The sequence below is a fragment of the Paralichthys olivaceus genome, chromosome 12 (assembly GCF_024713975.1).
Source record: "Paralichthys olivaceus isolate ysfri-2021 chromosome 12, ASM2471397v2, whole genome shotgun sequence".
NCBI classification, from domain to species: Eukaryota; Metazoa; Chordata; class Actinopteri; order Pleuronectiformes; family Paralichthyidae; genus Paralichthys; species Paralichthys olivaceus.
Window position 1 is genome coordinate 10,995,299 of NC_091104.1, and position 270,390 is coordinate 11,265,688.

The following is a 270,390-nucleotide window of genomic DNA, read 5'->3' on the forward strand; positions in this document are numbered from 1 at the left end:
GATGTGGGGAGGAAGGAAGAGTGGAAGAAGAAAGAAAGCAAGGGGAAGGGAGGCGAGCAGACAGACAGAAAGGGATGGAACAGACGTGGGGGAACTCTGGCAGGTGCTTCATCATCTGCTAAGGCATTGTCGGGGCCGCCCGTAAACAGTCATTGGGCTTCTCGAGGGAGCAACCTTCTCCATAACTAGCACAGGTATAAATCTGCCTCTTAGCCACTAAATTAGACACATTCTTGAGAGAGCTTCACTCTGCGAGGACGCCACAAACCTGAGGGAGCAAGGAAGAGAGAAAATTAAGCTAATCCACCGAGATTAGTGGAGGAGGCGCATGAATAAGGTATAACCTATGTGAATTTAACCAGATGGCCCTTTGATCCCTGTGAAAAATTGTTAATGTTTTCTCAAGCAAAGCTGCTATGAATAGTTTCTTTACACGGTGCAAGAATTAATTTCCCCACCATCTCCACGAGCTGTCATTGCATCATGTGCAAGTGCCTGCTGTGGCTCAACGCCCAGGGCCGAGTCCAAGGTCTGCGCTCTGTCACCTCGTCACAGTGTTTATCCTACATTACGACTCTGAAAACAGTGACACACCCGCAACCTCTTTCTTTTACCCAATGAATTTTTCTTACCAATGAAGTGGTGACATTGTGACACTTGGATATTGTTTTAACACTTGCATGGGTTGATGAAGGGAGGAAGGTTTGTGCAGAATACACAAAGAAAGGGTTGATCTTATGTTCTGATTACGTTAAGTTTTTATTGCTGAGTGTGTGTTTGTGTGTACTTGTACATATCTTTGCGAGGACCATTTTGAGCATTGCCCATACAGAATATAAGGATATTTTGGGAGAGTGAGGACAGTTTGGCCGGTCCTCCAGTTTTCAATGAGCTGTTATGGTTTAACACTTGTTTTAAGGGTTATAATTAGGTTAGGGTTAGGCATTTAGTTAAGGTTAGTGTAATTTTGTGAGTGAGAGATTGTGTGCGTGTGTGTGTGTGTGTGTGTGTGTGTGTGTGTGTGTGTGTGTGCGCACAACCATGTGGAGAGCAGTTTATAGCTGGAATATATGTAGACAAAAATTTATTTTTATTATGAAAGGGAATTCAAATGAAATTTTCTATACCAAAAATCCTATATTACATAGATAAAAACAAACTTTTACACAAAATGGAACAAAATAAAAATTGACGAAAAACTAATTCGATTTTCTATAAATATTTACTTAAGAAGGAAAATTCTTTCCTCTGTGTATATTTGCATGCTGTATCTGCTCCCCTGCATGTTATCTGCTGCTTTGTTTCTGAAGTTGTGGGTTAAAATTTGTCACAGAAAAGCCCTGCAAACATGAAACTCAAGTGCAAAACACTCCATCTGTATTTGCTGAAACATTGCCTCACTCACAACCTGTTTGCTGGAATGGCACTTCACTCCGTCAAGTTTTCTTTAGGCATCCAGTGGGTCAAAGGTAAGAGAAAGTAGGTTAATGTGCAACAGGAGTTTCTGTGACAGGTAATGATAAAGAAATTTAACTCTTTATCTTAAAAATGTCGTGTTTTATGAATGAAGTCCCATTGACATAATGACTTTATGATGAAGTTTTACCTGATAAATACATAAAAAGAAGGTGATCAGACATTCACATTCTTAATCACAGACAAAGCAATAATGAATCTTAAGATGATAAACATAGTTTTATAAATAAAACGGTAAAGCCTACAGAAACTTTGAAAAGCTTCCTATTTTTAATATTTTAAAAAGCATTAAGACATTTTCTAATTGTTTAATTATCACTTTTAAGTCTCCATTTGCATGTAAAAAAACAATAAACCTCAGGCTTTAACACAACTCTTTTACTAGTTCCCCGAGCTCTCACACAGCTCTCACACTTTCTCGGAAAGGAAAAAAAAAATCCCCACAGGACTTTTTAACGTTCTAATAAAAAGATTTTACAGAGTGGTGCGAGTGTGAATTTCTGGGGATGATGTTGAGGTGAGCACAAGATTGTTAGTGAGGGACAGGAAAAATAAAGCAGAGGTGGTGAGCATATTACAGCCATAAATCGAGAAGACAGCACAGTCATAGTCATACAGTAAGTTGAGTTTAAGTTGAATTATAATATCAGATTTTTAACATAAGCAAACATTATTAAAATACTCATGCTCAAGTGTTAAACAAACTTCAAAACTGTAGAAAAGTCAATTTTTTTGCTGTTTAAAATGTCAACATAAATGTATGTGATTGATCACACGCACACAACACTACATACTAAATCAACCAAGCCATAATCAACCTTTGATACAATAAGCCCAGCGCTGACAGAAATAATCCACTGGCCACCTTCTTAATGAATAATTGATGCCCATCTTAACAGGCTAATGAATGAATGTGGTTTGGATTTGAGTGATAGTCCTCTCATTGGAGAGCTATCCCAGGAGGGACGGGGCACTCGAGACCGGAGGTGCCATCCTCCATAAAATGTATAATTGGTCATTTGACATGAGTGACTTGACTGTGTGTGTGTGTCCGTGCATCTGCCACTGGAGAGTGACCCTTTTACCCTTCTGTTTATTAGCACTGTTCCAGGTTATCACACCAATTAGGGCTGGAATAACAGTGATCAGGAAAGGAAAACAAAAAAGTATAAAAATGCATTCTATTACCTGAGGGAGCGTAAGATCAGCTCGGAGACGGCAGGTATAAAGACAGCGCTCTCTTAACCTCGCTAAAAATATTCACGACACAGTAAATAATCGAGAGGTAATTATAGAATGGGATGACAAAGCGACAGACGCGTTAAGGGTTTTTGTTTTTTAAAAGTGTGTATCACATCTGAAAGAAGACAGCAGTGCAGAGAGGTGAAAGGCTCTTAAGGTTGTTCCCTGTGTGCATTTGTGTTGGGCTTGTGCAAACAATCATACTTACATTTTAGCACTATTACTCACACACCCTATTTCCACAGATAACATTCTCGCTGCAGTTTCGGTGTGGCACTCTGACTAAACAATTCCTTATTGACACTGGCCTCTGGCCTCACAATAGCCACAAAACATCAGGGTTCCTGTTTTTGTTGACACTGTTTCAGCCATCCATTGAAGGCAAAAGCCACTGTGGATACAGCGATGCATAATTGGAGCTCTCTGTCATACAATACAACGAATCAACCCTTTAAATGTTTGAGCATGATAAGGCAGAGGGAAGGCACACACATGCAGAGAGAGGGTGGGGTGGGGGACAAAGACAGGGGGAAGTCAGGTGAGTGGAAGTGTGGAAAGTTGATGGAAATGGAGCGTTGGGGGAGACTGTTGAGTCGAGCACCACTAGGGGACAGTAGTAAGTCATGGACGGCAGCAGCGCGTGTGTGTATGTATGCATGAAAGCGTGTGTGCGGCAAACAGTGAACAAAAGACTTTCTTTGTTGCACTCTCAGATAATAAAAGAATTCAGAAATAGCTACTTGACTGCTTCAGAAAAGATCTTGACAATGCGTTAGCCCATAATGCACAGGAAAAGCTCCAGATTTACATAATCATATGTAATGCAAACCACTACGAGGCTCCACAGCCAACAAACAAATTGACTGGGGAGAGGGTGACAGAGGGAGAGGGATCCGCTTTCCCCTATGGACTTTATATACTTACTTCAAGTACATTTTGATTCATCTGCTCACAACAATAGGACAGTGTTTGCACATTTTTGTCGGCTCCTGCGTTGATGATTCGACAGAAAGTAACCTTCTCAGGTAAAAAACTAAATGTACTTAAGTCTCAGAATGAGGGGCACAAATTTCAGGCAAAATTCCTTTATTTGCTTTAAATGATTTATGGCTTTAATTATTGCTCTCCCCCAAAGAAAGAAGCACAGGATTTAATGCTGATTCCAGTGACAACAGTTAAAACAGCAGAAATTATATGTGGTGTATAAAAAGAGGAGGCCTGTGTGTTAATGAGACACAAAAATACAGGGAGCTTTTCAAGATCAAGATGAATGGCCAGAGGATTTCACTGTGTTCCTTGAGGGATTACTGTGTGTATCTGTTCTCTTTGTGTTGTGCCTTAAAAAGGGTCATTTGTTTGGTAACTGGTTAAAACAGCGAAGTTAACACCTCCACATACCTCTGACATTAGATGTAACTATCAGTAGGGAGGCAGTGTTTCTTTTTCTTGCTATGGTAACCGGGGATGTATATTCAAAACATGCTGCCTCCTCCTCCTCCTCCTCCTCCTCCTCATCTACCTCCTCCTTCAGCAATTAAACGCAGAACAATAACAATATTCACCGATGACAGCGGCATCTGTACAGTAGTTATGCCCTTCGTTAGTTTCACAATGTTCCTCATGAATTAGTAAAGTCTGTTAATTGCACATTTATTACACTCAAGGCCACAGAGAGATGCACTAAATGGCTCTGGAATAAAATAACACTTGAGCACGTATATATACGGGAATCATGAGGGATAAATTAAGCCTTTAGATCACCCCTTAACCTTGTGTGGCTAAAAAAATAAGTCCTACAAATTTTATTTACTTGCCATTTAATCTGAGAAAAGTGGAGAATGTTTAACTAGTTGGGAAAGGGGGGGGGGGGGGGCTAAATTCACAATAAGAGCATTTCACTTTATTGTTAAAATATGTATGGCTGATTAATTAAGTAATAAGTTAAGAAATAATAGTAAAAGAAACTTCCACAAACAGCACTAATTAATGTAATATTTACATTTGTCTCATGAAGTGTTTGCAAAACAACACGGTAACAATCATTTCTATTCTGAGACAAGAAAATAAGGCAAATATCAAAATCGTCCTGCAGCATAATCTCTTTGTGTTTACACTTTATCATCGCCTTTTCTGATCTCCGACGTGTTTCATTATGGAGTGACGTTTGAGTGACACCGCGCCGGCTGTCACAGCCATGTGCCGAGGTTCCCTCTCATTTCCAGCTGCAACAATAATAATGACTATTCGAGTGCTAGCCCTACTATTTGTGTTATTGTTGTGTGGTGTCAGACACAGGCCTTGACGTTTGCTGTGCTATCAGCAGGAGTGTACAAATACAAATACATTTGCCTGAGTTATTGACCTTTATCTCTCCACTTTCTTGACAGCCTTCTCCAGTTATTGACAATACAAACACATGGGACGACGCATAACCTTTCATTTACGGAGCACTCTCTCCCGTTTTGTCTCTCTCCCTCTCGCTTGCCTCGCTCTTCCCCTCAGCCTGTGTCTCTCTGCTCTTGCAATTTGTTTAAATAAAATGGGGCAGACAATGCTACTGTTCATTTCTGCCATTTTTCTTTCACTCCAAATTTCAGAGGATAATATCATTAGGCCGATACAATGGCTGCTATTCAGCCTTAGATACACAGATATTTCAAGTATTCAATATAGTTTTGACATGCTGACATTAGGGGAGAGTGTTGTTTCCCTATTTGTTTGCTTACAATGTCGATTCCATCATAAATCTTGAATTCCTAAGGCGAGATGTTGTCATTATGATGTTCAAATTACCAGAGAAATATAAACAAGACCATTGCAGTCAGAACACGAATAATATGCAAGAGATGTACGAGTAAAAATAATTTTGATAAACTAAAATTTCTAGAAATAAATATTTACAGTATAAAATATGTATACATATTTAATATTTACATCCATGTTAAATACATAGAAAAGCATAGAGAGAGTAGTTCTATTTACGTAGAATGAGGAACAACATAATTATTCTGAAAATGTGGCTGAATCCATAAACCTATAATAAACAGAATAATTTACTGCATCTCAATACAGCGTTGAATAACAATGGTCATAAAAACTACTAGTATTCCTCTAATGATTCTCCTCCAGGATTTATTGTGTTTTTCAATGTGTGTCCTCTTGCATTTCAGCGTGAAAAATAGCATACATAAAACACGGGTGTCCCCACCAGCCAGCCCCTCCGCAGGTACTTCAGAGCCCTAAAATTAAATTTTAAACAATCCAGACCGGTGTTTGGTGGCCATGGTTTATCATCAAGAAACAAAGACATCAAACAATATTTGATAATGAGAAAAATGCCTCCAGGATATTAGGGGATGGGGGTAGAGCGCAGCGTGAGCCTCGGCAGCAGAGCTAGGTGGAGAGGCCAGACCAGACACAAGCCGCATTCACATGTCTGTGTGTGGTGGTGGTGGGTGTCTGCATACGTGTGTGTGTCTGACACACACAAAAAGCCACACACAAACGGCTCCTGCACGTACACACAAGCTTGTATTTACACACCCAACGACGCAGACACCACTTATGGAGTTAAAAAGCTATTAAAACATTGCCTCTTTTTTAAAGTTCATGACGAGATAATTAGAATTCAGTGTATGCAGCCAGTGGAGAGATTATATCTTTGTGAAATTGTGCTTCATTTTGAACTTCACTGCATCCCGCCTCAACCCAATTATTTGCAGTTAAAAAAGCTTCGTGAGGCTGCAAACTGTGACGGACAAAAAAATACAGATGAACCAAAAAAGTTTGCTCTATAGATAAAAGTGATTGTTTTTCACAAATTTTTGAAAAGGCTAAAAGGAAAGATTTCTAAATTATGTACAATTCAAACCGAATATTATCACATTTGGAAAATACTGAAATACCTTAAAAGTATATTTATAAATTAGAAAATGGAATGTTTTAAATTATTACTTATTTACAAAAAGACAATTATTTTTTAATAAATCACAAAGTTATATTTCTATAATAATAAACATAACAGAATGGTTTCATTTTTCATCAGGCCAGTCTAATTAGTGCTTACTAAAATAAGAACTTGGGCAGACAGAGAAAGGGAAGGGGGGGAGGAGGAGTGTGGCGTAATGAGGAGAAAATCTCCCCCCCCCTTCCTCTGTCATACTGTTATTGGGTTATCGTTGATTGACGCAGCGTTAACGGTCTGGCCAAATCGAGGCAGATCCAGCAACCTAGGCCGAACAGCAGCATGTGCAGCCACCTCGGTCATGCAAATTGCACCCGGGCAACCCGTTGACTATGATTAATGAGCCTGGGCTGCAGCCTTTGTTTCCGCGTGCAGCCGTTTAGAGTGAAATACAATCCCAAAATATTATCAATCCCCTATTAATCCAGTAAATCTGTTCACATCGCACATGTTGTTTTGAGCAATTTACAGCCAAATGTGTGCATATGTTTGCACGTGCACGCGTGTGTGTATGTTACGGGGTGAGCAGCACAGTTGCATTTAATTACATGTCATCTAATTAAATTCATTAAAGCATAATAAAATAAATGGAAGAAACAGCTTTGAAAGCCAGGGTGAAACACATGTGTCTTGTCTCCCGTGATGTAAAATATGGATGTGGGATTTTCAGGGGCAGTCATGCTGTTCAGAGGGGAATGCATGAATCCGATACCTTGCTAACACTACAGGCATTTCCTGGTTATGGCTTGCCTCATGTTTAAACTGTGACTTTTAGAGCTGAGATCCCAGACTCCCTAAAGATTGGAGAGCAATTCTGTGGTGCAGAGGAGTTCAGTCACTGACTTCACAAGTGGAAAAAAAAGAAGCATTACAACAGTAACGTTTGACAATCTAGTGCAACAAAATGCTCTCTTTGTATGGTGAGTAATACTAGTGCACATTATAAGGAGGGACTAATGTGCAAGACATTGGAGGGCTTGCAATTTCCTTAATCAGTTTGATGAGTAAAGGAAATTACAAGAACTTTCAAATCTTCTGAATAATGATGATACTTTTATCGCCAGAACTTTTGATGGATGCTTTTGATAAAAAAAATAATAAAACCCACACACACAATTTCTCCACAGCCACTGTGCTGTGAGCAAAATGTAAATGTTTTCCAGGCATTAAGGTACATAAGTGCCATTAGTGGCACAGTGCTTTGCACTACAATGGTGTGCCGAGAGCAGTGGAGCAGAGATCAGTGCAGAGTCTCCTGGATATCAGAGGGAGACATCCTTTGTAAATTCATCTCCCACTGTGAGCAGTCTTCACAGCTGGTTAACGGCACGGTGTGTACCACTGCCCTGTTTACACGCAGCCTCCAAAGCACTCGTCTTTCCCCCTGCATCCTTTTCCTGTATCCCCTCCATCGCCTCCCTCTCCCCTTCAGCTCTCATCACAGACCACTGTGGCTCTCTCTAGCCATCAAAGATGCACGCAGACAAACTGAGTCAATGCGAGGGTGTGGAGCGGACGCTTACACACAGCAAAATCTCTAATCCCGTAGCTTTTGGGGCCATTAGAGTACACTACCTTCCAACCCCATTTCTGATTTTAATCTTTTTATAGCATCACATTACACTGATCCTTTTATACTTATTACATACGCGGCTCCCCACCAAAACCACTGATCCTCTGATACCTAGATGAGTAAACTGCTCCCGCTGCCCCTGACCTCAGCCCTTTGTAGCAATCAGACCAGACTTCCTCAGAGGCCCAGATCTTATCTGGCCATACCAATCCCACTACACAGCTCTCTTTTGTAGCCACCACAGAGTGGTGAGCCCTTTCAAAGCCAGGGACTGTGCCGGTGAGCACAGAGTCCGAGACCTCAGCTCATCTCAGTCATCATACTACACTGCCCAACAACAATGAGCTCCATTTTCTGATGCACCACAGGTCAGATAGAGTCTTTCTGTTCACCGATGCATTGTTGGCTCACAATGGAGGAAACCAGCAATGTTATTGTCAAAAGAATGTTAGAATCAAACACTGAATTACGTGACCTTGTCACACAGACTCAGAGACAATACTGCAAATTTAAATTTAGATTATTGGACATTTTAGGGGAATTATTTGCGATGATGATATTGTATTTTTTGCAAAATTATAGAACAATCTCTGGAATGATTTTCATGAAATAAATTATATCCTCAACACAAAAACAACAATAATCCACCAAAATATATGAAACTCACCATAAAATAGACGAGACTTTGCCGCATCTGTATGTGAGAAGAGGAGGTTAAAGAGAAAATCTATTAGACTGAGGCTTGCTGTTCAGAGACTAATTATGCAACAATGACATTGTTAAATTATATTGAGCTCAAGGGACGTATTTGACAAACGAGGTCTTAAAGGTTTTAGTTTTATCTCAGCATCTCAGATCAACACTATATAGAGACAATCATACAGTTGAAACTAAATTGATTATAAATCAACTGATATTTTTTTCCTTTAATAAAACTTTGCATATGTAACTATAAATAGTAATTTCTATTTAAATGCAAGCATATTGGAAGTTATCAGTGTTGCAGCCAGCGCAAACATTTAACCTTTAAATTCAAAATTAAATTTGTGTGTTTAACAATCCATCTGAGTCTTTTCTAACACAGTTCTCTACAGTTAGTCATCTTTCTTTGACTCATTTGGTTATTTCTGCCAAGGGCCTTTATAGCACCATACCTCCGCTGCTGAGGTGAAGGGTGTCGATCATTCAGGGGCAAGCAGCTGAGAATGGCTCACAAAAATTCCTGCAGGATGTGGGGAAATCATTTAGGGAAGCCCCAGACTAATATTCTCTCAGGCAGGGGCAGAACTTCTATCCATGCACGCCTAATTCAGCCACTGCAAAGGTGAAGTAATAGACTTCATTCAATCAGTGATGCTTACTGCAGGCGATCTTGTTAAACTTAACATCCACTGCAGTTAATACAGTAGTTGTTTTGGAGGAGGCGTGTAAAGAGCTCTCTGTTACATTTTTATCAAGAATTTGAACTTCTTGTTGCCGACATCTGAAATCAAAAAGGCAGCAGTATGAACAGAAAAGCAGGGTGATGACTGCCAGGGGAACATATATCATCTTTTTTTAATAAGATATTTAGTTTGTTTTTAATTGCTGTCTGAATCCTATGACTGTTTCTACGTCAGACTATAGGATTCTCACATCTAGATAGCAACATCATTTTTTCAAGTATCTTCAGAGCTAATAGAGCATTAGTGCTGCTGGACTACATGATGTCTCTGCTGTCATTCTAAATGAATATTGAAAATGAAGAACCACGCTGTTGTTTAAAATGTTAAAACAGTGACACTAGTACCTGTGAAGTGGTTGTATTCAGTTATACTGGACCACACACACACACACACACACACACACACACACACACACACACACACACACACACACACACACCCTCTGTCTGTGCCTCTCTTTTCTCTCCGTCTCTTCTCCATCACTTTCTTCCCTCCACCGCACAGTTTACACATTTAAGAGAATATTTCCATTTTCCTTGGAACATTTCTCGTGTGAAAGTGAACCAGAGCATCTGTTTTCCATCTCTACTTCCTGCCTGTGTCGCCTGTTCACCGCTCGAAGCTGCAGAGAACAGAGATGTGCTGGAGAGGCAGTGAGCCGCTGGATACCGCCCCCCCTGGACACCGATAACCAATCAGAGGCCGGCATACTCAGCCTCGTGGACTAACGCACCAATCAGCGCGCCGCTCACACGAACGTCTTCTCTTCAACTTCCTAGCGGGAAGCAGCTAAACGGGAAGTAGCCACAGGCGGCTGGAAACACCGGTAAACATCACATTTGACGCATTATTTATCGCTCATCTTGTTATAAACGGAAACGTGTCGCGTTAGATAGTCAAGCAGCAAGAGGAGACGTTACGTTGTATGTATTCTTATGCTGTTATGTCCGCGTTGGTCGCAACATTAAGCTAAGTTTGTTTAGCAATGCAGCTGATTTTGACAGCTGTCATGTTGTTTACATCTCTGACCACCTGTTCCTGTTCGTGCAGGTAAACACAGAAGATAAACAAGGCAGAGATGAGGCTGTCCAGAGCTCAGTATAAGGAGATAGTGAGGTGCGCTGAACAGCTGAGACCCACCCGACAATGTATGAAGATGCTCAAGGAGAGATTTCCAAAGTAAGTGGTCACACATTGAACTGTTCCTGTCTGTGCATGAGCGAGTCCGGTGTGTGCAGCCTCTGCAGCTGTGTGTGAGACATCTGATGTGCCTGACAATCTTTTATCATTTTCAATCAGTGAGGATGTCCACAAATACACAACATGATGTGTTTACATGCATAGAGTTTCAGGGTTGAACAGCGATTGAAGAATCGGTCATCATTTACTTCAAATGTATATGATTTGTTTGCAACTCCCTGAAACTCAAAAAGTGTTTTGTGGACTCAAACACTACTCCTCCAATGTGGTGAGTAGATAATGAGTGAATATTCATTTTTGGGTGAACTCTCCCTTTAAGATAAATACAGAGCTGCATTTATCAACTGTCTGTTCATCAATGCTCCTTAGGAACATTATTTACTTTCTATTTTTTTATTCTATAATTAAATATTTATAATCCCATTTAATTCTCTTGTTATGGTCACTAATTAATTCCATACAGGTTTCATCAGAGGCTTTCACCGCAGCATTAGCCAATGCTTTGCCATGCAGCGCCTGCACATCGAGAAATCGAAGCGAGAGGTTAATGGTTGTGTTTGCCTTTCTCCTTGACACTGAGGGCCCTCACTTTATTGAACGTAACACGTGTAATCCCCCAAGGCCACCAGGACACCGCGGCTGATCCCATAGAGGTCACTTACAAAGTCACATGTATTTGGAGCTTCCTACTTCCATCGGGCCCTAATCACCAATCTAGAGGAAGGTATCGGTTCCCCAAAGGGAACTCAGTGGGTCTTGAGCCAACCTTTGTTCTCACTGTCAGCATTTTACAGAATATATCATGCATGTAAAGTGCATCCAATATCCTGTATGTTCAGGCAGCAGCACTAGGAGGCCAATTTCATGTTTATTTTGAGTTGACTTTCTCCTTTTGGTTTCCTAATCCAAACTGTCTTTAACAAACAGTCTAAATGCCAATTCTTCGAAAAGTGGTACTGGTGTGTGTAATAATTAAAGAAAAACATTGGAGTGTTTCCATTCCAATAATTCTACATGATTCTTCTCTCCCGGAGGTGCTGGCTCTTTTGTTTAGTCTTGCTGGTTATTGTTATTATTTCGTTCACCATAACCAATCTTGGGGAGGCCCTTGCACTTTAAAATCCCTGAGTCTCGTCACTGGGCCTGACAGACAGGCATGGCAGCAGTGTTTTCACAGCCTGCGAAATTATTCTGGTTGTCCAATCAGCTGAGCTGGGCTCTGGAGGGTTAGTGATTGGACTGGCAGGAAATCAGGCTCTTAAGACATAACATATCGACTAGGCCATCCATCATCTCTTAGCATGCGCTCAGGCACGGCAGTCAGCCACCCCCTCCCCACACCCCTCCTGTCCCCTCGGACTGTGTGGGAGCCTTGCCACTGCGTAAATATTGGCCAGGCTGGGGCTGGCAGGGGGAGCTGGAGGAGGGGGTGAGGCGTTTGTTGTGGACAGCAGTGTACTGAAGGAGTGGGCAAAAGATTGGTTAGGTTATAATAGCCAGAGATATAGAAAAGATGGGGATGGGATATCACATCATTTTGCGATGCATTAGGTCATTTCTAAATGATGCCAGCAATGTTGAGTAAACTGTAGATTTTAATGTTGTCTACCAGCGTCAGGGTGACTGCTTTTGTGGTACATTTTATTACTACATATATACTGTATGTATATATATATATATATACACAGTTTTCTAACTTTTTTAATATTAGCATCTGTCCAGTCAAAATATTGAAATGTAGCCCAGGTAATGTATGGAAATTCACATTACCTGCAATTACAGCGGGACTATAATTCAATATATCTATTATTGACTTTAGGAAATAATATCTTAATGATAAGAGAGTATCATGTGATCATTTTAAGGAATAAGTTAATTAAGATTTTTGAACAAATTGTAATAAAATGGCATTAAGTTATTATTATTATTATTATTATTATGTGAAGTATTAATATATGTTTGATTATTTCACAGGAGTTTTGTATATGTATTGGTGTGAGAATTTTTTTCAAATTCAAATGCTGATATATATTTTAACTATATTGCCTTAACTTTACATTTGTATTTATTTATTGTTAATATTATAGGAATTTTCAACAAATTCAGTTCTAACGATGTTGATCAATGGGAATATCCATTATCCTCAACTCTCTTAATTCTGTATTGAGAACCAAACCATTTTATAATCATTGCTTTTGATTGAGAATTCAAAGGGTGGAACATTTAAACTTGGGACAAAATTATTGTTATAGGCCATTTCAGGGTAATTTCCACGGAGCGTCTGTCAGCCTTTTTGTTGTGCTATGATTATGGGTGGTGGGAGGAGAGAAGGAGGGTCCTATAGACAGACAGAAAGAGAGAGATTGTGATGTGGAGTCCCTCATCTGTAACGGCTGCATAACACAGATGTTGGGAGTCATCTGTCAGCCTGGCCTCTCTTGCCGGGCCCGAGCTGCTCTGGGGGGAAAAGAATTGGACACGGTGCTGTCACTTTTTACCCCCACTCACAATGGAGGGACATGCAAATATCAACCCCCATTCGTGCCCTTTCTTCCTTGCCTTCCTCTTAGCCAGCCACAGTGTCCTGTCTACTATCTGGACCCTGGCTAGCATGGAGGGGCTGTGGGAGGGCTCGTTGCAGGCCGGTGTGAGGAAAAATGTGACATCAGTCCCATCAAGTCCTTCTCTTGCCACATATTAGAATTGGAAATGATGGGATGCTCTCTGAGGCCTTGCCTGGCTTCCCCCGGGTCTAGAGGGGACCCCAGTCCTTCCACCCTTTGTCCCCAGAGAGAGTGTGTGTAAGGAGGGCGAGAGAAAGAGGGAGGGTCTGTGCGAGTCCTCTGTGTCCTTCTGTGCTATATTATGAATGAATTTGGATGTAATGATTACCCCCCCTGTTTTAAAACGCCATTCAGCTCACACCTCATATGGCTTTCACAGTCATGAAAGTTAGAGGGTGTGCAGAAAGGGGGCAGATGCCTCTGTTCTGGAAAACGCTTAAAAAAACAACAAAGTCTGAAGCATCCCTCCCCTCTGAACACAACCAATGCCTCTCTCTCTCACTCACACTCACTCACACTCTCTCACACACACACTCACACTCTCTCACACTCACACTCTCTCACACTCACACTCTCTCACACACACACACACACACACACACACACACACACACACACACACACACACACACACACACACACACACACACACACACACACACACACACACACACACACACACACACACACACACAGCTCCCTGGTGAGGAGTCCCTGAACGTTTTTCGAATCGGGCCCTAATGTGCCGTTTTCATCAGCACTGAGGCGGGCTGCAATATGGTGCTGGGGCTCGCTCTGGGAATATGAATGTTGATTAAGCATGCATTCAGCCTTTTGAAATTCTGAAGAAGTGTCAGAATAATGGATGTTGAGCAAATGTCAAGCATTTGTTAATTTCTCTGTTATTTGGGGTTTATCTAGCATGATCTTTGGAAGGAAAGCGCAGGGCAGGGTTGTTGTGGCATGTGCCATTGATATGGTGATTTCTTGGCTGCAGACACTTTGTTTTTGATGGTAATATCTCGGCTCAGGACGAAGCTTAGGGAGTTGCTCATTGATTATTTATTGTGGCTGTAGTGTTTATCTCTCCTTTTTTAAACACGCTGGTTAAACCTAGGGATTTGGTAACAGGCACGGCGCATTAAACTAGCAGGCTCTTTATACATTTTGTTTAACTTACATCCCACGAACTGAAGAAAAGATGTAAGAGATTATAACTGCTTTTTTATCTATTGTATTATTTCTTAGGTGTGCCTATCATTTACAGTGTAGAACACAGTGTTAAAATGGAGATCCATTTGCAATAATTCACACCTAAACAATTTAACTGATTTAGGACTTGGCCTATTAGAGTTGTGCATTAATATTTCTAAATATTTGTGTATTTTATGTCAAACAAAATCATATAAAGTTTTGCAAATGAGAAATGTATTGGCCTTCGTCAAGTTATGTAGCTGTTGTTGTTTACAGATATAACTTTCTCACCTGAAATTTCACACTTTTATTTTGAGTTCATATCCCTTTATTAAAGCTCACCTGAATCAAGGTTTTAAAAATGTGGACGTGGATTTTTTAAATCTCTGGGAATCCCAGTTAAATGTATCATTGCTGGAGTTAACTCTGATTCCCACTGTCATCTCTGTTGAATCAACCAAGTTGCTCTGCTGCAGCTCTTGTGAAGGTAGAATTCCACCGCGATTTTACAGCCTCGAAGTGGCAATGACATTACCCAGAGACTGATCTAGTGCAGAGCCTGTGGGGGCAGCCCTGACGGCCTCCAGTGCACGGCCTCACACTTCTGACTGCCCATATTGAACAAAACACAAACTGGCAGTTGGGGCTTAGGGGCACAACCCTTGAAGGCTGAGAGGCTGGCAAACTAATTCCCCAGCTTTATGTGGTTAGATGAGCATTGGAAGGGTGAAGAGATGAATGAAGTGGGTAGGCAGAGAGGAGAAAGAGGAGAAGCTGTGCTGAGTTTACAACTTCATGTCAGGCTAAGGACTTCATGAATAATAGATGCAATCAATTACTTGATTAGGAAGCACAGGAATGACTTCTTCCTCCTCATATCGTAGGGACGTTGTCCAAGCACACTCTATAGATTGTAAAGTCTTCTCGCCTCATTGGGCTAAAAACACTGAGGCAAGCAGCCTATGGCTCAAGTACAGTAAAGGTGTGGCTTACAGTGATCCTAATGGAAGCTGTCTTGAAGGTTAAAAACTTATTGGATCATTAGACAGAAAAAAAAAAGATGTTTGAATTATTCACACAGAAAGATGAGCTATTGTGAATAAGACCGAAGTACTGTTTGCTGTTCATGGAGTTGCCGCTGTGTCGTCCCTCAATCCCCAGAGCTATACAAAGGGAAACTACAGCAGCACAGTTCAGCTGGGCAGCTATGGTGGAGTTCCTTGCCCCAGGTTCTCTGTGCATACTGCGATCAATTGCAAATGAAGAATGAAACAAATTGTCCAGAATGGTACAAGTTCCTCACCACGCTTGGGGGAGTAGGCAATTGGTCAGTGTAATGCTTTTCCTTGCCAGACTAGTGGATGCTCACCACTTGACGGATAACATGGACCTCATTTTCAATTTTCCATGAGAGTCTGCAGGAACAGCAATGACAATAATTACACTATAACAATGGCAACACACCATAGTAGTTATACCAAGTTTCGTCAGTGAAGATCCCCGGCTTTCAGGGGGAATCACAATTAGAGCAGTGACTGCGGGATCTTTCCCACTCTTTTTGCCACCATTACGTAATAGTTGTGACATCTCAGGGCACCTCAGCAGAGAGAAGTTTTAAAGATTGTAATAAAGTGGCGGGGGCTGGATAGGGGTCATATTTTTCATCTAATAGCAAAATAGTAGGCAGTGAGATGCCCTGTGGTGCTTCTGCTAAAGCCATTTGAGTGCACAGCCGCCCCCCCGCAGGCTTTTTAGGTTTTCTATGGCCTTCACATAGAGACAGGGGGTCTCGATCAGTAAATGTAATGGAATGCAACCTAAGTTGCCTTTTGGTAAATCCGACCTCAGCCGTGAAAGCTTGAAAATGTAGTCAAACATTTTTTTCTCACACTTTACAAGCCAAATATCGGGATTAGAATAAAAGTAATAATACATTTGTACAGAAACATAAAATCCCATGAAAACATGATTGCTGTAGTGTGATAGAAGGTTAGCTTTATCATTGTTTTGCAATGGGGGGAAAAAAGTAGAACAAATTTAAAGTGTAAACACGTGCACTCATTGTGCAAGTATTTGTTTGCAGCTGCACAACACACTGAGGTTTCTGTTTGTTTCTATCTCTTGTCAAAATATATCACATTTATGCATTAACACATAAAGAACTTTTTTCTTCTCTACACATTTGTTTAGCTGCTGATGATGGTAGACTTAGCAGTGAAACAGATGTTAGCCTTTTGCCTATCAGCATGTGTAATTAGCAGCATTTGCATATCCAGAGTGTTGAACCCACACTCAGCTGTTTTACACTTTATAAAATATTGATCTGTAGCAAAGTAAATGCTTAATGTATTATTGTCAGCAACTTCAAACGAAAGAAGCTCTTAGATGAGATAGAGGTGCTAACTACGCTTGGAAGGCTAATTTAGTAAAGTAATAGAGGTGTAGATAAAAGTAGAATGTCTTTATACAGAAAAGGTGAATCATTCCATCCATGCCATTCACTTCTCAATATAGCTTCATCGCCATTAGTAAAAATATGTGCGATGCCTCAATTAGCCAGTTCCATGCCCCGAAGAGTCGCGCCATGCAACACTCTCTGCATGCAGATCCACCAAATGCTAAGCACTGTCGCAGCACATGATACCAACGCCATTAGCCAGGTGGCTTTCATTACCTAAATTACAGCTATTGTTTATAATTAATTATTTGTAAATAGGAAGATTCCGAATATAATTGATAGCTAGAATTTCACCCATATCCTATTAATTAGGTCGATGGGAATTTCCAGGCTTTTCCCTGTGTGTGTGTGTGTGTGTGTGTGTGTGTGTGTGTGTGTGTGTGTAGGGGGGGCTTTTTTCCGCCATGTATGCCCAAGACACTGACACACTCTGAATGCACACAGAGATCAGGCAATTCCACAGTCAAAGTTGAATTTGTCAGATTCACAAGCAGTGGATAGCCTAGCTTAATAGAGCCTGAAGCACTGACCAGACAGGCATACCAGCTCAGTGACAAAGTGAAAGTCCCTAATTGTTTTTAATTTAATCTGCTGCTTTACTATTTTGGGTGCCAGTGCATATTAATGCTCCGTCTTATGTTGTAAGGAAGGGTAATTAGGTTGAGAGTGAATGATTCCCAAACCACTCTTCTGTCTCCCAGCCTTCTGTTTCCCCATGTTCTAAATTATTTCCTAGAGGGAGGGATTTTTATTATTCTTTTTTTTTTCTTCCCACATAAAGGTCAATGTGGGAATATGCTGCAGTGTCACAGACTCTTTTTGAAATGGATTTTCAAAGGTTTTATTTATTTGCTGGAATATTTTTCAATAACTGAACACAAGACTGAAACCTAAATTATTAAATCAAGGCGTATGACGGGGTTGATGAATTCATTTTTTTACATTGAATAAAAAAAATAAGAAATGCATTTATTTATTTTCAGCTATAAAATATAAAGCTCATGTCTTCCAGTTTTAGGTGTAACTCCAAGAGCAAAGTTTTAACTGATATTAAAACAAATTAAATGAATATATCCCTCTCGTTTTAGTAATTATACAAAAGCTTATCATTCTGCTTTAATGTGCATACATTTCCTACCAATACGTAGTTAGTTTGTTCAGATGTTAAACAATTTGAATCAATACAACCCTCTCTCTTTGGTTCTATTTTGGTCTACAATTTTTAAGTGTCGTTAAATGGGAAAATGTTTAAAATCTTTGTCACTATTTATAAAATTACACAGCCACTAATCCTGCTGCTCTCGTGTGCATAAATCTGATACCTGGGCTTTTGGTAAATGCTAAAAAAAAAAAAAGAAAAGACAAATGCATTATTCTGGTTTTGGAATATATATTTTTCCTTTTGGTTTGTTTTTATAACCACTGAGCCCGGGTTGAATTCCTTCAAATGCTGATATCATGAGTTAAGGAGGTGGATATATTACAGTGAAAATGTAATGCTACTGTTCAGCAGGCAGATCAGATCTCCATTGTAACACTGCACTTGGCTCCATATTTTAGCATGGAGTGAGCATACTGTGCCCAGGAGAGCACAGGTTGGATATACATTAATGTAAAGCCTGCGATAACTTACTATTAATGTCTGTCAAATGGAAAAAGGGGCATTATACAATATGAGCTCAGTGTAAAACTTGACAGACCCAATAAAATGCAGACTTTTTTTGGTTTGAATCCAGATATCTGTGCCCATCTCCCTCGTTTTTTTTATATTCTTAAAATTTGACAATATTTAGCTTGTTTCAATATTTGACCTATTTTGAGCATTTGTGGCGCAGTCTGTTTTTGGTCTGCACAAACTGATTAAGGTGAGAAAGAGAAACAAAAGGCTCCAAAGTTTTTAGTGTTTTTGAAACAGATATGTTTTCCCAGATATTAAGAGCAGTTTATGTCCCTTTTAAAGTTAACAGGGTATAGATTTAGCAATTAGGCAGTAATCATGCTCATTATAGAGAGTAATCCATTTAAAGCCTAACAGATGTCTGTTCCGACGGGGGGATCTCGATGGTCCCATGCCAACAATAAGGCTGTAATGTTGCTGAAATGCTCAGGTGCAAGGTTGAAGTGTGGAGGAATTTCTTTTCTCCCCTTAAGTGTCTACATGTTGACAGTTGATCATTTAATGGCCCACTTAATTGCAGTGGCCCCTTCATCCCCAAGCATCATTGTAAGTTAATGCTGAGGTGGCAATGTTTTTTTGACTGTTTCCCCCCCTCTCCTCCTTTACTTCAAACGTTTTGTCCTCCTCTTGTGTGACTGTAACTTTGTAGTCGACTCATCTGTGTGATGGGTTGAGATTCACAGAGTTGTTCTCCAGCCAGAGCATTAAAACGGTTTTAAATCCACCATCTGGAGAACCCGAGATGACGTCTTTGGTGGGTTCAGTGATTATAAAGTGCTAAACTATTCCAGCGGCTGAAATTCTTTTATTAAGATATGGTCACAAGGCTGGGACTTCAGATAGAAATCACTGTTTGAGATTCCTTTGGCTTTGTTTACATGCCACATGGTTATTTCATGGTTTATAGTGATTGATGTTGAAGGCCTTTGTGGGCTCAATATTTCAATGCAGATTGGAAGCATCGACTCCACATCAGTATTTACATACCGTTCTCAGGTGACTTGTAACGAAAAGTCCATTAAATTTAACAATCAAATGTACTGAGAGCAGTACATGGAGACACGGAACCACTGGAGACCACCACAGAGCAGGTTGAATGTGTGTGCTCATGCCTCTGCAGAAGCTTTATGTTTGTTTTATATGCAGGGCGGAGGTGTGTACCATCCAATTAGAATAATATCTGTCACCACTTTAACTATCTTCAACCCAAAGGATGCTGTGGGGGCTGGGGAGGGATATCGAGGGGGCTGCTAGTCCCTGTTGGAGCTGCCTGTTTTCCAGGTTTGCCTCGCTGCCAGGTGTTTGACATTGACTGGAGCTGGAGATGAATGTAGCTTATGGCAACCCATGGAATTGACCGACTCCTGGGAGTCCGAGCTTCCTGCAGTGAAAGTTTCCATTTTCAAAGCTCATCAGTTGCAGTGGGGGGGCTCCCGAATGGCCCATATGCCAGCACCGACAGTGAGGCAGGAAAACTTTCTCATATCTGTATATTGCTTCAGTAGTCGCACAAACAAATGCAGAGGCTCACAGCGGTCATCTCTGCAAAGAAATATTTACTGACCCAGGGAGTGTAATTGCTGATGAATGCAGTGTTTTTCCCCAGCGAATGGACTTGAACCCTATTAATTATTTCCAAGAATGTCATTAAATTCTCTCTAATTTTTCCATGTTTATTTTAGTTATGCAGTCTTGCATTTGCATGATTTTTACTGCTCTTCTAATCATGAACAATATAGCTTTCAATGCTCTGAGAGAGAGAGAGAAATATGAAGATGGTATGAGTGAAAGGAGAACGGGCTATATTTTTTTCATCTCTCATACCACACACTAACTCCCCCTTTCTCGAACCCCCACGCCATCGTGGCTGGAATCCTTTGTCAGAGGTGTTCATCTGGAACAACTTTGCCACACTTGTTTTCATGTTCTTTTAGATTACAGGGCAGCTGGCTCCGGCTTTGAAGCTCCCCCTCTCCCTTTGTCTCTGTGCAATGCACTCTGGTAATTAACTTTGTCCTTCTTTTATTTGTTCCAGTCACTCGCAGTCCACTCTTCTGAGCATCTTCTCCCTGGAGTACCAGGTTAGAAGTTTTCTTCCTTTGTGAGCCCTGACAGGTGCCTAATTGAATGATGAATGTCCCTTTATTTCTTTGTAATTGAACTGCCAGCTCTCTGATTGGTTTGGAGGATGCCCCCCCCCTCACCATACCCACGTCTATTTCACCCCCACCCCCCCCACACCACCACCACCCCCTCCTCCTTCTCCTCACGTTCACGTTGAGGGCCCTTGCTTGCCTGAGCCTCAGTGGATGTCTGCCAAGCCTTCCCATCCATCTGTCTAATAACATCTAGCCCCTGCTTATTTGGTGGACCTGTAATAAATTATGCTAAACCATTATTATTCTGACAATAATAATTTCCCCGTGTAGTGTGGCTGCGTGTGCTAAATGTTTGCTGACTCGCACTGTCACTGCTGCTTTCCACGGCTGACAGCGGATGATGATAAATGGCCGCTGCCGCCAGTGGCAGAAGGCAGCACAGGCAGAAAATGGAGTCATTTATCATCCCCCTGACAGGTGTCAGTCACACTGCCCGTCTCTGTGGAATTACATTTTTTTTGTGTAGTAGTTTTTAAATAAGTTGTTTTTTAACCAATGCTCTTCCTCTTTTATCCCGTCCGGCTCCCTCTCAGAGAAAAATGGCAATTGAATTGCATGGAAATGTCAGAGTGTGGGATGTGGAATAGGGTCATTGTTAGATCGAAAAAGGGGAAATGAAGACAAGGTTTCGAGTGAGGGGGGTAGAGGGGAATGGGGGTCTGAACAAGGTTGTCTTGGCACACTTTGACCCCGACAAACTTATTGAAATTAAATTACTCTGACCCAAGATCCTACACTCCCCTGCACATGTTCATGTACAATAGAGCACGAAAGAGCAGCCTGGGCTGCTTTAGGAATGGATGTAAAATGTAAAGCCTTGGTCTCCTAATAAATAATATTATATTATTATTGCTGTTATGGTTTTTAATTTACATTTTTCATCTCTGAGACAGAAACGAACCAAAAGAACAATCTCAAGACATCACGCCCCAGACGTCATTGAAAGCCACTATCAAAGGTGCTGTATTCATACTGTAATACTTTACTGCGATTCTTTCTTCTGTCTTGCTCTCTGTTTATCTTCCCCTCATCTCTATCACTGTTTTTTTTATCTGTCTCCCACTTGTGTGTGTGTGTTCTCTTTGTCTTCCCTGTTGTCTGACTGTGGAGGGGACTTGCCAAAGTCACATGAGAGTAGGTGGGCCACCATGACAGATATAATCTCCTCTAAACAAATCACCACCCTCAGGATTCATTCCAGACCTCCACTTGCACCTGCTAAGCTAAAGCTCTGTTCTCCATGTCAAACTGAAAGCATAAAAAAAAAAGTAAATAATCAGCCTTTGGACATTTTCCTTACACAGGCTTATGATGGGATGATTATCTTTTAATTCCATAAATACAGATAAATTAGAAAAAACAGACTGTAGGGGGACTGCCTCTTTGCATATTACAATTAGCCTTTATCTAGCTTATTAGGCCATTGTTCTGGGGAAAACAAAGCTGGATAATGCACTTCTAATCCACTTACAACAACAAACCTCAGAGATGATCTGGGTAAGATCTGAGGGGAGCTGCTGTTTTTTTGCTGGCGAGGGAAAAAAGGCTTTTTGGGCGGCAGGGGTTAACTAACTATCATATGCTTGTCTGGCGTCAAGGAAATTTGAAGCCCTTCAAGCACTGCTGTTTAAACCGCACCAAGCCTGCCATATGCCACCTAGGGCAAAGTCATCAGGGACATTAGCATGTCTTGGCTAGCCTGGTCTAGTCCCCTCTACCCTTCTGTCTGCCTTTGTGGGCCACGTCTTTTTTTCTCACTGCTGTTGTCCTTTGTCATAATGAAGGTATCTAAATGAAAGCAAGGCACATCCCACTGCTCCTGTTCTTCTGGAGTTGGCCAATGAGGTAATGACATAACCTTTAGTTTTTTCTCTGTCGTCTTTGATTCTTCCTTTGATTCTTCCTTTTTTCTATAAATAGACACATCGAAGTTGGCTGCACTATTGATAACAACCCCACCCCCCCTCGTCTGTTAGTCATTATCAAAATTGGTAAAATAGTTTCCTTCATTATCAATTATTTGATGTAATTAAGTCGCTGCCATTAGGCAGATGTGAAAATACTTTTTGTGTTTTATTATGTAATTTTGCAAATTGCAGTTCAGGCAGAGTTGCTGCAGGTGAGGACGGGGTCAGTGGTTAATTCCTCTCTTCATCACTTCATCAGTTGTTGACTTTACTCAGGTTGTAGAATTTACTTTGGTTGATATAGTAGTGATTGCAAACTTACATTTGAAAAGATGTGAAGTTGAAAGAAGTGTTAAGATTAAAAGTAAGCTGAGGGTGTTTGTGGCTGTTATAAAATAGCCACTTGTGTTTCTTACAGTATTTACTAGTAATTCAGTGAATTATATATAATAATAATTATTTAAAAGTTAAAGAATCAACCAGCAGTTTTTTCTCTGTGAAGCTAAAATAGTTGAATAATTATTATTCACTCTTTATAATATAATACAATGTATTTTAGATAATCACATGCTTTTAAATCAAACTGAAATCTTTGCATTCTTAAATTTATTTTCGATTTGCATACATTGTTAGTCATGCCGTTTTCTCCTATTTTGATCGTGTCAATGAGCTGCGTGACCTTTTTAACATATTTAAATGCACATTTAAATTTTTATCGGCGCTTACGCCGGGCAATGAGATTTGAGGGTTTCTTCTAAAATAAGAGTAGTTCATATGCATCAGTGGCACCTCAAAGCTAACTGCCATTATTCATTCTCCATTTAATTGACACATGTTTTTTTTTTCCTCCAAAGGATTAAATCCAGCTCAGAGATAACTGTCTATGAACCATTTAACTGTCATTTTAATATGCTACTTAACATTTAAACCAAGCACTCATGGTCTCCCAGATCGCTAATTGATGTAGTTTCATCCCTTTTATGAGACAATATATCTCCAACAGAGGGAAATTATTAACAATGATGAAAACTATTCATGGATTTCCTCTTTTGCCCGCAGAAGAAGTACATGAACAAGGTTTCTAAATTTTTCTAAACGTTTTTTTGCATGCTTTGTTAGAATTTTTATGTAAAGGTCACTCAAACATACAGGGTTTAGAGCAGAAGCGGTTGTGCTGGATTGTATGTGACACCCATTGGCTTTGTGGGCTAATAAAACCAGAATTTTACTGAACAATAATTATTTTCTGCAGGAATCTCACACTCTGTGAATTTTAGTCACATGTAACACACATGAATTGCTGTGGTCTGACTTGAGAGAGGAGATGGACTCATGATTAATATGAAAATTAGGAAGACGCAAGTACCTGAACTAATCAGGTGGTCCTTATTCAGCCTGGGCCAGCGTGGGTAATGTTGCCATTTTTCATGTGTCAGCCCTGATGCAGGTTACCAGGAATGTGACGCTCTCTTGTTATCCAACAGTGTGAATGGAGAGCAAGGCAATGAGCACAAAGAGAACAGGACTGAGAGAGGAGAAGATGAGGAGAGAAGATGAGGAGAGCAAATGAGTGTTGGGGAGAGGAGAGACGACTAGCTGCAGGCTAAAGATGCAAAGTCTGAAATGCTATCAGAGGTCTTAATGAAGATATAAACTCGACGCTCACCCCTTAATTATTATAGACATGTTTAGCCTTTTTACAAGCTGCCTTCTTAGTGCAATATTATGGAGATGTTAACATATACTACTCCGGGTAAAAAGACATTGTTTAGACAGAAGCCTCGCTGCTCCCAGCGTTACCAGGAAGCATCAGAGAGAAGATGAAACGCACCATTCTCACTACAAGCTGAGGGCAAATTCACTTTTAGTCCCCAATTATGCTAACAAGAGAAAAAATGATCTTTGGCTGCAAGTGGTTGTGTCTCATAACAAACTGACTTAGAAATGGCAAAGTCTTCAAGCTATGTTTTAATTCCCTAAACACTGATGAGGCTGTGAAATTTACTCCTGAATAACTCAATGTGTCCGCTTATTTGCAGCATATATATTGTTTAAACAGATCAAAAGCAATACTTAAAATATAGTTATATATATATTTATATTTGTAAAATATATATATACCAATATATCTATACATGAAACATTTTACTGCCTAGTATCAGTTTCGACATTGGCCCCCAAAAATCCACATCGGTTGAGCTCTAATTAAAAGATATACTTGGCATAAAGTATTTGTATTGGCCAACTAATCGGTAATATCGATATCAGCCCATCACACCCCAAAATTCCACTGCTTCCGTTGTGAAAGGAAAGCAGTCGGGAAGTCTCCTTTCATATCATTCATTATTGCTCCTTTACCTGTCAGAGCTTCTCCCTGCACACAGACTGAAACCCTGCACACCTCTCAAGGTTTCTTTGAGTTCAAAGAGTACCGCAGCCATAGGTTCTATCCTTCCTATTGAGGAGTACATTCCCACAGTCCCTCTGGTGTGTCCTGTTGGTTCCTACAGTTTTGCCTCGGTGATCATTCAATGATTAAAGCTCTACATTGTCTCCAGCCTGGGCAGAGTGTGCACTGCTTTTTCATACAAGATGAGAGACTACAGTTGTCCGTTTGACAGAGGCAAAGGCAATTCAGCTTGGTAGCTTGGCTGCGTAATAGGCAATCTCTTGTTCCTGTGGGAAAGGTTATTGCAAAGCAAGGCTTTCAAAGACCAATTTGCAAAGGGATTGTCGAGAGTTGGGTCAAGGTTTGAAAACGTAATAATATAATTTAGAGACATTACAATCATTATTATCCATGTGACATCAGCCCATGTTAGACTGGCTGTGTAATTTCAGTGCCATATTCTTGGGCTCTTTGAAATATGTCTGTACTTCCTGCTAGATATGTGAGATTTAGTCTAAAGGTTTGTAAATGGAGCAAGAGGAATAACAATTCCACTATCCCAATGTTTTGAAGCTGCATTAAGTCAATATTGATGCCATAGTCTGTTTTATATTAAGGTTAATTCCACTTTTTTGCTTTCCAATCTATGAAAAGGTGGATTTGTCTCCTGCACTGATGGCTCGCATCATCCTGGACAGATTCCTTCAGGACCTGGAGGGTGGAATGCGTGAGTAACACTTTTCCATTTCCCTTTGTGTCCTTTCTATCATTCCCCCCATCATTCTTAATTGTAGCACTTTGTCTTTTGAATCTCTTTCTGTTTAAGTCCCAATTTCTGCTCTTGCTGCTGTATTTTCAGCCTGTCGAAGCCTAATGAGACACAGACCACATTTAGTGGTAGCTGCATCCCAGGGCACATGACTGGCAATTAAGCACTGTGTGGACCACCCACCTCTCAACTGCGGTGTGGATCAATGCTAGCTCACCTCATCAGTGTTATTTATAACAGCCCTGATTTCTCCCCTTGCCCTCCTCCATCCCCCAATGCATCCATCTGCCTCTACCGTCTCTCCCCTCATCCCCTTCTCTTACTCTGTCCATACTGGTGATTGCTGCAGAAAGTGAGTTGATGGAAAGTGTTGTAGAAAAAGCAAACCTTTCCTCTGTATCGCTGATGGACATGGAGATACAAATATTTTTAAATGTGTCAAAGACATTGTCCGGAATTTGTAGTTATATTCATTTCATGACTAGACATTTCTTGTATCTTCTGAAAAAAAATGTTTCAGGAGAGATACCAACAGTTAAACTTGCGTTTGATAATATTTAATTCCCTTTCTCTTTCCTTTTTCGACTCTTATCCTGGGATTACCAAAAAATAGGCATATCCTGAGGCCTGGGTGTGTGTATCCGTGGAGTAGTCAGTGCTTTGAGAGTGAATCGCATGATGTCAAAAAGACGTGCTTCCAATTTAATCAAGAAAGAGATTAAAGTGGATGTGTGTTATTTTCAACTTCGCCACAGCACAGCCATTTGTCAAAGTCAAAGATGTGATTGCTTTGGACCCACCGTTATCCACTGCCTGTCAAAATACTAGTCTGAGCAGCTTGTAGAACAGGGCAGGAGGAGCACTCCGTCTCAGATAATAGCACATCGCATCCCTCCATCTCCATACAGTGAAAACATGCTTTATTATTGCTCAGAATGGATTTGTAGCCGATGAAACTTTGCGGATGATCGTTGTTTAATTTCAAAACAGTGTTGTAACCATCTTGTTGTAACCGTCTTAGCGTTTGCAGGCTAGTGAGCAATGTCATGGCCATGGTTCTTGTCAAAAGCGATTGCACAGATGGCTTTTACAGGATAGTCACAGATTCATATTTGCCGAACTAAGGACACACACAATGAAAAATCTGATATGATTTAGATCAGATTAAAATTCAGTTAAAATTTCATCTGGTAAAATAGTTTGACCATTATCTACTGAAATACTTTTTAAATGCAGCTTTAATTCGACAGTGCTGTTCCAGTGTTGCCCGTTGTAAAGTCAGTGGCCGTGAGGGTGACTTTTGTTTTTAAAGAGCTTCTCTGCAATCTCCTCGTGACCTGCTTGGCTGTCGCAAATGAATTGCTGCCCACTGGGCTGCCCGGTCAAAGTGTCCAATCTCCCCGTGTGTATATTAGACTCCATTAATGTGGTTCCATTATGAAACAATGCAAGGATAATTGTCTTTGTTGGCAATTAGCTAACAGGTTGGTTCAGTGCTATTGGCAGGCATATCTGTCATGCCCCCCTACAAGCCCCAGAGTGCGCTCCAGCATGCACGAGTGTGTTCGTGTGTGTGTGTGCTTTTGTCGGACTCCATAGGGAAGGCAGGCAGGCACACTGCAAAGATCAATAGACTTCTATATAAGGGACATTACCCCCAACTGGGTGAGTGGCTTGCCTTTTGCCTTGCACCATCGTCCTTTTTTTTTATTTCCCTTCTTTCTCTCTTTGCATTTAAGAGACACAGGAATGGGGCCTATGGGACTGTGGAATATATGTACAATCACTACTGCTGGATCAATACAGAGTTTTAAATTGTTTTCTGTCCCTTCCTTGTTTTGTTTTGCTCTCTTGTTGTAGCGCCCCCCCTCCCTTCCTCCTCCTCCCCCCCCCTCCCTCCTTCCCGATAGCTACACACACACACACACACACACACACACACACACACACACACACACACACACACACACCACCACTACACCTCAACATGACGGCACCGCAGATGAGTCTCCTCGCAGCAAAAGTATTGGAGGGAGCATCAGTCACACCGAATGAAATCTATCTGGCTTTTGTAAATAAATCGATACATTTAAAGTAGTTTATCGCGTATTGAATATGATATCAACATCCATAATGCTCCTTGTCTTATGAAAACAGACGGGGTGCTGAGGAAAGGTCACATGGGAACTTTTGACTCTTTATATCCACTTTTTGCATGTCACCTGCAAGCCACACTATTCATGATTTTAAGGTCATTTACTACAACCTAAGCTACTGAAGACAATCTATGAAAATACAGAAAAATACAAAAACATTTATTTGCATTAATTTGTTATGTTATTGATTTTCTTTATTTTCGTATCTATCTACAAGAAATATCCTATTTTAAGATAATGGTTCAGGGTATAAAAATATGTCATTAAACCTCCTATATTTACAAATTGCTTCGAAAAACACATACATTACACATATGTTATGGGTTTATACAACTGATGATAATACAATTTAATTGAAAAAAATATATATATTTAAATTTTTTCTTCCTGTCAACATTTTGTTACAATGTTTAAAATTATAAAAATGAATCAAAAAATAATTAAAGGACAAAATGAATTAAACTGTTTACATTGACACAAATATAAGAAACTGGATTAAACCTGCATCATGTGTTCACTGCATGTCTCAGCTCTACTGATTTTGTAAATAATACAATGGGGAAAAAAACAACATTGTCATTTCAACACCACTAACTTTCAAAGTCACCAACAGGCACGTTGGGGGAGCTGCTGCTCTTTCTCTTCCCCTCTCTGCTATCTTTTCATCTTTCTCTCTATTCCTCCTTTGACAGGAGTTGATGTGCCTCTAGATTTAGACATACTTTTTTGAGGAGGCAATTTTGCCAGCTATTTGACCTTTTCCATTTTCCCAAGGCCCAGCTCCAGATTAGATTGCTGCTCCATGTTTTGTAACTATGTGATTCGACCGCCTTTAAGATTTATTGTCACATTCCTTTACAGAAGCCTTGTATGCGAGGTTATAAATGTCCTGTGTTTGATGTTAACACTGTGAGAATGGTAGTGTCGACTGTGATCCTTTGGTTCCTTGACAGAATTCATAATAGCTTCAGTGTTTTGCAGATCAGACGTGTTGATAACTGATATTTTATTATGTTCTATCCAGTAAAATCTCAACTTGGTGTCCGCGATGATTGTTCGGGTTTCTCCTCCTCCTCTTCAAGTGCTCCTCTCCTCTCTCCCTCACCTCTCTGTTATGGTGGAGCTGATGTGTATATGTAGCCTTTCTTTCAAATAATGAGAGCAAGGGCACTTCATTAGCCAGAAGGGAGGGAGTAAGGAGGCGAAGGCAGCATGAGTGTTTCTGTGCTTTTGTGTATGCATGCAAGGGGTGGGTGCAAGGGAGGTAAGCATCAGCGTGGCACTTCACTTGACAAGTATACTAATTACTCCCTTTTCAGCAAAGAAGCTCCAGTCAGCCTCTGCCACAGTCTAATGGCCTGACCTAGGAAGCCTCTCTTCATAGCAGCACCTTCCCAGATCTACTATTACTATACTGCCACACACACACACACAAGCTTAGAGTTCTATCTCACCGCTATCAGGGAGAATCAGGTGGAAGCAGATCAGTTCTGCCCCAGTAACCTCTTCAGGGACTGGGCTCCTCCTGCACACGAGATACCACCTCAAATCATCAACTAGCACATACACACCACCACAGATATCTTTTTAAAAAAAAACACACACATTTTTTTCTTCCTTTCGTCTCATCTCCCACACTCTCTCGTTCCCATCCTCTGTTTTTTTTTTTTTTTTTCAATACGGGAGGATACATTTAAAAGGAGTAAATTGGAAAATCAAATGAGGGCTTTAGGCAGCCGCAGAGATTTGCAGAGCTGTCGGCCAGCGTCGGAGAGCCTCATCCATCATGTCCCACAAGTAGTCAATTCCTCTAGTATCTGTAAATGTTTTCAGATATTAGCCAATTTATATGCTCCGAGATTCATCATGGAAAATCAGCTTTAGCGGCGCACATTATCAGGACCTGTCTCTCCCTTGCTCCATGAAGTTTGATGAACGAGTGCCCCTCCACAGCTCAATGGCTTGTGCATAGGGAGTGTGGGTGGAAGGGGGGCATAGAGAGGAAATGGGTAAGCACCACCCCACCCGTAGAAAAAAAAGTGGGTTTTTTAATTAATAAACAAACTTGCAGAGGAGCTCATCAGTGTCAGGGGCAATAACTATCGTCATCCGTTACTGTTTATTACGGCCCTCCCTCAACAAATGTTGCTATCTAATGAGGTTTCTCGACATTTTTTTGTGTTTGAGATAATGACTTTTTCACCCTAGTGGAGAGAGGAAGAGTAGTTACAAATGATGAAGTATGAGCAATGAGAAATCAAGCCAAGGTTATGTTGCTGTTACCTTGCTTTATATAGTTTATCTTGTTTTGGAATTGCATATGAAAACAAGCTCGTGATTTGTTTACACTGGTTGTTTTCTTTAGCAAATCCCAATGGAGGCGTAGCGTTACACATCTATTATTCTCTTCTTCTCGGTTTGTTTTTTTCTCTTTTCTTTTCAGATGTTGACGATCTGATACGGTACCTTAGTCAGGATTTATACCAACATGGGACAATTACAGTAAATTTTGCGAATGTTTACAAGGTGCAAAGTCGTGCTGCAGGGCTTTGTTCTCCGTGTCTGCTGTTCTTCAGATTATGCTTTTTTATTTTTCTGCACGTGTTTTATGTGTGCGTGTCTGCGTGTCCCTTTTGAGTGTGTATTTAAAGAGCCTGCTGTATGTGTGTGTGGCAGAGAGGAGCTCAGGGTGTCATAGAGGAGTCTTGCCTTGCAAGGCGGGGATGTCTTTAATAAATGTATGCTGATGTTGGAGGCTGCAACGATGCGAGGGATGCTAGGACCCTGTTGTTATTTACTGCTGTGTTTGTGCACAGCAGCGAATCCTGGGCCTGCAAATGGCATTACGGCCTGTGATGAATGAGCATTAGGGTAAACTCATTTTAAAAGCATCCTGATTTATTAGCGGCCTGGCCTTCCATTTTCATCAGGTCAATGCTTGGCTGAAATTCTACAATGTCAGCGCCAAGGTCACCTTTTTATGGCTATTTTTAACCCCATCGCACAGAAAGAGCAGGAGAAAGGGATCCTGTCACTTGTTATGGCCGCCCACCAAAAAAAACAAGGGGTTGGAGAGAGAGGGCGAGAGGGAGAAAGAAAGAGAGAGAGAAGTCTAGTGTGTGTTTGTGTGTGTTTTTTTCTGCGTGAGACCAAAATGTGTTGGTGGTCAACCTTCAATTATGAGCACTAGTAAGACAAGAGCTTTAATGGCTGCCGTTTGCCTTCAGGGAGGTTTATTACACACCACAGTTTTGCAGAAGCAGCGTCAAATCTATAAAGCGACCATTAGGAAGAGGGAAAAAATCAATCAAAATGCCATTAAAGTGGAATAAGTTGCCAATATTGCTGATGTGGTTGCAGGTCCTTTGATTTTCCTTCAGATTATTAGGCACAGTCGAGTAGTGACTTTGTTAAGGGAAACCAGTGTTGTTGGGGAGTAATATGTCTCCTGGCTTCATAAAGTTTGCTGCCTCATATTTCCCGCTTTATTGATTATCCATTATCATTTGTCATGAGGTGTCCTAACTCAAGGGGAAAATATAACCCTCTTTCTTCACCGCCGCCTGAACTGCACAGGAGCACGGTATGGATCTGCGTGTGAAGGTACCAATCTCCGAGAAAAATGAGCAAAGAAATAAAGCACAGCCCTGTGCCTTGCAGCTCTAAGAAGGAGCGCGGGGTTATGGGATGGGCTGGGGGAGTACGCCGTCGCTGGGAGAGGTTGAAATGGAGAGGAGGTGGCAGAGAAAGATGGAGACAAAGAAGAAGAAACGGAAAGAGAGGAGGGAGTGCTGAATGTGCTTTGTTCTTCTTCCACCCTCCTTTATTTCATCATAAGGTAGATGAGGGATCACAGTTCTGTTTGTCCTCCATGGTATTCAGAAGGAATAATTCCTATGAAATAGATGCAAAGGGAGAAGACAGGATAGAAAATAAGGGTCTTAAGGTTTTTTTTTCTTTTAAATGTTCTTTTAAATGCCTTTCTATTAATGAAACGCCTAATGATCCAGTCAGCATTTGTAAATGTACACCCAAGTCTTTTCCTATCCATCCTTTTTTTATTTAAGTCACTTTATTAGCCATTTTGATAAATCTTCAAATAAACCTGTCTTGTGTTTAACAGTTATGCTATGCACTGTTTTCTGTGTGCAGTGTTGGCACAGGCACCATCCATGCCTGAAATGTGAATAGAAACATTCCTTGTATTGTCTGTATTGCTGCAAGTCTGTCAGGACCACGTGTGTATATATATCACTAAAATGGCGTGCCTCAACCATTTCGTCACACAATGATACAATCCATTTAATCCCGATCTTTTTAAGAAATGATTTAAGGAATTTTTTTTTGCTGTTGCAGTACCAGCGAATCAATCCAGTGGGCTTCCCTCTCTGATTTATAATGTTAGTAGAGCAAGAATGGGGATGAGAGATGCAGAATAGTCGGCATTCATAACATAGATAAACTACATGGGGCTCCTGTGCTCTGAACTGAAACATTTATATATAGAAAATCTGTATAGACACCAAGCAGCCATCTAATGGGCTAGAGTGAAAATACTGCATTAGCAGTTGCATAGTGAATTACAGTGGGCCAAGCCTGTCTTTTGTCTCCATAATTTAATAGTTTGCTTTTGCAGGAATTAGTTATTTTTTTCTTTTATGTTTGTAAGACACGAGACGACAAGACAAACGCTAATGTTTGATGGCATTTGCATAATAAGATTTGTGATTTTTATATTTTTGTCCCATTCTCTCTTGTTCTCAGCTTCTAAAACGGTCCTCAGCAGTATGCTTAAGGAGCCATCGTTAATCCCAGACCAAGTTTTGGCCAAGAACATCTACCAAGTAAGTGTTTTAAATTTAAGCAAAATATTATAGGAAATCATTTTAATGGTTTGCTTTAATTACCTGTTTGTCGCCCTTCACTTTTCCTTGTTACAAATCTACTGCTTATGTACAGTGAGGTTTTAAACGTCGTAACTGGCTGACAGGCGGCTTCAGCCGCTCATGTTTGCTGATGAGGTCACGTGAGAGCCGGCGGTCATGCCTGCCAATCTGCCAGCATCTCCTGTGTTTTCTCCTCTCCCGGAGCGCACTGTACGGGGCTCCCTTCCCTCGCCTCCCTCCCTCTCACCCACCCTTTTTGCACGCCATAATATTTCTTCCCCCTCTTTTCAGTGCACAATAAATGACTGCTGTTATGGACCGCTGGTAGACTGCATCAAACAGTATCCTATCCCATAAAATTTTAAGCCTGAAATTGACGAGGAGCTATTGAAGGGGATGAGATGTGTCTGGCTTCACCTGACATAAAAGTTCTGCTTCACAGGGGAAGTGTTTCATTCTGCCTGCCATCCCGCTATCACCGATACAGGGGCTGGAAGGTGATGGAGGAAAGAGGAGGAGGATAGATGGATCTAAATGCATCTCCATGTGCACGCAGTGGATCAGACCCAATGTTCTATGATACAAGAAAAAAAATTAGCATTCATAAGCCTCATGGTGTGTTTTTTGTTTGATATTTTATTTAACCCAGAACATTTGTTATTTTTTGAGGATTCTCATTCCAGTGCCACGGACAGTTTTGGGCAACTTAAAATTTTGATGGCATATTGTTTTAAAAAAAAAAAAATATTTAAAATTAAATTGTACTCCTTATATTTCTAGTGTTTCCTCTACCTTTCCACCGCCTACGCTTTGACAATAGGAGCAAAATTGGAGTCCAGGCTGGGTAAGGGGAAGCAGCTGTGTAGCAGACCAACTATTTCCAGTGGGAGGAGACTTATTTGAATGAGTGTGCTTGTGTAAGTCTGTGTGGTATCATGTCTTTCCAGGCTTTGGTGTGTGGGGCTGGGTTGTTCTGTTCATAGTCACTGAGCCCTGTCCCATCCTGCCCTCCTTCTACATCCCCTTCTTACCTTTTTATTGTCAGCTCTTTTAGTCAGTGACTCTCACACAGAGTTCATCACTGCCCTACTACTATGTGCTTTCAAAGAGCTCATCCACACATGAGGAGGATAGTTCTTAAGTTTAGTTCTTTCTTTTTTAAGTGATTAGTGTATGTTGAGGGATCAATACCCTAAGTACTTTTCTTTCTATCTCTTGGAGAAGGCAAGTTATGCAAATATATCTGGCCTTACTGTGGAATCAGGCATCTTGCATACTGATGAAAAATGGCATTTATTCTAAAAGCATTTTTTTCTCAAAGATTCTAGAGGAGTGAGTGGAGCAGCAATAGTCCAGGCGCTCTGTGCATTTTGCCAAATTGGCATGTGTTTTGTTTTCCTCATTTTCCTAATGCACTTTGGAGATTCATTGTGAAAGCGGATTAAGGTTGACCTGAAGACTTTATACATCGGCATGAAGAGAAATGGCTCTCACTTTGCATAGTAAAGAGAAAAAGCAGATTCTTAATTTGGACAATTGAGGAGAAAAACTTTCCCCAAAGAATCAATTCTTTAAAACACTAAGAAATCAGTTCCTTGAAGTTTTATTTGCTTTAAAACATGATACACATCTGCTAGTGCAGTTTTGCTGTTATGATACCTGTCACAATGAACTTGTTTCAAAAGCTTTATAAAATCAACTTTTTCATAATTGTTTTGCAGCCAAATGCCTTATTTTGTTTTAAGACATGCACACTGTTGTTTTAAATTTTTTTTAAAAATGGTTGAATTATTCTACAATGCAGCCCTATAATAATTATCTGTTACTGAGGAGGTACCTTTATTTCTGTAAAGATCTGAGCATTTCTATGGTTCAATACAAAATGCGGCTTTTTCTGTATGTTGGAATCCTTGACTCTCTATTCTCAGCGCCATTGGCCAAGAGCATGAGGTGCTGCTGCGGGACAAACTCAAGGAGAGAAACCTTTCCTTTCTGGGTAAGCTAACCTTTGACCTCCTTATCATCCCCTGTTTCAGGTCACTTTGGTTGTGTCTGTGTTGCCTTTTGTGTAAGCTTAGTAAAAGAAGACCTGGACATGAATGATGCAGAGGATGTTATCTCCTATTGATTTGAATACAGAAGCTGTTATCAAATATGCACCAGGCTACAATAAATATTAAAAGAATAAAGGTAGCTCTTAATGTTTCACTAGTTTACATAGTTGGTCCTCATGTTACTGTTAAGCACTTAATACTTTTTCAAAAGCGGATGATATAGACTCTTTTCCACTTATGTAATGCTATTAAGGGGGATTACTCACTGCAATGGGTGTTGTGAGGGATCAAACGTCTGGATGCAAAGAATCTTATTATAACAGGGTTGTGGTTTCTAACATTTCGACCAGTTATATTTTTGTGATAATTTCCTTGATATACTTTCCTTCCAACATTATCTTCTTCCAATAATATTAAATCAGCCCCCCTCCCCCAGCTAGCCCATCATCACCATCCCCTAGGTCAGATGACTGATGAAGGATAAAAGTCATTCCCTCTGTCATTAGGACCATATCATTTATTTGGACCTGGAGTGCTGACCTTTCTCCAGGGCTGTACAGAGGACTGTTCTAAAACTGTCAGAGTTCGGGGGGCACGAGGGCCACGGAGGCAGCCTCACCCCATCTGATAAATGGATTGGAAATAAGCTACCCAACAGCAGGGATGGCCCATTAATTTTAATCAAAGGTGATGTAAAAAGGCGATCAGAGCCACATGACAATGTCAACAGCCCAGTAGGAGTGAATAGAGGTCCCCATCCTATCACACACACACACAGACATATTACCCCACCCAGGATGCCCCACTGCAGGCCTCTGGCAGCCTTCCTGACCTCACTCGGCTCTCTTTCTCCATCCTTGGCTGATGCTACCTCCTCACCCACCACTGACACCGCCACCCTCCATCTCTCCTCAATTCCCTTCCATGCCCCATTAGTTGGGCTTGGCTGGAGACAAAGAGGCAGGCCTTTTGGAACCGAATGACCTGGTCAGCCTGAGATTTAATGGAGAAATCAGGTGTTGTAGGGATAATGGCCGAAGCACGCCAGAAGTCAAGGACAGTGGTTGCAGCGTTTGCAGGCAGGGGTCAGGCTTCCAGAGGCTATAATGCCAACCTTGTCCTCCTGCTATATATTTTATAAAGCCCTGCCAAACTGCAAAACTGGAAAGCAACACTATAACTGGGCTTTAATGTGTTTTTGTGCAATGAAAGCGAATATGTGGCAGATGTAGTTAATGGTCTTACCGTGCTTCCTGTCCTCCACTGTTATTTTGTCTGCTTTGCTCACAATGAGGGGTTTTGTTACCGGCAACTTGCTGAATGCGGTTAGGTCAGTAGCCTGTGATCGATGATCTGATTACTCAATGGAGCTTGTTCAGTGAAGAGTAAAACTTATTTCACACAGTCTAATGTTAAAATTCAGCTCTTTATTTCCTGTAGATGAAAACCAACTGAGAGCTATGGGCTATGACAAAACACCTGATATCATCCTTGAGGTTCCAATCGGTCAGTATTTACATTATAAATGTCATTATTACAACTTGGGTGTTTAACCTCAAAAGCATTATGCAATTGTCAAAAAAAAAAAATCATTTTAATGCGAGATGTTCTTTCATTTTGGGAATCATAGGGGAAAAAAATTACAAAATGTCATTGCCACATCTGGATCTTGCTTGTGTGGTGTTCTTGTCACCCAATGTCTGAGCTTTTTCGTGTGTTTTTATTTATGAAAAGCTGTGGAAGGACACATTGTACACTGGATTGAGAGCAAAGCCTCATTTGGGGACGACTACAGTCATCGCACCTATCTCAACGAGCAGTTCTGGAGCTACTGGAACAGGTGAGTCATCTTTCTTATTCTCACCTCTTTGTATTTTTTCCTTCCCGTTTTCTGAATCAACCACAGAATTTTGATACTACAATTTTCACAGCCTGCATATTGTTTATAACTTCTCCCTTTTTGACCACAAACCAACAATCCGCTTTATAAATGCAACTCATATCTCAGTCTTACAACACTAACCACTTCCTCTTTGGCATAGTCCACACTAACCCTACGCTTTTCTATAGTACATGTGGCACATCACACTACTTCCACATCCAGCCCTCCATTGAAGCTTTTACAGCCTGAATGGTCTGCCTGGGAGCCTGATTGTTTTTCAGAGTACACATATTGTTTTCAAAGGAAAGCTGGGAAATGGGTGATTAATCCATTGCATCTGTTGTCATGAGAATGTCTGGACAGGAACGGCCCTTGTGGTCTGACCCCGGGGCAACAGACGTGTATGTGCGTGTGGATATAAATGTGTGTTTCTTAGATCTAGAATAAAACAGCAGTACAACATATAGACTTATTTCATGGTCTCTGGAGAAAAGATACTTGCGTGGGTGTTATTAGCTTATGCATCTTTTCCTATAGATGTGCTAGTTTAGTTTAAAGGCTGCAAATGTCATATAACGTACCAACCAATTAATAAATTAGGTCATAGGTCACCCATTCACTATTTAATCTTAGTAAAGAATATTGTCTATGAGCACGTCATACAAAGTATCTTCAGCCATTATCCAAATAATTTAAGCTTCATTTTAAACTGAATTGTGGTGGTGTGACTTTTGTGTCGGGGAGCACACAGTGAGAAGAGTAGGGGTCAGTCACACATGCTCTTCATATTTCTTGCCTCCCGTGGCACAAGGTTTCAGTCGCCAAATTCGAAAAGTCGCCCCCACAGCGTTCATTCACCTCACTATGGCCCAGGCTCCCGTCAGCCATGACGGCCAGCTGACATGTTGTGACATGGCACTATAGCGCCAGGAGGTTTCAGACCCTGGGCACAGCTAGACTCTCTCATTCTGTCTCGTTTTTGTTTCCTTGGATCAGATTTCTCAATCTATCAAGACCACAACACAGAAAAAGAAACTGTTTGCCATGAATGAATTGTCATGGTGTGGTTTTGTATGCATTCATCCCCAACCCCAAATAATCCCTTGATTTCCTGCCCATCACTGATAAAATAGTGAAAGATTTATGTATTCCAGGTTTTATCCAGATACAGATCACCTTTTTTCATTTTCATTGAAGATTGATTGTGCTCTTTTATGCTCTTGTAATTTTAGCCTATACAAACAGGCCGAGGACAAATGTGAGTCCCACATAGATAAAGGTACAAAAATCTAATTTATCATGAACATGTGGTATTTAAATTTAATAAAATTGTAGTAATGTAGGACAGTATGAATACAGTGTCTGGCTGAGTGTAGTTTAATGCATGCCAAAACCAAAATCAATAATCACTATACCTACTGGCCACAAGAAAGCAAGTAAAGTTAGAAACTCTAACTTTATAGTTGTGAAGGACTATTTTACAAATGATGGACAAACAGATAGCTAAAACAACAAGGAAATAAACATTATGTTCATAAAACGATATCCCTGACTATAGAAGACTGACCTCCTGGTTTCACCCAGAAGCTGCCGGCAGAACAATTATTTGATTTTCAGGGACGATGAGTCATCTAATTTCACTGAATAGTTAAAATGCGAAGGATGAGGTCAAGGTCATAATCAATGATGCATTTTATTTTCTCTGGTTTGATTTACAAATGGCCTGCTCCCAGAAGAAAGGCACTCTGTTTTTTTAATGTATTTTCTATTATTGCCATCAGGAAGAGGTGTGAATATGAAAATATATTTTTAGGACTCATTATATGCCTGAAAAGTGTGTGAATGAAAAAAAGGCTTTGTTTATGTCCCAAAGTAGTCCTAGACCATGGTTGCTGAAAAAATACTTTTGCATTACTGCATGCCATGAAAATAAGATGTTTCCCTAAATATTTGACTGTATAAGTTAAAATGCTTTACTTGTTTAAAGTGCAGAAAATGACATTTATCTGTCTTCAGGCTTCCTCTTGTTCCTCGTGGCTTTAGTTTACAGTAGGTCAAACTATCAGAACACTAACAGCTTGATTGGACGGGTAGGATTACGCCGAGCTTTATATATTTGCTCATGGGTGTCTTTCATTGATATTCACTGGGGCAAGCTTGTCCGAGTGCATTAAGGAACTGTCAAAGTAGATCCCATCATGTCAGCTGGCAGCTCGGTCAGATAAACATTGTCGTGTCAAAAAATGAAAAGAAAAAATGTCAGTCCCTTCAGACCCTACCTTTTCCTGCACCCTTGTAATTTTTAATTGACATTTACTGCTGACATTTCCAAATTTGCCTTTCTTATTGTTATAGCTAATGCCTTGTCTTGTTTGTGTGTGTCTGTGTGTGTGTGTGTGTGTGTGTGTGTGTGTGTGTGTGTGTGTCCGCACACATAAGAGAAGGCAGTGGTTTTTGGGGTTACCACTTTTGTGGTCCCAAAAACATAAACAGGGGACAAGAGAGTGATGGGGTGACCTCATCCTGCTTTCACTTCTCATTAGTTGGTTTGAAATTATGACGCAGGGCCTGAAGGGCTGTTGTTTAGGCTGTTAGTCCATTCCTCTAACTCAGATTTCACTGCTTGACTCTAAACCTTTCAGTTTTCTTCTTGACCGGCCTTGGAATTGCACAGCGGTGTTTGTAATTACTCCACTTCCCACTGATTGACATTTCCAGTGATTTGCTTATTTTTTCGTGAATTCCCCCTTTGCTTTAACTGAACTGCTTCACCCATTGCTTGTGTTAATTGTTCCTTCTTTGCCCTAAAGCATCACAGAGTGAGCTACGGGGACATGTTTTTGTACACGTAAAAAAAAAACATAACTAATTTTCTCTCCAAAGCTCTCATCAACAGCATTCATCATCTAAACAATAGTCTTGCCAACACACTAACCCCATAATGAACCCCTCTTGAGTGGAGTGAGGGGTAATGACGCTTCACCTACAATGCTCTCAAGGAAAAAGAGGGGAAAGAAAGGAGAGAAAAACGGTTGTCTGCAGAATCAAACGCCGCGTTCAGGCCCAGTGCCTGGATGAGATGGCGAAGCAGCAGCTCTGGGTGTCTTCCAGCCATCAATCTTAGCTGATGGCATTCCAGAGCCAGCAAGCCCTCTGCTCTGACGGATGTTCAGATAATTGAGTTATCCATCTTGCCCAACTATCAGAGTTGCATAAAAATTATTCACCTGCTGGTGAATATTAAACACATAATGAGCCTCTTGTGTGTTTTAGGAGAAGTGGGTAAGGTTAAACACAGCATGTAATGAAATACGGACCCTTGCATGGTACCAACTTAACTGCCCCCTCTTGATTATGGTGTACTTAAATCAATTATGGTTGGCAAAGTCCCCTCCATAACTCTCCTGGTGTCTTACAAGCTGAAGTTCTACCTAGTATTTGTCTCATTTGTTTAACCTGTGACCCAAGAATATACTCACAAGGACAACTGTATGGTGACTTCCTATCATATCTGTGCACCTAAGTAAAAGATTTGCAGAACTTCTGTAGAAATAGAGATTTGGGTATTTGTTGTCAATATGAGATGTATAAGGACAAAAGACCTCAGCGAAATGTCACTACTCGATCAATGGATAAATAGATTGATTTATGGATATCACAATTTGTTGAAGAAATACTGCGAAAGTATTAACACCACAGCCTTTGTCCCTTTCATAGTGTAGGAAAAAAACTGCACTACTCAGATAGTGTAAAATGTTAGTACAAGCGTTGCAATTAACAATTTTACAATCAGCTCTTAATAATAATAGGAGTAGCTTCTAATGTGAAGCTGTCAACACTTTTGTCCCTTGCAAACAGCAGGTCCATCTTTCACAAGCGTCTAACACCACATTTTTGCCAATACAGACATTTATATGATTTGATGTCACATCTAATCTTTTTCTTTGCTCTTTTCTTATTATGCAAATATTAGAAAGAGGTGTCAAGGTAGCCATGGCAACACATGAACTTAAGGCAAATATGTATTCAAAGGTTCTTCTTAAATTGAAGTAATGCTCATCTTCCTGTTTGTCTAGTCTTCATTTCAAACTTTCATAGCATCTCTTCTCTAAAACATTTTTAATTTGTTAATTATGAGGAGTCTATGTGGCCCATAATTGCCCTCCATGCTGCCACTGTGTATCATAAATTAATCAATAGTGTAAATCAGAATATACAATTTAATTTCAAAATATTTTTCAGCAACAAAGATACCTCACATCATACTACGGCAAATCAAAACATGAAATGTTCAGTCAAATAAGAAGATTCACAGTCAGTTCTCTTTACTGTTCCCTATTCTTCCTTCCCCCATTCCACGTAGCCCAACACAATGGACAGCCTCTGTGGAAATGAGCATGAACGCCACCGTGCCCCCTCCCAAACCAAATCAGCTGTGAGATTCGTAAACTGCAAATGTGTCAGAGTTGAAAATGTTAGCACTCTTAATGGAGGCTTGAAAAGGTTAGATCTGATAAAAAGCTGTCAGCCGTCCACGAAAAATGATTTATAGCAATATAATGGGACAGTATGCCTCATTTCTTCCTCATTTGAAATGGGGGGTTAAGACTTTTGGGTTTGCCATTATACATCATCTGGCTTGACCACTTGGAAATTTGTTGAGACTTGAATGCACGCACAGGCATTATTTTTCATCGCGCTCTTGTTTTAGCAATTGATGTAGTTGATTTATGTCCTCCCATAATAACTAGCAGAGGATTCTCAGGCTCCAAAAAACGCATATTGATCTCCATTCAAATCCGTGGCAGTGATATTAGTGCTTGTCCTTTCTTTAAACACTTTTTTTGACAAACATAATGGAAGCAAAACTACAATTAATGAGGAACTCATTCTGAAGACTCGCCCGACTGTTCCTACAACATCACTAATCTGCTCGCTGACACGTCGGCTAATGAATAGACAGAAATCTGATTTATGTGATGTTTTATGTTCATTGACACAGCTGCAATTAGACATCTTGAGTTCTTTGTGAACTTTTTCCAATTATATCTGGGACTGTATGCTGTGGATTTTGCAGCTGAGATTGCACAGTAATTCTGTTTTAACCTCAGAACCATCAATCCATTTGTGCGACATCAAATTAATTTTTGATTCAAGATATTTTTATTGTACATTTACAAATGGACATATCCATCATTTTTGTTCAACTTTCCAGAGAAATGACAGCAGGAATGCTTAATTAGTAAAGTGTAATGACAAGATGTGTTTTAGGCAACCCTTATTATATCCATCTGGATATTTCTTCATTTTTTAAAAAAGGTTTTCAGTCCTTAGATCAGATCAGATACTTAGATATGCAAGTATTTTGGTTTCATGACTTGTTAAATAGAAATCAGGCATTCGTTCATATGTAGAAATATACAATAGTTCATCCTTTGTAAATAGCCAGGAATTGTAATGCAGTTGTAGCATGTAAAAGGCCTCAGCAGCGGGGCCATCATAGAGCAGGTTAAGATAGGGTATGTCACCTGAGAGAGGGCGCCCACAGGCCGTGCCTGCTGCTGATCCAATGAGGCCGGACATTACAGGGCTGTCCCCGAGGACAGGTGCTGGCGATTCTAGGGTGACAATGTGACACCTCCAAGACCTGTGCCCTGCCACACTTCACCTTCCTGTCAAAGATGTGCAACACAAAGAACAATGCAAAATTCAATTGCAATAGCCAAATACAATGACACTCAGTGGAGCAGCCTCCACCAAGGTCTAACAGTCCTTAAATCCAATCCGCCTGCATGAAATGACACACACACACCAGTCATGTATTATCAGTTCCCTAAATATGCATGATTTTATAATAACGGTTAACTTCCTTGGCAGAGGTAATAATATTCTCTTTTCATGATGGATTCTTGCTGCATATTTGCTTTTCTACTGTGATGTTGATTGATTTGGCTTTTCAGTGTTACAAGGTTTTAAGGTTGTGGGGTTTTTATGTGTTTAATATGCATGGAAGATTTTAGTTGGAGCTTAATTTCCTGTTATATGGATACCCCTTGCAGTGCAGGAACATGTGCCACGTTTTAAGGAGCGGGTGGACCCAAAAATACAGAAGCAAAAACTTAACAAAACGTTTCCTTTTATTAGGCAATGTCCATAAACACAAAAAGTACAGGAAACCAAGAAGTAGGGCTGACAAAAAAATCCTCAAACAGAAAAGCTCTAAGAAAACTAGAAAAAGAACTCAACTGAAAAATAAAGAAAACACTAGGAACTCACAAGTGAAGGAGAGAGGGTGATGACGTGAGGCAGCATGAAGAAGACCACGAATAACAACCATGAAATGACGACAGGGTGGTGAGACAACCACATAAGAAGAAAACGAACCAACCAGGACAAAGGGACACACAGAGACTTATATACACACTGGACTGATGACAAACTAGAGACAGGTGGGACAGGACAAACAGGTGAAACTAATCAAGGCAGGAAGTCAAGGTGGAAAACACACAAGGAGCAGACACTACAAAATAAAACAGGAAACAGAGTGAACAGAATGAATTACAGAGTGGAACCAAGGGAACACAGGTAAAGGTCGAAATACAAACACAATACAAATAAAGGGTTAGATATGATACACAAGGAGTCCAAAAAAAAAGAAAACACTCTTCATTACAGAGGCAAAACGTCCAAAACTAAAGAGTCATAAAAGTTCCTAATGAAAACTTACAATACTCGTCATTACAGAGTTAAAGTCCAGAGTCATGACAACGTGGCCTCTTGTATTGTTTCCTTTGTTATGACATCCTCTCTTAGAATATTCCACAGCCAGAAAAAATAGCCATCCACAATGGTGGTTCCTTCAGGGCCTTGAGAGTGTTTGTTTTTGGGCACATCAGCACATAGAAGTGCAATGCTGGCCCCCAAAGCACAAGCAACTTGGAATATTAATGGTAAATGACAAGCCGGCGCTGATGCTTCAAGGATTTCATGCTTTTAAGGATGCACATTTGGGTGCATTGTTTAAGGCGTCTGGAGTGTAATCCGCACTCTCAGGTCTCCTGCAGCCTCAGGATTTAGCTCTGGTTAAGCCTCTATGTCTGCTATTTATTATAGGTTTGTATTTGTGCATTATCCAAATTTGTCATTTACCACTGAGTGTGAGAGCAGCTTTGACACGGCCGCTGTGTGCATGAACGAGGAGTGGGACAGAAAGCGGCACCCCGGCGATATATATATCCCTCCTCCTGTCTTTCCGCTCGCCTGTGACACTGTGAGATGGAGAAGAAAGCCTCGAGTAAAATGGGGTGCAAGCATGTCTGCTCCACGAATTCCTGTTTTGCTATGGAATTTTTTAAAAGATGAACATACATTTTTTTGTCAGCTTTCACGATGTATGTCATCAGACTTACAGAGACCCCCCCCCCTTCTTCTTCTCTTTACCTCTCCGCTTACCTTCTCGGTTTCCTTCCAGGAAGAAGTTCAGAGCATTTGTCAAACACGCAGAAAGTGGTGGGCAAGGATTAGATGGAGCTTTTGTTAAACTCAAGTTTAACAGGAGAATTTTGACACAGCTGCCTGGCCCCCGAGAGACATCCAGGTCTACATTAGAGTCAATGTGTAAACTCAAAGTTATATTTTTCGGACACAGCGATGGCCCAGACTAATAGTTAGTGCTCACAGTGCATGATGCTTGCTATGCCTCACCAAGGCCTGTTTGCAAACACTCAGGAATAGCTTCACATCTGCAGAAAAGTTACAGTGATAGTGATAATCGGAAAATAACTTTAGTTCTACAAAATGTGTCCTCTGTTTTTTTTCCCTCAACAACTTAAAGTCATTTAAGAGGATTTTTTAACACATTAATCTCAGGAAACATAAATCTACCACACAAATACTTAATGCTTTGGTTCATGAGCCTTTTTTTAAATATTTAATTTCATGCACCTTCACATCTGCTTCAAAAGCATCTTAATGCTGCTCAACTATAAAGGGGTTAAATGCATCTTAACCTCTCTGTAGACAGAGATGAAGGAGGGTCCAGGAGTCATCGGATTCATCCCACAATGTCGTCCCAAGTCCTGAGGAGAGCACTGGACCATGAGTCTGGTGGCCTGTCACGGGAAATGAATGAGACCGAGACAAAAAGAACAAATTCCCAGTTGAATGGGAACAATTTGGTCTTTTGTATTTCCAGCCTTCAATACATTCTGACATTGTGTTTTAAGGAACGGCATTAGATATAGAAGTAGAGGAGTTTTATTTCTCTATGTGTCACATGGATTGAAGATGAATGCATATTCTGGATGTGCAACTTCATAATATGGCAACAGTTACTAGAAGGATTTACGTTATATTTTTCTCTTTTTTTAATTGTTTTTCTTAGGTTGACCTATCACACTGAAAGCATAGCTTTGTGCACAGTACATGCTGCTGGTGCTCATTTTTAAAAGTATACTTAAGATTTAATTGAACCTTTTAAAGAGCCACTTTGATTTAAATCATTTGTCTTTTACATGCTACAAATTAATGGTTTATTGTTGGCCGGTAATCTTAGCTTTAATTTATGTGTTGGCGAGAAATGTCATGTGTATTTTTGGGCACAAAAAAAACAGTAAACACTCTTTCTCCTCTGACCAAAAATAAATATAATATTTTTACCAAGTGACAGCCAAGAAAACAATGCATCATATTTCTGCCTTTGTGTTTAAAGAGCAGCTCTGTGTGTACCAGATAATGTGCGGGTACTCATGGTCTGTGGAGGCCCATCAGTCACTGTGTGGAGCTGGTTGCTTGTGATAAGTGGTTCCTTATAGATAACCTAGACAGTAGGTTTCTTTTTATAGGCCCGCTGTCCCTCACGTAACCTTGTTTTTTTTATACCACCCAGGCTTATTTTCATCCTTTCCACTGATTTCACCTTCTTGTGTGGCTTTCAGATGTCTTTCTAGCCCCGGTCTTTGCCATCAAGTAATCTGAAAAAAAAAAGGACAAAAATAACTAGGAGAAATGTACTTCCTTAAAAAAATACAGGGGCACTCAGACAGCACATACCTCCGCCAACAGGATCTGCATCAAATTGCACACACTCATAAATATCAGTCCCCTACCATGCATGATTGTTTTCATCAAGATCCATTAATTATTCTCTGGGAAATCAATGAAACTGTGGAAAAATTATTTTGCCCTGACCATTCCACACCCTTCCACCAAATTTCATGGTGATCCCTCCAGTTTGCATAACTATCAGACAAACAAACAAACACAGACAAAAACGTAACGTCCTTGGTGCAGGTAAAGATAGACGAATGCAGAGTCCTAGTTTGTGGCCCTTAGTAACATTAGAACTTAGAGGTGAAAACTTCTATATGTAACCAAAAATATTTTTCTCTTGTTACTTCCTACAGTTATTCAAAAAATAGATTGAAAAACAAAATCATTGTGCTCAAACCTGTAAAAACAATAAGACCATTTATTGTCTGCATCTGTTTAACAAAAGATGACGCCAAAAGCGGCTATGCTGTTTTTAATTTGTGCCCATCATTCATTTTAGTTAGGACTTATTTTTACATTTTTCATTCGCCACATGACCTCATCCGTCTCCCAAAATAATGTTGATATATGGTTTGAATTGTTTGTTTCGGTATGTAAGACCTATATCTGATTGTACCTCATGGCAGTCATTTTGATTGATGTGCCGTTAAGTAACTGAATTAAAACACCAGATGAAAAGATATTTGTTTTTGTGAACTTTGCTTTATATTTCAGTATTAATTCACTTCAGTGCATTGTTGCCAGAAACACTGAATGAGATACAAGCACATCTGAGTCTTTTCTGTACTGGCCTGGCATTTGTTAAAGAGCTTCATCAGGACCCTCTTCCCCCATCTCTGTTCCCAGGCAGCCTCTCTCCCTCTCCCGTCTCTGGTTTGAGTTTCACGTCTCTCGGCGGTCTGATTGCCTGATAGCTTAAACATCTCTGCCTGCCTATCCCTTAGTGGGAGTGTGTAATCAAAGACACATGAGGAGCCTGTGTCCAAGTGCTGACCTTTTGATTTTGCTCATCAATTCTGGGAGTTAATGTACAAGATCTATCAGTTCAACAGATTTGTCTCCACATGCTCTGTCAGGTCTATAAATGATCAGGGGAAAAAATGCTTTTGGCCAACGCACCGTATTAAAACTTAATATGACTCCTAAGGTATTCTTCCCCCTCTCTTATGTTGTGCTAATAATAATGCAAATATTTTTTTTAGGTTGTGTGTCCACCATAAACCAAACCTTTGTAACAAGGGCTTAGAGAGTTAACAGGGTAATGATATGATCCAAATTCCAACTGTGTCCGCTGTCGATGTAACGTTTCATCATGGGCGGGAAGTTGAAACAGACGATACCCAATCCTTTTCCTTTGGACTGATGCAAGATAACAAAGGGCTACATTTCTGAACAAGTGAAATAAAAACTCTGCGCGGAGCTTCGGGCCTTGAGCCGCCCCCTTTTTGAACGGCAGCCACAGAGATGTCGCAGAGATGTATTCCTCATTTTGAGTGATATCTCTATCAGCTGGCATGTTCACGCCATGAATCTTCCGCCATGTTAAACCCGGAATCTGTCTCTCCGATGACGGCTGTGTGTTTTAAATGACCACTCTAATTTTTTGTAATGGGTGTCTGAGTGTCACCGGGTTATGAGTGAAAGGGCAGAACCGAGCTGTCTGGCGAAAGGCCTCTGATAGAAAGTGCCACTTCAATTTGAGCGCAGCTGCAGCTTAAGCCTGGGCTGGCTCACTGTCCGGCCCCCGACACTTCACATTCTCTTCCCCTGTGACTGGAATGGATGTGAAAACTATTACATTTACTCAGAGTTTTTGGCTTGACCATTTCCGATCCCCCTCACGTTATTCATTGCTTATCTTCAGCTTGGTTGTCAGGACCTCTCACTGAGAAAGACTCTCCCAGACACCATTTACATCTTGTTTATTTAAGTTCACTGATTTTTTGCAGCCGCTTTCTAAAAACTTTAAAAAACTTTAATTAAAATCCAAAACAATATTAAGAAGACTATAAACCCTTTGAAAAAAATACTATTTATGTATATTTTCTGTCTTTTACCATTACATTAAATCTTATTTTACATTCTCAATTACTTTTCTGTTGGTCAGACCACTGGACTACAGACTACACATCTTTTAATTTGGTGATGAGGGGGTTTAACAGTGTGAGAAACTCTAGCTGCCGACAGTCCTCAGCTCCCCCCTGAGTCTGTGCTATAGGATGGATCTTGTGGTTAGAGAGAAGACTCCTGGCTCTGTTTTAAATATTTGTTGTGGTTTGAATTAGAAAGGGGATAAATTCTCTGAATAATGATTGCAAAACATTTAGCTTCGACTGCCCGGGTGAAACAAAACACTGTCGAGTGAAACTTTGAACTGCTCTTCCCTTTTTTTTCACCCCCGGCCGTTTTGTTTTCAAATTGTAGCGCTGAGTTCATGGGAAACTCGCTCCGAGGTTACCTGCGCCCCTGCAAAGTGATGGAAAAAAAGGATTACAGCCACAAGAATGTTTTTGCAGTAAGTTGAAATATTACTAACCTTGTCAAATGTCATTTTGAATGAGAAAGCAAACGTATTTTAATCATGGTTTTAAAGGCAGAGCTTTTCAAACTGTGACTCTAGGAGAAAGGGGTCAGCTAATTGTAACGTTTGATGTCATGCTTGGTCTCTCTCCCCAGTTTGATGCGACTGCCTGGAAGCATGCTCGCTCTCTCACTGTGCTCCCCGTGTCTCTCTCTGTGTCACACACACGCACTTCATCACATGCACAGTCAAATGAAAAACTACTGAGAGGTCTCAGAGTTCTCAATGCTGTAATCTTCATAAAGTCTTTGCCTCTACTTCCTGTTAACCCTCCTCTCAACTCTAACCTCCGACCTCTCCTTGCATGCATCACTGAAAGTTTGCACTCTTCGCAAAGACCTGACAAGGCTGAAATTAAATTGTCTTATTCATCCTATTTTTTGAATACGTGTGCTCTAAAGCGTATCAAGACTAGGGCATGTCACTCCTCAGGTCTGTGAGCCTTCTTTTTAAAATAAGAACCTCACTTGGACCAAAGATATGTGCAAAGCCTTCCCACCAACCTATAACAGGTTAATCTTTCAAACACACAGTTCCAAATCTCTCTGGTTCTCATAATTACTATTTTAACAGCAGCAGAGAGGAGGGGGGGGGTAGCGGAATATACATTGTAAATTATGTTTGACAAGGTGGGGTTAGTGGTTTTGTCGTAGCTTGTCTTTGGTTATTACTCATACTTCCTCCTGCCATAGATAAGGTCTGCTGGTGAACATACCAAGGTGAGCGCTGGTGCAGGGCCCTTATCGCCTGCATTGATTTAGGGCAAGAACCCAGTGACAGAGGTCATTGTGCAGTAAAACTATCCATCATTCAGGTTTGATTTCTGCTCAGACCTGTCTCCAAGTTGTCTACTCATAAGTAGGCGGCTCACACGGAGTGGAGGCCACTGGAGGGTTGGACTGGTGGGGGGAGTGATGTGGACAGTGTGTATTGAGGTGCTGTAGGTAGAGCTAACTGGGTGTTAAGAAATAAGCATTTTAAGACTAATGTTTAGATATAATTTAAAATCAAGGTAACCCTATAAACTTAAATTGATCCTCTAAACTACTTGCCTTACACTGAAAGCTTTGACTTGCTTATTTAAAGAAATGTAGCCTTGAATTTTTTTCCACCAGTAGCTGGTTGCCTCTCTTTCCACAGTTTATTTTGCCTCTTACTTAATTCTCCATGTGTCCGAGACATTTTCTGAGTATGTATTTAAGACGCTCACATTTTCCCCCCGATTTGAAATTCAAGGTAGTACCGAACCTGTGGTAAATAAATTTACAATCATAAACACAGGAGATGAGTGTTTTCCCCCTTTTTTGAATAGGGTGTTTTTTCAGATGGCTGAAGATGGGTATTTATTGCTGTTAATGTTGTTCATGGCTTTCATGGCTAGACTTGTACATTTTGGCTTAAATGTTCTATTTATCCTGGCATCAAATTGGGGAGCTTATACTTTCAAATATGCTATGAGTCATATTACTGATTTGTCATGAAGATTATTTATTGCACTTTTTTTTGCTAAGTTCTGCATAAAAAATGGGAACCTTCAGAGAACCTTCTCGAGTGGTTGCCTGTAACTGGCTGTAAAAAGCTGCTGAAATCGTGAGGGGAATAGTTTCTTCTGCAGAATCTAAAAAATTGCTTGTAATGATGGTAGTGCTGCTCTCTCAGCCTAGAGGATAACCTAAGAAGCTAATTACACTTCAGTCTGTAATCAAACCCATGTCAGGTTTTCTGAGAACCTGGATTTGGGTGCTGGATCTCGGTTAAATACAGGGGCAGCTTAAACATTTTATGGTTCTCTCCTCAAATTAAAGTTCTTTCCCTCAATCCCCTCTAAAACGTGTCAGATCCCATTACACAAATTTGGATATGGTAAATTAGCGGCATGAGTGCTTACACTATGAATATGTTGACTTTTTTGTGCTCTGTGCAGAGGGTTAGCTTGCTGGGGGTTAGGGGTGTCTTTAACTCTAAAAAGTTATCTTGAATTTTCTCCCCTCGGTAGATGATGTGTTTTTGCAATTCAAATATTTGCTCATTCTCTTCTCCATTGCAAAGCTCCCTTTGAAGCGGAAGAGTTCTATCAGGACCAATGACAGTGTGAGTGTGCAGCGTGACAGCGCAAGAGGCAGTGCTGGACTATTTCTAACTGCATATTTAAATAGCAAGGAAATCCAAAATCAAAAATGTATGCAAATGACGGCATGTTTTGCATGCTGATATTTTTATGATTGGGGAATTGCATATTCAGGTGGCGTTCAGTACGTGCCTAGCTTTAGCAGCATTAATCAGAATTACTTCATAGCTTCACCACATCCTTGATCTCCATCTAAACAAACATTTCTGTGGGTGGAAGGCCTGCAATTTGGCAGCTTTACTGTTAATTAAAGCCCTGCTTAATGTTTTATTGACTGTTTTACTTAAGGCCTAAGGCTTCATTGAAAAGTGTGTAACCCAGAGACTCTCAACACTTGCTTCTGAAGATGATTTCTTTCTTGCACATTATGGAAAACATCACAGCTATATATACTTGTTTTATCTGTATTTGTGTTATGTGGGAAAGCTCCCTTTCACATAAATGTAAATGATGTATGCAGTATATTGAGCTTATGCACCATGACACTGTGTGGGTGAAATATACGTGCAGCTGTTTATGCAATGGACAAAATATCAAGACAAAGCCCTCAAAATAGGCCTGAAGCCTGTTTGCACTCAATGAAGGGTACGTGATGTTCACTGCCACTAGATGTCGTACTTAAAGGAGCTTCTCCGACCAAAACATAAGCTTCATGCCGAACCAAAAAAACTATCTAGCTAGCTGCAGTACAAACTACACAAATTGTTCCTTCCTGTCGCATCCATGGATTTTGCTCCTGTCAGTATCGTGTCCCCTCCAAGTGACAAACTTTCTTCTGTAAATTTGTGTTTCTTAAAACTTACCCAATTCTCTCAATTTTGCAGCCCAGAGTGCAGCATTCATTTATCAGGCCTGCATGGCATTTAGCAGCTAGTTAGCATGGCTAGCATCTGCCAAATACCTGTGCTGTGTCCCTCAAAGACTGTGTAAAAATAAGGTGTCGCTCCGGTGCACCACGGTGGGCCGGTCACATGTGTTTAGAGTGTTTTGACACCACAGCGAACTGAAATGCCAAAAATTAGCTCGTCCAGTTGGATTTAATTTTTACCTCACTGACAAATATGTGCTTTCGCTATCGCGCTTTATTAGAGTATGGAGGGACGGGCATTCACTAGCATGAACACATGCCTGGACCAACAACAAAAACAAAGAACAGAGAAGCTCTCCACAAAATGACTCCACTTTATCTTTGCATAGAAAATATTTGTTGGCTGCTCCATTAATGTTTAAAATCTTATTCAAATAACCTTTAATGTAAAGAAAATACAGTATGAAATAATTAATTGAATTGTCATCTGTATGAGGAGCCCTTGCTCTCTGCACCCTATAATTCCAACCTCTTTCTCCCCCTTCCCCTCGCCACATTTTTCCCTTCTTTTTTTCTAAACAGCAATTAATCTCATTTTTAGTCCAATTTTCAGCCCTCTGCTGGAGTCAGAGTGAGTCCCCTGTTTTGTTCCTATTTGGCTTGGTTCCTCTGCATAGTCATTAAGGGCCCAATTAATGTCACCCTTTAGCTGAAGAGTGCTCATTTTTATTGGGGAGCTGACAGTCACCACCATGAGTGCCGCAGTGTAATATGCATTAATTGCCCCGTAACACTGGTAATTACCAGTTCTTCAAGCCTCTCAGTAAACTGTCATGCCCAGACACGACTGCTTTGAAATAGATTACTCATTAGGGGGACTTGCCCTGTTTTCCAATGGGGTCTCGCTGGGTTGGCATAAAAACGAAAAAAAACCGGTGCTTGAACAAATAGTTGCCAAGAGCAATTTCCTATTACAACTTCCCGGTGACGGCTTTTCTCTCTTTTTACTTCCTTCTTTTTTTCCCCCTCAGATGGCATTCCAGCCGTCACTTGAGGTAAAGATCAGAAGTAGAGCTAGAGGTCCATCACAGATTTTCGCTGATAGCAGTTGGTTTGTCTTCTCGTCCCAGTTTGACTCCGTGAATGAAAAAACGTGCCTTGGGATTTCACCATTCAGCATATTGCCTTGGTTTTGAATTAATTCCTCTCTGTTGATTGTATTTTGTTCTTTTTCTCTTCTCTTTGTAAAACATTGGTCTGTATGCCTTCACACTAGCGTGTAAGTGCTGCACTCAACGTGTCAGCATGCTGCTTGATGTGGGGCATTTCAGGGACTCTGTACATAAGATCAAGGCAGTGTTGATGTCAAGTTCTTGTTCAAATATTGATGCTAACTTTGCTCGGCTCTTGTGTTTGCAAACTGTGGAATCTCTGTTTTAAACATTAGCTTGTGCCTCACAGTTCCTGAAACGTGTCCTGCGTCCCCGGAGAGAAAGAAATTGATAGTGAATGCAAATAGATGAATTTAAAGAAACGGTTAGAGGACAAAAGCTGATGATGTAGTGTGGGTGTCACCATTGCTCCGCGATAAGATATAATAAAGGAGAGACCAAATCAAACAATGTTAGCTATCGCACATCCTCAGCGCTGAAAGGTGTTGGCCTATTTAGTCACGCTAGAGACAATATTTAGATTTCACCACAGCTTTGTAAACACTCCAAGTGTGCACTGGGCCGATTCCTCTCCTGTCCCTGTTTCTTTTCTGTTTTTTTCCAGAAGTACTTTTGTGTCATTACCCATTTACCATAGCAAGGAAAAGAACAGAATGTGAAGACCATGAAAAACCCTTCACACTCACACTCACACACACACATACACAAAGGTAAGAAACACACACAGGGAGCTTCACAAACGTGCTGCTTTTGTTTTATCTCCCTTATAGCACCTGCTTCAGGCAATCTGCTCCAGCTCGTCTCAAATGAATTTTGTCACGGCCTTTCAGATTCTCAGCCGGCGATGCGCTAATGAAAGGAGATAGTACAATTTGAACTGACCAGGTAGCAGCCAGCAGTGCACAGCTGAGAGCAAGGGCCGGGGACACACCCCCTCCTTGAAACAAAAGACAAGTCAACCGTCCACTGATATATCCATTACCCTTCTCATTAATACCCTGCAGACCTTGTTTTGTAAGTGTGTGCCTGTGTGTGCTTGTGTGCGCTTGTGCGTGCGTTTATCTGTTTGTGTTGGTCGAGCACTTTTCGAATTGTTTATGACAGGCCTAATTGGGCTAATTGAAGACATTAAGATTACCTGTCAGCTGTGTGTATCCAGACTCCCTTTCGGTCTGACAACTGCTGACAAGTGAGGGACCCCGTAGCATCCGTCATGATGGAGCATTCCCAGGCTGTAATAGGGACTATAGGGGCCACTCTAATTTGATGTGGACAGCCTTAGCTGTGCGCATCAACCTCCCTCTCTCTCGCTCTCTCGCTCTGTTTCTGTGTTTGTGTGTGTGTGTGTTAGGGTGAATTGGGGGAACTGTGCATGGCCAGGCTAATGGAGTCCCCTTTGGCAATGTGACAAAGCGATGAGGCGGTCTGAGGGGAAAAGTGAAAAGGGGTCTTCAAGTGTTTAAGGACATGAGAGGGAAGGTGCTCGGGGTGACGGCCCTCAAAGTTTGAGTGACAAGAGAGGAGCGCTGACATCTGTGTGTCTGTGTGGTTTTGGACAGTGACCCATTGTCTCTTATTAGAGACGCACAAACTTTAAAATGTCACTGATTGGATTGATTAACCTTTACTCTTTTGTGTCATTTACTACTATTTACAGAAAACCAATAATAAGAAACATCACACACATACTGTAAAATGTACAACATATTTAGTCATGACTTGTTCTTAAATTTAAGGATGTCAATGGAAATGTTGAATATTTTTCCATTTCCAAATTATTAAGGTTCTGATATTCGTGGATCAGGGTTGCCAGATCTTCAGCAGATCACAGTCCTATCTTCTTAAGGTTGGGGAATGTGCCTCTGCATATCTGTATCAATCCACCCTCCCTCTCCTCCCCACTCTCCTCTCCTGTGTGGGCATTGTGTGGGGCTTTGCAGTGTCATCGCTATGACAGATCAACACTGTCAGCCCAGGAGATCCCTCTGTTTGTTTGTTCTCCTCCAAAAGGGGTTAAACTGTCAAGTTGACAACTCATGAGACCCTTAGATTCTGCCCTACTGCCTCTCTCCCACTCTCTCTCTCTGTCTCTCTCTCTCTCCATGGCTCCCTCCCACCCGTCCACCTTCTTCCCCAAACGAGTGAAAATCAATACCAGATTGCCTGAGGACCACTGTTTGGTGTGGGTCTGACCCCTAGATGTCCCCCACTCTGCTTCTTTCATTACATGTAGCCCAGTATTTAACTTCCATCCTGATCCCTCGCCTAATTAGTTTCGATAAGCTCTCTTTCTCCCTCCTTCCCCTCTCTCTCTCTATGTCTCTCTCCTTCCTTCTCTCTTACACATGCACCTACACCGCAAACACACATGGACATCTTGCTTTCTTGCCCTTTGAAGGGACACTCTGGGCTGGGAGTAATAAAAAGACAAATCCCCACACGCACACAGAAGCCCTCAGCAGATTCTTGAGCTGGGATTATTGTTTTGTTTGCATAGCAAATTTTTAAAAACGACAATGAAATTAGATTTGCACCACAGATCATCAGTGAAAACACTGGGGTTATCCTGTGTTGTCCAAAGCTAATAGTGCTCTGTGGTGGGCCGGTTAGCAGTGCTACACCCTCACTCCTGTGGTTTTCCACGAGGCGTCTTCCACAGCTTCTGTCTCTGTGCAGTGGTCCAGTCCACTCACAGAGTAGCCATTGATATCATGTTGAAGATGCAAACTGGTTCTTTAAAAAACATTTCCTAATACTAAACCTGATGAATAATTGAGTGGCAAACACATAGAACAGTTCCAGTGGTTTGTCTGCTCTGTGTGTGTATGTGTGTGTGTGTGTGTACCACCCACATGTCCAGGTGCCGCCACTGCGCCGGCTGGCCCATCGACCACTGACAAGCCCCCAACGACATGTCGGCCCCCCTGCTCTGCTCCCCCCTAGGGGCTAAAATTACCCTCAGGAATGTAAACAGACTGCCGAGTAAGCACACGGCTTTCTGTGGTCCGTCTCCAAATTCGCCACCAAACTGGGACAGTTCCATTTTGGACTGAGGGGCCAAGGCTGACGGCACGAACACCTTAACCTGGCATTTGCTAGATTGTCACAGCAGCTCTTTGTTCACATAACAGCACTGATACAGTAATGATAATATTTAAAAAAATATTCCATGCAACAGCCAGAACATCATATCTTGTTTCCCCTTTTCATTTTAGCGGACAGATGGGCATTCACGCCAATTCATTAGGTGTGTGAGGTAGCTGTAAGCGGTTGAGTCTGGGTGAAGAAGTTCACTGGCCTGGGTGCTGACATGTTGATTTAGTGGTGGTAACACGACTGCACTTCCAAAGGTGCTGACTTGGACGAAAGCCAGGCCTCTTTTTCTCCCAGGGAGACATTAGAGGCCACACTCTAATTTTGGGCTGGGGTTCTTCTCATGGACGCAGAGGCTACAAGGCCTTACACAACAAACATTCACACCTGCCTTTCCATGCCTAACTTTTGATTCAGCCCACACTGAAGTGGCGGCAGAATTTAAGATGTTTGATATCTGAGAAGAGGCCAATGGACAGTGTGGCTTTTGGAGAATGTAAATACAAGGTCCTTTGCAACAACATTTGGATGTGACATAAATAATAAAAGTGCAATCCCTTTCTTTGTGAAAACATCACTTTATCAGGAATATTCCCACATTTAGTTTAAAATAGAGCCCTGAGCTTTTTTTTTCTTAATATACATTAATAGGTACATTTTGTGTTTAGTTTGTAAAGTGACTTTTCAATTAATCCATTCTTGTTCCTGTCATTTTTCATGTTGCAGCTTTTTGAATCAACATTTCAGTATTTGTTTGCGACACAGATGTTTCTAATCTTCATCATATTGCACAGGTGAAAGAAGGCTTTTCTAGAGACTTGTTTTATGTGTGAGTCAATGTCCTGTTCAAAAATCACTTCAAGGTTTCCCACAGTAGAGCTGGAGGCCAGATAACGGTATTTAGGGCCAAGTACAATAACTTAGACATTTTTTGAAGTTTGACTACCTGATTAGTTTCATCTGGCTTCACAGACATATACAGCTGGGTGTCATCTACATAGTAATGAAAATCTATGTGGTATCTCCTAATAATATTGCCTAAAGGTGGTATATAGGGTGGAAAATATCAATCCTAGAACAGGACCATGTGGAACACCATGTCTATGGAAGAGTCATTGCTAACATGAACAAACTTTAATCTAAAAAGTATGACTTGAACCAGCTTTGTGTGGTTCCTTTACTCCCAATAACATTATAAAATCTTGTGATAGACAGCGTCCAATGCAGTGCTAAGATGTAGCAGGACAGGTATATAGACAAGTCAACATAGCATCAAGTGCAACTTGTTTGAGTGAGAGTTCGTAGGTGCTGTTGTGTTGCATGTGGATGGATGTTTATATTTCAACTGCAAAGGTGGAAACAAACAGTCACGTATCAGACACACATCCTGTGACCTCGCTTATAAACATGATATCATCCACACATATACACACAACACTGTTGCTCTGCTGGACACATCAGGTTTGCAGGCGCCCAGTCAGGCTGACGCTGCCCTTGCGAGGGCAGATAGGGTTACAGTACAAACTGTTGTTGATTAGGGCTGTGCCTGTAGTTGGGGATCATCCTAAATTGAAAACACATTAGCCAGGAGAGTTAAGGGCTGGATTAGGACCAGGGCTGTCCGGGGCAAGGAGCCGCTGCAGACACAAAATGGCCGTCCTTCTGCCTGCTTTTGACTGTGTTTCCCCAGAGACAGGTGGCAATTATCGGCCAGGGCTGCTGGGAGTTCACAATAACAGGTTAAAGGAGCATGTATCCCCCTGACGCTGGAGTCCTCTCTGTCTGCACAGCCTCCCAGCCCCCGGCCCGCTCGCCTGCCACCACAGGGAGCTTCCTGTCTCCAAGCAGAACTTACAAACATGGGGACTCATCAAAGGCAAGAGGGACTCTCTAGACAGATCTCCAAATTAGCACTGTGGCCAGTGTTTGGCTTTGGAGACTAATAAGCCTCATCTGAAAACAATGGAAGCCTCAGAGACATTTTCTAGTGTTATTTTTGCCCCTTATATTAGATTTAATGACGCTAATCTTAGTTCTAGACTTGTATGTACATTTAAAATATATTTACAGTCATCCAGACTCAAAGAGTGATTCTTGCCTACTCATGAATTCAGTGCAGTACTTGCAGAGGAGACACATTCACAGCCATAATAGAATTTAATAATATCAGCATCAAGTGTTAATGAATACCCACTCAGTATGTCATAACTGAAGAGATAAAGCCATTTTCATGATATAGAGGGTCATTATAGAGGATGGTGAGTCGATATCTGAGAAAAGATCAGGTGAGCTCTGACCATTTGAATGTTAACCCTTAGACTGCCAGAGAATAATGCAGGGATGGAACATTTTTTTTAAATTAAATTTATATTATAAAGTCCAAATTTAAAAGTGATTTTCTTTGTAGAAGAGGGATGCTGCACAGTGCTTGTCTGAAGTTGTTCCAGAACCCGATGTAACTTTAACATGGATCGTCCTGGTGTCGTCACAGAGCTGTCGCCTGTTGTTTTGTTAGACGCAGTGTCTTCAGTGCTGTTTGGACCCACTTCTGAACATTAAACAGACAAAGCCAAACCACACCTTGTTTGGTTTTGCTCCACATCCAAAGCAGACCAGTGTGTGTCAAAGTCCATTGGACCGTGACGCTGTAGATCTAGAAAGGGACCAGCACACATTACACACACAACACACACTTGTTCCTCAGATATGTGTTGCTAATGTGGTAGGCGACATGCTCAGTTAAGGGACTTAACGAGTTCCAAACACTGATTAAGACCCCTCCCTTTGGCTGGAGGATGTTTGGGAAGCATGATATTGTACAAACAGATCCTAACCAGGACCAAATGGTGCTGTGAAGCTGTGCTTTCTATGCCTCACTATTGTTTCATCAAAATAACATTAGGATACAGGCTGATTGGTTCATTCACATAATCATGCATTAGCCAAGTTATCAATCAGCTGATTGATATAGAGTGTCAGATCATGTGTGTGTGTGTGTGTGTGTGTGTGTGTGTGTGTGTGTGTGTGTGTGTGTGTGTCATGTGATAAGGGTTTGGCTGACGTGAGAAGGTGGCTGAGGAGATAGTTCAGAGAAAGTGATAATTCGTTAGCTGGAGATAAAGACTGCAGATTCACAAAGTACAGTGAAGGTGGTGGACAATGGTGGGATAACAATCAAATCATGAAAATACTAATTTGTGCTTTTTCAAATTCCGGAAAAATAAAACAACATTAATGCAATGCATTACGTAACTGGTAAATGTTTCTACTTCAGTGCCATCACAGTTTTGTATGTTAACTACATTTTGTATGTGAATGTAACAGTACTGCTCCTGGTAGATACAACTTAAGAAGGTTTTGTTAAAAAATCCATAGTCTTGTGTTTTCTGGTGGCTCAGAGAGCTGAGGTCACGTCCCCCTCAGCGGTTCCTATGGATAAAGCACTGGAAGCCTTATGTGGTGTTGCTATCCTGCTTCGGTTAGCTAACATACAACTCACAACAGACTGACTGGACGTGACCTCCCACACCCTTCATGCTCACACATCACACCTCCACACCCCTGCACATAAAACACTCTCTACCTCCAACAGTGACAAAGAGGAACCACATCCGCGCCACGTTCCATTTCCATACCCCATCGATAGAAAGCATAAAAACGTCTGTGAGAATTACACCTGGCTGAAGATGTTTTATTTTTTATTGCTCTCTCTTCCGCCTTAATTACGATGCTTGTAGGTTTGGACGAGGCACAGCTTTTTTTGTGACACCCACCTCCCTATATGTTTTACATACCTGAGCAGCGTTTAACTTTTCTTAGCCCGTAAAGAAAAATGGGGAGGTGGAGGGGAGCAAAGAAGGTGTTCTTTTCTTAGATTGACTCATGTAAATAACTTGTCGATGGGAGGTTAACTGTTCTATTCATCCCCTCTTACTTACAGACAATGCCGTCTCTAAATAAAATATCTGTCTGCACAGATCAGGACTGTTTTCACCATCAGATTAGTTACAAACAGCTACTGCAAGGCCATTAAAATACACAAGCTGTATGTTCATTGATCAGTTGCTGAGCCGTATCACCTTGTTTGCAGGGTCACTCCCCCTCCTTTAAAACGCCACACATCCAAACACATTACACCAGAATTATCTGACCCTGTAAATAAACTCCTATAGGCAGCTGCCTATAAGCAGAGACTGACCTCGAGAGACCAGGCCATTTGTCACTAATACACACATTTTCTTTTTTTTTGCTATGTACACAGTTGCTCCGTCTCCCACACAGAGACTTTTATTCCTCCCTGATCCCTCTCAGTGCTCTCTGTCTCAAAAGAAGTTCAGCCGGTTCCATACCTGGAAGCAGAGAAATGACTGACTAAAGCTAATGTTTGGCAGCGCTTTAGTGGCCCTACCTGGCCCTGATGTATGGATGCTGAAAACAAAGAGGTCTTTGTGGGGAAACCTCAGAGACACAGAGTTCACCCTCAGGTAGAGGCTTACGCTGTCTAAATCATTGCTCGGGCGTTTGTTTGAAAAGGGTCTGTGTGGCATGAAAATGAAATGAGGGTGTTTTAAAGTCGAGCGTAAATTCATCTTGATTTTATTGATAATTCATCATGTCGTGTAATGTGTTTTGGCAGAAGTGCTCGGCCCTCGGTTTTTGCAAAGCCTTTTCTCACCAAATGTGGCAGATCAAATTAACCTTGATGTGTGTGTTCCATGGAAATGTTCAACTCTTGAGATTTTTTCAGGGGATGTGCCGTCTGACCTCCAGCAACCTTAGACTTCACAGAAAATAAGAAGGGCAGGAATAAATTCAATAAAAGCGAGTTTCACATTCTTTGCAGGTTAAAAGTTTGTATTTTAGCGCTTCAGAGATTATGTATGAGTTGTGCATTTAAGATGCAGAGATTTCATCCTGCCCCTACCTCTGTGTGGGACTTTCCCTCTTCTCCATTCAAGGCTTTTTGTTCCTGAGTGCCTTGCTCTCATTAGGCTACAGTAGTAAGCCGCTTGGCACCTGTTATAAATGCGACCACCACCCGCTCATTAACACTGTAGTGAAAGCATGGCTGGCAGCAGCAATCCCCGCCCAGGCTTGTCAAGTGGCCCCTCTGCTAAAATTAGCGACGTTTTACAAACAATTTCCCTAACTCGTTACATAGTTAGGTGTTTATTGGAAGATGGCTGACTCTGACTTTGAGGCGGTGTGTGTAATAAGCACATGCCAGGTTAAGATGAGCTGTCCCACATAATAAACCATAATTTGCCCACAAATTCAAACTGAACTTGTGTTCACTTCCTCAGGTGTTACAAAAACAAACTTCAGAGGGACCAGTAGCATTGAAGGCATCATACTGTATATCGTATTATTATTATAATAATTGCTTTTTACAGTATCTTGATGCTGCTTCCAATTTTTTCTTAAGAATCTCATCCTTTAGCCATCAGACTCAGTCATGGCCTCCTAACTGTTCCCTTCCCCTTCTGTGTTATTATTTCTATTCTCAGTCTCACATTTTTACCTCAAGGTCTGTGTTGCATTGACTTGTATTAATTCTGAGTAGGATTCGAAGTCCATATATTTTCTTTAGAGTATGGAAAGGCCTTGGTGACGTGGCTCCCCTGTGTTTATAATTTTGCTTGTTTCAATTTGTGCTCGGCCTCCCCTGACATGATGTATCGTGCACCACTGCCTTATCTGTTGATGTACAGTTTTAACCTTTTCAGAAGGTTGCCCCTCTCCACTCTGAGCAAACGGGTCTCTCTTTTTTCTCCCCTTTTTCTGCCTCACCTTTCCATCCAGAGCACAGGAAATACATCCAGCCCGCCAGCTGAATATAAAAGAAGAGCATAACCCCTTTTCTAAAGTCATCTAATGTAAATGTTTAGGTTTTGTTTCCATAACATTACCATTTTAAGAGTTGGCGGCCATGTGCAGCAGTGGAGCATGGAAACGATGAGAGTTTTGGGTGCTCAGGCTTTGTGCAGCGCTGAGAGGCTGAGCTATGTGTGTGACATTGCGGTGAACTTGCAGCGTGCATCTGTGGGCTTTCTCCAGGGCTGTTAGCTTTGGCCTGTTTGCTCATAGATACAGCACCGTAAATCACACACTGTAAAACGCAGAATGCGAGGATGAGGTGCAGAAGCATGTACCGCTGTAAGGGCCTCATGGAGGGAGGGGTGTGTGCGTGTACAGTCACATTTTTTTTCATGCATGTGTCTGTCTCCATACAAGAACTGTATGTAAAACATGCACTGCCTCAAGGCCCAGCCGCCGCAGTACAGTACATGTGTACATAAAGCTGGCGATGTCACGACAGCTGATTTTTGCACTTGGGTTTATAATTTATGCGCTTAAAATGCCTTGTCAAAGTTGTAAGGTTAACTTTCTAGGTATTTATTATAATACCATAAATTATTATGGTCACACAAATTACTAAAGATACCTGTAACTGTAATTAAAAATAACAAAAAAGGGTATTGGAGTCAGTTATTTAATATGAAAAGATTGATCACTGCTTCAAGGTTTTATGCACTTTACCTTGGAGCTGAACTTCTGCTGCTCTCTGTGGCCCTTTAGCTAGCTTCCTGTCTAGGTCTCCAGAGGCGCCACAACATTGTTAACTGTCTAAGGATAGAGTGTCTGGGACTGAAGCACTGTCAGCCCCTCGAATCTGGTCTTGCATATGGTAACGGAGGTGCTCTCCACTCAGAGTTCAACTGTGACATGTCTTTATGCATGGCAGCTAATGTTCAAAGAATAGGTATGATCTATATGAGGCAGAGAGGGGCCACCAGTGGCTCTTAGGGGCATAATAAATAGCTTGAAAGATGATTTATTGCCTTTGTGAGGTGAAGTGGTGAAATAACGTTGCACATTCCCAGAGAACTCCTCCATTTTTGATTATTTCTGCACCTTTATCAGCCGATCTTCAGGTGTACGGTAGCTGGAGTGTCCGTGCAGCAGAATGATGAAACGGAACAACCAAAGATGAGAGAAGGAAAAAAAATCACACCTTACATTTAAATAGCCTGAACTTGACTCCTCAGTTGCTTGGCAATTCATTATTTATAGCTCTTAGGAACTGTGAAGCTTGCCAACTGAGACAAAGTTGCTTAATCTTTCAAAGTGATCGTGAATGAAACAGCTGGACACAGTTGGACCGGCTACCATCAACCACCAGATGCGTTGTGTTTAAATCTCAAAGCTTTGTCATGAACTCTGTGTGCTCTGCTATGTGCCAAAGGCTTTCGACGGCAGCATCCGGAGGCCTTGGTGTAGAGCTTTGTTATTTCAGATTATTGTTATTTCACTGCCATTGTAATGTGATCGAGTGTGTATCACCCTGTCAGAAAGATCTTAATCTCCCTGGCGGCTTTTTGGATTCAGCACACGTTTCCTGGAAGGTGATCAAAGTAAAATACCTTAGTGACCTTATCTCTCATAGATGAATCTCACTGGTGTCCAATCTTTCTTATTTATTCCTGTATGTCTTTTTGTCTTATGTCCACATCCAAAGTCAACAGCTGTAAGCATTTTGCAGATCTGAATTTGAAAGCAACTCACTGACAACTTCTTCAGAACTCTCCAGGATGACAGCGATGATGTACTAACAAGAGCCCGGCTTTTGTTTCTTTTTGTTTTGCACTGCAGGTTCGGGCCCGGCCTTGTGATTTACTGGTATGGCTTTATAGGAGAGCTGGACTGCCAGAGAGACAGAGGTATCCTGCTCAAAGACTGCTTCCCTTCAGACATCGCCACCCTGTGTCATGTCGCCCAGCAGGACCAACTGCCACAAGAGCCACAAGACCCAGAATAAGGACAAAGAGTGAGAAAAGATGAGAAGTGGAGGAAAAAAAAAAAAAAATTACGTAGAGATGGGAGGATGAATGGAAGGAAAGAAAGAGGAAGACAAGGAGGCGGGGAGGGTTGGAACACTGAAGTATACAGGGGTGGATACCAAGATCCAGAAGCAATTTGGTTTTCCTGCAGTGTGAAACTACTGCCCTGAACTCCACCTGACCCTCTGTCTCTGTCTGTCTCTCCCTTTCTTCCTCTCGTTCAATGCCCCAAAGCTACCACATGTAAATACACACCAGCACTCTGTATATCTGACAGCACAGGGTCAGATTCATACCTGAGTGTGAAGCACACTCTTGGCGGCTTTCCTGGTTGCAGCCGGCGCCTGGCCCCTGGATGGCCCCGTGCTATGGACAACCAGGGTGAGAGCCGGGGCCAAAGCAGGACATAAGGCCCTTCCTTATCACACCCAAAGCCCTGGCCTTTGTCACTCTTTCCTCCTCCGTTACATTTACGCAGATAAGCGAGGTGCGGTCTGCGTGGACGCCTGTCTCTCACCTGCGTCACTCAGTGCCCTCTCACTCCCTCTCCAGGGGGTAAACAGGATCATTTCTGATTAAGCTGGCCTCACTGTGACCCTTTTCACTTCACATTAGAAAATCTATTGAGGTCCGAAGCAACGGCTCACATCACAACTTAAGTCCATCACAAAAATATCAAACCATTGTAGCAGTGTATTTTGTGTGGATTATCCTTTAACTTGTAAATTTCTGTAGATTACTTAACGCCAAATTTTTATTTTTGTAATAGTTTTTCACACAGAGACTCATGTGTCTACTATTCTCTTTGGCTTAAATCATATCAATCGTAAAAACACAATTTGTTAGTTTCTCAAAAAGTTACAATGAATCAGATAAAACAAGTAAATCATCACATATGAGAATCTTGTTTAATTGCTCTGCTTCACACAATGATCAATTTATATTTAAATTCTTGACGATTCATTTTGTTTCTATCCTTGATTAGTTAAGAGATGAATTGGTGACAAGTTGACAGAGTTATTCATCCAGACTGAAGACTGTAACTTCAGATTGTGTGTTAGCTAACGTATAGCCTGAAGTTACAGTGTTCTCCACACAATAGATTAAAGCAGCTGTTAAGCTAAAATTCTTATAAATTGGCACTGTGTTCGCTCCATTATATTTCTGTAGCAATGTCCAAAAAACAGAAAAATGTATCTGTGTTGTTTTTTATTTCACATTTGACATTTTAATGATGAAGAATCATGCAAAAAAACCTTGTACGGTGCAGTTTTGTATGTTAACGATAAATAAATAACTTTTGATCAAAAGTTTTGAATATGTTCTCATCACAAACTTTACATCTCTGTGAGCGTCCACAGGTTCATAGAAACGCCTGAGTCCCATTTTAAGGTGAGTGAGCATCCAGCAGTCGTGTGTTGCACATCTTTACAATCCCAGTAACTTTTATGAGCAGATACTAATGGAAGAAACACAGCTGGGCGAGGGGAACCAGAAGTGAACATAAAGTTGAGTGATGCTTTTAGAGGCAGATATGCACTGCCTATAGGGGGTCTCTGTCCTGCCCTCCTCTTTATTGCACTCAAAACGATAAGAGGGAAGAAAGTGAAGGGGTGAAGAACCTGCCACCACCTCAGAGAATGTTTTATAAGAATCATTTTACACAATATTGTGCTTCCTAACTGTTGGAGTATTGAAACTGAGAATTTATTTTGTGTTTCCTAATATTACAGCGGCTTCCTAGCTGACATCACCTACTGTCCGGCAGAGAGAAGAATCAAAGTGGAGCTCAGGTGAAAGACTCAGTAGGTTATGAATGAAGTGATGGTGTAATCCTGCCCAAACCTCTCCTGTTGCTGAAGAGAAAGAGAAACTCCCCCGTGCAGAATTAAAAATAAGCTTTTCTATGTTTGTTCTGCACAGTCATGCACTGCTCACACAGTTAGAGAGATATGGAATGTGGAGGTTAAATACCACTAAAGTGTTGCTTGATTTGTTACCCTTAAACCTCTAACCCTCAGCCGGCTGCCATCTAGGCCTTGATCCCTCCATGAGGAGGCCACTGGGTCACCACAGGGTCGCCAGGCGGCCATGGCTTCCTCTGTAAGGCCCCCCTGCTCCATGTGGTACAAAACAACTGTCCCCATGTGTCCAGTTAAACAGGCCCTATTGCCTGGCCGTGGAATGCTTAGACATCAGTTTATGGCTCCTGTTGGACACAAAAACAGAGCCATTTTACTCTGGGAGGGAAAAAATTCTCTGTTGAATAAGAACAGGAAAAAAATGGAAAACAGCAGATTCAGTTCCTCTCAAGTTTCAAGCCTTCCTGCCATTGTTTTCTAAGATGGCTGTCGCACAAACGAGGAGCCAGGGTCAACTCCTATAAATTAGGTTCTGCACACAATGCAAACTAAATACAGCTTTTTTTAAACCGACTTCAAAGGCACAGGCCGACGATGCTGTCAGCTGACAAGATTTCCATGATGCGAGTGTAAAAAATAGGAGAAAAAACAGCTTCCATCTGATGATTTTTAACAGCCAGATGTCTTTATATTTTGTTTTCCTCGCCCCTGTCTCCCACCTCCTTTTAGATTCATTGTTCTTGTCACAACAATGGGGCACTCGAGTGCTTTCCAAATAAGGCCAGTTCGAAGAGGGTGTTTCCTGGGGCCAGGAACAACTCGGTTCTGGGGAAATTTAATCCTCGAGAGGCATCCAGAGAGAATGAGACTCCACATACAGTATTTTTTTTATCTGTAATAATGTTTGTGACAATCAATTTAGTGAGAAGAAGGAAAAAACTAAAGTATGTTATTAATCAAGTTTTTTTCTGTAGAAGTATTGATGAGAAACTACATGCAAAATGATGTATTTACATATTTTATACTGTTTCGTAATATTGGTTACGATTCTTAAATCTTCGACTCCCATGTGTCAGATTTGTTTGATGCAGTTCACAGCATCCGCTCTGTCTGGCCCTGGGCCGTGGGCTATTGGAAGTCCACTATCCACTCAGATGTACATCTTGGCCCAATCTCTTCCAGATCCTGCTGTTTTATGTCTCTTCAGCCAAGCTGCTAGATCGACCACTGAGACACAGAGAATAAGAAAGGAGGACAGAACCAGAGACTGAAGGGTAGGTTCTATCCCTCCAGCAGACCACCAAACGGACTTCCTTCATGCTTCTGGGTTATTTATGTGAAGAGGGCTCTGGCCCATTTCTGCCACAGGCAGCACAGTGCTTTTAGTAGGGATCCTCTCAGCCTCCCTCAGCCAGCAAGACATCACAGGGTGGAAATAAATAAAAGTTCTCCTGGAAGAGCCAGAGCAGCCGGTTTTTAAAATTAAAAAATGATTTTTTTTTTGTGGGCTTGAATAACAGCGCTGGAAAAAAGAAGCAGCCTCTCTCTGTACTAAGCTGAAGCACATATGGGGAGATTTCATTTTTTATTTTTAGGAAGCTCTGCCTGCTAATCAGAGACTGTTATTTAAAAACAACAATGGATCATGAGAAAAATGGTCAGGGGGATTTTTAAATGGCAGAGCGGTGGATGTTTTGACTGACAGGATAGCAGGCAGATGGTATGTCTGAGGGAAACTATGACACAATAATATTCTTAGAAGGGTGTGGGAGATGTGGGGCTAGTTTAGTTTTAGTGTGTATGATTCCCTAGTTGAGCAGGACAAGCAGAGACACTGCTGGGTGCTTCCAAAAAAATTCACAGCTCTGAACACCCTGTAAAAAAGTCACTCCTGACACTGATGTGACATTTGATCACATGCACCCAGGGCATTTTGAAAAATTCCGCATTTGACATCCTGTAATGAGCAACTCAACAAGACACTTGGGCTGGATTGTCTGTTGATGATGTTATACTAACGGCGTGGAGGAGAAAAGAGGACGGAAAGGTGTTGACTGGGCTTCTTGTTAACTGAGCTATTTCATTTAGAGCCAAGCTCTCATTCGTAAAAACATTTTGTCGTGCTGGCCTTGTAACCCACACCTTCAAATAAATCCAGGAAGCATATTTGGAGTTCCCACCAGGGAGACCTGATACACCATGTGTCTGTGGCCTTCTTTGGGGCCGTTGATCGCCCACACTTTAGCTGAGATGACATACATCAGCCATATTTTACAGTGGCTATTTTGCTTGTCAGATTTGATTTGTCCCCGTTCTTTTAACATATATCGTCGAGGATGGAAAGGACATGGGGAATACCGCAGAGGAGCATGGGGAGTTTGGTGGGGGGAAAGAAAAAAAGGTTTCTGTCAGTGAAATGAAGGGAGCGTGCGTCTGCGGTTGGAACCACAGGGGTGACAGCCTGCACGGAGGCGGCCTGCTCTAGCGTCGGCCACCGGAAAGGTCAGCCCCCAAGAGTGACATTTGGACTGTGACAGAAGTGACCCAGAAACTGTGTCATCTCCTGTTCACAGCGAGGGTCCAGAGGAGGCCCGCCAACATCCACAGGTACAGGTACAGGCTACGGCGTGGAGACGGGCTGGGGTGGGGGAGTGAGGAGAACAGCGGGGTGGTGGAGAGGAAGAGGAGGAAGACACAGCAGCAGTAGACGAATGAGCGCCAGTGACATTCTGAAAGACTGGAAAAATACAGCTGTGGAGGTCGCCAGGGGGAAAGAAGGTTAGTTGCAAGAGGCTGGAGACAAAATTTGATTCAGTCAAAACAAAGCCTGGCTCACCCTCTTCCCTCGTCCTCTATTTGTGAGCATGATGGCCTGATGAGAGCTGTCGCCAAGCTTGTTATTATGAAATAAGTGCACTTAGGAGGAGGCGGGGCCACCGTGCACGGGTGGCGGTGGCCATGGAGACGAGCGCAGCTATTATGGGATGCATGCACCACATCCTGCGATTGGTTGCTGGGAGTGAAGCTTGAATCCAGGGCACAATCAGAGCGGCTAATCCTGCTGATAACAGCGGCTCTGGCCCTTTACATTTGTCAAAACAAGTCTTATCATCTTTCGCACCACAATAAATCCTGGCTTGAAATCCTAACGCACAGTTGAGACAACTCGTCCATTATGTGCAGACTCCGCTTAATTTGGGGGAAATCTTTGAAGGAGCAGATGCGATTGGTTATTTCATCGAATTGTTGCCACGGACAACATAATATTTTCGAGCAGGAAAGTTGTGAAGGGCACGGAGGGAAGCAGCCGTTTAGCCAGACACGTCAAGAGAAGGAAGAAGCAGAGAGGGAGACGAGAGGAAGAGGTTGACTGGACTTCACTTTTTTTTGTGTGTGTGTGTGATGCTTTACGAGTATTTTGTTGGGCCTTCACTGTGCTGAGCAATTAACTGTTTTGCTGAAAGCATGGTGTCAGCTCCAGTGCTCCTCAGCCCGAGTAACGTTAGCCATTTATCACTTTTACAACTCATTTTCACCCCAAAACACTCAAGCTCTCGAGCTGGATACAACCTCGCTGCTGCCATGTCCTTGAGCTCCTGGTGACAGGTAAATATACATTCCAGTCCAAACACATGTCCCACACCGTCTCTGTTTGACTTATGGGAGGTCAGCCTGCAAGGGATCGATGTTGCAGTTCATTTTTAGAGGCCTGATGATGTCACGTTGCAGTGCACCGTGGGTTACGGGCACGTGAACCTGTTGCTACAGCCACCGTGACTGTCTTCACTGACGAGTGAATGAGGCAGCACGTGTGGGATGATTTTTTTCTTACCTACACTTTGAGTAAAACCCTTGAATGGACGGATTCTTGCTCCGTCTCCACTGTAACGTCATCACCTCCACTGACAACATCCCAGTCCCGCAGGGATCATCCGCAGGTCACACAAGAGGCAGGAATGAAAGGAGCGACGTGATGCTGTCATTCAAATGCAATGGATCACTTGAACTCCATTGCCCTGTTGTAATGACCCAGTGTAAGGACCTGTAATGTGGTTTTCCCCATTGGCTTCGAGGGAAACCCTATGCCGCGCCATTCAGGTGTGCGATAAAGTGCTTTTCACTTTCTGAGGACTTCCTGTCTCCAGTGGCGTTCTCCATTAACTCCTCACAGACAGACGAGAGCCTTCCCATTGGCCCAGACCCTCTTTATCGCAGCGGTTATTCACTTTGCCCCCCCACACACTCCCCAGGTAGAGGCGCTACCTGGCCCTCAGATAAGATAGGAGGCCGGCTGCCTGTCATTATTGGCAGATGAAGGCTATCAGAATATTGACAACAGTTTACGCTCCTTGTTGGGAAACAGAGTTGGACTTGTGAGACAGTCGCACACAGGGCTCCTATTGTCCAGGGGGGGGGGACGGTATGAAAACCCCCTGTGGTCCCACACCCAAATAGCCCCACATCACCCCCCCCCCCCCCCCCCCTGCTCCTCTTCAGTTGGCTTCTATTTATTCACACCAGCTGTAGTGATGTGCTAAAAAAAAAGTTCTTGACACAAGCTATTGCTTTTCATCGCTGCAGCTTCCGACTGCTAACAGGGAGCACAGCTCTCCATGACTGTCTCCTGGGCTGAGGAGGAAACAACAGCAACACACACACACACACACACACACACACATCAGGATTTTCACAATACAATCAAAAGATATCCTGGAATATCTGTTTGTGATTCCTGACGTCAACAGTCATGGAATTATTTTTAAACTAAGACAAGAAGAGACGGGGGCTCATGTGTGGGAAGGATCGTGTTTGAATCTCAGCGTGGACGCGTTTACATTCTTCCACACTGTGTTTTGTAACGTAAACCGAGCAGAGTCACTCCCGCGGTTCTCAGTCGTTACGCATCTTGAACGTTTCATCGAAAGTGATTTTGTGATGTCACTGAGTTGTGTCTACTGCAGGACTCGATCTGCGAGTGAGGAAAACGAATTAAAGACCAAATAAAGAAATAACGACGATCATTGTTTATATATATATATATATATAAAAACGTTGACGTCAGCGTTCTGCTTAAATGAAAACACAAATTAAACTCCCCAAATTTGTGCAATGTAGATTATCACAGCTTGAAATCTTCAAACCATTTGTATTTTCATTTTCAGGAATACTGAAGGCTGTCATGTCCTTAGTGTCTTTATTTCTCTTCTTTTTTTTATTGATTTCATTATGTACATCGCTTTTTTTGTTTCTTTGTAAAAATGTCAATCAAACGCTTTTAATTCATATTTTTTTACAAGAAATTAACGTAGTTCGTTTTTACTGTTATTTTAAAGGATGTTACAAATACAGGCCTATAGAGGGATGATGGTTTTAGGTCCTAACAACAAACAATCAATTCATGGAAATACGAAAAGAAACAATGATTATTATTATTATCACTATAATATTTTTTGTTTTATTATTTAAAGATGCAAGACGATATTAATTTGTTGTATTTGATTCTTATCATTATTATTATTATTGTTGTTGTTATTATTTTGAAACCAATCCATGCTCCATAATGAGTTGGACCACCTCTGTCTCTCGTTGTTATTTCCTCCAGAGGAAAGTAACTCCATCCTGTCTTCTCTCTCCCTCTCGCTCTCTCTCCTCTGTCATTACACTGTTTTGAAAAATAAGGAGAGGTTTTAACTGCCATCTGAGACGATAATGGTTACCGATTCTATACTTTCAGTAATAATCTTCAAGTGGGTCGTGATTAATGATGTCTGCGTTAGAGGCGGCTCCTTCAGGCCCCTGGATGACTTCAGCTCCTCAAACTCTCTCTCTCTCTCTCTCTTCTCTTTCTTTTCTCTCTCTCTGTCTCTTCACGCACACATGGTCGTGCAGCTCTTGCGGAGATGTTGCGGTGGTGTAATATGAATTGCTCATTTCTTCTCTCTCCCTCTGTCACCCACACTCAGGAAGGGGAGCCGGGCAACAAGTCCCCAGGTGCAAAGCAAAATATTGACCCACACCATCCATCTTTATTGATTTTACCATCAACGTGGCCGCCTGATACATGCATAAGGAGCTCTCTACCTGTGAGTAAATATGAGATGAGAGTGTGCAGGGTGGGGGGTGGGGGGGTCAGGGTCTTATCATCTCTGTGCATAGAGAACAGGCTGCAAAGAGAGTGACCGGAGACATTTGTACGTGAGTTTAAAGTGAATAATAATCCAGACAGTGTGTAGAGATGATGGGATTCCTCAATATTTTCTGCAGAAATGCGAAGTAAAGAGTCTCCGAGGCTGGAGACACATCTGCTCCCTCTGTAAACACATTTACTTTGGCCTCCAGAAGGGGTCGCCCTCCTGTAACAACATGTGCGCCCAAGGGTGTGGTGGTGGTGGTGGGGAGGGGGCGCCATGCAGCTCTCTTCCTCTTTCTCTCTCTCTCTCCCCCCTAAGCCATCGAACATCTATATTATATGTGAGTTATTAATTAATTGAGTTGATAGATATACGCACATTAATCAATAACCTGGAGTCATTTTATATTTTAGAGACCCCCCCCCCCCCCTCTCTCTCTCTCTTCCCCTACCTCTCTCATCCCTTCCTCTGTTATTTACACTTCTTGTGAAAGTGTCTCACTCTGCTGCAGCTTCCTGTAAGATATTTCTAAAATAAAAATTAAAAAAGAATCAACAGCAGATTAAGGGGATCGATGGTTTCCCTGCTCGGACTCATATAGTTTCATATAATGGAATAAAGCAGCAGATTTATTTGTGAATCTCCTCTCGAGCCATAAAACTGTGATTATTTCACTGGGAAGAGAAAACGGCCGAATGTTGACAGGCACAGCTCTGGATGGAGAAGGCCTTGGGCTCGGCTAATTAAATCTTAACTGATTGAAATAAAGGTTTCAGTAGCTCAAGGCTCCACTAAGCTGCGGCTATTTCCCTTTTTATTGCGCTTTATTTATTCTGCACTCACATGCAACCCCCCCCCCCCCCCTTTTTTTTTTCTTTCTGCTTCCCCAGCATCTTCACACACACACACACACACACACACACACACACACACACACACACACTGGCCACCGCAATCTCCAGTTTGTGCAAATGCTCAAGCCCCTGTAGCCATGTTATTTCACTAATTATGATTTTTACATCGTTAAGATAATTTTTTTGTGGGGGTCTTCTTGCGTGTGTGTGTGTGTTTGTGGTGAGAGGGTGAGGAGAAGGAGGGTGGGGGGAGACTGTCACTCATTTTTAAGAAGACAAGCACCACTGAAGTGTGAAAAGAAAAAAAAATCGTCTCTAATTCAAATCCACCGGCGGCCACGCGCACGAGGGTCCTGGTCGAGTATCACCCATATAATTTATTTTCTATTTTTAAATGTTTTCCCCCCGAAACCAAACTCTCATTTTCTGCAGCCTCTCTCTAAAATAATGCTGCATATTTGTTTTAATTCTTATTTGTTCTATCATTTTATATTTTTGATTTATTTGTTATTTACTTTCCATTATTAAAAATATATATATACAAATAACCCTATTTGGGCAATTTTACGCAAATGTAGTTAATATTCCAACATGTAAGACCTTCTTTTTTTAGATAAAACCCTAATTTCTTATTTATCAAAATGCCATCGAATAAATAAGCCTGTGCCTCGTCCTCGTGAAAAGGGCAGTGAGGAGCCATCGGTGGCTCCGTGCACGTGTACAGGCGAGTCTTCTCCCTCCATTGTCTGAGGAATACACACACACGCACACACACACACACGATCATAAATGATAAACAGATAATGGAGCTGTCTCCTGCAGACACGTTCATCAGCAGCAAATGGGAGCTGGCGCGCGGCACCGAAGAGAATTAAGGCGCAAGAGTTTGCAACATTCCTGCAGGGGATGAGTTGTTGACAATTAAAGAACACACGCACACACACACACACACACACACACACACACACACACACACATACACATAAAGAGAGAGGGGGGGGGTCCGTGCACTGACCGTCTATGTGTTTATTTCAGTGGAGTCATTTTCCTACTTGACCAACAAAACAAGATTTCTTTTTAAATTTGAATTCTCAGGCCTTTTTGAACACTGCATCAGGTGTTGCTGCCATTTGAGCGTCTTTTCCTCATCAGTCAGAAAAAGAACATTTCAATTTGAACCTTTGAATCTGTAGGTTTTAAATGAGCTGCTGTTTAACTACTATTTGTAGAAACAGATCATGTACGACTTGTCTATTTTACTGGATCTGTTCTCTCTGAGCTCGGGTGAAATATTTCCCTCATGTGATGAAATGGTGGAGCTCTGAATGAAGAAGAAAACATAAACGAGGGTTTTTTTTCACTTCGAGCAGCACAACCGAAAGAAAAGGATAAAACAGGCTTCACCACAATCCTGGAAAAAAAAAGAAAGAAAGTGAAATTCCAACATGAAATCTGTGACCAGATGAAGTTTTAGTCTCTCACTCGATTGTCTTTGCAGAGTTCGGTTTGCTCAACCCTGTCTTTTCTTTTTTCTGAAAAAGGAAGAAGAGGAAGAAAAAAAGAGAAGCAGCCAGAAAGGCTTTTGGGTGCTGCTATAATAAACCATTTTCCCTGGGCTTTATTGATCAGTCACTCTGAGCTAATGTAATTATCCTCATCAATAGAGGGACTGCAGGGAGAATCATTATGCGGTTGACATTGATAAATGATCAGCCAAATGCGGCCCTTTTCTCCCAGGGACCCCCGCCTCTGACCCGCTGCACACAGGCCTACATAACGTAGCCATAGAAACACCTTATGGCAGGAGGAGAGAAAAGTGCTGAAATGTTGAAAAAAAGGAGGGCAACACACACACACACACACACACACACACACACACACACACACACACACACACACACACAAAACCTAAAAACTGTCCCCCAGAGCGAGACATTTTGGGGAGAGCCAGCTGCAAAGCGAAGGACGTTGCAGCCCTTTCGTGCGTGCGCGTCCGTTTTCATGACCACTATCCAACATCAGCAGAAATAAACTTTTCCTTTAAAACGTGTTTGCAACCAGGCGAACTCGTGCATCTTTAAAATAAAAACACTTGCAGCCCTCTCTCTGAAGATCACACTTCACCACATGCTCAACAATAATGTAGGAGCTTTATTAACATGTCGCCTCTGTTGCGCACGGACGCACGGTGTCTGCAGCGCGTAAAAGTGTGCGTGGACTTTTGTTTTTTAATATTGTTGCACCGTGCGTCAGTGAGTGTCTTCCATTGCATTGTGCAGCAGCGCATAGGGGGAATATATTCCTTATTTTATTCGTGCAGCAGCAGCCCGGACTGGCTGTGACAGGGAGGAGATGAAGGGGAGGAGTTGTTTAGCTCGGCTGGATCATCCATCATCCCTGTCACACCAAATCGGCAAAAGGAAAGCAGCAGAGGCAATCTACCTTCTGTCTCATCGGGGGGAAGGAGGAGGAGGTGGAGGGAGGGAGGAGGAGAGGGGGAGGGGGAGAAAAAGAAAAGAAAAGAGGAGGAAAAAAAACTATTAATATTAAAATCCTCTCCATCCACAGTAATCCTCACGTTTTCTCTCTTTTTCATCTGATAATCTCCGCACAAAACGGAGGACTTCTTCCTTCCGTTTTATCCACACAATAATGGAGCTAAAGACAGAGAGAGAGAGAGAGAGAGAGAGAGAGGAACACATAACAGGGAGTTTTTACGTGTTAAATAGTTCAGAGAGGATGAGGCTTCATTAACTAGATTCTGCTGTAAAACCAATAAAGTATGCTCATGTTGTTCTCCCCTGGTTGAGGCCTCAACCAGCTTTTTATAAGGAAGAACATGTGACACATGCGGAGGTGGTGTGTGCAGGTATTGTGTCCGGAATTTCATTACAACCTGCGCAACATGCAAACTAAAAACAAAATAACCCAAAAAGAAATCAGGCTGTACGTTAACATGCATTTAAATGATTTTAAAAATTATATATATTTTCAAATAAACATAAAATGAACTGTTTGTCTAAACATTTAGGGGAAAAAACGCTTTCTGTGCGTGGACATTTTCCCAGAAATATTTGGTTTGAAATAAAAAAAAGAATCATTCTTTTATTTTGTTTTTTTTCTCTTGTTTTAAAAAAGAGGAAAATAAATGAATCTACAGGCCTTAGCTTTAACACAGGGAAATCTGTGTTTGATCCTAAATAAAATATAATTTACGCCAGCAGCCTGTTGAATTAAAAAAAAAATTAATAGAATATAAATGATCTGGTCACATTATTAAATTTAAAATAAATATTGCTGAAATTTTTTTTTTTTTTTAAAGAGGAGGCCACACGAAAATAATAAGAAACATACAGCTCAACTTCTAAACGAAAATCCAAGCCAGGCCAGTTTAAGTGCACTAAATGATAATAATACTATCTACTTGAATTATATTATTATCATTATTATGGGGATTATTATTATTAAATAATAATGTTATTGTGTAATAAAAATAATATTAAATCATATATCATTAAAGTGTGTGCTCGGCTACTTGTTATATTTGAAGAGGAACACACAGAGTTGTGTCGGTGAGAGACAGTGTTTCTCGTAAAAATTAAAAACAAATTAAAGAGTGAAGGAAGATAAATCCAGCGCCATGAAAGCAGAGGACTCGAACTTGTGTGAGAAGGGCAGAGAATATTTCAGGAGAAGTGATGTTGTCATTTCTGGTTTAAGGCTATGACTCGGATGGCCGCGGGCGAACACAGGCGACGAGGTGGAGGAAAGAGAGAGGAGATGGCCTATCAAAGACCATTTGTGTGCTGCTGGATGGCAGTGCCGCTCGAGTCCGACAGGCGGCGCTGCAAAACGGCAGAAACGAGCAGAGCAGCCACTACCACAGACAGAGAGAGAGAGAGAGGGAGAGAGGGCTATGGTTCTCACTACAGGAGCAATTACACCGGGGAGAAGTCCTGACTATTGTTTGAACGACAGAGATGAAGTGAAGAGTGAATTCATCTGAAGTAACTAACTTACATTATTTCCACATCAAGCTCATTTAAAGGCCACTTTATAAAGGCAGTAAATATTTAAAATACTTACTGTCTTTATTCTGTACATAACAAACTGTGCTCAAATTAAACATAAATTAAAGATTCAGAAAATGTAAGATTTCTGTTTTGCCATTTTTGCCCGTCGTGTTTAAAACCTGAAGGCCGGAGTTATTTCATCCATCTCCACTTCACTGCTGCTGTAGTTTATCGTTTGGTCTGAAGCTAAAGTGGCTCGGTGGTAAATTTGCTGTGTAATTTGCTCCCTTCATTTGCATTTGACAGTTGTTTATTATTCAGAGGAACATATTTGTGCCCCCAAATAAATTGCCATGGCGACGATATATGTATTGCGACTGTCATTTGTCAAAGTCGTTTTAAGAGGTTGTTCAATAACCAAATGGGCCTGGTTTAAATAAGCCACTGCTCACAGGGCTGGAACTTAACTGATATATTTTGATGAGTATTTGAAAAAAATAAAAATTACAACATTGTTGACAGGAGAAACTTGATCAGAGGCAGATTTTATAATAATAATAATGAGCTAATAACTAATTAATTATGATTAAAATGGGAAACTGGACACAAGTCTGTTTGTAACACAGTTAATCACACAAAAATCTAACAAAAATCAAAAATGAAATATTTATTACAGCATTTGTGACTGAACACCTTTTAAACATTACGTCACAGTCCTCATACAAGTATTTAATGTATTTTTGACAAAGCTTAAGGGAGACGGCATCTTATCATCTAGTGAGGAACACGTGCTGAAAAAGGAAGGAATTCATGGACATACAATATCAATGCCACAGCAGATCTGAAACTAGCAAAAACATTCTTTTTCAATTGAGGTAAACACATAGAATATCTAACATGAAACAATTAATAGACTGAACTCTGTACGAAGTTTGTTACAATATTCTCTCAGCTTTTTCCACCCCCCAAAAGCATTGAGTTCATAATTTAAGGTTTTTTTTTTTCCTTTTTTTTTTCTTTAAAGTTTTAGGTTTTTTGGTGCATCAACCATCAAATGCTTCTCCAGTGCCACGGAATCAACGTTTGTGTCAGTATCGTCCGTATATGGCAAGAATGTTGATCCGCAGGTAAAGAAGCGCCGTAGGATGTTGCTTTTCCACTGTGAAGCTTCCTTCAATCGGCTCTTACCAACGAGAGTCCAGGGTACAAAAAAATAAAATAATATTAAAATAAAAATGTATAAAACCAACACAATCCAGTGCTTGGGCAATTCAAACAAAGAACTTTTTTTTCTCCTTTAAAACCTACAGGGCAACATTCATTCATGAACCAAAAAAAAAAAGAAGAAGGGGCATGACAAATGTTCAAACTGAATCTTCTGGAGAGATCCGGTGTCATTTAGCAGCCTTTTCCCATCATGCCCTGCTCTTATGGGGGACAGGACCTGATTGCCCTCTGTGGTCTGGAGCCTTTTTGAGATGTTCCATCTTCTTATTGTTTCTTTTTTTTCTTTTATAGTGCTGTGCTGCGAGACAGTTTCTCCTCCAGGAAGGAGCACACACAGTGTGAGAGAGAGAAAAAGGTTAACCTTTAATTCTAAAACTAGCTCAGGAAACATAAACCATGTGATCAACAAAAAATGCACAAGTTTTAACTTATTTATCTATACTTTTATACTACAGTAGTTATAACTCTTGGAGTCTTTCTGTTGTTTCTTTTTTAAAACCTTTCCGGAGTGATTTTTATTTTCAAAGCGTTTGCGCGCGCGTCACATGAAAGTTTACAGAACGATGTTTATGACGGTGTGTAAGTGAGTGTGAGTGTGAGTGTGTGTGTGTGTGTCTGTCTTCGAATGTGTGCATCTTGTCCATCCGTTGCACACGTGTACGTCAGAACATCCTCTGTTGATCTTAACCAAAAGCCCAAGACTTTACAAAGTGTTCTTGTCAGCTTGGTCCTCCGTTTGGATGAAAGTAACAAAATTGACAAGTTAAAAAAAAAAAAGAAGAAGAAAAGAATTATCACAGCTCATCTGGAATTCTGTTTCTTTAGTGTCAAATTCTGGTCAAAAGGGTTCACGTTTTATTCTTAAAAATAGTCTCAAAATAGGATTTATTGTGAGCTGCTGCTTTTCTTTTTTTTGTGACTGTTTTCTTGTAGTAGCTGCTGTTGTCAAAGTTCCCTTCTACTATTGGGCATGGATGTCCAGGCCTTGTCCTCCAGCACTGGGGTCAATGGGAGTGAGCAAAGGGGGTCTCTGTGCAGACATGGTCATTCCTGGGTGCGACGAGGGTCCTCCGTGCATCAGCATGGCGTGGTGGTGATGGTGGTGGGCGTGGTGATGCGGGTGGTGGGAGTGGGGGTGGTCGGGCAGGTAGGCGTGGAGAGGGGGTCCGTGTCGGAACTGGGAGGGGTGAGAGGTCATCTGATGAGGGTTGGTGAAGGTGGATCGGGCCATGCTCATGCCCACAGGACCGCTCTGAGGTGCGTACTCCCCCGTCATGCCTGGCAGACCTGCGAGGAGGACAGAACGAGAGGAAAACGGTAAACTTCGATAAAATCATTGTTTTCTCAGTGACGAGGCCCCCTCCTCCATTAACAAGGCCTTAATTCAATTTAAACACAACTCTGACATCAAAGACATTTTATGACACTGCGCCTGTGACTTCAGCGCTTTTAGCTTCGCAGAGTAAAGGGAGACATTATTGCACCGGGCTATTTTAGGCTATGGTGAGTGGTTTACAATGCCCAATAGCGTTGTGGTCAGGTCTCAGGTTGGGAAATGATCCTCAGTCGTCCACAGACACTTGAAGTCCTGGAGGATGTGAGGAAAACCAACCAGCTGTATTGATGTGGAGAAGCGCTAATACTTTTACAAATGGAACAGTTAATTCCCCAGCTGACTTTAGTGACAAACTGAGCCGGCGCTCTCTCTTGGGGACGCGCCTCTGTGAACATATTTGATTTGGAGTTTCTTGCAGAAGTTATTGAATAATTTAGGGCTCGGTTTGCTGTTTAACCAAAGACAGTGAGCATTAAAAGCCTGGTTCCACCCCCGAATGAAAGCATCTCAGGCAAAACACAAGTACTGCTCTTGATGCGTGGTGTGTGGGTTTTTGAGCTTAGGTGGAAAAAGAGCAGGAAACAATAGCGAGACATAAGATTAAAGGGAAGTAGGAAGAGAAAGGGAGGGGGGGGGGTATGTTGATGTCCCTTAAGATGGACTCCACTTCATATGTGCAGAGGCCTCAGCATGCTGGTATCTCTCACACTGTGACAGGACCCAGGACACAGAGCTGGCTCAGCAGTGCCACAGTTTGACTCTTCACACGGCTGTTTGTTGTAATCAGAAGGAAAAAGAAAAAGGGAGATGTGTGTGTGTGAGTGGGGATGGGGGGAGTGTTGTTCCTGGAGCCTGGGACTGGAGTATGGGAACATAGCTGGTCCAGAGGCCTGGACCTTGGGGAGACACAAGTGAGAGCAGGGGGTCCCCGCTGGAGCCAGGGGGCCTGGGTCTGGGATTGGGTCTGGGCCGGCCTGCTTTGTAATGTGAACCCCTGGGGGATTAGAAGCTGTAATAGGAGGGGAGAGGTCGCCGCAAGGTCACTAGGCATGCTCACTCTCTGCATTCCTCCACCTTAGTACACTGCAATTAAGAAATTACGCAGGAGGGCCCCGGTGAGGGAGGGGAGAAAGGAAGAGTAGGAGGGTAGAGGGGGAAAAGAGGAGACAGCAAAGGCCAAGATTAATGGCCGGTCTCATCGGTGGAAAGCTGTGTCATTTTCTAATACTCCCTTTTGCATGTCAGTTCATTTGAAATGCACGTGTTTGTCAGAGCGGGTCTCTTAAAACCCCACTACCGGGGTCATAAAACAAATAAATCATGTGGGGGGTGTTGGGGGGTATGATGGGTGGTGGCCTCGCCTCCATATAACCTGGAGCAGCTCCTGTTAAAAGGCCCAGCAGATGTTTTTGACACTGTAAGCTGCTAATCTCCAGTCTTGTAAGCTGCAGTCATTCCGTTAAGTAGATCTGAGACACCCCCATCCCACACGTACACCCCCCCTTCTTTATTAACAAGAGTGGTAAAACCATCTGAAGACAATAAGTGAGGACAGACTGGGCCTCTCTCTCTCTCCCTTCATCCCTCCATCTCTCCATCTCTGCATGCCTGCCTCCCTGACGGGCTGTGCACTTCTGTTATGGCACAGCGGTCCTGCTCAATGACTGGCCATAATTAAGTACCAAATACACCATATTGTGTGGCTGTGTAATCAAATCAAGAGAGGATAATATTCCTCTGTATTAAGCTATTAATGTAATTGGTCATGAAGCATAAAGTATGTTACGTAATTAAATAGTCTCAAAATTATATAGCCCTATATTAAGAATTAGCCAACCTGAGCAAATGTTGTCTCTGTGTGGCTGTTTTAGGGAACATTGCTTCCTGATTTTTCTTTTTTCTCTCTCTCTCTTTCCCTGCTGCCATTAGCAACGACAGGAGGGGACGAGAGAAAATGAGTGAGAGACACCGAGGAAGAGGGAGAGAGGAAGTGAGGACCAGAGGGGTGAAATGATCTCTGTCGGCAGAATTGCCGCTGTGACCCTTTCGGAAAATCCAGTCTCCATTTACATATAAAGGGTTCTTTTAATCAAGGTAAGTGTTATTATATTGTGCCTCATTGGGCAAAGGGAGTTTAGGTGTTAAATAAAATCTCTTCTGCCCCGCCGCCTTCGGGATGTGATACATCTTGATTTTTCAAATGTCAGCACTGTGGCACTAGCGGGAGGCGGAATGGCCGGCTTAATCAGACTGCCGCCATTTAGCCGTATGGGGATTGTGTGTGTGTGTGTGTGTGTGTGTGTGTGTGTGAGAAAGACAGTAACACTGAGGGACTGTATCTGTATGTGTGAAAGAGTTTCCCTTCCTTTTAGACGCAGCCATGCTTGTGTCTACAACCTTATAAATTCATCTCCATGTCTCCCTGCTCTTGTCTGAGAGTCTCGGGTCAGGCTTGTCTCCGACCCCCGCCCCCCCCTTAAATCGTCTCCCTCCAGTAAAAAATAATCAAAACACACAGCACCCCCCCCCCCCCCGCACTCATTCCTCCCTTTACACAGCTCAAACCAAACCCCCAATGAAGGATCGGCCATGTCACCCACGGCCCGTATATCTCGCTCAGGACCGTAATGTACTGCAGTGTTCCCGTCTTTGCATATAAGATAATTTGGGCATCAATCCTTCCCCCAGACAGATTTATGTCACTCGGAGGACAGTTTCACTTCTCCTTCTTTATCGCTTCACTGGAGCCTGCTTAATTTCTCCCCGTCAGCCCCTTCCCCAGGAGATGTTATTTTTTCCCTAAATGTCCAACATTTGCATTCGCTGTCCAAGATGGGGAGAGTGATGGCGCTGTTGTGATAAATAAATTTCTGCGATGCCATGCCAGGTTGTTTCTTCCTCTCTGTCTTCTGTTGTTGTCGTTCCTGTAGTCTGGCGCCACAAGTCAGATCCTCTCTGTCCCAGGACGCGTCCCCCTTTTTTACCAAGTCTTCAATTCATCCATGGCAACTGCAGCCCCCCCCCCCCCCCCCCCCCGCAACCCATCTCTCCCCCTCTTGCTAAAACAGCCCTGCATGCTAGCTCATAATTGTTGATGCTGGAGAGTAGGGGCTCACATCTTGCTGCAAATTTATGGTAAGAGGGGTATAGTGCTGATGAAGTGAAAGGGAATTGTGGGGGGAAAAAAATAAAATAGAACCCCACAGCCCCAAAAGTGTCAAACACAAGGAAAAGAGCCCAGTACTTACTTCCCCCTTTTTCTTTGCGTTTTGCTTTACAAGATGGAGGTTACATGTAGTGCCATTGCCCATCCATGCCCATATTCATCCCCATTCCACTCATAGGCCCTAGAAAGAAGAGATAAACGCCAGAAGAAAAAGGGTCAGCGGGAGTTTGAATCACAGAGAGGTCAGAGGAGAACCACGTACAGAGAGGATGAGGTTTGGTTAGTGTTAGATAGGAAATGACCAGAGTGCGTTAAGAGGAAGATGCAAAGAAGTGTTGTTGTTTTTTTACTTTGCATAGCATCCCGCAAATCCCTTTTTCATGATTTTTCCACATGTATTAGATTAGAAAGAAAAAATAAATAAAACAAGCAAGACAGGCAGCAGACAGCCTGGTTACTGTGGTCGTGTACCACGTGTTAGTATTAGGTTTTGGTCGACTCGGGGACCTACGCTGCGCTGAGGTGACTAAATCTCATGCTGCAGACAAGAGGATCAGTGTAGATCAGCTGTGCGATATAACGCAGGGTGAAACTGGTGTCTGGTGAAGCAGGCATGTCATAAAAAAACTGAAGTGGGGACAAGCAAGGAGAGGCGCCCCGGACTTACCAGCTGGTCGGATCCCCATGTGCTGCTGACCGTCCAGCACAAAGCTGCCCATTGGCTGGCCCTCTGGACTGTACGCTGCTCCTTGGCTCACTGAAGGATCAAGAAGAAAACCTGATTGTAGTCAAAACGTGGACATGAAAAAGGGGGGAGGGAGGGAGGGAGGGAAGGGAGAAGAAGAAGAGAAAACACACCAGACAATCAGCAATTGTCCCAGCTCCAGCCCAAACATACTGTAAGACATTGTGCTCATGTTTGTGGACCGCAGTGACTGACGTGTGGCATGCACACACGCATACAGTTGGTCCACGTTCATGCATGCAAGTGCACACACACACACTCACTCTCTCGCAGCCAGTGTCATTCAAAACCACACTCACAGGAGATACATTGTTCTCTGAAGGAGAGAAGAAAGCATGCCGTTTGACAGGGTGGGAAGAATTTCTGCCAAGCCAGGAAATTTACCCAGTCAGTTTTTGAATCACGGCACAAGAATAAATATGTCTCCTCTCCAACATATCATAACATACGATCTAAACACGTATAGAATCTTACAGCTGCAAAATCCAATATTATGAATGATTTAGCTCGTGATCTGTCACGATATATAAGATAAAGTAGCAATCAATTTTCTCACTTGTATATTGTTTTGTTTCTAATCAGCTCTAATGAACTAATGCTCTTTGGAGACAGTAGAAAACACTGTACTCTGGCACTATAACAGAATTATCTTGGATAATCTGTGATTCGTGAAAAAGATTAAGGGGGGGTGGCGGTTAGTCATGCTGTTTCCGTGGAGATTGTTGACTGGCACATATTGGCGGCATCCTGTCAAATGATCCACACAAAAGTGCAGCGCCTTTAGAAAGAGACGCCCACTGCATCGCATCTTTTTAATCGTGGCTCAACGATCTCCACCCCGGTGTGTAGGAGATCTTTTTTAAGACGGGAATTTGCTAATCAACAAAAACAGCTTTTCCCTCCCTGAGACAAATTACTCTGCTTCTTTGCGGTAATGCCACAGTCAATGAAGCTTAGGGTGACTGAATCTTTCCACGGGATCACAGACAGGGATGTTTACTACTCACTTTGGGCTTTTTTTTGGTAATCCGAACAAAATAGATAAAGAAAATAAATGTGTCCTCCAATAATGGTATGGGGCTTTCCATGGAAATCTCTTCCTGCATAGGGCGTTTAATCAAAACATCAAATCTGCTGCTCCTACGACTTGGGATCGAAATTCAGTATGAATACGATTCTTGAGGGGATGAAATGAAAAAACTGCAGAAAATGAGCGGAACCCAAAACAAAACGGTGCAAAAAAAGATAAGTCATAAATTGCTGCTAGCATTTCTGCTACTCCTCTTGTGTCCAATTAGCAATTCACAGATAGAGTGCTAATATTCCTCTCTCTCCACTTAGACTGGGAAATCTCCAATTAGAGTCAATCAGTGAACAGCCCACACCGCCGAACACATCTCATTGAGAAAATAGAAAAGGGGATGAAGGGAGGAAGAGTTAGAGGAGGGAGAAGAGGGGTTTTAAAATGTAGAGTACCCCTTAAAACAAAATCTGGGCTCCAGACATGATGTGCATGCCAGGATTTGAAAAAGACGTCTTCATGCTGAGGAAAGAAAGGAAGAGGGAGCGGATCTCTACTGTACATTGGCTGGGTTGTTTTTTTACCTGCTCGATTTGACTGGTCAATCATAGGCTGTACTATTCTTCTCCTGGCATTGATGAACCTGGCAGAGAGAAAGAGACACAGAGAGAGAAAACGGAGAGAGGAGAAAAACAAACGTTAAATCACCCGGCATTCACACTCCGAGAGATTCATCACAAGCTACCACAAAGACAAAACAGTTTTGCATGACTTAATGGCAACATTAGCCACCGCGTCCTTGAGAGAGGCGCTCACCACAAAACAGCAACAAACAAAAGGGCAATTGTGTGCTGACTTGGGAACCCAGCGAGGGATACTTTTAATGTTCCTTATGATCTATTCCCCCCTCTTTTAATAAAGCTTTTGATTACGTTTGGTTGCTATGGGCACCGGGGAGACATTCCTCAAGTATTAAGTGCAGCTTGGGCACAGAAGAACCCTCATCATGGCACATCCCTTTCTCCCTCTGTCTTTTATAGATGCTCCAGCGGCCTCTTGCACACATCACAACTTTGCACAGTGTACAGTATCTCGTCTCCGGCTCCTTCTCCACGCCGATGTTATTTCTGCAGCTTTATCACCCATTGGAATTTTGAAGTAAGCTTTAAGTTAGCAATGTCTGAGGATACAAATGGTTCCTTTCATGACTCCCCCATCACTCCACCCCCAACCTCCACCATTCCCCTCTGTGGGACCCCCACTTTGGCTGCATTGTAGGGGGTTATGCTCCCCTTCCAGCTGTCTAGAAATGAGGACCAGGCATGAGCCACTCCGTGCTTTCACAAGGTATTGTTATGTCAGCGAGCCCATCAATTAGGCTGTCTGAAGTTTTATCACCACCACAGCAGCGAATAAGTGCAGCTCCACAAAGCCTCCCCAGCCGTCCGTGCTCCTGCGGCTTTTCCAGCATGGAGCCAGAGGTCATTTGGAGGTGACTGCCAGCCAGGGGCAACCTTTTTGACTCAGAATGGGATGTTTTGGGCCGAGTCGAACGCAACCTGGACACTCGGATCCGGCAAACTCTCCACGTTTAGCTCTGAATTCCTCTTCTACTCCTTTTCACGGACTAAAAACACAGAGTTTGTACTACAGGTATCACCATGTGGTTAATATTAAAGAGGGGTTTCAAATCACGCTGGAGCTGTCCAGCATGGAGTCTTTGCTGGTTCCAAAAAAGCAGAAGAGAGAGAAAGAGAGAGAAAAAAAAAGGCCCCACCGCCCTCTCTAACGTACGAGCCACGGCACCATCAGTACGGCTAAAGAACTGGTCATTAGGAGGAAGGGAGAGCTGGAACCAATTTGGGCTCCTAATCCCCCATGAAGCCCTGATACCTGCCCTTACTTTCTCCAATGAACTTAAACGCCTGTAATCTGCCCGGCTCATAGTGACATGGTTAAACGTACAAAATGCACGGTTGGAGGAGAAAAAAAAAGAGACATGGTGCTCATTTGCCAGGGGGCATCCAGAGTGCAGCTACACAGGGTGCCATGGGCCCCTGAGAGAAAGAGATGAAACACATCCATATGAGAATGAGACAGAAATAAAGTGGAAGAGGTGAGCAAAGGACAGGTTTGGATTTGAAATAATATGATTTTGACGCAGAATTTTGTGATTTAAGGGACGATAAGGATTATGTTTTATTGACTGTGAAAGTATTTTCTGATTGAACAAAACGGAACACTGTATTCTTTGATTCTTTGAAATACCTGCGGTGCTTAAGAGAGACAGAGGCTACCAGCATCAAAACCAGCTGAGCAAGTAAACACTGAGACATTCCTGGTATCACACTCCCTCTTTATGCTCAGTGCATGGTCTGCCAAAATATATGTCCTGCTTTCTGCCTTCCTAGACACACTGAGGGGCTCAAAATCACAACCATGTGCATTCTTACCTATTCTGGGAGAAAACCATAAACAGATAATGTTTGGAATATTCTTCCCAGGTGCTAAATTTGCCCTTATGGTTTCCAGTGACTGCAGAGGTAATACTCTTACGCACAGCTGAATGATCAAAGTGCCGTTTTCAGATTTCTTTTTTCCCCCCTAAATGTTCCTTTAAAAAACATTCTTCCTTTTGTTTTTTTTTTCCTGGTTCTCACAGGAAATGTATGACATAAAGTAAACAGAAAAATCAGTTTTTATTGAAATGGTAATTATTAGTATGAAGTGCAGTGTACACAAACATGGATATTCAAATATTTTCCCAACAAGCTACTTCTGAGATGGAACGGCTTCTTGTCAACGCTCCCTTTTTGGCTAAAGACCCCCAGATTACGCCCTCACACACACATAGGTTCTGTTTTTGTACTCCAAACAAGTTGCCTTAGTAACCGGGAGGCGATGCGGCGCACTGAAGGGAGCGGGGGGCGACCGTGGGCCCCTCTCGTGGTGGCCTTAGAGCACCTTTTATCAGTCTGAGTAAAGCCAATTGAGATTATCAGAGTCGGGCCTGATAACAGTGTTTTCCCTCGACCCGTGAGCTGCTAATGGCGTGTGCTTAGAACAACAAAACCAGGAATCCTCCAGAGATGGAGGCCAGTCAACTTGGAGGGATGGACAGATGGATGGATCTGAAGACCCAAGGTCCTGAGAGAGACACGCAGAGGTTGACCACAGGGACTCCGAATTCCCAACCACTCACTAAAACATACGTGCGCACAGTAAATCTACACATCAACACTGTGGACATAACCACAACCACCACCAGTGTGTCCGTAGGCTAACCAGAACACAGGAGGCTCACAGGGGACACTCGCTAAAAAACCTCCAACCCAAAAAGCCCATGTTTTATTATCTACATCTGGTGGTCGAGCTTATTACGGCCTGCCTCTGCTGAATGTTAGAGCACAGAAACACCAACTCACTCACACACACACACGCACACAAAGTACACAGAGCACCTCTCAGCATGGGAACTCCACGCTGTCTTCAAACAAATAATTAAAGGCAAGGTTAGGGGGTGATGTGGAGGTCATTCCTTGGGATACAGCTCAGAATGTGTGTGCATTACCCCTGGAGAAAGCACGATGCTGGGGGCGTCGATCCACCGCTGTTTAATGTGGGCGACTGGTTACTGCTTTAGCCAATAAGTCTGCAAAAAAAGTATAATTGCAGAGCTAAGCATGCTGGGGAGTGTGCATGTGAACAATTATGCACATGTCAATCAATATGTGTGAGTACATGTCAGCGTATTCTTCACACATTATTGCGTGATTGGCGTCCAGTAGAAATTCCTGCTGACATGCCCTGAATTGTCATGAGCAACACATGAGGACAAACCTTTACACGCAGATGCATTTGGCGTCTTGACTATAAGAGCCACAGTTCTTGATAACATGGTAAGTTTACTCGTGCTGCTTGTGTTGAGGGTGTCACAAAGCAAAATAACAGGATGACATCTATGAGTCCACTTGACACGGGGTCTCCACAGGGCTGGATTGACATGGCATCCCTGGTTACTAATATCTGCTCATACATAGGATGAAGGGGCTTTGGAGAGTGCCTGCTTCGGTGCTAAGTACCCTGCCTAGCACACAATGTTATGTTTTACCCAGTGTGAGTGTGGGGAAGGCCTGAGGATGTTAGAGATGGAGGCTACATCCATACTATTACATTTTCATTTAAGAACTAAAACAACATTTTAGCTCTGCATCAGTTCTAATCACCATCCATTTTAACACGCCTGAAAACCTGTGTCACATGACAATTTAAGTACAGTAGGCATGTGCGTGCCAGTGTAAACAGGAAGCAGACTGTCTACTCTGCAATTGTGTCATAGCAAATACCATGAAAAAGAAAACAATAGTCATGATGAGGAATTCATTTTCTTAGAAACATGATGAAGTGGAGCTGTCACGGGTGACTGAGAAATTGTTCAGTGTTTGTCCATCCATACTACAACACAGCTCCAGTTTTCAAATGAAAATGGAGCCGTCTCTGTTTTAGGCGCTAACAACCTCTGCAGAGGATGGCTGGTGTAAATGTAGAGGCGATTTAAAACTAAAACATAGTAGTGTGGATGTAGCCAGAGGAGGATATCTATAGGTCTAATTGTAAACCTACATAACATGTGCAACTATTTCACAAAGTGCTGACCTTGTATTTTATGAAACCTCCCTTTATTGAACAAACATACTGCGTTGTCATCATAACACAAAAGAGCTTTAGATGATGACAAATTCTCTGGAAGGTTACAGAGAGTTGAAGATGTAATCACCACAAACCACTAACTCTGATTCAGTGCTTGTATTTATTCTTTTTTTTTCTTTCTGGCTTCCTCATCTCAATCTGTCATAAAGGACTTGTTTCTGGTTAACTGACTTGCAGCCACACCTGGTAACTCACTCCCGTTGTCAGCATTCCTTCCCTGAGAAAAAATTGTCATGCCAAACCACCCTACCCTGGAGCACGGCCAACACAGAGAGAGAGAGAGAGCCTCATTGCTCGGCTGGCCAATTGCTGTAGAGATCGGAGGGAACTCAGCCAATGAGGAGTGGGGTCACTCGTTTGTTGAGTTTGCGATGAAAGAAAGAAACCGACCCAGAACCGGAGAGAAACAGAGAAACACTAATCATGTCTTCTAACTCCCTAAATACATACCATGTTCTCCACGAAACGAGTGGCCCACTGCTCCGAATGTGGAGCAGGCAAAGACGGGAGGCGGCTTTGATATTGTGACACAGGAATGGTTGTCAGTTTATTGCCTTCATGGCTGACCTGCACATGCCCAGTTTAAAAGCTCATATGCCAGGGACAAGGGGGCGGCGGGGGTGTGAGGGGAATATTGTTGTTCGTCTGTCAAATTCCTGGGCCCCTGTTTTCCTTTACAGGAAGATTACATGCAACACAATCTGAACAAGAACGTGCTGAACTCAATCCCCGATCGCTGCTCGCAAACACGACTGTCCTCTGGTTCCTATTAGAGCTCATTGCTTCCATACTTCCGCCTCAGACAGAAATAAAGATTCCGAACCCCCAGCGATTGAGTCACAACCCACTGGTATCAAAGGAGGAAGGCTTTAGTTTGTTCCTCTCTCCCCCAAAAAAGGAAAGATCGGACAGAGGAGGGTAAAAAACATGGAGTTTCCTTTGACCAGGAAGTGCATGCAAATTGACCCCATGATGAGGGTGTGTTTAGTATAAGCAAACACTAATTATGGTCCAGTCAGACAGTGGGGCAGTCTGGGGCTACTGAACCTCCAGTGCTGATCTACTGTAGTGTCAACAACACTGATTGAATCAGCTCACATGGTCCTAACAGGCCCGCTGCAACAATTTATACTTATAGTGCCACCAGACTGAACCCACAGTATCTGTGGGTTTATCATAAACTACCACAAAGGGACTTTTGACAGGTTGTGCTCCTCCAGGATTGAGATAAAGAACAAAGAGGGCGTCCAGGAATAAGGAAGCTTCCTCCGACTCGTCTTATCAGAGGCAGAGTTTCCCTTTTTCTGTCCCTCCTTCCTTTCTTTAAGTTAAAACAGGAGTCAACAGACATAAGCCGGGCGAACATTACCTCACCCCCCTGTTTGATTTAGTGCAGATGTGAAACGGAGCGAGGCAGGATTCGTTTTTTGGGGGGGGGGCATCGGAGAGGGCCCACGTTTAGGGCAGCCACTGTGTTTACATAGTTTTACCTCTGTCTCTCTCTCCCTCACTCCCTCGTTCTCTCATCCACGGTGCCTCCATATTACCCCCCACCCCATCCACACTCTTTTGTCTCCCTCTCAAAGAGGCACTGTTTCACCTCTCTTCCATGGACTTTCACTGACCTGTTTTTCTTTCCCTTTTTATTACTTCACTCATTGGCCTTTTGTGGCATCCCCCCCCTCTCCTCCACCACCCTCTGCACCCCTCCATCAGCCGTATATGAGTAACATTTGCGTTGCTCTGTAGGTCGAGCTGCAGAAGTCATTCTTATCTGAAACCCGGGGAGCGCGAGTCATTAAGACTTGAGTGGAAAATCAGACAAAGAATTATATATTTGTGTTGCGAACTGACACGATTTAACGAGCAGCTAATTAAAATAAATCAATAGCACTGCGGCATGCTCACTCTCTGTCTGTCTCACTTTTCTCCATCTGATTTTCTGTCAGCACCAAAAGAGATGGAATGCTGCAGCATGGAGTGCAATGCTATTCAAGTGATGTTTTTACCTTTAAAATCAGGTGTCAACTACGTCAACAAGTCATGGGATATAATAATGATCTCAGAAGAAACTCTCAGTAAGGCAAACAATAAAAAGAAACAAAGACAGACATTCTCTCGCTCTATTTACCCTCCCATCTAACACCTTCTCCCCTCTTCCCCCTGTCCAGTGAGGGCATGTCACCCCTGGGCCTTGCAGTCCAGCAGCCTGACCCCTGCATGGCGGGCTGCGCGGCCCCAGCTGCTGACTGTCCGTCAAACACCTCCAGAGCAGCGTTGGGCAAGGAAGACCACGTTTGTTGCCCCTTTGATCCGGCAAGCAGCAGCTGCTGCTCCACACAGCAGCACTTTGTTCCTCTGTCTCCTCACCACACTCTGTCCTACGGCACAAAAACACTGACTCCAGTGCAGGAGTAGGACAGAGAGAGAAGTAAAAATGTGGAGGGGGTTGGGGGGCATTACAAGAAAGGAAAAAAAATAAATAATAACTTGCCCATTTTTTCCTCCCTACAACATCAACAAGCACTGACAACGGCAGTGGGGGTTTTCTTGGCCCCGACACAGCTTTCAAACATCTCCTTAACGCTTCACCCTCCCTTATCCTTATAAGAGATATGATAGTTATTGTTCAAATCAGCCCAGGTGAATGGAATGGACCGGGGCCAAGCCTGCCCCAGGCGTCAACACACCTGTATGAAAGAGACCTTATTGTAGCAACCCAGCATGGCTAACCTGCCTCAGCCCTACCTGTTTTCCAACGTAAGTGGAAGGGTGAATCATCTCTTCTTTCTCTTTATCCCAGACAGTCCCTTAATATTTCCCTTCATTAACCTCCTCTTCCCTCAGAGGCCGGCATCTTCGCCCTGGAATGTTTAACTCACACTGTTATTTTTGAATATCACCACATAAACAGGGGGATTGAGGAAAGAGTCGATCCACATCACTCGTGTTAGCGAGGGCCCCTCTTGCCTTACTCTTGCACCACCTCCCTTAAGATAACACTTTATTAATGGGCGTAGGAGCACAAAAGGTAATCTCTGCCTGCCCAGGAGCTGAGGGACCAACAGCTGTGTTTGAAGAGCATCTGAAAACATCCAGCACATGTCAATATTAGCCTCCGTCAAAGGTTCTAGCGCACAGCGCATGACAGAGGTCGTCAGCGCCGGAAGGTAATGCTCGTTCCTCATAAGCCAGCTTCCCACCTTTTGGGTGGGTGAGGGCCTTCTGCTTTCATGCCGGGCCAGCAAGCTATAGAAGAGAGACACACTTGCAGGCTGGCACACAAACAACTCGAACACACAGAGGAGAGAGGGGGAGAATAAAAGAAAGATAAGATTCCAGCAATATCACTTCCCCGGCCTACCCATCAGCCCTCCTGAGAGGACTTGGTGCGCTCACAAGTTCGCTCCATTTTCTCAGTTTTGATGAGTGCCACCCCTATTGCCCAGATTTCCCTTTTTCCCCACAATGCTGGCCTGTTGGGCTCCTTTGTATGTCTCTGCAGGGAGCGCAGGTATAATCCGTTTCCATCCCCTTCTCTCTGCTATCACACAAATGTGTGACTTTTTTAGCCTCTCATCTCTCTTCCATACTATCTTCCCATCTCGATTTCTTTCACCCTCTCTTTGTCTCTTGCTCCATCGTCTTCTGCTCCCTTTCATTCTCAACCCCTTTTTCCCTCCCTGCCTGGTAATCGAGTGAGAGATTCCGCGACTCTGTGACTCCCCCTTATTGTCAGATATCAAACAGGGCGGCTTTGTGGATTACCAGGGGAAGCTGATAATGACATGATAGAGGCGTGATATTTCAAACAAAATTGAGTGTCAATTGCCTGCATCGTCTAGGCAACACAAGTGTCTGCGATGCAGCAGCCAGGCAGGAAATAAGGCCAATCTAGTTCCTTTGCTTCATATCAAACGTCTCTCCTCTGCCTCCTTTATAAGACTATAATGGGTTCAGCTCAAAGAGAAGAAGAGGGGGCCTATCAAGAGGGGCTTCAGCAGTTACATCCTTATGCAACACACATCCATGCTTGAGTACACTTCTGAGCACGCCAGCGCTGTGCATGTACACACACACTCACAGACATGAACTTATGATACTGAATCTCAAATGCATTGGAGAGAGAAGTCAAAAAAGTAGATCCGATGGGAGGTTAAGCAGGATATGTGTCCCCATTTTACCACCCTACCCCCAAAATATATACACACATGTACATGCTCTCTCTGCTCTTACCACTTACTCTTTTTTTCCACCTCCTCCTCCCTCTCTCTGCTGTACTAGTAACCGTGAATGTAGGGCAGTGAAAATGCACAGCAATTAAAAAGTGACACCTAAACCAGGTGGATAGACTGACTGGATTCTCTAATGCCGGAGTTTAGCTGCCGCTGCACTTAAGGAGCCAGACGATTGAGGAGTGAGAGACTTTGTGTTTGTCTGTGTGTGTCTGTTGTGAAAGGGATTCTCCGCCCCACTGGGACGTCATCATCTTCCCACCATTGTGTCTCTGGCGTGTGAGCGAGTGTTTCCACCAAACACGTTTTCCATGATGTGTCTGAGTGTGCGCGTTCACATCCAATGTGTTTTAGTGACCACGAGAGTAACCCGTCAAATGATGGGAGCTCACTCCTGCCTCCCCTGTTGAATAATTAATCCCAGTTTCAATTGCACGTAATTGCTTTGACATACATAAGGGTGAGCACAGAGGCAAACAAACAAGAATGTGCGGGCACGGTCAAAGGCAGAGTTTAGGGTGAAAAAAGCCCAGCAGCCGGCTGGTGATATAAATAGCTGTTGTTTGTGGAGGGGACTGCTGGCAGAAGCTGCAGTGACACTGTGGAGCGGACCACAGGGACTCTGATGTGCCTGGTGGCCTGAAGCAAGCCCCGTGCCTCTCAGATCAGCTCCACCACTGACTGTGCTCAGCTTTGACTGGCCTCCTTCAAAAGTGACAGCCTGAAACGAATAAAACAAATCTCCATGTCTCACTAAAAGCCAAATTCAATTCAGCCAACACTGCACAGAATGGTCCCTGAAATCGAGTCTGTGAACTGTCACAAGTGATTCTTCCTATGAAGAGTCTCTCACTTACCCCAAAAAAACTTATGACCCCATTCTCAAAGATGAATTCATTTTTATAGGCTCAGAATAAGAAAAAAACAGACATGATTTGTAAATTAACATCTGCAATCAATTTGGAGAAAAACTTTTTATCAAATGGCAGATATTTGCTTTTTTCCTTCACCTCTGACTGTACCTTTAGAAGAAGCTGAAGAAAGTCTACCATACAGTATAACAAGAAGATGATAGAGCAGATATGTCCGTGGGGGGCTACAGGCAGACACCCTCTACCCCCCAGCAGAGAGCAGACATTCCCACCGCCCTCCCTCCTCTACTGCACATGCTCACACAGACTCACAATTGAAACATCATCATCGGTAATGGGAGGAATAAATATTCATAAGGCCGGGAAGAGAAACCCTAGATTAGGGTAATATACCCCTCATTGTTCTCCTCCTTCCTTTCTCCCTGTATCTCTGCATCTTGTTATGCATGTAATAGCGTTGGCTAATGGCGACTAATTCCTTCAGCTACCTTTGATAACTTCATCAAAGTGCATATACTTGTGTGTGTGTGTGTCTGCGTGCAGAGAACGTCGCTCCATTTCATTTCTCACCTCTCCAAAATTGCAAATTAGTGGGTTTGATATTTGCAAGATTTTGGGCAACGTTCCAAGTAAGATTTGTTTTTTTTTCTTCTTTTTTTCTGCTTGGCAACGAGTCGACTGATATCTCATCCATAGCAGGACCGAACTGGGGCAGAGCACGGCTTAAACAAACAAAGGGCTATATTGATTTATAGGGTCTTCCATGATGGGCTTATTGGCCTGCACCTCAAAGCCACAGAGGGCACAGGGCCATGAATCACAGCTTCAGAAAATACACACACAACAGGTAAGGATAATACATTGGGGCATTGTTGGGGATGTGATTACAACTCTCTCCCAGTCACAGCCAGAAACAGTCACTTTCATTGTGTCTTAAAGGAGGGAGAGAGGGGGTGTCCTTCCGAATGTGACATCGCACAAAGCAAAGTTGAAATAGCGCACTTATTTACATGCTGTGTTACCGTGGATCCACACAGACAAGATAGAGGGAATGCAAAGTGTGAAAGGGGAAGGTAAAGAAAAACAAAGCAAGAGAAAAAGAGTGAGAGAACGAGCATGTCTGGACAGAGAGAAAATACCTTGTGGAGGTTCACAGAGTTTAAAGAGCTCAGCGAAGAAGGAGCTCCTGTCCTCTCTTGCTCCAACACACACACACACGCATGCACACGCACACACACACACACCCTCGAGGCCAGTCTGTTACACCTGGTCACCTTTATCCCTTTAACCCTGCACACACACACGCTCTCTCATCCGTCCTTCCAAACACATGCGCACAAACACATTCACAACATCCAGCCTTCCAAAACACATCACCACACAGAGCAGCACCCTGTGGCTAACACGCAGCTCCTGTGGCTATCTCCCTCAGCAGATAAAAACTAATTATTCCAAATCTGCTCTGTCAGGTTGTCTGATCCTCTGGGGCCTCCGTTTAAATCTCTCTCTCGCTCTCGCTCTCCCTCTCTCTCTCTCTCTCTCTCTCTCTCCCTGTCTGTCTGTGTGTGTCTCTCTCTCTCTTTCAGTCATAAGCCACAAAAAGACCAAGAATCGGTGCCAGCTGACCTCCAGAGTAAAAACATAAACAGAGTGCCTCACCGAAGAAGCACACAGCACCGTAGCAGCTGGAGCGGTTGGCATACTCTGTGAAAACAGGCCGTTCCAAACAACTACAAGAACATTAGTGAGACATTTCTTTAAATACATGGATCAAATGTGCTAAAAACGAGGCAGAGATCAAACCTCTCTGCTTTGAACAACTTTGAAAAATCACCAAAAATGCATGACATCATCGAGCGCACAATCCACAGCACTTATGCACCTATTCAGATGCCTAGTCCCTCTGTTGGCTCTTGCCCTTGGCACCCATGTCAGGCTTTAGAGCTAAATAGCAGGGCCAATATCCCAGGCTTTCCAGCTGCACGCCCTGAAAGCCCATGGAGAAACCATTCGTCCCAATGAGCTCTAAAGGCAAATGGAACCTCATAAACAGAGACTTGACTGTATAGACTTTGCATTTTATCTTTCTGCAGTTTTCCCCTTTAATAGGCCAGGGACCCCTGTAACGGGTGGGGGAGAAGGGAGGGATGAGCAAGATGGGAGGATGGCAGGGAGAGAGAGAGAGCGAGATGACAGTAAGGATGATAAGAAAGAAGGCTGAGGCGGAAAGAGCAGGAGAATAAGAATGAGGTACAGGTTGGAAGAATGAGACGGAGGAGAAGCGGGGTCACAAATCTTGCTGCTATTCTAGAACGTGACATCTCCGCTCGTTTGCGGCTGCTCATTAACAAACAATACTGCTGTGAAATTGGTTTAATGACAAAGTAATAAAATTGCTATTCTGCTCACAGATGGCCTGAGGCACAGGGAGATTCTGGCAGGCTTACTGTGGCTGCCCGTGTGCATTAAGCTGCATGTTCATGAAAACAGCATCCTACACTTTCTTTCTCACTATCACCGACCTTCTTCTTTTCTTTTTTCTTTTTAAGTTCTTTCTCTTCCTGCAAATGAAATAAATTAACCTACTTTTCTCCCTTCTATTCTCCTTGAATTCTCCCTCTCGCACATTCTCACCCTCTTGCTCTCCCTCTGAGTCCCCCTCTATTCTCTCTCTCTCTCTCTCTCCCCAGTTCTCACCCCGCGTACAGAAATTACCATCTTAAAAATAAAAAAGGAGGCTCGCCCACGCAAACGCAGCTCGACTTCATTTCAAACGCGGAGCCCTTGTTATTAAACGACCCACCAATAAAACCAAGCCGTTGAGGAATAAAAGAGCCAAAAGGAGCAGAGAAGTACAAAGACCTCCCTCCTCCCATCTCTCTCCATCGCTCTCTAATGCGTTCTCTGTAATGCCTCTTTCAGCTCTTTGCCTCTCTATCTCGCCTCGTCTGGCTTCGTTCTCCTTGCATGCCGTCTTTGCTGGGAGAATTCCACAGCCTTGGAGAGTCTTGAGCTTGTAATCGGAACAAAAGTTGAAAAAAAGAATTCATTTTTGTGCACGATCGCCCGGCAGTGCCAGTTTTATGAAGAGCACCACCTGTTTTTAATAACTCATAGCCCCACACAGAGGTGGGCACTCAACTGCTGAATGGCCACGGTGGGTGTCCGTGCCATGCTATGACCCAATGTGCCCCAAGTGCCCGATAAAATGGGAGTGGGCCCGTGTATTCAAACACAGCACATACACTGTGAGTGCATACATAAACACTGTGGCGCACATTAGCATCAGCTGTTTAAGACTCCCATGGCCTCTCCTGTGAGTACAGCATGTGTCTCGATTGCACTGCGAACAGGAATTTGGATCCGTAACAACTGCCGAAAAAAATGAAAAACAAAATGAAGCCTACTATAACAGGGCGTCTTTCACTCTGCCAATAATGAAAATATGTTTTTTTCTTCCAAATGTGCGTCTCCCTCCAAAACAGATAAAATTGGATTATTATTACGGCATCAAGAAAGCAGCCAGATCAAATGAACTTAGCGGGCAGGGGGTGTTGGTAGGGGGGCTGGCACTTGGGATCTGACAACAGAGTCAATTCTGCTAATTAACTGCCAATTAGCGGTCCCTAAATGAGAGGGATCATGATGCCTGTGTTGGCAGCGCCCTCGTAGTCTCTCTCTCTCCGTCAGACGCACATATACACTTGTACATGCACACACAGACACACACACACAGCCGCAACCTCTCCACACTCCAGCTGTATATTTAGAAAGCCAGGGGCATAAGATGGCCACAGCCGGGAGTCCCTGGTTGCAGCCAAAAAAAGGCTCGACATTTCCATCTGGGTCAAAGTTACAGACAGATAACCAGCAACTTCAGTCAACAAGCCCACCAAAGGAAGAGACGGGGGAAGTATTGAAGCAATAGGCAGGGATGTAGAGGAGAGTTTCAAGAGGAGGGGAAAGGACCTCAATAGCCTCTATGTGAGATTCATAGGACTTAAATACTTATAAAGAATGTGGAAAAAAACAGAGGCTGCTTGGCCGGTTTCATAGCTTTATGTTACATTTGGAAAATATTAGTTATTATTTTGCATTTCATAATGGGCTCGCCCGCCAAACCAGAGGATCATAAAAAAATCATAAAAAATCATAAAAGCCAGTGTTTCTGAGTGTCTCCCTGGACCGAGAGAGAGGCCTGGAAAACGCTTTGCTTAGTGCAGGAACACGTTTGTTTTTGAAACACAAAAGTGTTTCACTGTTAATAATAATAATTCACATTTAAACAGATGTAAAGATCCTGTGTCCCTCTGACGGGTGGTCAAAACTCTGAGAAGTCTGAGGAATACATGACGGAGTGACACAGGAGAAAAGTGCATACGAATGCAAAAGAAGAGAGATTATGTTTAATAGTTTGACTCAGTTTAGCTGTTTGACAACAGGATGCAATCCAAGAGGAGAACATGGAAGTTAAAAAGCTATTTGAGTGTAATAAGTGATGAATAATAATTGTTTTTCTATTGCAACATCTGTTCTAACTCTCTTGGCAGCTCAGAGTTATGTATTTTCCTCCCCAAACTACAGTATGCACTCTACACAGAAATCTTTTTAGGGCACCTAGACGCTAACACATGCAGTCAACTCCATTGTTCACATATATACTCTTATAACTATATTCTTACTTATGAGCTAATAGTCTCTACATTATAGGATTAATAGAAATGACTAAAACCCAAATGTAAACACAAACGTACGACTCTCTATTATTAGTGGAGTTTGTCCTTCCGTTGAGACGGATTCTCAAAAGAGAGATAAAACAAACATAATCAGTGCACCGTGCCCTGCCCTGCATGGCTGGAGAGATTGAGCCTATTTCATCTCCTCAGTGGGCACAGGCCGCTTGGCGCCGTCGTCTGGCGGATATCCTTCCCTTATCATGTGACCTGTGATCCGACAGGGGGCAAAGGTTGCCTGCGATCCGCCCTTGTGTCTTAATAACTCACTCATTGTATTCCTTTCTGCCGCTAATTAGAGCCTCCCTCCTGCGTGCGTGCGCATGTGTGTGTGTGTGCATGTATTGCCCCCTGGGCTGCAGAGAGGAGGCAGAGAAGTAAAAATAGAGTGTGGCTTAGTGCCCTCTTTATTGTTATTAGTGCTCCAGTGGCACAGCAGTCAGTCATCAGAGATGCCAAGAACTGACATGTTCGCTCTCTGACTTGCTCGGCCTCTCTCTCTCTGCCATGGAAATGACCAACTGGCTGCCTGTGAGATGAGGGAATAATGAGGGGACAATTTCCTTCCTTTTTTTAGATGCCGTTTCTCTCAGTCATCTGTCATCGGCGTCATCTCTCAGGCCTGTGTAATAACCCTGCGCGCATGGTTATATGTGTGTATGTGCTGCTGTGGTAAATAACAGCAGCGTGGTTGGTGTGAGTGTATGTGTGTGTTTATGGCAGCGAGTGAGGGCATGTCGTGCTGGGCCTGACGCTGAGACATGAAGTGATTCGGTCAGGCCCCATTTAGCCCAGACTGATAGCAGGACACCAGGAGCTGCTGATACAGAAGAATATACTGCTGGATACTGTAAACTGTAAACGCTCTCCTTGTGCACAGACACCTTGAGTCTGTGCCGTTTCACCTACTTCGCTATCCCAGAGTTCCGTGCGTGACATGGCCCTCACCTCTCCTCACAATCTTAAACAAATGCAATTACACGTCAGACCACTCCCCAATTCTGCTAACATGACGCCGGCTGTCTCAAATGTGAGCAGAGCAAACATGCTACCTAATGGTCAACTAATGGTGTCCTGACACACTGTACACACACACACACACACACACACACACAACATCTCCGTACTTACTGAGAGAGCAGTGTCCCATTAGTAATAATGTGCATAGCGTGCACATACACACAGAGCACACTATTAACAGGATAATCAAGTCCTTCTCCTCATCTGCTCAACACCAGCACGGTGTGATTGTGGACTTTAACCTTTTCCTTTGTTCCTTATTAACATCAGACAGCTAATGGGGTGTGGGCTACAAACAGGTGAGGCCGCTCACTAATGATACAGATACAGAAGCAGACAGAGTGTCTCCTGTCAGAATGAGACAAAGGGCTTTAAACTACCGTGCTATGGGTTTTGTTTGTGTGTACAGGTGAGCTGCAGGTAAAGGGAGTTATCGGTCGGGGTGATTGGTTTGGGGAGTTGCGATGGGGCAGGAGGGGAAGAAGCGAGCGAGATGCACTGTCTATTGACTATCACACAGAGCACCCTTGTGCCCTCGCTGGGCCGCGATTGTGCCGGCAGACAAAGCCCTGATTCAGCACATCCTTTCCCCGAGGGAGAGCTCTGGAAACCGAAGACGGCGGCCATCCCCTCCCGTTCCCCCCCCCCCCCCACACTCATCCTCTGCCTCTGTCTCTCCCTCCCGCTCTGTCTCTATTTCTCTCTCTCCCTCTCTTTGGCCGGTAACGTGGCAGCAGCCATGCATCAAAGAGAACTACAGAACAATGCAAGGGGCCAGCCAGGAATTTGACAAGCTTTTTTTTTTCTTCAGGCATTTTGTTCGGCTGAGTTCTGTCATAGCCTGGGTGGACCATCTCAGGAACCAGAAACCAAAGAGTGAATCAAAGAAATGTCCTGCCTGGGCGGAAAGAAAACTTCAGCATCCTCTCTGTTTCTCATCTGTACCTCACTGTGAAACAGCCAATGGGATGGCAGCATCCTCCAGGCGTCGTGACAACACCCAGACTGTACCAGAGATAGACCGGCGCAGTCTGAGCTTCTCTAATGACTTTAATTGTGAAAATCGATTCCTGGTTTGTTTTGTTAACACATCTGGTGCAACATTAATACAGCAGCTCCATGACCACCTACGTGCATGTGCATGAGTGGTGTGTTAAGACCAGGAGTTCACGAGGATGTTGCCCTGGTGCGACATTCTTTCAGACCTCTTTATAAATGGATCTGAGGCATTTCAGTGCCAGGGTTTGGATTTCATGGCCTCTGGGAAGGCAGGGACTCTTCCTATATCTATCTCTGTCTGTGTCTCTGTCTATTTCTCCCTCGCTCCCTCTCTCCTCCCAGGTTAGCCGACTATTTCTGCATTAATCACCATGACACAGGCAAGGCAACTCAATTTTCTGCTCCTGTAGGTAAGGTGCGTGGCGTCCCGAAACGGTGGCACGAGGCATGAAACAGGCAAGCGGGGGCTAATCTTTGGTTACTGGTGTAATTGAAATGCTATCCACACTGTAGGGTGCATTAAAGTCTGATAACAGCGGTTCCTGTGGCCAATTTAAGTAGCTTGACTTCCCTTGGCTGGAAAGGAATAAAGCAAAGGGTAAGAGAGACAGAGAGAAAGAGAGAGAGAGAGAGTAGTGAGAGTGTATGTCAGGATGGAGGTGGGGGTAGACGAGGGGTGGCGGGGGGGCTGATAGATAAGGCCGACAAACCAGGCTAATTCTCCAGGCATGTTTCTCATTGTGATCCAGGAAAAATGAGAAAAAAAATGAATCACGGAACCAAAAAATCAATTGACCCTCGGGTGGCTTGTCAGGCTGTGAGTCTGATAAACCTAAAAGCTTCGTTAATGTCGGCCTGCCTGTACCCAACAGATAGAGCACTTTGTAAATGAACCCGCTTTGATAAATATATTAAGGAAAGCTGTGAATAAAAGGCACAGACTTGTCATTTGTAAATAGAACCCCCGCTACATGGAATTAGAATGATAAAATGGGGTTCCATATAATTAAGTTTGTGTAAGACCTGAAATCCGTGCAAATACCTTCCCGGAATTTTGAAAGGAAGCTGTCAGTTCAATTAATCTGAACATCACCCTGAGAATGTACTGAACAAAATTAAGCTGGAGATAAAACCTGGGCTAGTATTTTGATAAGTAATTCCTGTATCATTTCTTTGCTTCTGTGATCATTTTATTTAATCCACCACCCCCAGTTATGTGCTAAGCCATCTACAAAGGCCCTGCTGGCCAGGCCACCAAAACCTTAATCCACCATATTGCTTGTGCAAAAATGGGGAGGGGGTGGAAAGGCAGTTTTGCCTTTTGTGGGGGCACCAGTGGCAGTGCTAGGTATGATTTTGGATGAAGGGGTGGGATGGGTGTGGGGGCTACAGGGGCATGATCTCCCGCCTTTCCTCCCTTAAATATCTCCCACTGAATAACATGTGCGTGAAACCGCCACTGACTTAGCCGCAAAACACTTTGCCGATAACACCGGAACATCCTGGTAGCTTAAATATAATAATGTCACAAAGGTTGTCAGTGTGTACGTCTGCGCGTGCACCCCCGTGTGTGTCTATATGCGATTGGGGAGGGCTGTACATAAACGGTTTTCACACTTTAGGAGCATTAGCTGTCTTAGCTGGTGGGGAGAGGGCGGCGGAGGCTTTTGAGAATGAAAGGCAGAGCGATGCTGGTGGTGGAGATAGGGCAAGAGGAAATCTTGACTCACCAGTTGTTTACTTGTAAGATGGTGAGGCCTGTGTCTTGGGCTAGCTGCTTCTTCTGCTCTTCAGAGGGGTACGGGTGCTGCAGGAGCAAACACACAGAGAGAGAGACAAACACGCATGAGCCTCTGACACAAAGATTAACATAAATATTCACGCGTGTAAGCACACATAAAAGAGAGATGCTCTGGAAAAGGAAACACATGCTCCAAGTCCCTATCTGTTGCCGCTTACTGTGTACTATGCATTCAATATGTTTGTGTGCTTGTTGCATTGTGTAACCCAAGACTGCACCTTTCTGTGACCTCCACCCAACCCTGCCCCTCCTTTTTGCGCAGCATACACATTCACAGCATAAACGTGTCCACACACACACACACACACACACACACACACACACACACACACACACACACACACACACACACACACACACACACTCAGAGTTCCATGTAAAACCTGTCAGAGCTGGCCAAACAAGTTTGTCAAAATTGTCAACTGCATTAACCCCCTCTAACTATCCCGACCCCACCCACACACAAACAACTTACAGTGTGCATATCCAACAAATGCACCTCGCGCAACACAATCACACTTACGCACACAAATGCATGCACGCACACAAGTGTACACATGACACGTATGCACTTACACACACACGGATACTATGGCGTCTGAGAATCCTTTCATAATGCCAGGCCACAGAATGAGTGGGTGCAGATTTGCTGTGAATACATTTATCTTTCCTTGAATGTCTGACATGTATCCTGGTGGTGGCTCTTTCATAGAGAGCAGCTGAATACAGACTAATGCCAGCAGAACAAAATGCTGTGAAATCTCCACATGCCTTGCCTGGATCTTTTTTTTTTTTTTTACCTGAAAATGTAATTGTGCGACCAGAGCTGCAATGATACTATTTGTGTCAGGTCCAATCTGGAGAACACGGTCTGATATAAATGGCAGACCTTGGGCTGCCTCGCTCCCCCTGGGCCTGCTATGAAGCATGACAAAACAACAGTGATCGCTGGTGACAGATGTCTTTAAGGGCCAGATTAGGAGTCAGGGCGCACGCAAACAAAACAAATGAGACACTATGTGTTTCCTTCAGCCGCTGTAGATGGAGAGCATGCATGCACAGAGGTACACACACAAATACACAAGCATGTGCAAATATTCCCAGACATGACACCTGCAAATCGCCGCACAAAAATTCCTTTTAAATTGCAAAACCTGCTGCTGTTTTTAGGTGCTTTCAAGCTCCATTAACGTACATTCTTCGCCTTAAAGCAAAATACCTTTAACCTCAAAACTCATCCTGTTTTTCACCTGCTTTCTTCCTCCACACTAACTGAGAGAGCACATTTCACAGAGCTGGTAATGGCTGCTTGCCTCGTGTTAATTCAATTCAATTTTAACTTGAAATGATAACAGTTGCTCAAGAACTATTTCCTCATTTGCTGCTGAAATAATTGATGTAATTGAGGTCTTGTATCAGCAGAGAGGAGGAGGAGGAGGATTTCTCCTTCCAGGTAGTGTCTGAATGTGGCCTGTTTTAATTAAAGGTGAGATGATGAAAAAATGGTTTGAGGAATGTGCTCAATTAATAACAAACAAGGCTGACATTGGACAAATAATGAGTCCCCGGCTGCGGAGAGGGATTAATCTGATTTGTACTTGTGTACGTATAGTCCCTTTTAATATGCTAAAATCATTAACAAAGGAAAGATGATAATGCCACAGAAATACATTTTTTGATTGCCAGGCGCTGACATTTCCTTGGCTGGCAGAGACGGAGCAGTTTCTAAGTTACCGTGTTTGTGTCTATGAGCGTGCGCATATGAATGTGTGTGATATACACGCCTACATCCTCATGTGCATGTGCGCTCGCATTTGTCAGATCTGGACAACAACATGTAATAAGAGTGCAACCTCTTTTTCCCTCCCCCTTACACTCCTGGGCTCTCTTTGGGTTTTCACATTAGCTTTGACCTCGGTCACAATCAAAACATGCTCGCAAATATTACAGTACCTCCCTCCCACTCCTTTTTTTCTTTAATACACACACACTACACAAACAGAAACAGACATGGCGGAAGATGATGTGCGATGGAGGTGTTGGGAGAGGAGCACCCTAGATTGGAAATGGGAGTGGGTCATTTACATTGTATTAAGGCTTCCTCAGCCTCTCAGGCCCGGACCCGGTCATCAATCGCCTACTGTCAGCCATAGTGCGCGCTCTAGCCCTGTGATAAATACGCCAGCCAGCGGCACAGCGCGTCCAGCAGCCACGGCGTAATGAATGGTTTGAACAAACAAGAAAGATGTCTCATCAAGGAGAGTGGGGACGTTAAAGCCCCCCTCGTACACAAAACCCCTGAGTAAGGAGATTTGCTCTGACCACATAGACATGACACAAAAAAATAAAATCCTATTTAGTTCTACTCATACCCCTCTCAGCCCTCACTCACTCTCCACCTCCCTGTCTTATTGTGTCAGGCTCGCCCCCACAAAACATTACGTCCATGCATTTGCACATACAGTATGGCCAACACACACACACACACACACACACACACACACACACACACACACACACACACACACACACACACACACACACACACACACATATACCATTTCCTTATCCTCTCTTCATCTGCACTCAACTCTCCCTCTTGCCTTCCTTGCTGAACCCCTTCCCTGACGCGCACACACACACACACACAAACTTTTTATGGCTGTGACTGCAGGCCACCCACACTTAACACTATGGCAGCTTTCCTTAAAGCAAGGTGCTCTGAAATCTCAGCCCCACAGAAATTGGTGTGTTGTGGCAATGGCGACATACACACATACACACACACACACACAGGGACATGAGAAGTAAGCCGCCATGGTGGGCTTAGTGGTTACAAGGCTGCAGGAGCTGTGAAATTGGAGAACAGCTATTTAGACCTCAGAGTAACCTCTTAATGTTAATTGCCTCAGTAAAAATATATATGTCCGTAAATCACCCAATGAGCACGAAAAAACCTGATATGCAAAGAGCCAACGTGAGGAGAATCGGTGAATAAATATCAAGCATAACACATAAAGTCAGAATCCTAAATCTGTTCTGATGTGTTTCTTCCTGGAGATGTCCTTCCCTACCCTCGGGAGACAGGACGACATGGTTATTTAATGGATGAAACACAAACACGGAGCAGGATCAAAGATGGTATTGATAATCTCCCCCACTAGCTTTGGATCCACTCAATATGTTCAGTTACAAACACCAAGGCCAATATCCTTAAAAGAGGATTGACCGCAAAACGTAAAACAGCAGGTCTATAAATAATTAGAGCCAGAAATGAGCAGCCTCAATTTGTTGTCCGGAGAGCACCAGTAGCCAATCGACACGGCTCTGTTAATTATGCTGAAGCCTTTTCACGGCACGAGGAGCGTGCAAAATCTTGAGGAAAAGCACAAACACATCACATTCTGCCAGTCACTGAGAATAGAGGTGTGTGTGAATGTGTGTGTGTAACCAACTGCTGGTTAAATTACAGGGTGTGATGGGCTCTGTGCTCTCTGATAGCGCTGGATGTAATGGCCCCTGTGGCTGCTGAACATTACAAGCCGAGGTTTCTCCATCATCTGCTGTGCCTAGTCCTTAAACCCCCTCAATCTGGCATTTCACCATATAACAATAATACCACATCCACCGCTGGACCACTCTTACTTCACGCTGCACCTTTGGCCCACGCCGACTACCGTCTACTCCTTCAACACACAGCATGCCATATATCAGTTTCATACTCTCCTGACACCTATTTGCTGCCGTCGTCAGATCCCGCAGCCCGATCATTATCCTGGCCCGCTCCGTTCAAACCCCCGCCTCTTTCCACCCACCAAAGCCAGTCCCTCGCCTGGGCTGCTGGTGGACCCCATTGATGAATGACATCATCAGTGTGTGACATGAGTTATAGAGCCAGGTCACAAGGTTGCCGGGGTTTGCAAACCTATTCCATGCTAATGACTCCCAGGAAATCACAGGCCATTGGCTGTTTACCCCTGGTGCCATGGCAACGCAAAGGAATTGCTAATGATGATTGGTATGATGTAGGCCCAGCTCTTTTCTCTCATGGATTGGATTTTTAGATCATCTGCATATTTACTTTTCATATAGTATAGGTGTTTATTCATTTGACATACTGCACCTAATAAAAGTGTCAATACCTATACAGTCGTAATTCTATACAATTTTTTTTTTATTTTTTCACGCTTTCATGTGTTGCCAGCATTTGATGGTCTTTACTGGGAGTTTGTGACCAAATAAAAAAGCATTGCCTTTCATATTTGCCTCGCTCGCATTGATTGGAATCTTATTTGTTTTTAATCAAAGTGACTGGAGGGTGATAATAATATTCACTGTCAGAAATAACTCCAATCAAATATAGGAATGACATTTTAATATGGATTCTGCATTGAGCTGGGGGTAAGATTGGCACATTTTAAATATCAAGTTGCCGTCGTTATTAACGTTACAATCGGCTCCTTTGACAAATGACAATGAGATTGAATGCACATCAGCATTACTGGGAGATCAAACAGATATGACAAATAAATCCAGTTGGGAGTTTTTCGAATCCATCACGAGTGTTTACTATGCACGGAGCAATATCTGGCTTTTAGCTGCAGTTCTCTGACAGATTTTTGTGATTTAAATGGATACGATTAATTACTTCTGTCTCCAGACATCAAATAGACTGACAATTGTCAATTAAAATAAAAAAGAAGTGCTTCAAATTTCCGTGGTGATGAAAGAATCAAATTTTCAAATCCATCACAAAAAACGGCAAAGAATTACACGTCTCGAATTACAATAATGAACTAGTCGCGTCAGAAATAGTTCCATTATTGTTTTCATATTTATCTCCATCAACTTCATCTCCATTTCCTCTCTCTTTCTTCCGATCCATCTCTCTCAGTCACTCTCAGATTTTTTGGGTGTTTAATTTTACCAGGAAATACACCACTTCCTGAGAACAGTCTGAAAACAAGCAAGAATACCACATGACTCAACCCTGCTGCTCCACATTTCTCTCACACACACACACACACACACACACACACACACACACACACACACACACAGATACAGCCAACTTATAAAGAGAACTCACATGATGCCAACCTACAAACTGCATGCACTGCATGCCAGCCCCTGATAACAGCAAATGAAAGTACATCCATATCTGCACCTTGCACAATCTGCATTCAGAACATACCACTACTCGCTTATTTCAGACTCCAGAGCTTCCGCAAAGTGTAAAGGCGTTCAGCAGACTGCCCTATTGACAGTAAAACAGTGATGATTGCAAATACAAGGCGGACTAGCGAGGCCCGCGGCATCTATTATAGAGCAAGAGGGCCCCCAGTCTGTCTGTCTGCCTCTCTGACTGACTGGCTGGCTGGCCGGTCAGTTGGCAGTGCATCAGTACTACTACTGCTGTTGCTGCCATGGCCCCCCACAACAATCGTTGGCTGGGCTCCTGAAGCCAGCTCCTGGATCCCAGCCAGCAGCCTGTTTGCTCTACACCATTAATTTATGTTCACTGGAGATGGTGCAAGGTTGTAGAGAAGCTCTACGGCATAACCGCTCTGCTCGTCTGCCAAGCTACAGTAACAGTAAAGCGGGTGAGGGGAGTCAGGAGGAAGGTGGGAGGGATGAACGTGGGGGTGAGGGTGAGGAAGGAGCCCTGGAGGATATGCGAGATATAGGCATCTGATTGTACCGAGCTCCACGAGGCTAAATAGCAATCACTCCCACACAATCCCAATGCACCTCCAGACTTAGAGGATCGACCAACGAGAGAAGAGAGAGATGTTTTTAGGAGAACGTTTACGAATGAAATTATGCATAATGGAATGGCAATGAAAAGATATCGCTTTCATCCAATAAAGAAAACAAAAAATGGAAGAGCTGTTGATTATCTGCGTAAAAATCTGCAAAATTCTCCCAAACAAGGATCAACTGAGCTCAACCCATAGTGTTAGCCAATAGTTGAGGACCTGGTCTTATTTGTGGCCTGCAGCCATAGAGATGTGCCTATTTAATCGTCAGATCGAGTTCATGGCTTCTTTTTCCACCACACGGCTGCCCCTCTGCTTTCAAGAGGAGGAATACGATCCCTCCATCCTTATAGCAGGGGCCTGCTCTCCTCTCAGTCTCTCCCTCTCTTTCTCCTTCTCCTGCCATACTCCTCACGGCCCCAGCAGCAATCCCTTTCTCACTATACACGGCTAACCCGTCTGGCCTCGTCTCATATCCTCTCCACTCCACCTCTCCTCCTCTCCTCTCGTCTCATCTAGTCGGCCTCTTTCAAAGTTTCCGCTCGAGCTTTAAGCCAGGTCCTAGAGGGCAGGAATTTGGCCTGGTTTTTCAGACCAGTCTTTTGGCTTTGTTGTGGTAACTGCCTGCTCAGGGGCACCCAGCTCTGTTCTGCTCTGCTCCCCAGCTCGCCTGATGTCAACACACAGCCATGCTCACCACTCGCTCTCGAGAAATCTTTAAAACATCTTGTAGCAGTGACTACAACTGAGCCAAAGGATCCTGCTCCCACAAAGGGTTTTGTTCCTATCAAATTTCAACATTTCCCTTTTTTTGTAATTCTCTACAAATGAATCTCCTGTTGGTTTGTCCTCAATGCTGTTCATGAGGGAGTTTTACAGCCTGTAAGCAGATCATTAGAGACCTGTTGTCCTTGTCAAAGCAGAAAATCCAGCCACTTTGCTTGCGTGGGAAAAAAAACTCATATCCACAACACTCATTGTATCAGAGAGAGCACAAGCTATAGCTTGAGAGAAGTAAATGAACTAAGCCTCTGAATAAACATCATCACTGGTTTGAATGACATATGTACACATTCTAAAAAGCAATGATTTCGACACAAATATGTGCACACACCTTTCTGTACATCTATCTTAGTGAGGACACTTATCGACATAATGCATTCCTTAGCTCCTCACCGTTAACTTAACCATCATAACCAAATGCCAAACCCTAATCTAAACCTAATACTAACCCTAAAACACTCAAACACACCTTTGAGAAAGTGGGAACTGGCCAAAATGTCCTCACTCCCCCAGAATGTCTTCACACCGTATAAGGTCTATGCTTAAAATGGTCCTCACAAAAATATACACACACATTTTACACTTTTTTTTACTTCCTATTATTTCCAATTAGCGGGAAAAAATCAGTTTATTTTATTATTTTAATTCACCAAAACAAACAAACTTCATATATACTTAAATAATAGTGTTAAGCATCAAATATATTACGTTATAGACACCTTTGAGGTATACTGAAGCTTACAAGCCACTCCAAAGAAGTACTGGGAAAGCACAGGGGACCAAACGGAAAACAGTAAAGCACTTACAACCTCGAGCCTGATGATAAAGTCTGTTGGGAAAAGGACTTAATATTAACATACAGGGTCTCTTTAGGTTTATCCTCTGTCTCCATTGTGTTCTGTAGACTTTGTTTAACTTCCTAAGTCACAGTAAAGTGGGGCTGATCTTCAATTGAAATGGTAACAGATTAATTTGCAGAGAGATGGACAGACAGGGCGCAGAGAGAGAGGGAGAGAAAGGGGGTTTGTTCACTCTTCAAATAGCAGCTTCTGAGAGTTTCCACTTGACGGTTCTCCCTTTCATTGTGCATTAAGTTAATGAGCATAAGTATTCAAATACACAACCAAGACCTCTTTTAGCGCTCTCCCTCTCTCTTTCTAGTCTCTTGCTCTCTGCCTCTTTAAGACTCAGCGTTCTCCAGAGAAAGGCCAGTGCTTTCTAATAGCGAGCCTGTAGGCACGACTACAAGAGCACAACCACTTACAGAGGACAAACAAGAAACCCCCCAGGGGCCAGCTACGGAATGTCAAGCCAATTTGGGAGATATCATAGGACATTTGTAATGTCAACTTTTTGTTTTCAGGTCAAAAAATCAAAGGCAAACATGTTGGGCAACATTTGTCCATTACAGTGCAGGCAGAAACACCCCCCCTCCTCCCCCTCCCCCGCTAGAAAACAGCTGCAGGGGACACTTCCTGTTTGCTAATGATGCTAAATGTGTTCAAGTCAACCATGTCAAATTTTCTCTCCCTCTGAATGGACAGCTGGGGTGGAAGGAAAGGTTTTCTCTCGTCTCTGTCAGCGTCTCCCTTTTTCCTCTCCATCCTCCGCTGGTGAGAGACGCTCTCAGGCCCCTGACAGACAGACAGACACTTCAGATCACGTCCCTGTCAGTGAGACAGGGGAGCAGGGCTGATGGTAACCATAGGTGCATTCATTTGAGATCACAAGTGCTTCCATGGAACAAAGCCAACTAAACTCTGATCAGTCAGCACCCGTCCCTACCTGTTGTGTCTGTTCTCTTTTTACTGAATGCTGTTTTTTTGCCTTTCAGGAGTGCACATCTTCCGAGCTCTCTTTTCATCTACAGGGGCGTACGAGTCAAGGAGACATCTCCTGTCATTGCTCAACACCAAGGGGCGGCTGTCTGCATGTGACTGTGTGGACTGACAAATGTCCCGAGGATCTTTCACTTTCTTAATTTTGCTCAAAGGGGAGACGACATGTGATGGGAGTTAAAACGCCTTTATGAGGTGCTGCCGCCACAGAGAAGAGAAGATATAGCTTTTAGGCCTGGTTAATAGCAGCCAATCTTTAAGTGCATTCTTCCATTCTCTCTCCTGCTCCTTCTCTCCTTGTAGTGCTCTTAGGCTCAATCCTGCCCGGGGGCCGAGGTGACCTTTGACCTGGCAGGCCTGCCTAGCTACAGCCCTCTCGTTTGTTAGGGGCTTTATCCACTGACAAAGCAGGCAGGAAGTTGGCAGCCACCCAGCAGCCCCATGGGAGGATGACCATCAGCTAGCTCAGCTTACCGCTTATTACAGGATGGTGGGGAGCATGTGTGTTTGTGTGTGTGTGTGTGTGTGTGTGTGCTCACATATACTGTATATGTGCATGCATGCGTATTTATAAACACAATTGTGCATGTGCAACTGCGGGTGTGTTTGGCTTCAGCAGCGTACTTGTGTTTGCGTGTGTGGAAGAGCGACAAAGTCAAAATGTGGCTGACCTTTTTTTTTTTTTGTGCTGACAATTTTTGTACTTCTCTAGTTAATGACACGCAAAGAATATGCCTGGAAGCTGCAAATGTCCCTGTCTGCGAGCTAACCCGATCAGCTACGCATGTTAGCAACAATCAGGCAACCTTCCAGCCGCTGGACTCAGGGGACCCCAGCACACTTCACTCTCCCTCTCTCTTTTCCTCTTTCCCTCCTCCTCCTCTCTGCAGCCTGCTCATCAGAGCGCTCAGAACAGCTCACTAAAACATTAGATCATAAGACACTCCAGTTTCACTCTCGCCACTCCATAAAAGTCAGGTAATTCATACTTCATTTATATACCTTCCCATTAATAAAGCTGATGAACTTTTACTCCTTAAATCTAATGGGCCATTTTGCCGTGACTGCCAGCGCTTGTCGTTTTCTCTGTCTCTCCGTCTGCCTCTCCTCTTCCTGCTACTTCACAAGCTAAAGCTCCAGATCCAGAGTCGCCCGGACGCTGCTGCCATACAACGTTTTTATGGGTGAAGAGAGAAAGAGAAGGATTTGGGAGATTTTTGAGGCTTTTGACTGACCTCCGCCTCAGACAAGCAGTGACACGTACCGTATGGTGGATGGATTTGTTGTCTGTAGTGCTCTCTCTCCCAATCTCTTTCACTGTTTCCCTCTACCTCTCTCTATCTGGGTGCAACGCAAGGTCATTGACCTCCGGGCCTAAAGCAAGGCATGATGGCTCCCTGGCTCGGAGGCTGTTGACAAGCGTCTGTGTTCTTTTCAACAACTCGTTGAACCACCCCCCTACTCCTTCCCTTCGCAGGAATGTAACACAACCGCTCACTGAGGTAACCCAAGTCCCTCCCCTCTCCCATCCTTCATTTACAGAAAGAGAAAGAGACAGGGAGAGAGAAAGAGAGCGAGAGCAAGACCAACTGGGGGTGTTAGACAGCTGTCCACCCCGTCTCCCCATCTAACTCTTGCTCCCTCTCCATTTCTCGTCCTCTCTTTAGATTTGCTTCTAGCCCAGTGCCTTTGGAATAATTAATGATGCAATTGAGCCAGGGAGAGGACTCTGACCAGCGGGGGCTGTTCCTGAATGCCTGGGTAGCTGTTTTATGGGGGACCGGAAAATAGAAAAGAGAGAAAGACACAGAGAGACAGATAGGCAGAGGAAGAGAAAGACATAAAACAGTCAAGACAGTGAGAGAAAGAGATTGTTAATAGTCTGTTCCCCAACAAGCCTTAAACCAGTCTTCCTCTCTGTTTTCGTCCCCTCTAGTCTAATCCTCCATCCCCATCCCCATCCCCCTCTCCTCCATCCTGATGGTGGGATTGGGGGGCCTGACCTGTCTGGTGATTGATGGTAATGTCTCAGGAAGTCATTTTCCCCGACAGCACCCCGCCGCCTTTCACCAAGCCTGGTGCAGAGGTGAACCCATCACATGGGCGCTTTTAACTCTTTGCTCACTCGCCGCCCAGGTCTCCCCTGTAGATTCTCTCTCTCACACTGCAGAGCGTCTTAGGGGTGGGAAAGTTGATGCTACAGATTTATCTTGTCAGATAAACAGGATTTAAAAAGTTTGTGTGAATCACGAAAACAAGGGTTTCCTGACAACAAAAAAAAAAAATGCAGGCCATCTTGAAGTGGATCTGCCAAGTGGCCCCTAATTCAGGTTGCTGGGGATGGATCCCCACGACTCCATTACTGTCAGCGCTTACCACCTCCATTATGGCAATTAGGACGTGGTTCCAACACTAGGAATGCTTTGCTATGCGCTGCAATTGCTAACATCTGCTCCATGTGTCAGAGATAGAGTTGTCTTTTCTTAGACGCATATCTTTTGTACAGTCACACTCTCTTCTCCTGCCTCTTCAAAACTGCTCTCCACATTTATTTTCTTAATTCGATTCAAACTGTGCCTTAAAGAGATCCCTCTCTGTTTGAGTCCAAATAACCGAAAATGATCCGTGAAGAGCCTTGCGGTTCCCATTTTCAATAGGCTTCATTAGTTTTTAATATCTAGCCAAGGAAAGGAGGGGAAAATAGCATGAAGATAATCAATGGAAAGGGGCTGGTAGCCTATTAATCTCCCCCAAAGGATTGTGGGTTAATACACGCTCTTGCATAGGCAAACATGGCTGTGTGGTGAACACATCTGTCTGCCTGAATGGGCTACTTAATGAAACAGCCAGCGTTTGGCTGCTGAGATGGATGTCGTTCCCCCAGTGAAAAATGAGTTCCCTCTCCCACTATGCCGTGGCAGAGCCACACATGATAGGGCTCCATTCAATTCACTGGAGACCCGACTGTGTCCCTGTGTGAGAGCAACTTAAACAATGAGGGTGCCGGGCTGGACAGGCAACGCATGGCCACCGGAGCACGTCCTCATGGAGATCATATCAGGAAATCCTAATGTGAACAAGGCTCTGACTGATCTGGGAATGAGAGAAGACAGAAAGACGAGAAGAGACACAGTACAGTAGACAGATAAAGAAGAACAAGAGAGGAGAGAAATAAAGGCTGAGCCGCCTGGGATCGATAAGCAGTCTTAATGTGTTTGAGTGACAGTGTTTGTGTGTGAATAGCAGATTTGTGTGTGCATGCATGTGCAAGCATTCTCGCCTATCTGCGAGGACATGTACGTATGTTAGTGTGTGTGTGTGTGTGTGTGTGTGCACGTGTGTCAGACAGTGTCAGAGGTGACCCCTGGTCAGGGAGTCCTGTAACAGGAGCTCACCTCCGGTTCTGCAAGCTCTCCTCTCAGTGTGCTAAACAGCCACCTGAAGACAGGATTAGCCATTGTGACCCGGCCCCAGAGGTAACCGAGATACACCTCCGGGGGCAGACATGAAACACACACTGTCACGTGTTGCAGACACACAGCCAGGTGGGGAGAGACAGGTTCAGAGGCAGATAGAGGTTTTAAAAAAAAAAAGTATTAAAATGGAGACAGGAAGGGACAGGTGGTGCTGGGGATTGTAAGTGCAAACAGGACACCTATAAGAGGATGAATGTGAGCAGGCTACAGTATAATGACAAACAAGCTAAGGTGAAGGTGTTTGCTGTTTACCGTCTAGTAAAAACAAAGCATCAGAGCATAAGAGGATTGGGCGACCTAACCCGGTACCTTGGGGTAACTGAGATTTGTGTCTGAGCAAAAATTGATGCCTGTCAGCCTGTCTATGACTCAACTCTGACAGCATGCATGCATGTGTGTTTCTGTGTGCACATACAAGCATGCGTGCTGTGCTGTGACAAATGAGTGGTGCTTAATTTGAGACTGATTATGCGGGCTGCGGGTGCCCTAAACCCCTTTGAACTAGTAATTGCCGCTGGTTTCAGTAATGAACATTAAGGAGGATTCAGAAACGTGTGGCTAATTACACATTTGCCCCCCTTCTTCATTTCTTCATCTTCATGCTGGATGAAAAAAAGGGAAGGAAAAGGAGGAGGAGCAGGAGTGGTAGTAGGAGGATGAGAGCCAAGGAGGAGGTTCTGGGTTGGGAGGCATACACTGCTGTTGTCGCCCTCTTTATCTAAATAATTGTACAAGCTGGTTTATGGGCTTTAGAGAGGTGCTTTGTATGTCAGTCGCTGCAGCCTGGGGGATTTGGGGGACTGGCTTTCCCCCACAATCAATATTCAGAGAGATTCACATCTGGAGCCAAGGCCTGCTCTGCTTAGATTTGGATTTATACATTTATTTATTTATTTATTTGATTTTCTTTCTTTGGCTCTCTTCTTCCTCTATCCATCTGTTTTTTCTTATCAGCTTTTTTTTTATACAGGGGTTGGTATCCATCACACATGCTTATATATAGAGAGCTTTACATGATCTTCAGTGTAATGCAGCTGCAAAGAAAATAAGAGCTCTGACATGAACTAGGTCTACTCTATCTGCCGAGCAGACCCTGACAACACATGGCTCAATATATATGCTAGGCAGAGCTGCTTGAGCAATGGAGCATTCTGGGTAAATGGCTGCGGTGCAGGGAGGGTCCACTGAGGCTAGTGGAGGGGGAAGAGCCGGGTAAAGCAGTAACAAATTGACCCGCTCAGCCTCAGGCTTTGATGTGGACTGGGCTCTCTCTTAAAAACCAGTCCATATGTTCAGAGAGGGAAAAGAGAGGATATCAATGGGGGAAAAAAATGAAAAGGTGAGGAAGTGGGGGGAAGAGGTGAGAACAAGAGACATGGCTCCCAGTTATAAGGACCCCACTGTGCAGGAATCCCACTGCCTGCCCCTGGACTGAGCACTGGGCAAAACAAAAGCATGCATTGGAGAAGAGCGAAGGAGGGGAGCGAAAAAAAAAAAATTACACAAAATGGCAGGAGTGGGATTTGATGCAGCCAAAGTCCCATGACAAACCAAACAGTGCAACACAAGGTCTGTTTTTGATTCCATGCCCCCCTCCCTTTTTCAGCCTGGTTTGCCGTTTCAATGCTTGTGCTGCTCCGTTTCCCCCTTTTGCATTTTCTCCTCTCGGTGTGATATGAATATCAAAGCAACGTTGGGGCAGCTCGGAGGCCTGCAGCAGAATCTCATTGGCCTCCGTGGTCCCCGGCATGCAGCAGCAGCAGCCACCGTTCTCGCAGCTCTCGCCACAACCCCGCAATCAACCCGTGGGGAGATGAGGCTAGCCTGCAGGGCGGTACCCCTGGATGGGAAGGAGTAATTTAAGGAAACCAGCTCTAAGATGTGAAACCAAAATCCTCTTATACATTTTGTTATGAGTAAGATAACCCTGAAAGTATAGAAAATGGAGAATGGCAGAGAATCTGCTACCACCATCTTAATAACCCTGCTTTTCCACCAGGGGCATGTATGCTATCACAGACTACCTCGCAGAGTCCCTGATTACACATGACGTCATTCAGCCCTATTTCCCATAGAGTCAGCTCAGGCGGGTCCCAGCCAGGGGATCAATGTTATGACTACAGCAGTGGATTGCGCCGCTGTGCTGTGCTGGGGCCTATTCTCAGTGGAGCGTAGGGCCTTTAAGAAGTCTCCTCAGCTTTGTGCATGTGTGTTCTAGGGAGGGTCTCTCACTCTCAGAGCTGTGAGTGTATAAATCCCACTGCCCTCCACGGGCCCAGCTCTGTATGTACTCTGCTGCGGTCAGGGTATGTGCAGTCACCTCTGCAGGGGCCACTGAAACTCCTGCTGCGTCTTCCAGGGGGACCCCCATATACTCAAACCTAATTTAAAGAAATGCACATTGCATCACAATTCAGATATCACTCTTTTATTTGTTGTTGTCTTACTGGAGAATATGATGCAGGCTGCTGTTCTTTTTTTTCTATTTGGCAAACACCGTGCAGTTTCACACAGCTTAATCACCTCCATGCAGTTGGGAGCATGTCGTAAACAGTCCCTTTGCGAAAGCACTCATTTCTGCTACTTCATTTAACAACCTGCATTAAGATGCAAACAGCAGGGATGAAAATTAAGACTGAGGGAGGGAAGAGGAAGGAAGAGCGAGGTGGAAGGAGGAGCAGCGGTGGGGTTACACAGTTATCCATGCATTTCCACACGCACAATAACATGATGCTCATTTGGAGGATAAGCCAGCCCATGGGAGCGGAAAAGTTAAAATAAGAACTGGAAACATGCCTGCTCCTTTCACAAGCATGTCTTAGTTTATGCAAGGTTAATGTGCCAAGCTTTATAAAAACCACGTTGGCTGTGAAGTGGAACTACGACTGATCTGGACTTGGGGGCAAAGTGTAAAGGTCTGATGATGCTGTGTGAAACAAATTAGGGTTTATTGTATTCTAATTCAGCACTAAAGCTCTGGAGAGGCTACCAACTGCACCACACACTGTAAACAATGCCTGTGTGAGTTCAGTAGCGACAAGCTAACAGAAGGCTGCTCCGCAATGAGACGGCAAAGTTGATGCGGCCTGTCATATAATTATACAGCCTGTGAAAATGGGAAGTCACTGGATCCCCCTTCTTAACTTACATTCGGTTTTCTGTGCGCTCAACCAATAAAAAGCATCTTGTTGACACGTAGGGGCAATTCGTTAATGAGCGCTGACGAGGAAGGTGAAATAAAAGTGAGATGAAGGATTTCTTGAGAATAATTCCAGAGGGTTTGTGTTTAAGTGTTTTTCCATGTGAGGTCCGTCCATGTCAGGGCAGCTCCTCTTTGGAAGAACAGATGGCAGACTGGCTTGTGTCTCTTCCCCAGGGTGGCTGAGCAGCCAACGCTACAACACAGCAACAAGACAATAGCTAGACACCAAACCTCACCCCCACCCCTCCTTAGATCTCCTCCGCAGTCATTATCAGTCACTTTCAATGACTCTGCTTAACATCTCCAAACTATCCTGTCATATGTCACTTACATCTGTTTTGCAAACACACACACAAAGCAGTGGCTATTGTCACAAAAGCAACATGATGACTCTTTTTTTTTCTTCCTGATAGTCACACATTTGGGCAGTGGCAGTGAACCAAACTGTCGCCCGGGTTGCCACGGGTGACTGGAGAGCTGACTTTTGGGCTCCGAGGCAAACGAGCACATGACAGATTAGTGTGTGGGCCTCCTCCAGGCTTCCACCTCTGTGACCCTTAGGAGCCCCCTCTTTACCCCCTCCTCACCCCTGCTCTTACCCACTAAACACCCCCTTGCAGCCTCCTCCTTTGTCTCAACCGCCTCTTCATCGAAATTCACACAATAACACAAGGAGGTGAAAAGCAAACAGGCTTTGAATGTGCAACACTGAAACATAGAACGAATAAGCAACTTCTTTTATGATTTTTCGGACTTTTAAAAAGTTTATGAACACCATTTCCAAACATGTGAAATCCAAATAAGTCAAAAATGTAATTACACTACATGACTTGTATTAAACTGAGCAAAAATACATTTTCAAAAGTACTGTGCTACTCTGGAAAGAGGAGGACGGCAGCGGGAAATATGGAATAAACAGCTCTCAGCGGTGCGACGTAACAGGAGGAAGGGCCTGGTATTTCAAACTGTTTGCAGATGTGTGTCTCCACCAGTTAAATGCTGCTTGTACTGGAACAACACACACGGATTAGAAGGACTAGAGGAGCTTAAACAAAACTGGGGACACTACAGGGCCGACTGTTTAGTCTACACAAACAACATGCCCTCTCCTTTTCGAAGGGATCGACTTGTACACTTGTTTATCATATGCGACAAACATCCGTTGTCATGGTTCGGCCTCGCCTGCGCCCATGTCTTGTGAATGACCCTAGTTGGCTCTTTTATGTGTGTCTATAAAGGGCGGTCGAGAGAGCAGCTCCCATAGGAGGACTCGACCTGACGATGACACCCTGTTGTCATGGAGACTAATGCTATGTTGGGCTTGGATTGGGAGTGAGTGTGTGTGTGTGGGGCAGAGGGGTGGGGGGTATGGCTAGTGTATCTAATGATGTTTGCTGCACAACGCACGCAAAGTGGGATGTGCCATCGCTCAGGTTTACATCTGTATTTACAATTTTCATTTTATCGGATCACTCAAGAAGTATTGTTGTCACACTATGAAGGGTACAAAAAAAGATGTATTGTAACAATTAATAACTACTGTGTATTTAAAAACCAAAAAGGCGACATAAGCATTTCTTATCTGAACATATAGTTCTACTGCTGAACAGTCCAAAGGACCAAGGGGTATATCACTTCCCTTTCAAGGAGCCCAGGGGACCAATACACCTGGCTTAGCAGCTTAACAGCATTTCCCCAAACACCCAAGCCAAAGGGTGGCCCGGCACAAAATCTGAGACGCTTGATGCTTTGAGAGGGCTACCTACTTACCCGTCTGACTGACCACTCTCCCTCTCGCTCTCTCTCACCAATCCCTCCCTCCTTCGGGCTCACACAAACACACGTGTGCTCCCAACTGGCCCAGTTTGCTCCTGAGGTCCCTTATTTATTTTCTTAGGTGTTTGAGGGTTTACACTAGTCAAAAGACAAGGCCAGGGCCCAGAGTGGTATCTTTGTATCTGAGTGCTTCCTGTTTTCATTGCGAGGCCGACCCTTGTCTTTACAGGGGTGAGTAAGGGCTAGCGGGGGGCTGGCAGGGGGCGAGAGGGAAGGAAGGCCGGGGGCACCAAGGGGCTAATTGTAGTTTTTCAAGTTTGCTTTTGACAAACAAAAGGCCATCACCTTTTACAATAATTAGAAAAAAAACTCCCATCACTGCCTCTCGATATCTCTCTTTCTCCTTGCCCCCTGATCATTTCCTTTCTGCTATCTTCCACCGCCTCTATCTTCCTATCCATCTCTCACTTCCTCCCCCGAACTCTGCAGCCGATGCTTTTTGAAGCGCAGCAGAACATTTTACCTCTAACAGTGAAGTTTACCTTTCTGATAACATAATCTCCCTGTCGTATTGAAAAGCTTATACCAACACTCTGGGATTTCCCTTCCACTAATGTGGCTGGAAGACATCCAGAAACTCATGGAGATGGAGGGAGGGAGGGGGTATTAGTGAGAGAGAAGGAGTGGGTCGGAGGGAGTGGAGAGACGGTCTGACCCTTTACTGCCAGCTAACACCAGCTGATCTGTCCAGCCGCTTGGCATATGGGGCATCTGAGGCCGCCAGATAACAGGCTCTCTAGTTCACAGGCATATGGCCTCAATATCAGATAAGTCAGAGTTCTCGCAGCCTCTTCATGTAGTAACCTTGGAGTTTGCATCATGTTTATGGCACCAACAACTATTTCTATGTCCCAAACAAATAGTGGAGTTTATGGTAAATATGAGTTGAAATAACTTTCTTAGTGTCTGTGACTATCCTGACGAAAACCATCCTGCGATTTCTCTCAAGAGGGTGTGAGGTCGGGTGTGAGGCGAGGGGAGGGTGGGAGGGGGCAGTGGGGGAGAGGGCAATTTTGTTATACTGAATCCAAAAGCCAACAGTTGTTACTATTGGCCCGTGTTGTTTTTCCGCATCTGAAGGGGGGTCCTATCCTTTTGAGCTTTTCAGGGGACGTGACAATGGATGGATGTTGAGAACATATGTAGGGAGACCCCCGTGGCTCATGGAAGAGGAGCTCCATGCTGGCCCCGCCGTTTGAGAAAATGCAAGGCCACTCCTTTCACTCCTCACCTCTCAGTTAATGAATGCGTGAATGGCAGAATGCCGCTATAGGCCATTCAGGGGCCAAAGTCCCCAAGAATTCATCCTTACACAAACGCATCCAGCATTGGCAAATACATTTGCTTAACAAATTAAAAGAAAGGAGAAAGGCTAATGGGCGCGTGAGTGTGTATGTGTGCGTGCATGCTTGTGTGTGTGAGAGAGTTTATGGGTGGGAGAACTGGATGGTGAGAAGAGAAGGGGGATAATTCAATTAGTCCTCTTCCTCAGTGGAGAAATGAAGGCAGGTTAAAAGGGAGGGATTATTATTTGTACAAGACTGGCCAGGACTTTGCACAAAAGAAACAAATAAAGATCGGAGAGAACATCTATAAGCAGGGGACGTGATAAAGGAGAGGGTCAAAGAAAAGGAGGGCCTTGAAAGCTCCTCTACGTCTAAATTAACCAGCACTCTGAAAAATGCGCCTGTGCCCAACTTTCTGCTTCCCCACAGCTCCTCCTTTCCTTTCCACTCTTTCAATTCAATTTTAAAACAATTCAAAAGAAAATTGTTGGCGACTCTTCCAAATGCTCTGTATGCGTCATTCTCCCTTATTTTTCTCCATGAGCCTTTACAGAGAGGGGAGCGCTGGAGCTTTGTGAGGCTTTCACCAGGAGAGAATCCAAATCACGAGAAAACTTCCACTGTAAACTCACATAAGGTGTGTTTATGTGCACGCGAATATGAACATGCAGTAAATGCCATTCAAAATAAACCATTTAGGCTTTTTTGTTTGTTCCCTTTATACACAAACATGGTATTCCACTGTGAGCTCGGTGAAGGAAAAAGACCTAAAGCAGGGAGAGAATCGAAACCCTCCCGCAGTCAGCCTCTGAATGAAGCTTGTGTGTGTACGTTTTTGGTGAGAGGTCTCCAGTCAGGGAGCGGTGGAGCTGTGAACAGCTGTGAAGTCATTTTGATAATGATGAGAATAATAAGCATGCAGACTGGCGTGGTGGAGCCGCTAAGGCCTGCGAGGCTCAGGGCTTTGCTATTGCAGCTTCACTGCTCCTGAATAGATAAAAGTGATTAAAGCACTCCTGATTATCCCTGACCAATATGTAATGGATTTACAGCCCTTTCAATTAGGCCGTATTTGCTGGCCACTCATTATTTGGGCTTTTGGTTAGATAATCAGGGTACAGGGGCTTTGGGAAGGGGAGTGGGCACTGTTTGCTGGCGTGGGGAGGGGTACAGGGTGCACAAGGGGGCTCCTGACCCTCTTAAATGTGTGGATGGACCCATACGGCTGGAGCTCTACACTAAGTCACCCCTCTACTCTCTCTTTCTTTCTCTCTCCTTCTACTTCTCCCTTCCCCCCGCACTGTCCCTCCATCCCTGGGACAGGGAGTCACGTGCTCCGAGAGCAGCTTATGTGTCCTAGTGCGGCCACCTCCTCCTGAAATCTGACCTGCATTGCAAAATCAATACAGACTGATGTTCTGATAATGTCCTGACAATAGAGGAGGGTGGTGGTGGTGGTGGGGGCATGTGGTCCAACCCCCCTTTAACACTTGACAGATACACAGAAAAACAGACTGACACATACAGACAACAGCAAAGTAAAGAGCATTTCGTGTATGTTTGATTTACTGTGGCATCTGAATATTAAATCCAATTTGGATTTGGTAGAGCTGTGTGACTGCACTGTTTGGAGTTTCCTCTCAGCTATAAAGATATATTCTATTAGCACGCACCACCTCAACCTCAAGTAAGAGCTGGCATATCACAAAATCAACCGGATTTAGACGTATGAAACTGATCTTTACTCGTTCCAATGAAAGAATTGAAAGAGTGACATAGCTGTAAACCCACATTTCTGCCCCCTTAACCAGCAATACACCAAAAAAAAGAAAAATTTGGACCAATATTTTAAATAGTTAAGTTTTACTTTAGAACAGTTTGTTCAACTTTAAGTAAACAAGTAATACTAACACAATTGCTTACATTAATGTAAAAAAAATGATTTACTTGTTTTTAATCTAGGAGTTATGGTAAAAATGAATGAAAAAACAAACATATTTGACATCATGTGATCAGGTATAAAGACATTTCAAAAATCTGTGCATGTTTCCACACCTTTACTAACACGATCGTTCTTTGTCTCAATCTGCCACAGAAAAAACACCTCCAACACCAAAAACAGGCCACACTTCTCATACTGGACTACATTGTCGTAAATTGTTGGGCTGTCTACCTCTAACTCAAAGTGTGCTGAGCAGAGTAAACAGTCCAAACTGATTAGATTGACCTGGTCACTGTGTCCCTCTGACAGGTGGCTGACAGGTGAGCATCACAACACCACCATCACTCCCTCCCTTACGCCCTCAGTAACAACTGTGTGACAGCTGTGTGTGCATCCTTCCTTGAGTCTGCATGTGTGTCCATTTGGGTTGTTTTCATACACGTGTAAAAGTAACGGCTGTGCTTACCGTGAGATGCTGGAATAGCCACGCCCTCATGATGTTCGTGGCCACCTTGGGGAAAATGCCACGCTTTTTCTGCCTCTTCTTATCCTTGTCTGGATCATCATCGTCCCCTGTGCCAGGTGATGCAACGCTGTTGTCTAAGCCATCTCCTGGACGGAAACCAAACCCAGGGTTAAATAACATCCCAGACAACACCACTGACAAGAAAAACACCCTGATCTCAAAATTCTCAAAGCTGAAACAGAAGCACAGACAGTCAAAGCTCGAGTTTAAGGCCCATGAAAGATGGATAAACGGACAAATACCACAGATACATATGAAGGAATCCAAAAGCAGCGCACCAAGGCTGAGAGAGTTGCCGCAGCAAAGCCAGTGTTATGTAGTAGAGATATGGAGGTAGGGGGATTTAAATGGCCTTACACAAAGGCCTGTACAGAGAGCGAGGGGTTTACTCGGAGGCCTAGCAGAGTTGTTCTATACCCCAGAGCACGGGAGAGGGGAATAGGGGTTAATGACTCCAATGTTATGGTTGGACACTGAAACACTAGTTTCCTCATTCCACCTCTACAGTAGGACGAGGAGGAGGGAAGAGAGGGAAAAAAAGGGACAAGGAGCCTTCAAGTACAGTAGAGGCTGGGGCTCATGTCATTAATTCAATTAAATTTGCATGCTTGACATAATGTAGAGCTTTTTTTTTTTCATCTTTCTGAAGAGAGCCAAAGGGGACAGGAAGGACTTATGTACAGTAACACAGACATTCATGAATCCCAGTTGCGTGCAGAGACACTCGCAAACAAACAAAACTCAAAGGAGATGATAATTTGTGTCGTACAGTTGAGACGCACGAGTATTAAAGTAGGGATGTGATTTGGGGGGGTTCATTGTTGCACTTCGATGCACATAATGGACTCGTCTGCCCCCCCCCAGCCCCATCCCAAACCCTGACTCTCTTAAGTCTCCCTTTCCCTCACAGCAACCCCTCCCCATTCCGCCACAAGATTAGCATGACAGGCCAGCGGCGGCTTCGCCTGCATTAATGTCCGTCAGCGTTTGATTTCAAGAGGAAAAACATGCATACACCCCGGCACGATTTCTCTTTTAAATCGAAGTTTCCATCTTTGTCCCTTGCCTTTTTCTTCTTCCCCGGCATTAATTGTGCATTAGCAAAAATGATTTACTTTTAACAGTCATAGTTATTTTTTCTTGCCCCCGGGCACAAATGCCTTGAAAGCCTTCCTTGAGGGCATCTAAATTATGTATCTGAAAAACTCCTCCACTAAGGCAGAGAAGGACCCTGACGTTCTCAAAATTCAGACCCGCATGTCCTCCTGTTTTTGGGGAGGCATCAATCACAACCACCTATACAAGCCTTAATCTTGCATAAATATTTGAACTAATAACATTAAAAAGGGGGAAAGAAAAAGGATCCGACTGGTGGTGTAATCAAATGCAAAATAAATGAAGAATACAAGGACAGCAGGGGCCCTCTCTTCTTACTACTTTACCCACTTTCTTTTTCTTTTTCCACCCCCTTGTTTCCCTCATTTTCTCTTCCCGCTCTGTCTTTCTTTTCTGTCTGTGCACAGTGTTTTCCTTCCACATCATTAGTGCAGAGCCACACGAAAGAGGAAAACAGAGAAGAGCCGACTTTGCACTCCCTGTGTGAAGCTAGAGAAGCAATAGCCCTTCTGAAGGACATATGGGAACGGTGACACAAACTAGGGGTGTTGTAATTGTAGAATGGGCATTCATTAGCGGCAAATGCCGTAAATCCCAAGCTAAGTACGAATCCTTGTCCAGGAAAGCCTAAAACAATAAACTTTGGTCTGGCCGTGGCCTGCTCTGACTGTGAGGGGCTTCCTGAGAAATGCGACCCAGACGGAAGTCGACTCACACTCCCCCGGTTCGCTTTAGCCAAACTGAAGCAACAACACAACTAGTGAGCTGTGAATCTTAACCACCCTCCCCTTGTTGCTTTGCTTTGAGCTCCAATGAATAATGTTGATACACACTTTGCTTGTTTGTTTGTGTGCCGCAAGGTTTTGTGTTGATTTTCAAGCCACCCTCCAAATCCCTCTCCTGCTGTGAGCAGTGAGGCTCATCCAATGGAACCACACAGTGGCCAAAAGGCTGGCAGATTAATTTTATTGACGTTTCCATTTTCACTGCAATGCGATAGCCTCCCCCCTGGCCAGGGCCAGAGCGACCCGTGCGTATTTACAGACTGACCTGTCACTTCATTACCCAGCATGCTTGCTGCCTCCTGCCCTAGCCCGCGAGGGTGAAACTAGACTCCAAGCCTTTCAGCTCGTCTCTTTCCCTCTGTCTTTCTCTCACTTGTTCATGGACACTGTCATGTGTGCACAGGTTAGACATGCGGCATGCAAACAGTACATCTGAGTACAATATTGGTAGTTCCTGTTGATTTACTTTATGCATGCAGAAATAAGAAAATCACTTGTGGACAGAAGGTCAAAAGAAATAAAGAATGAAAGAAGATGAGGAAAAAAAGCAGGAAGAAAAAAAGAAGGAGTAGAAAAAGAATAAAGAAGACCCAACTTCCACAACCTCATTACATCTAAAGGAGAGCTGGTGCTTTGCATCTACCCCCACTCCTTTCTTATGAGCGAGAGAAGGAACGCTGCAGGGCAAATTGTCCCAAACGCTAATGGCTTCTGACTGTTCCCTGGCAACTCTGCCATTCTAACCTGCGTGGATGTGCACTCTGAAAAAAAATGGGGGATAGGAAAAAACGTGCAGGGCAGAGCAGGGGGAAGCGTCCCATCATCTGGCCATGTGACACAGATGGGGGTTGGCTATTAGGAGGCAGCCGAAAGGCCTAGGGGAGCTGAGGTGCTGGAGTGTAGCCCCAGGCACTTTTGGAAAAGCAGCGCCCTTGGAGACAGAAAAAAAAGACAGCCTCCCTCTCTCCCACTCTCTTTCTGTCTTCCCTCACTTTCTTCCTCTCTCCTTCTCCCTCACCAGCTCTATCAATATCTTGACCTAAAGTGCTTGCAATGAAAGTTTGTGCATATTTTCATGCACAGAGACCGGGAAGGTTTAATCAGGCAAGATGGACGACAATGACCGCACGCAACAAGGGTGAAGAAGTGAGCGAGCGCGCTGGCAAACAAACAAGCACAAGTCCGCGAGCGCATTGCGCTCACATACATTCCCTCTCTCTCATCACCAGTGGGTGGTTATTAAAAATGCATTCAGATATATCTCCCTGTGAGTAAATTGGTCTCAGGGCTGAGCTCATTAACGGGTTGGGAAAGGACTGTAAACACACTGCAACTCTGCTTATCTAATGTTGGCACATTCAGGGTCGCTTCAGGATTAATCGCACAAAAAACTGGTTTACCATAAAGTTTCCTACAGACTGCTGAGAGTAAGATGGGACAATGGGGGGGGGGCTTAATAACTCTGGATATCATGCCTCATGTCTAGCAGGCACCCTGGCCCTGAGGGAGCCACTAAGGTCTAGTCAGCCCTGGAAGCATTATGGATATAACCGTGAGTAACACATACATGCAGCTCTATCGGTACACCAAGAACACGCTCCCTCCGATGCTCAATCATTCCGATATACAAATGCATGAATGAATAATGACTTGTCAATAGCTGAACACGTTCAAACCCAATCGTGGTTAGTTATCAAATAACACTTGAGACATTGGTACCATTTATACACTGGGTAGATAGACAGGCTCTGGATGTTGTGTGTGTGTTATTCTAAAGGCAGCACAGTGATTTTGTACAGGGAGGCCCTGGCGTTTGTTTCAGGGTAATGAAGCAAGAGTGTAGAGGCAGTGGCTTATGGAAGCTGTGGTTAAAGTGACTAATTACAACAGACCCCCCACGCCCCCTTGTCAACCCAAACTAGTCAGAGTGCTCACCCAAGCTTGGCCGAATGAGAGAGGAACTAGTGAGGACAGTTAGAAGAGTTAGAAGAGTTAAAAGAGGGGTGGACAGAGAACAGAAGCTAAGAACAGAAGCTAAGAGGTTTGTTGTAGGGCAGAGGCTCCTTTGGCCTCCTCTACCATAGCACACCATAGTGACCGGGCCCTCCAACCCTCCCTCCAACGCCCTCCTATTACACCACCTCCAGCCCCGCAGGCTTGGCTGCAGAGAATGAAGAGAAAAGAAGAAGGGGATTTAGAAGCCTCCCTTTTCCCTCTTTTTCTCCTCAACTTTTCAGCCAACATAAGCGGCGTTTAGCACATTCAGTCCCCCCAAATGGCAGCGAATGAGAGAAGCAGTGGGGGCTCCTCTTTTGTCCGTCTGGTTACCCCTTTTATTTACTCTGGATTTACGAAGGGGTCTTTGCTCGCTCTGGGAGCACATGCTCTTGACGCGCACACACACACACACACCCACACATTGAGGCTCTATTCACACTAGTGGAATGGCCGTCCCTCTGTTGCTCTGTGCCGACTGGGGATTACAGGTCTTCTGGCTATAACCACATGCTAGCAATATGCTTCACGCTCACATAACATGCAACGCAGGCGAGTGTTAACGAGTAGAACATAATCTCTTTCATGATAAAACACACAATCGAGCGTCCAATTTCTGAGTAACCTGTCAACATGTTTGTGTTTTTGTGTTACCACACACCATATGGTTTACTGCGCTCATTCAGATCCATACAGTAGATGAGGGCCCAAAACGGAACTGCTTTAGTGTGCACCACTGCAGCCGGTGTTTTACGCTGATTATTTCCTGATCTGTGCTTAAACATGCAGCAGCCCCTTGCACCGGACCATAAAACAACAGCTTAGTAAACAGCAAGCATGCTGACAAATTGGTAGTGCTCGGGCCGGAGTCATTAACAGCCCTAAAACCTGTCAGAGCAATTACAACAAACTCTCTGCTTTAGCAAGTCTCCCTGCCGAACTCAGATGTCACGACCCGCCTCCTCTTTACCGCCTCCCCCCTCTTACCACGAGGACACTGGCTAAAGGTGAAGAACAGATGACCACTTTTCCATTGCTCTTCCAAAAAGCCCCGACACCCCAGAGAAATGAGGACAAACCTCCATCCCAAACACAGCTGTATCTGCATCCTGGTGCTACGACTGAGTGGTTCCTTTTGCATGAGAAGTAATGTGTAGTTGTCTCGGCCCAAAAACACATCATTAAGTGTTCCCTTAAATGAAGTGGAATAAGAGCTTCTAATTAGATGGGTTTTTTCTATGTGTGGGGAAGCGGGGCAGTCAGGCAGTAAGAGAGGCAGGGAGGGAAGGAAGGTGGGAGGTGGAGTGGGGGGGTAGTTGCTCAACAACTCCTGTACCTCTTCTCGTCTCTCCCTTCTCCGCCCCTTCTCTAAGCCCCCTAACCCTGCCATCAGGCAGATATCTCTCTGTCATCCCTGGAATGCTGGAGATAACTATCGCCTCTCCACTGATACAAGGCCTCTCTCCTCTCAGAGGCACAGCGCTGACCCCAACGTGCACATCCCTACCATACAGGGTGAGGTTGAAGTGGTGGGAGTGGAGACAAAGAGAGGGGAGGGAGGGGGGTTGGAGGTAAAACTTGTTTTTGACAGCCAGTTAGGCTATTTTACCTTTTAACCTAAGATATGGGCTGGAGCAAAGCCACACTCCCCCTTTCAGCTTCTCCCCTGGAGCCAAAGACGAGGGCTTCGTCCAGAAAGGAGAGGGCGGGAGGGGGGTGCAGGCTGCCTGGTTACTGCCTTTTCTCCAGCATTACTGCCTCCAACTCTCTTGATCCTTTCATAAGATTATCATCTGCCAAGAACCTAAAACTTTAGTGCTGGATGCAGAAAGTATGCACATTATGAAAGACTCTGGACTGAATTAATTACTGGTGTGATTAACCTTACACCTTACAACAACAATTATCTTATTGCACTATAAATTAGGACTTTGATGGTGACACAATAACTCCTCATGCCTCCTGGGATCTTGTTTTTTGTAAAACTTTCCCTCGGCTGCGTACATTTTTATGTATTTCTGAACACACGGAAAAGTTTTTACACAGATGTATGTTTAAAAGAATGTATGTCAGCTGAGTCGAGGCCGTGCCGTCTAAAGGGGGGGCTTTATTTGAGGAGGAAAAAAAGATCCAAAGAGAAGAGATGGAATAAAGATGTATAAAAGAAAAGAGGCAGGCTCTTGCAGATGTCAGGACCCAATTTGCATGAATGGCAAAGGGCTAAATTGCAGGGGATGGGGGAGCTGCCCTCCACCCCTTCACCCCACTCTTTTTTTGGGGAGGGGGTGTTGGACTAAAAGGGAGTTGTGATGCCCATGACTGCCCCTCACTCAGCAGACAGAGATCAGTGGCTAATGAAGGGCTTTGGGTCTCCACCAGACATTTCACACTCTCTGCCTCCCTGATAACTCCACCCCGCCTCCACCCACCCTCCCGTGCACTTCTACACTGCCGACGAAACCGCCGCCGCACATCCCTTGGATTTCAAATCGAATGGGGCTAATTGGTCTCGCAGGTTATCTCGGTTCACCCCCTTGTTTCTTAATAAACCAATGTACAAACCTGCCGATGTGACGGAGTTAGATAAACCTTTCTTCGTCCTTCTCTCTTCCCTTACTAAATATTGTGCAATGGAGCTATTCTTGGTGGTTGAAATTGCATAAATTATTTAAACTGTGTATATTGATATGACTCCCTATATAATTTATAATTATTATGGTAGAAAACAGTGCTGGGTGCCCACAGAGAACACATACCTAAAATCCGACGGTTTGATGCTGCATTAAATATTAAAGGATAGGTATTTCCCAAAAGCTAGTCGGGCTATGTTGAATTGAAACAAGCGTGATCATTAGTAGAACAAGCTGTTTCCACACTATTTGCTTCCTAAAGACTGCTCTACTTTGGAATGATAATGTAGCGAATGCAAGATAAAAAAAAACAATGAGATGGAGAGCACGTAGCTGCATCATGTGGTTCAATCTGCAGACTGAAGAAATGGCTTTATAATCCCCGTTAGGAACTATTGTATATCAAAGTGTTCTACCTAAACCGCCTGAAAGAGCAGCTGTGTGCAGGTTCCCAGATACAGCGGCGTGTGGTTTTGAGATTCAGAGCAGCGTACGCCGTTTGAGGCGATGTGTTAACACAGCATCAGCAGTGATTCTCTACCCTCAATTACAAGTTAAAAGCAAACAAACAAAATCACTGTCTTCTCTACCAGGAGAGAAGGAAAACTTGGATTTGTTACAGACATCTTTGCCACACCTGATGGACAGTGGCATCAAAGAGCAGTTTAGGTCTTTTCTATGCAGAGCTGGGGGCGCGTGGAGGAGCAAATGGATTAAAAGGTTTATAAATCAACAAGTCAACCATCAGATTGTAGCCTCTGCTCAGCAGCCCTCTCATCAGCCAAATGCCATGAACTTTTTTTTTCTTCTTCTTCTCTCTCCCTTTTTTTTCACACAAATGTCCTAGAGGCAGGGAACAAAGCGAGCAGAACTGATTACTGTGCTGTTGCCCCGCTCCGCCAGTCTAAACTCTGTTTGGCTTCCTAATGAGCTCACTAAAAACCCAATTCATCACCCATAACCCCTTCTCAACCTGCCCTGAAATCCCCCATTATGGCGAGTCAAGGACAGTCCGTTTACGGGCTTTGGGCTCGGGTCAAGGGCTGTGAAGGGTGGATGGTAGTGGCGGTGGTAAGAGCGCAGCCAAGGTTATTTTAACACAGGGGATGCCACTTCCTATATGCGGCTCGTCTACCCACCTTGAGAATCTAAATGTGTGAACCATCGATTTCCTTGAGACCAAGTTATTCCTTTGATTGTCACACTCCATTGGTTTTATGCGAAAAAAAAATAAAAATACTCCTATTTTTTTTTTTTACTATTTGAGGTTGTTGGTTTTTTTAATGCCCCCCTTCCCTTGCGCCCCTCTCTTTCGCAACATCAGCGGTGTCCCAGACTGAGAGGAGGAATGTCCGGCTTGATGGCTGCAGCAGCAGGAATGTCCCGTTCTAGTCAGCTTTCGCACCAGAGATTTCAAGTTTAATACCCCTTCGTCCCATCCCCGCAAAGACAGGAATTTGGTGGGAAGGGAATGTAGCAGGATTCGTGTGGTGGGGGGCGAGGGGAAATACAGTCATTCTATTAAAGATGGGGCAAGGGGGCAAGGTAAAAGAGAGAAAAGGTAGGTAACGAGAGGGAAAATGTCTTGTCAAGGAGGTATAAGATAGTAACTGGTTGGAATTGGGAGGAGGGGGTCAGGAATGGAGAGGTAGAGAGGGCGGACAGACGAGGGCTTGGGTAAACTCCCACAGTTCCTCATTACATAGAGTTGAAATGAGCCTCCTGACACCTGAGCTGTAACCAAGAGATTACAGAATTGATGAATCCTTGGTTTAAAATGCAGCTGTTTTATTCTGCTTTAGTAATTAATTCTTTTTCCGATGGCGTATTGATTAAGCGTAGCCCCTGATAAAGTTCAAACTGAGAGAGATCCCTCCGGGGGCTTTGGCTCGGCCGGCTCTGGAGAGTCAATGAAAACTTCCTCCCTCCACCTGCATCTCCCTCTCTGTCAGCACAGTTTACCCTCATAAATTAGTCAGATCTGCGATGAGCATGGATCTGGCTTGTTTGATACTTGCTTTGGCTGCCCTCTTACTGATACACATCCATGTTATTTCTATACCATCACACCGACACACATGCGCCCATGTTGACGCTGCCATGTTAAACAAAACATTAATTTCTTGGGCTGTTTTCTGGCACACCGAGATGACTCATGTACTCACAGATACAGCTCTTTCACCTAGCCACTGATTCTTTTGCCTCATTCTCCCTCCTCCCTCGCTCTCGTTCTCACCCTAACAGGGAATCACAGCGCGGAGAACGAGAGCGTCTCCTCGCACAAAACTACTCTTTCATTCTTTTTATCGCAGCGTTTTTCCATACAGCTGTGAGTGAGGGGTCTGATCAACAGAGGGTAGAGCGCAGCTCTCCGGGGAGCCAACTAGCAGAGAAATCAGATATGCTTTACAAGAGAGTCAGCCGCTCATGTCTTGTCAAGACCCCTCACCTACCGGCTCCTTTACAAGTCAATAACCAGGGCCCACTGTCCTCCACTGGGCCTTGGCACACATTCTCATCTTTCTATAGGACACAGAGGCAGGGAGGGAGCCCCGCAGTTCTGGATTCCATGGTGTAATGTATAACGCTATATTATTCTGTATGATATCATGGAATATAATGCTGCCTCTCCACAATGAAAATACTCCTTACACATGAGGGAGTATGTTTCCAAGGTCCTCGCTGTGGTGGGACTACATCACCACATTTAACCCGCAATACACAATACACAGCCCTCCGACATTCCTGTAATGCATAGTGACAAATAATTGGTGACGCCACGAAGACAAAAGAGCCGGTTAAAAGCCTTTTTCAATATTAAAAACTAATGAAAGAGTGAATGAATTATGAAGGTAGAGGAGGAAAAATATAATTAGAAGGTGGAAGTAGTGCTTAATACATTTACTCGAGACTATTTCCTTTCGTTAATGGAACTGCAGCATGCAGAAAGGGGGTTTTGATGAGGCTAGTATTGACTGTCCGCCCTGCTGCTTAAGGTAAATCCAGCAGGTCATTTCATTAAGGCCCAATTCCATGGCACTAATTTTGATTTTAGGGGCTTGACAGCTGTCGGCAGTGGGAAATTGCTGTGGCAAGAACAGTGAGAGAGGAGCCTATTACCGCTGCGAGAAAATACAAATTGCAAAGCCTGGGTTCAAATTACCACTATTTCTGCCGTGCTGACCCACCAAAAATCGTATTTCATCACATTCCTGGGCCGTAGCTTTTGATTAGCTGCAAGAAACGAGGGAGTGAGAGCACCCTGTTAAAAAAATGCTGCGAAACAAATGCATGTGAAAATACACCTAATGACAAGAACGTTTGGACATAAAATACTAGACACAGTCACAAATATTAAAATAACTGCCATACTATAGGTTTTCTCAAAGAAGCTGTACTTTTGGTGTAGTATTAAACTGTATTGCAAGGTGCTTCAAAAAATTGTGTCCATTTAATTGGCAAATGGATATTAGGAACACCTTACAATGTAATGCAACTCAACTATATTGTGTTACAATATATATCTCTTCATTTTGACCACTTTATTTTTGCATTATTTGTTTTTCTCCCTCACATTAGTAGTTGCTGTTGGTCGGCCTGGCAGTGGGATGGACCTGACTCACAATGTGAACTCTTAATCGTCTCGCCTTGCAAGTTAATGTGCAGCATTAAAGTTCCAGAAGGAAGGAGAAAAAAAGGCTCTTCCTCTGATGCTATTAATTAGCAGTGCTCCATCGCTCTCAGCTTTTTGAAGCTCTCCATCTCCTTTTGTTTCACCCTCTCTTTCCTTTTTTGTGCGGCCTTCGTTATTGACTTTTCAATTTTCCTCTCACATCCACCCCCTTGCACCAGCAGCAGCACCAGTGCTTCTGCGGAGGTGCCCAGCCCAATAATACCCCCAAGCCCCATTCTCCGAGACGCCGGCTGGGGAGCCCTGAGAGCTGGGCCGGCCCTACAGCTCCCACCAGCCCACCGCTCGCTCCCCACGAGACCGAAATCAAAGAGAAAGGCCCTTAAAATATAACCATGGGTATAATGAGGGTGCTCCAAAGAACAATAAGCATATACACCAAAGGAGGGAAGAGAGTAGGAGTACAAAAGAAAGAACGAGAAAACTATAGGAATGTTGGCTTTGGTGTTCTTGAGATGTGAACAACAGAGGAGTGGAAGGAGAAAAAAAACAGAATGATACTGTGCTGCAGGGGAGAGGCCAAAGGGCCACAGCCAGTGGTGATGGTAGCCGGGGCCACGCATCTATCCAACCATGTATCTGAACCCAAAACAACAAGGGGGTCTGCCGCATGCCTCTGGAGCTGAAGGAAGCCGAAGGGAGCCAAAGGGAGCACGACTAATTTCTGCACAACAATAGGCCTGGATGGGCGCCCACACAATGGCAGGTGCTTTGAATAGCAGCAGGGCCCTTGCAGCGGGGATCTTCTCCTCTCTCGCTCTGAGGGCTGGGGCTCTGGCTTGTGCAACCTCTCATTTTCAACCTGGCTTCCCTTTGACTCATAAAGGATGAAAATGATCTCATGGGGCGGCCAGGGGAGCGGGAGACAGGCAACTTCACCTCTTTTTCCTTCTCAGTCTTTCTCTTATCACTCTCTTTTCTCTGTTTACATCTGCTGTATCTCTTCGGCTCTTATTTGCGTGCCTCACACTTACTCCACATTTTTTTCCACCTCACTCTTTTTTTTTTTCTCCCATCGACTGTTTGTGTGTTGTGTTATTTTCTGTGGCGCTTGTGTTTGTTGTGCTGCTGCTGGGCTGTCCTGTAGGCCATGATGCAGTGGTAAAGGCAGTTTTCCCCCCACCTTAAGAGCATTCTTTCCGGGGTCACAGGGTCAGGCTTCACAGATGTCTACTGCAGACACTCAGTTGTCTAAGGACTGCATCCCTGGGAGTAAGCATTTGTACTAAACAATGCACCATTTCCCCCCCTCACTTTGGAAAATGTTAAATGTTTTTTTTGTCTTTTTTTGTCTCTGTTCTCATTGTTTTATTTTTCAATGCAGCTATAGAGTGAGAGCAATTTTTCCAAGGTGGAGGTTTTTTGGTGTTAAGATAATGAAAGCAATTGCTGGTTATCACAAGATAGTGGTGTTTTCTGCCTGCTTTCATTCTTTTAAACACTCCCCGTCTCCCGAAGTTTCCTCCAATTGTTCTAATGGGGCCTTAGTCATCCTTGCCTGATGGCGCAGGGAAAAGATGCTTTTAAAGGTCTTTTTCTTTTCTCGGTACGTGTTGCCAGGAGAGAGAGAAAAATTAAAACATGTAGTGACTGCCCTGAAATACACATGGAGAGACAGATAGAAGAAACCCTTGAGTAATCGGTGCAGGGGCCAAACAAAGAGCAAGCCCTAAATGAACAGAAAGACAATATTTGAACGATATCTGAACACCTCCGTGTAGCCTCAGTCTCAACAGAAAATTGTAGAGAGGAGGGTTCCTGAGCCAAACAGCTTTCATTAAAGGGAAATCAGTTTGTGCTTTTTTTAAGGGGGCGGAGCGTAACCCTGGTACAAGAGAGGAGATTGCAGCATTTAACATGCAAGTTTTGCCCGAGAACATGGGAAAGTGTGTAATTGGAACAACATTTTTAAAAACCCAGGCACCGAGCTATCCTCGAATATCTCGCTCCTTTTCATCTCGCCTTCCCTTGTTCCTGTGTTTGATATGGTGCTCTCACTTCCCCCTCCAAACATCCCCCCTGTATTCTGTAAATTGATAACCCTCTAAATGAATTATGGTAAATGCATAATGAAGGTTTTCTCATGCTTCAGCCCTGCAGCCAGCCAGGATGCAGCATCTTGTTTGGCATGTTTGATTCGTTTTGTTGCGCATTTAGCCCCAGTGTTCCTTCAGAGTGTTCACTGCTTGGGGCATGTAAATAAGAAATTATCCTTGCTGACTAACATGGCTAATACCTCCTCTGGGGTAATCAAAAATTATTAGACGCTCGCTACCAATAAACATTAGGGCTCATGGCACTAACCACTGTCAAATTGCTCACCTCCGCCTGCTCCCCAATAGCCATAAAATGGGTGAACAAAAGTGATCAGGTGTGGAAAAAGCACTCTGGCTACATGGAAACTGAGAGACCCGGGAACTGCTATTATGCCTAAAAAAGCAGCCCTTGGCTTTAAGAGTCATTAAAGCATGTACTAGAGTGGGAATCAGACTAGAAAATGAGCTTATCTTGCATAATGCCCTCAAAAGCTTTGCATAAACGTGAAAGATGTGCGCGTGAAAATCAGCAGTAGAGAGGAAGCACTGGGATTGTAACACACTTCCTTTATCATCCTCCCACTCTCTTGGACGTGGCAGCATGGTTAAAGCACTACCTGTAGGGTATAGCTGCGCTGCTCAGTTCCAAACATGCCGCCCTGTGTAAGCCCCGGTTTACACAAATGAAAACCACACAGCAAGTGAACAAGCTATAGCTGGCCTTGCTAAGCCACTCGACTCGACTGCGTGCCGTCTGCTGGGAGGGACCTTTGCTGTGATGTGGGGCTCGGACATTAAGGGGGAGGAGAATTGAGAGGGTGGGGCGGAGGAGATTAAAGAGCCAAGGGAGGCAGAAGAATGGAAAGAAAGTTTAAAAAAAAAAAGAGCACAAGGCCCATTGGTCAAACACAAAGGGAGAAGAAAATTTGAAGTCAGGGTTAAATTCCAAATAAGCACACCTTAAACGGGTCAGTGTGAGCAGGCAGTCAGGGTTTTTTGGAGTTTCCCTGCAGGTGTGCCTTTGACAGACTTGGCCCCCGTAACCTCTCTCTGATCTCGAGTGGGGCCCTGGGTCGGACACAGAAGAAACCGGTGGCATCTCTCTGCCTCTGCCTCCCATTCTACGTCCATTACATTCACACACGCATGCTTACACACTCTGTAAACACACACGCAAACACGCAGCCAGACGAGGGCAAAACAAATCTGCTGAGGACTAGAGCAATTGGATTATCACCTCTTAAGGGTGACTCCGAGGCTGACCCCCCTTCAGGCTAGCCTGCTGAAACAAGACGGAACATTTCCTGGGAAAACACTCTCCCTTTAAAGAACCGAAGCACCGACGTCCCTGCGAAAATACAGCGGCAGCAGCATTAATGGACGTGGAAATGCCCTTTGGGGCACATGCTCATATCCCTTTTAGCGATACTACATCAGACCTGTGTGCACTCCTCATCATCACTATACACTAGAGCAATCAGCAATGGAACATGGGTGTGTAAACCCACTGTATAATGAACTGACACAACAGCACTGCACTCTTTGTTTTTGGTCCAAGCCTTTGGGTAGATGAGAGAAAAAGTCACTCTCCTTCTATAGTTCAATCATGATTACTTCCCTTGAACAGTTTCCTTTCTGCTTTTTAATTATACCCAACTCACTCCCAGATAAGCTGGTCTTCATCTTCTTCTCAGAGAAAGAGGAAAAAAAAGAAGAGAGAGAGAAAATAAAAAACGCTTCCCCCAAGCTTTCCCTTAATGGCGCAAAACAGACATTCTCCTCAGCTGCTGTCAGAATAATCTGGGTAATTTTTTCCCTATGTTCTCCAAACATTAGTTTGCACATTAGGCTGACCCAGTTAATGTGCCTTTCCTGCTGTGTAGGACCCAGTTCCTGGCCAAGCTAGGACAGGCTGGGTTGGGCCGGGTCGCGCCGGGGGCCTGTTCATGATTATGGACCAAAGGGACCAGGCCCTAGTCAGAGCTGAGGTGGAGGGGCGAGGGAGAAAGGGAGAAGGAAAGGGTGGAAAAGAGACGATAAGAGGAAGAGCGGGAAAGCTGGAGCTGCAGAGTGGATGGAAGGGCAGAGTGGTGGTGTTGTGGGTAGAGGAGTGTTACTGGAAGTGGAGCTGCATCTACTGGCAGTCCTCATCCTTTTTCAGCCTCTTTTCTTTTGCTGTTTTCATGTTGCTTTTTTTCTCTCTCTCTCATGATCTGTAGACATGGAGCACAGGGTCAGAAGAAAGACAGTAAAAAGAGAAGAGAGAGAGGGAGAGAGCGGAAGAGGAGGAAGGAAGGAGGGAGCTGAGGGAGCTGATCATTCTCTTTAATCACATTCTGGATGAGGGCCAGGTAGTCTGCGGTACCGAGAGCGAGACACGGAGGGGTGAGTGAGGAGAGAGAGTGTGAGGAAGGGGGTGCGGGAGAAGGAGAGATGGAGGAATAAATGGAAAGAGAGGTGGAGAGAGAGCGAGGTGAGGATGAGAAAGGGACTTATGGAGAGTGGGGATGAGCCTGAGAGCAGAGCCCCTTGAAACAGCCTGAAGTGCAGCAGCGCTTAAGCAAGGGCGCACATATGCCCACACATACCATGTGTGTGTGTGTGTGTGTGTGTGTGTGTGCACCAGCCAGAGTGACAGACGTTCCCGTAAATGCCCGCGAATGCTGAATCCAGCAAGAATCTGGTGTTAGAGCAGAGGCAGGGAGAGATCCATTTTAAAACTATGTGCATTAACTATACTTTTCCCTATAGATTAAGCACTCGACATGAATAATTTAGCCTCTCTTATGCTAATGGGATCATGAAAGTATCCCCTCCGTGCCGTGTTTTCTCCCCCTCCGCACCAACTCTTCTCAGCTTTCAACAATGCCCTACCCCTTCCCAACAAACCATCAGACAGACATATTGCACTGTTTTCACAACAGGCACCTGACTAACATGGGCCTGACATGTAGTGGCAAGGCTAAGATTGCACACAGTAGCTGATTGAGAAATACTGCAGCCATTGCTAGCCTCATGACACGTGTGTGTATTTTGTGTGTATATATATATACTGTATATGTATTTGGCTTTTTCCATTTGGTGCTGCTTGCCTCCACTTGTTTTCACTGCAGTAGTGGGAGGTAACGTAGTACATTTATTTTGTTACTGTACTTTAGCTTTATCTTCAGATTTTTACTCTACTCTATCAACAAATATTTACACCATCTACACCACTACATGTTATCTACACATTGTTCATATTGTTTTCAGATATTTATTTAGTAATCAATAATTAGAGGAGAATTAGACCATTGATCCAGCGTTTCCCATAGAATTCATTTCAATCTATGGCAGCAACAGGAGTGCACTCACATGCAGCAGATTTCGAGTGACATGTACAGAGACTGAAAGAACTGCATTGCATGCTGTTTGATTTATGAGGTTTGACTGTTTGCGTGGACGGTAAAAAAGTTATGGACCACGGCATTGGTGCTGCACACACCAAGTTGGAGATCTGTTACTATTTTAAACATAAAAAGTGTTAAAAAATGTTGTCAGTGTGTTTCCAGGAGCATATTCTCCAGTATTCTTTGATTATTCTTTATAAAAAAGACTTACTTTTACTCACATAGAAAACTGTGTTTTTTTACTTTCACTTGAGTATTTGTGTGTATGTTTGAATACTTCCTCCTCCAGTGTCACCAGTTTGGATTATGTCTGTACTCTCTTTAATGTTTAAGTGACGTGCTGCTACCATTGAGGTTTTGTAGGTTTTGTAGGAGGCTGCTAAACTTTCTGACGACCTCGCTGTGTTTTCTTTTTGAGAGGGGAAGTGGACATATCCTGTGTGTTTATGTCTTTCTCTGCGCTTTTTTGTTCGGCCCCTGCCCACACACACACACACACACACACACATTTGAAACAGACACACACCCTTGTTGCTTCAGCATTGTGTTGCGGTGAGGTGGGGGCACTGTGTAAAAATTATCAGTGCTACAACAGCTGGGAGTGAGAGCCATGAAACAGCAGGGCTTGGGTCTGCTTTATTGTTTATCTGTTGTTTATGGGCCAGTGTTCAGCTTTAATTACTACACTAAATTAAACTCTAACAGGCACTTAGAGGAAAACCGGCAACATGCATGCCCACGCATGCACGTGCACGCACGCTCACACACTTACACACACACAGTATACATTATATACACAAACACACCTCACTGATCACTCCAGAGTTGCAATATACAGTTAGCTACTCAACTGCTACTAGGCTTCCATCTTGCGTTTGGCAGCTCAGATTCTGGACTTTTCTCTGTTGTGGTAAAAAAAAAATTATATTCCTTCTTCCTCTCAGTCAGTTTTGTGTCTTCCTGAGCCATAAGTGTAGCTATGGAGGTGCAGAAAATGCCCAATTCAACAGGCCTCGTTCGTGCTGGGGCTCTCTGGGTGGACACAGGGAGTCGTGTCCCCACCAGGAATGACCCTCCCCTTTCTCTCCAGTAAGCTCAACCACAAAGACCTTGCTGAGTGGGGCGTCCCGGCGAGGGCCAAGGGAGCTCACCACACTCCCCACGCATACATACACACACAAACAACACACACACACACACACACACACAAATGTACCACAACTCCATCAAGCGCAGCATGCTCCCTTGGAGCCGAACACTCAAACTCTCCCTCTCTTCCTCCCTTTTGCTCCATCTCTGCCTCTCTCGGCCTCTCTGGGGAGTCTGTCTATCCGCAGAGCATGGGGGATTGTTCAATTGCTGAGAAAATGTACAAAATGCTTTTCTCCTCTCTTCTGTTGAGCCTTTTCCAGCTACAGTAGAATTGGGGAATTGTACAGAAAGCCCGTTTGCTCACCCACTCAAGATGTCAATGTGGATTTGGTCTTCATGCATAGCTAATAATTACAAGCGTGGACTGGAGCTGAGGCACACACACTGACTGAGACATGCACATACAGCGAGAGGGGGAGAAACATTACCTACCGTGCTGAATCAGTGTAGGGGATTTACATTTCATGACTGAGTGCATTTGACTGTACCGTGTTTGGTGTGGGCAAAAGTGCAGAGCATTTCATCACGCTGCTCCATCACACTTTAGGTGTTTAACATAGTACGGACACCTGCTTGGAGACGAGCGCTATCTTAAGGCACGCACATTCATCAAGTTTAACTGATGTTTCTGATGTTTCCAGATAAGCTTGGAGGAGCTCCACGGGACTGTTAATCAAAATGATGTGCAAACACAGCCAATGAAGTTATTGTGTGTTACCGTCTGAACCATCTCCCTTTAACCGCTGATGCTTGTTTATTTAGCCAGAACATAGGGAGTCGCTCTTTGACAGTCAGCGAGTGAGAGTGCAAAATTTGTCCTGAGGGTGATAATTCACATTTTCTATTTCTGGAGGGAAGTAAAAAAATAAAAGTTTGTTGTGAACGGTGGGAGGGGAGAGGTTGCAGATTTAAGTATTTCTCTGAAACTTAATCCTTTTTTCGCTTGTGTCAGAACCTTTACTGGCACTCTTTACTAACAGCTATGACCAAGCTTCACCCTGGTTTATAGCTTGATAATAAATTATTCCACAAGAGGGGCAATATATATATTTGTTCACTTGTTAAACTTTTTTTTTGGCAAAGATTCACAACAATGCTTGGTGCTGAGCTGCAAGCCAGACATTTTGGAAGTGAATTTTCTTCTCAGAGAGTGTTGTATAACTACACATACAGTGCTTATGTGTGTTATTAAACTTTACTCTGCTGTGCATCCCCGAACATCAGCCAAAGGCAAAGGAGGAAACAAGTTAAAGTGTTTTACTCCTTAAGACAGTTTGACTTGGCCACCTTCAGATGTGAAATAGAGCGGAGTCACACATTCAACACGTTGATGCTTCTGGATCAATTTTCGAGGTAAATGTTTTTCAAGCCACCGGCACACGCACAACCACCTTTCAAGATGGAAAATCAGGGAAGAAAGTAGATGTTTTTGTTGGCAGCCGAAACAAAAAAGAAAAAATAGCACCACTGGACTCTTTTCTCTCTCGCCTTCCTCTCACTCTCTAGCATCTATCCCCTCGTCCTCAACTGATCCGCACCGTCACCCCTTTTAACAGGGGCCAAGCTGTTAAAGACCCCATTACCGAAGTGAAGCACACATTTCACATTTTCTCTGCGGACTCCAGAGTGTGGACTACGAATTTTATGTGGAAATGTATTGAGATAGGGGAGGCCAGTTCATGCGTGGAGCAAGGAGTGGAGTGGAAGTGGAGGAGAGGAGGGAAAAAGAAAAAAAAGGTGGAGAGGTTGGGGAGGGAAGGCTCTGTCAGAATGGAAGGGCCAGAGTCGGGAGTCAGCGAGCGCTTCAAGCGTTAACGTAATTGCAAGAATGTGAAAAATGAGGCGGCAGGGCTCCCGAGCAGAGCGAAAGGTCAGAGCATGCCTCACACAAAACAACTGGCTGGAGGACGGCCTCATTAGACCATTAAATCAGCTGCCCTCTCTCTCTCTCTCTCTCCTTTTTCTCACTCTGCCTACTTTTTCACCTCTGCGCTGCAACAGCTCTTTTCCTACATCTCTGATTCTATTCTTTGCTGCTTGTACTTGTAACTTTGAACTGGTGGATCAAATGTTTAGCGCTCTTCCTCTCAGGTCAGGCTCTGGTCCCTGATCTTGTCTATGTTGGCCTGGTCTATGTTGGCCCAATGCGCGGTGCCGTACCGTAACTGTCTTTGGCCCGTATTGATCCGCTGTTACTGGATACGGTGGGGAGAGGAGTCGATAAGTGCTCTGTGGATTACAGGTCACTTGTACTTATGTGTGTAAGATAATCAATAGGCAGTGCATTTCTTTCTCTCACCCCTCCTCCCTCCCCCCCTCCCCTCACTGTTATTCCTGCAGACTTCATCTCCCATGCTGCTTGCATTTGCAAAGAGGAGTGCAAAAACCCTACGCTCTGTCTTCTGACCTGCGTTTTTAACTAATGTTGTTACTTCCAGATATTCGATCAACATAAATACATTGAATTTAAGGAGAATCCATTTTACGCAGACTGTGAGAGAAACCCTAATGTGTCCTTTTGCAAGAAACGGTTGTGCATCTGTCTCTGCCCTCATGCCTATACCCTGGAATTATCCCTATCAGGATAAATCAATGTGTCACATTATTAACCGTACCTTCATTATGCTAAGAGAAACATCTGGTCAGACATCCAAGCCCGAGCTATCATCCTGTGATCCAACTAGTCCTGACACAGCCGACCACAGAGGTCTGCTGCGGCCCCCACTCTGTGGTCAGTAATGCTTCAGGAGCTACGACTACCGCTCCTGTCTGTGGAGGACGAGATGTTTCAAACAGCCCCACCACAGAACCCCCATCGACCATCACGTCCCATCGATACGTTTGATCGCTTATTGGCAAAACGATAGCCTAGAACTGACACAGCAACTCCACTGTGCGAGACAGCTGGTGTAAGCGTGCATCAGAGTGCTTGAGTGTGTTTATATGTGTGTAGCCGATGTGATGAAATTTCATGCAAAGCTCTGGACACTGCCAGAGGGCATGCACAGGCACAGACACAGAAGGACGGACACACACACACACACACACACACACACACACACACACACACACACACACACACACACACACACACACTGTGCCTCCAGTGAAAGGAGATCTTGGTGCATTCAAAACAAGAAAGGAAAGGCCAAGAGCTCATCATCTGTTCTTTAGCTCCGGCAGCAGTTGCATTTAATAAACAATCCCAATCGCACGATGCACTGATGTTTGGCCTCACCTCTAAATTCAACTAACAGCATGTGCTTTTGATAATTTACATGTCAAAACGGATACAGACCATGACAGAAATACAAGGCGGATAACTGTGTCTTCCACACACTGTCTGTAACAAATTCAAATGCATTTGTTTTTAAACGCATTATTGCTGTTTGGCAGGTCGTGTGCGGGATAACACAAGGCTGACTGAGACATGATTAGAGGCTGTTGTGCAGAGAGCAAAGTTAATACGGTTTAAATGGAAGCAAGAACTGGCAGAAATATAGTATTAATCACCAGGTTTTTGTTAAGTGCTCCAAATAGCAACACCTTGGAAAGCCCCTTGCAAGGTTGTTGTGCTACTGTGGCTGTTTGCACTTGAGGTGTAAGAGTGGATAAGCATGTTCATTTTTAGGTGTGACTACGTGTTTACATGGACGCCAGTCAAAAAACAGGATAATCCAACGTGGAATAGGAAGCACTGGGGTGTACATGTATAGAGGGATGTGCCACCTATTCATTGTAGATCTCACATTAAAGCACTGGCTTTAATAAATTGAAGCGCTGGCAACTCCACTCATGCATGATGATTAATATGTCCTGCGTGGATCTGTGCCCTTATATCTATGTATGATTATGTGGCAGTGCTTGAGTGCGTGTGTGCACTTGCCCATTTCTGTGCCGGCTTACCTTGTTCACTGCTGTTGTCGCCACTCTGTGAAGCGTGTCCCCCGCTGGAGGGCCCCGGTGTGCCGGCCGAGTGTGTGGAGGTGGCGTCATCGTGGTCTCTCCAGGAAGCTGGGTTCTGAGGTTTTGCAGAAGGGAGAAAGCAAGCGTGGGATCCATCCGTGCATCCATCCACATTCCCCCGTCCAAACCGCGAAACCAGGAGCACGGAGAGCAGCGAGAGGGGGGAGGAAGGGAGGGAGGGAGGGACGGACACAGAAAGAAAGAGAGAGAGAGGCCATGTAAGAATGGTGGAAACATGAGAGTGACATCTGTATGAGTCAACAGGCACGGTGAGGGTCCTCAGTCTGCTTACATTCCCCCGGCAAGGCGAAGAGCCCCAGCGAACAGACAATCAACAAAGCCACTGTAATAATAGATGAACAGAAAGGAACGAATGCACTAAAGCAGCTGGCAATAAGTCAAAACAGTGTAATCAAAGTGATTCATTAATGCATGAAAGCAAAACGCAGCGCCGTTAATGTGGCGTTTGATTTTGAACGCTGCGAGCCGAGCGCTCCTGAGTGATTGTCTAAACACATATGGCAGAGCCCAGTGGAGTTCGTTTATACCATAACCAATTGAGACTTCCGCGTCAAGTGAGAAATATAGAGGTAAAAAGTCCAAACACACCACAGCCACCATTAATCATTACCACTGTCAGAAGTGAAAATAAGATATGACAGTGATTCTCCTGCTAATCTGCCAAAAATGTGTCCACGCCCTCACTGTCGTACACACACGCCCACAGAGGCCTGCAGGAATACACTTACGCTCACATGCTAATGACATAATAGAGCAAGAAGTATAAACACACATGCACACACACTCTTTTATATATACAAACACACGCAGAAAAGAGTGTTAAATCTCAGCCGGCCGGCTTCAAAGAAATGTTCGTAAACAAATTCTAAACTTTCAGGGCGACTTTCTTTTCTCCTTTGCTCTCGTCCACCTCTCTTTCCTGGTCATTCCCACTTCCCCGTCCGTGCACACAGGGAAACAGGATTTTTTTACTGTACAGGAAAGGCTTTATCAGCCACATGACGGCAGGCTGGAGGGGGAATTTCCTCTGCCATCCAGACGATAGACACACAGATCATGTAATTTACTACACTCTCAAACAGAGTTGATACAGCCTCATGGCTCGCACGGTCCTGGCGAGTCTTTCCCAATTTAACATGTCACCTGAGCATGATGACAAAATGTTGGCCAACGTTCGCCCAACGTCGTCTGGGGCCCAAGAGAAGCAGCCCCATGAGCAGAGCCCAAGCCAAACAAACACAGGCCTGCACCAAGGCTTCCCACAAACCTCAACCCACTTCTCAGTTCCCGCTCTGGTTTTTTTTTTCTTCCTCAAACACAAACACACACATATACATACGAAAAAACAGAAGAAAAATGTACACGCCGCAGAATATTCCAAGAAAGAGAGCGTCTTTACCATTTTGTCTAAGTTCAGCAGTGTTCCTGATGAACCTCTCTTCCCTCAGCTCCCCGCCAGAGAGGAGCCTGCCCGCCTGCTTTGTTGCCCCAGTCAGAGTGAGTTGTACTGGAGGAGGACAGACAGGATAGGGCCTGCAGACTAGTGGAGGTTTGCTGGGATACAGAGGCTACAAGACAAGCGGCTGCTGAGGCTCCCCTGGGTGCGCAGTCCTGATGTGCTGCGGCTTGTTCTGCTGCGGAGGCGAAGCTGCTGCTATGCCTGTGAGCAAGGCCCTTTTATCTGCTAAGTTTTTTGGGGAAGGAGGGCTGTTTTCTTAAACAGCTCGGAGCCGAAAACAGCAGACAGAAACACACAAGGCCCTTCAGACCCTCCGCTCCACTCAAGGCCCTCTCAGCGTCAGCTGTTCGCCGAATGGCAATCAGATAAAGAGCTTGGAGAATTATTCGGCAGAGGGGTAAGAAGACGGGGTGAACAATAACCCATGCCTGGGTTTTTTCAAGTGAACGGAGGGGAAAGTGTCGCTGTCCTGAGTGCGGCGGCTGATTGTGACGTGCCAGTGATCAACATATGGTCTGTTTTCTGTTACTCTCAACACAGCCTAGTCTAGTCTGAGTGAAATCAATAATGTGGGAAAAGCACATCAAACGTCTCACACACTTTAATTTCTCCTTTGTCATATGAAACACAGAACAGAGGTAAAAAAAATAAAAAAATCCCAGACTCCCCGGGTGTATAATGTATCTAAGCAGAGCTGGTCTCTGTGCACCGAACGGGCTGTTGTTGTTCCAGGAGAAGAAAATGACTGGGTTCTGCTTCCTCACAGTGAGACACACACTGCCAGCCGCTCGTGAGACAGACCTGAAACACTACGCTCGCTGCTCTCACACACTCTGGCTCACTTCTTCTCTCCCTCTTTCTCTCTCTCTCTCTCTCTCTCACACTTGCCAGCAATGGCCACAGCATGGTTTTAATGCAACAGCAGAATCGATAGGACTTAATTTAGCTATCATTGCAGAGTAATGTGTCATTTTTAATGGTGCTGGCACTAAATTAAATTCAAAGACACCTCAGCTAATGGTGTTAAAGGGAATGATATTTTGCTGTGATTTGCTACCCTGTGGGTTTAATGGGTCTGTGTGCAGGGATATAGATACAGCTTTGTTAGTTTGGTTCTTATGGGGCAGAAAGCACACCGCAGCAATTCATATGACCCGATAATAATAAAGCAGTGTATAGTAGGAACTATACATGTAGAGGATATTTTTAATGAAGACACTATCTTTTTTAATACCTGTAAGTCACCTCTCATTCACAACCCTGTCTGCGGAAAGAGACGACAAATATCAAAACAACAGCGTTAACTTTCCGGCGCTCAACAAGGCGACAAAAGCAACAGCCTTTCCTTCCCATGAATAATTTAGTGTGCCTCTCCGAGCTACGGAGGGTGCATCATCAGACACCGCACAACACAAACACACACACAACCATTTTGTCATAATCCCCATGGGTCTGATAAAGTTCAAACAAGTTGTAAAAAGAAAAGGGAAAAAAGAATCATGTCACCCGAACAGACTTCTTCAACCTACACGAGTAAGTCCTCGATGAAACATAGAGGAAGAATCAAAAGAGGAGGAAGAAAAAAAAAAAGGCCTCTAGCCCATGTGACTATTCCCTAAAGCTGGGCATAATTAGGAGTCAAACATGGTTCACTCCATGCTCTTCACTAATTGTGTTAAAGAGCAGTGTTACCAGGAGGAGGAGGACACCAGCAAGCAATCTCAAATAAATGTGCAGGCAAGAACACGCACACCTACAAACACACAAACACACAAACACACACACAAGAGGACAAGATAGAGAAAAAGATACAAAAGGAGCGGGGTCTCTAGGGGAAGCCTTTTCTGTTTGCTGGGGTTAGCAACTGGCGGCTGATAATACAAGTTGTAATTAATAAAGCAGGAGACAATATGGGGGAGAAGGCTTGTAGTGCAGCCAGGCCACAGGAGAGCGGGAGAATGCTGCCGTCTCCTCTGCTCCTGTCCCCTGTTTCTCATTTACAAACACCTGCCTGGCACAATCTCACTTCCCTCACTGCACTCTGCCTACATCCCTAGGAATTTCAAATAAAATTGATTTAGCGGCATCATTGAATTTCCCTCAAATTCCCCTGGAACCTGGAGGGGAAGGGAGGAAATATGTTGGTGTAGTAGCAGTGTAAGGTAGGCTGAGAGTGGCTAGCCGTGTGTGTGTGTGTGTGTGTGTGTGTGTGTGTGTGAGCTACAAGGATCCCGTGTATAGAATCGCTGACAAAACAGAAACACACAAGTCCATAAATCATAAAGCGACCTGACATTTCAAGACACATCTTGCCACATGGCGTAAACAGAGAAAAAAAACTCCACACATTTTTGTCGGGTTGAGCTCGTAATTACACACAGGCGCTTTAGAAAAGTGTAGGTGCACTGTGTACTGAACAGCTGAGCATTTACAACACCCTCAATTATCCTGAATATAAAGACGCCTTAATTTAGCAGCTAATAATTCACTGCAGCTTGTTTTAACAGACATGAGGGATTGACTGATTGCATAGATGCTGGAAAACTTTCTCTGAGGCAAAAACAAACAACCTTAGTAGTGAATGGCACATTACATGTGCAAATATGTCTTCAGAAAGAAGAGATTAAATTAAAAAAAATGACAACTATTGTGATTCATGGGTTTGGCACACATCAAAATGACAGAAAGTGGCAGAAATATAAAACAGACAAGTCATTACAGATAATTCCACTTTCATCTGTTCCTTTTAACAAATAACTCTAAAATATGAGCTTTCAGATGAGTATGTAAATATATGTCTTTACTGTCATTAGCTGTATAGGTTGGATTTCAGTGCAACTTCTCTTGATCTTAACGTGACTGCTGACCAACTATTTTTCATCGCCGGGATGGGAGTGTGTGTGAGACGCAACAAGTGAGCCGAGCCTCTCTCCAGCCACGGTAGCGATGATTAGATATGCCTGCCAACAGGGCCCCCTCTCTGAACACTAATCAAATAGGAAATGTAAGGCCAGACATCCCACCATCACAAAACAATTGTGTGGAACAGACAGAGTGGTCCAAGTCAGCGATGCACCGAGAGAGAGGGAGAGATCCAAACATAGTTGGTCCCCGAGGAGAACAAAGCTAGTTGAATTAGAACACCTCCAGAACGGGAGAAATTCCACGGTTCAGCAGGCCAGCTCGGCCCGAGGGCTCGCTGTCCACAGAGCGGAGGCAGAGGGCTGTGTGTGTGTGCCGTGCACGGTGATGTACAAAAACAGGACACTACTAAGCACCCACCTCCACTCAAACACACAGTAAATCACAACATGGGCACGAGATGAACGATTGCATTACTTGACTGAACCTGTGACATCACCGCATCTGACCAATGCTCGGCTGCGCCCAGAGCCTGTAGCAGAGAATCAAATGTAAACACAAAGCTCTTTTTTTTTCTCCCTTCTTTCCCTTTCCAACCATGCAAAGTCAAGATAAGCGTCACCATTACCTCCATGGGAACTACTATCACTCCCTGAGCAAAGCTCTCCAACACACAGCGCCGAGTCCTGCAAATCCTACAGACGGTCTGTATAACAAACCTGCAAGTGTGCAGAGACTCGAAAGCAGTTTCAAAAGCATATAAAGCATATGCATGGAGGAAATGAGAAGCCTTCTGTTAATATGTGAGCTTGACTGAGGAAGCAGCACAATAGCAGGAGACGACACAAAGGCTAATTCATTAGAACAGATAATATTCAGACACCATTAATTCTATTTGCCTCCCTAATTGGATGTAGCACAGAAAAGACAGAAATTGTATTAATTAATTAAAAAGACAAGAGAGCACACCATTGACAGGAACACACACATTGTACCAACCGTTTGCAAATCTACACTGCTCTGTGTTTTTTCTTACCCTCCATCACCTTTCATATGTAATACATCTTTTTTTCTTTCCTTTTTAAATGGGATGGGGTTGATCTGGGGAGGGCCGATGAGCCTTGGGTGGGCTCACATGGTCGAGACAGTCACCGCAAGCGAAGACGGGAAATCAACAGTGTCAGCAAAGACCTCATCTCGCTCTTATGCTGCAGCGTAATCCAATCATCTCTAAGACAATGCAGCATTCAAGTGTAAATAAAACTGCGCTTATTACGCTCCACTGTCAGGTATGAGGAGGGGAACAGAAAGAGGACACACACACACACACACACACAAATATATATAAAAACAAGCTCAATGGGCTGCCTCCTTCACAGTGAAGAGCCTCATCATCTCCAGAAAAACCAACTTTCGCCAAATGAGATGTAGCCCAGGGCTATATATTAAAAATGCATATCAAAGCAAAGAAAAATGGACGTGAGAGATTCTAACTAAATAAATTAGCATATCTAACTATGAAACTGCCTTCCTCTCCGCAACGAGCAGCGAGGACAGAAATGAATAATAAAATACAGCCAAACACAAATGAATAAATAAAATAAATAAATCAGGACAGAAATGTTGCTTCCCGTGCGCTGGTGCAGTTTTGCAGCCAGTTGCATTTTTTGTGCATTGTTTTCAATATTCAAAACACATTTTAGGCAAGGAGTCTTTTTAATTAGACGTGGATATGACTGCTGAAGAAGTTAACTATTTACTAGCCTACAAGGTTTTTAGATCACGACTGCACTGTCGACATTTAACCTCGACAGTTTCACTTTCTGCAAATATTATCATACACGCTGTACTTAGCTATAGATAGATACTTTATTGATCCCCAAGGAAAAGACAGGAATCCAGTTGCTTCAAACACACAAGCAGGGAAAGGAACACACTTAAGAATTATCCAGGTGAAGTAAAAGTAGATGGCTGGGTGAATAGTCAACAAATGATCAATTATATATAAGAAGATAATAAACGTAAGTGGGTAAAACGTAACCTTAACCCAGAATCAAACATATTGTGCATATAAACTGTTCCTCTGGAGCCTGTGCAATTATTATATCATATAAAATAAAATACTAAAAACATATTGTGCAGCTAAGGAGCTGTATTCTTATATATTAAAAAATAAGAAGTATACGTTGGTGTCTAAAATCACTGTTCAGCTCAGACACACAGATCTAAATGCAAACAAGTAAAACATTTTTTTTAAATCTCTGCTTTATTCAAATCCAGCCCAGCAGTTATAGGTGATGCGCAATAAAAAAAAAGTTCCCTGGTGCCACATCAGTGAATTAAACCCCTTAAAAGTTAAACACCTAATGAGGTGGTCAGTCCAAATGACATCAAGACAAATGGCTTGTCATGCAGAATCCTTTGTTTATTGCTGCTGCTGATTTGCTTTATTGGCACACCTAATTCTCTAATTATCAAAAATATATATATATTCCTCACAAGTGGACCCCTGGCAAAGAAAAAAGAAAGCTGCAGTGTCTGAGCACAAGGGGAGACACCGTTGGAAATTGGCTTGAGTATCAACCATCTGCCATGAAACTAAACAGGCTAGTTTATCTAATCTCTGCAACATAAACAACAGCATGCCTCATTTCTGCACTTGTGTTGGAGGGCCACAATATTGTCGTTTCTCAGACCGACGTCGGCATCTATTTTTTTTTTTCGCAGCCAATTGTGTTTTAATTCACCTTGTTGTGCGCTGCGCTGCGTGGCCCTGTAAACTCGCCGGGGCTTTCAGAGGGAATCCACCGCTATTAGGCCTCCAGCCAGACCCAACAGATGCAGCGCAGTGACTCTGCATAACACTTAAATCTGCTTTAATTCCTAATAGGCTTGGCCTTGTGCTTTGCAGATATTAACTAGTCACTTTGTTGTAACGGGCGCTGCTTTCTTTCTTCACCCCACCACCCAAACATTATAGCTTGACGCACGCAGGACGCAATAATTCACAGATATCAAACTCAATAATACACGTGTCAGCTCGATCCACGCAGCGAGGAGAGCCTGTGTTTATTACACCGAAAAATGCACGATTTAAAACCGGAGGAATCGATCCTCAAATTTAAAGCTCCTGTACTTCAGGTGCATATAATTGAATTCAGCATTATGGAGCCTCCAGCCATAAAACGGGGAGCAGAGGAGAGAGTCAGTGCAGAGCAGAAACCACACGGCAATCAATACGAAACAATTAAACACATTAACATCAACAGCAGTGGAAGGCCTCCAGACGAACCATCATATGCCTTGTGAACTTGACATTGATGGTAAGCCTTTAGCCCTGAGATCTATTTCAATAGGCTACCACTTTCTCCACCTCTGCAGCAAAGAAAAAAAATCCACAGCTTTACGCACAGGCCATATCCAGCTCCCACAGCCCCAAATATAAAGCCCCTTTCTTTTTAAATATTGGCCTAAAGCTAAAGCTTACCGCTGATACCCTGCTTTAACGTTAAACCTGCGTAACAGATAATTGCCTCACGTTTTTTCTCTCTCCCTCAGCGTGCAACTCTCCATTACTCACGACAGCGCCTTGCTTGTGCGCGCAAACGCGCGCGCGCACACACACACTGGATTCACACAAGCAAGCACGGACGCATTATACACACATGACCGCCCCTAATCAAAAGACTAAAACAATAACTCAGTCTATTGTATCACATCATAGCTTTTGACCCCAGAGCATCGATCGACAGATTCTCCTTGCAAGAACAGAGCATGCTCTATTTACTGATGGCACAGCGGGGTCACGCAGCGACCTGAGGGTAAGTAGTCCCCAAAAAGTTTGCGTTTTCAGAAACATCAAAACAAATCTGACTATTTTCTCCAAACGCTCTTCTTCTTTCAAAGCTCCAGTCGTGCTCTCCACAGCAGCAGCACACACGCACAACAGCACAGCACACATCATGAATACAAGAGGTTGCGTTACTTACGTGATCTGCAAGGTTAGTCGATGATCCCGAGAGCTCTTCGTGATCTGATTTCGAGCTGCCATCCCGTTCGTCGATTACTAGATCTATTGGCATTTTTCCTTTCAAACAGCTGATGTACCGGTGGCAAAAATTGTCGCAGAGCTCGTGCACCTACAAAGGGGCAGAAAACACCGTTGTTGGTTTTCTTTTTTTATTCCTCTTTTTTTTCCCAGGATGGGGAAACGCTCCATGCAGCCAAGTCCAAGAATAACTCCAATTAATGGGCATTATCGGTCGGCGAGGAAACAATAGTGAAATTGTTGCAGTGCTTATTATTCTCGGGAGACTGCAGCAACAAGTTGAACGACAGAAAAATAAAGAGCACGCCGTTAAGCTGGCGAAATAATGAGCAGCTGAAACAAAATCTGCGGATCAATAACAGTGTGCAACGTGCGCAAAGAGGCTGCAGCGCAACTGATCAATATTTACTTCTGCTGCACAAATAGTTGGTTAAATAAAGCGGCATATTTTGTGAAAACTATAAAAAAATAAAACTTTCTAATGCAATGCATGCCTGTTGATTTATTTTTTAAACATCTGCTAAAGGACACATGCACGTTTGATAATGTCAGCGCCATTAAAAGTACAGGGTGTGTATGTGCAGGTGCTCAGAGGAACATTCACAATATTTACCTTTTCTAATTCCAATAGGTGAAACCGTAATACTTGTATGGCTTGTATCATCTGAAAGTGGAGAAATATAATATGAAAAAAATCAATATCACAAATGAATCGATATTATATTTTTACACATGTGCAGGATTATTATAACATGATATGATAATCCACTCGTCATAATAACACTGTGGAGTAGCCTGCACTACAGCCAGGCAAGAAGGAGAATACATATTGTTTAGAGTCATTACACACTGCATGGTCAGCTGGGTCAGTTGGAAGAGAACAATGACAGCGGCTCATGTGGTCACACAGCTTCACTTCAGAGCTGATCTGACGTGTGTGCGGAAGTTTAAATCATATGTTCACTTTATTGACAGTGTGGATGCTGCGGACACTCACAGAGTGAATCCCCCCCCCCCCCCCCCCCCCCTAAACAAGGCATGGTGGAGGCTGCGGTTATTGAGAGGAAGAGAGGTCAAAAAAAGTGTGCAGCTTACCAAATTGTCCAACTCTGGATTTGATGAAAATAAAGGTTTTTCTGCTCGGACCTAAAAATAACACACACCAAATGTCAAAGTTAGTTTAAAATGTGCGTAATGTGTGCGTAACATTTCCAAACTGACATTCCATGATAATGATAATGCAACTCCAGATTTCTTAAATGACGCAACGTATATTTTGCAGAGAACACATAGTATTATTTAATCTTATTATAAGAAAGTTTTTTGCTGCAAAACATTATGAAGCAGGCAGAAAACCATGTGCCATGACGCAGCCACAACAACCAAAAATACATGTAAATATATATTATTTTTTTAATATTTCAAAATTGACCTGTTTGGCAAAGACTGCAATGTCCTCGTTGAAGGAGTCTGAGGAGCAGACGTCGCCGCCTGCTACGCCGGGCTCCCTCGGAGTACACGTCGCCAGCTCGCACTTCTCAAAAACCAGTGCGAGCAGTGGGAATAAAGGGTGACTGCAAGAAGGGAAACACAGCCTGAGCACAAGCGGCACACCGGCTCCACAAAGCCCACTGCAAAAAATGTCCAAGCAACCTGCGTATCTGTCTTTTCCCATAAAATATCTCTCTGTTCTCCTAAAGCAAGTAAAAAACGATGAGACAGTTAGATGAGATAATTTTTACTAATTTCTTTTTTAGTTTTTACGCACGTCTCTTACTGTTTCCTACGTGAACGCTTCTTAAAATGAGACAGACAACAACTAAAACAGGTCGAACTGGATTCAGGATTATTCTTTTTAGAAGCTGTTTTGATTCGTGAGAAAGGCTAAATACACATCTGGAATATTTCAACCCCTCGGTTTGACTAACTGAAGGAATTTTAGACTCCGTGTGACATGAATCGACTGACATTTCTTGCAGTGCAAACTATGAACAGCAGAGAAGTCAACAAAACTCCACAAAAAACAAGACGGAGGCAACAAAAAGTTTCTGCTGTGTATTTTTAAGTAATTATACAGTTTGCGAAAATTTTGGGAATGAAATAATAATTTTGCAGAGGTAAAACACAGACGTAGTGAGACAGCGAGGAGTTTAATTATTCCTCCTTAATGGGCCTGTAGTTTGAACAGTGACGCACAGGGAACAAAATGTGTGAAACTCTAACTTTTAACAACATGACACAAATAGTCAGTAAAATTATTTTAAAAAATTACAAGTATAATCTAAAATCTAAATGAGAAAAACACTATTTTTAAGAAATGTTAACTTCATACAACTGGTGCAAGATTGTTAATTTATGTCATTTAAATGTGTGTCAGTCTATAAATGAAGGTAAACTCTACTTCACATGTGCGTAAAAGAGATGAAGTGGATTTACTCTGCTGCATCCCAGATTATAATGATACACTGTGGATTATAGCACTTTCTGCGCACAAGTGGTGTTGAGCAACATCTGAAAACCAAACAATCTTTCTGTGTTTTATTTGAGAATAATCTCGCAGCAGTAGAATTATAAAGTCGCACGATGCGTAATAACGCGCTGAGTGTGTTTGTGTGTAGTTACTGCAAATAGCGTTTTAAAAAACTGACAAGTTTCTGCACGTATGAGCGAGAACGATTAAACGAGTCAAGAGTATTTAAGGTTAGACAAATAACTGTGCTGTGTAATATTAAAGCAAAGTTTCTAACATGGATTTGTTATGATGTTGAAAATGTTTTTTGTATTATTATACTTCCACGCAGCCTGTGACTTTCAGTCTTGGACTGAGCACAAAGAGCTTCCACATTATTTTATAGCTTGTATTTCAAGCTCGAGGCTTATACTCTTACTCACTGCAGCCTTGACGATGCCTTCTGCAATGCGTATAAAATTACACATCAACAAAACTCCCCTGACCAACAATAGAGCTCCGAAATTGTGGTCAATCCTGCACAAAGCACTGTTTAAATTTAGTGGTGGGAGAGAAACTCCAACAAAACAAAGTTACAGAAACGCTAAAAAGTTATAGAAGAAAAAAATAATAATAACACGTGCACGCGTATTTTGCTCGTGCAAACCTTACCCATAAATTTGATCTTTATCCCTCTTTAAAACGTCGTTGACAGCAGAGCCCATGCTCGTGGGCATAACGTTTGGATGGGGAGCGTGGGCTCCGTAGTGCTGGCTGGCGTGCAGCGGCGGTCCGTGGTTCAGGTGGTGGACCTGGGGAAGCGGCCGGGGCGCATGCGGGTCCCCGTACATCGACGCCGGGACTCCATCCATCCCACCGTAGTGGGCCAGCTCATCGTACTGGGGATCAAATCAGAGCAGAAGTCAGCGGGCTGCCCGGTTACTTTCTACACAAATGTGAAAAGTACAAAAAAAGAAAACAAGCATGCCGTCTCGGCTTGAATATACGCAAAGGAGGAAAAACTCATGGGCTGTAGCTGCGAAAACGCGCTGCAGCCAGGGAGGAAAAGCGTCAGATATTGTAATAATATGTGAAACGGTTTGCCATTACCAAAAACATTATGAGTTTAGATGCTTCCCGAAAGAGAGTTTGACGAGTGGAGAGAGCGAACTAGTTTGGAGTCTCCTGTGAAACTGCTCCACGACTCTCCGTGCAGGCTGACGGTAAAGGCGCAGGCTGTCACTCTGCTTGAGGAGTAAGGGCGCCGCTGCAAAAATGTCAAATATCGCTGCTTTGATATGAATACTTAGTAAATTTTCCACCACCCGACAGGAGGTTATATCGATACGATGGCCTCCCTACAGTGGATTTGAGCAGGTAAGTGTAGCAGATTTAAAACCTACCCTTTGCGCCATCAGGCTGCGCTCCAATAAACTCCTGAATCTGTCGTATATTTAATATCCCAGTCCCGGTTAGAAAGTGATTTAGTGGCAGGATTCCTCTTTTCGACCAACTTTGCGAATTCTCCTACTCGCCAGTGTGGTTCAGTTGAAAGCGTAGCATCGAGGAGTTTTGCAATTTTTCTCGTTTTCCCTCTTTCCTCGGAAAAAAAAGGAAAAATGCGCCAAAGTGAAGGTTACAATCGGCCCATCAACAACCTGCATGTAACTAAACTGTCGTGTCTCATGGCTTTTTGCCACTCCAGCTGTCAATCAAAGCCAGAGGTTGTCAAGGTAATGAATGAATGACGGTTGGTGATGATGTTCAAGAGAAGGACGAATCTTTTTAGTCCGTTTTCATCCCGCAAGTCCGCGTCTCCTTTAATGCTTCCAGATCGCTATCTTGTTTTATTATCACTGTAAAAAAAGAAGAGGAGGAAAAAAAGCAGGAGAAATTAAGAGATTGCGACTCAGATCTTTCCTTTTCTTTCCCCCGTAGGTATTTCGTCTATCTGGCGAGACTGAGATGAGTGAGTGTCAGCGAGTGTTGGCAGGTTGGCTGCTAGCTTGCTTATAGAAACAGAGTCAGTTCGCAGCGCTGAGCGGTGGGCGAATGAAATGACGGATCCCGGAAGTGGTGGTGGCCATAGCCAGTCCTACAGCAGCTCCAGAAAAGAGAGAGGAGAGACCAACTCCTGTGATATGCAGAGTGTGTGCGAGGCGCAGGGACGGCTTCAACTCCACACTGGGGGTAAAAAGACAAACCAACGCAGCTCCAAACTCCCACCCAATTCCTTTTCGCCGAGAAGAAACCTAGAAGAAAAAGCAGAGAAGGGCTGAATGAGGGAGGTGGTTTTTTTTGTTGTTTTTTTTATCAGTGCGGACACTTGGGCTGCAACTGCTCCGAGTTACACTGACACAACATTGACTGAAATAAACTGCATGAAGTGGGATTTACAGCTAAAAAGTTCATTTTTAAGCAGAATTACGCACGGTGCAGCCAAACTTTTACGCACGGTAAACTGATCACATCGGGGACATATTTAAAAAGAATGAATGAATATTTTTCATCCTTATAGCAAAACAATAGATTATAAAGACACCTGCAGTTAAAAACACCACGACATCTTATGAACGATGCGTACTTGTTATCAGTTGTGTGGTTATACGTCGGTGTGCCTACATCCTCCTAATCTTTCAGCTAATTACTGCTCTGGTCCTTTTTAGCAAATTAAACGGCACGCAGCACCCCTCTAATCCCTGAATGAACTTTTCCAAGAGGAAGAGGAGGGAAAAAAAAGTGGAGAAAGTAATTTTGTGTGTTTCTTTCGTCCAATCCCCTCTCCTGATAGAAATCCGTGCCTTTGCCTCAGAGTAGTCAATTATCAAAGCTCCCCGAGATCATCAATCATGTGAGGAGATTGAAGTTTAGAGGAGGAGCAACGCTGCGGCCATCGATTGCACTGAAGCTCCTTTTGGAGTCTGAGCACTTACACGCACAAAACAGAAGCAGGCCATCTATCCCCTTTAATATTTAGCTCCATCAGTGCTAATATGGCATCATGGCTGTATTGATAGGTTCTCACATAAAGGCTCCATTTATGGCTCCGTGACATTTTTGATGGTGGAAATTAATTATTCACAGGTTAGGATTAAAGTAGAAACACGCTCAGGGAGATGGGCTGTGGCTACCGTTGTGGAGGGTCAATAAACTCTTCCAGCAAAACAAAATACCAAAGCAGACCTGCTCGGAGTCGATTACAGAAATAGCAGTTGTTTTTTTTTTCTTTTTAGGAGAGAAAAAGAGTTAATAAATGAAACCGTGACAACTGTTATGTTTGTTGGCATAAAGGGGGGTGGGAAGTGTAGCACTGCAGGGTTTGACAAACGGCTGTGTGGACATTTCAACGTGCAATACCCCGGGAAGGAGCTGCAGAGCGGTGCGCAGAGAGTCAAGGCATCCACCGTCTCCAAGTCTCTCCTGCACTCTGTAAACACAACCAGCCGGCAGACCCTGCTCTGACTCTGAAGATTTTTTTTTTCTACATAAAAGCTAAATATCGTTCACACTGATTTGCGCACTAACTGTTTTTTTCATCCTCCTCCTCTGGACAACCATGGTAAGTAACATAAACCTTATAATGTTTTTTTTTTAAATTCTAGATGCGCGTCCTCCTCCCGGCGGAGTGAAGGAAAAGTTGGGAGGCTGGAGCGTAAATGCAGAGAGAATGAACAGACTTTCATACATGCATGTTTAATCTCCCGTTACAAGTGCGATATCCTCAAAAAAAATTACCAGGCACTGGAGTGGAATTTTTAAATAAATTCTTCGCGATTTTTGCGCATTTATCGTGGAAATATGTGGTTTGCCCCCGAGGAGAATGATGCAAACACCCCGAAGAGCGTGTGAAAATAGCGGAGGCTAATTACGCGTGTCCAATGCACGGCTCCGCAGAAACACAACCTTCCCTATACATGCAACTTCCAGCCACGACTCCCAACGACGTGACATGTGAAAGACCCTTTTTTCTTCGGCGAACTATTTATTTGAGTAATTAATGGAAGCTATAAAACACAGGACATCGTAATTAACAACATTTAAGGCTGTGAAATGGGTTCATTTCGCTTATAAACAGCTTCTGATGCGACATTACACAAGTCGGTGTTTAATTTTCTAATTTCATTTTAATCATCATTCACTCAGTAGTTAATTAAAATTAATTTCCCCCTCATAAACAAGACCTGTGCCAACTTAAACTCCCCTGCTTATAACCTGAGCGTTTACAAGCCAGATGATTCCAGGAGGACACCTTCCATTGACTGTTACACTTTAAAAAAAAACAACTAGTTTTATATTTCCTACGAGTGGCTTTCACGTCGCGGCCCTTTTTCAGGTGCGCACACCACTTTTACGCGAATGAAAAAAGAAAGATAAAAAGAAATCAGTGGATGGCATTAACAGGCGGTAACATTTCATCTGGTGGTGTCAAATTGAGGTCAGTGTAGGGTTAAAGCTCTCGGTGTCCGTGTGGGGACGTGGCCAGCTGCGTTTGGATTCATTTGGGGGGCATAGGATCCATTTCAAGGAAAACACTAGTGGGACAATCACCCGGGCTAAAGATCCACAGCGTGTCACATCCTAAAAGGTGCACCAGCAGGACCGCCTGCGTGCGCGCCATGCACCGAGCTGCAGAGACTCAACTTCCCCACTCCTCTGTTTACTCTTTGCAGGACTTACAACCCCTCTCTCTCCCTCTGCATCCCCCCCACCCCCCATTGCCCCTCAGGGCACACACACACACACACACACACACACACACACACACACACACACACACACACACACACACACACACACACTCCAAGCCTGTTGCTAAATATGGAGAGAAACGCATTGTTGTTGATTTAATTCCCTCAAAAAAAAAAAAAAAGATCACTGATATGAAACGAGCTTCAAATCCTCTTAGTGACCTTAAACACTCCTGGAAGAAACAATCGGCGCTCAACCGCAGGAACAAATAAAATCGCCCTAATCTTGTTTGTAACTTTGTTCTTCTGTGGCCCTCTTCAGTGTTTGAGATTATGTAAATTGGCACAGCTAATGTATAGAGGCGCAGAGATAAGACTTGGATCATAGACTGGCTGCTGCTGCTGCTGCTGGGGGTGAGGAAGAGGAGGCTCAGAAAGTGAAAACACTGCAGCTTTGTCCATTTTTATCCAACATTTTCAAAATGCAACAGCTACAGCTGCTGGTGCGAACATCAAATGTGAGGATTTCGGTTTTACGCACAGCAAATAAAAGGAGGCCAATGCAGTTAACTGCAAAGGAGGCAACTAATTACGTCCCATTAATCATCACGCGTTTAATTGTCCTCACATGACATGATATTATTTGTGATTTGTTTCTAATAATCTGGAGCCTCTGTGTGTGTTTTTCTTAACTCGGTCCCCTCTGCCTCTGAACTCCCTCTGACCCCCGGGGAGTGAAATGTGACTATAGGCTTTGAGAAAGTGGAGTGAGCAACTCAAATACTTGTAAAAGTTTCGCGACTAACTGTAAATTCTTCAGCTCCAAAGCCTCATTTTCCCCTCCACCGATTCTCAGAGTCTGGTGTCAGAGGGTTAGTACAGGGAGGAGGGGGGAGAGTGACAGAGAGAGAGAAAGAGAGGGAGAGAGAGAGGCCAACACAATAACTGTGGCTTTCTCTCGCTCTCTCTCTCCCTTCATAGACTCATAGTGGGAAATATGCGGCCCTCGAGCGACACCTGGCGGCTGCAACCGGTGCAGAGCTGTCCAAGGCTTTACAGGAGGCCCACAAAACAACACTAAAACCTATTTACACGGAAAATACGCAGCAGTCATAACAAAACCGTGCGTTGAAATTCATATTTTAAAAGGATTGTAATGTTTATTCATTCGCTAACCATGTTTTTGGACATAAACTCGATTTAACCCTGTCTGTCAATATCACGTAGACTAGAAAAATATGGCCTTTAATAGTGGAAATTCGCCTTAAAATTACACGAACGAGTTCTATTTTAATTTTACTGGATTCAAAAATTTAGAAGATAATTAAGTTTGAATAAAAATGGTTATAAAAATGTTTAATATCCCAATTTAACTTATATCTAACCTAAAACGTTTATATTTTACTAGTTTAATCTGGACCAGTCTTTTTTCTATCGGCTGATTCATGCATCATCGAGTGTTCAAAATAAAAAATATTATCACAATTAAACAACAAGAGTTAAAGTTAAAGCGGAGCCTACATTTGAAAAAAATATGAAATTGATTCATTAAAGACTTTAAAAACATCGCGTTTTTTAAAAATGTATTTAGCTCGGTTCATTTCTTTTATTGGAATGTAAATTGTGTTGGTTTTTCCTCCTCCAAACGAAAGATTGTTCCTGCGGTGTGAGAGTAAATCTGTCCCTTGCTGTATGTAACCTCCTCTGGCCGCAGCGCGCCCTGCAGTGCGCAGCCTCTCCGCAGCCTCTCGGCTCTGCTCGGCTGTGACACAGTTTGAACAGGTCACCGCCGAGATTAGAGCCCGTCGTTAACGCCTGCTCGGATACACCAAATGCTGATTTAATGAGCTTGCATTGGCTGTTTGTCCCAGAATACCTGGTGTGCATGTGTTAGTAACGCCACAGACCGTAATCCCCGTGTCCCCCCCCCTCCTCTCCTCTTATTAACACGTGGCTTTTTATAGGGGGGGACAGCCCGAAATACCTGCATTCACAAAAGGGCGCTGCGCATTATATTTTGAGTATGATTTCCTCCTTGTGTTTCACTGCAACTTCCAAAAGCCTATAAGGCCCGTATCCAGCCACATTACCACATGTAATTGAGAGAAGTTTAAGTGGAGGCCGGGAAACCGAGGAGTTAATAGCGGTGACCCTCTCGCTGTGCCTCTGTCGCTCATCATTTATCAGGCTTAAGGGGCTTAAACAGGCAGCGCAGACCCACCTTTTATTACATATCAAACCCTCTCTCTCGCCTTATCTACATTATAGGGAATACATGCGTCGTCGCCTGTTATGCGGATTTGGAAATAGAAACATGTCCAATAAAGTCGCCCTCCTCCGCTGATGAGAGGGAATATGGCTCTAGGCAGTGCACAGACAACCCCAGCGGTTTTTAAGCCTTTATTAAATTGTCTTAATTCCCCCTCTCCACTTTGAAATGAATATAAATTCCACTCGTGTGTTTGTCCAGTCGATGCTGGAGCGGGGGAATGTGGAGGGTTTTTCATGGTCCCAATATGATTAGGAAGTGGATGGAAATTACGCACAGTTGACGCAGCACTGCCTTGGAGAGAGATCAGACCCGGGATAATGCAAGTGACGGAGTAATTAAACATGGCTGTGAAATATAAAATGTATCGTGAATAATAAGAACAATATAAGCAATAATAAATATCTCCACGTGTAGTGAAGAAGGGTTCAGATGGAATTCTCTCCGTGCGTAATTGGAGCCGTTTTACTCGGACAATTAATTAAAAGGTGAGGAAAAAAGAGAAAAGGCTTCCTTGTGAAAAGTTATATTTGTCCTGTCTTATGCCACTTCCGTCACTCTCCTCTTTATTTATAGCCTAATTGCATTACACGTCCTTCAGAGGGAGAGAGCATTAAAACAGCTGCTGTGTCTCCCCATTTGCGCAAATTCAGCCCAAAAAGCTTGTTTGGTTTTTTTTGCAAGATTAGTTTTTCACTATTTGGGGTGAGAAAATCGTTTTTTATTTAACATTTGCCTTCTGTAGTGTTAGATTCCATTTTTGCATTTGTGCTGTTTCAAACACACACCGTGTCTCAGTGAAAAACTTCAGGGCCATGCCTAAGTTGTCTGCTCGATTCCTCCGAGGAGAGAGCCGCAGCCAGTCAGCCTGAACGCAGCTGCGTGCACGTCGAGTGACGGATTTTGATATTCTAGTCACACAACAGAGTAAACACCGCTCTCCTCTTCAATAAACATCATTGACAAGGTTCCATATCCAGCCATGTGAAATACCCAGCTTAACCCCATCACCACTTTCAGCTGCTATTATTTTAAATATGTGAATAGAAGAAGAACATTGCAGTGAGGTTCATATTGTGATAAATGTTGTTTTGACCCTTTCTGTGAATTCACTGCAAATTTCTACTTGTACTGTGGCTTCACTGTAGAGGCATTAAATATTTTTAAACTCTATTTGTGTCCTGTTCTTAATTTGTTTTTTAAAATGTGATTTAAATGTGCTTGAGTAAAGGGCTTCATTGAGTTCATTATCTCTCTCTCTCTCACACACACAAACACACACACAAACACATGCAACCACACACACATGCAACCACACACACATACACACACAGAGAGACTACAGGTTATTCAAAAGACCGAACCCCAGAGAAAAAACAATAATTCCAATGAAATATAATAATCACACACACCCTCTATGACCTCGTCCTCCGCATTTGAAGCGCAGGACAGTCCCACTGAATAAAAATAAAGATAAATAAAAGTCATTGCTGAACATTTACAAAACATGACTCGACTTGTGTGTGTCTCGCTCAAGCCTCCACTCATTTGAACCACTCTCAAGACAACAATGCAGATAAACAAATGCAGATGGTTTGTTTGTGTTTGGGTGTTTTGTTTTTGTCCCCCCTCTCCCATTTATGTGTTCCCATTTCCATCTCCTCTCCGACACCCCTACTCCTCCTCCCTTCCTCCATCCCTCCCTCCGCTCCCTCCAGTCTGGTTCTGCAGGAGTTCACATGATCAAGCAAGGTACCCAGGTAATTACCTGGCATTGTCAAATAAAGCGGCCACTGATTCAAATGAGGAGTGAAGTATCAAAGAGCGGCGTTGCCTTTGCAGCCACTACTTATCCACACAGGAGACAGAGAGGAGATCTGAGAGCTCGGGGACCTGCAGCGAGGCAACATCAACACTCAGCCTTCCCTTCCAAGATAAATATCACCAATAGGAGAAACAGAGCCAAACATGCCCAGGTTCACTAGTAACAGCATATTTATTTGTACTACATATCCTACTTGTCTGTTACTGGCTCGCGGCGTTCTTTAAAGTGGCCTCAGTGCAGCTTTAACAAGGACGATTCTTGCCATATTCCTGCGTGTGCGTTCCTGCTGAGTCTCTCCCAAAGGTCAAAGGTCGGAAACTCATGAATGTGTTTGTGCTCTGAAGCCGTCGCAGAGTCAGAGCGGTCGTGCAACACTTTCCGATCTTCTGTTGCTGCATTTATTCTGTATTTGTGGATCAGACACAAACAGAGGAAAAGAGTGGAGCCACAGAAGTCGCCGGGATTAAAAGTGAATAGCGCATTAATGTCTGGCAGAGCAGAAGTCCAAAGTCCTCAGCCTGATTAACTCAGATAACTGCAAGAATATTTAACCATTTGCAAAGTTTGTGTTTTATTTTCCTCTTGCTGCAACTTGCACTTACTTTATTTTAAATGAACCAGCATGCACCTCTACTCTCCCACTTGCACTGCAAGATTCTGTTTTCACGACATATAATCAACATAATACTGCGTAATTCCTGCTGCTGAGTAATGATGCTGTGATTCCAGCGTGGCTGACAACAAGACCTTTGACACAGTCAGTGGAAGGTGATCTCAATAAGCGTTCTCACTGCTCTGGAAACAAAACCCGAGAAAGCTCATTTCTGCTCCCCTCGCGTTCAAAACCAGACAAGCGGCGTCCTGGGATTTCAGCTCTGCACGGAGAGAGTACCTGTAATTTGACTTGCCACGTCTAAATGGAAGTTGAATAGGTTACATTGTGCAACAACAAATAAAATGCTCACATCGCTTTAGTGAGTGTTTCTCGTGGTTGGAGGCGAAATAGGGTCGGTGACGATGTCTGAGTGTTTAATGCTATAAACACACAGACTTGCCTCCCTCTGGCATATGGAGGGCTCCCAGGGACACTTTGCATGTAAATATTCATAGCGTGATGGGATGGGCTATTAATTATTAAGCACAGTAAAGAAGTGCAATACTTCAGTGTTTAACACATGAATCTTACTTTTTATTTGCTTCACCTGAGGATGAACATTTCGAGGTGAAACAAGACATTTGTCACGAGAACGGTTGAAAGGCTGAAAGATACAGATGTGCTCAATAAGGATGACTTTCAGGAAATAAAGAATTCTCAAATAGAACACGAGCAATATATAGGAATACATGAATAACATCAGAGGTAGGAAAAAAAAAAAAAAGAGTTTCATTTGATTTTCATTGGGAACTTTGCGGTGGAACTTTCCAGGTGAACTACATCAACACACATTCCTGCAGCTCCTCTCCCTCTGCACAGCTCTGCGGCCTGCGGCTCACAACAGACTGTCACACCGTGATGGAGCTCGAGTGGGGCCACCGGCGAGCGGCGGTTAAAGGTTCATACCTGGGCCTCACACTCCAGACATTTGAGCACATAAGTGGTGCTATGTAGAGTTAAGATAAGAGGAGGAGAGGTGAATAAAGAAAAAAGTGTGATTCCATACCTAATATGGACAGTGACAGTGTTGTGCTGCAGTGGTTTGCATCTGAGTGGAGGGGAAATGTATTTTGAAGCATGAAGCAATATTAGCTTTCTTCCATATTTGCTGGAGCTCTACCTCCGAAGCAGCACACAGCATTTCTGAAAGTCGCAGATATGACGCACAAAAGACTTTTCAGCTACGAGCAGAAGAAGAAAAGAAAATGACCTAGATATGATCAGGTCTTTGAGAGTTCACATCCTATTGTGTCACTGACAGAAATGAACCAGTGATGTACATCATTTGCGTTGACACGAGTCAAACTCTGAAAAGGACGCTGCCGCTCCGTGTGATTCCTCCGTCCCTGCGATTCAATTCACTTCATTCATGCCCCGAAAAACTCTGTACCATCTGAGTGGAATTGAATTAACCATTTCCCCAGTTGATTTGGTCTTTTAAAACCCTCATTACGCAGAAGCATTGTATATATTATCAAATCCCTCAGAGGAACGCGAACGAGGAGTCTATGTTCATCCTATCATCACCAAGTTGTAATATTATAATCAATTAGCACGGACGATAATTGTCCGATCTCTCACTTGCTCATTAACCCTGGAAATATAAATGGGACAAACTAATGCACCAATCTTTTTTTTTTTTTTTTTTTTTTAAAGGGATGCACAAATTGAGCTCACGCTGTAGTTAACGTGGTTGGTTCCTTCAGCGGCATCGTCAATATGTATGAGCTCACATCAAAGAGCGGAGAGAGAGAGAGAAAGGAGGCCTGCGCGAAAAGCGGAACACGTTTCAGATCCAGAATATGCAAATGGCCTGGTTCTTGTTGAACTCTGGTGTTTGCATAACATGGGTTGACGCAGTTTGTGAGAGCTTTTCTGTGCCACTTGTGTACAGACGACAAAACACACTGTCCTCTGGGATATTTTACTTTAAAAGGCACACTAGGAGCTCTGCATAAATACACGGAATTTCAATGTATTTAGTAACACACTTCTTCCGAATTGCTGCAGCCTGAAAGCGCCGGATATTACATCATTTTATATAAAGTAGGGGGCATTGATCATTATCACTCGGTCACATGCTTAGTGTTACTCCATGTGCCCTGAGTGTGTGTTGGGAAGCAGGTTTCCATTTGGGCCAAACAAAAGCGCGACACCACCAGACCGGTGTCAGAGCTGTTATGTCATTACTGCAGACAACAATCAAATACTCAATGAGAGGACGCTCCAGGAAAACCAGCGAGGCGTTTGCTTGTGTAACTGTACACCTGAGTATCCAGGGAGTCGCCCTCAGCCGGCTTAAAGTATGATTCACCAACAGAAACCAGAAAACAATAATCCTGTACACAGCCGGTGAGAGAAAGTCGTTCCATTTAATTGTAAGTTTAATAAACACAAAGATCTTTAAACCGTCTTTTATCACACGATAATGTGCTAAAAATAAATGTCACATTCAAACACCATTCATTTTTATTGCACAAAGCCAAAATTGAAAAAAAAAAAATGGCAGCCAACTTTTTTTTTGGTTTTCGCTCTTCGCTCCTTTGTTCTGTGCTGTTGTCAAATTTGAAATTGAATACTATTTTTCACCTGACTCCATCTGTGGAAAAGATATCCTGCATTCTCCTTTAATATTCACTGGTTGTTAATTATTAAAGGTATGTATTTGAATTATAAATATACTAGTTATACAGAAGTAGGCAAAGCAGGCATATAGCCCGAGGCTAAATTCCTCCATTACCCATTATTTTCCAGTCTGCCGTCTCCATATGCCTGCCTCCTATTCCTATGTCATCTCCAAAAACACTGAGGCATTCCTTTGTACTTACCCACCCCTCCCCACTTTGGCCACCCGAAAAAAAAAAAAAAATCTCCCCCTCCGTACGTATGTGTGTTGCCTCCTTGAAGTAGGATGTCACACTTGTCTTAAATATAATGAATCACTATCTTCAAGGCAACCCTGGATCCCAAACACTCCCCACAGAAACCTGCCTCGTCCTCCCCCGTTTCCAGCCTTCCTACATGTCACAAATCATCCGTTGTGGAGGGCTCTCCACTAAATCATTAACATTGTCAGAAATGACTGGGCCAAGAATGGGGAGAGCCCAGAGATGCAGCAGAGGCGTGTGTACGTGTGATGGGAATATAGAATGGTAAACAAAGAGACGCAGCCTCATACCTGCTCTCTCCTCTTCCTCGCCGTTCCCATTTGCCACCCGTCGTTTTTTTTCTTCTTCTTCATATTTCTCTCCTCTTCCGTGGGATTTCTGAACAACAAGGAGGAAGTGCAGCATGAGGAAAAGTAAAGAAACTGTCAAAGAAGTTTTAACAACTCACGTGAAATTCTGAATCTTCGTGGAGCTTTTTCCTTTTTCCTTGGAGTTTTTCTTAAAAGCCCTTTGTTATGAACACATATAAAGAACTGTGCAGTGAAATGTGTGAGATTATGTTTCTGGGCTCTTTTCGATAACAAGTATTTATGAGTCCACTGTCGAGATGATAATCAAAAATACTTCCTCTTTGTTGTTGCAGAAAGATAATTCTCCTGTCATACAGCATTACGCTTTGTTCCACATGTGAAGCGTGTCTTGAAATGCAAGCCCCTCATGTGATGCTACTTATCTCACTACTTCCATTTAATGCTATAGCCACACTTATATCTTACGCATACACTCCTACCTTCGCTATCATCCATCAAAAGGATTACTAATTTTCCTTCAATTTCCGTTGCTCTCTTAAGAATGTAAAGGATGATTGATAATGGATGAAGAAAAGCACAGAGGTACTGTTTTTAACCTTGCTCAAGTCATTAATCCGCTTTATACCCATGAAGGTAGTAAAGGAGACAATGAATTAGTCATTAAAGCACAGGTCAGTTTATTAGAATTCCTGATTGAACTGTAAAATGACTTCTCCCGGGCTGCAGGGGTGGACAGAGGAATCTGCAAAACCAGGGAGAAAAAAGAAGCTGAGGGAAGCAGGCGGAGGAATTCCTGCAAGAGTGCGTTTTTTTTTCTTCTTCTCTCTCTCGAAGAAGAAAATGACAGAGGGGTGTATCGGCAGCTGACAAAATAACAGCTAATTAGTGCAACGCCGTGCATCTCGCCATAGTGAGCGCAATCACGTGGCAAAGATCATTTGAAGACGATGAAAGCACAGAAGTGTTGCTGGCGTGATGGATGAGGCGGGTACACGGTGCACACCTACACATATATAAACACGCGGCACAGAACCTGCAGTGACCACTTAATATGGTTCAACCGGGTGACACGTTTTCTCTGTTGCCATGTAACGCTGCTGATGCGAGCGCTGGCTTACGTTTGTCACCATTTATTAAGTCACGTGGTCGTTGGCTCCACTCCACAGGAAAAGTTCAGGCGGTCTCGGATGTTTGCTTCGCCCTAAAACGGAGTAATGCTCTAATGACTGGTGAGGGGGGTTAGCTGGGAGGATGTAATGGACGAGATCAAACCAAAACATGGTGCAAAAGTTGGCACGGTTAGAATAATGGATTCAGTCTGCTACGGTGGATTGTGGCGTTTAAAGTTTGTATTAATTACATTACAAATGGTTCGATTTCAAGGCTGCTTGAAGAGTTTGTACCTCTGCCAAGGCTTTCTGTCATTTGACCACCATAATGAATGTGATGAGATCAGGTCCCACACATACTCATCACATTGCATAGATATTTGTACTCTGCATATAACTGATTCTTTTCAAAAAATCCTTTTGCCTCTGCCAAATGTTTTGCCCCTGTCCATTAGTTGGTTGGTTGGTTTGTCTGTGTGTAAGCAGGATTACGCAAAAAACTACTTTTTATTTTATAAATTAATAGAAGGAGGGGACATAGGCCAAAACAAGTGACAATACATACCTGCAGCTTCCTTTCTCCAGATCTGCTCCAACATGCACTGGATTCTTCGTTGGGTTGTGTCCCAACCATCATCAAAATTGCACGGAAATGGGTTCAATAGTTTTTGAGTAATTCTGCTGAAAGGCAAACAGCAATGAAAACATAACCCTCTTAGCAAATGTAAAAATGTGAAGATGAATTTAAATATAAAATTAAAATAAAAACTTTAAAAAAAAAAGAAATCCATTACTATAAAAATTAGCAAAGGAGCACAACTCATATTAAAATTCAAAAACACACACAAAAGTGCTACTTTTAAGAGTTGCAGCTTGTTAACACAACATCCCAATATACACATGTCCCTGTTTGAGTGTGACAGCTGAGATATGCCATTATTAGCCAGCATTCTCAGTCATGTAAACATCTTACTCCATTAAATGGTGATTTCGTGGCCTGTGTAAACGCTGTTTCCATGGCAGCAAACAGAATACTGTTTATTTATGTAAACACGGGTGTTTGTGGATGGGATATGAAGATCAATATAAACAGCCTATCCTAAATATGACCTGAGCAGGGATGTGCTGCTGCGGAATACGACGTGATCACCATGCATCATTAGCAGCAGCGTGTGCGAAAAAAGTATTTATTCTGTATCCTGCCTGAGCTGTGAGGATGTTGTGAAACAGCCTGAGGGCTTTGAGGAGCTGATTGCAGCGCGTCATGCTACCCAGGAAAGCCACAGACGACCACGGTGGAGTTCAGAGGAGCTGGCAGGGCAGCGGTAAAGCTCTCCTCCTGATGTTTTGTCTATGAAACAAGAATTGAACTTACGTCACTTTAAGGAATGCCTGAGACAGCCACGCCAGGTGCTCGGTGCATGTGGGCACGCGGCCTTGACTTGCACTATAGAGATTTCATGTTCGCAACCGTGGCGAACGACCGCCACCAAGGTTCCGTCTCCCCGGTCCTTCTCGCTCCCTAACTAAATGGAACTTTCATTTCCCGCTTTGTAAATGAGTCTCTCCCTCGGCTTTTGTTTCATATTTATTTATTCAGTTTACGTGACAGGAACAGCGCACGTTAATCAACATCTCGGCTTCACTTCACTGTAAATGTGTCAGACCCTCCTCCTCCTCCCTCCCGCCCGCTCTCCTCTTCCTCACAGTGTAGTGGCCTCAGCGTAACTCCAATCAGCAAATCAGCACCGTAACTCTAATGAGTGAAATTGCTTATGAGGGGAATCTGTTTCCGATGGTGGGCCCTATGATTAATGCGCAGTGACAACATGTCTTTCCTCGAGGAGCTTTGGCGGGGATACAGCAGCTGTGTGACGCCACCTCCTCAAAGATGGCCCCTTCTTCCTCTGAGAGGCCGGTGTCCCGCAGGGAGAGGGATAAACTGGAGATGCGTCTGAGGATCTGCTGCGGATATCGTGGAGGCTCAAGGGTTTGGGACAGCCCGGCACTTAAATCTTGATTATAATGGCGAAATACTTTCCTTACTCTATGTTACTTAAAGTTATCATGAGCTAGTGTGTCCAACCTTGAAGTAGATGCATACGCTGCATCAACAAAATGCTGCCATTGGAACATGGAAGAGTTCAAACATAATTCAAACCTGGTACTTTTACATTATAACTACATTTATATATTTTAGCCTAAATGAACAAGATAGGCATTTTTAAATTGGTTGAATCCATAACATCAGTGGTAATGTTGAATTTTCTGGATGCTAGTGTTGGCAGCTTTGCAACTATTTAAAGTCCTGACGTTTCAGATAATTATGGTTGAAGAAACATGTGAAATCAGTAGCATTTTTTATAAACTCTACATTTTTGGGAATCATTTAAAATATATTTACATATAATTGTATAACTCTACATTAACTCACAGAAATTGAGATTGGCAGCTATTGATGGATGCATATCCATTTGAAATTCATGTTACAAGTCTACAGATATGTAATTTGGATTTTTTGGGGGGGGTTTCAAAATTAAAAATAATCTGATGTATTGTGAACAATTGATTGATCAACACTGTTTTATAGCTTATACTTTATTCTTTATGTACGTATGGTTTTTGAATCAATGTGATTAAGTACTTAGAATTTTCAAGTACTGTATTTCCTAAATATTACTTTTATTTGCTAAAGAAATTGATCCACTTCCCAAACGAACAAAATCTTCTTCTTCAAAATGTATTGTATCACAATGTTGATGTGACAATAATAAATATGCTGTCACATTGGATTGCATGTAGATTATATACAGTTGCAAAAAGTTGTGTGTTTCATGTGATGAGACTCTGGTCTCACTGAGGTCCCATCTCAAACTGAAGGGACTCTGGTGGCTGTTCAGCTGTTTCCATTTCATCATGTGTCCAGGCTCCTGTTAACACTGAGATTTCTCACAACTACCGGACACATATGATTAGTGCTACATGAAATTAGCCATTGTTTGAAAAATTGTTTTAAACAAGTAAGATGACATGACTAACAATCACAGTCACAGTTTAAAAAATACTTTAAGTCATATATCAAGTGCAATAAAAGTGTCTCAGATATGCATGAATCAGTTCATGCTGTAACCAGTGAGTCTTGGCTAGCATGTGATGAGTCCAGATTAATCAGGAACTATTCATCTCCATACTTCACACCTCAGGAGAACGTCCTATCCACCATAACCATTCAGTAAATTACATTACACAGACTCTGAAACACTTATCCTTGCTTTGTAAGGCTCTAATGTAACATGCACCATTATCGAAGAATTTCTACCTAACGACCCAACTAACCCGAACGCTCCTTTTCTCATTCCAAGCTCGCAGATGAGAGGAGACCCCACTGAGCCAATGAGCTTCGACAAAACTGACTTGATTGCCAGGGCTTTAGCGCCAATGATCCTAGAATAACAAGGAGCATATTGTACCATCAGCTCAGGGCTGCAGAGCCAGGCCTGTTCCAGGTTAACAGGCGCTCAGATGCCATGGGCTCATTGACGGGAGGTTGACATCATCATCCAGCAATACAGGTGAATATGAGGCCATATGGACCGAGGAGGGCAGCGGGAGGGAGGAAGAAAACTACAGAGCCGAACAACTCATACGTTTTAATAATGTGGAAAATAGTAGCACTAATAATAATGGTGGTTTTATCTATTTGCTAATTCCAAAATCATCTGCCTGTGTGTGGAATGCATATCTGGCTTCCATCTTATCAGCTTCACACTTGGTATGTACAGGTATGTTCTTCACAGCCCAGGGAACATGGTTTCTTCTACGTCCTCAGATTATCTACAGCAGTAGTCCCAACTACTTCAAAAATCACCACCTCTGTAGGTACCTCTGTACCTAATTCATGTCTTTGAAGAATGTACAGTAAAACAATAACCATAAAGATTTTATAACAAAGAGCATTTAGCAGGGCAGTTGATTAAGTCGATCAAATTTTGCACATGTGTCAAACAGCACACAGCAATGCAGGAGTAATAGTGGCAGCCTGAAAACTTTCCAAACTTGTCTTAAAACATCCAGACCACAAAACTAAATGTGATGAACGTAGAGACAGCTGCTGGAAACAGAAGGCAGCACAACACCCAGAAGCTCAGATGCTCTCAGCTCCAATGTCCGGCTGACAGAAGACACACACAAAGAGCTGATGCATAGCTTAGAGGTTCGATTATAAAGATTCTGGCTCTAATATTTAGATTGTGAGTGACTAACAACCATGAATGGGCTCTGGCTTTGTGTCTATGAAGCAAATGTGCAGTATCATCTTGCAGGCGAGTCATTATCACAGTGAGACCACTGACACTGCCATGCATCCCTGTCAATATTTTGAGTGGAGCCGCAGTTCTTTGCACAACTCCATATGAAGTGGTTTGACACTCCTACTAATTGTGTGCGACTTTTATCAAGCATGGAAAATCCATTTCTCGTAATTTACGCGCCGAAGACACCTCGTCAGCTGGTCCCTGCCAGATGCCACAGTGGTGGAAAAAAAAAAAGAGTGAAGGGAAAAATTATTACTAAGATATGATTGACACCAAAACAAAGAACAGTCATAGTGCATTGTGGATTTGTTTTTTAATTTTCCGCAGTTTTTAATCACAACACATGACATCTGTCACAAGGAGGCCTCTGATAGGAGATGAAAAACACACACATGGCTCTATTTGTGGTGAACACACAACTAGTGTTTATATATATCATGCATGGGTGCATACACAACAGCCTGCACATGTACACACTGTATGCATACATTAAAGCTTGCATGCATCAACATGTTGTGTCTGCTATAGGAACACATGCACGTACACCTGGGTGGATGCAGATAGTACAAAAGAAAGGTGGCATTATCGCTGCTTTACATGTCTGCCTGTCTGCTACCACCACTCATAAGCTTAGTCCCTGTCGCTAACCGCCTTGGGAGTTCAGATAATGTTCCTGGGCTGGCAGAAGACAGGTTGATAGCTGTCAGGGACAGGAGCAGAATAAATGACAGGGTTTCATTGGGGCGCCTCTAAGGCGCATTAGGGACCTCAGGATCCCAATCCCCAAACACAGGATGAAGAATCATTTTGTCACAAAGGGACAGGGTCGCCCATCACTGTCTAATGCATGCCTTGATTAATCACAGGGACGGATCAACATTATGTCCTTTGCAGGGTGACGCTTAATTGCCTCCACCATCCAACTCATCCACTGCTCTTAATGACTCTGGGTCTGGGTTTTTTGGACTCATGGTTAGCCGGGCGGTGTACAGCTTCGCAGGCCGGGACCCCGTTAAACATCCTCACCCTCTGCAGACACCTTTACCTCCCCCTCACCACGAATATGGGGATGGATGGTGCCGGCTTCATTGCCCATAGCCCAGTGTTTATATTCACGGCAGAATGTCTGCAAGTGGTAATGTATGTAGATTTTATTTCTGATGAGTGATTATTTGACTGCTCATTTTGCCTGAGATTTATGGCACGTTCTCTATCTCCTGACTGCAGTGCCACTGTTATCTTTAATAAAAGAGATGAGGACATTAATCAGGTTTTGTTGGCGGCCCTTACTAAGACATTAAATGTATTGTATGGGGTAAGTAAACACGCTTCACATCCTTCTCCCTCTCACAGACGGGAGAGAGGGAGAGAGGGAAGGAGCAGGAAGGAAGGAAAAAAAAAACCCTCATTATATTTATCATAATTTCACATCTGCTGTTTTTGAAGCAATGTACCATGAGCCCATAAAGTGTATTACAACTGTGCATAAATTCAACTGATTTGTGGCTGGAGTAGCTAATTCCTTGAGTACATTTTAGAAAAACAAGCACTGAGCCCTGAAATTGCAATTCCATAAAGGCTTTAAATTACTGAGTACAGAATCAAGAACTTGCCTGATGTGCCGCGCACGGTGACGGTGTTATGGGGGGAAAGCAGTGCTTCCCCGAGATAGAGACAATAAAACCTGAGATGAGTGAGCCATATACTCAAACAAAATAAAGGCAGGGGAGATGGGCTGGCTACGTGATGAGGGGGAGTGACTATTGTACCACCGCATCTCATTTTACCCTTTTAACCATGAGGATGCATTTGAGAGGACACATTTAGCCTGCCCCCCCCCCAAACCCACTCTTCGCCATAATATCTATCTCTCTCTACTTCATCCCTGTGGAAGAGTTAGTGGATTGATGACAGCGCTGCATGCAAAAACCTCCTCATTCAGAAGCAGTTAAAATGATATGAATCTGGTCATTAGCAGAAGAGGGGAGGATGTGTACGGTGGGATCCTCCTGTGCAGAAACACACACACACTCAACAATAAAAAAACTAAACAAAAAAAAGAGCAACGCGCTTTCACATGACAATATAGCCTTACGCACACACACATACACACCCCTCTATTCATTCATTCATTTCCCAGAATCAATAAAAAACACATTCAAACCTATGGGAAATTTATGCTCTCCACTTCAGCTGAGCTGCATGTCTTGGCAAATGGTTTCTGCACAAATCAATAAAAATCCTGGACCCACATCTGATACAAGGCCTTATTTTGTTATCATGCAAACTTTAGGGTGTCACATTGGCCCAGACCGTATTAATATTTCATGTCATTCTTTCCAGCCACTCACTCTCTCTCTCCTTACCCCTCACGCACCTCCTCCATCCTCCTTCTCCGACTCTCACCTCCCCGCTTTCTTCCTCTTCTATCTAGAGTCATTTGGGATCGGCATGAACAAGATTTTCATATCAGGTAAATGAATATCTTTATCACAGAGGCAGGAGCCAGGATGCTCGGGGAGCAGGAGAGAATAATCACACAGAGCAAACAGTCTTGGGAAAACAGAGAGGCACTCAGTAATAACTCTCCCCTCAGTCTCCCACACTGTGTCTCTGTGTACATCTAAATCGCTCACTTACTGCAGTGGATGCTGCTGGGATCAATGGCCTTGCTGTGGCTTAGCATTGACCTTTAACCTTTCATGATCCCACAAAGGGGGAAAAAGGGAAAAAAGGTGGTTGAGTGTAAATGTTTTTGTTTGAATCAAGATGCGTTGGACACATTTGTAGTCATGCTAGCAGGACGGCTCTAAGGATGACAATGTCTCTGTGTCCAGACTGAAATCTCCCGACCGTTGGATGGATTGCGAAGAAACTTTGTGCAGACTCAAAGGACAACATTTACTGTGGTTGGCGAACCAATGACATTTATGTTGGTGCTAATGAGCTTGATATTGTCTGTGTTTAGTGACTTAATTAACTTATTGCATAGATTTCTAAAGGAATATGCATGGTGCCCAACCACCAGCTCCAGAAATAAACTAGCAGCAGCTGCAGGAGGACTCAAGGCGATGGGGTGCCCACTAACCATGGCAGCCACGGGTAAAGTTTTGTATTGTTCTGCAAAGGATCCAAGATAGATGTTCCAAGAAGATGATGCATCATGTGGATAGCCAACTATTAAATATATATATATATAGCTATGATATGCTCATTTCCACTTTGGGACACATTACAGCCACTTATCTGTCTTGTGCCGCCATGAGAGCAAAATTTTATTTTGTCCAGTGCTTCTTTTGATTCCTGCAAATCTTACGATATTTCTGTTAGCCTAAGCAACACTTTGTGTTATGTGCTAATTAGCCAATGTTATACTGATAACATGCAAAGCTAAGATGGTGCACACCTACTGAGCATCATCATGTTAGCATTTTCATTGTGGGCATGTAAGTGTGTTATGAATATTATTCAGATCTATAAATCTATAACATTTTTTACACTTTCATGCTGAGTATGCATCTAAAACTGGAATATCAGCCAAAAGAGAGACTTTAAAAAAGCATATTGTTTAATGATGTGTGCACATCAATAAAACTAAAGATTTGAGGCGGCCTTACTACTAACAACACTGGGATGTTAAAATATTTTACAACTACCGAGTGCAGTGTTAGAATGTATTATGGAGGTATTATCAATATGCTAAAATAAAAAAAGAATGAAAAATTAAGCACAACTCATTCTTTTCTAATGTGAAGTGCAGAACAAAAAGCAGCCATCTCTCTTTATTACAATGCCCAATAATAGTTGATTTAATGGCTATAAAATGTGTTCATTAGAAGGTTATAGTTAAGAAATATTGAAAGTATACCTAAAAGTGTCACTTTTATAGTGAATGAACAGGATAATATAATCTAAAAAGGGTGTGATTATATTCAAGTCTTGTCCTCCAGCATTATCTCGGAGCTCATAAAGAGATGAAATTTAATATGATGCTTTCAGTCAGTTTAATTGAATTTTAATTGCCACTTTGGACAGAAGGTTTAGATTTAATCAATAAAATATTTAACTTTTGGGGCTTTGACGTGGAATGGTCTCCTTGTCGCTCGCTGCAACGCAGCCATGTCTGTTTATGAGCTGAGGCAGTCGAGCCAACACCTCGCTGTTTTCCATGGTGTTTCAACAGAATGCAGTGGATAAATAACACAAGGAGAACAAGCTGAGATTCCATTAATTACACTGGTGTGGAAGAGCGGTCGGTCACCTTCAAAGGAAGGCCTTTAATGTGCCAGAGCTATAAATATTTTGAAATGTCACACCTTGGGAAGACGGCATCAGGACAGAGCCGGGGCGATAAATCACAGCCTGAGAAGAACCAGGAAAGAAACGATGGCTCTTTGGTATTTTAGAAATAATTACTAATACAAAAGGGGTAATGAATGAAGCTATAAATTATGTTAAAACAGACCATTAGGGGAGGATTAGTTTATAAAACTCGCTGCTGCTCCTTAAAATTACCCTCTCAGAATATTGCCTATTTTACTCCGTCCATAACTCATAGAAATAAAAAACATGTATGCATAATATCACTAACTCTATTGATTAATGCTAAATTAATTGATTTGTTTCTTCTGCTTCAGCTTTTAAATAAGAATATTGCTCTCTAAAGACGCCAGATATGACATCATTTTAACAGATCTTCCTTACTCGTATAACGCCAACATGCTAATGTCCATAGTCAAATTTTATGGCAGCTTCTAAAATTTTGCAATAAATCATGTGCATTCTTTTTTGCTGGTTTTTCTCCAGGTTGGAGCAGGTATGACCCGGACACAGACCCGCTCATTATGTCTCTAATGTGGGCTAGTTATCGTCCACCACCAGCATAGCCAGCACCATATACAGTTATAAATCTGAGCAAGCCTTGGTTAGGCTGCTGCATGGATGGAAGGAATTTATCCTCCATCCCTATAGAGAGAGCCTGGGAGAGAGAAATGACATGGCCCATCCTCTAAGGCTCATAAAAGTCTAAATTAAATATCAAATTGAACCACTGATGGATAGCGTCCCCTCCATGGATCCCGAGCACCGCCTCAGCCTCCGCTCCCTGACACGACAGGTGCTGCTCACATGACTGGAGAGCCAGACAACTTTGTTAGCAGGATTGTTCTCGGTTCAGCGTAAAGCTGCTGTGTACAAAATGAGGGAGTCGAGTAAGTGAACATAACAAGGCGCCATTATTCCTGGCTGGTTCCTGCCACAGCCGGATCCTCCCTTCCTTTCAAAGGCTTCTCAAATATTACACTGTATATGTGTGACTGAATGAGGAGGTTTCTTCAGATGACTTAAAAGTGCAATTTGTCACAATTTGAATTACAGAATATACGATTCTCTGTATCCATATTTATAAACTCATGATTCTCCCGTCCTCAGCAGAAGAACACTTCCAAAGACTGCTGTCAGGCGGAAACACCTCATTGGGAGATACCGTAATACTAATGCCAGCCTCGCAACAATAGCTGGCGCTATCGCCAGGCTAAAACTGTACATTATGAATCATCAATTGTCGCCCTGCTTTGTATTATCCCCAGAGAAAATCCCAATCTGGGCTTGAGCCCACGGCTGATGGACACCCCATTATTCACTCGCGCTTCTTCAGCTCTGAGACAGGAGTGGGGATAGGCAGTAAAACGACGGCCTTAAGATTAATCCTCCGCTCTTTCTCCTGCTTCCCGAATCAGAATGAAATAGAACATTCCCTTTCCTTAATCAAAAAGTTTTTATCATCCCCACCCCTCCCGACTCAGGAAGTGGGGATAATACTTGTTCCATAGCTCGTCCTGTGAATTGACATCGGGGAGGGTGGTGAGAGGGATCTGCTCTTGCTGCCTTTTGTACTGTAACAAGTGAGCCCAATTTAGATGAGCCGGTGGTCGTCGATCAATACGTGTATTATCTAGCATGCGATGCACCACACAAGCCTTAATAATGGGGTTAGGAATCCCTGCAAATCTCCTGTAGCTCCCATGTCACTAAACGGACTTCACAATTAAGATAATAACATGGTGAAAGTCTAATCGAGCAGAAGTTCACGATGCTGCTGTGCAACGGGGGAGAATGTAGTTGTAGTTGAATGTAGTTGAAAATAAAACCTTTTTTCCTCAGATGTTACGTAAGGAGGAAACTTTAAATACAAACACGCTTAGGTCTCGCTCATCACTGAGATGTGAGTTGCTTCTCAAACAGCTCACAAGCATTAGGTGAACTGTGGAGTTGAGCTCCTAGTCACCTGAGTCTCGCCTCACACGGACAACTCTGCCGGAGCCTTGATGCCATCACGCCTCGGCCCGCATCACTTAGCAGAGGGGTGTGAATTTCTTTTCACCCGGGCGTTAATGAACTGTGAGCTTTGCAGGCTTAATGAGAGCTAGCTTTTCTTGATCAAAGCTACCTGGGAGGAGAGAGCGTCTCCCTTTCCGCACTTTGGGAGGTGTTTTAACAAAAGGGCTGTTGATGGCCAACGCAGCAGTTCATCTCTGACCCTCCAAAATCAGCTGCGTGAGGAAACAAGTCTCTGGGAGTATTCGTCATCCATCAAGAACATGCAGTTTTGTGCCACGAATCCTGGCTTCCAGCCAAGTCCAAAGCAACTCATTGTACAGCAGCCAAAAGACAAAGGCAGCTCCCCCTCTGCTCTGTGAGAGCAGTGTGTGGAGGTGTGGGTGGTTATGCAGATCACTAATTGTACAGGCCACCGGGGGAAGAGAGAAGGGAATGGCAGCCTCTCTGTAAGACATGCCGAGGGAGGGGAGGGACGGACTGGTGTGAGCCTCCCTCCCTTCGCTCTCTCTCTCCCATCTCTTTCTCCTTCTTTCTCACTCTCTCTACCCTAAATTGGCAGCTGGCAGGCAAATGAATGCGGTGTGAAGTGAGCCCACTGAAGTGCAGGGTCCTGCTGTTCAGGCAACAAAGGAGCTCCGTGCGAGACATCTGCTGTTCAGTTATCAGAATACATTTAGTCACGTGCCTCCCTTCCCTTGCTCTTTCTCCTTCTCCTCTTCCGCCACGGCCCCGCGACATCCATTCTGTCGACCGCAGAGCGGAGCCTTTCTTTCTCCCCACTCCTCCTCAACGGCATTCTCCTTCAAATAACTCCTCCGCTGACACTCCCCTTCCATCCCTTCCTCGTTCTCTCATTTGCCACCATAATCCCTCTCTCCACCTCTTCTTCTCGCTGCCTTTATTTAAACAGTTTAGGTCTGGCAGATAACCCTGGAGTGCTTCCTATCTGATCCAAAATGAGTGAACCCTGTGTGAATGATCACAAGACGGCCCGAGGAGACGGCAGGCTGAATCTTAATGAGCCACGCTCGCACAAGCAAAAGTAAATTGAGCTTACCACCATGATAAATTAACCTAATGAATGCAATTGTTTTGTGGCACGCTAGCTTGGGCTGGAGCCAGATGGTCAATACTTAGTGCTGAGTTTTTTGGCTCCTGTCTTTCTTGTTTTTCTCTGTAAGCTTAAGCTTAAGAAGACATAAAGACCTGAAGAGCACATTCTACATTTAATCTCATCGATCTCCTCGTTTCAGTAAAAATTTTAAATCTTTTTATTTCCTCAATTTAATGCCTCTGAATTGGTTTGCAACGGATATAGCAGTTGTCATTGAGCATCCACCCCACACCTTGGACCAGCGCCTTGCAGCTGAGCAAAGCAAGCAACTGTGGTGACATGATAGGGTCCCGCAGAGGAGATGGCGGTGTGCATTTCTCCCCATTTCCTGTCCTAACGCACGATATCCGTGTTTACTTTAACACTTAATCCGTGCAAAGTGTGTCATTTGGTTTGCACGCTCTTCACTCCCCACTTCATCCTCCAGCCTCTCCCAGTGGTGCAGGCTAGCATGAAGGTTGCACATCCAGGAAGGGACAAACCCCCTCCTGTACTGCGTGTAAACTAGATGACTTCCTCTAGGCAGGTGGCACATATCCAGATGTTCTCTCAATTTCCTGTGTGTGTGTGTCTGCTTATGTGTATGCGTGCATGTATTGCTTGACACACCCCGAGCTGGTGACCTCTCCGCTCTCCCTGCAACATCACCACTGGAGCAGTTTACACCATAATGACTTGTATCGCCCGAGGCCCTGCCACATCTGTGGCTCCCTTCCTCCATTTCTGTCTCTCAGTCTTTCCCTCTTTCACTCTCTTTGTTTTCTACCTCCTTCACACACAACCTGTCCATATTTCTCCTTCTCATCCTTTGCTCCATCCAGTTTTTTCACTTTGTTGAAACCGTCATAGACTTTCCCCTTTCGCTTTGTCCTCAACCAAGTGCTTTCCTAGTTTGGCCCACACCATTATTACCAGCGGGAAAAAAAATGCATGGCTCACTTTGCAAGGACTAAATGCATGTCTGACATGACACCTATCCGCAATAATAAACCAACACATCATTCAATGTCAGCCAGCTTGAGCAGCTAGATGCAGCCATCATTGGAAGTGCCCAGTGTCCACGATAAAGCACAGGGTATGGCTCTGGCAGCACTGACTGAGTCTAATGTCACATGGAATGACGTGTGCTCCACCAACAACAGCTCATTACCCACTCGGGAGGGGAGGGTAACATGCTGCGTCCAAAATGTGACCATGTGCTGACCAGGCGTTCTGTCCCGTTTCCCCCCTCCTGGCTGTATGTGGAGAGCAATGACCTCTCACTCAGACAGTGCAGCGTTCGATCGATCACAAGTGACATTTGTGACATTGTATGCATCCTAGATATGCATCTCCATGGTGTCAACTTATCAGTCAAATCATCTCACAGGGCAGGACATGCATATCACATGACATGTTGAGCAGCTCCTGTGTTCAAGCTGGGAGAGACGCGTGCGGTTCGACTCGGATTGTTGCAGTTTCACACAAGGTAAACGATGCCTCTGTGAACGGGAAAAGGTGCAGACGTGTGTTTCACCTTTCTGGCCAACACAAACACAAATAACGGACTTCATCATGATAACACAGAGTACGTGTCTCCCACCAGAGCTGCACGAAAATATACCACAGCCAGCTCTGAGATGCTGTACAGTACCCACATGCACACAATCCCCTCACCACACACACACACTCCCACACCCACCCACCCACCCACACACACACAGTCCCCTCACCACACACAGTGTCTTGTTTTCAGGTTCATTAAGCCCCAGTGTTACCCAGAGTGGCTGACAGGATGAGGAACAGTGCAGAAATCTCCCCCTGCAGGTATCCATTCACATTATCATTGGGAAAAAGCCTCTCTCGTCAGTGCCCTTGTTACGGCTCGAGGGGGGACCACTAATTAGAGAGACAAGAACTGCTTGAGAATAAGTCCATTACACCCATGTGGACCCAAAAGCTTAAAATACCTGGAATATCAGCAAATTCCCAGCATCCCCTCCAATCTCTCCCCTTGTGCCAGGGGCATCTTTTAAAACAAGGGAGAATCTGGCGAGAGAGCTGTAGACGCAGACAGGAATGAGGAGAGAAGCTGTCAGCTGTTTGAAAGGCTTTATGAAAATGATCTTCCAATTAGAATTGATAATCAAATCAGGCATGAACCCCACTCATGAGATTCCAATGATTCCTTAGTGTGTGTGTTTGTGTTTGTGTGTGTTTGTGCGTGTTTGTGTGTGTGCGCTCAAATGAAAACATGAAAAGAAATTTGGTTCATTTTTTCATCCTGCTAATTACACTAGTAGTTTCAGAAATGCCTCCTTCAAAGTGCATGAGCCACGTCGGACACCTCATTATCGTAATATGAGTTTGTATCAAACTGATCATCGCCACTCATTGTGCATTTTCAGACCTGCAGCCACAGAAACCGCTGAGGGAAATGCAATACGTCGGATTACAACTGATACTGACAACTAGTTTTTACCTATAGTTCAACATTTAAGTGGTATTTGAAAAAAAAAAAAAAAAAATGGTCAACACAATGAGAAGCTTATTCATTTCTTCATTGGGGTTTTCCATTTTATGCTATGTAATACTTCTACTTTCAAATGAAAATATTGTGTATTAAACTGACCAAAAGTTTTATTTACAGGTGAAAAAAAATCTGCCAATACACTGAGACAATATCCTCCAAACAAAACAACCGTTTTACATTGGTCATTTTCATATTCAAATTTAAATGTGGGACTTTGCCATTGAGTACATACTTATGTAATAGTTACTGTTACTGTCATTTAATCAAAAAACAAACACCCTGACTTCAATGACAACAAGGTTTGCCAATAACTTTCACTTCTCACAGTCCAGAGCTGCTTACACATCTGAGTCTACGTGCAGATTGGAAAGCAGTGAACAAGCAAAAATACCAGTTTCATCTCATCTCCATTCTTTTGCATTTTGATTTCGTTATGATCCAACAAATGATCCATTAGTTTGGATGCGAGCTGGCAGGTGAATTCATTCGGTGGTCTGCAGTATTTATGCGAGTGGATTTAACTGCTGCATAGGGTCCTCTTGTGAAACATGAGTCAGTTCCAGCATTTAACCTCACCATACTAATTTATGCACCGTGGCATAGGGTACTTTATCATGTGCTCTTTGGGGAGAGACAGTCATCTCATTAGGCAGGATTTAATGAAATGCAAGGATACACTTCTTAATTCCATAGATGGTTGAAACAAAAATCCAGTGTAAATCCTGCACTACTCTGTGGCTGAGTTGTAGCAGCCAGAGGAGGAAACATGAGGGAGGCGGCTCCAGCAGAAACTTTAAGTTGGAGAGATGGTGGTTGATATGTGATCAGGTACAACTATGGGTTTTGGAACTGCTGCATTTCTGGCTGGAATGATTCACTAAATAGAGCCTTGGAAAGATGTAAAATTAAGATGGGTCACTTTACATTATAATACATCATATGCTTGATTCATTGTCCAATAACAGTCACAATATAATGGATTTTGTTTTTTCTGAATCTACATAAATGTTCCTCTTGGCCAAAAACAACTAATTTAGATATATGTGAACTGACAGCAATAGGCCTGTGCATCGTATCCATCCTCCCCATTATTCTTACAGAGTCCCACTCCTGCTCCAGCCTGAAGCCAACTCAGATATGTAAAATTCTTTTGAATGTACAGACAGTAGAAAAAGAAAAAAAAAATCAGGGCAGACTGTCGACTGTTCTTGGCAAATGTACACGTTCATTTCCAGCCGGTGATTGCCGGGTTGGTAGACGAGAGCCACCAGAGGAGGAACACACCAGCCCATCATCAACAGCACGACGGAGAACATTAACACCCTCATTTACATAAAATTACTTACATACTGGTGTAGTAATTTAATTTGTTTGACCAGTACAGTGCAACTGAGAGAAATGGATTCAAACAGGCACCACGAGGGAGCTCTGCTTACTCTTCCACATGGCTAATTCTTTCACACAATATTATGGGGGGGAAAAATAGAGAGGCTATAGAAACATTCATTTCATTTAAATCCCTTCATCCCCCAGCCAAACACACATTAACACAACGATGCAAACACTCACACATGTGCAAAGAGACACACATATGGGGATCAATTCAATGTGCTAAAATAAAGATATCATTGTTTGTCATATGTGAGTAATACAATGTACATATTAAGCTATATAATAGAAAATTGAAATATTTCTCATTTTGTTTGACTTTTTTATTTTAAAAGACCTTTAGAATAGGTTCACATCTAGAGTCGGTACCTCTTCCAACATTCAAGCAGAATATTAGCACATCGTCTGCAAAACATGAGCATCCACAGGCCAATAGACTTTGATTTGCATATTTCCAAAGCAACCAACACAAGGCTGAAAAGACTCAAGTGACTAAACTGATATATCAGTCACAAAAACTGCCAAATTATTTGACTGTGAGACAAACAGCTGCCTCAGAAATACGTCCACACTACGTTTCCAAAGTCAATACATGACTATGCACTTACAGTTGGCTTGTGCATGCCAGTGTAGACAAGAAACAGATTGTCTACACTGCAGTCAGCTGCTTAGTTGCAAAATATGAGCAAGGAACAGCAATGGCCAAAATGAACACCAGGAATTTCTTCAGCGGAGTGAAACTGTCCCTGTCATTCAGTGTTGGCATTTCATTCAGTGGCAGTCGAGTCGTGACTGATAAGACCCGATCAGGAAGCGAATGAGGATGACGGTGTCATCATTTTCAAGTCTTGGTTTCTGTGCAGTCCAGACAAAAATGCAACACAAGAGTTGTCAAACTAAAAATTGCAAAAGTCTCGGGGGCTTGAAAACTCCAAAGTAGCAGAAGTGACGCTTTTTCAAACTAAATGTCTTAATGGAAACCTAGCCTACTCGCAAGTACATGAGAAGCATTGGCATTTCCTGATGTGAGAAGCACAAACCCTGAAGCAATAGACAAGGTAATATGGGACATGAGACATATTTCACACCTGTGCCTGGTTTCAAATGGGTTTAGGCTCAGCCCATAACGTCCGTCGTCATCTGTTAAACAAGGTGTGGGATTGGAACGGGATGGTCAGCCAGCTTTTCAGAGTCATTAGGTCCAATGATCACTCTGCAGGGTTGCATAAGTGCAAAAGAAGTGGATAACAGGAGTGTAGAGGAACCACTGGGTACCAACACTGCTCCCTGACTTTGTTCCTTAAATTGACAAGACCCTCGCATACACATTACACAAGAGATTAAAAAGTGGTGTCACGGAAAACACAATTCACTATTAATGGAATGTTCTTGAGTCATGAAAGGTGATATTTCAGATTATGCTAAAATATCATAGTACAGGTCCACTCACTTCACTTTTACCTCCAAATAAAGATGTTCAGACAATCTGGCTGAATTATCGGCATGTTTACAGCTTGTCTGATCATTAACCACGATGTCTTTGAACATCAGACTTTCTTCAGGCAGATGAAAACTGTAAGCTATACTACTATATATGGAATTCTTTCCAATATGCGCAGATATTTGCAATGTTCAGATACCAGTACCAGCATCAGGACTGCCACCGATGTTGCAAAAAATGCCTTGTCAGGAATTGGCAAGTAAATAAATGTATGTACCGATCCAATACCACTTCTTTATATCATATATAAGTTAGTATATTAGTCACTTATTAGCTGGAGTTAGGTCAAATTTGGCAATGCTTCAATACTGGAAATACAGAATCTGAATTGTGAAAGAAAAAATGAAGTTGGAACATCTCTAATTATATCAACACCATTTCTTTAATTTGTTCTTCTGGTTATTCACAAAATACGTTATTGTCAATGAGGCTAAGTACGACTGAACATTCTACAGTCAATTGTCAGCCTGTCTACTCAATGTATTCTTTAAATTTTAGGCAGAATCACAGCGGCTTTAATTCAGCATCGGCCATGGCCGGCCTCACACAACAGCCGTTACCTTCCTGTGCACTCGGCTGCTGTTTGCCTCAGCGCTACACCTCGTCACCGTGACAGGAGAAAACACCACCCACCACTACTACCAGTGAAAAGAACTTAATGTCCTATTCACCCCCCCAACACCCCCCCGCCCTGCACCGTTTCGAAAATTGCTCAATCTTTTTTTTTCCTCTCTCTCTTTCTTTCGCCTGTCCCTGTGACATATTATTATACATTGTTTCTGAGGAAAAAAGCATTTTCTATTATTGCCATTAGAAATATGAAAGTTTTAGAAGAAGGGGAAAAAAAAAGTGAGATGGTGGGATGTAGAAGAACATTTGGGGGGGAGAGGTGAGGGTAAAAAGCGATTGAAAGGCTGTAATTATTTGAAATAGTCTGCTAATGTGTATTATCATGTCATTAAATGTAAATGAGATGGAGCTAAAAGACCCAATGCAGGGAAGTTGTGGCTTGTTGGAGAAAGAGAAAGGGGAAGGGGGGGTGGGAGGAAAAGTCTGAGATTAGAAATAAGAAAAATGTCACGGCTATGTTCATCTGCAGGAACATGAACGCTCAATAAGATGACCAACCTATGACAATGACTGTTTGATACTGTTACTTAGAGCTACTAAATCTGGAAGCAAACCGTTAAGGGTGCGACTGACACAGATAAAGAGAGGGTGGATGGTGGGAGCCATTTAGAGGGAAGATCCTGATGCTGTCTGAAGTCCCGAGGAAAACTGTCTTGACTTTGTTTGTGTGTGTGTGTGTGTGTGTGTGTGTGTGTGTGTGTGTGTGTGCGTGCATGCATATGTGTTTACTCTTGCATTTGATCCGCGACGTGAGCGGGCATCATTCCACTCCAGCTGCTTAATAAGGCTGTCTGGGCCAGCAGCTCCTTGTGGCCCCCAGCCCTGTTATCAGAAACATTAAGCTGAATATTAATGGCCTGGCCCGAGACGCATGCCATTAAGCTCGGCTGGCCATTTCTCTCTGTCCTTTCCCCACCACTGTACAGGAATTAATGAATCGTGGGTAAAACAGGGAACACAAAAGAATAAGGGAGAGATAGAGGAAGTGAAAGAGAAATGGGAGGCTGGGTTGGTGGCTATTTCTCAAAAGCGAAAGATAAATATGAGCGGAAATGTAGCACATCATGTGTGGACAAAGGGGAAAGAGAAAAAAAAGAGTTAGGTGCCAACATATCCAAAAATAAAGTCCTGGTTGTATTTTTCTTTCTCCTGCAGCATTAATAATACACCAGACCTTTCTGTCTTGCTGCACGACAGAAACAACGAAAAATTATTCGGTAACGATTTGTTCATCTCTATTTCCTCAAGCTGAGAGGTTTACATTTGAAATGGAACGGAGAGAGGGGAAAGCACTTATTACTCCCTAAGTGCTGTGCTGTTGCAGCCTAAGCAAAGTGAGCTGTTAATGGATATAATTTGTGCAGAATAGCCAGAGGAGAGCTTTTGATATGCAGAGGAGCTGACCTCTGGACTGCCACTTTAATTGGGTTTTTAATTTTCCAGGCCATCTGACAGTATCAAACATGATCCCTGAGCTTTTCCCCGCTGACTGGAACCGCCGTGACAAGAGGAACCTCAGCGTTCCCCCTTCGCTTTTCACTGAAGGGAGGACAGCGAGAAGAAAAAGCGAAGCAGGGGGACATAAAAGCACGGAGGCCAAAGGAGAGTGGCGGGCTCGGGATGGAAATTTGCCTTAATAGTGAGGACCTGAGTGTAGTATTGTATGCGGCTGGGGCTGAGGCTGCACCGTTGATGGGATACCACCCTCAGAGACGGGAGGAAAAGTGCAGGCTGCTGAAATATAGCCTGTCACTTCTGACTAGCGACGGCACAAAAGACCAAACCAGAATTCGGCACATGGAGCGGTGCAGCGGCTGTATACGGCACATGAGAGGGCTCTGACAAATTTAACTCTACAACCAATCTCTGTTACAAAAAAAATCAACGTCATTAGGTGTAATTTGTATGTACTCGTGACCAGAGTTGTCCAAATACTCATCTTCACTCTGCGGGAAAACTTCAGCCCTCATATCTGGAAAAGTAATAGCATGGAGCAGAACGGAGGCCAACATCGTCAGTTTCTAACGCGGCCCATCAACACGCCAACCCGCCACGGTTATCACCTGCGCCAGTCCATCTGGCTCGCTATCGTCACACAGACGAGTCTGTCTTGTGGTTTTTGGACAGGGGTTCCTACTGGTGCGTGTTTGTTCAATCTGCAAGACCACACAAAGAGTTTCAGCCCCTCTAATCTCCTAACCAAACAAGACAGCAATTACACAGGCAGATAACTAGGGAACATTTTCATCTGCTGTGACAGTACTGGCACACAAGTGTGTCTGTTGTAGACAGAAGAAGAGGGGGGGGGGGGGGGGGGGGCAGGGGGCAGAGTAAGGGAGAGAGAAGGAGACTGTTGTCCTGTTTGAAGAAAGGAGAGGTTCACCTGCCAGTCAGAGCACGGAGACGACACGCACACGCACACACACACACACACACAAACACGCAGCAGAGCACTGGAGGAGGTTGAGCGGGTCCCAAACCTGCCAACACCATGTGACACTTATGGACTAACTGACACATTCAGCCTTGTTATGAATGCGACACAATTTATTTGTTGCAGACGTGAACCTCTGAGAACGAGTACTGGATTCTCTGACCGAGCCTCTACATGGAAACTCTTTGATCAAGTGACCACAAATGTAAAAATTCTAACAAAGTTGAGAGAAAATGACTCATGTCCTTGGTGAGCGTGAGGATGTGAATGAAATTGGTGGATGGGATCATTGTTCAGAATTAAGTCAGTTCCGTGACATGCATTAGACAAATGTAGCTATTTTTCACGAGTAGTGGAATACATTACTGTTGAGATTGAGAGTAATGTACCTTTCTTGGCACCACAGAGATTCTTCAACCTTTAGTCATTAAAAAGTGGGAACTTTTCCACCTTTTCCTTAAAGTTCATGTTCTCATTGAAGCTAAATTACTCTGTCCTAAGATACTCGTAAAAAACCCACAGTGACAAAAACCTTTTAATGTGTCATGAAATGTAGAGCCGTTATATATTTGCACGTGTGGCAGAGAACCCGCACCGCATAAGCACTCACTCACCCACGCACGCACACACTCGGAGAAGGCCCCATAAAGTCACGCTCACGTACACACGTGCATGTATACGCCGAAATCTCATTAGAGCCTTTGTTAATTGCGACAGACAAATGCTAATGGTTCCGGCAACAAAGCAGCTGTGTGTATGAAAAATGAGAATCCACAAAGTAATTATTACATCCAATATTAATTTAATTATACCGTTTTGTGCGATACAGTAATTTAGGAGGGTTTTTCTAATCACACACACTCTTGAAATAAATTAGGAGTTACGAAGGCGCTGGGGAGCTGAGGATTTCTCCAAAGACTCACTAGGGGGGAAATGGCATCATTCTCCTTCAGAGATCTGGGATTTTCACATTTAAATTACAACACCACTGTTGCTCTCTCATCAAATGTTAGACTCGGAGAACAGGAGCGGGACATCTACGTGGGTTTAGATTCTTTACCAGGAAAAGCAAAGCTGCTTCATTTCCTTTTCTTTCTGCTGGTGGCCGTGCTTTGCATTGGGCTGATGAGGGAACCAGTGAGACGGTGTGGCTGTCAGTACATTGGCTGCATGTGAATGAAAATAAGAATATTAATCATCTCTCCTGGGCCTGGTTTTGCCTCCCTCTCTCTCTCTCTCTCTCTCTCGTGAGCCCACAAATGTAATTGCAGTTGTTTTTCTATATAATCAGTAGCCAGAGAGTTGGTGCTATATTCGACAAGGGAGCTTTTGTTTTAATCTTTTGATTCCAAAGTCAGGTTCTTTTTTATCTGCTGTGGTGTACACAAAAGCAAGTTTGATTGGCGGCGAGTTTGCATCTTTTTTCTCCCCCCTCCCCTCTCTTCCTCTCTCTCTGTCATGTAAATTGTTATTGTCTTTTTACCTCAAATTGCCTGAGAAGTTTGTCAGATGAATGGATCCACCACAGCATCCTTTCTTCTGCGGGTTTGTACGCGGCAGAACGCGCACGCTGGCCGGTTATAATTCAAACAAACAAACACACCTCGGCCTCAGCTTGTGCGAGGCTGTATTTCCGCAACACGTACAAATTGGACAGATGTATGTTAACAGTTCCTGCCATTGTACCTCTTTCCTTGTTTGCGTGTCTCACTCTCTTTCCCTATCTCCTTTTTTTTTTTATATATTCACACTTTTTAATAAAGCAGAACATCTCGCCCCTGGATGTCACAGGGATGGACAGCTGTGCCGGTGGTCGAGGTGAAAATCAACCCCAGGACATGTCAAAGAGTGAGATTTCCAGTCCTAAAATTAGATAAGAAACCTGGGTGTCTGTGAAGGGTGGGGAGGAGAAGGAGACAGAGGAGGGAAGGAGGAGAAAAAGGAGGGAAGGAGCGCAAAGGGGTGAAATAAAGTGTTAGAGACGCACGTCCACCCTTGGCCAGTTACTGTAAATCAGTTCCCTGAATGACTCAGGGTTGCACCTCAGGAAGTAGCTTCCTGGAGTCAAAAGTGCAGCGGTATTTATATAATAACACAGTTTCATTCCAACATCCCCCAGTAACAGAGTAATGGGGCCTCTGCCAGCAGCGCCTTTTAATGCTCTAATGGCGGAATTAAAACCAAGGGATGGCAATGAGCGGATGTAAATTAACAATCACCTCACACTCTCACACACAATCTCACACACACACACACACACACACAGGAAGTCAGTTTGCCAACTTGCCAGCAGGGAATTGGAGGAGCAGCTGACAAAATTGCACTATTGTTTTCTCTCTCTCATGTTAGGGCCACTTGGCCAAATGCTTCACCTGTTTTTCCAGCCTGTGCTAAATCATAGTTTCAGAGCTTTTACGTGAAAAATAATAAAGTTTTCAGGCACAAAGCTGATTTGTCCAAATGCCATAAATTGTAATGTGTTCTATATCATTTGCTGCTTTTGATTTGAAATATTTTGTATTTTTTTACTCGTTATCTTTTAAGTTTGGTATCCATGCTTTTATTATTATTATTCTTTTTGTGAATCACTTTGGGTCCACTCACAACATTACTGGACAGTGCTACTAGTGGCAAAATATTATCAATTCAAGTTCTGAATTAAAAATGTTACTTAAGTGTGCAGGAATGTGTCAAGTGTATGGCTACTATCAAGGATTAGAAGTAAAATGTAGCATTACATTTTAATAATCAAGTAAAGCATGTGTAACTCAATTGTATAGAAAACTTATTTTCAATTAATATTAATGTTTAATGTGTACTTTATTGTTTAATATAGCTGCTTTCTTACCTGGTATATTATATATATTATTTGTGTTGCTTGTCCTTAAATCACACAGTAGACCAGGCAAACCTGCGCTGTTAAAGTACTTTGTACATCATTAACAGAAACTGTTATCATAATTAAAGGAAACCCCCACACAGGGACTTTACCCGGCTTTTACCACAGAGGCTTCTGTTCTCTTCTGGGACAGGAAATGTTCGTATGTTCAAACTTAGTGCACGGTACAGGTGGTTGAGATATAGCTACAGTTCAAATGATGTTCCTCTTGGGAGACGGCAGCCCTCCAGTATTTACAGAAACAGTGGGTCTGGCACTTTGCCCGCATTACTGCCACATCGCCATGTGCAAGTGTTTAGTAGGAGGGTGAAATGGGGCAGTGGGAAAATAATGGGCAAGCAGACGGAGCTGGCACACGACAATATTTGGGATTTGAAAAGGAAAATCCAGATCCCTACCGAAACAAATGATGTCAATTTTTCACAAACTTATCTGCACTCCCCCAATGCTCCTTCCAGGGCTGATATTGCACCATTATTCACCGACCTAAGTAGAAATAAATTGATGGATTATCATTTGAGTTTATCCAATGGTGAAAAACCTTACGGAAGGAGAAAAGAACATTCCTTGCCATTTAAGATAATGGTTAAAAATGTGTATGAGTGTTTAATGTCCCTGCAGTGTTTGCTCTGTCGGGGTCTCACGGGGGAGAGGGAAGATGGCTGTTCTGGGTCACTGGGGTGACGGCGGCGAGAGCTTAGTCGATTAGCCAAACTCTTTTTAACCACATCAGGGCCGACTGGCAGGCAGGCAGGCAGGCAGGCTGGTAGGTCCGGGCACACTCAGGCTTTTTGTTGTCCTATTATTCCGCTCGATGATTGAGATAATAAGCAAGGCTTTCTCTCTTAGCCTTTACCCCCCAACCAGTGTCCCCACTCCACACACACAAACACGCACCCCCACCCTACTCTTTCTGTCTCGCTTCTCCTTTAAATGTCCTGTTGTTCCACTCATTTCCTGTTGCTATTTGCATTTTCTCTTCTCACTCCGACAAGGTCATTTGCAGAAGAGCTGCTGTTGTTGGTTTTCTGCATCAAATCCTGAAAGTCAATTTTCTTATTTCTTATTATCTTATTTCTATTTCAAACTATGACTAACAAATATTTCAATTATCTGTGATGTAGTCTGGAAGGAAACAAGGGTGAGTCAGTTCAGTATCCTGGTTTGAACTCAGAGGGCCTTCTCTTTAAGAAACAACACTCAAACATGCCATCACATGCCCACGCACACGCACACACACACACACACACACACACACACACACACACACACACACACACACACGTACATGCACCACCATCATTAGTTTTCCTGACACTGTCGTGACAGATGCACAGTGAAATCTACACTGTAATTAACGCGTGTTCCAGTTTGAGCATTTGTCCTGTTTGTCTCTAAAGCCGCCACAACTTCTAATGCTTCCAACGCTAAGTCATTTAACCTCAGATGTCTCCAGGTGGATCTGCGTCGTACACGCTGCACCACCCCCCCAGGGGCACCCAAACTGTTACAGTCAACACGGTAATGCCGAGCTAATAACATTACAAAGAGCTATTCAGTTAAAGACATTTAAACAAACTCTGACACAGATCTCAGGTCCAGACTACATATGTTGAGGGATTTAAAAACAAGGTAATTTAAGGTTAAGTGGTGCAGGGCCCGCCCTTCCCCCCTCTGCTACCCCCCCGCTGTGCCTGCTTCTCCGTTTGCTTTTGTATAAACCTAAATAAGGAGATTTGGGGAGATAAAAGTAAAGGGCACTTAAATCTGCTAACACACTTATGGTATTGTGCAGTCTGGATCAGTGTCAAGGGCTTCATCTTGTTCAGACACATATTGTGAATTTAAATGTTTCAGGGTCAGAAAAAAGAACGTCTGGGTTTTTATTTAAGTCTCATTGTACAGTTTACAGGAACACTGTTCATACACTATAGGCTACTCGGGTTTATAGATGCCAGGAAGCCTGAGGGTTAAATACTTTGTGCTCATGATCTTGATACAAACAAAACAGTCACAGTAGTAATGAATATCTATATGTATCCAATGTGGTTGTGAGTGCATCTAAAAAGAAGTGGATGAGAGAGTTGTTATTCAACTGACCCTCGTCCAACTGACCCTCCACCAAATTAGGTGGAACAAAAATAACAAACAGCAATCAGTGTAATGTAATACCATGCAACAGCAATATTTACTGTAGTCTCCAAAGTTTGAATCAAGGCCATCTAATCTAAATCAATTACAATAGAAACTGAACATTATAACCTACAAGTAATTTCATTACTGCCAAGAGATTCTTTTTTCAATCCTCTGTGTGTGTTTGTTAGTTTGTTAGTTTGCAGGATTATGTGATACTGAACAGATTTCCTCGACACTTGGTGAAAGGATGGGGCAAGAGACAACCCAATAACATGTTGGCACAGGAAAAGGGTCAAATCCAGGATATTTTTAACATTGTGAGACAGGATGGATTTTGGGGACATTTTCACCAATTTCTCGGGTAATACTTCAAAGATCATGATGAAAAAGATCTCACATATATTTATAATATATGTAAATATTTTTTAGATATTGCTACAAAATATGGTAGCAGCTAATCCCCCCTTTAAAATGGTTGTCCAGCAATTTAGTTATGTTATACTTCCATATTTGAGAGACAGAAAAAAAAAAAAATTGTTTAAAGAAATGATCAAAATCACCAGACCTCACCAAAGACATTATAAAATGTTTTTCACTGGCTGTGTTGTACTCCTCATAATAATTGAAGTGAACTTCATAAATCTGTGTAATTCTTTAACACCTTTATGCAGATGAATAGACCTTTATTATAGCACCATCAAGCAAAGGGTTAAGTAAGCAGCGTTAGAGTACAACGAGATAAACCCTGATATGCTGCGAAAGAACTACAATATAAGAAATAAATTAGTCTAATAACAAATGTGGCAAAAAAGTACATCTTCACTATCAAAACACTGGTTTTGATAAAAGTTTTCTGCTCAGCCAATCATACCTTAAATCTAAAGACTCATCCACATCTAGTCTGCGGTTTCAACTGTACTTCATGTACACGTTTACTCTTTCCCCGTTTCAGTATTTAATAACCGATCAACCCGATTGATCCCAATAAATGGTCGGGGGTCAGGTATGGTTGAAAGGTCAGCTGGGGACAGGTGGAACAGTCCGAGTGAACCCAGGCCTACGAGATACAGTTATCATCACGGTTGGAGGGGACCTTCACGTGACCCCAGCCTGCCATTAGGGACTACACAGATAGATGTCCTTATCTTTCCCTGCAGCTCCCCCGCAGCCAACTGACAGAACTGGGGACTGTCAATCACCGCTGACATGTGATGTCTTACTCAGCCAGGAGATGGGACAGCACCAGACGAATCACTTCTAAATGACAAATCACTTGTCGCGGTGGCGCTTTATCACCGTTTTGTCTTGGTACTGAGATACGTCGATCGCTGATTGAGGATAATAACGTGTTCGGTCGAGAGCGAGATTTGTGATTTTGTGTGATAAAATTTCTCCACAAAACGGAACTTTGAAGTGAGAGTCAGAAGATGGAAAAACAAAGAGAAGGTGTTCAAAAATCTGATTCCACAAACAGGTGGCACGGGTAAGAGGGAAGACTCTCTTCAGTTAAGTGGTGATAATTGAGTGCTGATCTTTGGTCCTGCCTTCCATCGGAAACTGGCAGCCATGGTGACCTCCTCTTTCTTTCCCTTTCTCATCTCAGCCGCTTCTTCCTTATATGGCGAGCCATAATGATACACGTTGTAAAGTCTGTGTAAGCACTACCTTCCGACACTAAAAGTGACCCTTAAGAGTGTAATGGGTCTATATTCCCCCTGGCATTGTGAAAAGGTGAAAAAAAAAACAATTTATAACTCTTTGTACTGCCACTTAAGGACTCCCATCACCAGTTTATTTGGGGTGAATGAGGAAGCTTGTAATTTTCAGCGCTTCTCGAGGAAAATAGGTATGCTTAAGAAGGTGAATAGCCGGTTAAACTGCAGGTTTGGTGGTGAGTGTTTTTATGGCTTGAGTATATGTTTGTGTGTTTGTTTGGAGCAGAGATTAAAGCTCAGCAGAATGGAAACATGTAATGACAATATGGACGCCGGTGGCTCACGAAGGTCAACATAGCTGCGATGTCAATTGCAGATGTCGAAGGATGAAGTCTGGGTGACACTTGATATCTTTTGTAATGTCAACAACTTCCATAGAAATACCAAAACCAACACTGAATTGATCGTGAAGCATGATACAGTTTACTCCACTGTTTGTTGGAAGTGTTGCATAAACATATCCCAAAAGGCTATTATTTTCTTTTATCACAGTATTATAATTATGTACTTCCCTCTGTAAGTTGATTTATATTTGCACCATTTCATACTCTGTTAAAAAAAATATTATTATTATAATTATTAAACCGTAGACTGTATATAAAGATGGACATAGCTTCTCCACTTCATCCAATCCTATTAAAAGAGTTTTTAAGAGAATGTAGTTTGACGAAATGAATTCAGATCGAGGGAATTAGCTTCGTCCGACTGTCGCTTCTACTCAGTTCCTTTGAAATGCTCGACACAGACATGAGTCAACTTCAGTAAGCTTTTACTTTGGTTTAGTTTGCCTGTTAACTTCTAAAACTGGACATTATGGTGGTGTCCATTTTTACTCAAAGGCCTCTTCATCTGCAAAGCAGGTATAATTCTTGATAAAGCCATCATAATTCACTCCTGTGCTTATAAGATTACACTGGAAGTAAGGAACCTAGGAGCAGTCGGTATTAGCGGGCCTGGGAAATTACATCTTCTCTGTTCAATAAGTGCTCGGACTGTTAATCAGTCTCAGTGTAAGACTATGGACCACAAGCGAAGCAAAAGCCTCTGAAAGCCTTTCCACACATTTGTTGAAAGAGAAGAGGAAGAGAGACGAGAATACGAGCCGCGGGTTGGAAAGAGAAAAGCTACTTTCTATCAGCCGAGGTTCCAGTGTATTTATATGAAAGATATTTATTCAATTTCTGAGCTCGGGGGACGGCGAATGATAATCCGTTAAATGTCTGCACACACCTTCCCCGCTACTGGCACCTTATTAAAATATGTAGATTAATTTGCGACCGGTTCAGCATGTGATTAGAGCGCGTGGATTGGGTGCTCGAGATTCAGCTCATATTTGTAATCTTCTAAATTTAACAGCGAGTGAGAGCTTGTCAATTAAATGGCATGAAATGATGGGGAAGAGCAAGATTCATCTTCATCTCCTTGTTTTATGCTCGAGTGGCCACAGAGTTATCATTTACAGGGCTTCGCGTAATTGGCAGCAGTTTTGTTGAGCACCTCCGTTTCGTGATGAATTTGTATTCTTCACCCCGACAGCAGCTCAATACACTTTGGCAAAGTGCAGCCAGGCTTTGTCAATTATTGCGTGTGTCACAGGGGAAAAAAATATCATGTCACTCCAGATGATAGAAAGGCATTAAGAGAGAGGGGTGAGGTAAAATAAGATCTTATGGAATTTAATGGTATTTATGTCACTTTGTTTGAAGGTGATTGATTTGCACTTTTCATTCTTTTACGTGTTGGGCTTTCTCCGTATTTAATTTGACTTGCAACAGACACTTGATTTCAATCAGAGGATGCTTCTGTGACAAGCGAGACCAGTTAAAACGGCCTAAATGCTACATACGTTATTCTGCTTCTTAGTACGGCATCGTCAGAGAGAGTGAAGTCCAGATACTGGAAAAGTGAAAAGGTGGCGAAGTAAGGAAATAAAAATATTTTTCTTCTATCTGCTATATTGTTGTGATACCATTTTCCATTGGTCTGTCTCTATGTGGAATGCATATCTCGATAAGTTCATCTTATTAGTTTCACACTTGTGGATTATTAATGACCTGGGGAAGTGCTTCTTGAATTTGGTGGGATTTGGACTCGCTATACGTTTGTTAAGTACATCATTCAAAGTTATATATTAGCCACACAAAACATTTTTTAATTTTCTTAAAAACACAGACTATAGAATCTTCACTGCAGATAAACCAGGTTGCTAAAGTTAATTTATATTATTATTGATGCTATTACTTCTTTCATTGTTTTGTACTTTTTCATTTTCTAAATAATATTGTCTCATAAGCCTGTTATACGCTGGCCACAAAACATATATGACACAAAAATAAATATCAATTAATCAATTATATTTGTCAAATTAATTTTCCATTGGAAGAGAATTGTAAAATAAAACCAGCCTCTTCTTCTCTGTGCAGGTATCAAGTACCCCCCCTCCATTAACAACAATGTAAAAGCTTTTATTTCCCTTCTCTACAGTCCATATTGGCAGCTGGTCTTTGTCAACCTTTGACTGAGCTGAATGAGACAACAGAACAATGATCTGACAATGAGGTTCCTGCACACAAAAAAAAAACCTCTTTGTCATCAAACACAATAACACGATTTGGGTTAATTAAATCTGAGCTAATAGGCAGTGATTGAGCCCCACATTTGACTCAAATCAAATTAGCTGTGGCTTCAGACAATGACTGCAGCACGGAGAGGTCGCACAGGGCTCTGGAACTGGTTTGGATTGATCTGTGCAGAGGAAATCATCTCTCGCTCACGCCACAATCATTACGGCTAAAGGTAAATCACAACAACATATACAACATCCAACCGATGTTATCCCTCTAATTCACTGTATTCTTTCTTATGTTAGAGTATTTCACATTGTGTTTGCAACTCTATCTGTGTAACACCCAACTATCAGCTGCAAAGTATGGTGCAAGTTTTCGGGGAAAGTTAAAGTTGACCTGTTGTGCGCTGTGACAGATATAGCCATGGGGCTTTCCTTCTCTTTGACCAGACCTCAGCAAAGACCCCAGGGCTCAAGTAAGAAAGTGGTGAAACACACACACACACTCACTCACTCACTCACTCACTCACACAGAGACGGAGATGTCCTGACAGTGTCTAGTTTCACCTCCTCTCAGCACTTTTCCATCCCTCTGGCAGGATTTTGCAATTCCACTTTTTACCCACTTGGATGGTCAAAAGTTTCAGCCCAAAACTAATATTCTACTGCTGCATCGTTTTGTTGGTCCTGTGGGGAGGAAAGAACAAAAAAAAAACCCTCTTCAGTTAGTCGAACGAGTATTTAGGTGGAGTGAGTAGGTGGTCTTCTCTCATGCAGGTGAGCGTGCAGCACAGTTGAGCTGAGGTTGGTATGTACTGTAGGTAGATTGGCCTGGACAGGAGAGGTAGCCTGGTGCTGAGTGGCTGAGCAGACAGTGAGAAAGGATTAGAGGCCGCTCCTGACATTTGGCACAACACCCGACTGGGGGCAGAGTTAATTTAACGGTGAGGGGTCACAGGGTCACAGGTCTGACCCAACCGCTGCTGGCAGGTGGAGAGGGACATAAGATATGCTTGAGCGCCACCATTCTGTCAGACGCGGCAGTATTGAAGTTGTACATGTCCGTGAAGATGGGTGTGTCTGGGGAGAAAGAGGGTGTGCGAGCGCATGTGCACGTTTGCACATGTGGATAAGTGTGTCTCCCAGTTGGGTGTGTGTAGTGGGTTCAGAACAGGAGCAGCAGGGCCTCTCTGGTCCTTCAGTCCTTCAGTCACTCACTTCCTCTTGCTTGACTGCTCTGCTCAGCCAGGCTGAAAGCTGCTCCGTTGTCAGGTTGGAGTGTGCTAATTAGGCTCCGGTTTAATTTTTCAGGATGCTCTACTGCCCTTTAAATGGCCATTTCAAATTCAAAGTGATGGTAATTGTACCGTGGCATGCTGATCTTGTAATCACCCTGGGATTTTTCTTTTTTTTCTTCTTTTGCCTGGTATTTTCTATTTCCTTCCTCACACCTCTCTTTTTGTTTCATTTGTATTTTCTTTGGACCTTCTCTACAGAGATCTTAAGTAGGATGCAGCATGCTGTCACTGTACCTCACTGGGCTCTGCAGATTGTGGGTCAGAGGTATAATGGATCAACAGAGGAACTAAATTAAATGTCAATTAAATTTCTTCTGGTGAAAATTCTTAAATTTGGCTGCACACTGGTTACATGAAGCAAGCTTAAAAACAAAATATAACTAGAATTGGCACTCAGTAGAACACACACCCCTGCCTGAATATCAACAGTCCGTATAAATTCAATCAAGCTGCACCAAATTGCACATACTTTTAGATCAGTTTCCCTAAATATGAAAAAAAAAAAATATTTATTCAGAAATTCAAACAACAACAAAAAAACACCAATCTTACAATGTTAAAGAAAAAATCTTAGATCATTCCCACTAACCAGGTTTTGCACTAAAACTGAATGGGTCCTTCCTTTTGTTGCAATCCGTCTTGTAGTTTTTGCATAAATAATATGAAGATGGCATCTGAGGCATAAGAACACAACTAGAAAGCAACAGTCTACCAAGTGGAGGGTGGTAACATCCACCATTAGGTTGCTCAAAGAGTGAGGAATCTAAGGACAAGCCCTGCGCCAGATCATAAAAGATTTATCATGGGCGAATTCTATGCAGTTTTTTTTCTATGAGGGACAATTCAGGGTTCAGTATCTCGGGGTTCAATATCTTGACCAAGAACACTTCAGCATGCAGAAGGGGAAGACTGGGAGTCCAACTGCTAACCTTCTTGTTAGAGGACAACCTTAGCCACAGCCACCCCAATATAGACTTTATACTAGGAGGCCAGGCGAAGAAAGTCTGCGGATAATTCGGAGCTTCTCACACTTTCTCACACTTTCTCACACATGCACTTCAGCCTGAGAAAATACATAGGATCTGCAGAGTTCAGTGCATGTCTGAAAGCAGCTTAAGGTACACGACTGATGATATGTCCCCAACATCCACTGGTGGTCGCAAATATCTGCCGGTGATCCCAGACACCTGCTGGTGGTTTGCAACTGACAGTTCTCTTTGGTCATATGTTGTAACTCCCAGATGCCACCGGGTAAGAAACTGCACTAATCCGCTGCATAAAAAGCAACGGCCAACTTTTAATGACACATCTAGCGACGTGGAGAGTGTGCACTAACTAAGAGAAAAGGTAGAAAATGGACAAATTACATTACTTAGAGAATGTATTCAGGGTGATTAACCTCATGTTACATTTTTTCATTTGGCTTACATCCCAGTCTAACTCGCCCAGATTAAACTGGTTGATGAGGAGAGCAGCTGGAGTTATTAGAACACTGGGGGGAAAAAAGAGAGTAATTTTGATAGCCTCCTGGAAGAGTAATTGGGGTTAATGAGTGGTACTGTATGAGATGAAATTATTATATTTGGTGAATGAAAAATCTTACCGACAGAAGTCATTCATAGAAAAAAAAAAATCAAAGGCTACTAATGTTACAAGATTTGAAAAATGCTCTGACATGCATTAGCCCCTACAGAAAACGTGTTTTATTTCTCTAATGAGACCGTTTGCCATTGCAATAACCTCAACTTTTCCATGACTGCAGCTGCTTCCTGCATCTCTTTGGGAAAAAATCATGCACAATAGACTTGCATGCATGCATCCATCCATCCTCATCAAAACTCTGTGACCAAATTAAAACTTTTCCTAATATAATTAATTTCACTCCACAAATCTAAATTGATACCAGCGGGTGCATTTCCCTTTTGTTAAAAGTGGAAATACCCTTGGTGTTTGATGCTATTTACTCTTGTCCTGGGCTGGCTTTGCTTTGTCAGGTGAGGTTTTATTTCTTCTTGAAAAGGATTCCTTGAAGTGACTCGGGTGTCAGGTTTGTGACGCTTCCTCTTTTCAATTGTCTTTGCACTCCGAGGAGATGTGAGGACGGGCGGCTCCTCAGCCGTCACAATATTGATACTGTACGATGGCTGTCGAGGCACAAGCCTCCTGCTTCTAATCTGCCCTGACAGACCATGCAGCACATGAGTGATAGCAGGTGTGACATCGCAAATAAGAGATAAATCGAATGAAGTGAATAAAAAGAAAACTAAAATAAAAACGGGAAGAAAAAGTTTGGGGGAGTTTTTTTCTCCCCTCTTTGTTTGTGTAATTCATTCCTTCATAGAAATATGGAATAGAGATGGAGGTCTGTTTCAGCTTCAGTTTTTTTTTTTCCTCTTTTCTCTGATCCAACATCCATTTTCCTTTTCTCCCTCTGTTCTGAGAAGGAAGAGATGGCTGATGGGACAGTGGCCGTGGCCATTCATTGTGGCGGTGTCAGCGGTAGATTTATTTTCTCTTTAGTGTGCGGAGGGAGACGCAGGACAGGATGCTTAAGACTGTAGAACAAAGGCTTACAATAGACTTCTTCAAAGACACCTTGAAGACACTGATTCATCAGTCAGACAAGAAGCCTGTGGGCAGGTGTCTGGCCACAATGGGTCACTCACAGATATACACACACACACAAACAAAAGGCGCAGGGAGAAAACACACATGCCAGCTAAATCAACTCATTGCTTTCATTGTGATGCTGTGAGATAGATGGGACCAGGATGGCACCTTTGTCCCAGAATGCAACAGACCCAGCAGCACAAGGCTCTTTGTGAAGTCGTGGGTTCAGAGTCAATACCGTCACTGTCCCTGGACTTGATACAAGTGATTAAACAAGGTGAATACCTGCCACACGACTGTCAAGGGCTTTCTTTTTTTGTTATTAATTAATCATTAGTCATTAATGGCTCTGTTAGTGGTTTATGTGGTATTCATATAATCAAGTGAGTACTGATTGTTTAGTTTTACCTAGAAATGTTCTAATACCAGCATCAGACATGCCTCTGATAAAACCAAAAATGCCAGGTCGGACATTGGTGAATACGACAATTGCTGTATCAATCCAATAACATATTAGTCTCACCCAGATAAAAGTGTAATTTTCTTTCTCAGAAGTCACTTCTTCTTTGCCACTCCAGAACAGCAGCTGCCTTGTACTGCCACTGTGTTAAGAGCGTTGAAGACAAAGTCATTTTCTAGAGTTAGCTAAAATGCTCGTAATATGGCAACATTTTATGCTGGAAGGTCCCACAAGTAAAATGGAAGGTATACAGTACCAAAAACTTCAGATGTGAGGGGTGCTACAAGTGCTGCCAAATACAACACAATGTATGAGGGCAATACAACAAGGAGAGCAATTTTTCTTCCGTACAGGGTTAGTACTATATAACTGTTAAAATGCCTGACATACAATGTTTTAAATGCACTGGTATCTGATCAGAACTCGGTATAGACCATTAATGAAAGTCCAGGTATTAGAATCAGTATCGAGATTTGAATTGTGGTTTTGGAACATTTTTAGTTTTACAGCATTCATGTTAATGGTACAATAACTGAGAGAGAAATTCCTTGTTTTGTCTGAACATGAATCAAAAACCAAAAGATTATCAGTTTACAAATGGGATACAACATTTAATACATTTGTCTAGTACTCAATAACCCAATAAATAATTTCCTAAATAAAGTGAGTTGCTTTTCGAGCAAAGATGCCAAATATCAGATGTTAGGATTTTCGACTTTTCTCTGCTGTACATCGTTTTCTAAAATGCATATCTGCGGGTTGTTGGTGTGGACAAAACAAGACACGACAGCAGGTGGGTAAATACAGAGCAGGACTGAATCCCAGCGCTGTCAAGAGTTTGATGTGACAATAAGAGGTTTGCTTGGTCATATTGTGTGTTCAGGGCTTTTGTGGGGGTTATGCAGAAGCGAGCGTGAGTGACAAGGTGAGAATGGGGAGCAAATGTCCAATCGGGCAACGTTTCAAATTCAATCCCACCTCTGCTTCTCAGTGTCCACTGGTCAGCTATAGATAATCTGTATTCATTGTTATCACAAGCAGAAAACTTTAAAATGTGTGTTGACTAGCATGTGTTTTTTGCTGCACTACACTTAATCACCCATTAAAAGCTGGAATACGGACATAACATTTAATGTGTATGGCTTTGGCAATGGTAGCCAAACCTCCTGAGAAAATGATTTTGTTTTTCTCTCACTTTGTTGAGTTGTTGCCAATTTAAGTCCACTCCCCCCTCCTCGTCCCACAGGAAAGACTCTTGAAATTGTTCATTTACCGAGAGGAAGAAGTTGAAGGCCAGGACATTCTTTTTTTCTGTCAGATTTGTAAAGATTATTCCCATCATGATCCTATTAGCCACAGAGAGAATGTGACTACTTAAGATGGATTTATGGAAAAACAGTTATCCCCAAAAAAACATTGGTCGGTGAATGAATCCAGCTAACCCCCCCATAACGCGAACTTATTCCCTCTGTAAATTCAATTCAAGAGCCTACATTTGTGTTCTCAAGGCCAACAAGTCTGAAAGTCATAATCCCAGACCACAAGTACCACTTCACGTTCCCAGCAGGCTCCTTTCCTGGAACTTTGAGATTGTTGAGGCGGAGCTGATTTGGCGAGGGATTAATCTGCCCCAGCACCTGCAGTCTCTGTAACCAGCCATAGCCTGAACCATGGAGATCGGTGAGAGATCCCACAACAGCAGGTTACCAGAGGTAAAGAGTAAAACTACTACAATCAGGGAAAATGTTTGATCCCATTAAAACTGTAAAATTTCAAGTTTTAATAGTTGTTTCAAGGCCATCTAAAGTATTTAGGTGCAACATCCCATAGTTCACTCATGTTGTTAATACATGGATTCCTTCTCATGCACTCATCCTAATGAGTGAGGCTTACCTTGCCTTGCCCTTCAACAGTTTATTTTCCTCAGGTCAGAACCCCAACTCCAGACCCCTGTGGCTGGCGCCATATGTGAGCGAAGCAGGGGGTGGTGCAGTGGAAGCCTGCTGGTCATGCCACAGAGCTCAGGTAGGTTCCCCGAGCCGGATCCCCCCCACCCGGGCACCCAGGGGAGAGGAGGTGTTAAAACCTGAAGGGCCTTTGCCTGGTCCCCCTGAGCATGCAACCATCTGCTCCCCGCCCCCACCCAGCTGGCCACCTTTGATCCCACCAAATTTGAGCTAAAACGAGGATGATGACAGAGGTCTTCCAGTTTGCTCTGGAGGAGGGGGGCGACGTAGGAAGAGCAGAGGTTCACGGACTCGAGATAGAGAGAAACTTGGTGATGACATGGCTACGAATCCGAACTAGAGAGAATACATTCTCTTTCACAGATTTGCTTCAGAATAAAAGCTGAGTATCATTGTAAATATGCATACAAATGTGTAATTTGCCACAGTGTGTAACAGTCTGAGAAAAGTATTTAAAAAGTCACACCAGGCTGTCATTAACATAACACTGCAAACTGTATAGTGAGAAAATTACAGGTAGATTGTCCAGTAATCTATTAAAATATATGGAATCCTCCCATTTATCTTCCCTAATGGTGAGGAGCACACTTTGACCGTGGCTATGTAATTGCAACATCTCATATCTCTAATTAAAACACGTCTCTCAAACAGATGTAAAACGTGACCCGGGGTCAAATAAAATTGATATCAAAATGATCAGAATTATTCTCTCACAGGAAAACCTATGGATCAGAGCCAAATGGCTTCTTTTCCTCATGATTAAAAGAGGTTTTTGACCTAAAAGACCAATTCAGTGATGAATCAGTGGGGGCGCACACAATCAGCATTTTGCTCCCGCGACCCGCCACCAAATTGATTCCACAGAAAATATCATGTGAATAATTAAACGCATTGATTAAACAGTGAGATAATATTTAATTAAGGTGGCTCATTAGAATTCCTTACGCACCACCATTAATGGGTCATTAAGACAATTAATTAATTAAGTACCCGCTAACTACCAAAAGGAATTCAATCTATAATGAGTACATGTTTTTGAAGAAGTTAATTAGGTAATCCCCGCTCCCGCAAAGTCTTGTGTACAGAATCTAATGTGAACTACAATTACTGTTAAAACTTGCTGAAGTTCTCGACAAAGGACGTAGCAGGAACAGTTGGACTTCTTAATTTGGGAAAAGAAAGCGTGCGTGTAAAATAAACTTTGGAGATTAGTTCAGCTGCTCTTGAACTTTACAACCTGTGTTAGAGCACCGTTGCTTTTCCTTAATCAAACAAAAATCTGTGGGAATCGAAGGGAGAGAGTGAGTATTTTGATAGAAACAATGAGATTATGATTTAACCGCTGACCATTTGTTTTGTTGTTTTCATCGTGAGCAGAATTACAGAAAAAATACTGGATGGATTTCCATGAAACTTGGAAGAAGAGTGCAGTATGTAGTTTTTCAACATTTTCCCAGGAAATTACCTATGGATCTCGATCAAAATTTAAAAAACAAAAACGTTCTAAGGAGACTTTTGGTATGCACCTTACTGAGTGACATTCTATTGAAAAATACAAACATTCTCTTGCTTGAGCTTCTCATATGTGAAACAAATGCAATTGTTTCTTGTCTGATCAGTGTACTAAATGTAATTGTTTTTCTTTTGGTATACTGGTTACACATTTAATGTCCCTTTGTACTTACAGATGTAATTTGATGCCCATTTTTAGCTGTTTTCTGTTTTTGTACCAAATTAATTAATTAAGAAAATAACTGGCAGATTAATCTAAAGAAAAAGCTACTAAAATGACATATGTAGGTTTGACAGTCAGATTTCAGCTTTTAAATCTCAACCTCAAAGACAAAGTTTGTAATTTAAATGATTCTTCGAGGCAAAACTCATCTCCAGTTTGCCTCCTTAGCAGCAGAAAATTCTAAATCAAACAGAGGTCTGTGGAGAAAAAACACACATTTCTATTAAGGAAATCCTTGACATGAAATATTTTGGGAATGCTTGATCTATATTCTACAGAGGGAAGAAGCCAAGGTGGAGAAGTGACAGCTAAAGCAGCCCCGTGTATGATCGGGGTGAGCTCCCCGGTGCGATCCCTCACCCCTGTAGCGTGAACAATCCTCAGACGTGATCTGTCAGGCTAACCGGCTTGCATAAATAAAATCGGTTATCTCCCCATCCCTTTGCCTCCCTGTCCGCACTCTGGCTGTATTTAATCACGCAGGAGGAGGTGGGGGGTGCACAGGATAGAACCGTTTTTCTGCCAGAATAATCAGAGGGCCTCCATGTGTCCTGGTCATATGTATTAATCCTGCCTTCCTATGGCTGGCCTTATCAGCTACCAAAGCCCACCTCTCATGGGATCTGGGCTGCTGTCTCAGCGCCCTCTAATCTGCCCTGAGAAATTGTTAACAGGATGTAAATGCGTCCAGGGATGATATATGGCGTCTTGTATAACATACATGTTATTGTTCAGCGTTTTGCATGCAGGCTCTGAGATTATGCACACAGAGAATGGGAGAGATGGTATTGATTGATGGAATAACAAATGTCGAATATCGTTTTAGATGCAAATGATCACACAGGGGTTACGGGCCAAATCTTTTTTTTTTGCCGCTTATGGATATGGACATGGATGAAATAGTGGAGGGATTGGAAGACTTATCTCGGGCAGCTATTTAAGTTTAATGGAATGTAGGTGAGGAAGAAACGTGGATTCTACCATCAAGAGTATTACATTACACAAACGTGTATATCAGTGATGAAAATTTGGATTTCATGAACTGACTGGTTTTTGAAACCTCCCGGGGATGATGCAAGTCACGTTTCACTTTGTAAAACATCTTAAAGTGTCATTCGTAATTAGACACTGAGGGAGAACAGGACTTAGCTTTGTTTTGTCACCGATCCAGAAATGTAATCACTGCTTCTTCACTTTGTGTGAGCGTTTTTCGACAAATATCCCGTTCTGTCGATATTATTCAGAAACTGGTTTTAAGTCGAATGCATTTCTATTTTGATGTACATTATTTCATCTTCATTCTGTCAGCGAGAAGAGGCAAATCAGTGATGTGCATTGGAAATGTTTGTACAAAGCTGTCAGGAATTGTGTTTTGAGGACATCAATAAAGCATATGCTATATAACTGTCAACAATACGCAGCATATTGTATCGTATCAGGATTATTACAGAATATTTCCCAAAAAGAAGCATAAGTGAGAATGGCTATGGCTCCACTCAGAAAAGGATTCATTAATCCACGTGTTCCAATCATGAATGTCTTCAGTTTTGTTGTCTTTTACTTTTCTTTTGTTCCGCCGTGTTCAGAACAAAGACGGTTTTGGTGTCACTTCCTGTCAAGATTGGTTAGAACTCAGCATCAGCTCCGACGGACAGGAAGCTGTGTGATTTTTCTGTACTACGGTAATTAGATCCCCCCCCCCTCCTCTTCTGTGCAAATGCGATGCAAAGCATCTCAAAGTAGTGTCTGCCATGATTAAAGACAGCTCATTATCTGTGGCTAGTCTCCGTCTGATTCGAGCCCCCACAGAGGAACGTGCGCAAACCAAAGAGAAAGGCACAATTGCCCTTGTCACCCAAAAGAGGATCTGCCTTTTTATATTTTCGGCTCCACCCACTCCTGAATTGGTTATTTGATTTTATTTCTCAGTTTTAGCTTATATAATGTTTGCTGAACGGAAATTTTTGCAACCATTCACAGTGATGGGTATATCTCTGAAAGGAAGACAACAACAAAAATATATTTGCTGTTATTCAGGAAAGAAACTGAGGATTATTTTCATTATCACTTAATCTACTGGTAATTTTATTTAGATTTATAGATCATTCCAAAGGTTTACAAAAGGTAGAAAAAAAGGAGAAAAATACGTCCATGGGGAATTCTTCCAAATGTCCAAAACCTAAAAGGTATTCTAATAGAGACGAGTACAGTGCCTGTTGTAAATGTCTGTTTGTTTGGCCTGTGGTGATGCAGGTTTCTTTCTGAAACTATGGAAGTGATTGCAGGAATTGAGCCACAGCAAATAAAGACCTGCTGCCAAACCCTGAAGCGCAATCGCTGCTGCACAAAGAGCTGTTCACCTGTTTATTCAAATGTTATTAATATTGAATGTATCACGTGTCCAAATTGCACCAAATTCAATACAGCTCTTTGTTGGGCCTATAACAACTCCAATGCCATGTGTGAAGCTGAAAAGATGAACAGTTCTCCAGATATGCGTTAAACATACAGAATGAGATTTCTTGAATTAGCATGAGATGTGTAATAAAGAAAAGATGCAAATTCTCTCATTTAAGAAATTGGAACCAGATATTTGGGGAAAAAATGTAGTTGCCTGTTAGTTTTCTTTCAGATAGAGATAGGTAAATCGTCTCAGCTACAATCTGAGAAATTTCAAAATATTGTATGAATAAAGCAGCAAATTCTCCTCAATTGAGATGTTGCACCCCAAAATTATCTTAACTATCTATGCTTAGAAAACGATCAACTGATTATTACAATAGTGTTAGTTCAAATCTTCTGTTAATATCGTGTTAGTAGCTTGATAATGCTTCAGAAAACAAAGATGAACAGTGATGGTGTTTAACATTCCCAGCATGCCATGCTCCACTCAGAGACACCTGACAACATCCTGGAACGTATCTGACAGAAGTGACAGAACCTGGCAAGACGGAGGACTCCCTCACAGAAGCCGCACCGAGAGAGCCTCCTCGGAGAAACAGGGAGACACAGAAAGACAACATTGAAACATCTGTCCAGAGACTATAATTATGAAAAATTGTGAAAAAAACGTTGAGCTTGGTGCCTACATGGTGGCAACTTTTAATGGAAATGTTACAAATGAGGAGCTCAAATAATGAGTACTTTCTGACCACTCTCAGCAGTGTCTCCCAGCACGACGGTGCCAAAAAGTGGAGATTTTTCAAGCTGGGGACTGATTAGGCCGAGGATGGGACTCGGCTGGAGGACGGACAGCTCGCCGCTTCCCCAGAGAATAAATTTGCACCTACCCCATCCAGAACAATGGCCCTCTGCTTTCGCACTGTGCACTGGGCTTAATTAAAAAACATGGCTAATTTGCACACTCTACTTTGCTTCAAAATTGGAATCGAGTTCACCACTGAGTCTGTTAATTTACACAGGAAACTGCCGACTGAGAGGGGATGGGACTGTGATGGGTTTGACAGCAGACTGGACAAAGAGAGGACACTGTGAAAACATCCACAGTGCGAGGCCCGGCACCTCGCTCGCTCTCCACTATCTCTGTTACACGCGGTGTTCAGGGAGGGGAAAAAACGAACTTTGATTCAACATAGCAGAGGAATAATCCTAACTGCTTCATAGTGTGGGATAATCTCCATAAAGTGAAATCACAGAGGGGCGGACGGGGGAGCGGGAATCCTGACATGCCTCTTCTGACAGGTGACCGGATTGATGATTCCCCGAGAAAATGTATATTGCTGAAAAGGCGGATGAATTATGACAGTTTTCATATTAAGCAGACTTATCTGTGGCAAAGAGCATTAAGAGCGCCAAGTACATCGACCGATACTATCACAAATTGACCTGCCAATCACCTTGTCCTGGCTTCAAAGGTGCAGATAAGGTATTTAAGGTCATTGAAAGCAGATTCTGCTGTCTGCTGGCCGTCCTCTTTACCATTATCAGAGCCGCTTCCGGAGAGAAAGCGCCTTGGTCTCTCTTGCAATATGAAAAAGATCTTGGATAATTCACCCAGTCTTGGAAAATGGAGGCTATTTCACAGCTAGGATTGTACACGCTAACTGAAATAGCTCTTTAATACTTCTTCCATGTCTGCGTAGGCTTGGTAGCGGTGGGGTCGCGTAGGGGAACTTCCCAAGGCTTATGAGGTAATCTCGCTGATATTTATTCATCTAATGATGACTAAGAATGTAAACTGATGGCTACATTCACTCCTCGATGACCCCGACGAGTCTTACGTATTAAAGTAATGAATTGTACATAAAAGCAGCTCCAAATCTTCAAGTCAGACATAGCATAAGCTCCAGCGTAGAGAAATCCCAGCAAGGTATTAAAGTTAGCAAATGGTAGATAATACCGAAAGATTCAGAAGATGTATGTCCAACAATGATCCTGTAAGGGTGAATTAAAGCTCCTGGCAAATTGGATGTAACTAAGACTTAAATAAAGACTCTGATATTGTAGACTCAAATTTATAATGCCATCCCCCGTGTTCCTTATTTGAAAATTCTCACATGGAATTTAGACACAGACTAAAAACAAATTCCATCTTCAAACAGCTTAGTGTACATGAGATAATTACATATTTTCACAGCTCAACTGTGATTTAGGAGAGAAGAAAAGATGTCAAAAGTGTGGCTCGAGTTGTTCCTGGGAGATAAAGGAGACGAGGCAAGGAGTGCTGGAGACAGAAAGTCGAGGGCAGGGGAGAGTGTTACTTTTTGGGGAGGGGGGGATCACTCCTCACATTGAGCTGGAGCTGTCGTACCTGTCGCTGCGGCGCTGACAGGCGGTTTGTTTGGACGGGGAGGGTCAAGCAAGGAGCAGAGGAAGTGAAAGAATGCTAAGGACACTCAAAGTTAGTGATAGCAAGAGGGGATTGGGCGGCCGAGGTGACATTGTGATTTATTGACTCCTCAGTGGGTTAGCGTGACCTGTGTTTGAGGTCACTGTAACAGCCACGGGTAATGGGACATTTTCGTGCACCTTCACACAAACTGGGCATCGTGTGTGTAACAGAACAACATAAATGTCAAATTTTGGTAATTTTGCCTTGTATCTGTCTTTTCTACTTAAAACCTATTTTGGATTTATTGATTGTTTAAACAAAGGGTTTACGAAAGGTTGCAAAAATGGCACAAAAAAAAGTCAAAACTTGCAAAGTCCAGGCTGAGGTCCTTAAATGTCCAAAACCCAAATGTAGTCTCCTTAAAAATATATATAACAAAGAAAAGATATATTATAGAATGGCACTCAGTAGAGTGCATACCTCCATCAAGCTGCACCAATTTGCACACACTCACAGAGATTAATCCCTTAAGTATGTCTGATTTTTTAAATTAAGATCCATGTGTTATTCTCTGAGAAATGATCTGCCACCTGATCCGTATTCGCACCAATATTAAACGGGTCCTTCCTTGACCCATACCTCATCCTTCAAACAATTTCAGAGGTAGTCTGTGTAGCTGTTTTGGCGTAATCCTGCCTACAAAGAAACAAATGTACAAACCAACCAACAAACAGATGGACAGGGGTGAGAACATGACTTCCTCAGAGGAAGTACAGATTAATATTGGTTATCCTTGCAGGTTTTCATAAGTAACAGTTTACTGAACTGACAATTTTGTGTTTAAAAGGTTAGAAAGCAGCAGTCCCTCTCCAGCCGAGGTCTGCTCCCCTTCAGCAGTTGTGTTTTTGTCTTGTTTACTCAACATTGGCTGGCGTCCATGTTGTCATCACCTGTGAAATGACTAAGCTCAGAGTGTAAAGCTCTAATGAGAAAACACACAAAGGCGCTCATTTCAGTATTGCAGAATTAAAAGGGATACAGTATGAACCCAGCTATCCAAACACGTTGCTTTTCATGCAGCCTGTTGTTGCCGGGCGTTTGCCTTGCGTGGCCATGGGGGCAGCTGTTGACACTGTTACCACTGCATTTCCTGTTAAGCCTACCAGCTGCCTCTTCTCTATTCTCCATGGCCCCCTGGAAGGGCGGGTGAAACAAGTGTTACCAGCCGTCTCGACGACAGACAGCTCCTTTCTGCCTCTGGCTGCTACTGTATCACTCGGCTTTCATGGCACAAAGAAAACCAGCGAGCGTGGAGACCACAATGGCCTGACAATTCACCTCACCGAGCCTTCTCTTCTTAACACATGCCCTTCATGCTGCAGGTTCAACCGGAGAGTACGCAAGGTGGACTGTATGCTACGTGCACAATGCTAACATGGCTGAATTTGAATATATGTCTGCATACAACCTGACCACATTTGATGCAGCTGAATACACAGGGGTTTATTACCTCAAAGGAGCAAAGGAGGTTATGATTTCATCAGCTTTTGTATATTTGTTAATGAGCAACATGACCCGAAAACTGGAGGAGGGCTTCCACACTTTCTTTCACATTGCGAGATATGGCATTTTTCAACATTTTCACTGATTTCTCAGAGAATAATTCATGGCTCTATATTCACCCCTCATCCAGGTCTGTACCAAAAGTTTGTGGGTTCTTCACTGACCCATGCTGCATCCTTCCACTAAGTTTCATGGAAATCCATTCTGTTGTTTTTGTGTAATCTTGTTTCCAAATCAACCCAAACAACAAACAGGGGTGAAAACATAACGTCAGAGGAGGTAATAAGATGATGAAAACTATGACCACAGAGCATGAGTTTCCCAAAATCAAAGAAGCAAAACAAGCATCTTAAGTGTGAAGAATTATCAAGCAACAATAAAAAGTAAATATCTGATGGGATGCCTACTTTTTGCAGTGCTTCCACTTGAAGTAACTTTAAGTATCCCTATATGCAAAGTATGTTTGTGAATGTGTATAAGGGCCACTACATCCCCCTCCAACTTCAAATATTGACTGTCAGACAGAGTGAAGAGTATTCAAGTAATTAGTTTATATGCATAAGAAAGACAGCGGAGGATTTGTGATGTAAATGTAACGTTGCCACATTCGGGATGTATGTATGTATAGCTTCTCAAAGCGAAGCCAGCACAACAATTGCAAGAGCCTCTTTTACATAGCACATGATCGATAATGAAATCTGACTATTTTGATGGGACGGCCGCTTTTAAGAGCAGACTTTGAAAAAGTCCTCGTCGTTATTAATGGCGGCAGTTTTCTCTTGGGGGGGGTTTGCTGAGAAGGTGTCACATGATTAAAGTGGCGATCGGAGATAGCAGGATTGGCAGGGTATGGGGAGAGATAAGAGGAGAGTAACCATGTTTAAAGTGTGCTGTGATCAGCCATTGCATGAGGGAGAGCAATGACAGGTGTACTGTAGATAGGCTCGCTGCGAGGAAAACAGGAATGGGTGACTCCTCCAAAGCTCTACCGCTAAAATTAGAATATTTCAGAAGATGTGAGCAATGGACTGTTAGATCAGGGGAATGAGGATTTAAAAAAAAAAAAAAAAAAAAAGTATTTTTATTCAAACTGATAATGACCCTCCCTGCTTGTGCATATTGTTAATACGACAACAGTGGAAAATATAGCTTTACAAAGAAGAAGGAGCTGTTCTGTCTAGCTAAGGAATAACAAAAGTAAGGCCAAGCAACACTGGAGGACGAGGCCAGCCCGGAGGTAAAGGAACTGCAGAGAGAGAGATAGAGAGGGTGTTTATTTCGTACTTTACAGACCTGCATTGTCAGCATATCAAGCTCTGAACCAATGTCTCAAACACGAAGCTGCAATGAGAGAGAGAGAGCGCAACAGAGAGAGACGGCTCAACCGCTGCAACATTCGATAAATATAATAAACATCCCTGTGAAACAAATTGTTCATAAGCTACCTGTTTAATTTTTCAGATCTCCTTGAACCATATATTTCCTTATTAGTTTGGAGACGTTCGCTTGGCTTGAGTGGATGGATGATGCTGTCAGGGGCCTGGGCATTATGGCGGCTCTGTGTGAGTGATTTCTACCAAGGAAAGCCTATTAGGCCTGACAGGGGGATGATGATATTAGGCCATCATCATTCAGGAGACACCGCCCCCACCAACCCCACTACACCCTCATCCATCAGACAGCCCAAAACACCCAGCCATGCTTGCTCCTTTCCTTGTTCCCCCTGACTCCCTTACCCATTTACACTCCCTCTTCATTCCTCCCCTTCGTTTTTTCTTGCTTTCCTTCCCATATCCTTCCATCCCAGACTCTCTATTGCCCTCGCAGTACTCCCTTTGCATTCTGGCTCATCCCGTTGTTTCTTATTGTGTTATATCTCTCGGTCTATCATGTCCCCCCCCCCTTCTCTCATAGATGGCAAACACAAAGACAAATTCTGCCCTTTTCTTAGCCCATGAAACATTTAACATTTCATTCCAGATCTTGGCAGACGCAAGTAAAAAATGACCTAATGAATCTTACTTATTGTCTACCCTGAGTGCAATCACGAGCTAAATATGAGATCCCTGTCCCCTGGCCTGTATCCATTGTCTTCTTGGATTTCCCTGTTCTTGCTCATCCACAGTGATTGAGATCTTTACTTTAAAGCTACAAAAAAATTGGCGAGCCACAGAAATCTTAGTATTGTACTATTGTAGAACAGGTTGCTTTTGTATCTAGAAACGTAATCAGTAGGTGCAAAGAGAGATTTGTGTGTTAAAAACATAGACTGTAAAGAAGGACAACGCCTCTCCACTTTTACCCAGCAATCCAGAAATGATGCCAAATATATCCCAGATACGAATGCTACCACCTTACACCAATGATGTCATTTGGAACAATCTGCACAGAGGACGGAGCTGTGGTATCAAGGTCCCACTGACATAAGCATTAAACCAATGGCGAGTCAGTCTCAGCTATCAATCGTGACCTTTAACACATTTTTATAGCATCAAATAACTAATTAAAACCACATTTACCAGAAACGTTTACACATGAATATATACTTCAGTGTAATAAGAACAACCCATCTGTGAGAAAAATTGATTTGATGTGTACTTTTTTTGAATAATCCATGTCCCATCCTCTAACATGGAAGAGGCAGGACCTATACATCAGAAGCAGAGATATTCACATTTTTATCCTACACATTCTTATTCCTGCTCATAACCTTGGTTGCATTACCCACAATGCAACCCAGCCACCAAAACTTCACTTGGTCATAGATCCGGAGGGGTTATGTTAGTAGAGGGAAATGTGGCCTCAAGCTGAGCAAAGATCAGGATCAAGCTACAGAGGTTTGGTTGTTGTCTATTTTTAATCACGATACAAGGCCAAACAGAAATGAACTAAGTGTAACTAGGGTTCCACAAGTATGTGAATAGCTCATTATGACCCTATAACTCAAATGTAAACATAGCTAATATAGGGGAATATAATTAAAGCACAGACTAATCAGAATACTATAGAATAATCAAGAGCATGTGTCAATGGTTGAAGTTAACTCCTTATACAAGCCCAGCTAAAGCAGCTTTACATCATACAGATCATTTGACAAGTTGATTCCCACATAAATCAACTCTATCGCAGCTGCATGTCATACCTACTTTATTATTTTCTATATAGAGGGCAGCACTGACCATTTTCTGTTCCCAGAGGATTAGAGAGCAGAGAGCAAACGGAGGGAGCTCTTTTTAGTAATCCATCTGACCTCCGAGTCTCACTCTTTGCGCTCACACCCTTTTGTTGGGGTAAAAACCCTACTGACCTTAGCTTTGGTCCAGGGTGCCCGTAGCTGTGACCCCAGAGACCCCTGAGTCCAACGGAGGAGCAGGACCCGGAGGAGTTCCATTGATGAGAAGAGCTTGGCTGGGCCCTCGTTCTAAGCTTGTTTCACATGGTGATCAGTGCAGCCGATGGCCGCCTGTTGGCCTTGACAATGGATGGTTTTTGTGCCAACAGTCAAAACGGTGCCAACAAGCCACTGCTCTCACAATGTTCATTGTCTGCCAAAACTGTTTTGGTAAAGTTAAAGCCTTGATCAAACAAGCCTTTGTCTTGCGCGCCAACATGAGTATATCTCCCTGATGGAATTTCAGTTCTGCATACTTGAGCACATAAATAAATTGACACATTTATAAATAGTAAGAATACCTGCTCCACAGCAGTTTGTTCGAGCTCCCTCACCATGCAAACAGAGAAGCAGCTTCCTACATTAAGTGAACACTTTAATTGGAGCTCATTATGCATCACATACGTTTGAAAAGCTGATGATTCCAAAAACATTCAGGCCAATTTAAGTCCTGTGGAATGATGCTAGCAAAGAAAGGTCCACCACTAAGACAGCCTTCTCCCAGGAGAGCATTACAGATCTTCAAACAGCATTCATGGTTTACTGCTTTCCATCACATCCTCTTTGAATATTGTCAAAACTTTCATTATGACATGACAGGGTTTGCTATGCAGATGCAGGTCAGATGCTTTTTAAGACACCCCACCCATAGATTCTTTGTTTTTGTCAGTCATTCTCAGGGAAAAAAAATGGCTGCTCAGTAAAGATGCTACTCCAGGCGTTAGTCAATAGGGTTCCTGATGTCTTCATGTATTCTCAATGTTTCCTCTGGCTGTCACAAGGGACCTGCAAATGATCCCTGACAGATTTCTATAGGAATGATTAAATTAAAGAAAAACCATATAAGAATATCGAGGGTATAGATTTTTTTTTACTGTTCTGTAACCTTTGACCATGTGAACTGCGCTGTCACGATAATCACAATTGTATCCCATCAAGCTGCCACATGCCGCTCACTAGATGAATAAAAAAAGTCATGTGTTTATTAGATGGTAGATTATGCATAAGGATGTAATGTGAAATGTATTTATTGTGCACATGACTGCAGTATTTCAACAAAATGATTTAAAAGTATGTGTCAGATTTTACTTCAGTGCTAGCTCCCAAAATAGATAAGGGATTACCTCAGATATAAAATATGTCAATGTGATCAAAATGAGAGAAGCAGATCGAGCAGTGGCTTTAAAGATCTTATGCAAAACATGATATCTCCCCTTCCCTTTCCATTAACTGGCCGTACTGAATTACTTAATATGGTATAGACATTTTGCCATGAAGCAATTAAAGGATTACTCTCGTATAAATGGCACTGGCCTTTTGCTGTTTTGCATACACATTCAGGTTCAGGGCTCCAACTGAGAACGTCAGCTGCACATGAGAAAAATAAAATAAAATGCATGCATACTGATGACAGTTACTGTAACAAAGAAATTCACATCCATCTATGAGCGAATGGAGGTTGCAGGGTTTCCAGACAATGTGACAACAGGATTCAACCACTGCAAACAACTTAATTTGATCAGCTTTATGTAAAACAGTCATCTGACGGGTTGGGGGGGCTGGTGAGGAGATTAATTGCAAATGTTTACAGTGGAGTTTGGACTGTGTGTTCACGATAATCCAGCCAGGAACCACACAGAAGAGAAATAACAAATTAATAACAATGGGAGCCTTTGCTTATCACAGACTGCTGTCTGTTCAGTGTGTGAGGAATCCAGACGTCTGCCAGTCCCAAACACTCGCACGTACAATGTAACATGTTTATTTAAGACCCAGCCATGGTTGCTAGCTCCTTACAAGGAAATCTCTGCTTCTTTTTTTTAAAGCAACCTCTGGTAGAAGTTACTGACTGCTGCATCTTTGTTATTTATCCATCTTGCTCGTCTCATTGCCATCATTAACTTGCTAAGGATGGTGCAGGAGTAATTTCTGTGGCACAAGACACAATTATCTCTGGCCAGTCAGACAGTGGCGAGTGCATTCGCATTTTCTCTGCAATCGCACAATGCTAATGACAAGTGAGGAAGTGCAAGTCTGGTTGTCATGTGGTAATCAGTTGAAGGACATAATTAGCCAGCGTCGTGTGGAAAAGTAAACACAGCTCGCCGAGCATTAAACCAACAAACAATTACCATCACCAACCTCCGGCCTGACCTGTTTACCCATGTTCCCTCTCGACACTGAAAGAAGTGTGATGTCTTCTGAAACTGTCATTTCAGCAGCTGATTATGTTTATGATAGAAATGTGTTCCGTTTTCTTTGTTTCATAGACGGTTTTTCCTTTCGGTAGTCAAACCAAATTGTGTTGATGCCAATTGTGTGGCTGCAATAGCTTCTTTAGTGTTGCAGATCTTTTCAGCCATTGAAACAAAGAGTGAAAAGGGTTTCTTGCGCGTTACATGCATATACACGCACGTGCACGCACACACACGCACGTACACATACCACAGATGTATTCACATTATTGTACCTTGACCCTTGTGTGTGTGTGTGTGTGTGTGTGTGTGTGTGTGTGTGTGTGTGTGTGTCACAGGTTGGAGGATGGTGTCAGTCTTTAGCCAACCCCCACCTCTTTAGCTACTCCTAATGCCCCTTTTACCTCCCTATTTTCTCCAGCCTATTCAAATCCTGCCACTCACTGGTGTGAATGCCATTAAACCTAAAGGGTGCTGCGCATTTACCTGAAAGAAAGGATAAATATACACCAGGAGTTTGTCTGCATTTGTGATACACATTACTTTAACTATAAAAAAAATTTGAAGAAAAGCTTGCGTTTTCTATCTCCAAGTATATGGAATCCAAAACTAGCCTCACACTGCTATGATTTGTCAGCTGCTGCACTTTTTCTTCACCTGGACAGGGAAAGTAAAAATCCTAGCATAAGGTCACATATTAAACAGGAGCAGAAATGAGGAGTCAGCAGAGGCTGGGAGAGAAATGTGCGTCTGGGTCTGAATGTGCTGAATGAATGAATGCAGGTGATGATTTATTGGGCCGAGAGAGCCACTCTCCGCCTGTCCTGCTGAGTCCCGATGGCTGCAGCCTTTATGTAAAACAAACCCAAGCCTTTTCATTCTGCTGCTCCCATCACACCACTTTGCCACGAATAGAAAGCCAGACTCTGCATTTCCCCCCAAACTCGCCCAACAGCCACAAAATGACCACGTGTTTGTGTTTTATTGAGGTATAAGCTAAAGATGTGCTCCACATGAGAGGCACTTATCACACAGTGAAGAACAGTTTGGATAAAGGAGAAGGGAAGTGGTCATGATTAAAAACAAAGGGATGGTTCATTCTGAGCCATGTCTGACTGGAGGGGGGTAGAGGATGGAGCTGACTGCGCGAATATTCTGCAGATATCTGTCATTGATCATGATTCTGGCATCGTATTAATACTTCCCTTCCAGCTTAACATTTGTAAAGTTGAGTTTATGTGAGGTAAAAATGGTAGCTACTGAAATCTTAATGGTTTGATCATCATCTTAGCACCACCAATCAAATTCTTTTAACTAAAGAGATTAGACTTCTGTGCCAGACATTCTCTCCTTTCAGAAACTTGAACAATTTAGCTTACTGAAGTTGCTTTCCGAGAAAAAAAAAATTGAAAACTGGACATTTTTTCTGGAGTTTGCATTTCACATACGATGAAAGCAGCGAGAGATTGTCCAAGTTAGATGCTTTCCAAAACATTCAGACAAAGGGAGGCGTCTGGGTAGAGCAAGCTGACATCTACGCCTGAGTCTTCTCTGTCCTCTTTTACATCCTGAGATATTTGAATTCTTCTATCTCGCGTCTGTGCCATGTTAGAAACCACTTGCTAGGAATTTTCCAGGTGCTTTCTCACACGGGCTCACTTGGCCGTTTTTCGGCCATTTTACTTAGAGTCATCTGCTCTGGACATTTTCACGAACTTCTCCTGACATTTGTGTTTTCAAAACATCCGGACAATGCATGTCTGAAAGCAGTTTTCAGACTGATCAGGCTGCATGTGCACAGGCCAACCTACCACTTAAACCTAAAGGGCCTCAGAGTCTGCACTGAAAATGACCCCTTTCAGTTTAATTACTGAGAATCTCATTGACCCAACATGTCCTTTTTTTTTTTGTCCAGCAAGTGGAGGGAGGGGCGTCCATGACCAGGCAGACAGAGGCTCGGAGCAGAAGGTGTCTGTGGTAACCCCACCAGCAGCAGTGTGTGTCCCTCCACTTGGACACACATTGAAGGATTGACAACTGACCGGGACAAAAGCACTCAGTCAACAAGCTGTTTAATATCCATTATTATGGAGTGAACATTGTTCCCCTGGACAGGTAAACACATCTCCATTGATCCATTGATGGCAAGATAGAAATATTTTCTCTCAGCGCTCACCTCCATAAAGTGCCCTCTTTCACAAAGGCAGGGAGCAAACAACACAGAGAGAAAAGCAAAGAGGTATATAGGACGACTGACATTCTGCTCCATTGGTAAATAATGGCGTCAGCACGCTGGCCTATCTATAACCCCTGAAACTGCTGTCTGCCAAGATAAAATGTCGGGGGCTTGCTCCTCCAGAGCCTTCAGAATGATCAACACAGCTGATGTGGTTTTATTTGTCTTTAATGTCGCACTCAGTCTGGGCTCTCTAAAAAACAGTCTCGAGTAAACACTAATGACAAGAATGCTCTTAGACACTTCAAATTGGACGTAAAGCACATTGCTGAAAAGCCATTGCACCCCAGTGGACCGCTAATCTGTTGAACCTCTGAAGTGGATAAGACCTTGATGAAAAAAACCTCAGGAGCTCTTCACAATACAGATTGATGATGCGTAGTCCAACCTTGCGCCGGCTCACACCGAGTCTAAAGAGAAGCAAATTCTCCTTTGTCTTTTTTAACAATCCATTTCCCCCCCTCATAATTGAATTTAAAATCACTTCTCAGTCGCAAAATGATCAAATTGCATGTTTTCCCGTTGTAATTCTGCATTTTCACATCCTGTTGACACCCTCGCCTCCTGTGCTATCTTTTAAACGCGCTGCTATTGTGACTTCCCTCTTGTGTGCTGTGAATTAAACGCCTGCTTTTAAGTTTAAATGGAGGCATATCCTTTTCCACAGGCTCCTCTTATGAGTCCTCCGTCAAAAAAAAGGGAGAGAGGGGGGGGGCACACTTGCTATGCTGTTATTTTGTGAACTACTCTGCTTAGTGTGAAAGCAGAGGGCATCTCTTCCCAGCAGGAAGTGGACAGCTCTTCCCCCGGTAATGATACATAACTAGTACACTTCCATTCACTGGTGCGATCCTCAATAAGGATGGCCTCTCAAACCTACCTATTATAGTCTCGCTAATGTCAGAGAGTCAGCTGCATTCAATATTATATTTTGGTTCTTTTTTTTGCAGTTTGATTACAAACACTAAACACACACACACACACACACACACACACACACACATAACCCCCCACTCCCATAAAAACCACGCCAGCAACCTCATCCGTTTCCCCTCCGTCTCCGACGCACCACTACGTCTCACCGGTTTCTCCAACATGTTTAATTTCAACTTGGCCCGCCGCTGATTTCCAGTCCTGTTCGGGTAGTATAAACAAGCACAGTGGGTAATTCACACTATATTAAAAACTGTTGGTGCAACAAAGAAGTCTAATCAGCGGAGGCCTGCATAAGCAAATTATCACTGTTAAATTAAAACCCCGAGCAGAGGCTAGATGGTAATAATATTCTAGATCTCCGGAGCAACAATCACAACCTGGGTGCTTAACTTTATTTATTTTTTACTAGGCAGGCTATCATACTGTTTTAGGAGCTCTAACAGCAACATCAAATTGTCTTTATTACACCATATATATCACGGTTAATATAGATGAGAGATGAACCGTGTGGACGAGCACAGATTTGGAGCAGGGTTTCTGAAGAGCAATTCTACTATTTGGTAGATGTATGGCAGCGGAACTACTCGTGATTATCATACGTTAAGATTTCTACGGTCTAACTCACTTCCTTTGGTGTTTCTCTTGAAAATCCAATGCTTTGTGGTGCAACATTAAAATCCCATTACTAGGGGGTCTCATTTTAGTGTGTAATAGGGCTCATATTTCAAAACACTTCTTTGTTCCTGCAACTGTTGATTGTTATTCATGCAATGCAAAGTATCACCTCCGCATTCCTCACCAGCTCGACGCTGATGCGTATCACAAACTCTTGTCTACCTCCCACCTTTCATATTGCAGCTTAATGCGATAGCGTCGGGATAATTTCTAGTTTAAACGTATGGTGTCACAAAGGCACAGAAACAGGACATTTGCATAAGCATCAAGTAACTCCATTTAAGCGTCACCTCGCGGATTCACAGGATTTAAATCTTAAACAATATTCTGTTACTAATATTATACGTTATCCTGTCGAGAACTGTAAAAACATCAATGTTTTAGCTTTCACTAAATCTTGCAGTGTGTTTTTTGTGAATGCAAAAAGGGGCTTAGGCGATGGCTGCTCTCATAGTGTTTAGTTCTGGTTGTGGTGGGCAAGGGTGGCGTGTTTTTAATGGGAGTGCAGTCATGTTTTAATGTACCACAAGAACATGTTAGCGCTGTACCTCTTTCCTGAATTCAAGCCGATTATGGATAACAACCATATTACAGCGCGATACATCAAAGGCCTAGCTTACTGCTCAGTGGGGAGCCACTCTGGCACATTTCACAAAAATCTACTCATTTAGGATCCCTCACTGGAAGCATGTTCTGCGTTAAATGTGTCACACAGGAAAGTGTCGTCTGAGCCATCTGACTCTAGACCTCTGCTGCTGCGGTTCTGCTGATTTCATCATGAATAAGATGAGGAACAGAAGAAACAGCAGAAGAAACGGGTTCAAATTCCTAAGAAAAGGCTTTGAACATAGAGGATAAATCACATTAACTACATCCTGCTAATTATGTTTGTTGTTAGGGTCATTATAATCTTTGTTTTGAGCCATTTTTACTTTTGCATTTTAAGCTTAAAAATTCTAATTAACAACAAATTAATCAGCAGAACTCAAACTAATTCAGATGTTAATTAAATGTCTAACTAGGGCTATATACACTATTGCCAAAAAGTTTAGCAAGACAAACATTTTCTTATCATACATTCACATTATTTTTTATTTTAGCTTTACGGACTGATTTACGCTCCTGATTGAATGTTTTCAGTTTGACAAACAGCAAAACATTTTACAAATCTGAGGTAGATCAATTCTGTCTTCACTCTGCTTGCACAATGCATGCGCAATATATTGATGTGTGTTGAACCATGGTTATATTGCTATTGATGACAATTATATTGATATAATTATTGATATGTTTTATTGCCCAGCCTTATATCTTAGTAAGCACAGAGTGTACTGATTCTACATTTTAGTTAAGGAACATCTCTTAAAAATAATTTATTGAAGATCAACAACATTCAATGTGCATCTATTCCAATTCTGCAACTTTATTTTCCTTCACATTGCATCTTGGCATTTTCCCATACAGTAGATTCTGCGCCATTTTAATTGAATCTGATTCTTCTAAACTAATTGCAGGGCTGTTGTGTTAATAAGCGGCTGTTTTTCACATGCAGGTGTGAGGACCTGGTGTGTTTATGTATTTGCATAGCTTAACACCTGTTAATGAAAGTGCCTGTTTTTTTATTCTCTCCATTGAATCTCCCTGCTTCTCTTGTAAGACTCGATTTTCGTCCCACGACAACCCTAATGACTGTTATCACACCACCTTCGCAGCGACCAGTGCACAAGTTATAATAATCTGCGTACCGCAGCACAGCTGTGTGTACTTACACAGCCCCACAGGTGATTCGCGGTTCATGCACGGATGAGAGAAAGCAAGCAGATCTGCGTATTCAAGCGGGGGAGGAGCCATGTAAAATATGATCTAGACTCTTGTTGGACCATTTTTAAACATCCATATATAAAAGCTGACAGCTGCAAGTGTTTTTCTGGCTCCTTTTTTCAAATAGTTTCCAAAAACTACGAAAAATATGGTTAACTTATAATTTACAAACTTATATACTACACTATATCATGCATTCTTAACATTTCTCCTTCCTTTCAGACCTCGGTTCTGCTCTATAAAAATTCAGTCCTCAGCCCGACACTGACACATTTTGCAGCCAAGAACAGGTGAGAGCCTGCCAAACCTTTGCCTAAACCCATCAACAGTCCTGAGAGCTGAAAACATGCCACGGCTGCCTCCGATAACAAGCGGAAGATGTGGAGATCCTCCTCTGGGCAGGAAGAGAAGTCTCTGAATAGTTGAAGAATTTTCCTCTTCCTCCTCAAAAAGCCGCCCTCAGCCTCTCGCCCGTGACTTTCCCCCGCCTGGAACCGTAGATATTTCCTACAAGCGGGGCTTCTCCATTACTGCCAGCTAAATTAACAGCATTTATGTGTCTATTAAAACACCAATGCTTTGCTCCCTCTGGCCAACCTCTCCTTGCCCTTATTCCATCCACTCGTGCTCATTAAAATACGTAATTGCAGGTAAGCATGCAGCAGTATCAACACGCTTAATTACCAAAGTGAGAGAGGTTCATGGTGCCACATTGGCCCAAATAAACCTGGGTAGCAGTGGTATAAATAACAGTTATCATTAGCAGTCCAGACCTGTTTCATTACTGAGGGCAGGGCCTCTGTTGATGTGTCCTTATTAACCAAAGAGAAATGTTTTTCACAAATTTTTTTTATCAACAAATTGTCACTTGAGCGGTGATAGTCTTTTTTTTACCCATTATAACATATTCTTATAATATTATATCTATGTTTAACAAAATAGACTTGTGTATGCATCCTAATAAAAAGATTTTATCAATCATTAAATTTTAATTGTATATTATTATTAGTATTATGAAAACTTAAAATCTGTCAGGCTCTATTGTCTTTTTCTGTTGCTCTTCTCATTCTAGCTTCTCTTTCACACATTCCTGCGCTGCACATGATTTGGTGATTTAGTTGAGGATCCAGGACACAGTTGAGCATCACACACACAAATCTCTTCTATCTTTTTTAGTCTCTCCCAATTTAGAGTGTCGAGCTGCTGGATGGTTTTGTTTTTTAACTTTTATTCTGGCTCACTCATAAACAGTCCTCCCTCCTTCCCTTCAAAGACAGAAGTACAGAGTGTGGAGCTGTGTTCACCCCCTGCTCATGTGAAGGTTTAACTCGGGTTGCTAATCAGCCGTTAGATTCCACTTTTGTCATCTGACGTCCCCTAATATGCTCTAACTGGATATATATTGTATGAGAATGCTCTTACTTTTCTAACCTGCCTCTGAACCGTCAAATTTCTGCTTGCTCTTGATTCGTCCATTTTATACATTTTAGGTCCTTTAAACCCCCTCAAAGCTTCTTAGTAACAGTCGACCGATCAAAGCCACCACAGTCTTTCCATCCTCCCCTGAACTGAAGCACAAGTTTAAGACCGTCTGAAAGGAGACTCGGGGCAAAAATAAAATGGCATTGTTTGCCACTGGCCTGACTCAGTAAACCAAAATGTGCTCCTCTTAAGCTGGAGCACATCGTGTTAAAGTGGAGACGTGCTGGTTTTCGTTCATTAGACTAAAAGGTTTGGTTTTTGAAAGTGTTGGACTTTATCCAAAATCCTGAAGTATAAGTGAGAGAGAGAGAGAGAACACACTGCAGTGATGGCAGCACACTGGTCATACCGTGCCACATGAATGGTAATACTACTATTATTAAAAACTGTTATGAATTTCACAACACTAACACATCGATATACTGGGTGGTTAGTTTAGCCATAATGTGCCAAATTAATGTTAACGATTAATTAGTTAACAGTCATTATTAAATCAGCTAATTGTTATTAGGCAGAGAAAATATTACCAAGACTTAAGTGTCATATAGAAAGTTTAACTTTAGTCATACATTCTGTTATAAGTAATATTTTAATATGTGAAACCTGACTGCCTGTCTACATTTTGCAAAAGAGGGTGCAGGTTATTGTTTTTCTGCGCGCGCGTGCGTGTGTGTGTGTATGTGCGCAAGCTTGCATATGTGTCTTCAGTGTCAAAGCAGTCTTTGCTGTGTGTGAGTGAGTTTACAAGTGAGAGTAAGCAAGTGCAGCCGTTGTTTAAGAATGTGTGTGTGTGTGTGTGTGTGTGTGTGTGTGTGTGTGTGTGTGTGTGTGTGTGTGTGTGTGTGTGTGTGTGTGAGTGTGTGCTTCATCTCTGTGCTTTTCTGTGAATTCTGTGTGTTTGTGTGAGCTTGTGCGTGGAGAGGTATCATTTGCTGGTCTGGGTCAGAGGAGGGGCAAGGTATCAAAGATCACAAAAAGTGTGTGACAGCTGACAATTTCAGGCTTTTGATTACGATTTGTTGATATGACCAGTCCATGGGTCTCTCCCAAACTCACTCCAGGGATTCCGGGTTGCCTGGCTGTGCCGCAGACAGAACAACCCATCAGTTGACAGAATCAGGCGGCACAGGCGCCTTCTCCCCATCGCCTGCCTTACCTCCCCGCTGAAACCCCAGTAATTAGAGTCTGGGCAACATGCAGAAAAAACATCTACAGAGAGCACAGTGTCATGGACATCGCCAATTATGCAGCCATTTTGCTCATGGATGCAACCAGCTCTTGTTGTAATGACACACACATACACATCCGTGTGCATGCACAGATACACACACACATACAAGCTGCACATGTGGACACAATGAGATCATTACAGGACTAAATCAGGTTTAATCCTGACACATTCTTATTATTTACCAGAGTGTCATGTCAGCAGTAACACAGAACACATGATGCTGCTTATTATTGTTATTTTGACCATGAATCTCCATCAAGGTCTTCACCCGTACACCTGGAGCCCACATGAGATTCCCTTCCATTCACACAGTCATTAATTCTAACTCTTAGTATTAGAGCCCAACAGAGAAGGCTGATAAAAATCTGAGCCTTCCACAGACCGTGTCACAATTGTTTGCCGATATGTGCTGATATGAAAACTTCTGTTTAACAGGATAGACAATGGAGAAAAGATGAGAAAAGATCAGCCAGTCACCTGCAATTAAATGAGAAATGAGGAGCAAGTTATAGTTTGTTAAGTTATACTTTACTATAGGTTTTCACAAATAACAAGATAGCTCATCAGCTCCACATTATCATAAGTACTTATTCTCTTAATTTTACAACTTGTTTCTCTTTGTGACTTTATTCAGGTAATATTACGCCATTTTTAGAAATGTGCTTATGGCTGAACTGTAGAATATCAAACCTTAATTATATTTCTTTGTCATAATAAACATTTTAGGAATCATTGCCAAATGTTTTGTTTTTTGAGATGTACAGTACATGTATGTACTGGCCAATATTTTTTTTTTCTGAGTTCTGTTACTCCTTGATGTCAGTATTGGTATCACTCCCAAAGGTTCATAACACTCAGGCTCTTCTTAGATCTATGTTGCATGAAAATACTTGTCTGTTAAAAAGGAACAGACACAATTGTGCATGTAATAGTATGAATGTGTTTTGGACGGACACTTGTTGAAAGTTGTATATGCATTTTAACTGACGACAGTAATGAGTCTAATAACTATCTTCCTTAAGATTTTTCCATTAAATCATCCATGAATAATACAGCATAAATGGACTATTATCTTCAACTGTAATAATAATAAGTTCCACAGGAGGGTAAAAAAGATGTCTGCTTAAATTCAGCAGTATCCAGAAGATGCTGTTGACTGCAGGCAAATGTCTTTAAAACACCTTCTCCTCCAAAGAAAAGAGGAGGAAAAGTTAATTGCAGCATTTGCTCATCGGGGAGACAGAGGGCCACTCAAAACGTCCCCTCATTTGTGAATTAGAGACACACATTTAGCCAGAGGAAATGTAAAGTGGAACTGCTCACCATGAAGAGGAGGTTAAGTGCACTAATGGAAAGCAGTTAAGTGTTTGTTATTGTTGCTCCGTTATTTCTTTTCTCTTTGATATTTATAGGTCGTATTTGCAGATGTAAATTTTAGTGAATGTTTTAATGGCGATTCTTCAATTCAACCCATCCGGTAACAAACGGCCCTGGAGAGTAGGAGCGTTAAGTTGTGTCTCGTCAAACACTTTGTCCTTGCTGTGGGTCAGTTTTGTGCAATTATGCCACAGACGATCATTTTAGTCAGTGTCACCATGGCACAGGTAAACAATGAAGTATATTCGATATCATGACACCATTTCAAATTCATACAGGAGGAACAATAAAAAGGGGTGCAACTAAATATCTACAATAATCAGTGGCGGATCTAGGATTTTTCTAAATCCGCGACCATAAGGGGGCCACAACTTACACAGAGGGGCCAATTACATGTGTAAAGTTCATGCACAATTCCTGACTTAGCACACTGAAGTTATTCCTTGTCTACAACACATTACTGAATATATTTTGATATTATATAATATTTCCTTGTTCAAGCTCATTGTGAACCTCAAATAAGCTTAGAACATAAAAATTCAAAACAAATTGTCACATTTATTATTAGAATTGTTAGTATTTTTTTTTTTTTTAAAGATTACCGATAGGACAGGGGCAATTCAAGGGGCCGATTAGATTTAAGCTGGGGCCAGTGCCCCCCCCGGCTCTGCCCCTGGATCCATCCCTGTTAATGATGAATGTTAATATTTCTTGTGCATATTTGCTTGTACTGGGACTGCAAGAAATAAGACAGAGTTTCTAAAAGCCTCATCAGTGGCCTTTATTTTGTACATGACAGCCCCCCCCCATGCATGTTTGGCCTTTTGAGGAATTTGAGTTTTACTAAGTATATTTTTTGCAACTCCCTACAGTACAACTTGACACATATTGTGAGTGTAATCCGGCTGATGATGTGCAGCGGAATTAGTATTTCAGTATTTTATTTAACATGGTTAATAGTATTTCCCCCTCGCAGAGATTTCTCAGAGGAGGGAATTAGTGGTTGCATTGTGGCTACTATTGTTAGTGGGGGGGTGACGCACATGGACACAGTAAAATGCTTGAAATTGTATTTGTCATGTTTAAACTAAGTCAGCGCCACGGCAAAAAAAAAAAAAAGAAGTAGGTGTCAGCTGAGAGAAAATCCGCAGTTTTGCTTTGAGCTGGCTTTGACACAGATCTTCAGCATAACACGCCGCCACTTCCAGAATGAAAACAAGCCGGGCAAAGCCAGCAGACTTACACAACCCTTTTCTAATGAGAATTTGGTGTAATTGATGTCACGGTGTGGCGAGATTGGGATCATTTCTCAGTTTCTCCTCTTTGTTTGCTGCCATTTCAGAAATACGCCCTCTGAACTTTAACAGTCATTTATTCTTTCATTTCCTTCTCTAAACAAAAGCGGGGGGACCTCTTCCCGCTCATCACCGTGCCAATATGAGAGAAACACCATCTTGTCACGCAATGTAACAAAACCATTAAACGTGCAGCATTAAAGGGAGACGAGACGCAATTAGCCAAAAAATTACTCTGATCTTGGTGACATTTGGGAGAAATTGTAACACAATATGCGCGGCCGACGCTTGATTGACAGCCTAATCCAAGTTTGATGGGCGCGGGTCCACGTTCACCGAGCAGAGCGGGTCGTCTGCAGATAACGAGTACAGCTGCACAACCCTGATAGCTATGTCCGCCACGATTCGTCACCGGGCAAATTCCTCTGGTTTAAACGATGATGAAAGTATCGACCATTAATGACAGGATCATCTCCTTGCCTGAAATAAACGCTCTAATCCCTTTTGCCAGGTCCATGAATTCCTAATATGAGTTATATAAACTAGAGCAATAAATCAGTGTTAGCTCAGTTGTGTTTGGAAAATTGTACCAAGGCTCTTTGCCCCCTGTTTAAAATGCAAGACAGGCAACTGAGGACATCTTTGCTTAAGCTGTAACATCCAATGAGTTATTGCTGGGGATAGATTACCTTTCTCACAGCAATAAGAATTGCAAATGGATGAAGACTAAGGTGGAATTTCCCTTTGCTATTGTGAACTGAGGCATGAGTTTGACTGCCGCCAGTGGATGTGATGAATATCGCAACCTTTCATTGGCTAGGTCCTGGATTGGTTGAACATGAGTGATGAGAACATCATGCTCATTGTATTATAATGACATTAATCACAGTCGTAGGTAGGTGAGGCGCAGAGATAGAAAGAAGAAGAGACGGGTTAACAGCCACATGTGAAATGGGTTTGTGTTCGTGGGTGAGGGCAACTTTTTAAGTAATACTTGTAGCATGCTTGTTCTGAGGTGGGGCAGCAACAGCATTAAATACCATGCTCACACACACACACATTTATATATGTTAGCAGCCTTCAGACATGCATGAGTCTGGATATTTCCTTAAAATTTGGGATGGTATGTGAGAATGCAAATGTTTGTGGAACTTTTCCTGCCAGCCCCCCCCCCCCCCCCCCCCCCCCCCCAAATTGTCCATAAAATTTAATGCGAGCAAGTAGGCAAATACAAATACCTCGGGACAAAAAAAGGGAGTCCTACAGGTAGAATATGTCAAATTGGAAAAACAATGAGATTCGATAGCTTTTGGTGATAAGGTCCAGCGCTAGCACAGAAATTCATTTACTCATACATTTGTCAACATGGCTGGTTGAATGAAGCATAGATCGAAAACCATCCAAAGAAAACATGAGGCAACATCACAGAAGGAAAGTGGCGGACCTTTGACTGACACTTTGATGCCAGAACGAAAATGTCCACCCGGGAGACGCCTGGCATAAAAGCAAGAACGCATTGTTCCTAATTCACCTCCCCTACGCAAGATGATTGTAGCCTCTTTTTTTCTGAGGAGGAGAGCTGACACAATGCTGCCTAAATGTAATGATTAGGGTGGGTGGAGAGCACACGTGAATGGCTGATGAATATTTCATAAATGTTAGCAGCACTTACTGGACTCGAGGCCTGATTGATGGCAGAATGGCTGTAAAGGCTTGGACACTGAAGGGCCTCAGCCTCCTTGCACACCAGTGCTTACTTCAAGCACCATCGTTAATCGCAGAATAAAGATGTATTTAACTGGAGAGCTCTTCATTAATGGGCTGCCTTTAAACAAAAGTAGCTGCATAGGATTTCTGTCATTGGAGTGAAACTAAGTGGGGGCCAGAAGAACATGGTGAACATGTAAATGGGAGATTTACCCTGAGTATGTTTTGTTCTGTCCCCTTTGTGTATGTGTGTGTGTGTGTGTGTGTGTGGTCCAGGTATTAATCATGGGGACCTAAATCTGTTTACTCACTCAGATTATGGGGACTTGTCTTTCTAATTGTGAGAACAAGCATGTTCCCATGAAATATTTACACTTAACTTTAGGTTAGGTTCAGGTTCAGGATAAGGTTGGGGTCAAGGTTAGCCAAGTAGTAACTATGGTTAAGGTTCCACTAAGTCTCCAGAATGAAACACAAAGAACTTGTGCAGTTAAAAAATGCTGCATCCTGTAGATAAGAGCTCAAGCTAACGTGGATTGAACTATAATGTATTATATGATGGTAGAAAGGATCTTGGTGTGACGTTTCTATGAAATCACATTTTTCAAAATGAAGTTTAAAGAAATCTTATGGTTTCAGTCTGGCCTACACTCTTCACTGCTTCCCCAGTGTATTACTATGCTCAACCTATTATCATTCACTTCTCCCAAGACTCACTTTACATTCCTGTCTTATATGAACTGCACTGTGATATTTTATTTGTGTATAAACTCTCAGAATGACCATGCACAGCTTGTTCTTACTGCCTTGTGCATCAGAAACCCTCCGATATAACCCTGACTACAGATGTGGAGATACCCACAGTCCCTCTCTGGACCCACTTGTCCGACCCTCTTTAATTAAAGCGTGTGCATTTTTCTATTACAGACAAGTCCATTTGCAGACAACCATCCATCACACATCTGCCCCCTCTTTGCAGCCATGTAATGAATTGAGCAAACGTGATTTGTGGCCATAATCCTTTGGAGAAAATGAATGAAGTGTAAGCATTGCATGTATTTTTTACTCTTCCCCCTTTATTTCTCTGTGGATGAATAGTGCCCCATAGGCATTGGTATCATATAGATGGCAGCGAACATTATGTTGACTAAGGTTTTGGTGCTATTACCATGTATTTCTAATAAAACTAAAGCCCTGAGAATGACTCTCCATCTCATTTTTCATTAACTTTAGTGCCCTTTACCTGGAGTCCTCTGCCAATTCCTCAGCTTCGCTACAAGCCTGCTAATAACTTAAATCTCATTCAGAACATTACGGGAACAGAGGATTTGAGCAGTTATAAATGAGGTATTAGTGCAGAGAGGGTGGATGGATATTGCTACTTGCCATAAAAACTGTCACAGGGAATGTCATCAGCAATATATGAAATATGTGTTTTATGATATTCTACTGTATATTCCTTGACAGCTTGTTTGTTTACCTTTTTTCATACCTTCCTTTATTCTGGCATTAAGACTTAATGGACTTAATGGACCAACTAACATCTGGCTTTTGTCTGCAATGGGAATGGATAACTCCTGGGTCAAATGACACAACAGTAGATACAGGTTCTTAATGATGCAACACTGCCAAAACATCGAGATGAGACCTTCTGAGTTCAGAGCATTCATGACGTTGAATATGAATCACCAGGGTTAGGCCAATTTGTCTAGTGGCAATGGGAAACAAGTCAATTGCCTATATAGGTAATCGTGTGTATAAAAAAACCTGCTTAAATCTGCTAATTTTGGTGTAAGACGTCACCACGTGATGGAATAAGCTGTGCCCGACTTGAAAGCGTTAAGATTTTAATTTTTTGGACAGAACTTGACTGCAGCTGTGGAGAGATATGTGGAAAAAACACCGCACCCCTCCATTATATTAATTTATCAAAAGCTTATATTCCAATTTGTTTTCTGTGTCTCTTTCTACATCATTCCTCCTGTATGAGCTCACCTGTGGCTCCGGAGAATTGAGGGTCATGACTGGATCCCTTGGTGGGCCAGCCTTAGACATGCCCAGCCCTGCTATGTCCCAGAGGCCCGACTGTCAGCTGTGTGCCTCCACCACTATCACTGTGTGTGTGTGTGTGCGTGCGTGCGTGTGTGTGTGTGTGTGTGTGTGTGTGTGTGTGTGTGTGTGTGTGTGTGTGTGTCCTACCGCAGAACAAGACCCAATTTGATTTGCTCCACTGGCCTGTGAAGCTCGGCTGTGAGGCAGCACCTCTCTTTATTCCCCTAATGGCTTCCCTTCCCCACTGCTCCTTACCCTTCCCCAGACACCAGTTATGTGCACTCTTGTAAATATACATATACACGATAGCAGGTCACGGAGCGGGAGAGACTGGGATGTGCACATCCAAAGGCAGACGCAGAGGAGAGGGAAAGTAAGTGAAGGGGAGTGGAATAAAAGTGAGACAAAAGGAGTGATTTAAAAAAAAAAAAAAAAAATGAGTGCCTTTTAGAGGAGAGGCAGTGGCTCCTTTAGAGGGTGACCTTGAGGCTGGGGTCTCTTTAATCTGGGGATATTAGGAGCCTTTAGATGGGCTGTGCAGATGCTGAAGAGGTGGGACCTGCCCATCAAAATGGGAGGAGAAGCACCAGAAGCAGTCCATTTCCACTGCAGGGGCACAAGCCGCAGGTTTGTCATGGTGTCATTTGTGTTTCTTTCAGGATTGTGTCCAGGGGTAATGGAGGTTAAGCTTTCTGCTGCTGTTGCCACCCACTCTATACCTCTGCGGTACATACATATGGTATTATACCAGTGCTGGGCTACCGCTCCCCTCCCCCATAAGTGATCTTAATGGTAGCTCTTGTGAGTTGAACCATATAAGTGAGTATGATGGAGAGACATGTAAATTGCAACACATGGGACATGCAATTGGCAGAGTCCATAGCAAGCTAACAGCATGGCTCTTGCTATGCTCTGTTCCTCAAAGGCGTCCATGTGTGACTCACAGTGTAAATGGGTCATACCATACAGGTTCAATTCAATCACATCTGAAATGAGTTTGCTACAAGTAAACTTTGGGAAAGATTTTCTTTGTCAATTCTAATGAATCGAGTTCAGGGGGTGTGCGCGTGGTTGTGGAGCTCGGAAAATTGCGAGGGCTTTGTGGGGAGGGGGGGGGGGGCGCTAATTTAAGAGGCTTAATAATGACCCCCTGCCATTCTCTGCAGGAACTGCCTTCATTCGCCCATCACATCACATGCATGGCATGACATGGAAGCAGGAGATGCATGTCATTTTTGACACAGCTTGGCACTTGCTGGCTTCAGGGGAAACTTCTACATGGATCTCGTACTGCAGTACCTGCTTGTTTTTAGTCTGTAGAAAGGAATAAGATGAGATCTTTTTTACCTTTGTCTTATCGTCCAAGCTTTAAAGAAACAAAACAGTCTACCTATAAGAAGACAGTACTGTATGTTCAAAGCAGATAGCGTACAATGAAACCTGTTTATTTCTGATATCAAGACATTGGATGAACGATACGCCTTGTTTAATGACTTACAGTACGTCTTCTGTAAGAAAGAAAAATTGTCTTGTGCAAAAAAACAAGCAACTGAGAATCAAGGTAAAACATTCCTCGCAGAGACTCCAAAAAGACGACTGGGGGCATCTATTTTTAATTGACAGGCTTTTGTCTACAGCACTCTCAGTTTGATCTGACGAGGATTATAAATAGACAGAGTGGGCTTTGTGGCCACATGGCTGCGAGTATGGACAATTTAAATCTTCCATGCTGTTCGGACTCAATAGATTAATTGATCCCATCTATGGTTGACAAATCAGCATGAGAGCAGTTAGAGAAAATGAAAGGTGAGCCGAGAGGGTGAGGCGCACACCGTGTTTGAGGTAAACACCCAGGGATTTCCAGAGCTCGGAAATCCAATTGTATGACCTTTTTTTTTTTTTTCCTGGCTAACAAGAAGGCATCGTTGCTATTAAAAGGCTGCTTTGAGCTTCCATAGAGTGTGTGTTTCAACAGACTGATGGAGTACAGCATGTCAGACACCATGAATGAGCTGCATGTGTAGATATAATGACACTGACAGGCAGTAAAAGGGTGAAGTGCATGACATAAAAATAAGCTTCAGGCACCAATTAGATAACTTACACCTAAACGTATTCATATTTAAAATACAAGTAAATATTTTACATCTGTTGTCAAACTATTTTAAACATTAAATTTAGTACTGGGCTGAATTTGTTTGGCAACTCTAGAAGGTATTTCATGTACTTTTGCCTCACAAATCTGATATCTGATTCCATAACAAGAGTTAGCAGCTCAGTCTCAAATCTGGTTCCCTTTTTTTCAGAGAAAAACCGAAAACCCTAGGGTGCATAGCAAAAAAAAAAGGGGGCCCCTTTGCATTGCCCCTTGATGCAACAGTCACCATAATGCAAGTGGCACGGTGTGTCCGCTCCTAAACGATTCAAGTAAGAATCTCTCCCTCCTCCCTCTCTCCGTTTATCTCACTTCTATAGTCTTCCTGTCTTTGACCCATGTAGAATCTAGCTTCCCATTTGGGCCTCCGTGCATCCAGTCATTTACATTTCACCACATTCAACCCCTTTGCAAATAGGATCTGAAAGCGTGTCATCACACTGACTGTTGGGAGAGGCAGGTCCCGTGATTTCATTTAAATGTTCATGTTTTGGGGGGGCGTTTCACTTCAGTGGGGGGGCTTTCTCAGAGGTGACTGTTATGAATGATTGTGGGCTCAAAGTGTAAATGTGAGTCATAGCTGTCTGATAACAGCTTATAGTTGGAATAAATCCCAAAGGGACATCCAATTCCTTCATCATTCATTTATTCCTGCTGAATTGTAACCAATAACTTTCGTAGTCGGCCACTTACAAGGAACCAGCAGAAAAATTCCGGGTGAATTTGTTTGGATATTTCATTATAAAATGTGAAAACTGTCTCATTTATATCCGAGAATATTCACTCTGCAGCCCTCCCTGTCCCTCCAGCCCCACTGGTGGAATGTGAGGCTTGGCTTGATCTGCTTCGGACCCAGTCCTGGTTCATCTGATATTTTCCTGTCTGATATTTATTTCATGACGACATACTGGACTGAATGTTGGTCAAAATATATTCCAAATACCAGTCATTGAAAACATGTAACGTCATGTGACATTTTGCTGTAAAATGTTGTCACGTGAATGCACTTACATGAAGAACAACTAAAAACTCTTTGAGGATGTATTGTCCAGAATTTTCCTTTTCCTAATTTAGGATTGCGTGAGACGACAACTCAGTTTGCTTCTTTAAACTGCTGCCAGGGATTTGCAACGAACAAGTCTCGCACAATCACACAGACCACGCTGCTTTCCCCCCTTTGATGATATTCCGAAATTAGCCCTAATCAAATGCGCCGTTGTGTTCAGGTGTTGAAAACTGCCTTTTTTCTCCCATCTTCCGGGGGTTGTTGTTGGAAAAGAATTCTGTGGATTACACTGGCAAGCCACCCCTGAACCCTTTCTAACTCTGTAATCCAAAGAGGAAGCATGGTTCGTTTTTATCAGGAAGCTCAATAGATAAACAATAATAACACATTTCAGCTAATGAAACAGACCACGATGCATGTAGAGCTAAACCCGTAAGCCGGGCGCCTCAGCCCCGTCGCCATTTGTTTGGAGCTGTTTGTTTTTAACTGCCTGCTATTGTTACTGTTTTTTAATCCAAGGGAAATAAATTTATTTGAATGCTCCATGGATTAAAGAAACTGCGATTTTCCACTTCAAACACATGCAGAGTGTCGGGTGATAAAACGGCTGCAGCTCAGAACCACAGTTTGATTGTCCCTTTTTCCTCATGCTCCAAAATAGTTTATTTAAACTGTTCCCTTTCTTTTTTTGGTTTCTCAGTGTCTGGGTGTCTCTGCAAATGCGTCCTCTTTATTTGGATGTATTGTTTACCTCATAAATCACAAGCTGGTTTGAATAATCCCAGAGCCCACCTGCTCAACTCAAACCTCTCCAAAGTACGTCCAAGTATGTGTGCGCTTCAGTCACCCACCAAACATAGCAATAATACAGGGTAATTCCTTCCCTTAGTCTAATTGCAGAGCAAGAAAACAATGGGCCCCTAGGAGACTCCGCAGCCACTGGATGCAGCCTCTATTTGCATCACACTGAGCCCTTATCTCAACACAGCCAGTCTTCCATCTACCCGTAACTCCAATTAGCACTCTCTTTCTTTGTGGTTTCAGGAAGTCTGGTCAGATGGCCACAGTAAAGGCCAACTTTGCTCCGTGGGGGAAAAAGCAACACCAAGGCCCGAGTGAAAGATGGAAAAGGAGGAAGTGTGTGTGTGTGTGTTTTTGTCAGTATGAGGGAGAGAGAGTGAGTAAAAACAGATTGAGAGATAGATGCAGAAAGATCAACAATGCGAGGGTGAGAAAGTTCGCAGGGTTTGAGTTTCAGGGTTTGGTCGAACAAATAAAAGATGACAGGAGCTGATTGGCAATGGTTTGATACTTAAACAACATGTACATGAAAAGACTTGAGATTTAGGACACTTAAAGACTTATGTGCAGTTTAAAAATATTTTTTATCCACATTTCAGACATATTTCACTACGATCAACAACATTACTTTGATAATAACTAATAATCTACAAAAATAGATGTAGACAAATAGTTTTACAGACTAAAACTTCATCAGATTTTAATCAGCTATTTTTGGAGGTGCAGGTTTTGCCAATGTGGCCACGTTGACTTATTGACAGTATTGATGTATATATATCATCTTTTTAATAAAACGTTTCTTCTTTTGACCTGATGGAACATGCACGTGCCTGTCACTTGTAGAAGCATGTGTGAAATTGCACTTGTGGTCTAAAAAAACCTGCAACATTCTGACAGTCAAGCCGGCCCCCTCCATTCCTACCAACACTACTGCCACCCTCCAAGGCTGGGGGCATTTTAATTGGCCCACTTCCGAACTGTAATTTTTTTAATTGCTTGGAGACACTCTGCTCTCTTTAAAAAAAATCAATGCAGATGTAATAATATCTGTAATTGTCTGCCGTGCTCCAGGGACACCACAAAAGCCTCGGATCAATGGAGGAAAGCAGGGAAGCTGGTAGGGGTTAATTCTTCTCTTTCTCTAGGTAATGACAGGGAGGCAACGCTTGGCTCCTGGCATAGAGGCGCAACTTGTGCTGTTCCTATTGTCTCTACAGCGCCTAATTGGGCCAAATGCAGTTAGTTCCCCCTGGCAGAGGCTGTCGTGCCGGTGATTAATGAAGCCTCCAGTCACGTAACCTGATAAAAAGAAAAGGATGGGAGAAGGGAAAATATATCAACCTGGTTCGTGTTCTTCATCCTTTTTCTCCCCATTCTTGTGCTTTTTCTTTGCCTTTGTCAATTCTCTCGAAACTTCCTTCTCTAAGTAAACAGGTGAAGTAGTATTAGTTTGCTAAGGTTTATTTTTCTTCAGGGAAGAAAGGGGACAGGCCTATTACTGCATTGTGGGAGTAATTAAACCAGAAAAAGAAGAGAAATGGGGGGGTGCTGCTCAGCTTGAGTCCCAAGTCCTCGTTTCCTCAAGTGTAATATCACACAGTCTTGGCAAATAATAAAAAAAAAAAAATTTTAAATGGCTGATTGAACGTCTATGGCGACAGTGTTTGGGTTTTCCAGCCATCTTTTCTGTACAGTCACCAGAGACATGTGTCAGGAATCCAGGATCAAGAGGTCACAGGTATTAGCCTTTGACTAATTACCTCATTAAGCTGCACTCCAATACTTCCCGTGGTCTCCGTGGCTCGGCCTTGTTACTTGGTGTAAAGAGGACGGAGTGGACACAGAACTCATCTGTCGTGACCTGGGTGAACTGACCGCAGCTTGTTGCTGCCTGGTGGGTTGGTCGCGGGAGGGAAATCAATCCTTCGTAAATATATTAGATGCAATTACGTCCTGCTGGACTTTGCCTAACACGTTTATGGAAGCATTAGGCAAAGTCCCCCAGGCCATTAGGACAATGACATATAATTTTCACGTGTCGGAACTGTGGTGAAGGTATTGGAAAAAGAACACGGGGGAGGAGTTACACGTCCTACTTTTGATTGGATTCAGGACAAAGTGTGTTTCAGTGGCTTTATTGCATTGATGTGGTTTGTTCTTCTAATTATAAGACCTGTTGCAACAAAGCAACCAAGCTTATGAAGAAATCTTAGATTAAGAGTTATTTTTCTTGTGATACCAGGGGAAGAATTTTAAGAAATCTGTTTCTTGTATTACAACCTTACAAACATTTAGATGATGTTGTATAATCCTCTGCTCTTTTAATCACTGGTTAATCAGCTGAAAATATTTTGCAGAACACCAAATGAATAACCATCATTTACATGAATGAATTATTAACATGGCATTTCGGTTTCTCTCAAAGAGAAGACTGATAGCCTCATTTCTAACATTTCATTCCAGCACGCTGTTGCTGCGTTGCTGCGTTATTCCAGGGATTTTGATTAATGTTTGTATTTGCGCATGTTCATTTTGTTCTGGAATTACATAGGCACCTTAATTTCTCTGTGAAAAAATTCCCAATTACCATAAAACGTATGAATGATAATTGTGGAACAATGTAATGTCAATAGCCCTCTGATTAATCCCTCTGAACACAGCCAATTGGCTGGCACAGTAACTCGCTAAGTGATAAGCAATTTCATTTGTTCCTAATTACTAAGAGGCCCATTTTGCCACTGTCATGATGAGATTTCTAAACCTCCTTAACCAGCCAAGGCTTATACATTTCTAAAAGCATCTTTTTTCCCCTGACTCTCTCTCGCTCTCTGCTTTTGGAAGGTATTCAAGTCTAATTACTCAGAAGAGGGCATGTGTGCTTACAGTAGCACAAGAGGTGCTTCAGTACAAAGTTTATCCCAAACACTGTATTCCCGAGTACATTCAGGTACATTTTGAGACAAACAGCATTTTTTTTAATAATGGGAAAGTGTGTGCTAGTGTGTGCTAGTGTGTGCTAGTGTGTTCTTGTGTGTGTGTGTGAGTATGCTCATAGCCACCATCATGCCTGTGTTTGTATTCATATTATAGGGATGTTTTCATGGGGTTTCATGGTACATCCACATTACTACATTATATTTTATTAAGTCCTTCTCCAGCAGTTTAGTACAACAACTAAAACTCTTCTTTGTTCCTCAAAATTACATATTACAAAAACAAATCCCTCATGGCCTTAAAATGGCATAAATGCAACTTCCTCCCTCATTTTATGACAGCGATCTATGAATGACAAATGAATGAATGAATATGGCCCCTACACCTGACTACACACCCATACCCAACCCAGTCAGGACCCATCGAGTTAAGTTACATTGGCAGAGCTTTCTATTTGATTGTTTTACACAAAATGTGCCTGTAACCAGAGAAAACCTCAGGTTTGGGTCAGGTTCAGACATAAAAAACTGAAAACCTTACTAGAGAGAAAACCTTACTCTCTGGCCCAGTCAGGTTCGGACATCCACAGGATTGGTTGCTTAGGTTTGTGATTTCACAAACCCCTAGCTGTCTGAGTGTGTTTTTTATTATGTGTCTTTTATTTACTGTAGTGTTAAGGTGGAAACACTCAGTGGTTTTAACGGCTTGTCCAAAAACTTGTCACTGTTGCTAGGTTTCCGACTGCCATCCATACTCTTGAATGTTCTAGTGCCTCAAACCGAAAAGTTGCTCAATTTTAGTTTTAAGAACTCTGAGGTTGTGTTTTAGTACAGCAAGCAAAAACCAAGACGTTCAGAAACAATGACGCTGTCACCCGCAGCTGCTTCCTGATTTGGAATTTTCTGTAAATAAGCAGCCATTTGCAGAGTAGACAATCTGCTTCCTGTTTACACCGCCATGCACGTGCCCAGTGTACGAGAGCGTTCATGTGATATATGTTTTCAATTAATATGAATGTGCATGAAAGATTATAACTGATACAGAGCTAAATGTAGATCATTTTAGTTATATAACAAAAACACATCGGTATGGATGGTTGTGGTCGTCCATGAAACAGCCTTGGGCCTGTAAGCCATAGGTTCTTCAAACAGCCTCCTGTTTTTCCCACCTTTCTCTTTCTTTTAGCAGAGGACCGGGGAGGAGGTCTGGTCAGACGGGCTCAAACACAGCATCACACAGTTTTACCTCAGGGCTTCCTCGCTGTCACCCAACAGCATCCTCAAAACCACTATTCTCCCTCTTATCCCAGACCTGAATTCTCACATTTGGTCACACTGCTTGCTCCTGAATAGTCACCTCTGAAGAGATTAACCCTTTCATTAAAAATGCCTGACCAGGGTCAACCTACTGCCTGGCTCTGCGGTCCCTGCACTTCGCTTTGATCTATCAGCTATGGAGAAATTATTAGCAAACTCTAAGCTGTGCCATGTGATTTGTTTTTGTAAATTTGTAGAAATTATTCATAATCCTATTATGTGGACAAGAGGCAAAGCTGCATAAAATATATGAGGCCTTTGTTATCATGGGGAAGGCAGAAGGAAGCGATGTTGAATCTGGGTGCACTGGAGTTATGGGAAAGCAGCAGGGTCATGACAGGCCTGATGCTTTTGATTAGAAACGACCACTGTAACCACTGAATACCCTGAAAAAAACTACAGTCCATATTTACCCATTCCCCACCTCTATCCCACTCCCACAGCTTATTTGTTGCCGACAAGGAATAATTGTGACGTTACAAACCTCAGTCCCAGCAGCGTTGCATTATCAGGGTAATGTATCACACATAACCAGGGGAAGAGGAGAAATCACAATTTTTACACCTCCCATCTCCCTTTCAGGGGCCAATACTTTGCAGAACAAAAGTCAATGTCTCAGCCCAAATCTTGTCTGACAACGCGTAGCAACCCGTGCTATTTTGGTCTCTTTGTGGTGCCAATCTCCTATCTCTCCCGTGACATTTTTTCAAAGAAAGAGTAGATTTCCTAGAGACTCTGCCCTTTGCAACTTCCACAGTGTATTCTTGCTCATAGAGTGAGGGCCCTCCTCCTCACTCTAATGCTGTCGCTCTCGCAGTGACCTGAGAAAGGGAAAATTAAGACAGCGTATCAGGCTAAGAGCCCTATCTTTAGCTGGTGGAGTGAAAAGACTTTATACAGATGCTTAATTCCCAGTTACACATTTGGAATAAAAGGTGCAGAACCTGGGAAAATATTTTCCACAAACTACGCTGTAAGAGCTGGGAACTCTCGAATTGTGAAATCTCTTTGCTCAAATATTAAAACTTGCATCACCATTTCCAACTTGTAATGTGCTCCATTTATAATTGTCTTTAAAGTTATTCACAAACCCTGGTCTTTAATCAGCCTGTGCTCTGTTCTACGATAATTTACAGCTCATCCAAAAACTTCATGCTTTTAATGTCCTCTTTTTAGATGGACTGTCTTACTGGCAGGCCACCAACTTCACATTAATTTGCTGCAGTGCGAGTGTACAGGTCTTATCCAGGCCTGCTTTTATTCAGGGTGAAAAGCTGAGTCGTTCTAAATAACGCAGGTCTAATTGGCTATGTTTTGCAGTTAATTTCCATAAAGAGCCTCGCAGACTGTCACCTCGGTTTGGGAGCCGGAGCCATGTACCACAGCCAGCCGTTAATCAGGAAACACACTTTCCACTGCTTCGCAAAGGGCAGAGGTCAAGGAGGAGGTGCCGACACCATATCTGCACCAGAGCGCTATAATTGTGGGAGTGTAAATTGCTGTAGAAAAATGCCCTGTCTCTGAAATTCAGCAGAAAAGCACCAAAGGGTATAATGAAGTGTCTCTTTGTGTAAGCAGAAAAGTAAGACTTAGAAACTTTTTTGGCGTGATTTTTCTGAAAATGTTACAGATTTAAAAGCAAGGAACAACATAATTATTCTAATCTCACACTGCAGCATCTCCACGAAATCAAAAAGGAAGGCGTCTCTTCATTTTTCAACCAGTGCAGGTGCATCAACGGAAGCATACACCTTCAGAACTCAATGAGAAGACCCCCTCGCCTTTGGTATTCTATGTGTGCTGTACTGTACCCACGTTTGGGGCCAGACTCTCTCCCCTAACGCGCGGTGCTTGATCCCACAGCTGTGATTTTCCGGCTGCCACTTAGCATCCAGTGGCTCTGGGGGCCGTGAATAGAGGTGGTCTCAACAGAGTTAGGCCTCCTCATTTTATGGCTGCCTGGCTGCAGTCAACAGTTCTCAAGATCACAACTGCACCACAAAGGGAGAGAACGTCGAAACTCAAACTCTGACACTTGTGCATCATATTAATGCATCAGGATATGGAATTATTTCACGTTATACTTTAAAAACTAAAAATTGAGAAAATTGTCAATGATTCTTGAGTTGTCGTTATGACAAAACTTTTTACTGAGGCTTCGTATTTTATTGATTAACCACAAACATTCAAAATAACTATCAACAAAAGTATTCAATTACAGTCAAATACATAAAACTTAAATAAAGTATATAGTTTTTATAAGAGATACTTTGCAAGTGTCCCAAAAAATTTCAGAGCTGTTTCTTAACAGTGCCTCCCCCCAAAAGAGAGCCCATCCCAACTAAACCAGCTTTATTTATTCAGTTTTAAGCCGCCATACCGGGTCCGTGGAACACACTAACCCCCAGTGGTATAGTTAAGTGGCTCACAAAGAGATTCAGAGGATGGTGCTGCCAAGTGTGGCTTTATGGGGACAATTTAACATAATGATCAAATAAATACTGGTGTAAAAAAAACACCTGTGAACAGCAGAGGCAGGTTGAGGCTCATTACTGTATTTTTGAGTGACAGTTCTGTAGAGGAGATTTCGTTCCGTACTGTAAAAGCAGAGGTTTGTGCTGCAGGTTGGAAATGCAGCAAGTGCAGCTCAGAGAACCGAAGGTAAAGGTGAGGATGCAGAAAGCAATGCAATGATGGGGAAATAATGGGAAACTTAACTAACTTAGTTCCTCATTCTTTTCATTCCTATACTCGTTCTCCTTATGGTATTTTAGAAGCACCTTGGAAAGACAGAACAATTACTTGATGACACATGTACTAGACTAAAAGTATGAAAAAGAAAAATGCAGCCTGTTGCATCACTCTGTTGGTTCAAAAGTTGAAGTCACACCCCGGTGCACATTGTCACAGCTATTAAAAAAGTAGTGCTCGTCTTAGTCTGAATCACAAGGTAAATGGTATGTACAAGTGGGAAGATGGTAATTATGATAACCGCCGGAGCACAGAAAACTGGCAACGTGCCCTGTGTGGATTTACCCTTTAAACTCATCTCATGCAGAAGAAAAGGTTGATCAGTTCAACAGAAAAAATCCTTAGAAAATGTAAAACTAAAAATATATATACAATAAAATACATACTTAATTATGTATATTGCGTGCAATGTTTTTCTTTTGTTCTCACAGCAACACTCTGAGACCAGGTCAGTTTACGGGGTCAGTTCAGGCTAACACACCAACAATCATCAGTGGCAGTGGTCCAGCTCTGATTACTCACTTTGTGACAGATTTTTTGGCGCTCTGCGTCTCAGGAGAGTCCCAGTGATGACTGGTATCTACAATCTGTCAAAGTTGGGCCAGAATTATCAACAGAGAACTGAAATCAATGACACAAAATCAAAATGACAATAATGGCTGTCATTAAAATGAAGATTTTCCTTTGGTATACTATTTTTTTCCCCTTAACTATGGAGTCAAACATTTAATAAGCATCGCCACAGGGTACGATAAGATTTTAAAACAGAACTGCACTGACAGCTTTTCAAAGTTTGCTCGGACCTTATGGAAACTTCTATTAGTTTACTACTTCTAATACTGTAAAATAGCTGACCTTCAGTTACAATTATTGTATCATTGTATCTATTATCGCTTTGTAGATCAGTAACAAGACATTAAATGCATTTTGGTTCAGATGCACTGCAGTAAATGTACAGTAGAGGGAGTTAGAAATGGCAACAGTTTTGGAAATGACTTAAATGATGTGGGTAATCTTTAAGCAAAAAATGCCATAAATGTGAATAATTTACATTTACACAATAGTTTACTCATATTTTGTTAGACAAAATAATACAACTGCTCTGGAGACTTTTAATGAGTCGTTTTCACTAATGTTTGACCTTTTATAGAGCAAACGATCAATCAATTAATCAAGGAAATAATTGCCAGATTGATCAATAATGAAAATAATTAGTATTTTAAGTCTAAGAGAAGTTTTGTAGAGGTGGGTGAATAGAAGGACATGGATTTATAACCCTAAAGTTACAGGGTTAATTTGCTATAGCTTATTTCTCATCTATAAAAGCACTGCATATTCTAGCATTATGAAAGTCACTGGTTTCACATTTAAAATCTTTGTCTTATTAGAAGTTGGAAAACCTTGTGTCTTTCTGGTAAACACAGTGGTTTTGTTTCCATCTCTAACAGTGACATAATAACACCTTACGAAACCGGCTCCAGACAATAAAACCTCACGTGTCAGAAGTCGGCTACATGAAGATGGCATGTAACTTCCTCATCTCCGTCTCTCCAGATCTCTCTGCCTGTTGCACCTCTCCCACTACGCATCAGAGAGGTGACCTCTGCCTCACCCCCGGCGCAGGGTGTGAGCTGGGTGTCCCAGTCAGACCTGTCCTGCTGAATGCCTTATGACAGGTTGTTTGTGAAACTCTTGTGTTCTGTTTGTTCCCTCTGCCCTCCCCTGTCCTCGCTGACAGCATCTCCATTGTGAGTCTGAAGGGCCCTGGCTTTGTTTCGCCCGCCTCATTGGAGCCAGTGTTGGTCCAAAAGAAGGCTCACACTCACACCTCCGCTCATCCTGTGAGCTTATCTGTTGACTTACCTGCCCTTTATTTACCTTTTTCTGCCCATTTGTCATGTTCTCTGGGAGGTTTTGAGGAGTTAAAACATTTGAAAGTGGACTTATGATCCTAATGTAACCAAGGATCTAACACATTGTTTATTTTTATGTTTGAGGAAGTGAAATCATGTAAATATAGCTGCATTTAACGTACATTGTGATTTAGAAATGTCCTTTTTTGTCTCATTGGACCTGTCCAATCGGCAGCACCACAGTTGTCACTTTATCTCTTAACGAACACTGGACATTTTATCTTTATTTCTGCATTATTAACATGTGGTGCTTTAGCTTTAAATATATGATAAAATATTTTTTGTAATTTATCGGTTGGCTGATAAAAATTGGCCGATGTGGGACATATCGATCTGCGTCCACGTATGCACCAAAATGAAGGATGTGAATTCCTTTTGACAAAAATCTGGTCTATTTTCTTATTTCAAGTTATATTTATTTGGTTGTGTATGTGTTTTCTTTTTATTAACAGTTATTTATAATACAGCGCCTTTCACAAAACATGTTATTATCTACATTTATGTTTGGCAAAATTAAAGTTTTTATTTTACAGAATAAACGCAGAAAGGTTTTATGTTTATATTAAAAAATGTCTGCTAACGGTATTTTATCAATTGCAGTTATATTTGTGTTTTCTTCTTATTTATAGCTAAAGCAAAGTTTAGGGGTTAAACTGAATTACATTTTTTGTCATAAGGGTTTGATAATCACATCTTGAGAATACCTGATTTTTAAAATATATATTTGTCGATATATCTCATTGGAAACGTCGGTTTCAGCATCGCCCCCCCAAAAATCCATATCCGCTCTAATATTTTGTAGCATTGGCTTAGTATTCTCTCCGTAAACCATGAGTTAACCATATGCATAATTGAATGAAATTATTTAGCTTCATGCAGAAAACGTGATCTCATTGGACTCCACTTGTTTTAACTTCAACATGGTGGTTATGGTTCCTTTTAACGCGGACATAAAAATCAATGATTTGGTAAAAAAGAAATTGAATAAAAAATCCAATACAATCTAACCCGGCCTCATGTCTACATCCAATCATGTACCTAATTCCCCTCCTGCCTCCCCCCATTCTACTGTTCCTAACATCAGCAGGGAGCGCGCCTAATTTACGAGCGTGGGCAATGCCAACATGCTCTCTGAGGAGGGCCCGTTTTAACACCTCCAAATGCTGTAATGCATCCCAGCTGACCTTAATTATAAAAGCATGTGCCTCCCCTGTGCCCCCCCACCACCACCACCACCCCTCACCCTATATACAATCCACAAGGCCGGGGGTGTGAGCCAGTGTTCTTACCTGCAGAGAACAACACAGCAGCAGCCACTATAGCAGCTCAATGTTAATAGTTGCATCCTGAGAGGAAATCAATACAGCTATAAAGGGTGATATCACAGGGTGTCTGGGCCCCCATGCACATATTCTTCCCCTCTCCCCCTCTCTCACTCCCTCCCTCCCTCACTCCCTCAGCTGGACCTGTTTATGAGGGGGTCTGGTGGTTGGTGGGAGCAAGTGAAAGGTCAGTAGTATGAGGTTTTGATCCAGGGATGAGACACCCGCCTCTGGAGTGTAGGGTAAACGGTGGAGAGGGGACCCCTGACTCGTCTGGAGTAGGAGTGGATCTTTTAGCAGGCTTATATCCGCTGTGTGTTGTCAAGGTAGCAGAGCATTAGTGCCTGTAAAGGCCCATCGATGCCGCCTGGTTACGATCTGGGGAGAATCCCAGGAGGTAAAACAGGGGCCTCGCTAAACTGCTGATGAACTGAGGGAGATATTAAAAGACCAACTCTCCCTCTTCTTCTGTCTGTATTGCAGATTTCTGCCCATAATATTGATATACGCACAGCACGGGGCTCGAGCATCATTGGGCTGATAAACTGCTCATACAATAGATAATCTTTTATGTACCTCCCGTGCACAGCACAAATATTATGACTATTAGTACATTAATTAACTCGCTGGCCTGGGGGTCCTCTGCCCAGCCAAGGTTAAGAGCTTCTTTAATTAAAGATCAATACGGTTTTGCAGTATATTTCTACAGCACCAAAGGAGACATGGAGCTCTTTACTGTCTACGCGTCAGAATGATATGGAAGTTCACAGGAAATGAATAAACAGAGAGTGCAAGATGATGCTGTGAAAGACGTAATGTTTGCAGCATTAATGCAAGTTCACCTTTCTGCAGGTCTGAGCTTGACCCCAAATACACCAGCCCATTAAGATGAGAGATAATGAGCACAGCAGCCATGCCCAGCTGTTCTTTCAGTCTTTGTTGACATCCGCCTGTCTTACTTTGCTTACTTATACACCTGTGCACTTAGCAAAGTAGCTGAGGAGCAGTGGTGAAGGTTGAGATCAAAGCCCAGACCATTCAATCCTCAGGATTTAGTCCTTGTTTGTAAAAGTAAAGATGGCAGGGCCCAAAGAGCACACCTTCACACTCAAGGCTCCAAAGTTCCCCTCAGATCACCGTAATCCACCTGGATTATTTCTGACAAGACAGGAATCCTCCTGCTGGCCTGAACCCCCTGTCCGATCCAGAGTACAACCCACACCAAAACCATGACCCCAGACCCAAACCAGGCACCGGTCTGCAAAAGTACACAAGCAGCTTGAGAACATGGACCTTTTCACCCTCAAAGTCTGCTGGAGCTGATCTACAGAGCTAAACAATCTGGTTCCAGAAGTAAAAACACCCTCATTTTCTGATAGAGATTTTATTTAACAATCCAATGTAAACTTACTAATAGATTGTGAAACGAGGTTAAATGATTCTGTAAAAGCCCCAAATCTGTATGATAGCAACTGCTTTTAAGAAAAGGTGTTTAATTCGCAATGTCAAGAAGTAATACCCACAATCCTTAGGTGTAATAGCGACTGCAGTGTTAGCATGAAAATGTTTTACCACAATCATAAAAATCAGGTTGGCTACAATCGGATCGTTCAGTGTTACATTGCGTTTAACACAGAGCTACCACAACTTCCCTTTCTAACATGCAGGAAGACATTAAAAAGGGATCATTGCAATGGTTTATGGGATGCGTAGTTCCTTCAAAAATATGAATAGTCTTGTACCTTCACCTATTTTTGTTTTCCAAAAACAAATGGGAAAATTGTTCCTGCAACTAGAGCAATTCTAAAAGTTGGTGGTCACTGTTACACAATCATATATTCATAGTCCACTACAAAGCTTTGTTTGCGCTATATTTTTCAGCTATTTACTGAAATTCTTTACTGAGATTTTTTATTCCAGTTTGAATTATCTTCCAGGCAAAAACATACACAACTGGCCTGTTTACACTTACATGTTGTGTATCACTGGCAAGACGTGAGGGTTGTAACTGAAGGACCAATATGATTTAGATTTATTGGTCTGTGGTACTCAGGGGAGGCCACTGACACACACACTGACACACACCCACACAAACACACACTAGTACTCTAACAACTCCGCTGGAGATGTGATGGATAAGGCAGTCTCTCTTATCAATGCTGACCTGGTTCAGGGCTTAACCCACATGGGTCTCTCTGGGCCTCTTGACCAGTCTCTCTACAAACCCCTGTTTCCTCTCCCTCCCACCACCACCCTTTGCCACACAAGACTAAGACAGGTTAAACAGTTAAACACCAGCAAATCCAACACTGCCCTGTGGGAAATTTGCTTCTAATCCCTAACTTATAGGCACAGAATCAAAGCCAAAAAGCCGGAGCAACAAATCTGATCCTCCCCCTAACAATCTCGGGCCTCTTGGGAGGGAAAGGAGAAGCTCCACAGACAAGGCTGAGATGGATAAATACCTAAATGATGAGACAGTCTGGGGACAGGGGAGTAGTGTCTGGCTATGGCCGTTCACCTCCAATTTGGCATCCGCGCAATGAAAGGCAATTGGGCGGCAGCCCCCACACAGCAGCCAGTCCTTATTATTATATGTTGAAGTGTGGCTTGGGCAATGATTAATGACAGTGTCAGGGCGAAAACAAAGCACAGCGCAACTTATCTCCAATACACCTGCTCCTGTGGCCCGATTGGAAGAGAATGGAAAAGAGTGTGAGCAGCACATTGCTTGATAATGGGAAAGAGAAGAGGGAAGAGAATGGAAAGGAGAAATGGAGGAGGAGGGGAGAGGGTGGGCTGGGGGGGGAGGGTGGTATGGTGAAGGGGACTTACTGACCACAGCAAGGTGAGAATAACTTCAGGAGAAATACTACAGGCATATGCATATAAACACACAGACCAGTGCCAGGGTCTGTACACTGTATGTTACACATTTCATCTCACATACACGACCAAAATAATTTCTAACAACCCCACAGGGATTTATTCTTTGTGCCTTTAAACTAACCAAATGCCAACTTGCAGGTAGTTTCCATGTGAGGTGTGAACACGCAGCCCGCCCGGGTGATTGATTTGACAGACAGAGTGGACTTTCATGGCGTCTGTGTTTGTTACATCCAGGCCCACTGTCCCCTGCTGTACTGGTGTTGACATTTATGAGACATGTCGGAGGGGGCCTGCTAGACCTCACTAATGAGAGAGAGCCCCGACTGACGGTGGGTGGCACAGCCTGACACTGCCATCCAGAGGCTGCTCTGTGCAATGCGGCTATGGTGGTTATGGTGGTCAATTATCATGTTTACACTTTCTCCACTTTGGTGACTCTTTGACGGCGTTCTAAATTACACTGCCAGAAACTGCACTTAACCAGAGCTTGAGAAGAAAAGATATATAATAAACAAACAATTAACTGCTGACGGCGTCTATACGAAAGGCCTGTGACACAGCCTCTATACTGTGTCTGTGTGGATCTCAGGTGTGTGTAGGTGTAGTGTGATCTGCCTTAATTACAGCAATGAGTTTATGGCCGAGTGTGTGTGTCTATTGTACACATATCTTTGTGAAGACCATTTTGAGCCTACAACCTAAAGAGTGAGGACATTTTGGCTGGTCCTCACTTTGTGACCCACTGTTTCAGGGTTAAGACTTTTGTTTTAGGGTTAGAATAAAGGTTAGACCTTTAGGTTTGATGGTTGGAATGTCCTCACAAACATGCAGTCCTCCAACTCAGGTCACTGTGTGGCAGTGAGTTGCAGGCACCATGGCTTCAAGAGGACACTGGCTGTAAAGATGTCCTGCATAATGTTTAGTTATGTTATTATACTTCACTTGTTTAGTTATGTAATTATACTTTACTTGTACATGTGACTGAACCTTTGTGACAAACCATACTCACAAGCAAAGTGGAAAAATAGTGACCCTATCCAGAGACCTCACACTACAACCTGTGGGATAAGGACAGTCTGTACGTCCTTTCCTCATTTCTAATCCTGGTTTACGATAAAATGTGTCAATTAAACAATATAAATTATTATCGCAGTATAATTTTCATTAAAAGCAATATAACTCAAATATATATTGATATATTGCTATAGCCTACACATGATTGATTTATCTCAGATTTGTGTTTAATACAGTCAATATATTGGTATTGGAAATGTTTTAGTTTAGATATTGTCAGTATCCGGCCCCAAATATCCATATCAGTTGGGCTCTACAAATCATACATTTAAACTCTGACCAAAACTACTGGAACAACTCCATGTAAGAAAAAAAATACACATGAGACATGGATTTCAGTCCCGTTCTGTTTGCACTGTCCTCAAAAGCTGTGAAATACAAGCATTAAATGAAATGTCTTCACTTTTTTTTCCATTTTGACCCATGTGGACACTCTCCATTAAAACCAGGAAATGAAAGTACACCACCTCTGGCTTCACTAATAAATGTCTCCGCACTCTCCACAGAACCCCTCGCTGCTGGCACAATATGCACCCTGGTCATCCTGAGTCAGATATTTACACAGAAACAGTTTTTTGTGTGAGAGTCTGCTGAATAAAATGGAAGTGAGAAACCTTACATACGGTGAGTATGTACGTTAAAAGAAGTTTACAGTTCTTTTTACCCTCTTGAATTGACTGGATTACTGTCTGGGTTATATTTATGGGAGAAAAGTTGCAGGGATGAAAGTTCAGATTTAAAACATTTGGAGATGTGCAGAGGTATGGGCCTTAAAAGGGAGTATGATACTAAAAGGAGCACAGAGCCTGCTGGTTTTAAAGGACAGAGGTCGGGTTATGACCTTCCGTAAAGCATTCAAGTCTGATACTCCCCCGCACAACGCACGTACAAGACACTTCACATGTAGGTGTATATCATAAACCTATGAAAGAGGCCCTGTATTACAAAATATTCCCCAAACACAACTCCCTCACTACACTTTTTTTTATCGTGTAGCTTTGTGGTGCCACGTACGTGTTTACAGCCTTGTGTATAGAAGCCTGTGGACTTTTCTGGCCTTGTAACCATGAGGATCTGTTCACAGGCCTTGACCAGGGGTACGGCACAAAAACAAATCGTCAGTCAGCGTTCCTCTCAAAAAAAGCTAAGACGTTTTCAAAACATCAAGAAAACTGGAATTCCTCTGTAAACAACCTGTCAATCATTTCCATTAAAAATGTTTTGTCGTTCTTTTTGTGTGTGTGTGAACGACTGTATGCTTTATTTGACAGTTCCAATCATGTAACGCTGCATCTTTCAGCTGTAGATGTGCTGGATGTGTGTGTAGTTTTCCCCTAGCAGTGTAATCTGTGGTGGAAAGAAACTGGTGTTTTTAATGAGAAGCCATAGTCTCCCCTTCTTCTGTAGCAGCTCTTGTCTGTGTGTAGCACGGTGCAGCACAGCACAGCACGCTCCGCTGAAATGTGGTCTGTCTATGTGGGATTGCCGGGGCCTCTTTGAAGTACCTGAGCTGCGGTTGTTTCCTTTGTGTGTAACAACGTTAAAAATCAAACCTAAAACCAAAACACCCATAAGAATACCTGAAAGGGGTACAATCTAAAGTGCCATATGTATATGATGCCTTACACATCTCTTTGTTTCATCCCCTCCCCTCTACAGTGATTATGCATGTCTTCTGTGAAGAGCTGCAGTGCGTCTGGAGAGCCCCTTGAATAGAAACTGCGAGGTACAGAGAGGCGCATTAAAATCCTCTAACGCTCTCAAACGAACAACCTAGGGACAAAACACGAATTCCGCGCGGTTTCTCCCCTTGTAGTGGTGCGGCTCAGACAAGCTCACATTTTGCACTGGCTGCCATCTCAGACAGTGGGTCCAGTGGGATGTGTAGCTATGTGTTTATCAGAGGATGAACTTCCTCTTTTAATGTGGCGCCTTTTCCCCCCGTCGTCTCCTCCTTCCTCTCCTCTTTCCTTCCTTCCCCTCCCTCCCTCCCTCCCTCTCCGCTCAGACTGCAGTTGAAGGTGAAGCACCAGAGTTCAGAGAGCAAGAGGAGCAGCTGTCGTCACACAGAGCGTCGCTCTCTGGGAGCTCTGGGTTTTGTCCCTGTGTAGACACCGTGGCACACTTAAGAGCAGTGAGAATGTGGGACGTCTGAATATAGGGTTTATGTGATCCTGGCCTACATACTCTGAGTTTATTATTAGGTACACACCTATTGTAAACTACTACAGTTTAATCCAACAACCTTCATGAAGGCTTATAATGTGCTGAGAAAGAAAGATTTACTCCACAAATAGGGATGGGCAATAAAACAATGTCAATGATTATCACAGTATAATTTTCATCATTAGCAAAACAAAAAAGTCCAATATATCGACATGCTGCTTATGCATTGTGTAAGCACAGTGAGAGGGAATAACACACATCTTAGATTTGCCAAAAATAAGAATTAAAACCAAAACCATCACTCACGAGCCGTAACCTTTAAACTTGTCTAAAAGTCTTAAAGAAATGCTGTTAAAATTACAAAATAATGATAATTCAATATTGACCGACATGAAGATTTTTATCTTGATACCATCTATTTATCTTGATATAACCCTGTTGAAGCCAAGTGTTCCTAATAAACTGAGCATGATATCTGTGTGTGGTAACTGCTGCATAATATATTTTTGGTTTCCTGGAAAGCACCTAGATTCATTTCATCAACGAGGTGAAATTTCTTTTTAATTTTTTAAGGGCAAAAACATGAGCACAAAGATCACACACATTCCTGAATCCAACAAAATTAACCTTACACGCAGAAGAAACCAGCTCATTGTATATTGTGTTGCATCACCTTTATTAATATTCATCTTTATTTACAGTTTTAAACAATATCCAACCTCCTTAAATGCTTTTTTAAACTTCTTTAGAGACTGATTCCTCCCCTCTGAATTTCAGTATCACAAATGTCTCCCTCTGTCTCATTGTGGTTTTAACCAGTTTGCTTCACCACATAATGGAAGTTGGTGAATGTAATAAAACAGCACAGTAGTATTTGGCATGCTTGTTTAAAACCTAATCTTTTAAGGCATGGCTCATTAACACTTATAATTTCATGCAATATAAGTCATTGCTTTTTCTGCATTTCTTATTTGATCACACAGTGAATAAAACATATCAGCTCTATACCAACAAACAGAATGTTTAATCACTGAAAATTATAAGATCTGAACATACAGTATAATACAATGCTGCATTAGTGTCATATTGAGAATGTGAAGGAAGTGCTATTCAACACAGTTTCAATGCTGCACTCTAGTGGACATCATGCGTCACTGCTACTGTTAAAGTTTGTTGAAAGATCCAGAGTTGAGATTAAATACAAATCTCTGACACTGAAACGTTCAGAAACTTTCAAAAGAGTGTGTTTGTCTCTCAGAACCAACAGTTATTAGAAATATCATTAAAACTACTTAGAATTTACACAAGAATAGTGTTTGATTATTTGTGATGACCCTCATTCAGTGTCTTTGGTTTTATCTATGCATGACACGTCTAAATCTGCAGAATGTTGAGACTTACTTTCTTTAGATTGTTTGATGGTATGAGACCTTCAATGATAAGACAGAGTTTACAAGTAAAAGGGGGAGACAGAGTGATGACAAATGTTTTTATTTATATAGCGCTTCTCTGCCTTACAGTGCAGTTTTGCCATTCACCTATTCGCATACAGACACATTCATACGTGCACGTGGAGCACTTTCTCTATCACACATCACTCGTACACAGCCGTCAGAGCCGATTTGAGGTTCTGTATCTTGCCCAAGGACATTTTGGAATGGATTTGGAATGCGGAATGGTTTGAGGTTTAGTAATAATGAATTAGCTTTCAGACGAGCTGCAGCAACAATCAGAAAAAGTGAAAACTGACATGTCAATAAAGAAATAAGTACAGAGGCAGCGTCCAGTTGTTTCAAATAAATAAAAAACTCAAATTAAACACAACACTGATTCAAAGCAACAATACCTATTTCGTTGGCCAGGAAGTTCATGCAAGTGCAAAGTGCTGCAGTATGAAATCTCTACAACACAAGGACTGTCCCATGTGGACTGTCCCATGAAACACTGCGTCTCTGTGAGCTGGACAAATCAGCTGACATAAGATATTCCAGGCCTCAAGCTTGTTATAAGGAAATTGCAACAGAAGAGAACAGATATTGAGAACCAAGGTACAGGAGCTGAATCAGAGTAGAGATGTCACGATACAAGAAATTGTGTGGCAGAAAAAAAGATGTACTGTGACATCCCCACATAACACAATGTCATACTCTTCTCAAAAGTTTCACAATACGCTTGTAAATTAGAGATGACCACCAATATGGCCTGTGTGCAATAAGATGACATATATTGTGTAACAATGGAAAAATGTCTTATCGCTGTGTTGCACATTACGGTAACATTTTCCATCATTCGTACAATCCACGTCTGTCCTGTGGCACAGACACAGGGAGGACGTTTGCATGAACACAAACAGACAAACAGACAAACATGGAGGAGAGAGAACGTGACACGGACCCGAGTTCGACTCCGAACAGGAAAGTGACTCCGACCAAGCCAAAGACAAAACAAGGAGCTGAAACAAGATTTCACACACTGAAGTTTTAAACAAAGAGGAGGAACACTACAAAACATTCCCCCGCCTCAATTTAAAACTTGGAAATTAAACACAAATAAACTCCTCATGAACTAAACAGAGGATCTGTTAACATATGTCAGATTTTGAGTCCAGATGCCCCAGGGGTAAACGAAGTAAAATGTAGGCCTCATACAAATTCAAATCTCTATAACTATGAAGCCAAACTATCACCAACCACTGAAACATATCAGCATTTGTTTTCTGGCAAACTTTGAATCTCTTACTTGTGGTTAAAAAAATGTATTTAATCAAAATGGTGTTATTTTATAAATACAGTTAATTTATGTCAAATGTATTTATATAACACATTCAAAACAACTTGGTTGACCAAAGTGCTTTAGTAAAAAGTACAACAAGAAAACAACACTTATACTTATAAAATAAAATAACATAGAATTTTGCCTACAGTCCACACAACAGTAAATCCAGCCCTGCTCTGAGTCTGGATTTCTGCTCAGATGACGCTCTGACCATCTCAGATTGAATAACACCCGCAATCAGCCGGTTAATGGTAACTTGTAATCACCAAACCATGAATATTTATATTTAATAAATTCTGTGTGGGCTCCAGGCTGGTAGCACACATAATATACGATTAATAGGCAACAACAGATGAACTACAAACTTCTAGGCCAGTAAAAACTAGACATATCTCCACATACAATGGGACAATGTGTGTGGGAAACACTGGGGGAAATCCCACTGCATCTGTGGGCCGTCAAAATAGTATTTACTGTACTGAGAATAACATTTCTGCTATTGATGAACTGTCATCAACCTGACAACCTCCTCGGATAAAATCTAATTCTGTAAATGTGGAAAGAAAAAGATTGAAAGTGCTCTTGGAGGATTAAGTTTAGTTTCACTGAAGCTGAAGTTTCACTCTAAACTTTTACTAAACTCCGACTCTCTCCTCTTTTAACAAAGATAAGCAGCTTACAAAACATTCAGGTAGCAGCTTCTCATTTCTTAATAGCTGTCACTGATTAACATTAATCCTGTGAGAAACTTGACATCAGGCCAGCTGAGTTTTTTTTTCAAGGCTTCTCTCTGGCGTCAGTTGCAGGAATCACATTCTCTTCTTAATTCGGGTAAACCTCCAACAGAAGGTACGCAGAAGGCATCTTTATTAGATGCCCGAATCACCTCAACTGTCCCCTTTCAACGTGGAGGAGCAGCGGTTCTCCTCGGAGCTGATGTCTGAACTCCTCACCCTATCTCCAAGGCTGAGCCCAGCCACCCGACGGAGAAACCTCAAGTGAACTTGTTCTTCCTGTCAGTACCCAGAGCTTGTGACTAGAGGTGAGGGTTGAAACGTAGATGAACCAGTAAATCAAAGGCTTTGCAGCTCGGCTCCTTCACTAAAACAGTCAAGGACGACGCCCACAACACTGCTGATGTTTCAGTTCCAACACTGAGGGCGTTTTCACATCTGAAAGTTAGAACCAAGTTTGAGGTCTTTAATTTTGTTCACCCTGTTTGTTGGTGTAACACTTCTACTTTGAATCATGGGAAAACGTAAAGAGGAGATAAACGAAAATCTGAAAAGAGAAAAAAAGAGACAGTCCTTGTCTTGTTCTTACTTCAACCAAAACAATAATATACTTGTCATGATAACACTATCTTACCAACACACTGTGAGGCATCATTCTGCAGAATAGTAATATCTGAAACCTCGAGCAAAACCAAAAAGAAACCCTGAGAATGAAAAGCTGAACGTTGTTGATGTGCGATGACTCCAGCATCAAAGAGGACTCACAGACAACAGGCAGCGTTTAACAGTCCTGTCTGCACCTCCTTCATAAATACTTCACCTGGATACATTTCCCTTTACATCTCCACTGAATGCTAGTGATTGGCTACTCTGCATCTGGCGTGTTGCTCCTCACCCTCCTCAACTCCACAGTTATCAGGTTCAAAAGAAATTTGCCAAGCCTCACTCATCAGGCTGCGAGAAGTATACTTAGGAGGAAAAAACACACTTGACACTTCCTGGGAAGTTGGGATGTTCTCACAAAGAAGTTGTTTGGCATACTTTCGATGCCAGATGTCGACGCGATGTTTTGCCAAGATGCCACAAACTGACGGCGCTGATGGAGGAAAATATTATTCCTGTGTGTGCGTCCTTGCACGTATGGATATCTGAGATTTGCCGCCGTTTCCCTTTGCGAGGGGGTGTGTTAAATGACAGTGACACTCATCCCTTCATGGCAACAGGATGAACGCATCAGGGTGATCAAAGCGCTGGTGACACGCCTTGAGGAGACAGACATGTGCTTTACGTGTTAGGGTGGGGGTTTGGTGTCCGTAAAACAATTCAAACTAAGTTTCTCTCAGCATCTGTAAACATGTGCTTGTCTCTGATAATGTCATCTCTCCCTCTTCTCTCTTGTTTGGATCTGTGGGTTACCTCCGCCTGTTGAAAGCTCCTCGGTGCCCCACATATCAGATGAACGGAGTAATTTAAAAACAGAAAAAGCAGTGCAGCAGTTGCCCCACAAAGATGCCAAAGAAATATAATCTGGTAAAAGTTGTTTAAGTGTGATATGATAACGTACTGCAACAAAATTCCAATACCCACTACAACATGCTTGGTATCATGGTTCATCCCGGGTGATGCTGACAGTAAGAAACCATCACAAGATCAAAGCTGGAACAAGACGAGGTCAAAACTAAGTACAGGGCTGAGCTGTGAATGATGAACGAAAAAAATCGAGGTCGTAGTTGAAAACTGTACAATATGTAAATCAGCATTATAACATCACTGAGTCGTATTTGCATTCTGCGTATTATCAGCTGGTTTTATCCCTTTATCTGTTTACTTTTCTCATACTCCTATACTCTCAACAGTATTTTAATACTCACACAAAAACACCCTTTATGATGTAATGCTAACTGCAACAATTCAAGAGCAATGGCCAATGAGGAAACTCCCGACATCCGGCCCAACAACTTCATTAAGCCGCGGACATGCATGGATGATGATATGGACAATGTGTCTCCACCTCCCCCCCACTGTATAAAAATGAAGACAAAATATCCTGGACACAGGTGCGGCCATCTTGCACTGTGACTTCATTTAAAGTGCGCAGTAGTGCTCAGGGAGTGGAGTCTCGTCAATACATACAATTTATATCATGCCATACTCCGTTGACTATAGCTCAATCTGTAAGAGTTAATGCTGTTTTCTACAATGAGGTCCTGATAGTAAAGAAAAAAGCTCCAGATAAATAACCTATAGTAAAATAAACCAACAGAACACATGTATGTCTTTACTGCAATCAATATCTCAGAGGCTGGGACTCATACAGAGATAACAAGGCCTTTAACTGCATGTGTTTATAGTGGAACATGGAGGGACACTGGTACTGTGTACACTACAGGAACATATTTAGATTCCCACATGCATTTTTATGCTCCTAGTACTTTGTTGCTACGAAGATGAGTCTGAAATGATATCGCAGTTCTTCTATTCTAAATATCTTCACATACATTGCTGTTAGAAGTCTCAATTATTATTTAAATGTTGTATTTGAAGAAATAAAAAAAGACGTTGATACCACATCATACCATAAAACAAGTAAGCTTCACAAATGAGGCCTGTGACTCAACTCATCTCATTGCTTCAGCTGAACATGTGCTACATGTAGTTCAAGTTCCAAGATGTCTGCCAGAAACTACAAACACGTTTTGACCACATTTAAAGATTCTAAACACAACAACTCTGTGATTTTAAAGCCTGGAACATGTTGAGCTCAGCTGACCTCAGTACCCGCAGCAACATGAAGCCGGTGAGACTGTGAAACTCTGTTAAAATGAGTCGGAACCAGGATTGAGGCCTCTCATTATGAAGTGTGACCATATTAACAAACTAATGACAACATGGAGAGAGAAAAGCCAACAGGTGGAGCTCATGTAAACTCACCTGGTGCAGGTAGCTCTTCCTCGTGCTTTGGTGATGAAGACGCGGGTAAACTTCCTGCCATGTCTTTGTTTGTTGTGTTTCTCACTGTGTCTTTGTGTCGCTGCTTCAGCTGAAGTTTTACTCAGTGAACGTTTTTGTATTTCGCAGTAAATCCTCCGTCGGCGGAAGACGCGCGGGCGCCATGTCGGGTGTGTTTGATTTGGACTGCAGAAGCGTGCTGGCCGGGCGGTGCTCTCACTCGTCGACGTTTAAAGCTTTTATACGCAGTCTGTGGTGAAAGGTCACAGCTGATTCAGTCCTATCTGAGCATTCTCAACTATCGAGCACAATCTGTAGCTGCACCATCGATGATGTCGCAGTTTACAGAAATGAAATCAGATCCCAGACACGAGGATGAAGAAATGAGGTCACATCTCTCAAGCTAGCAGGGGGAGAACACTGCCTACTAGTGGAAAGACTGGGAATAACATTTCAAAAAAACTTTTTAAACCAACTTTATTCACAGAGGGGGGGGGGGGGGGGGGGGTCATCATAGAGTGTTATGAAGCGAAGAAAATTCAGTTTATTCATGACAAGAACAAGAGCAGATTTTCTCCTGTAACTCTGTACATGTTCACTTTTTAAAAACATTGTTTTCTCACAAAGAAATTATGAAAGTATTATCAAGGTACTTGCTATTTTCTGTATCAATCAATCCATTTAATCTATTCATCAGTCAGTGTCAGGGGCCTGTATTTGTGCATGTTACAGTTACTATTAATGCTATAAATACAGATGCTATTAATGTTAGTTATTATATAAATATGTCATATAAAGGCCCTGAGAATGTTCTTATACATACTCACATGATGTGTTCAAAAGGTCTGTATTATGTGTTTGTACAAAACATATCTAAAGTCAAATGCACCGTACGCACGTTCCTAAATTCAAGAGTCAGCTGAAAATAATTTCTAAAAACACCTTTTGCTTATTTTTTAGTAACATTTGCTAAAAACCGCAGTGCCTGGCTGTTTTGGGAAATCACTGAAGTTTTGAAAATAATTAAACTTTGTATTCATGACCTATTTTTTTTAAGATGTATGTGTTCATTTGGAATATATGAGCTCGGGCTGTGTGCTACTAATACACAGGGGAACTTGTAAAGCAGTGACAGATGGACTTGTGGGAACAAATGGTTTCTTTTGGTCTTTTTATTTGGATTTGTTGACTGTAACAAAATATAAAATGATTTATATTTGTATGTATTTATATATTAATATAAATAATCTGGTAAACTAAAATATATCAACTGTCTTTTGCTGCCACACATTAAAGCAGACTGATAAAACGAACATCATACCTTTATCCACAAGGGGCTGCTAAAGACACATATTTCAAATATACTGACTATATTTTGGGTCAAAGCCCAAGAAGATGGTTAATATTAACAACAAAAAAGTGCCCACAAATGTAAGAACACCTTCTAATAATGAAATTATATTCATTTATTTACTTTTAAAAAGTTTTTTATGTTTGTCTTATTTTATGATGAGAGAATTGGTCTTACTGGGTATGCATGATATCAGTCTACTGCAGATGTGCCTTACAGAACTTAAATTGATCTTTGCTGGAGGAGTTTTGTTGCTGACCAATCATAATTCTCACTTTTTTCATCTTAAACAACCATGATTTTTGCACATTGTTGGGGATCTATGTCATGTGAGAAACATTTCTTCAGATTGGGAATCATCTTTTCATTCATTTTCTGGGTGTACAACGTTTGCACTCATAGTATAATCTGTAAATCCAAACTCCCCTACACAGCACACACACTTACCTACTTCACAGTAGGTTTCAACTGACCAACAAATGTGCTGCCTGATCAGTAGAAGAAGAAATAACTTTTAAAGCAAATTTCTGTACAAAAGGAAAATATATATATATATGCCAGGTGTTGTTTTTTGTGGACAGTGACTCCACCTTCTGTACTTGGTACTATATCTCTTGTCCCTCCTTCCTGCAAATTAGTTTGAGGAAGCTGTTGTGTTCACAGATATTGCACATTTGTATATTCCAGTTTTTTGTTTACTATGGCGGAGGTGGTTAGCACAGTTGACTCATAGCAAGAAGATTCTGGGTTCGAAACCTTCCGGCCAAACTGTGGCCTTTCTGTGTCTTCTCTTCGTTTCTCTGGGTATTCCAGCTTCCTACAGTCCAAAGATATCCATCTTACGTTATTGGTTATCCATAGGTGTTAATGTGAGTGTGAATGGTTGTTTGTCTCTGTGTGTCGGCCCTGTGATGGACTGCTGACCTACAAAGGGTGTACCTCTCCTCTTGGTATACATAATGGATGGATGGATTGGTATTAAAGATGAAAACCTTTGGTTAATCCAGGGTTTGTTGCTGATTCCTGTCATACCTCTGAGCCATGCTTCAGGCTTGACCTTGGTTTAGCATGGATATTAATTCTGCCTTCCAACCCAATTCAAAATATCCTCATGGGCAGAAATTATAGATCCTTCACATCTTACAGTATACATAAAACCAGAGTCTTGACTTAACCTCTCTTCGGTCTTGAGCATGACTCAATCTCCTCTTGGTTTTCTGAAGCAGTTTTTTTTATTTACCCACGACATTTTGTTGCATGAGAAACACAAATTGCAATATTGTTCACATCCACTTGGTGGCAGTAGAGACCAAAAGAAAGCCTTGACAATGAGGCGGTTCAAATTTCACCTAGCAACAGGGTTGCTGCTTGTTCATTCACACACCTACTTGGTTACACGTGATGCCCTTCCACTTTCACATGTGCAAACAATCCATCACAAGTGCATACAGGCAGCTCAGGTACAATTACATATAGTTACAGGCTAATGGTCACTACGTCAAATCGTATTCATCAGTGCACGCTAACAATGAAAACACAGATCAACTGAGAAGGCCTTTGAATATATAAACAATAAATAATGGAATTTAAACAAGTGAAAATCATTAGACGTTAACCGGGGCTGTGTCAGAGATGTGACACCAGGGCTCTGTCATGCCGCCCCAATGCTACTGTCAGTCCACATAAAGCCACCTTCAGTGTGAATGGAAATGCATTGATTTGGCTTCCAGGCCACGGTCAGAGTCAATGCAACAGGCTCAAATAGTAGAGTTCCTCCCACCATTTTTACCCCTTCATCTCCCACTTTCCTTCCATTCACCCTTAACCACTCCCCCCCCCCCCCCCTTCCCTCCTGTATTCTCCAGTCCTCTGTCCCTCTCTTTCCAAATAAACACACAGACCCTGTTTATTTGTCCCATTTGAGAAAACAGTCCAGAGATCCTAGCGCTGTGCAGGAGATCAAAAAAAGCAATGCAAAAATCAATTGGCTCTGCAAGTCTCAAGACTGCCATGCAGTAAATTGGCTCTGAATGACAGCACTATGCAGACCGTCTTTTTTTATAGTTACTCTTTAAAAAGAAAGAGAAAAAATAAAAACAAACTTGGATGAATTTGGAGCTTCCTCTCTCTGAAGTCATGTCAAGGGACTTTTGACTGAAAGCATGTGATAGGTTTTGTGGTACTGTCATTCCCAAGTGGCCAAATTTGCAGAAACCAAGCGTTCGTGTGTTTTTAAATAATGCCTACAGGAACGAATACTAGTTGTGTTAAACTGACTCAAATTTTCTGGAGAAATCAATGAAAATCCATACAATTTAAAGAGCACAACTTCATTGTGAGAGTGAAATGTGACAGCACTCTGAAAAGCCATACCCACTGTAGGAAACAGACTAATTACTCCAGATCAATTAAGGGACCTAGTTTTCCAGTCTGCATGTGTGCTGGCGGGTGACAGACATATAAACCATGGAGGCCAACTTCCCCCATACTTCCTAGACTCTTTAATTAACTCTTTGATGTGAGCGCTATGTAGTGAGCTCAGGCCAGAGGCAGTCTGAAGGGCCAAGGAGAGAATGGATTGCATTTCATGTACAGGGGGAGGAAAGGAAAAATGCTGACATACATTATGTTTATGTGCTTGTTTAGTTTTGGTGAACCACATCTTGGTTCAACTCGATGACAGGTTTATGACACATAATGCAACATTTTGTATCTACATCAAAATCCTCCTGGTGGCTTCATCTAAAGTCTAAGTTTGTTTGCTCCATGACAATGACTGGGTCACACAGATGCATTGTTTTAGGACTCAACCTTCAGTGCACTGGGATTCGAGGGGCTCGCAGTGCAGCGGCAGCAGATCTGGCAAGTTTTAAAAGGAGCTGCGAGTTTGCTTTGTTTGTTGGAATTTGTAGCACCATGGAACGACTTAATAACAATGCGTGAAGCAATGAAAATTACACAGCTCCCGCTCGAAAGGAAAAATTAATTGCTCTCAGGTTGCACTCCAGAAAAGTTTGTTCATTCAAGCACATGTGCGCACACACATGGGTAGGCAGGAAAGCACACATACTCAGACACACACACATGCATGTGGAACCTTGGCTGCAAGTACAACCAGGCCTTCAGACTCATTGGATGTGCAACCGCGTGTGTGTGTGTGTGTGAACCTGCAGTTCTCCTGTGCTGTGCAGCGGAGAGAAGAATAGGGCCTGGGCCACATTCCAGCCCTGCCTCCCTGGGCGAGAGACAGTATTCAGCATTCCTCTGCCTGCCTATCAGGCCAGGTGCATTCCAGAACACACACACACAGAGAGAGAGAGACACACACACACGGACACATTGAGACAAACATCACACACTTTGACAATACGTTATGTTCATACAGCGGGTATAGATGTGTACATGTGTGCATATAGGCACAACAGTTGATCATACAGTTTATCTCTTTGTGGAAACATCAATCAGCTACTACATTGAAAGATGAACTTGTTTTAATGTTGTGGCTGCATAGTTTTAATGTTGGTGTATATCTGCAATTAGAAAGCAGCATGAGAACCAAATGTGAACATATTGCTCAACACACTTCAATCTCTGAATGCACATACTGTACATATTCTCTGTGCACACATACATGTATTGCCTCACTCACATACATACATGTAGGCTCATACAAGACAAACCAGCATTGTCTGTGCGGTGCTGGCGTTGTTGTGCTGCACCGTATGAAAGGATGCTCTCTGCCTCTTTAGTTCTTGTATGATTCAGTCATTTTTAATGCATGGATTTTTCTGTTTGGAGGAGGCTGAGCTATTTAAAGAGCAGGGGTTGAATACACTGTGAATGTACAACCAGCCTCTTTTTGAAGTTCATACGGTGCTGCGATGCACTGTGAGTCACACATGACAGCGGAGACGGGGGTGGAGTGTGTGTGTGTGTGTGTGTGTGTGTGTCCCCATTCGCATCTCTCCTTTCATTTATCAGGAGATTTGCTTGAGCTCCTTTTTCTCTCTAGACTTGACAGGAATAAAAAAAAAGAGAAAAACGCCAGGTAGTTTTTATTTTAACAAACACGGCACACAGAGAAAGAACATGACAAAAGCCACCTCTTCTCAGTGCTGATGCAGGCAAGTTAATTGGATAAAAGGAGTTGCTGGGAGACAAATGCAGGAAAATGGGAAAGGACAGACGGATGGACTCATGTTGATGCTCGCCTCATGCGAAGTCAGTTTCATTTGCAAGCTTGATCGAATGTAAAGGCACAACAAGCCCAGAACAAAAGCTCCATTCAGTGTTAACGCGCTGCTTCCCCTCCACACTACTCCATGGTGAGACAGAGGAAAAGGTTGTTGGTTACATGCTATTTCACAGGCACAAGACTCCATGCTTGACAAGCTCTGAATCAGACCATTGGCCTTTAGTATCCCTCCCTCACCGTTATGCTCACTTCCCCTATTCTTGCATTCCCCATCGCTATCCCTATCCTTTTTCTCCCTCCTCGTCTGCCATCCTTCACCTCCCACCCCTTCTTACCCCCGTTACATCCCCGTTCACGTCCGCTGGTAGCACAAGCCATTTTCCCACCCTTCTCCCTACTCCCCCCCATCAGCCCACTTCTCATCCATTTCCATGTGGCGACTTTTCATCAGTGAAGTGCCTTCCTGGCCTGACTACCCCCACCCCATCTACTCCCTCCACCACTCACTGAATGGATGCAGCATGAAGGAGAGAGGGAGAGAGAGAGAGAGGGCCGAAACCGTCCTTCCTTCCTCCCACAAGCGCCACCCCCTTGGCAGACGCAGAAGTGGTATGTTCCAGAGCGAGGACTGCAGAAGTTGAGAGAGCACATTGTTTGTAATCTGGCATTGCAGGGGTCACTTCCTGACTCGTGTGTCCGTTCCCCGAGCCCCTCTCTCCCCCCACTCCTCCTCCCTGTGTGTCCGTCCATTGGCCAAGTCAGCCTTGGGCTTTTGGACAAACCCTGTTCTTCCCCTTTTGTGTAGGAAAGCTTCGACATCTGAAAACAATCAAATAATCTGGGCACAATGCGCCTCTTCATGGAGGGGTGCTGGTGGTTCCCAGATGAGCGGGAGGATTAAGTGGAGGAGGCCATAGGGGAGAGGGAGAGGGATGGGGATGGGGTGTACACAGCTGAGGATGGGGGTGGTGTAGCGGAGGCGAGGGGGGCAACCTATTTTTCATCAGAAAATGTGTGGGTGACGGGATGTTTGGGGACAGGGAAGATTTCTGAATATTCTACCAAAGAGTAATATGAGGACTCACGTCTGAGTCAGAGTTGCTCACTCATTGGCTCCATCTTGTTTGAAGTGGAATGGAAACAAAACGACACAATGAAAATTGATTGTCTTGACAGAAAAGGCCTGTTTATGACCGCTGAATATCAAAGGTGTTTCTCATAAAGGAACAGTGGGACATGTTTGGAAAATGCCCAAGTTTACTTCCTGGAGAGTTAGCCACCGCTGTAGCAGTGTGTTAGCTTAGCTTAACACAAAGAATGGACACAGGGGTAAATAAATGCTAGCTTGGCTTTGTCCAAAAATTATAAAATTCATAACCTTTGCACAAAAACTAAATTTATAATCATATTAGTCTATTATTTTGCGATACATTAGTCGACCAATTAGAAGTCAGTCTCCGCTGTCAACAATGACAATTAACCCGTTTTTGAAAGGGTCAAATAACAAATTCAAACCAAACTTGCACTTGAACAGAAATCAGTGTGATAAAAAATACCTAAAATTAAAAACTATCTTTGGGAAAAAATTATTTTACATTTACTTTTTTGTTTTGTTTTCCCATTTCCCATTCGCTAATATGGTGCAAGCTGTGTTATGTGCCCTTTACTGCAGCCAGCCACTAGGTGGTGCTTGAGACGCCTTGGCTTCACTTTTGGGGAGCAGTCATATTGTCCATCTTTATATACAATCTATGGTCTCCAGTTGTTATGCTAACATGCTTAAACTACACTAGCTGTTGCGGCAGCTTTGCGTGAACTGTACAATCATGTCATTTTCTTTTGCCAAGAAACAAAATAAGCATATTTCTCAGAATGTCAAACTATATTTCAAGTCTATTGAGATAAAAATACTTAAATTACATCAGAATCTTTTTCTTTAGACTTCTTTCCAAAACACACACAAACACCTGCACATGCATGCACATGTCCACACACGCACATTGAAACTTTTCCCCCTGCACTTCTCATGCTGTTCCTTCTCATCCCCATGAGAATGGTAAATAGTCATCTGTAACTTCCCCTCCAACATATTCATTAATCCCCTCTATCCTGTGGGGCTGGATGATGATTACAGGGAAGCCAACTGAAGCCGCCCAAATAAACACCCCTCAGGCAGCAACAAAGGCCTGTCCACCTCACCCTAAACACAGCTTCCCCATCTAGATCAGGTTTCAATCAAGCCCACGCACAACACATAAACAATATGAAGTAACAGAGCCCCGAGCACTGAAAAAGCTAACTGAGACTGAAACCAATTTAGTTTCCCATTTTTGTAGTTGGGACGTCAGCGACTGGTGCAAATTTACTGTAAAGCAGATCTTGAACACAAAATGTAATCTAACCCTCAAAGCAAATCTTGAGTGCAGAAAAAGACTGTCTTAGCATCAAAACATGCACCATATAACATGTTAAAAGCTGTTGAATATAAAGTATGAAACCAAATCTTTCTTTAAAGACAGAACTTCACATTTGATTTCTGTTAATTCTAAGCTTAAGCATGAGAACATAACTTATGTCATTCTGCAACAACCTCAAGTTTGGTGTTTTTTGGACACTTGCATAGTTAACATTCTGGATATTTACAGGACCTAGACGATTCCAGAGATGTCTGTCTCTCAAGGGCTTTGCACACCGTAACGACTTTCTATCTGAACCAACATCCTTGTGCATGGTCACAAGACCGGCTCCTCTTCGATGTTGACGAACTCATCGAATTATCACATCCATCTGCCTGCGAAGACATTCCTGAAAGAGAAAATCCAACATCAAATATTTCTTTTGACGATTAAGCTATATTGTAAGTGTTCACACTGGTGATATGTATATACACACACACACTGTCAGAAAGAGAGAAAGAGTGAGAGCAAGGGAAAGAGAGAGAGACAGAGAGGGAGAGCTGGTTCACAGAACTTAGTCAAACATGCCTGAAGGCCCTCAGACTTCCTTCCCCTCCAGCCACTACACCTTTTCTACTCACCACCCTGCAATTAGCGTGCCTAAAAGTTGCAGGCTTCCGAGGCCGGGCCCACACTAATCATAGGTATGCATTGTTGTGTTCAGCTGCCAGGCTTTTATAAATCAGCACGTCCTGTTTAAGCCACACCTCTTGGCCCAAACTGCCAAGAGTCCTACAACGTTGTCCGATGGGTCACACAGCCAAAATGAAGGGATCCTCTCTCTGAGACACAACATTTTAACCCTCTGAAAACCCCGGAGGTCACACGTCAACACAAACTGCAGGAGGCTAAACTTGGCTTAAGCTACTATTTGAGACAAGACAAAGCAAATATAAGGCAGAGGATCCTCAGATCAGGTTATTTACCGAGAGCTGTCATCAGCCACCTCGGGTCTCAGCAGACTGTATGGCAGCAACCGCATACTGAATTTCCTTTGCTGTACAAAGAGAGGCCTTCACTCCTCTCTTGTGACCAGAGGCTGCCTGTGCTTCTGGGAGCTGGTGATCACATCACCTGTGATTTGAAGTCGTCATCTGATTCTAGTCATCATGAATTTAAATTAATCTTTCATGCTACCTTGACTAGAGTGGCTATGGTGAAATGTTTTCATTTTTTTCAAGCTATACAGGTTTTTCCCTCACCACGGTGTACTCACTGAATTTTCCAGGTTGAAAAGTGTCATACCCCATTTCTGTCATGTACACATTTTAATTTAAAACTTGCAAGAATGCAAATTTTTATTATTGATATTGTTTTTATTATTACATATATTTTTTAGACATTATATACAATATAGAGCAGAAATAAACTGCATATTTATAGATAAGTTCATAAGTGGAATAGTGAGTCAATCCTTACAAAACAAAGTTATATATATATATATATGCTTAAGATTATATTTGTGTTTCAATCTACTGAGTGACCTTTGCGTTGAGCTGAACACGTCTTTCATCCTGCTGTTGCCTGTTGCTGATACAGGAATGTTGGCTTGTTTACTGCCTTACAGAGAATTGCAGTGACCCTGATTGCATTCAGCGAGGGGACGCCTGTGTTAGATAAACATCCGGTTGCCTCATTTAAGTACACTACAGTGTGTTGTGTGTTTTGTGTTGTGTGCAGCGTTGAAAAACACAGGAAATGCACTCGGGCCATCCACATTTGTGAGATGAGAAAGTGGGCTGACTTCCTGAACTCTGAATACTCTGAAGGATACAAACATGCTAGTGGGAAAATTCATGGTCACTGGCTTTTCTGCTCCATTTGAAACAAGGGACACTTTATTCAGACATGCAAGCTTGATGATGACAATTGTAATGGAATTCAAAAAGGAAGAAATGAAGACAAGGGGTCGATTTTAGGAAAACACAGACAAAGATTGATCTCTGTTACTCGATTACATAGTTTGGATGAATAAGCACACATAACATTTATATCAGACTGGTATCTATGTTTCTGGTGAGAAAGCAACCACAGGAGACAATTCATCTTTGCTCTAAGGCAGTCATCAGGATAGCAGTGCACACTCCGCACACAAAAAGAGTTGATTCAAATACCACAGGAAGTCTACAATATGTGTCAGGGCTGCACATGTGAGGATCCTACATGCATGGGCTATTTATACTCTACAGAGTGACACAGAGGGATATTTTATAGGGCCACTAACATAAGGACTGTGGCACAAGCTGTATGAAAGCCAGAGAAACACAAAGAAACTTCTCACACAACATGCTGTCACTATGACAACCAGGCAGAATCATTTAGCCTGATCTCTTGCCATTCCACACAGCGCAGAAATCCAATAGCATTTAAGTCTTATGCAACCAGGCCACCGATTTGAGTCTTTCTCTTTTTTTTTAAATACATTTGCAAATATCATTCATAGAAGCGTACATGGAGTTTTTTTCCCCAGCAATTTATTGGACTGTTTTATTTTGAAGGGTGCTTCAGCTGCCCATGACAGAATCTGGGGAGCAAGAAGGTGGGGGGGGCAGCTTCAACTACATGACTCCACTATTTTAGCCCTCACTTCAACCACATTTGCTCGTTTTTGCCCCAAACCTCCTGTTTGTGGTTTTGGTGGTGATGTAACTTGTGTCTCATTTTCTTTAATTCATCACTATAGACTATTGAATTACTGAATGCACCACATGCTGTCATTCCACACTATTCCTGAAAATAGATCACAGTCACTCAATCAATCAAATTGTATTTGTTTAGCCCATCTTCACAAATCATATATTGTCTCATAGGGTTAACAAAGTGTGACATCCTCTCCCCTTCACCC

General features: G+C 42.8%; 2 protein-coding genes across 17 annotated transcripts; one reads left to right on the top strand and one right to left on the bottom strand.

Moving 5' to 3' along the window:
- The first annotated feature begins 10,395 nt into the window (after positions 1–10,395).
- cdin1 (CDAN1 interacting nuclease 1) lies at positions 10,396–64,980 on the top strand. 7 transcript variants are annotated; one of them, XM_069536014.1, is made up of 13 exons: positions 10,396–10,526; positions 10,751–10,879; positions 20,830–20,875; positions 21,847–21,911; positions 22,738–22,798; positions 25,904–25,976; positions 32,939–33,018; positions 33,352–33,401; positions 34,989–35,056; positions 36,555–36,620; positions 36,849–36,954; positions 48,472–48,562; positions 63,483–63,814. In XM_069536014.1, exons 2-13 carry the CDS (start codon positions 10,779–10,781, stop codon positions 63,669–63,671), a joined length of 996 nt encoding a protein of 331 aa, XP_069392115.1. In that variant the 5' UTR covers positions 10,396–10,526; positions 10,751–10,778; the 3' UTR covers positions 63,672–63,814. The 7 variants fall into 7 exon arrangements, with proteins under 7 accessions (XP_069392115.1, XP_069392117.1, XP_069392119.1 ...); XM_069536015.1 differs by having other exon boundaries at positions 10,463–10,623; XM_069536016.1 differs by lacking the exon at positions 48,472–48,562 and having other exon boundaries at positions 63,483–64,980.
- A 12,202-nt stretch (positions 64,981–77,182) lies between these two features.
- Positions 77,183–162,399, bottom strand: meis2a (Meis homeobox 2a). 10 transcript variants are annotated; one of them, XM_020098179.2, is made up of 13 exons: positions 156,046–162,397; positions 155,315–155,541; positions 153,626–153,767; positions 153,289–153,339; positions 152,807–152,857; positions 152,135–152,284; positions 143,744–143,858; positions 122,984–123,129; positions 102,325–102,401; positions 84,610–84,668; positions 82,927–83,037; positions 82,342–82,440; positions 77,183–79,044 (listed from the first exon to the last, which is right to left on the bottom strand). In XM_020098179.2, exons 1-12 carry the CDS (start codon positions 156,055–156,057, stop codon positions 82,382–82,384), a joined length of 1,200 nt encoding a protein of 399 aa, XP_019953738.1. In that variant the 5' UTR covers positions 156,058–162,397; the 3' UTR covers positions 77,183–79,044; positions 82,342–82,381. The 10 variants fall into 10 exon arrangements, with proteins under 10 accessions (XP_019953738.1, XP_069391602.1, XP_019953741.1 ...); XM_069535501.1 differs by having other exon boundaries at positions 82,927–83,016; positions 122,984–123,126; positions 156,046–162,395; XM_020098182.2 differs by having other exon boundaries at positions 82,927–83,016; positions 156,046–162,395.
- Between the last annotated feature and the right edge of the window lie 107,991 nt (positions 162,400–270,390).

Bases quoted from the DNA above. Each gene is read 5' to 3' on its own strand.
- cdin1 (XM_069536014.1), top strand. From the start codon at position 10,779: ATGAGGCTGTCCAGAGCTCAGTATAAGGAGATAGTGAGGTGCGCTGAA. The intron at 10,880-20,829 runs GTAAGTGGTCAC...TATTTGTTCCAG, and splicing joins CTCAAGGAGAGATTTCCAAA to TCACTCGCAGTCCACTCTTC. The intron at 33,019-33,351 runs GTAAGTGTTTTA...CCCTCTTTTCAG, and splicing joins TGGCCAAGAACATCTACCAA to TGCACAATAAATGACTGCTG.
- meis2a (XM_020098176.2), bottom strand. The intron at 153,768-155,314 runs GTAAGGTTTGCA...CCCTTCTTGCAG, and splicing joins GATAAAGATCAAATTTATGG to TCACCCTTTATTCCCACTGC. The intron at 152,285-152,806 runs GTAAATATTGTG...GCCCCTTTGTAG, and splicing joins ACCTATTGGAATTAGAAAAG to GTGCACGAGCTCTGCGACAA.